This window comes from Emydura macquarii, unplaced genomic scaffold, assembly GCF_026122565.2.
Source record: "Emydura macquarii macquarii isolate MOO-44397 ecotype Brisbane River unplaced genomic scaffold, CSIRO-AGI_Emac_v2 contig_2308, whole genome shotgun sequence".
In the NCBI taxonomy this organism is placed as follows: domain Eukaryota; kingdom Metazoa; phylum Chordata; order Testudines; family Chelidae; genus Emydura; species Emydura macquarii.
This window is the reverse complement of record NW_027132445.1, coordinates 274,072-498,205: the sequence shown is the minus strand read 5'-3', so window position 1 is coordinate 498,205 and position 224,134 is coordinate 274,072. Positions and strand designations below refer to the sequence as shown.

Sequence of the window (224,134 nt, the reverse complement as noted above, 5' to 3'; positions counted from 1 at the left end):
CAGAAGAAGCTTAAGCAATGTAAGAATGGGAACAGGAGGAGAAAGGGAATATTGGATACCATATTTTACCAAGAGAGTTATTAAACAGACAGATCAATAGGCTGATTGCACACATCAGGGATGAATTTGGTCTGGGGTAACTCCACAGACTTCAGTGGTGTGCTAGGGGTGAATGCGGCCTGTGGTGTTGAAAACTGCTGTGTATTCACAGTGCTCACGCACATGTTGGAGACAGTTATTTTAAAACTATAATGAAAATGAAGCTGAAATTAGAAGATTTTAGCACTTGTGGACTCCAGCAACTACAGATCATATTCTCTATATTGCTGTTTTTTTGCCTTATAACAAGGTCATTAGAACTAGGAAAATTCAGTCTGAATAAGCACAGAAGGTTTGGATAAACTTCTGAAAACACGCCGGAGTATGCAGCTCCTATATGTGGCCAGGTGGAGGGCAATATCCTGAAGGAGAACACATACAACTCTTGATGAAGTAGCCTCCTTAGCATTGTACAGGGTATCTATAGCTCCAGCCAACACCTTAATAAAAACTAAACTATGTTACATCTGCTCATCCTCCAAAACCCAGCATGCGATTTTGTAGCTTGAATGAAAAGCTATAAAGCACTGTGCTTCTTGATTTAGGATTTTAGCTAAAATGGATCATTTCTCTTGTAATAGTTTTTAAGCCTAACCTTGTCATCTTGAAGAAGTATAAAAAAATTGAAAATTCAAGGGTTATTTTTATATGCATACACCCCACCACTGTATCCGCAACCATCAAGAAGATTAAAAAATCCCACCACACAACTTTTATTTTGGAGCAATTGCATTAAAAAGCAATACATAAATGAAAATTAAGAACATCTAACTAGATATAGAAAAACACCAAAAAAACATGTGAAATGAGGTATTCCTTTGTGAAAACTAGCTTATATAATAAATGAAACAGTGATCATAACCATTGCTCCATACATCACAGCATTAAAGGAGATCTAAAAATCTTTTTGCCTGCCAGAATCTGACTTCATAGCTTTGAGTTTCTTCTGCTAAGGTTGATATTTCTATTACCAAGAGCAGACCATTTTCCTGTACTCCTGCAGTTTTTCAGAGTTCCGCCACTGAAATCAATGGAGATATTCTGGATGCGTACCACAGAAATGTTGATGTAGCCATGTTGGTACCAGGACATTAGATAGACAAAGTGGGTGAGGTAATATCTTTTATTGGACCAATTTCTGTTGGTGAGAGAGACAAGCTTTTGAGCTCCAGAGAGCTCTTCTTCGGGTCCTGAAGAAATCAAACTCCAGTTGTGACACCTACAGTAAATAAGTGAAGAAATTATTTTTAACTTTTTTATTTCAAATGTTGGATATTTGTATACTTGGAAGTATATTTTCCAAACTCTGACACACACTTTCAAAAACCTGGCCCTTTAAGTTAACACACATTCTGTGTCGCAGTGATTTGGGAAGCTTTTTAGAAGAAAAAAAGAGAAGAAAACCTTTAAAGGTGGATTGGGTAGAAGGAATGTAAATTTCTCTAAAGAAGACCACACCACAAAGGTTTATTTGATAAAAGCAAATATGTTGATTTATACCTTTTCTTTCTCCTGCAGCCTGATCTATGAAGTGTATGCAAATAGTGCAATCCCTCTGGGGGTTGGGGAGAGGACAGCAAGCAAGCAACGCCTATTTCACAGTGTAGTGTATTGGTGGCATGTTGAAGTTATGTAAGCTTCTTTCTGAAGTGAGTGTAGGAACTCTCAAGTTCACTGCAGGCAAAGCTGAAAAACAGGGTGCTTAAATCCCCTTTCTGGTTGCGGAACTGCCCGGTCGCCCACTGAATTTAAGTACATAAGATTTGCGTCAAATTAGAAAAAGCAGATTAGTAGACAGAATCTAACTAAAGAAAAATTGTAACCTTAATATTTTTGTTTACAAAAACAGCCAATCCAGCATCAAAACAACATTGAGGGTTTTTCTTAACTAAAGATTAACTTTTGTTCTGGTGTTTGAACTTGTCAGATGTGTTTATCCTTAAAAAACAGGCAGGAATTATAAGGCTCTTCTAAATTTCTATATGATCCTTTACAGTTCTTAATAACATGTTTTCAAGAGTAAATCACAACTCACATTCATCCTCTATATTTACAAGTGAGAGATTCTAATTAAATGGCGTTTATTTACGCTACAAATTACACAGAATGAAATTCAGGTTAAGCATTAGTTGATTTTACAGCAGGGTGGATAAAAATCTATTTTTTTAAATTCAAAAAAAAAAAAATTTTTTTTTTAATTTTTTTAAAATCAATACTAAATTTCTCTCATTTAAAAAATAAGTTACAATTAAATCTCATCATAAACATGCTAAACCTACACATACAGTCTCATAAAAATGAATTAATGGCTCTAGTCTGTCCAGCCTAACTACCAGCTCTTGCTTCTTGAAAGTTCTGGGTTTTCGGTTTCTGTTTCTCAGCAGACTAAAGTCACATATGCAAAGAAAGATACAGGCTGGATAGGATTGTTGTTGTTCTATGTCTATGAGGTGGTGGAGCTGAGGCAAGCAAGGCAGAGGAGTTTGAAAGACAGAGACAAAGGACAGAGGCAGAGTAGAAAGGAACAAGGGAGCGGACTGGAAAGAAAAAGGGAAGACATTATTCAGTACACACACAGCTTCCGATATTCCCCCACACTTTTGCCACAGAGAAACTGTCATGGCTTCTGGGTTTAAGAGAGACCCTATCTGGGAATATTTTAAAGTAATTCCTTCCCTGGGTAAAAAGGAAAAACGTGTTAAGTGTAAGCAGTGCAAGAAGGAGATGCAGGGCCTAACTGCAAGAATGACACATCATAATGAAAACTGCTTATTGGGAGAAAATGATGTGGAGGAAGATGTGGATATGTCTGAAGAACAATGTGGATCAGCTGGTTAGTAACTTAAATAATTCACTTTGCAATGCATCATTCTTCAAGACTCGTTCTATGCCTTTTAGCATAAGTTTGATTTAACAAGTAAATTCCCAAGCTGTATGCTATGTTGGATGTTGCTAAGAAAAACAAAGTTTAGCTTAGCTAATCCTTACGGCTTGTATTATTAGTTAACTAGTTTTAAAATCTATCACCCAACTATACGGCACAGAAAGCTGCAGTAAGAGAAATCTAGAGTTTCCAGTTGTCACTGGGTGTCATTTTCTTATTTTATATTACATAATACATGCCCCTTATTTTGGAACATCATGGCCACAGACCATAATGGTGATGCCATAAGTCTATTCCCGATTTTACTTTGTGCAGAAAACCATGATAAAATAGATGGAAGTATCTCATCCAAAGATCTAACATTGGATTAAAGAGGAATGTAGAGGATTTGCTCAGCATACCGAAGCCTACATCCATAGCCTTAAACGAACTTCAGAGAAATTGTTGCTGCATTGCTGATTCTGTCGAAATTTGGAAGACACTTCAAGAGACATTGAAGAAAGAAATACCTCACCAGAAAGTTAACTGCAGGCAATAAAGAAGCGAATGGATCAAGCACTAACTCCACCTCATTTTCTTGTGAACATTCTCTATCTCAGATATAAAGGTAGATGCCTAACTTCTGAAGAAGATGATGCTGCCATGGCATGGACATCTCAAAATCATTCCTCAGTTATGCCAGTCATAATCAATTTCAGGGCTGGAGCGGAACCACTTAAACAGCACGTTTACTGTGTACATGTTTACTGATGCTGTTTTGAGCATTCCCCTGAACTGGTGGAAATCATTAGCCAGGCACCTTGAAACAGAGTTCTTTCAGTTGCTAAGCCAACTTTTCACAGCAGTAGCTTCCTCTCCAGGCACAGAGAGAATATTTTCATCGTTTGGTATTATCCACTCAAAGCTAAGAAATCGACTGGGAGTTGAAAAAGCAGGAAAACTCGTATTTCTTTTTCAGTCTATGAATAAAAATGACAGTGGGAGTGGGGAAGATGAAAGCCAGTTGTAGAAGTTTTAAGGACAGCGTATGTTTAGTGTTGTGATGACTTGTCTGTTAGCATTAATCAAATTTGAAAATTAAAAAAAAAAAAAAGTTTAAGGACAGCCGTCAGCCGGCAACTCAGGAGACAGCTGTAATTGCAAATATGAAACATTTATGTAACATTTAGGATTTAGTTTAATAAAATATAAGTGCTATTGTGTTTGTGTGCGTGTGTGATTTAGTTCTTACCATTGCTAATGTACTGCTGATGCATCTGCAGCTTGACACAGGTAATGAGTATTATGTACTATTTCCTAAATTAATAAAAATCAAGTTATCTAAAGAATTACACAAAGCATACCCTCCTAGATGTTGTAAAATGCTGTATTGAGATGTAAATTAACATATTTTAGTGATCAGATTTGCACCATTGTTTAAGAAATATGTGAAGCAGTATCAGTGGGAAACTTGATTTAAATCAAGGATTTAAATAGCCTTGATTTAAATCAATCCACCCTGTTTTACAGAGTAATAGGTTTAACTTTTCAGCATCAGGAACATATTGAACCTCATTTATGTGTCTGTCATCTGCCTATGGGCCTGAACCAATTCCCATCAAAGTCTTTCATTGATTTAAGTAGCCTTTTGGATCAGGCCATGTCTGCCTATCTGAGCCAGTGTTGTTACCTTTCACCATTTTATCATGACTCTAATCTTTTTTTCTTAAAACCCCAGGTGCTAAATTCAAGAGACTGCATGATAATCTCTGCTTTCATTTCTAAAAATGACTTTTTTGGCCCTCCTGGATGTGGGAAAAGCTTAAAAGTGTGATGTGAGTGCACCCTAAAGAACCCCCCAGACACACACACACACACACACACACACACACACACACACACACACACACACACACACACACACACACCCATTGTTTTAATCTCAGGATTTCGGAGGGTTTGACTCATGATTTTTCAACACGGACCCAGAATATGACACCTGTGTGTGTGTGCGCGCGCGCGTGCGCAACAGTTAATGGTGCAAACAGTCAAAGGACCTTAAATGGACTTCACTACTTGGCGCTAAATTAATTAGGTTCCCTTTCATTCAAATCTTTCAAACCTCAAGGAGGTTCGTTCATTTTAAAACTAGTCTCCCTGTAGATTTAGCTCACGCTATTTTGTCACTGCCAAGCCGTCAAAAGGGATCCTCCCACAAGGATTGTTACTGAATTGCAAAAGGGAGGCAGTGTAGTCTAATCAAGCACTGGACTGGGGTTCAGGAGACCTGGGTTCTATTCACAGCTCTCCTGCTAGCCTGCTGTATGACTTTGGACAACTCACTTCACCTCTCTGCCTCAGTTTCCTCATCTATGAAATGAGGATAATGATACTGACCACCTTTGTAAAGCACTTGGAGATCTTCTGATGAAAAATGGGCTATCCTGGAGCTAGGTATTATTATTATTATTATTATTATTAATAATATAATTTAGTCTAGAACAAAGTGCTAGCTACAAAGTATATTAATAAACAATATATTTCATAGAGATAGTGGCACATACTTTATAATCCTAGATTCAGGAAACACTACCGGCGTGGAAACATGGTAACTATTTCACAGTGCATAAAACCACTACAACAATAATTTAGGACAGAAAGTTAGGAATACCTTATTCAACAGAAACTGCAGAGGTAAATGAGGTAGAGAGAATGCAATTACTCAGCAACATTCTTGTCTATGGAACTATCCGCCAAAAACACAATGAAGCACTTCAGTGTATCCTAGAACATCTGAAAACAGAATGTAACTTCAGACAAGGAAAAATGCATTTTTGAACATATATTTTCAGACAAAAGTGTCAGCCTAGATCTTGTAAAAGTCAAAGCAATCAAGATGACGACTCAATACAGCAATGTTGCAGATGTCTAACTGTTCATTTGCCAGTTCCAGCTTGTGTTTCCTCTTAAATTTTCCAAATTTGACTGCTTCATTTAAAGTACTTAAAAAACAAGACAAGATGCTTTCGTGGGTGAAACACCATTTGGAGGCATTTAAAGTCATCACATCTAGCCTTGGTGAACACATAACGATGCTGGACTTTAGCTCTACTTTTTACACAGAACTTGTGTTTGATGTATGTGCTTTCTGACTTGTAGCTATGATAACTCAAATAAATCCAGCTGGATCAATGAAAGGGCTACACCATAACAAGTGGAAGCCAGTCATATGAGAAAAGCAAAGATAGATCTGTATATGGAAAGCTTGGGTTGTGAATGCCTTTACCCATACCTGTATTTTGCTCTATTCATCATAATTGAGGCTCACTAGACACTGGTAAACATTTCTGGAAATACTAATGCCAAAACAGTCAGCCAGGACTGAATAATGGGACCTAGGACTTTAAACATATACTTTTGAAATACTTCATAGATTTAGAAAGACCAGGCCTGCTGACTCCATCGTCAGACACTGCATAAACACTATAAATCCTCCTCCACCACCTGCAGATAGACCATGAATCATGTTGTCATTGATGCAACTCCAAAAATCTTTGACTATGAAGGCAATTGTAGACACATCATTAACTGACCCTGAATTGACATCCATTAGAAAATGGAGACAAAATGACTAGTGGTTGGTGGAACATCTTACTTTAAAAGAAGAGGAGGATTTTGTTTCTCTCTGAAACAGAAGAGAACACATCACACACAAGGATTCTACTCTTTAAAAGAAAGGAATCTGATGGTACCTGCAACTCCCAAGGACAGGTTTACTGAAGTTGTGTATTTTAGCCCATCCACATGCACACTGGAGGATAATTCAGACCCCTCCTCACCTCATCGGCATTTAAACTATTCAGATCACAGAAAAAATTTACTTTGCTGAAGACAGCAGAACATCTCTGGGACTAACCATGCCAGCTGACTCAAGATAAAATATTGTTACAAGGCTGATGATTTCATGTGCTCCCAATGACACTGACATGTGCTATTTGAAGGTTCTGCACAATGTTATCCTACATTATAGGTGACTGACTGAAAAGGCTGGTGTTACAGCCAGATAGTTGTCCCAAATAAAAAGAATAGTTAATTATTCCCCAACTTGTGTATATATCTTGTTGTCCTGCTACACTCAATAAAAGATGACTCTTGTATAATTGCCCCAGCATATCGGCTTAAACCCAAATAATCTCCAGACTGGAACTTCAGACTGTAACATGCTCCATTCTTGGAGCTAGATTTGGGTGCCTTGATTCACACCAAATAATATTTTATCTGCTAATAGACTCCTCAAGGAGTGAAGCTATACTCAACATGACTAAAGGGATCAGAATCAGGCTCTGGCCTTAGGTGGCCTGCTTTTAGTAAATTTAACAACCCACCCAACATGGTACAAACAACATACCATAGACAAAACTGCCAAGAAACTGAAATACATTTGCAGCCCCTCCTTAACGTCTCCCATTACTACCTTTTTCCTCTATCCATGTTAATCCTTTATTTTCAGTCAGGCAATTACCAGGATCAAAGGGTACAATTGAACAACCATTATTATTCATATTATCATAGCACATAGGGAACCAAGACCCTATTGTGCTAGGTGCTGTACAAACGCAAACCAGAAGACTGTCCTTGCGCAGAGGATCTAGAGAGAGAGAGAGAGAGAGAGAGAGAGAGAGAGAGAGAGAGAGAGAGAGTCTAGATATAATGGTGCCATATGCCTTTAAAGATAACCTTGTGATGATGAAAGATCAATTAAAGCTAATGGGTCATACTCTGTTGCTTTGCACCAAGTGGGTGTAAAAAGTTACTACTGTTATTTGGCAGCATCTTGTGCCCAGTTTGGGTAAATTATTACACAAAGTGCAGGGAAACAGAGAATCTGGCCCAAATTTTAACTCTCCTGCCATTTCTCCCACTCCCATACATCTCTCTAACCAAGTGATACTCAGACTGAGGCTCAGGAGCCGCAAGTGGCTCTTTAACGTGTCTCCTGCAGCTCTTTGCAGCACAGGATATTAAAACACAGTGTGATTTAATTATTAAACAGTCTAAGTTTTAAACAGTCACGATGCTTTTACTATTTTATTAACCAATTGTAGCTGATAAAATAATATTTGTTCAGTTATTTTGCTGTGAGAATTATATATATATATATGTACACACATACATACATATATATAAACTAAATATTTCCCATCATGCTGTTTAAATATGAACATCCTACATGAATTTACTATAGTAAATTAAACTGAATTCACACCATTGTGCCTCTTGTGGGTAATGTTGATCACTAATTTGGCTCCTGAATCACTGCGGTCCGAGTATCACTGCTCTAACCCTTTTCAAGCAAGACATTTTCTTTCTATTCAGGTAAATGGCAGGCTCAGGCCCATGGTGGATGTCAAAGGAATATAAGAAACCAATAGGGGCAAAAGGAGAATCCCAGCTTTTTATGTACAGTTGATTAAACAAAAGCATTGGATGATATTGTGTACAATGGCAGGGGGAGAGAGGTTTTTGGATCGAAGTATTTAACAGTTGGGTGGTCCATTTTCAAAGCTACTCATGGGGGTTGCAGAATCATATCTCGACCTGAGAGCCAGTCCTGGGATCACAAAAAACTCAAAGCCATGCGTTTCTCCCTAATTTCTCCCTAAATGTCAGAGTTAATCTAATTTTGTTTAAACAACAAACAAAGCACATCTCTGACCCTTTTCTCTGCAAAAATAGCCTTGAAAACACAAACTGACTATTATGGTTGAAAGTTTGTGGTTGCGAGCCTCTCCACCTGTTAGGTCAGTGAAATACTTCAAGATCCCTGGATGGATGGTGCTATAAAACCACAAAATGCTGTTACTGTTAATATATTTATTTCCAAGGTACTCAAACCTGAATGTTTCTGCACAGCAAAGGGGAAAAAAAACCCAAAAACTATTCAACCCAAGAATTCTAAAAGTGCAATATATCTGAATAGCAAAACCAATGCTTGAGACAGTACAAATAATCACCCCCCACACAGCATCACCTAACCTAGACAATAAAAACAAAGGAAATAAAAAGAAAAAAATCCACTAAACTCACAACATTCAGATTGCAATCTTAAATGGGGATGTCAAAAGGCTTTGTGACATTGCCAAGTGCTGTGCTACTATGTTCACCTCTGCACAGTGTCGGAACTATAGCTGCAGCTGAGGTTATGATCACTAATGTGGAAGCAAAACTTGTTGAATAGCCCACACAATTTCGAAGAACAATGAATCAGCTCTTGCCTGATTTGAACAGCAGCCGACAATGAGTGTCTGCTTTAAAAGTTCAATGGTGAAAGCCCGGCCCCAATGAAGTTAGTGGCAAAACTCCCACTGATTTTAGTGGGATCAGGATTTCACCCCAAGGATACGTAAGCTTATGCTATCTGTAAAGTTTAAACAACTGATTTCAGATAAGCCATACAAAACCTTGGAAGTCCTGGCAAAACAGAAATAAACTCATTAAAAACACACACACTTTTTTCCACTTGGAAAGACTCATCCTTTTGAAACATTTCATTTTAAAATAATTCTCGTAAGGCCAAAACAATAATGTGCTCATCCTAAAACTACCATTGATTTTGGGCAAATCTCTTGAATCTTCTGTGCCTCATTTCCCACATCTGTAAAATGGGGTGGACAATGAAATTTGAAAAGCACTTTGAGTTCTATGAATGAAAAATGGCATACAATTGCAACAGTATTACCATTAATAAAGTTTACAATGATCAGCCAATTCCTTCCCATCTCAGTATAGTTGCTTTTTCCTTTCTGTAGTTTCACTAAATCTGCCTCAATAGTGGCATGGTAGTCCATGTCTGGTTAGTACGTGGCACCAGATACAATAAATAGAGGAACCAGCATTTGGGATTAAACATGCCAAAATTCATTTTTACGGAGCTGTTGCATCACTTAATTCTCTTCACTGCAGCAGGAGCAAACAAACCTACAATATTCAGGGCTACCTCTTCTGCTAAATTCTGCCCCCCACCCAAAATTTAGCTTGACATTTATCTTTTGAATACATTTTCCTGGACAAACACAGTGGGTTTAAAAAAAATTAAAGCTGAAGATGTTTTTAAAAAAGAGTCCAACATAAAAACATGCACAGCACATCATATATAGAGAAAAAATATGGGATCCAATTCTTCCTTATAAACAGAAAATCATGCTATTATTGTATATAATGGTCCAAAAGGAACATTTAACACTACTGTCCAGTTATGAGATAGGGAAACTGGAGCGGAAATATCAAGTAATGGACACCAGGAGACAATGAGAACAACCAACACATAGTATCCGATTATAAACAAACGCTTGCCAAGAAAGATGGACTGACGTCCATAGATAAAACTTGTCAAACGATTATAGGAACAAGACTGTATCACATCCCCTCTGGACTGATGCTGAGGAAGGTAACATGAAGGGATACCTATAACATTGCATTTCAGGTTCTTGCAACACTGTGAATACTGTCTACTTAAACACAGTATGTTCCAGTTTATTTATTACAGCAGATCAGTAATTATTTAATATTATTTATTAAATGCAGACAAGATGCTCGGTGCTGTAAAAGATGCAAACAACACAGAACCCACAAATGAGGTTTCTGTTTCTGCAGCAGTATACTAACAGTGCTTTGCAGGAATTACATTTTAATGTTAGGCTCAATATGCTGTAGTTTAAGCCCAAAATTCAAGCTTTGTGTTAAAAAAAAAAAAAGACAATGACTGATATGATTAGAAATGCATTCATTAATTGTTTTAACATTTCTACCTGATCCACAGATTTTCCTCTAGGCTCTCACAGCAGGTGCTTGAAAACAACTATTCAATCTTAAAATGGGACACCTCCCCTCAGATGCTTTACACAGCTTTACAACGAACAACACCGTGCTACAGCTGTATTCACAATTGCCTAATGTACCCATTGAATGAGGATCAGGGAACGTTAATATCATCTCTCTCACTAATAGGACATACAACTCCTTTTAGTTTCTGTGTTAAGTCAAGAAACATTAAGAACCAAAACAAAAAAAACAAAAAAAACCCCAATCTATTATTTAAGGGAACAAAATTTTAAAATATTCTTGCCCATGTGGACAAAAAATCAGACCGGCTTTCGGACTGATTCTCCTATAAAAGGTAGCTGTGAAAATTGTGCATCAAATAAAAAGTTGAAGAAAGAATTAAGCAATCAAATGAAAAGGCAAAATCTAAACTTTCAATCCTCTATTATAAAATGGTGCAAACAACTATCAAAGAGATTGCTAGTACCAGAATAAAAGCAGTATCATTTTCTCCTGCATCATTATTCATCATGTTATTCCAGAAATAGAAGCCCAGATACATTTTAACTATATAGTTATCAAACTTAGGTATTAGGCCCATCAGTATCTAGATTACTAAAAATAGAAAATGGCAGAGGGAGTAAAGTAAAATGGGGGGGGGGGGGGACGAGAAGAAAAGAAAAGAGTGATGCACTGGAAATGCTGTAAAGACACAGGTACCCAAAACTAGAGCCCAACAAATCCGCAGATATCCGCTTTATCCCCGTAGACTATTTTTGCAGATCATGGATCAGATGTGGATATAAATTTTGTATCCACTCAGGGCTTTACCCTTACAGGATAGTCACAAGGGAATGGGGATGGAAAGACAGAGGCAAAACTAGCATCCGTCTGTGCTTTCTTTGGTCTCCTCCCTGTCAATACACAGAGGTCCTGATTCACCTCTCATTTCCATCAGTGTTTAAACCAGAGGTAAGTGAAAGGAGAACCATGCCTCTAGATTGCTTTAAATTATAGGGATCTAGCCCACATTCAGAGGAGGAGACGGAGTCTTACCAGAACAGATTTGTGGGTGAAACTCTGGCTCCATTTAATCAATGGCAAAACTCCCATTGACTTCCATGGAGGCAGGATTTCATCTCGGGTCTGCGTGGCTTTCTAAAATACTGGTGGCCACCAATACCGTGACTAGAGCTCCCACTGCTGCTGTCTCCCGTGGAGCTGACCCATTACTAATGTTATCATGAGAAAGGACCAGGACAAAACAGAACAGTGCTTTGTTTTTTCTTTTTTAAAATCATATTATAGCCTAGATACTTAGATACACAAGGCCTAACAATGCCAGAAATCAGTTTTAGCTGCAGATGTGTTTAAAAAAAGCATAACACCACAGTTCTGTAACTCAACTCACTTGGACTCCTATTGGTAAAGAGCATCACTGACAAAACAGTGTTTGCACTCTCTGTGTATATGGCAGGGAGGGAAGGGAGAAAGAAGGAAGAAAGGGCAGGCAAGCATTCGGATGATCTGTAACTAACGTCACCAGATTAATCACCATGACAAGTCAAATTAAAAAAGAGAGACACAAAATTTTCTGGAGTTTTTCCACCTGATGTATTTTGAACTTCCCACTGAAATTAAAGTCCTATGCATTTACAGCAGGATAAATCAAACATAGGACGAGTGGAATTGTCTGAGCTAATCCCTAATCCACCATGAAAGTAGAGTTTGAATAAGTGGTTTAGAAGTACTTTTCTCTCTAGACCAAACTAACACAACCCACTTCTCGATGCAAAAACATTCTGCAAGAGACAAAACACACTTTAAATATCCACTCCCCTTCACCGGTAATTGGGGGGCAGCACCACAATAATCATAGCAAATGGCAAGAAAAGTGTTTTAAGAAAGCTGAAGCTTAGTTTAACGGTGCTATTTAAAACTTTCTTGGTTTGATGTGACATCAGACAATGCTGCATATCCTATTAAGTCCATACTCTTTTTGGTATGCTGCAGCTTCCTGAACAAAATCCCTTTTTAACCAGGTGCTAAATGCTGACTGACACAGACAGATAGAATAAAAATTGTGGTGGTGTGTTGTTGTGGGTTTGGTTTTGTAACGTAGGTTAGAGAGTCTGTAATTAGTTGTTTTACCTACATTATGTGCAACAGTGATAGCTGCTGCAGAATAGTACTGAGGAGTTCTGTGAACTGAACCATAAGGTTTATCTGAAATTTATAATGTAGGCTTGATGCTCCTCTCTCATTTACAATGGCTTTAAACTTGTGCTATTTCCATTTACTTCACTGGAATTGCTCGTGATTTACACAATGACAGGTAAAACTAGATGTCAGGTCCTGTGTTTTTATTCAGAGAAAAATGAATTGCAGGCGCTGGAATTGTTGTGACCGGCTGCCTGGGATGGACCCTGAGAATGCCACACTCAGGGCAGACTGCAAGAAGTAGGACAAATAATCCCCCAAACTGGTGGTTATTTCGAGAATTAGATTCACCAAGCCAACAACAAAAGAGCTTCTGCAGTACTACCCTGGTTAACCAGAAGCCAAACAAAGTCCCCTTTAGGCTTCTAGCCCTTGTCTCCCATCCAGACAATAAGTCTAACATAGTGAGAGGTTATTGAAAACCTAATTCACCATATGTGAGGTTCTTTCTCATCCCAAAAGATCAGACACATATCCCCAGGTCAATATGAATCTCAGATCTTACCCAGATATCACACTGTCAGCTAATCCTTAGTAAACTAACTAAAATTTTATTAATAAAAGAAAAGTTATAAATGGTTAATAGATCATATACATACAAATGATTGCAAAATTCTTATATCAGGTTTACAGCAGTGATGAAATGGACTGCTGGCTTGTAAAGTCTCTGGTAACTTCTAAAAGATTGGAAGGTCCTCAAGTCCATAGTTTAAGATGCTCCTTTTAGTTGTAAATCCATAGTCTAGAGAATTAGAGCAGGAAAGAGGCAAAATGGAGGTGTCTCAGATGTGTTTTATATCCTCTGCCATGTGTCTGGAAATTTACTGTCCCAAACAAAGCCCGCAGCCTAGATGCCTGGAAAATTATTAGCCCAAGATGGAGTCCAGAGTCAAGTCACCTGTCCTTACATGGTTTGCTGAATCATAAGTGCAGCCATTGGTCCCTTGTGGTCTGAAGCATCCACAGGAAAAGCTATCTGGACAGGATGAGTTTCTTCAATGGCCCATTGTGAAAGTGGAGTATCCTTAATGGAGTGTCCATTAATATATAGCTGTCTAGCGTTAATGTAAATTCTATCTGGGGAGTGTCACCCAGGAATACACCATATGTCTAAGATACTATTACATAATCAATATTCATAACGTCAGATACCATGATGATACATGCATATAAACAGGATAATCTTACTTAGCAAATTATAACTTTTCCATTGACACCACATGACATATTTTATACAAGATTTATGGAAACTGTCAACAGTGGTAACCACAGTGACATAGATGGTCATCTTTAATCATACAGCATCACAACTGTAACTAAGGTGGCTAAGTGGTTCAGTGGGTTAGCTCATTAGCCTTTCAAACCTGAATAGATGGTTCAAAATGTGCTTTCAGTCACAAATGAAAATATGTTTCGTATCCCATCCTAAACGGCAGGATGACACTGGTTCACAGCACAGTTCAGTAACGATACTTCATGCTTACACAGTGCTTTTCAACTTCAAAGCCTTTTACAAACTTTTAGCTAATTTCAGCATTTCCCCAAGAGGGGCAGAAGTGGGCAGAACAAAGGCACTACCAATCTCCCTTAAATTGTTCTGCTTAAATGACTGGATCAAAAGTGGGCATGATTAGTTTCATTTTCCTGAAGGGTAGCTCAACTTTCAAAAGTTTGGGAAACGTTGAACTAGTTAATCCATCCTCATAAACCCCTCTGTATTATGATTCTCTTGTGTGGATGGTAAAATTGAGGGAAAGTGGTTAAAAACCACATTCTAGTCTCAGTACTAGTAACTCCAGTGGTTTCAGATTTATACCCTATAACTAGAATCAGACTAAGAACATAAGAACAACCAAAATGGGTCAGACCAATGATCCATCTAGTCCAGTATCCTGTCTGACTTTATCCAATGCCAGGTGCTTCAGAGGGAATGAACTGAACAGGTAATCATCAAGGGTTTCATCCCATCGCCCATTCCCAGCTTCAGGCAAACAGAGGCTAGGGACACTTCAGAACATGGTTTTGCACCCCTGCCCATTCATGACTAATAGCCATTGATGGACCTATCCTCCGTGAACTTATCTAGTTCTTTTTTTAACCCTGTTTTAGTCTTGGCCTTCACAACATCCCCTGGCATCGAATGACACAGGATGGCTGCGTTGTGTGAAGAAATATTTCCTTTAGTTTGTTTTAAACCTGTTGCCTATTCATTTCATTTGATGACCCCTAGTTCTTGTGTTATGAGAAGTAGTAAATAACACTTCCTTAGTTACTTTCTCCACACCAGTCATGGTTTTATAGACCTCTATCATATCCCCCTCAGTTGTCTCTTCCAAGCTGAAAAGTCCCAGTCTTATTAATCTCTCCTCATATGGAAGCTGTTCCATAACCTTAATATTTTTAGTTGCCCTTTTCTGTACCTTTACCAATTCCAATATATCTTTTTTGAGACGTGGCAACCAGATGTGCACGCTATATAAAAGATGTGGGCGTACCATAGATTTATACAGAGGCATTATGATATTTTCTGTCTTATCTATCCCTTTTCCAATGATTCCCAACATTCTGTTAGCTTTTTTTGACTGCCACTGCACACTGAGTGGATGTTTTCAGAGGACTATCCATAACGACTCCAAGATCGCTTTAGAATCGAATCCTAAGCGACTCAGCCACAGCAGGGCATATTCTTCCATGCTTATGCTGAGTTGAGCCTCACCCTGTAAACACCTCCACTGACTTCAGGAACCATTCAACATGAGCAAGGGTGGCAAAATCTGTCCGAGAAAATGAATATCTCAGAGGTCCCAGTTCTTACACTGTGGGTACATCCAGAGTTTGAGCAGGGGGTGCAATTCCCACTGAAAACAGAGTGTAGCTGCTGCAGTGCCAGCAGCGGATGGGCTAGCCACCCCAAGCACGACTTGGGTCTCAGAAGGGTATGTGCTTGAGGAGGTTATGTCTACACAATTCCTAGCTCAAGGAGACAAAGTGTTATGTAGACATATCTGCAGAGAAGTACTTCACTCTGAGAGCGTTCCTACTGATTTCAATAGAATTATCCATAGAGCAAGGTATCCCTCGCACTTCCAAGGCTGTGCTATCTTAGCAGGGGGAGTTGCATTCTGAATTTGGAGAGCTAGACAAAGGATTCCCAATAATGCTTTGCATTTATTGAATGCCTTTTGTGAAAGATCTCAATGTGCTTACAGAAGTGGGCATTACAATCCCCATTTTACAGAAGGGGAAACTACTGAGGCAGGAGGAGAGGTTAAATGAGTTGCCAAAGTTAATGTAGTGAGTCAGTAGCAGAGCTGCACACACAACTTGACTCCATGATCTCTGCTCTAATCACCAGATATTGTGGCCTCATTCAGTAAACCTGTTGAGCTCTTACAGTCAAATCTGTCTAGCCATCCATCTTACTTATACTGTAGTATTCGAACACCTCCCAAATACCATAAACAATAAAAAGGAAACAGCCACCTCTTTCATATTCATTCTTTCCTACCCCCAGGATAAACAGTTCAATTAGTTTATAGTTTTGTTGATCATAGAGTCAGAGTTTCGGGCAAGAAAGGCCCACCAAATCATCGAGTCTGACTTCCCACCCACCCATCCACCCATTAAACCCAACAACTGAAATTAGACTGACGTATTACAGCCCACAGGAGACTAGATTGTTGTGTGCCACAGGAAGAGAATAGAGGGGACTAAGGTTCACCAGAGCTTGAGGTCCATGCAGTGGCAGGGAAATGAGTAAATGAGACATACCCAAATGATCCTGGCAAGTGACCCACATCTACACACTGCACTCCCGAGACCATTGCCAATTTGACTTGGAAGAAAATTCCTCCCCAACGCCACATATGGCAATCAGGCAGACCCTGAGTCTGTGTGCAAGAACCAGGCAGCCAAGCAACTGAGACAGAGAGTGTTCAGTGCCACCTCACAGCCCCAGCCGTCCCGTATTCCATCTCCGATGCTTCAGAGGAAGGACACAAAAAAAAAAACCCTCCCACAACACCTTGGAGGGGTTCCTTTCCTGACCCCCTCCTTCTCCCCCCAGGATGCTGGCTGAAGCCCAAAAGCATGGCCTTTTAGGAACTTAAGGCATAAACCAGAAAAGAGCCTCATGACTGTTGAGCCCTGCCCCCTACCATCACACACAACCTCATCACACAATTGCACTCAAGTTTGTCCAGCTCTCTCTTAAAATTAAGTTGTTTACCCCACACCTCCTATTGGGAGGCTGTTCTAGAACCTCACTCCCTTAAGGATTAAGAACCTTCTTCTGATTTCCAGCTTGAATTTGTTCATGCCCAATTTATTCCCTTTTGTTCTTGGGCCAACATTGTCCTTTATCTTAAATAGCTCTTTACCCTCATGGGGTGTTTACACCCTAATAGATTTATAGAGCGCAATCATATCCCCTCTCAGCCTTCTTTTTGCGAGACTAAACAAGCCAAGCTCTTCCAGTCCCCTCTCATAAGATCAGCCTTCCAGCCCCTGATCATACTAGTAACCCTGGTCTGCACTTGTTCCAGTTTAAATTAATCGTTCTTGAATGTGGGTGACCAGAATTGTGCACAGTATATCAGAGGAGGTCTTGGCAGTGCCTTGTACAATGGCATTAATATTTCTCTCTCTCTACTGGAAATGTCTCACCTGATACCATTCAGGACTGCATTTATCTTTTTTTTTTTTTTTTTGTACAGACGCATCCCATTTGTGCCTCACAGTCATACTGTGATTGACCCATACATCCAGGTCTCTCCCCTCCTCTGTCACTTCCAGTTGATGAACCCCAGCATTGTAGCAGAAATTCTATGAGACTGTAAAAGCGTATGACCGTGCATTTCTTACTAGGGGATGAAATTCAATTTCTGTCACTCCAGTTTTCAAGGTAATCCAGAGCATGTGTAATATTCTGATTCTCCTCTGTATTCACAATGCCCCCAACTTTGTATCAGCTGCAAATTTCATTAGCATACTCCTATTTTTTGTCAAGATCATTAATTCAAATATTGAAGAAAATTGGTCCCAAAGACTGATCCTTGAGGAACTTCACCACTAACCTCTCTCCAGTCGAATAGTTCACCTTTCAGCATAACCCATTGCCTTCTCCCCATTTATCCAGTTCCTTATTCAATTCTTATACTAATCCCCATCTTCTCTAATGTAACTAATAATTTCCCACCCAGTACCATTTCAAATGCTTTATTGGAGTCCAAGTATATTAGAGCTACTGCATTTTCCTTCGCTAAAAGAAATCAATTATTGTCTCAAAAAAGGAAATCAGGTTAGTTTGGCAAGATCTACCTTTGGTAAACACTGGTTGCATTACATCCCCTTTACCTCCATGAATTTAATTATTCTCTCCTTCACACTTTATTTTAAAGCCTTGCATAGTACTGAGTTCAGACTAACAGGTCTGTAGTTGCCCATATTCACTTATATCTTTTCTTAAATATAGGTATGACAATAGCTATTCTCCAGTCATATGGGGTTATCGCTAAATAGACAGATTTATTAAAAATCCTTGCTGCCCGATTAGCACTCTCATGTACCAGGTCTTACAGCATTGGTACGTGTGCATGCACAACAGTCAGAATTCACAGAAGGAAAGCGAAGTCAAAGAAATTATTTTTATTGAGTTCTGCATATGGTGAAGTCAGCAGCCATTGTGCTCTCTCCTAGTAAGGAGTGTCCGTAGGCTACATCTATTTCCTATGACAGTCCTGTCCCGTGTGCTGACAAGCCTCAACCGGTTTCTTTGGTTCAGTCAATCTTGTTGTTGGGAAATCAAAATTCTAAGGTTGTTGAGAGAGAAGCCAGGGCCAACCCCATTGATGTCTTTGAATATCAGGACAAGTTCTTGAACTGGATCCTGTATTTAATGGGATATCAGTGCAGAGTCAGAGCGCTAGGCTGATGTGTTCTCAGTGAACGGCATCGTTCAGCAAACAGGCTACTCCATTTTGCATCAACTAGAGCTTTTTCAGGGTGTGTGGCTTCATTTCTAGATATGACCTGCAGCAATCAATCCTGAAGGTCACAGATCATGGTGACTGGACCTGTATCTGACAGAATGGGGAACAATCTTGTGACCCGTTGCAGAAGGCAGTGAGTATTTCTGACCCAAGAATCTCTTAATGGCAGTTGGCAAGGGAGTGTAGAGAGGATACAGGAATCTCCTGAGTCTGGTGTGTGCATTCTAGTTAATCAAAAAATGTCAGGTGAGGTCTCAAATAAAAGCCGGTGTCACGGTGGTTATCAACATTAAGATGTTGTGTAAGGAATTATGTATATATACTGAAAATATGTTCTTAAAGTCTGAATGTGGGGGTTGGTCACTAGCTAAGGTGAAAAACAGGTTTTCTGTCAGATAAGAAATGTATATCTACCTGTTTACACATGTAAATTGAGTTTTGTCTCGTTCAGAATGGGCCTCGTAACACCAGCCTAAACTGAATGCAAATGAAGGATTATAAGAACTTCAGAAAGAAACTAACAGGAAAAGACAAAGCAGTGGGGGGAGAGAACCTTATCTTAAGGTACATATTAAAGATTTGCTTGAGTATATTTGGGGGGACAAAGAATATGCCTGGGCACCATTCACCGAGGAATTAAAAATGAAAATGTTGCCGAGAACTTTGTGTGAAACAAGCTTCTTTAGGCAGGAGTTAACCTGCTAGTTAAGGTTAGTCTCTAGAAAGTGTTATTTTGTTTTACACATAACGATTTGTTTCCAATGTTCTAATTCACTACTACTTGAATCTCTCTTCTTTGATGATAAACTTATTCTTGTTTTCACTACAGCTAGAAGTGCTGTATATTCAGCAAAGTCATGTTCTAAGGTATAACTAGTAAGCTGGTGAAAGCAGGCCTGGTAATTCTGTGACTGTTCAGTGAGTAAAAAGCTGGACAGTGCAGGGAATGTTGTAAGGAGTCAGGGGTTGGTGTGCGCCTGTTGCTATCTGCACACAGAGAACAAGGTCTGTGTTGGGGACTGGAAGTCAGTACTTGTGCTGCCAGAGGCTGGTGATTGCAGGAGCTGATCCGCAGCATGGACAGACCAGATTGCTTCGCGGTAAGGGCAGGTGGCGATGAGGTACCCCAGAGAACATAATGGCATTCACTGTGGCTATTTGAGCATCCAATAGTACTGAAGAATCCAGAAGGAGCCCAAGTTTGTGGGCCAATTTAGTAATTGGAAGGAAGATGCCCTTGCTAGTGGGAGGTGATACAGAGAAGCCAAGTTCTGTGAAGAGTTTCTTCCCTTCTCCTACCAGCATTACCTCAGTTTTGCCTGAATTCAACTTTAGCCTGGTCCTCTTCAAACAAATGATTTTGGCTGGGCATTGAGAAATCTGTTAGAAGGTGCTATTTATGTCTGATATTAAAGGAGAAGTAGAGCTGGATAGAGAGAAGCAGAGAGAGTATTTCTGGCACTTTATGTTGGGTTGGCCCAACAGCTCTCCCAGAGGCTTCAACAAGGGTGAATAATATAGCGGGAAAGACTGAGCTTTGTGGGACACTGCAGGTAAGGGCTTTGGAGATGGAAGAATAGTTGTCGCCCCAGTGACCCCATGGATTAGGTCTGAGAGAAAAGACCTGAATTGTTTCAAATCATCTCCATATACTCCTGCAGGTTCTTGGAGAGGAGACAGGTGGGGTATTTTCACTATATCAAATACCACAAAAAGGCCCAGTAGGATGAGTATTGATGCAACTTCTTTTGTTTATGGACAAAAGGAAGTCACCCAGCTGAAATACAAGTTCTGTCTCTGTATTGTGTTCTGGCCTAAAGCCTGACTGGGAGGGACCAACAATACTGATAGCTAACAGGTGGTGATGAAGACTTTTCCCCCAGCTTCTTGATTCGCTTACCTAGAAACGTAAGGTTAGTTACTGGGCAGTATATTTTCTAGTGTCAAGCAATATTGACGGTACTGCTGGTTGGACCATTGCTTGTTTTAGGGCAGTAAGTAGACTCTCTTCACCAAAGGAGGCAGTGGCAATCTCTGTTAGGACTTCTCAACTATTGAAATGCTACAGTGGCACAGCTGCACCATTGTAGCGGGTTCTCCCTTTGCTGTACTTAACAATCCACTTCCCCAAGAGGCAGTAAATGGGTTGATGGAAGAATTCTACTGTCAACCTAGTGCTGTCTACACCAGGGGTTAGGTCAGCTTAACTCCGGTGCTATGGGGTGGTGGATTTTTCACACCCCTAAGTGACGTAGCTGGGTCAACCTAACTTTTTAGTGTAGACCAGGTCTTAGTCAAGTTCCCAGGTGTTATCTACCCTCTTTTCAGAGTCCTGGATGGTGCCTCAACTGCCATCTATGCTTCCACACGAGACCTTGTTATCTGTGGATTCTTTATTAAAGCACATATGGAGAATGTCAAAAGATCTGATCATTTATGTATGTTTTTTAAAAAGCAATTCTGCTAGGATGGTTAAGAACTGCTTCTCTTATTAAATAGATATTGAGTGCTTAGTAAAAGTCTAAATAGAAACAAACCTCCTACCACTCCAGATTATCCACATATTGGATCAGAGAGAGAAATTTTTAATACCAAACAGTGGCTCTTGAACCACAGGACAGAAGGATCCTCATTTCAGATCTGAGACTATGCATACAGACTAAAGAACAAGGTTCCATCTTAGAAGCTAGCCTCCTAAATAGGAATCGGACACATTGTTAGTATATTCTGGTTAAAATGCAGATCCATCTCATAATGGAAAACTATGCTTATTTTGGCACAGCAACCCCAGTCAGCTAGTGATCCCCAACAGGAATGAATGCAAACAGATTTCAGGCCCTGCAAGCTAATTACATTAATCTAAGAGAGCCATTAGACTATTCTGAAATTTAGGAATCTGTATATGATTATTCATAAATATGAATATATTTATTAATACAATTGGGATTTTTAATGTGAGTTGGTTTATTCCTGTGGGGGGGGGGAGGGGAGGGGACTTATAAAACTATTAGAAGAGAAACAAGAGCTGCATATTAGGGGATGGTATTTTTACCCGAAAGTTCAAACTTGTCCTAACAAATGCTGAATCCATGATGAAAATCCCAGTCATCTGGAAAATTGTAACAATATCAGTGAACTTCTAAAACGGTTTTTGTTCAAATTTGAGCCAGTCACCGGAAATGAGTAAATAACATGGACTACCAAAAGATATAAGCCATAATGTGTCAAATTCTGGGGCCGCACAAGGTGCAAATGAGAACTGAATTTGTTCCAAAGTTCTGTCTTGCTACAAAGGCCCCTGAATAAACAGCAGCAAGGCCACGATGTCCAATCACAATCCTAGCACTGCATGGGTATCCTGAAATTTTATATCAAGGATAGTTTTTTAAGGAGGTTAATTTTTATTGCCCAATTGTATTCCTGTCACAATTCCCTTCCTGCCTTATCTGCTATAATCCTCAATTGTTGGCTGTGTCATAATATACAATTAAAAAAAAAAAAAAAAAAACCAAACAAGCAAAATTACTTGATACGTCAGTGCTCAAGGAAGGACGAGCATGTGATCTCACCACTTGTTCAAGACGTACTCTTTTTTCCTGTCCAGATAGCATTGAGACATACATTTCTCCCCATTCCAACAATGTGATCCTATCACAGGTATTTGGCCTGCACTCTAAACTATCGTTTTTATTGTGTGGGTTCTGAGCCTCTGATGCAAACAGTCTGCCAAACATCCTCCCTCAACTGCAAATGATTCCCTCCCCCTTTCAAACTCCTTCCATGCAGTGCACTCTAGAGTAACACTGGCTCCAGCCGGCTCCCATTGTTTTCATGTCAAGGGCGTGAGAAGGATCTTTTTGCCAGAGCAGCAGTTTAAAGAGTAGGCCTTGAAAATATACTTCTTGTTTGCAGAAAAACAGCTATCGGGCTCTTCTCAAGGCCAGAGATCAGGGACAGTCCCTTGTGGTTTAATTTAAAAAGAAAAAAGAAAAAAAAACAAAACAGATTGGTAGAAGGATCTAAATGGTAGGACCAATATCACACACACACACACCCCAGAACTATGTGGAGACACCAAAACCAAAGTGTTTCCTGGAATGGCATATATAGGGGGAGTTGCCATAGCAAATTAGACTACAACTCCCAGCTGGCTGGTGTGCTGACTCCAGCAGGGGTCAATACCTGATGCTTCAGAGAAATTGTGTATTTGGGAGTGACACAGGGGGATAATACATTTAGCCAATTGTGCAGTGTCGAACACCAAGTATGTGGCATTCCTCCCTGATCCATGCACGTGCGCTTTAGTATTCATCTCTTAGCTTGCTTAAGTAGAAATTTTAGTACAAATTGTAACATTGTCCAGTCCTTTAAAAATAAATTCATCCACAGTATTTCCCATTTGACTAAACCTCCTGTGACAGCAAATTCCAGAAATTAACAATGTGTTGGGAAAGGAAGTATATCCTTTGATTAGCTCTAAATTTACTAACTTAATTGATCATGTCCTTGGTTCTTTGCATTAAACAGGAAAAAACAGCAGGAAATGATAATTTTTCACTCTCTCCATAATTTTTTTAGTTACTACTCTCCTTCATAGTTTTAAATGCCTCAGTCCCACCTCCTTTATCTCTTCTCCTTTCCAGCTCCTCATTATGCATAAATCCTACCATCCTTTTATAGCAACTATTATCATCTCTCTAACTTCTCCACTCACTACTGATTTTTTCCTAAGAGGTGACCAAAACGGAACACAGTATTCCAGGCTACCTTGATGCTATACGTCACTTTATGTTTTCTAGCTTAATTTTTATCCCCTTTTTAAGGTAGGCAAGTATCTTAGTAGCATTATTAATGACTGCTATGCCCTCCAAAAACATCTTCCTTTAGCTATCCACAGCGATCCCAAGATCTTTTCCTTCAAATCATCTTGGGCGCCCATCAAGTGTCCACGGAAAGTCCAGATTATTTTGCCACTGTGAATTATTTTACAGTAATCTAAGTTAAATTGAATCTCCACTGTGTTACTCAGTCCAAAGACATTTACATCCGAGTTCTCACAATTCTGCACATATTTTACTGAACAAACACTTGTGTGTTATTAGCTCACTTCACCACAGGCTTGATCCAAAGCTCAGAGATCAAGGAGAGTCTTTCCACTGACTTCATAGCTTTTGGATCAGATCCCAACTCACATTCTGCTCCCTCCTCTAAATCATTAGTAAGCATGTTACATACTTATTCAGTTACCAGCTTCTCACTGCCAATCCACTGTTACAACTACCAACACACTACTAACTTCACTCTATTTTAAGCAGCTGCCATTAATCATCTATTGTATTGTTTTATACAGCACCTGCTGGCATAGCAAATATCTATGGTTCTGAAGCTACAGTTTACTCAAGGTGTAATCCATGCCAAGACTTGACCTCTTGCCCTGTGGTTATTTATTTTCCTTAAATTTTCTTATGAGGGACTTCACCAAAGTTTTTGAAAGTCTAAATATATCATGTCTGCCAAGACATCACTACCTATTGCCATGATTTTTTCAAAGCATTCCAACAGGGTAGAAAGACACAATGGATCTTCCCTTACAAACGTCACATCTGTAATAGGCTCCTTCTAGTTAGTTTTTGGCAGTTTGGAAAGTCACTAATGTGGGGTCTGGCTTCAGAAACAATTGCTGTTTTTTGCAGCTATTTCATATATATATTACACTTGGGGCCTGATTCAGAGTCCAGTGGGAGGGGATGGGGGAGAACCAATGGGAGTCTTTCAGCTCACTTCACTACACTTTGGATCAGGCCCATACTGCATATATTAGTACTTTTTCTGCTGCACAATTTCTTTCTTTCAGAATACTTAGATGAATACTGGTACCTTATAGACCTGGTAATTTATTGAACTTCAGTTTCTGAAGTGGCTCTACACCTTCATCCTTAGATACATCAATCTCTATTAAAGAGACAGACCGGTTAAAAATCATATTTTTAAACGTCAAAATTTCTTTCAGAAAGACTAGGTGGGTGAGATAATATGTTATTGATCAACTGCTCTTGGTGAAAAAGACAAGCGAGCACTCTGCACCTGATGTACCAGGCCTCATCCTCAAAGGAAACCTGCACACTTTCAAAAGATGACCATGGAAGCTTAAATTCATAATTTTGCTAGATATTAAAAAAAATCATAGACTTGATAGAAAAACTGGATTTCTGGTTGATTAGAACAATCTATAACCCACTAACAATGCTCAGCTGCTTTCGCCTCCCCTTCATTTCCCCCCTGTGACTAGAGGGGGGTTAACATTTCAAGGGACCATTCAAGAGGAGGTGGACTGTGTGTTAACCGCGTATGCTAAACAATCTGTTCCACCTTATATTTAGCTGTGGCGCTTTGAGTACGTTTCCCAGAGCTGAAGAAGAGCTCTGTGTAGGCTTGAAATCTTGTGTCTCTCACCAACAGAAGCTGGTCCAATAAAAGATGTTACTTCACCCACCTTGTCTCTCTCATCTCCTGGGACCAACAGTGCGTACAAAATTTCCTTTGCACGTGTTATAAACAGCCACTCGTCAAGGGCTAGGAGGAGACTTTCCTTGGTGAATACAAATGGCTAGTCCACCAATTTTTGATCCCATGTTTTTAAAAACGGAGTTTCTAGACAAATGTGGTTATGAATAATGAATATGCCCAGATCTTAACAAGACACTCCCTTTCAGAAGTTTGCTACCTCAATTGGCAATGCATGACTCAAACACTCTTCCCTTGCAAAATCTCCGTATTTCTATTTTCATCCCCAAAACTAACCCCATCAAGCCTTCCCCTCTAGCCCCCTTGACCTACCATGTTGCCTGCTCCCCAGAACGCACGTTCTTCTAGGTGGCTCCTCTACCTGGCAGCTGTTCACCACAGCAGTAGCAACGGTGCCAGGGAATTGTCCTTCAGCCTTAGCTGGAAGCTATAGTGGCAGGCAATCTAGCCTGCAGGTGCTGGCTGTGGAGTGGTTGGGAAGATGGGAAGCAGGTCCCCCAGTGGTGGTCAGCTGCAAAGGGAGCTCCCCCTCCAGCACCATCCACCTGCACCTCTAGGAGTATATGTAAGATGCATCAGAGGTCACTCATCCCCAGCTGCTCCAACAATGAATTAGAGAAGAAGAGATGAAGTGAAAAACGGGGGTCCAGTCTCCCTCTCAATATGGGCTCTTCAAAATCAGGCTGGGGCTTGGCATGGTGAAGGGGAGAAAAAAGTGGCTGCAGAAATCACATTCAGTGCGGCAGCAGCATAGCCCCACCTCATCTCCTCTTCCTACTGCATTTCTGGAGTGGCTAGTAGGAAAGGTCATGGGGCTAGCATGGGCATCCCCTATGCACTCCTACAGCCCCTGGTGGCAGCAGCTACTATAACCATGGCAAAGGAGAGCATACCTGGTGCCCTCAAAGGAGGGTCTGGTTTAGCATTTGTGGATGGGCCTGCAAACAATTTCAGGCTCTCTGACCCCAAACAGGCTGATAATCATCATTACCAGCCTTTCAGCACCTGCGCACGATACATTTCTCCAATGGAAGGCGGTCACAGATTCCTCCTCCCCACAGTGTCCTGAGAAACAGGAATAGGTGTGGGTGAGATTCAGGAGCACATTCGCCCAGCCCACCATTCACAAGATCGTGGAAGAGTTTGGGGCAGCATCCATGCTAGGAGTGTTCATTTGTTTTAAAAATAAAATCGCATTTAATCATGCACACATTTCTGTACGGTTTTACAGAACTTCTTTGAGGAAATTTTACCGTGGGATTAAATTTAACCTGACAATGGCTGCTAATTTTCAGGAAAATTTCTCTTAGGAAAAGATGTTCTTCATGCTCCTCCCCAGTAAAATCCAACATGCATAGACACGATAGAGCTTGATCATGTGGGAGCCCTATGCACAGAGTCACAATTTAACTCTTCTCTTACCTCACTATAATTCTGTTATACTTCCTCTCTGCGAAAAAGAGCAGGATGGTGAAAGGTGGGTTTGAACTTCCATGTATTCTTAACCCAGTCCCTGGCATGGGTTAGAGCAGGCTCAAGGCTGCTCTAATTTATGCTCAGCAGAAACAATTCATTCCACATCTGAGAGTAGTCGAAGCACAGCAGTGCTCTAGCCATGACCCTAGCATGTGCTGTAAGCCAAAGGCTGTGATCGGGCAACAGAGAAACAGTCTGCCAGTTAGACCTTATCCAGACAACCCCCTTTCACACAGGTTGTTGCCCAGGGGCTTGTTCTGCCAGATTTACAGCCCCTTTATGCTAGTGGAATTGGCATATCATAAAAGGTAGACTCAGGCCCACAGGCTTTACCCTCTCTTTCTTTCCCGACACAGAAAACATACATCGCTGCAGTGCTTTCGCTGCATCTTATCCAGTACTGTTCTGTGTGTGCCATGCTGTTTTCATTGTTCAGAGAGGATTTAGCTTCTTAAAGAGATGCCAGATATTAGCCCTAATAAGCTTGTGTACCTCTCTGCTTAGTCATGCTCATTTTTACTTTTTCCTCTTTTGCTCAGAGGCACACCAGGTATCGGGGCCTCCAACACAATATCCTTAAAAGCCTCCATGTTGGTTAGGTTCTCATGGCCTTTCCTTCACCCTTTTGCTAAGCATTTTCCTTAGTTTTAAAATCTGCCCCTTTAAAATTCCTTGATGCTGTGTTACTAAGCCTCTATTCATCTCTATCATTGTTATTGTTTAACGAGGCAATGGGCATAGGTACCCCATGGAGTTCCTATGTTTACCTCTTATATGTACTCCGACATCAATGAGTGAGGCTACTCCCTCCATAAAGTTGAAGCTATATACCAAGTTTCAACTCTTCCCAAACTTGTATTGATCCATCAGAATTTTCAGATGCCAGCTGTTGGATCATGGTGCAACTGGGACAAAATAGGCAACTGGGGAGGGTTCCCTAGAAGGACAAAACTGGAAAGGAAAATAGATGGTGAAAAAAAAGAGTGAGAGAGAGAACCCCTGATAGCAACTCCCTGCTCCACTCCTCAGCAGCATTGGGTTCCAGGTGCTCCATTGGCACAGAGGAGGAGGATGTGAAGACAGGTGAAGCCAAAGCAGAATGAATTTGTTCCCATAACCCTAGATGCAGAGGATTTCCAAAGAGGAAAATTCTCTGGGTACAGTCTCATGCTCTCTCTTTCTAGCCATTGGATCTCACATGCATCACAATACTAAGTGAAGTTTGGGTCATTCCTCCCCATCTTTTTCTCCTTCCTCCTATATGCACAGGAAGCAGGAGTTGGTGCAGAGTTTGATTTTTGTTTTTTGCCTCTGAATCTTGTTAATTGCAAGTTATCTAGACTTCGGCTCAGAGGACTGCTTCGAAGATGGTCCCAACTCTAAATGACCTCATTCAGATGCAGCAGATACCCATATGGCCTTCTCTAACAGGAAATTCTCAATCCCCCTAGGTGCAGGAAACAAACATTCAGGTAAAACACAGACTTGAGGAATACCGTTCCTCTTGGGCACCAAAAATGGTGGTCAGCAATGGACATCTTGCCTTGGCAACACGTGGACCATTTGAAACCAGACATCTTGAAAAGACTGGTTTTGTTGATAGCACCAAAGAACAAAGCTAGTTAGCCCATACGAAGTGAGGCACGAAGTGCAAGCTGATCCCAAAAATCCATTTACCTCAATTAACTACAGAACTAATAAAATACCAATTGCCACGGTCTTCACAAGTGTTGGTGTTAATACTAAGGACCAATTAAAGTGAAAGAATAGAAAAACATTAGAGGTTCCACTGTCAGCTGATGCACCTAGGAGGGACAGAGGTTACACTCCCATATATATCCTCATGTCTGAATGTACAATGCTGAGAGGCAGCAGAAGTGCAGCTCCAGAAATCATTGCTTTCTAAAGAGTGTTCTTACTTGACGTCCTTGGGAACATACACATTATAAAAGAGTTGAGATTCCCACTGCCAGTACTCACAGGGTAATGTAGTATACAACACTAAGGAATCCATATTAAAACCGAAAAGTTCTGCCATTAAAACTCACCATTTGTGCATGATATGAAATAAGTTGCTTCAAAAAAGATCTTTTCAAAATGCTATGCTTTGTTGTTCCTACTTTAGAGCAGTTTACAAACACCATCCAAAACCATTAACTTCCATTTTTCCTAAACAACCTTTTTTCCTAAACTTCCTCTTGCGCTGAAACCTTGCATGCCAAGTTTCATTTATTCCCAGAACAAGCATTTATCCTGTTTGCTTAAAGCCTCCTGAAATCAGCCAACATCCGGGCTGCCTCCCAATATCATTCCCCTTACTGTTTTACAGTGTTGCTGAAAGCAATGAGAAGAAATGGTTTGAGGGGCCAAATGCAGCAAAAATCTTTGGGCTAAATGTTTAACTTGACAAATATCGTTATTTATGTGTATTACTGTGGCATCTCTGAGCCCCAATCTTGGATCAGAACCCCTTTGTGCTGGGCACTGTACAAAACAGAATAAAACAGACAGCCCCGCCTCCAAGCAGTTCACAATCCAAATAGCAAAATACAACCTAAACTCATCTCCAAATGGCTAACTGAGATTTACAGAGTGGCTGTGGGAATCTGTGTTGAAGTGAAGAGGAAGGTTTAAAGTAGAACTGAGCATGAACCAAAAGTCTGGATTCAAACACTCCCAAACTTCAGAGGGTTTTGAAATCCAAACCCTAATCAGCATCTGAATTCTGTAAATAGCCCTTATAATTAGCAAAACCAAAATTCCAGATTAAAACAGCCCACGATTAAAGGGTGTTTGAAGTCCAGATCCACTCTGTGGCTTCAACTCACGTCCTTTTTATTTCAATAGGCTCTGCAGGAACCTTTCAGAGAAAGGGACGCCTTAAGCCGAGAACCTGGATTCCCCCAGTGACAGATGGCCGACATTTTGGAGGGAAATTAGGTTAAACAAAGGGTTGATGTGAAAACTGGCAGGTGCTGATGTGCAGTCAGCCTGGACCACTACCACTGGCTGTGGCTAGGAGCGCCACAAAGACTTGACAGACCAAACTGAGCGGAATGGCTGATTCAGATTGTCACGGCGTGCACACCGTTGACATTTCTACCAGCTTCTGCACCCTTTCAGCTAAGACTATTTTATTAAAGTACTTTGCCAGAACATATTTCTTACTGGTAGGTCCATTTAGCGCAGGAACAGTGCTGAGCAGAAGGCAACTGAGTGATCAAATAGCAGAACATTGTAGTAATTTAAAAAAATAATGTATGGCAAAGTTTTCCCTAAATTACTTAGATTACAGTAATACCCCTGTGTACGTTAGTTGCTTTCCAAATACACAGGAAGTGTGCTCCTTGTCTCAAAATGGTTACAGTTAAAAATCCCAAACAGATGAAGAGCAGGAGGAACAGAATAAAATACACAATTCAAAGCAATCAAGGTGCAGATAGGCACGTGTTTTGTTAGTCCTATTGTTCCCCTCCAACAGTATTCAAAGCATCCAACCCTCCTCTCCATCATGCCCATCCATTGATCTTTTAGTTTTAGATACCTATTTTCAACCTATGACCACTCCCAAACCCTTCTATTTATTATTTAATAGCTACTTTTGCTATGTTTGATCACTTGAATGTTTTCTGTATTTCCTTATTTTATTCGGGCGGTAGGTTTTGTTTGCTGTTTTACAGGATCCGTCCCCTAACGCCATGTTTCCCAACAGGTGTGCCACGGAGTTTTTTGAAAAACTACTTGAAGAGTTCTGGATTGGCTCATGAATATTCATGAGTTCATTTAGAGATTATATGGCGGTGGGCCACGGCAGAGAAAAGGTTGGGAACCACTCACTCAGAGAATACGAGTGTCCGTAAAAGTTGGAATCAATGACCAAAACCCTCCTGATCATCAACAGTCCAGTTAAAAATGGAATTGGATCTGATCTAACTTCAATTTTGGCTTTGCAACATAACCCAAGCGGGAAGGTTTTACAAAACAAAAAGCCATTACCTCTGTTTTGCCCATCTATAAGGTTACACAAAAATATATATATTGTGAGAGGTAGATTTGCTTTTTCCAAAAATAAAGATGTACTAGTTCCGTAGCCCTGAGCCATATTTGTTGCAAGCATCAATAGGGGGTCCATCATTGTATCATCTTGGCAGACTTGTGCCCGTGTCACTCTATGTTATACCAATTTGATCGCAAAATAAACTGAAGTTGAGTGACTTGCCCCAAGTCACACAAAAAATTAATGTGGAATAGAACCCAAGAGTCCTGACGGTCAGCCCTCTTTTTTAGGGCCTGATCCTGTGGACACCTTATTCATGGGAATAGAAACAAGGAAATCATTGGGACTACTTAGATGTGTGCGTGCATTACCAGGCCTATAGACAGTAGACCACATCTGCTGGCATCTGACATTTTGCCATTCTGAGATGTTTTCAATGGATAACTGTACCACCCCCCCCCCAATAAAATAAAATAAAAAAATTCCCAAAGTTTTAGATTCTTTCAAGACTTAAGCTTTCAGGGATTTGGGGGGGAGGGGGGAGGTGTTTGGTTATTTTGCAGGGGGATGAGGAGGTGTGGAGGGAAATTAGCTATTTTGTCTGGTCCTTTCCTATTTTGAATTCTTTTTACCAGTTCAATTATGTAGCTCACTTTCTGTAGCCAGGAAATGGCATAAATGACAGGTTGCTTCAGCTGAACCTTGTGTCTGCTCTCTCATTCTACCCATTCAGTCACATACATAGAAGAGTGAGAGAGCAGACACAAGGTTCAGCTGAAGCAACCTGTCATTTATGCCACTTTCCTGGCTACTGAAAGTGAGCTACGTAAGAGAACACCAGTCCAATTTACTTAATCTGCGTTAAACCTTTCTTGCGCCACCCAAGTCAATAGAGATTTGCTGTTGCTCACCATAAGCGCAGGAGCAGGCCCTAACTTATCTGTGCATTTGGTTTCTTGAAAGGACAGGAACGGCATTCAGTCTCCCAGCATGAAGAAGAACTGCATTACACACATTCACCAATAATTTAATAAACTGAAATGATTTTTAATCCAGACAGAATTAGCACAGACAAAAATAGAATCAGATTAATTAGGTCTGACTGGTTTATAACAGTTTCAGTCTCGGGTTACTATTGGGGAATCAGAAAGGGACCAGTCTGCATTCAGGCAGCACTGTCCGATGGCCATATCTCCTTCCCAAATGTCAAAGAAAAAACTGCAGTGATTCGTCATAGTTTGAGAGTTAAAATAAATATCCAGAGCCAGACTGCCTAACCAGCAAACAGAGATCAAGCAAGTCAGAAGCGGAAAGAAGTGCTTAAGGGGCATTACCTCCTTTGTTTTCCCAAAGTCCAGACTCGGTTGTAGTCCCTGTATACTGCTCCCCGCTGCTGCAGCCCCTTGGGGTGCCAGCCACTCTAAACAGGGCACAGCCATGGTTCTAAAAGTAGCAGAACCTGAATTTTCAAAACCATTTTAGAAGCATCTATGACCACTTCAGTGTCTGCAGAGCTCTGAACAGTTTAACTGGTAGTTGTAGAGATTCAAATATTGTAGATATTAGTTTGCAGTTTTTCTACAAGCAATCTCTCTGACAAATATATCACAGTGGTATGGAGCTGCCAAAATGCCCTGGCCCTACCCTGCCACACTCTCTCACGTGATTAATCTCTATGACTTCACTGGATGAGTAAAGGCTGTAGGGTTGGGGCCAATGTTTGAATAACATACTTTCTATACTCACTCATCACAATAGACTTTCTGCTTCACCCCACCCTCATCCTTAAATTTTAGCTAGGCCTTTCAAAGTTCCAGCACTATCACCTGGGATTTCTTATGTATTTCTTATGTATTTCTAGGAATAGCTAGAAAACTACTTTCAGGAAAGTCACTGACTAAGCAGGCTGACATCACCACACAGACTGTTTCCAAGAACAGCTGTCAGACCACCACCACCACCACCCACACAGGTACATAAGTAGGTGGTGATGGGGCAGACCCTGGGCCCTTGCTGTAGTTCCTCTGAGCCAGTCTGTGAGTACAGAACAGCCACAAAGCCAATTTATCTGGCTGTATCAAAATTTTCCCAGAAGAAAGGGGAATCCCAGGCTGATGTAGGGCTGGCATAGCTGGCTCTCCATCGCTCCCTCATGGCCCCTCCACCATAGGGAATGTAGTCGGGAGTACGGGGGACAAGGCTACAACACCTGCAAATGGCAGGAACAACCCAGTGAGGGACACGGCAGCTAGACACAAATTAGAGCAGCCCAAAGAGACTGCTCTAGCTTGAACTAGGGGCCAAATCAGCTTACAGTCAGTCCCAGGATCAGGAATACATATGCTCGGGTCCTGGGCCAAATGATGATCAGGCAATCCTGAGGACTGGTTCCAGGTTCACACGTGCAGGACGACTGTTTCGCACATACCCTTTAACAAGAAGGTTTAGACACTTAAAGTGAAACAAGTGGAGCCAAATATATTATTTGCTGGGGCTAGAACCATCTTTCAGTAATCAACCTTGCCTCTATTAAATCCCCTCCCCCCACAGCTTTTTCTTCTTTTGGTCTTGCTGTTTTACTGGAATTAGCATGCGCACTGATTTTCTGTTCATTTATTTACAGTCATCCTTTCCCACTGCTTATGATTATCACCTCTTTACTCTAATCTTCCTTCCCAAGGACACCCTTATACAGAAGATGCAATTTACGGCTGCATGTTGTTTTCTGAATTTTTAAGACTAACAGTCTTTTTCTTTTTTTAATTGAAAAAGGTAAAAAATTAGGCATGGGGAGAAGAAAGAATAAAAGCTCAGGGGGCTCTAGCACATTAAAAAAAATCAATAGCAGCAGTCTTACAGCGCTAAAGGTTGATTCATGTAAAAGGTGATGCATCAAATATATATAATTTCTGCAGTTACGTCAAGGGCTCAGTCTACATGCATGCTCCTTTGCACAGTCAAAGCCTGGAAAGCAAAGCAAGGTTGAGTCAGACCATTAAAAGGGCTGTTCCAGTCTCTAATGTATAAAAAAAGATAATGAAAATACCCTTTTAAAACCTTGGCAAAAAACTGGGTACACTAACATTATCAACATGAATTCTGACAATGAATTCCTCGGAGGTGGTGTTTCCACTCAGAACTTTCTTATGCACCTTCTAAATGGTTGCTTCTCAAACAGAGGAGCATTTGCTGCATTTACATACTAAGACCAAGGTTTTCAAAAGTGACTAGTAATTCTGGGTGCCCCACTTGAGAAACCTCCGAGATGCCTGATTTTCAAAGTGTCAGCACTTTCTGAAAAATCAGGCGTCAATAAGGTGTCATGTTGGACATGCTAATTCACTCGTCACTTTTCAAAATCCTGGCCTAAGTTTCAAAATTTAGATGTATGAAGTTAGGCCCCTAAATCCATAATTTGGCAAGGAAATATCTGCTTTTAAGTACTTCTTGCAAGTCCTGATATATAGCAACAGGTCAACATTTTCAGACTCAGACCCACAAAGTTAGATCCTTAAATCCATAGTTAGGCACCTAAAACAAAAGTAGTCCGCTCTCCAAAGACACTGTGCACTTGCAGCTTCTATTGTATTTGTATATGCGCAGAACCTGTGTGTGTGTGTGTGTGTGTGTGTGTGTGTGTGTGTGTGTGTGTGTGTGTGTGTGTGTGTGTGTGTGTGTGTGTGTGTGTGTGTGTGTGTGTGTGTGTGTGTGTGGGGGGGGGGGGGGGGGGGGGGGGGGGGTTTAATAAAAAAAAACCCTACCTATTTCAAGTGACCAGATGTGGAATTTTGTATCTAACTTTGCATGACCAAGTTTGAAAATGTGGCACAATACTTCACATTTCACACTCGCATTTCATCAGCAGACATCCAAGTGCAGTCCAGATTATAAATATAATTATCCTCATATTATATATAGGGAAATGCAAGTGTGACAGGCAGATTACTCCAATAGAGTTAATCTAGCACTGTGTGCTGCCCTATACTGGACACACACAAACACTTCATCATTACTAAATTTTGTCAAGCTATGTAAAAGGGTTACCTATTGGAGACCTGCTATTAGCCAATGGCAACCGAAGCTAGGCAAAGCAGTAGCCGGATAGGTGCAAAGCATCCCTTTTGACACGTGACTTTGGTTGGTAGAGGATTAAAATTACTATCATGTGTCACAGCAGAGATTCAATCCTTAGATCTTAAAAGGTGAACAGCAAAAAGTTAAATAGTGCCAGTACTGTGACTAAACAAACAATTAGCAGGGATTTTTGCCACAACAAAACTTGTTAACCAATGGCTCATGGCTTTAGTGACTGGCTTGGGAAATCTTAATCTTCTCATGAGACAGGTATTTAATGCCCAATCTCGCAAGATTCTAAATCCCAGCAGCTCCTATTGACTTCAGAAGGAATTGAAATCATTCAGTGACCGTTAGCATTAAAATTGTAGAGATATTAAAACATGGTTCTGTGTCCAAAAGAAGTGGATAATCTGCTTCATCCAATAGGTTGGATAAAGTCATGACTTTATAGAGTAACTTTCCAGTATTGCATTTCAAATTAGCAGCTAATACAATATTCATTTTTGCTTTTGAATATGTCCACACTGAGCCAGCTAAATACTGATAAATTTACATTGTAACTGGTTTGGTTTTCTGCTCCTACTGTTCGGTTAAATGGAGCAGGGGATTGTCGCACAGTAAACTTTGCAGATGTACTTTCCCTAGTTTCTATTGCATTCCATTTTCTGCATAAATCCAATGCTGGCATCAAACCATAACAAACAATTATATCTTCAAATTTCAGATCAATGTTGCACTTATGAATGTTAAGTGTTTTTAATAATTTAAAATTGCAGTTATTTTTCTTAACAGAAATCTGCCACCCTGACTCTTTAAAAATATTGTGACCCAGAAAAAGATTGGGATGCATCAACCAGAACTGCAAGAGACTTTCCAACAGTGTTGAGAAGCTCTGTAGTTTTCTTGCTGGTTAGTTGTTGGTTTCAGAAAAAAATGGGGGTTTTTTATTTGAAAGCAGTCGATTTTACCTACTTGTCTGAAATTTTCTGCTTCTCAACCTCCTGCTTTTTCTGGTTATGCAAATGATCAGTTGAGAAGGACATACTTTCAGACTGAAGGAATAAACCATAGAGCGAATGACAGCGCACAAAATGAGGAATGTTTTACCAGGAGACTGCTTTGGATGGGTGTAGCTTCATACAGTGGAATATTAAGTATTCTTCTGACTCCTCCTCATCTAAACCTTGACCCTGCAAGTGACTCAGCGTCAGAGGACCCTGTCTCTGCACAGAGCCCAGCTGACTTCAGTAGCTTTCTGCAGTGCAGGAGGTGCTCACAAGGAATCAGCTGCAGGGTGGGGCCATGTTGCTGTGTCCATGCACACACACAGCCAAATTAAGTTCTTCCTTACACTACTTTGATCTAGATCAACTTGGTGAAGCTACTCCAGATTTACACCATCGTACATGAAAGCAGAATTTGGTCATTCGTCCCATTTTCCTTTAGACAGATGCATAATTAATTAGAGAACAACAAACCAGTTATGACGACTTGTAGTAGGCTGGATGCATCAGAGTTTATAAGCAGAGCCAGCGCTAGGCATAAGCAGACTAAGCAATTGCTTAGGGCCCTGAGCAGCTCAAGGGACCCCCTCTAGTAATTATTAGTATGTGTTGTGTGCAGGGGGGACCCCCAAAAATATTCCCACTTTGGGCCCCCAATGGGCTAGGGCTGGTGCTAGCTAGTAAAATAACCAGTGTGTTATTTATTGGGACCCCTACACCAATTCACTAGTACAGCAATACATAATTGAAAGTAAACTCCCTTCTTAGTCTGCTCTCTGGGGAGGGAGAGGGCAAGAATTTACGCCCTTAAGATCCGATATCCTCTGGTGGATGCCAGCCTCCCCACTTGCACTTCCTTCCTGTCCTTTAGCTGCTCACAGCTGATTGGTCAATTGCTCTCATTAGCTCACCAGCCTCTGGCCTAATCAAGCTACTGAGCACCCATCTCTGAAAATTAAATCCAATCTGGAAGGGAGAGGGAGGAAACAGCTAGTGCCTTAGTGACCAGAGTGTTGATCAGAGCTAGGCTCTTAGCACTCCATCACCTGCCTCAATAAGTATTTTTTTCCAGACAGGCTGTCTCACTACCAATAAAGCTGGGCTCAAAGGTCCAGCTGAATGTTTCTGCACAGGAAACCAGGTAGGTAGGTTAGCTGGGAACCCAACTGTGGCATTTAACAGGCTTTGCAAATTAACGTCAATGCTTTGTGCAATTGTTTTTTCAATCTGGTCAGGTTTCTCTGAACTCTGTAATTGTTCTATATAGCAATGTGGTAAACACTTCCTGCAGACAATTTGTTAGGAAGTTTGGATTTTATACAACCCAGGAAATGAAGTCATCAGACCTGTAGGCTGACTGTAATGATTCAGTCCCCTGGCTCCTGAAAGCAGCAGACACTTTGGACCCATAAAAATCCACAGGCAGTGACAAATTAATTGAAAGAAAAATTGTGCATAATCGTTTCTCAACTAACTCCATTTGGAGAGTTGTATGGAATGGATGCTTCTGAGCTATTTATTTTATTCTGGAGCTGTAAGCTTATGTACTATGTGTCATCTCAGCTCAAATCAATACTGAATGTTTTTTTCCATGATACAAGAAGGGTGGAAAGTAAAGCAGAGTTTCTGTCCCTCTCTTTTTTTCATTTGGCAAATGCTGATTTTTCTACCCTGTATTTCTACTTTATTTGAAATGAAGATGGCATTTTTTATTTACTTTCCTGCTTGTGCAGCACCACCATCACTGCTCATTTAATCACAGCTTTGGGGGAAAAAATGTTATATAAAACTACTACCTAATGCAGAACAGCAGGGGTAGTTTACAATATTGTTTTTCAGGGTTCCACCAAAGTTCTTCTGAGGGTACTTTCTGAGCAATGGAGGTACAGTTTTATTAAAATTTAAAAAAAATGTTTAGAATTTGGAAGACTTTCCAACTAGTATATAACACCAGACTACCTCTCTTTCCTGGACACAATGCCACAGCTTTGAAATGTGTATGTATACTAGATCCCACTGAGCGTAACAGAAGGGAGCTGCTGGCCCAGGGTTCTCTGAAATAGCTCTGGAAAACTCATTGGATCAAAATAGCTCCAGTTCTGGTTCAAAATAACCTGGATTGTCAATAACGGAGCACGCTGCAGCTCCCATTTGTTTCACCAGGCCTCAGAAGAGAATCAAGGGAGGTGGAGATGTATGGGGTTATTAGGATCTTATATTAAGAAATATGACTTTGTAGAAGGACTGAGGCCAATTCAAAATGCACTAGTCATTTTGGATATTTAAATAACTGGCAGGGTGCTCAGAGCCTGTGCGCGTGGGGATGGGGGGAGGCTGTGCTTTTTATTACTACAAGTCAAAATAAATTCAACATAGTTTCCAAAACAGTCACATGTTGGACATACACTATGACAGTATATCTACAAAGATGATCTGAATCAAATAAAAAACAGTTCTACCCTGCACTGCTCATCTATGATGTATGAAGAGGGACTCAGTTTCTTTTGTTTCTTACTAAAAAAAAAAAAGTGTTTATTTTGTACGTTAAAAATACCAGGTCGTGAGTTCTCTCTTTTTCCTGGAAGACAATGGCAAATTTTAAAGCAGTTGTTTTGCTGGAAACTAAAATTTTCCCTGTTATTATAGACCCACTGAACCATGCAATGCCCCATCACTGAAGTTCTAATGCAGATTGTTCCTTCCCTCCAGCCATTCACCTCCACTAGCCACAAAGTAAAAAAAAAAATCCAATAGGTATGAAAAGATGGAAAGAATTTCATATTGCAAAGAATAGCAAAAAATAGTCATCTCCTGCCTAATATCTTAGAAAACCGGTGCACAAGCAATTCATTTATGGGAAAATTACACAGTACTCCACAATGAATCAGGAAATCTGCTTACTCTGCGTGTGTCCCAGTAGACAGACTGAACTGACTGCTACTTAGTGTGACTGGCAATTCCACTAAAACAAGCAGCTTTTGCGCTACTTATGGGCTCCTTGACATTTTAGTGGGTCTCATTTTAAATACTGTTTCTGCCACTCTGCTTTTCAAACAATAGTTTTTAGTTCCCCTTTTGCTACAGTATGTACTGGCGGTGACTTAAGGGCTTCACCACTGCTTCCTCCTGGCTGGCACCTTGATCTGTCCACATCACTCACTGCTCTGGGCTGTACCAGACATTTTGTGGGAGCCCAATTGCCAGTAGTGACCCGACTGCATATCTAGGGTCTCCCATTTCCACACTCATGTGACTGGATCACTGCAGCTTAAAAGGACAGTCCTCTTAATATTAAAATACCACCTCAATCTGGAAATCCACTTCATCTGTTGCAGTTTATCTTCCCCTGAAGGGTCTCATTTAAGAGGATTCTACTTTACCCTTGTACTACTACACAGCTCCAGTTCTAGCGTTATGCTGCATTAGCTTTTGAGACCAGAGCTAACACGGCTTGAGGGTCTCTTCACTGGGGGCCCAACTGAATTCAATGAAAGACACCCCATGCCAGGTATGCGACAGGACAGTAAAAGTTAAATTTCCTTTCTGAAAGAGAGAGACTTGACATAATTTGAATGGGAAGATGCCATGGCTCCAACCTTGCTATAGAGCCAGAAACTCTGCAGCAGAGGGGAAGGAGGGCAGAAGGTGGAGCACCCATAGGGACAAAACATCCTGAAAAACCTCAAGTTATTGAAAGGTAAGTAACCTCTCCTCCTCCAGGTATATGTCCCTATGGGTTCTTGCCACAGGAGATTCCCAAGCAGTAACTCAGCTTGGAAGTGGGTGCTAAGGAGGTGGATCCAAGAAGGCATGGATAGCATCACTAAAGGTTCTCTCTATACTAGACTCAGCATCATTAAAGGTCGTGTCTGTACTACATTTGTCTGGGCCTATATGGCGCTATTAGGTTGACCCTCATCTGCTTCTGCTGTAATTTGATCAATTTCTTGAGAATTAACAGTGCTGGAGGGAAGGCGTAGAGGAGAATACAGGGCCAGGGGACTAGGAAGATATCCCTTAAGGAATGTGGCCAAGTCCGCCCTTGGAGAAAAAAATTTGGCGTTATGTTTGTCCAAAGTTGCAAAGAAATCCACTCCAGGGATGCCTCATGCTTTGCAAATGTAGCAAAAGATCAGGCTGTTAAGCTCCCACCGATGGTCCTGATGGAAGTGTCTGCTTAGGCCATCTACCACCACATTCCGGAGCCTGATAGGTAAACCACAGATCTCTATCGGTGGGCAATGCACCGGTTTTAGGGATTCTGTGCATAAGGACTGGGATCTTGCTCCCTCGTGTCAATGTATATAATATGGTGCCATCCTGTTATCTATCATTACTCTGATCAGACTGCCTTGAACGTTGTGGAAAGAGTGTTGGCATGCATAATGGTCTGCCCGTAGCTCTGATGTAAAGCAACATTTCCTGTGGTCACCATTTGACCTTCACTGTGGAAGGGGGTTGGATTAGATGACCTCCTGAGGTCCCTTCCATCCCTAATCTTCTATGATTCTATGGAACTCTATAAGGGGGCTCCCAAGTCTAAGAAGGAGGCATTAATTGTGATGATTCATCCTGGTGAACCACCCGAGGTAATCCAGCACCTGGGAGGGTATGAAAACTCAGGTAGTAAGGCTGTGCTTGTCTGGTGTGTACATGGATTTGAGACAGGCCTAAAGACCTGGAAGATGTAGTCTCGCATGTGGTGTAACAAATGTCAAGACAGAGATGCAGCCTAGGAGCTGGAGCCAGGTCTGTGTTGTTGTCTGAGGACTTAACTGTAGGGCATTGACCAGATTAGATGTGGTGTAGAAGGTGTTCTCCAGTAAACTGGGTCTCGCAGTTCAGTCATCCAGGGTAGCTCCAACTAAATCTATCCTCTGGTGGGGCATCTGTGTGGATTTTTCTAGGTTGATAAGAAGGCCCAGAGACTGAAACAATTTGAGGGCCTTATTGGTTGCTGATTGGACTTCTGGAGAAGAGTGCACCTTGAGGAACCAATAATCCAGACAAGGAAAGATGGCAATGCTGTCTTGTTGTAAGTGAGCTATGACGATTGAGAGGACCTTCATAAAACGTGTCGGTCTGTGGAAAATCTGAAAGGGAGGACACAATATTGATAGTGTTCTGAGCCAACAATAAAGTGCAGAAACTACTGGGGGAGGGTGCGCGTAGTAACATGAAAATATGCATTTTGAATGTCAAGGGCAGCAAACCAATCCCCCTGGTTCAAGGATAGGGTTATAATAGGGAGAGTCACCATGCTGAAATGCCATGAAAGGATGTAGATGGCATGTTGATAAGGTCCAGAATTGATCTGCAACTGCCCTTTCTTTTCAGAACGAGGAAATACTTGGAGTAAAATCCTCTTCCTCCACAATTTGGGGGAATTGGCTCTATGACCCTCAGGCTGAGCAGGGACTGAACCTCCTGTTTCAAGAGACTGTTGTGAAAGGGGACTCTGAAGAGGGAAGGGAACGGAGGGTGGGCAATGGAGTGGAAGCGGATAGAATAACCCATAGCTACCACTTTTAAAATCCACTTGTCCATGGTGATAAGGGCCCAAGTGTGTAGGAAATGTGAAAGACTGTTTCCAAAGGGAGGGTGGAAGACAGGCTTGCAAAGCATATCCAGAGAAGGGGATTGTTTGTGACCCTTGTCAAGGCTGTCAGGATGGTTGTTTGAAGGGAGGCCCAGGAAGGGAAGCTTTTGTCAGGGTTGGCCCTTTCCTGTGAGGCCTGCGTCTTCTTCTGGGAGGTTCTGTATGTCTGGAATAGGTCTGGTATTGTTGATATGGAATGGCTGGAATTGTTGTACTCTCTGAAATGTACTCAAATATCTTTTACTTTAGTATAAAAAGATTCCTAGCGACCTCAGGGTTGCTCTTGAATCCTCAAGAGAATGCTGTGAGGTGTCAGTTTCATCACAGAATGGCATCAGTCCTATGAAGGGAAGGTCTTCCACTGTGTTTTGTTCCTCCCTAAGGATGCCAGACAATTGGAGCCAAGATGCTCACCTCATCACAACAGCTAAAGAACATGAAGTTATCTCAGCAGTGTTGAGGGCAGCCTGTAAAGAAGTTTTGGCTATGAGTTGGCCCTCAGAAACGAAGGCTTGGAACTGCTCTCTCTTGTCCTGTGGCAAAGAATTAATATAATAGGTAACTGCATAATTATTAAAGTTATAGTGTGTCATGAGGCTTGATAGTTTGCTACCCAAAACTGAAGGGAAGAGGAGGAATAACTGCCTGCCAAGGAAGTCTAGGTGTTTGATCCAAGGCCCTAGCCAGAGTTGAAGGACAAGGTACCGAGAAGGATGGTACCGAGGTGATAGATTGGTATTTAGCCAGTCCGAGTGCATATGGCCTATAGATGGTACTGGAGAGTCAACTGATACTGGAGTGTTGGGGTTCCTCAAGTCCTTTGGTTCAGATAAACCTTAATGCCTAGACAGTACCAGAGAAGATGGCTCTCTACTGTGCTTGCTAGCAGGCCTGTCTTCAGTTGTCTCCTTAGGAGGTGTCAGTAGGAGCTGTGGAGGTACCCATTTTGAGACACGAGGTGACCTACCTCTTTTTCTGGAGGTTCTCTCCAGAGAGGGAAACTCTCTCTTCTTAGCATGCTTCACCTCTGAAGGAGTCTCAGTAGCCACTGAAGTACTGAGGGAGAAGATCAGACCCCACACTTCTTTAGAAGAGCTCCAGGAGGAGAGGTTTCAACCTTACCGTCCTTCCTTTGCAAGGCCTGCTCTTAAACCCTCTGCAAACTTTATATTCACCATGCTATGAGACTCTCTGAGACACTGGAGACAGCTAGAGTGCCCATTGCTACAGGGGGAAATGTACTGCACGTCTGGCAGGCTTTAAAGCCTGTAGCTTTTGGTATGCCCCAGCATAAGGCCAGTGGGATGGCCAAAGAATTGTTCCCAAAAGCAGGAAAGATGCGGGCGGGCAATGGTCCCTACACCTACAATTTGTGTGAAAGGGGAAAATAAAACTAGGCAAGGAAAAAACACAAAAGAAGAAAAGAAAAGAAAGAAAAGCTAGTAAAGATACTAGAAGCAGTGGACATGCAGTTGCTCCATCTCGAGTTGCAGGGGGCTCAGAAAGAACTGGAGTGGTAGTGGGTCACCGCCTCCCTATATGCCCTTGTTTTGGAGCATGAGGTTGCATCGTGTGCAGGCACGGACCCATGGACACTGCTAATTCAAATCTCCAATCAGTGTGCGGACATGAGCACATCCTATGATGTATCACCCATAGGGACATACACTGGAAGAAGAAATCCGACTTCATATTCTGCCTTAGCATTTCTTAAGTAAACAGGACCAGACCTACAGACAGTACTAGCTTGAGGAGTTTTGCTGCCTTAGACAAAAGTAAAAAAAACGCATGCTGTTCCCAGTCTGCAGTCACTCATACCACCCAGTGATCATTGGAAGTTATATACATTAGAAGGTATGGATTAAGTAAAGATCTGAAGAAATTGACCAGAACAGCATGCTGGGGCTAGACAGTGTATTATGAGAGCTTGGATTGAAGTTGCTGAATCAATGGGAGAGAACTCTCACACTTCATTAGAGGTCATTTAGATGTGATTATCCTAGTTTGATTTAAATGTGTATAGAATATTTACTATTAGCACATTTGGTATTTTTATCTGTTAATTATACTCCAAGATTTACTTATTTCCTGCTTTTATCAAGTTTTGTTTTCACTGGAGTTTGGGTTGGTTTGTTTGTCATTTTTATAGGCAGCCTGATCTTGAAGTCAATTAAGTTAAGGGCAAAACTCATCTTCACAGGGAGCATAATTGGGACAAAAATTAGGTTTTATTTCAGAAAAAAAAGAAAAACACGTGGGGAAAAACTTACTAGCTGTACCTACACAAATAGCCCCATTGACTTTGACAGGACAAGTCCAGGAAATAAAGCAAGCTGGCTTTGCCCTTTTATTGCCCAACCTACAGACATTTGTTCATTTCCAAACACAGCATCAATTTTATTGCATGTTCTTAGGTATTATACACACACACACACACTCTCTCTCTCTCTCTCTCTCTCTCTCTCTCTCTGTCCCCCAACTAAGTTCTTCCCAGGTGGAAAACAGATTCAGAGCTTCAGATGGGTAAAAGAAGCAACAGTCATGAGTAAATCCTGAGAGAGAAATAAAAGGACTTAATAGCAGGCTATTATTAAACTCTATTTGACATATTAAAAAAATCACAAGCATGCCTGTCAAAAAAATTACCATGCTCAAATAAATGGCAAGGCAAAGCTGTCAATCACATCATGTGAACAGGTGAGGCAGAGACATGATGGAAAATAAAGAGTCACAATGCCAGTGAAAAGTCAGCATTCTATCTCTAAACAAGTTGATGTCCTGTTGCAGCCACCCTGTCTCCAACTGATCCTGGGTCACTTGCCACCTACATAGATTGACCCTCTCTAATTGCTGGCCTGGTGAAAGTTAAGAGCAGTGCATAACCTGTGTTCTGGTGAAGAGCACCCTGTGAATAAAAGTCATTCTTTTGCTCCAAGCCACTATCTACGCAATCACTGTACTAACCTGTAACTCACTGCTTTGCAAATTGCTTTTGGGATTACTCTGGTGGTTTAAAAAAACCAAAGACTATTCCACTTTACATCATTGTAGCACCTGTCTTACAGGCACTGCCTTGAACAATGGGACACTGGCAAAGACTTCATTTTAACCATGAAGCTTTTTAAAATAAGTAACCTTGTTTCTGATGTGTATGTCCCCTATCCATCTCAGCCCTCCACAAATGTGTAGCACAACATATATCTAATGAAAAAAAAGAGCGATATCATGGTCGCAAAGTTAAACACTCAAAAGTCAGGAAATGGGAAAGTTGACGGGTCAGGGGTGAACATATAACCTCATTTCTGCCCTTTGTGCATCTTCATTATAATACTGTCTAGGATCACACACTATTACTCAAATTATACAACACAACACAAGGCAACTTCTTCTACAGCTTCCAATCATATGCATATCAAACACAGAGTGGCTGTGAATTTAAAGACCATGTCATAAGATATATGTGGAAGGGGGCAGAGTTTTAATATTAAATGTTGAGCTTCACTTTTTAATTTTAATATTTTCCCCCCCAATTTAATTTGCTGGATTTTTTTTTAAGGACGCAAAAAACAGAAGTTCCCAGTTTTATAACAAAGACACTTGGCCAATTTGTGCCTATCAATGTAGTTAGCAAACAGAGCACTTAAAGATTTAACAGGCTCTAGTCAATAAAAGATTGCCTAGTGTCTGTTAGCATAGCAGGCTAAGTGTGCATTTTCATACCTATTTGTGTCTAACTTTATAAGAATTAATTATTTCTTAAATTGAAAGGTAGAACACACTCCTTCTGTACTCTGTCCAGTCTTCTAGGACCTTGGTGCTCTCCCCCCACCCCTAAGCATCATTGTGAGTTGGAGATTTCTCCAGTTTAAAATTATCTCAAGTCTTCATTTGCCTTAAGCAGCTTTAACCCACCTGTCATAGGGGCTGGCCCTCTGAGGGGTCAGGCAACCAGCCTCCCCCTGTGCTGGCTCCATTAAGGAGAATGAGCCAACTCAGATCCACCTTGTGGATAATTAATTGGCTAAGGAAGCTGCAGAGTAGTTAATTAGCTAAGGGATGCCTGGTCATTCTAAAGGGCTAGGAGGGCTCAGAGAGGAGCCGAGAACACACAGATGAGGAGTTCGTTCCCCAGGAGCTTCAAGAGAGCTGGGTAGAAAACAACTCTCAGGGGTGTCTCCTTGGAGAGCAGAGGCCCCACAGAGAGGAACAGCCCCCGGAATACAGAGAGAGAAAGCTTCAGAGGAGACAGACCACAAAGCTCTCCAGGAAAGGAGGGCCTGAGAGACACCCTGAGTTAGCAGAGGGAAAAGGGGAGAGACTGAAGAGCTCCAGGCTGGGGACCTAGCAGAAGGAGGTTTATTTACATCCCACGTCTGGCAGTTCTTAACTTAATCAGACCCCTGATGGGGCACTGTCCACTGTACACAGACCTCAATGAACTTACTGAAAGCCCATTAGGGCAAACTGAGGCAGAGATTTAACTGCCATTCCCGGGGGCAATCCAGTGGGGAGTGCCTGCCAGCACACCATCTGAAAGTTGGATTGCTTAAGCCAGAGGAGCCAATGAAGTCTGCAATATTATTGACATGAACAGGACAAGCATGATTTGGCCTAAACTTCACTTTATGGCCTTAGATTAATAGTTGAAACTGCAAAACCACCACCACAATGAGGGGAGACAACAGGACTGATGCCACTGAAGCAGCCTCAGAAAACGTGCACTTCCTCAGCTACACACCTGCATCATGTGCATCTTTAAAAGTACATCTCCCAAGGAAAATGCCACCATCCTATTCAACGTGCTCAGTACAGCTTTCAAAACACTCTTGAAAGCTTTCTTTCAAACCAAGCAAAAGCACTAGCGTAGAAAGCAAAGCAACTAGTACATGCTCAAATGTCCCAGCTACACGTGAAAGAAATCATCCTCGACCTGAGGGATCTCCAGCAACTAGAGCAGCCTCTCCTGAAACCCAAGTAGCTCATGTTATACAGGACGTCAGATTAGATTATTATAATAGTACCTTCTGGCCTTAAAAAACCACTATGAATCCATGAAAGTGTGCTACTCCAGGTCAAGGGCTACGATTTTTCACTGCCTGTACTTCCACGGTGCACTATCCTTGAACTTACTATTGAACATGGAGTAGCTGTGAGAGAGACTGTCTGGACTCCCTACATTCTCTGTTTGCCCTGTCCACGTCGCTTCCAGGCTGTGCTCTGGAATGCTTAGGGCTGCATGAAAGGAGGTGAAACCTAGTTATTAATTATTCCAAAACAAAAATGTGAAAATGGAGTTAGGTTACTGACACATACTCCCAACCTTAAGGGTAAAAAACATTACAGGGAGGTTGTAAGTAGCCCAAAGCCAAACCTTATACACCCAAGAAATCCAAACTTAAGGTTGCATTTAAAAGTAACCCAAACACTAAAGCCAGAAATGAAGTTACAGCATAAACAACCTTAAATTTGCCCTATAGCAACACCAAGCAATAATCTATGGATTAAGACACTTCAGTTTTTGTGGTCCCAGAATAAATTACATTGATTTTCAGAGACCTCTTCATTTCTCCCCCTGCTTCACAGCATCACCACAGGGCAGAGTTAATGTGGAATTTCCTTGGTCTTTCAACATTATTAATAATTTAATACACAAGAAACCCAAACAGAGTGTTGTGATGTGATACCTTCAAAACATTAGAAATTCCTAGTATCAGCCTTAAATCACTTCATTTTTGAGAGCAGAGTCACAGATACACCAGATAGCTCAAGTGTACTGAACAGTTAAGCTGCGGTTAGAGCTGCTTTAATAGATGTTGAGGCCAGAAGGGGATTACTGTGATAATCTAGTCTAACCTCATGCCTAACACAGGTTACAGGATTTCCTTCAAATAATCCCTGATTCAAGTCCAGTATCTGTGGTTTAGCTAGACTATATCTTTAAGAAAATCATCCAATCTTAATTTTGACATTTCCAGTAATGGAGAATCCACAATTACTCTGTCAAAAATTTACACCTTATTTCTAGTCTGAGTTTGTCTAGCTTCAACTTCCAACCATCGGATCTTGTTATACCCGTGTTTGCTAGAGTCCCCTATTCTGTAAATACGGCCTACAATCTTTGTTCTTAGATGTATAACTTTACATTTGGCCATACTAAAATGCATACTATTTGCTTGACCCAGCTGACCAGATTACTCTGTATCAATGACCTGTCCTCTTCATTATTTATCATTCCCCCTCACCCCCCCACAGCGTTGAGCCATCTGCAAACTTTACTGGTGATGATTTTGTGTTTTCTTCCAGGTCACTGATAAAAATGTTGAATAGCATAGCTCGCTGTAGGACCCCATTAGCAAAGCACCTGCTTGATGAAGATTCCCCATTTACAATTACATTTGGAGACCTATCAGTTAGCCAGTTTTTAATCCATTTAATGGGTGTCATGTTGACTTCATCTCTTTTTAGTTTCTTAATCAAAGTGTTGTGTAGTAAAGTAAAATGCCTTACAGAAGTCTAAGTATATTATATAAACACTATTAACTTTATCAAATTTGTAATCTCAAAGTCCATCAAATCTCATCTCAAGTTATTTTCCATTAACCCATGTTTATTTGCATTAAATTACACTCCTTTCGTTTTTTATTAAAGGAGTTTAATATCAGCTGTTTCATTATTTTGCATAGGATCGATGTCAATGACAGGCCTATAATTACCTGGGTCATCCTGTTTACCCTTTTTAAATATTGGCACAACATTACCTTTTTTCCAGTCTTCTGGAACTTCCCGAAAATCTCCATTAACGGTCCAGAGAACTCCTGAACCAGCTCTTTAGAAGCTCTTGTATGCAAGTTATCTGAACCTGCTGATTTAAAAATACCTAATTTTAATAGCTCCTGTTGAACATCCTTCTGCATTACTATTGGAGTGGAAAGTATTTCATCATCATCTGATATGATTACATCACCCATTTTCCACAAAATACAGAATAGAAATATTTATTAAAAACTTCTGCCTGGTTTTCATTATTATTGACAATTCTACCATTTTCACTTAGTAATGATCCAATGATATTGTTAAGATTCCTTTTGTTCTTAAAATATTTAAACTCTTCCTTATTTTCCTTAACTCTGCAGGCCATACATTTCTTCTTGTTTCCTGTTGTTTCCCTTATCAATTTTCTGTAATTCCTAACTTCTAATTTATATTTGTTGCTATCAGCTTCCCTTGTTTTCTGTTTGATATGGTTTTATATTTACTTTCATATACCCGCTAAATTAGTTTTTGGGATTTTTTTTAAAAAACAAATGTAGCCTTCTTCCTTGCCTGGGATTGTGACTTTTGGAGCATCTAGTAAAATGTTCCTAAACAGTTCCTAATTATCATTCACATTTTTCTTTATTTAAATTCTTCCTTCCAACTGATCTGGCTCATAAATTGTTTACAGCTTTGTGAAATTGGCCCCTTGAAAGCACCAAATATATATTACGGGTTTGGACTTCATTCTGTTTTCATATAACAAATACAAGGAAGACATAATAACCTGCATAATAACCTGCACTTAAAAGCAACCACAGATATTTAGTTCAGAGATCAATTTTCATAGATTCACAGATTTTCAAGGACAGGTGGAATGACTGATTATCTAGTCTGACCCTCCCTCCCGGCTCACATAACAAGGGCCATAGAACGTCCCTGAAATAATTCCTGTTTGAACCAGAAGCACTTCTTACAAAAACTTCTAATCTATTTAAAATTTGCCACTGATGGAGCAATTCTTTTATCTGTCAATATGAGGTCTAATACAGAATTCCCCCATGTTGTATGCAACACTTTCTGAGTTAGGAAATGGTCATCTATAATTTTTAGAAATTCTAACAACAGCTTAGTACTAGCCACATGAGACCTCTAGCATATGCCGCTCAGTCTAAAGTCAGACATACTCTTCAAAATGGGGAATCTGTACCTCCTGAGTGGCTTCATTATTCTCCATCGACAGGGTCTGTTTTTTGTTTTGTGGATCAATTGTTTGGAGATTCGTCTTCTCATACAAGGGCATTTAGTGGCTGTGGCTTTAATGACTGGAAATATGCTGCAGTTCATGTTGAGCACGAGAGCGACATTTGTCACAGAAATGCAATGTTTACCTGGATTTCTCGGACAATGCTAGTAGCATGTCGGGGCACACAAAGGTCTGCAATCACGAATTTGGGAGATAAACCCTTTAGTAGAGTGGGTACCTTGTGCAGCTCACACGCTCAATTTAGCTGGGGTTACGAGCGTAAACTGCTGCTTGGAGACAAACATGTTTTTTTCCTTTGTTCAGTCACTTTTTAAATTTCTGCTCGAAATCAACCACTCACTGGCAAATTGTTACTATAGGATTAGAGTCAAATGACAATAAGCAAATCAAGATGCTGAAAGCTCTTTCAGATACAAGGTGGTCTGCACATGCCCAGGCTACAAAAGCAGTACGGCTGAATTATGAAAATATTCAGGAATCTCTCTGAAAACTAGCAGACTATCCAAATCAGAACCCAAATTCGCGCAATGATGCTCAAATCACTGGTCATGAAAATGGACAAGCTGGAAATTGCTTTTCTTTGCAACCTCTAAAACGCAGTTTTGCAGAGATTTCAAACAAGCACTGCACTTCAGGCTGTTGACCTTGACTTGCTTAATGCTGTAAAGTTGGTGGGCTCTTGAAAGGATTTTGTGGCTGGTCTACGAGTTCAGTTTGACAGCTTTGAAACTATAGCTAAACAAATGACACCTCGAGTTTCTCAACACTATACATCGGAAAAGCACCATAAACTGAAGAATAAAAAAAACAGGACAAGTTTGGGGAGCTGGACTGTAAGTTGTCAGGCCGAGAGAAATTTTGGAGATTTTCAACATTGTTATTAATAAACTTGTTGCAGAGTTGCATTGTAGGTATGAAGCATACAAAGAGGTATGTGGCTACTTCAGATTTATGAACAATCTTCATCTACTTTCTGCATCAGAACTACATGATTCAGTTGTTAAGCTACAAAACAAATATAGTATTGACTTACAAGAGGATGTAAGAGAGTTCACAAAAAATGAGGAAAACAAAACAGCAAAGACACTACTTCATGTTTTAAGACAACGGTGTCTGCGTTTCCCACTGTAGACACTGGGTAACGGATTTTTTTGACACTGCCAGTAACTAATGCTGGAGGGGAATGATCATTTTCAAAGCTGGCGCTAATAAAAAACAAACTGAGAACAAGCATGGATCAGATGAGACTGAATAATTTGACTCTAATGTCAATAGAGTAAGAGTTGCTTCGTCAACTGGATTTCAGTGACATCAAGAATTTCTCAGCCCTGAAGACCAGAAAGAAATTAATATAACAGCTGTTCTAAGGTAAGTAGGCGGCTATTTTGAATTAACTATATTTTACATATTTTAAGACTGAAATGTAACCACAGGATGGCTTTATGTTAATTAAAAGGCAAGTTTAGTATAGTGTTAATAGCCTTGATGCCATAATTGTGATAATTTTGTGTTAAATTAGGAAAAAGATTCATATACGGGGGTCCCACAAAATCTAATAGCCACAGGCCCACAGGAGAGTTAATCCGGCCCTGGTCACGGGACAGGAAGGATCTGCGAGACGATCACTTGAACATTCCTCTTCTTCAGCACACTTCCGAGTTCCCTGAAGTCCTCTGTGAGATATCCCATGAAGCAGAGTCACTGATGGTGCACATCTGCACTAATCACCAGTGGATCCTTGACAGCCTCAGAGGCCTATCCAGTCTTAGTCACATCTCACACTGTGGCATCAGGAACAGAGTATGCTGTTCTGTCTCCACCTGTCCCTTGCAGCATTTTTTTTTTTCCAGTCTAGAATTCCCAACAAGGATCATCTGTTTTTGTTGGATGGTTGGAGACATCTCTGTGGGCATTTGATTGTCTTGTGGGCTGGGCTGGGTTGAGCAACCAGCCATTCCCAGATATTTCCCATAAAGTTCTCTATTCTGCTCAACCAGCTGGTTCTTCAGAAATGTTTTCGGGAGGTTTCCACACTGAGTACATGATATTGATAGGATACTTCTAGCTGTGTTGAATTCCTCCTGGTCCACTTCTCTCCGGTAGTCTCAGCCTGCCCATTCTTGTTTGCCTCCAGGTGTGTAGAATGACATCTGGTCCTTTTGCCTCTGCGGGTTACAAACTGCCAAGACACTTCTCTGGTTCCTCCTGACAAATTCCATTTTCTCTTGGATCTGGGGTAATACTGAAGCTGGTTGTCCAAGAGCTCCTCAAACACTCTGATAAGCCATAGTGTCTGTACTTGCCCTTCCACATCATAATTTTTCTTCCAGCACAACCACCAGCTTGTACTTCATACAGAGGAAGTCCCTTCAGGCAGGACACAAAATATGGCACACTCATTGCAGGTTGCAACTACTGTTCTATTGCTGGCTGTCACAGGATCGAGCGTAGAACTCTACTTTGAATGAAAGCCTCACATGCTCCCTCCTGTAAACTCCCACAGACACTCCTTTGTCAGTCATTCTTGTTCACCTCCTCAGGAATTTGAGATAAAGTGGGGAAAGAAAGAAAGGAAACAGGAAAAAAAGGAGAGGAGAATAAGACGATGAGCAGAAACTCTCTCTGAAATCACTATCTTAGCAACTCAGCATTTCACAGGTACTAGATAGTTCCACTTACTGACTGTTCACTTCATTCTTTGTGAGCCAAGGATGATTGAAAGCTTTGTTTTGAAGGACCATGACCATCTTGCAGCACATCCAATTTAATTTCTTAAATTTAATCCCTGAAAGGGCCTGGTCCTTTCAGAACTGAATTCATACTGACTATGCTCTATTCCAAATGTTCTCCTTATAAAGTCACTGTGCTTTTATTTATTTTCTCTTGTTTATTATTTCAAATATCTGAAAACTATTATTCCAACAGTGGCTATTCAGCTTCTGTTTGGATGGATCTTGGTTCATCACAAGCTACAAGGTCAGCAGGAGATTGATCCCCAAGTCATTGCTCTCTCTGTGAGACAAGAAAGAGACTCAAGGCTAGATTGTTACTAAAACTAATGCAGTCATGCAGGTGAATGAGCCCCACACCTCTTTGCATGGATGCAATAGGCTACTGAGACCAGGTCATGGGTACAGCACATGCACAACGAGGCCAATGCTCCCACCTGTGAGCAGCTAAGTGGTAAGGGGATGAGGAAGAAAAAGTGGGAGAAACCTTTCTTCTGCCCCTTCCATGCCCACCAGCACATCTGGTTGGACACACATGGTGAGGGAATAGGGGAATATGATGCACTCTTTCCAGGTCTAGAAAGAATGATTCACTCCTCCACAACTGGGGAGCACTCAGAGTCATAGTTCCTTCAAGACTATGCAGCTCATGGACCACCCTTTCAGGGCTGTGCCTAAAGGCAAATTCTAACCTAGCAAGTTGGGGTAAGACTCGAAGATTATTCCATTTGTGGGCAAAGTACTGATGGAAAAAATCCCAAAGGAAAATTTAAAAATCTCAGATGTAGAACAAAAAATCTGCAAAAATGTACAGAGAAATAACTTTTTTTTTTTTTTTTTTGGGGGGGGGGGGAGGGGGGACGACGACGACGACACAGAGTGCAAAGAGGGGTTTGCGATATCAAAAAACCATGCTGGAGATGGAATTAAAGTTTGCAGTTTGTCATTTGTATTGCTACAAAACCTTCCAGAACATATTCCGTGAACCTGAGAAACAGCTCCTGTTCTCTCTCCTCCTTTACATTCTCCTCTTCAAAACCCACTCCTTCTCACTGTCTCACCAGCAATGACTCACAGCAGCCTAATACGAAAACTTAAAAATTCCTGAAATAAAAAATTGGCACAACACAAGCCTTGCTTATGCAAGCAAACTCCTGACCCCAGTGGTGGATTTATCATAAAACAAACTGTGTAGTGGAACAGGACCCCTCCAACAACAGGGGGCCCCAAAATTCAGGACAAATCTGACAAATGACTGAACTTAATAACCATTGCAAGTCACAAAGTGGTCCAGGCTTTCTGTGAACTTACTCTGCAAACTGTGCTCTAAACGTGGGTTTTTTTGAAGTAGTCTAGCAAAGAATTTGCATGGCCATTTTTTCCACTGTCTCCACAACAGCGTAACAGCAACTAAGTGTCAGCGGGGGAATGGGCCCACTATTGGAGTTGGCTAGCAAAAGGATCCGAGTCCTCGCTCCCACTCCCTTTACCCAGAGGCCTGCCAGACCTCGAAGGCTCCCCTCACACTCTCCTGTGTGGCAGAGTCCCTGTAACCCCAACAAGGCTGGGCCCTGGGTGGTCACCTAGGGCAGGGGCTCGGGTGTCCCCACTCCAGGGTACTAACTCTGCACTGGGCACTTTCCTGACCCACTAATCATTGCATATAGTTCAAAGCAATACAATTTATTAAACAAACAGCAATTTAAAATGAAAGAAGAAAAGAGAAAGGTTAAAGGAAAACATCCAATGCCGCCCCCTGGCACGGGGGCACCACACACAAGATGGGGCATCTCTGGGGTGTAAGGGATGTTCATAGTCTGTTCCTCCCACATCGCAAGCCTCCTGCCCAGGCCCTGGCTGCACTGCAGGGATGCAGAGATTCAGACACTTGCTCTGGCAGTGGCCACACGCCCCCAGGCTCTAGGGGACAGGACCCATCAGCCCCCCATCGAGGTCACAATCCCCCTCCCCGTCTGGCCTGCGTGGCCTCTTGGCTGGTGATGTATCCCTGTGCTGTCCTCTGCCCAGGGTCCCCTTTGCTCTTTCCAGCTGCTCACTGCACCCGGCTCTAATAGCCCCATCCTGCTTCAGAGTGGCTCTGCTCGGCTTTCTGGGATGCTCCTCGGGCCCCCCTGGTTCTGCTGCTGTGGGTCAGCTCAGCTCCCTGGGCTTCTTCTCTGGCCTCCTGCCCCAGCCCCACTCTGCTCAGCTCAGCTCTCTGGATTGGCTTCTCTGGTTCTCCTGCTGTGGGTCTGTTCAGCTCAGCTCCCTGGCCTGGCTTCTCCGGCCTCCCAGCCACTGGCTGCTTTGTCCTTAGCTCAGCCCAGCTCTCTGCCCAGGCACAGGCAGGCAGCTCTAGCTCACACAGAGGGCCCTGCCCTCCTGGCTCACTCGTTGGTCTGTCTGTCCTGTCTATCAGCAGACCTGGCACATTGGCCTCTCCCCACTGGCCCTGGGGGCTGTCCGTTCCAGGGTCCTGCTTCCTCAAGAGATGGCCAGCCAAAAAGACCCACTAAATGGCTAATAGTCCCCTTACATAAGGAAAATAGACTTATTGGCAAATGACTATCTGCTTGACCAATTATCCAACTGAACAAAAGCACCCTTCCCAGCACTTTGCAAAAATGCCTGTGATTTGTCACAAGTATATAATGGATAAAAATCCTGTTTTTGCAGAGCCTGATTAAAAACATGGGATTAACTGCATTAAACCTAATTGGGTGGGTCCACAGCCCACCCGTGGCTACACCTCTGTTCTTTCAGGCATTTTTAGTCTGCCTAAAATTAAGATCCGTTTTTTTGGGGTTTTTTTAGCAATAATGAAGCGACACTATGAGTCTGGTAGTCAAAAATGCAAATAAATAAATAAATAAATAAATAAATGAAGGCGAGGCAAGACAACGAAGCTAAGCAAAAAGACAGTTTGTCATCTTATTTCGAAAAGCTTGAAATAGTGAATAGTGGACGTTCATCAAAAAGTATGGGTGAGGAAACATCTGAATTATCTGATCACTTGCCGAGTTGTGGGGATATCACAACAACTGCAAAAGTTGAACCAGTGGACTCTGAAGTGACAATGGAACTCCAAAATATTAGTAATTTTGTCAAAGTGAGGGAAGAAACATACCCTGAAGACATTGCATTATGGCCAAAATCTGTTTAATTGGATACGATAGAATATTTCTTAGTAAATAAACCAAAAAACGTAGATAATATGGAAAATTTGAGAGAAGAGGAGGAGGTTGAAGGATGAAAGCAATTTAGAAGTCTTCATGAGTCCCATTTTCTGAGGATGAAGAAAAACGGGATGACAAATGAGAATTTGGTTGATTTTTTTCAGAAGCCACTAAGGCAGTCTACTGTTATGTTTGCAAATCATCTCTGACCATAAAAAAGGAAAAACAAACATTCGTCGACGGGCACTCTAACTGGAGAAACATTGCAAGAGATATTACTTTTCGTGAAACTTCCAAAGCTCATATTAATGCTATGTGTAAATGCGTTCAACATTGTAAATTATCTGGAAGAAGTGATTCTGTGTTGTCGTCTCAGTGTGAAAAGGAGTGTTCTTACTGGAGGAAAGTGCGGAGACATGTTGCCATGGTCAAGCTGTTGTCTTCTCTGGACTACCTCTAAGAGGACATAATGAGTCGTCACTGTCAAATCAGGAAGGTAATTTTTTAGCTTAGTGAATTTGATGAATTTGAAAAATTATCAGTATTGTAGCTCAGGGAAGACAACATTTTAACGCACCAAATCTACAATGAATTCATCACTATAATAGCAAAGCAGCTCAGAAACCAATTCACTGATGAAGTACGATTCCATAATAATCGATTCAACACCATATGTGAGTCACGTAGACCAATTAACATTAATTTTAAGATATAGGTGACTGATAACTGAAGTTGTAGAGCAATTTCTTTGTTTTGTCCCGCTAAAATCCCACACTTCTGAATGTCTAGACACAACTCTTTTGGAAATCATTGCAAATTTAGGTTTAGACATCAAAAATTGTCGGGGGAAGAGCGTTGATAACACCTCAAATGTGGCAGGAAAATATTCAGGTCTACAAGCAAGACTGAACAATGCAAGCCTCTCTGCTATGTTCCAGCCATTCCTTAAATGTAATCTGCAATGCTGCATCCGAATCTTGTATGGGAGCTACACATTTTTTTACTTCAAAAACGTGTATTTTTTGTTTGTTTGTTTCCACACATTGGTGGAGTATGCTACAATCATGCTTGGAGCAGGCAAATGAAAAACATTTGACAGCCAAAAGAATTTGTTACACCAGGTGGTCTGCTCATGCAGATGCTGTTTTGGCTTTGAAAATGAGCTATGACGATACAAAGAAAACCTTATTAGATATAGCCACATCAAATTCTGAAAAACCGTGTGAGAAAACTGAAGCAAAATCCTTGGCAGCAAAGTTTGAAAAGTATGATATTGCTGTTTTTACTCTTTTACTCCAAAGAATTAATGCCGTCAGCAAATCGCTGCAAAAGGTTGATACAAGTTTGATACAAATTTATTGAATGCTGCACAATTGTTAGCCTCAGTTAAAAAGTTTTGTCATGGAAGTTTGAAATGACTATAGCTCAATGGAAGCAGAGGCACTAACATTAACAGAAAATATAGGTTCCTCTGATATATCTGATGAGAAGCATAAAATAGCAGGAAGTTATTTTTTGATGAAACTAGAGGCAATAAAATCAATTTAAAAGGGAATGAGAAGATCATCACTGAAGCCGTCAATGTTATTTGTGACACAATAATAGTGCAATTGCAGAGTAGAAGTGAATCTCTAAAGAAAACTGCTGATTTATTTTGCATGGGTTTTTTTTAATAAAAGTGTGGACGAAAATGCTAAAAGCCACTACAGTAAGAAATTAAGTAAATTCTACCAAGAGGACATAGACAAATCTTTCTGAAGATGAAGTGAAACATTTCATTCATTTTATCGAAAATGATGAGGTCTGTACTTCGAGATCACCAGCTGATTTGTATATATTTGTATGTGATCGTCTGCAGGCAACCTTTGCAAATGTAGAAACCATTCTGAAAATATTTTTAACAATGCCAGTCACAAATGCTTCTGGTGAACGTTCTTTTTCTGTATTGAAACGAGTTCAAAATTATTTGCAAAATATGATGAGTCAGGAACATTTGACAAGTTCAGCAATATTGACAATTGAAAGTGCCTTTTTGTGACGACTTAACTGATGATTCTGTAAAGAAAAAGTGTAGAAAAAGAGCTACCTGAATAAAAAGAATTTTCACAAATTGAATAAGTTTCTTCAGAGGAAGTTAACTTTTATTTTTCCATTCATGCGTCATCTATGCTTTTTATTTTTTACACATTCTTCACGTTAGCGTAATACAAATATAAGTTGTCATCTAGACCAGAAGTTCTCAAACTGTGGTCCGAGAACTCCATTCAAGTGGACTGATGAAAGGTTATTAAGGCTGGGGTTTTTTTGTTTTGTTTTTTTATAACATGCTCTTATCTAAAGCACTTTACAACAGTTAGCTAACGGTACAAACAACATTTAGAAAGATCATTAAGTGGTCTGCCGAGACCCTCAGCAATTTTCAAGTTGTCGGTGAAAAAAAAAAAAAGTTAGACTACAAAAATAATCAAGGTACCTCACTTTATTTTCACTTCCTATTATTTATAATATAGGAGGAGGAGGAAGAAAAAAGAATGAAAAACAGGGGTGGAGGGAAGATGAAAGAACGTTATTTTTCTTGGCTGGTTCCCGGTGGGGGAGGGGGAGGGAGCTGGAGACGACGACACGACCCCCACCAAAAATGAGCACAGGGCCCCTCTAACTCTCAATCCACCACTGCCTGACCCTACTTTGTGCAGACCCCTATCCTTTACGTCACCTCCCCATGAGCTATATTATATTGCTAGAATTTATACTTCTCAGGCCTGGCACCAAGTGTCACAAACACCTTTGGTGCTAAACATAACGAATAAAAAAAAAAAAAAAAAAAAAAAAAAACCAAAAAAACTTATTTTGTCCTCAAGGTTGGCAGATTGACAGTTCAAGAGTCTGACGCTCTCTGCAAAGTAAAGGTACAATACACTCAATAGCAATACAGGCTGCCCTGTCAGTGTGCTTCAACCTGGACATGGAAGGACCAGTTCAAAGGCAGGGGAATCCCTTTGCTCATCCAATCCTTGGCCTCTCTCATGAGATTGCCAGTTAGAGCCTGCTGTGTTCATGCTTTTGTGATATGGGCCATTGTGCACTGGAAACTGGACTAAAGTCACCAAAATTATTTCAGAGCAACTTGATATTAATGGTTTTCAGTAGCTGCAAACTAGGATGGATCTGATCTACAGGGGAAAGAATCCTGTCCCAGTACCATCCAGTTCCCCATAGTACTTTAAGAGCAAAGATGGAAATATTTAAATGATGATGTAATGGATAATTTTCGTTATAAAGTAACCTTAGACACTCACAATCTGTACCATAACTTACTTTTGAAATACTATTGTAATCTACTGTAATGGCTCAGCACACTATGGCCCTGTTCCCCAGCTGCAGCCAAGGAGCACAGCACAGCTCAGGAGGGGCATGCACACACAAAGATGGTTCAGGGAGCTCTATCTTACAACAGTGTACTGCCGCCCCCAATCCTGACTCAGGCAGCACACTGGCATAAACTAGAGATGCCTGAAGGCTGCTCTAAATTACATCAGCAACCAACAGCTCCAGTGGGCTTCTAGGGATTGCTGGGGTGAAGGGAGTTCCAGCCATGCCCTCTGTACCAGCCACAGGCAGGAAGTGGCATAGTAGCCATTATACTAGTACAACACTACTGGAGTACTCCCATGTGCTGGAGTGAACCTCTGAAGCAGCCAGGGGTCAAAGTTTACAGCTCTTCTGTTGCAAGAGGGGATATCTTGTGCAATTACCATAAAATACTGCCCCTTTTAAAAAAACAATTCAATGTACATACAAAGATTGTGATAGTTCTGTGTCCTCTGCCATGCTGCACATTTATAGTTGAATTTGTCATATTTCTAGCATACTAAGTGAAGCAATTTCCCCACAATTATTTAATCACATTCATCAAGAACAAGGTCAATGGAGGAGACAAGATTAGACATTTCAAAAGACATTTTATAGACTTGATCCGTTGCCATAACAAAAAAAGGAACTATAAGTCAACATTATTAAGCCAAATACTGGTTAGACTTAAGCAACCTCTCCAAAGTAATTGTCCCCCAAAGTTCTCCTTTCTGCTCTAATATGGGCCATTGCAATCCAAATTACATCACAACAGTAACCAACAGTTCCTTAGCAACCAGTTTAATATTATGTCCTCATCATCCATAATTATGGCAAGAGGCTGATTTTTTTTCCCCTATTTATCAACTTTTCAAAAAGTCATCAGGGAAAAAAAAAAGTGTTTTTCTTGGACCTTTCCCTGGTTCACAATACCCATAAAGCTACCAGAAACACAATCTGTGCTGTTAGACTAGGAAAAACAAAAATTTTTCATTAAACAAACAAAAAAACCACTGTCTTTTCTATACAGAACAGATAACTCTGTCCTTCTGTTCATCTTATTATGGATCTTTCTTTGTTATGGATAGAAAGGATTCAGTTCTTGTGGACAATGAGGGCTTAGTTTTAAAATTAACTTGGTTTGCAAAACTGCCCCTATATAGGTCAGGCAGATATCCCTTAAAACGATGGGCATCAGAGAAATGTTTGAGTGGTTTACAATGATCAGAGAAAGGTGGACTATGTGATGACCTATTTCTGTTCAGAGCTTTGTCTTCACAATTGGGTAGCATGACTTCAGAGAGACGAGTCTCACGGCACAGCTAAAAAGAAACAGTATGTGGTATTTTAAACTGGGACTTTAGAGGAGGTATAGTGAGCTAAAATACCATTTTGAAAATAAAAGGTGTACAATATTTCATTTGCTCTACGTGAGCAACCCCTGGGTAGTTCATGTAATTTGTTGCTCCATCTAGAGCAGTCAGAAAAGGGTTGGAAGTTACTTTAAAAATGTGAAAATATCTGCTAGTTTTATACTACCATTAGATATGAGTGAGCCAATGAATGCATTTCCTGAAACAGCAGGAATATTAGTCAACAAACCACCTATTCCCAAGTATGGATTGGAAAATATTCACCTGCCAGATATTCGAAAGTGCAAGAATTAGATGTTTGAAACAGATTTCTAAATCTCAAAGCATTTCGTCCAATCAGCGACTGGATTTAGTCTCAGTTATCTATTTTGCAGTACCCATCACTTGTTTGGGTGTGGACTGGAAGCATTTGCTCTGAGTTCCTGAAAACTCAATGTTGTGAAATCTCCCCACTGCAAAACCATACAAAATTATGACAGAAGTCTGTTTTCCTTTCCTATCTGCCTGCTATTGTGCTGCTACTGCCCTTCCGCTACCCATTCCCATAGCTATGCTGCTAATAGTGATAAAACTCTTGTTGCCAAATCCAGTGTCACTCATCTTCTAAACTTTTCCACTTCCTACTTGTGTGCCCTGCTCTGCAGGAGCAATTGATTTCAGGGTTCTGTGCTGATGTCGATCACTGTAATTTCTGAGCCCTTTCATCTCTTAGTTAAGCTTTCCCAGGAATATAAATAAAATAGAAGTCTCAAAATTCTCTGTTCTTCTTGTTCTTTTCATAATGATGCCTTCACCTCCTAATCTATCATATCTTATATTTTATCCATATTGTTTCCATTGTAAGTTTAAAGATCTCAGCATTCCCAAACACCATCTTCAAAAAAGACCCTCCCCAAATATGAATACCAACCAAATTCGAGTCCCAGGGTGTTCTTCCCTCACTTCACCTTTGATAACACATCACCACCTATCATAGCCTCCTCATATTGTACTCAAATATTACACTATTCGCATGCTGTGGGATTTTAGGAAAACACACTATTTTAAAGAGTTCTTTAGAATGCAGGCTACAACTAACACTATGAGCTATGACGGTGATTCCCCTGCTCGTGTACATATAATAGCACTAGCTCGTATAGAGCGAGCATGAGCACAAATTGCAGTAACATGGAAAGTGGCAGAGGAGGAAGGGCTGAGCCATGCAGAGCACATACCCACTGGTTTCAGGCGGGTTTATTTTCGGCACAGCTCAGCAATGCCTCCGCTGCTACTGAGGTTATATCGCTACTTACACACAACGCTAGCTCAGCGAGAGCTAGCACAAGTTTGTGTACACAAGCAGAAGAATCACACCTCACCTCACAGTGCAACATAACATTAGGTCGTCCTCACCTCCAAATGGCTCACCATCTTTGTGTAAAGTGTGTGCACAGTGGCTAACACAGCAAGGCCACAACTGGGGTCTTTATCTGCTACCCCAATAGAATCATCATCATGCAGGACCAATGGAAATTTCATTCAGGGCTGAATTTGAAGTCCATGGGAATTGCCCCATCTAAGTCACATTACTATGAAATTTATTAGCGAGACCACAGAGAACAAACCATGTTCTAAAAATGGGAACGTTTCCCGCAAATGATTGGGATCACCACACAGATACTATTAGTAGTTAATCCTTTATTAATGAATTAGTTCACGTTCTCATTTTAAAAATAATTTTAGAGAGTGGCTATGTCTTTACCTTTGGATTGAAGCAAACTAAAATTGACAGTATTATTTAACACAGAAACTCATCTGCTCATTCTAACAAGTATTTTTTTAATCTTTATAACTTCAGATGTGCTTGAAGGAGCAATGTGAACAATAAGCAATTAAAGTTGTACAATTTGAGGTGCTACAAGCCATTGCATCGTACAGCAAACACGTAATATGTATCATAGTTTTGATCACTTTGCGGCAACATATTACGTATTAGCAATATTATGCTACTTGGTTAAAAACAGGTAATATTTCATTGGACAACTAAATGCAGAATCCTCTCAAATGAACTTGACAATATTTATGTACTCTGAACTCTACAGTTATGCATATTAAGCAAGCTGTATGTATACTAGAAACATAGTTAAGGTTAAGATTTTATTAAGGTTATTCTTAGAAAAAGTCACAGACACGTTGGAAGCCTGAGGCCCGCAAAGGGGGTGTGGGAGACAGACAGTCCCAGCACCTGTCACTGGAGCTAAAGCCGAAGTAGTCACAGAGGTTTGTTAAAGTAAAGGAATCCGTGACCTCCGTGACTAAATCATATCCTTAAACATAGTATACGTAAATGTAATGTTTGCAACTTGTAAAAGTTATACCATGCTTCCTAATTCGTCTTTCCCCATCAATCTCCCATTTTCAGTCGTTCCTTCTACTCAGCTTCTACTGACGACAAGCTCTTCACACCAGGAACTTTGTCTTTATGTGGGTTTTTTTTTTAAAACTTATAAGGCACTGTGCACATCAAGGTCACTGTATAAACACCATTAATACACAATGCTGATCATAGACTTGTTTACCAGACATGCGTCCAATATCTGTTAACCACAACTCCTTAATGGACATTCAAATTTACATCATAGTGGTGCATCAGACAAAGACCTTAAGTTGTGAATTGCACGGCTGGTTCACACAGCTGATCTCGGCAGGGTATAAAAGGAAATGGGAAGCTGGTGAAAAGGAGTCTATCATAGGAGAAGTCTGGGTTCTCTCCCCATCCACCTAGCTGGTGCTGAAAAGAGGACAGTGTTATTACCCAATAGTTTGAGTTGATTTGTTCAGTCTTATCGTGTGTGTTTTTGGAGATAATGCAAGCCCTGAGGAAAGAGATATGAAACGTCCTGTAGTTGGGACTTTATTTTTCCATCCTCAGAAGCTGGGTGTGCACGCTGGCTTACACTGTTTTACCAGATGCACTACTCTGAAATATACTAGAAAATACAAACTCAACCATATATAAACTATTTTACTGTTGTTACACTGAAAGAGTGCTAATGCAATATTAAAGCTCTAAAAATTCTGGAAATTCCAAAATTAAGATTAACTCAGCAATGGTGACTTGGCCATGTTGTATATCCTAGGTATTTCAAGCACCGGAAACTTATTTTGCTATAAAATAAAATCCTGTCTACATGTTAAATAAGCAAACAAAAAACTAACATTTGGGACTTTAAATATTATTGTCATATTTTACAGTGGTATTAGTAAATAAAATATATTTTTAATGTGTATTATGTTTTCATCCTTGCAAAATACTAAAAGAGAAAAAAAAACTTCCTAGGAAGAGGTCTATTTTGAATGTTTTCATGCCAAACCGTGAAAGTTTCAGAAGACGAAGGCAAGAGGAAGTAATTTAAACTGTTTCGCAACCTTGATTATGATATCATAGATGCTACCAGCTGATTACCACAATGCACTACAACTGCTAAATTACATATCAATTAAGAGTCCTTCAGACACTGATTAAGGGTCTGATCCAAAGGTTGCTGAAGTCAATGGAAAGACTCCAATCAACGTCAGTAGCTTTTGAATCAGGCTCTAACAGTCCAGGTAACCTCAAGTTTCGCATATCTACTTTGAAAAAGAAACAAAAGAATTTTTAAGTGTAGAAATTTTATGACAATAAATCTCATTAGTGAAGTTACTGTAAAACACAAAGAGGAATAATCATTAGATGAATCACTGACATGTTAATCAGCCTCTGGGAGTCTGTCATTCTCCTCAGGAGTCAAATGCTTTCATGAAGTTGCTTCACTCCATTTATGAGTGCACTTGACAGAACATGCACCTACTGCTTTGGTCACGGTCATAGTCACAGTCACACACACACTTAAGCCTTCCATATATGTAGCTCAGAAGCACTGAGTTAAATTCACCCCAATGTAAATGCAGGTCCTGGAAGTGTGGCTATGTAACTGGGTGGCCTAGCCCCTTATGGGATGGAGGCCTGAAGCCTGCCAGCCTCATATGATTAGCCTGTTTGCTACACCTGGGATGAGGTGTGGGGTTTAATTAGAATCAGCTAGGTATGGACTTGATGATTCCCCTATACAGGGAAGCAGGAAGATGCAAAGGGAGGGGAAAGTTCAGGAGGCTACAGAGAGGAAGAGGCTTCTACCAGGAAGACTCGAGACAGAGGAGTTGCTCCAGCTATGAAGGGCTGAGACAGGCCTACTAAAGCAGGAAGGACCCTGCCCAGATCCCGGAGTTTGGGGCTGTGCCCAGTTAAAGACTGGAAGGAAGGCTTTCATGTTCATTTCTGAATTTTAAGTTAATGAATCAGACCCTAAGGAGAGCTGGAGTGATTGGACTTGTAAATACTTTTCTGAATTCACTGAGGAACCAAGAGGGGAAACTGAGATGATCACTTGCAGGGCTGCCCTGAGGCCACGAAGCAGTGCCTGGGATGAAGACACTTGTTGACAGGCTGAAGCCTTCTCACAACTGAGAAGAGTCCAGTCACCCAAAAACCAGAAATGCTGGCTGGGAAGTGAGTGTGGCCAGTGTATGCACTCATTCAGCACATCCCTTCACCAGCCTCCGCTGATGGGTCTCCTATAAAGCCAAAAGCAAATTAAACTGCCTTTCCTCATGGAAAACCCCAAAAGGAAACACTCCCGCACCCACAGAGTGCAAGGAACCTTGCTAATACAAGGAGATACAATTTGCTTCTCCCTTACCAGATTTATTTAATCTAGTCCTATATACCTATGATTCTTTTTTTTCCTTACAGGAATTTGAGACAGTTACCGCACTTTTAAGGCCATGTCCAGATTAGGGCCTGGTCTACACTTACTGTGCGATTCGGCAGCAGTCGATTTCTAAATTCTAATGAGTGCAGCACCAACAGGAAATGCTCTCCCATCAATGCAGCGTTAATAAATTCACCCCCGGAAAAAGAGTAAGTCGATTTCCAGATTGATTGAGTGGGTTTCCACTTCCGCTCAATTAATCCTGAAAAATTGATCAGACAGCGGCGAATTTGCTGCCGTCAGTGAAGACATGCCCTAAGAAAAGTTCCTTTTAAAAATAATCCAGTTAGCTAACTGCATTTGTATTACCACTTAGCACCTAGAAGCAATGCAGTTTGACACTTACAATAAAAATTAGTCATCAGGTGCCAAGCAGACAACCTAGGGTATCCCCAAGATCTACCACCATGATTTTACACTTAATTGCCATGTTAAACAGCCAAATTTGCTGCAACTTTTAGCATCTTTCAAAACACATTTTCCAATTCACCTTTTAAAAAAATAATGTAAAATTTTGAGAGGAAATTGGATTTTCTGCAATCCACTGCTGGCTGGAATCTGAAAAATCCTCCACATTGATTCTATTTTAAGTAAAGTTCAACTCACATAGAGAAGACTTAAGCCGTGTTCGCTACCCTATACTTTGAGTTGTTGGTACAATGCTTCTGGAGCTATGGATGGTATGTAACTGACATTTCTACATAAGTTAGATTAATAGACTTACCATGCAGCACCTTTTCTGTCCCTTGACTTTTACTAACATCCAGTGGAAATATAGTCAGACCTTTCTCACACACTAATATCAGCAGTGCATTTTTAAAGCTGCTCTAATTAATTCACTAATGAGCTGGAAAAGTCTGTCTTTGCCAAAGCTGGGACTTTTGGGAGTTCTCTCACATTTAATCTGCTTCTGTTTAGGAAACCAACTCACAGAAAACCAAACCTTAAAATAATTTCATTAAATTAAATCATTACATTTCACAACTCAGTCACCACCATCCTTTTGGGTTAGATTTCGACACACTGGTGTAAATTCACATTCTCCCTCCCCCCTCCCGCCAACCTCTGATCACAGAAAAACAGATTAACAGCAACAAGTGATGTGTTATTCCTGTACATGCAAACTCGGGCTTGGTCTATGCTTACCTCCGCGATTCGGCGGCAGTCGACGGGAGTTACACAAAGTACTCAAAGAACTTGAGTAACTCCTGTTGACTGCTGTGCTTCTCTTCCGCGCGCCATCTTCACTGCACTGCGCCAATGGGAACCGCATTCCTGTCAATGCAGCGCTACGCCACTTGCGGGGGTGGATTAATAACCTTGACTTCTGGATCGACTGAGCGGGTTTTCACTGACTGCTCAGTCGATCTGATGGCGGCGACTTTGCCACCATCAGTGTAGACATAGCCACAGTCTGTTGCCTGGAAGAGGACTGCAATTGTAAATGAAAGCATCTGGACATATACACAGGAGTTGGAATCCAAAGAGAGAGCATCTGGAATACTAGAACTAGATAATTTTATTTATGAATGAAATTAAATGAACTGATCTAAACCCTTCTTTATCCTCATTAACCATAGCCGGGTTTTGGGCCCCAGCATGTATTATTTGCATTGCAGTGTCCCACCTGTTTGTACAAATACAAACCCCCATTTATCCAAATAAACTCCCACTGTTTTTGGATTAACTGAGCTCCCTTATAATAAAAATATAAACACAAAATCTGCTCTTCAAGATCCCATATGCTACTAAGAGCTACAGTATATTCCAGTCACAAAGCAAGGTTAATCTGGTATAAGGATCTTTCAGTTTTGTTCTTGTTTTGCATAGCATATTATAAGCCTTTGAGAGAAAGGGAAATGTAAATAATTTCATTATATACTGAAATCTCTTAACAGTGAACCGCAGGCACAGTGAAGGTGTCTAGTGGTGCAAAACAGAAATCCCAAATTGTTTCAAACAGCAGCAATAGGCAAACTAATTCCTACTAAAGTGAAATTACTCCATGAAACAAATAATTTAGGGGGTTCTTGGCATTTCATTGTTTTCTTTTTTGAATTTTTAAATAGCACTAACAAAATATTGGCGATTGGGATACAGGAATCCAGTTCAGGCCAATCACCTTGAATTCATATAAGGTTAATTTATGGATCGGTCTCTGAGCTTTGTGGTTCAGCCATCTGTCTCAAAAAATAATTCTATTATACTCTTTACTTATAGGTCTAGTGCTTATTGTGGGCAAAAGTTTGTGTTAAAAGAACAAGTGTGTTGTAGAAATTTGAGGACTCATTTACCATTTCATTACACTGATGAAGTCATGCTAGCATAAAAACGATGTAATAGAGTGGCAAATGAGGGCCTTTGTTCCACAATCATTCCTTTTTAATATTCTGAGAACAAAATTTGGGAAAACAAGTATCTTTTGGATCTACCACCAAAAAAACAAAATTAAAAAAAAACCCACCTTGATAAACAGCTGTAAAACCAGTGAATTTTCTAAATATATTTCCTCCCTGCCACATAACCACTAAGACAATCTTTTCTCTTCCCACTAGCCTCAATAACAATGTCCTAATTCCCCAATTCTAAACAGTGCTCCAATGAATTATGCTATAATCACCAAACCACAGGCCCTCTGTATATGGATACTCTTTTTTCCACAAACCACAGCTCCTTCTTAGTTATAAAATTTCACCTTTTCTTAGGATGTGCGCTCATGCAGCAGAGCCTCTTCTGGTGACTTGCCTAGCTCAAATCCTGGTCCCACTGAAATAAACCAAAGTTTTGCCATTGACTTCAACTGGACTAGGATGTAGCCTCAGGTCCTTCTGTTTCTGTGCTCTCTCAGAAGCAATATTTAACCCATACAGCGCTCACATTTTTTCCAAAAAGTATACACAAACAAACCCATTAACGCTCACCTCGCCCCTTCAAGCTTCCATCAGTTAAGACACTCAAGTATTTCAATTCTTAGCTTCAAAGGTTCATTTCTACTTGATATTTTTAGATCTTTTCCTCTCCATAGCTGATCTTCTGAGCAAAGGCTGAGGGAAAAAAATCTGATAGTTATCCCCCATTCATCGTCATCATCATCATCTCCTCTCCTCCCCTTGTTCAGTCAATAAATATTTGATTTCCAAAGTTTAAGAACTAAAATAAAAATTGTTGATGCATGTTCTTATAAGATTTGAGTTTCAAATATATAAGAATGTTTGTTCTAAAATAGACCTAAAAGTGAAAACTATGTCCTAGATCATCCCATATCTGGCACTAAAATCCACGGAAAAGGGCTCTGGTGGAAGAATTTTCCCCCAATGATCTGCTCACAACATTCCTATCCTCTCATTCCATCTCTGGAGCAGAGGTTGCGTCCTATTCCTGGGAAAAGGAAACGGTCCGCCGCCAAACCTGGTAAAATCTCCACACTCCAGTACAATGACAAACCCTTCCCTGACAAGGTCCTGACTACCCTCAATTTCTATTAGAACATCTTGCAGGGAGTGGCCTCTAATTCATACAGGTTTGAAAGAAGCAATATACCTCAAAATGTTACATTATGGCAACATAGCAAAAAAACAAAACTCTTTCCACCCTCCCCACCATCCCTTTTTTTGTCTCACTCTAACATTATGGCAAGAAACTGAGCTTGTTGTCTCTGGTGTATGTAGCAATGGTTAACAAGCAACTTTCAGAATTTTCTAGATTAAATGTCCTCAGAGAACGATCAACCAACGAGAATATTTTCTGGCAATGGAATTTTGACTTTGGGTTCCTTCAGACATGTTATTACTTGATGTCTTGCTGAGGTGTTTTGGAGGTGGAGTTCTGTGGAATAGCCAAAGAGGCTTCTCCCTTCCACACACGGCTATGGTAAACTCTAAAAGTAGTAGTAAGTTTTCTAACACCTCAACACTGTTAGGATCAAATCCTATGAAGTGTAAGCATTTGAGACTTCCTTTGACTTCAAAGACAAAGGGGGGCGCTCAAGTCTTCTCAGAATTTGACCATAAATTGCTAATGGTAAAAACAAAACAAAAAAAAAATCAAAAAACCCCTCTCCTTTCTGCTATTTTATTTTTAAACTTGTATAGACCTATCCAAAAAGTCCCTACATGCTATTTCAGATATTAATTTCCGTTGGCTATGGCAGGTGCAAATGTTATTTTGTTTAGTATGATGGTTCACATGTGAGTGAGCAGGCATGCGGTCTAAAATATTGTATCACTTTGTTAGACTGTCTTCGCATGTCGAGGATCATCTGTCTGACCCTCTGCCCTATACCTTAGACAGGAACATTTTTTGTTGTTTTCTCTGGCAGGAATTTCTCTTTCTTACTCCAGCTCCACATCAAATTTCCTGGTTTTAGAGACCATTTCCTCAACTAATAGTGTGCTGTCTGGCAAGCTCAGATGTGACAACAAGGTTCCTCCACAGAGCGCTAGCAGTATTTTGTGCAATATTTGGTACATTCCTGAATAACGTATCTGTGCTGGGGCCGCCTTCTCTCAAAAAAGCGTTCTTGAGAAAAGCTCTCCCTATCCTACACAAGCTCTATTACAAAATGTCAGATATCACTGAAAGCCAATATACCTACAGCTTTAACTGTGTGAGACATTGACAGTAACTGAATTATGTTAATAATTGACCTCTACAGGACAAATACCGAAACAAAGAAGACATTTTTATTAAAAATAACTAGGGATGGACTGAAGCTACAAAATTCAGATCCAGATTTCAAACAACAAGAAGTTCAAGGGCATTTGTTCAGGCTTCCTCATTATATAAAATAAATGTGAAGCATCTACTCATCTAGACCCTTATTATAGATACCTTATTTAGACCATTTAAACTGCTAAAGGAGGTACAGAAAAGAAACCTTTTAAAAGAAAAATATGAAAAATTGTTTCTTGTTTTAGAGGCAAATAGCGCATTTTACTGGCAGAGAAAAGGTGTGTCACCAGGGGTACAAACTACATTGGGCTGAAAAAAAAAAGGGCATTTGATCATTTCTTGCTTCAACTTCCAATAAGGGGAAAGGGAGAACAGAACAAGGTTGAAAAAAGCCAATAAGCTTGTAAATTATACATTACATGCTAAATAAATATAAATCTATTTCAATATTATAGTTATACAATATTTATAAATAAAGATAGTAAAAATGCAAATACTCTGTTCAAACGGACCAGGTTTGCACCATATTTTATACTGTTTCAACTGATCTGAAATGCCCACTATAAGCATTATGTTAAATGGGCTGTCAAGCTGTCTAGTTTCATTTTACATGCAGTTCTTTATCTTCTGCTAAATACCATTTTTAAAACAACTTTTTACAATGTCCTCAGTGAATTACTTGAGATATGCCCACGCCTGCTGCAGCAGCTTTTATGTAACACAGCCTACATCTGTGGTGCTCTATAAATGACTGATTAATAACATCACTTATTTCACAGGTGGGCAGTAGACAGCAGCACTCAGGACAACATATTAATGAGGGTCCACTAGGAATTTCTTTGGGGGCAGGGACTGTCGCTTATTCCAAGTTTGTATGGCACTTAGCACAACAAGCCCCAACCTGCTTATGGCCTTTAGACACCACCACGGTATAAATAATGCATTCAAGAAAGTTATTAAAATGTCTCAGGTTGGGACATTCTGAAGACACCAGCTGCCTAGTTTTCAGAAGACAGAAATTTAGAAACTTGAAAATGCAGGGTCTCAACAATTCTGATAATTCAGCCCTATGCATCTTAACTTGGGCCCCTACACCTGAGGCACCCCAGATTAGTGGACACTGTAAAATATGGGCTGAAGTGACTTGGAGAAGATCACACGATGAGTTAGTGGCCGATGGGAGACTCGAACTGAGGAGTTTTAATTCCCGTTCCCTGCTTAAATCAACAAAGCTCTTTACCTTTCCAACAAGAGACATGATGCTGTAGTTGTGATCTCTGATGGGACAACACACCATGCTTCCATGCTAAAAGGGGATTGTTTACACTGGACATGATTCACAGCTGCTGCGATATTATGAATGTACAGAAAGCATCAGAAGACATAAAAGAGGTATTTGATAAGATAAGCCGGTTCTTTGGTTTCCAGATTTAAATTCCATTTCCTGTACATTCTTCATAATATGCATGAATATTGCACCAGAATAATGATGGCCTCAATCCTCTAGTAAGTCCAACCTACACTTGGACATAATGCGCAGTAGAGCCACAGTGAACCAACTACACTTCCCTATTCCTGGTAGTTTTTGTCCTACTGAAAGGCCTCCTGATGCTCTATCTTCCGCCACCCTTGCATACGGAGTTTAAATGCACTCGGGATCAAGCATTGTGGCGCACAGCCCTACCATGTTCCCCCGCTCCTGCTCACACCACATGTGGGGAGATGGAGGAGGAACACTTGGCATAGGAGGCAGCTACCCTGCTTCTGTCAGTTTTGCACCTGCAAAGATTCCTCCTATAGAATTTCTTGTATGGAGGGGAAGTCTCTGGCCAGTTAAACAGTGTACCTTACTGTCAATTAAGAAAAGTTGACAAGAGTTATTATACCTATAGTAATAGAAATGTAGTAATATCTTTAAATATAAAAGGGAATGGGCATGATGGTTTATTCAAGCTTATAATTTTTATTTGTACTGTATATTATGAACTGTAATGTATCATATTAGCAGAAAACATTGGGCAATTTGCCTGCCCATCCTCAATACACAGACTTATCTTACTCATCCACCTAACATGGGTAACATGCTCCATCTTATGAGACGGAACAGAAATCCATCTTCAACCTGGTCACTTTGCTCCTAGTCTAACGGCTTGGGTCAGTGATGGTCATATTTTGATTGGCTGGTTGGGCCTTTTTAAATGATGTAACAACCATTGGGACCTCATCACTGGAAAAATCCCTATGCCCATTATGTTAAATGGAAGAAGGGCTGTCTGGGGAAGGGGAGAAAGTTAATTGGTGAAAAGATTTAAAAAAAAAAAAAATTTCCCCTTCAGTAAAAACATTTGAAAAGTTACCAGTTTTAACTGCAAAGGTGCCAAACCCTGTATTCCTCTTTGCTTTTCTCTCCCCACCGTCCAACGACTTCATTTTTCTTCCTTTTCCCCAAAAACTACAATCTGGGGTTCTTCAGAAATGTATTTGTACTTAAAAGTCCAAACTGCCAGGTGCTGCAGACAAACTAGGAGGGTAGTTTGCAGCTGCACACCCACCTGAGAGTGGGCATCAGAGAGAAAGTACTAGCTCCAGTCCCAGTCCCACTGCTGTATTCAGCCTTACTAGGAAGTGCCCAGGTAACTTTTAAAGCCCCAGTGCAGGAAACTATCCCTATTCAGCAAAACACTTACGCAAAAGCTTAACTTTAGCACATGAATAAATCCCATTGACTTGAATGGGACGTAAGTGGCATAGCCACTTAGTGTGCAGTATATTCACATCCTCCCTTGCTGCACACTACGTCCCTGTGTGGATGAGCCCTAATTTTCACCAGCAAAGCCAAACACCAGAAAGAGGATAAGTTTGACCTTAAGCAAGTATGTAGACTTCATCTGGAGCAGGATAAGAATGCCAGTTGCTCAACATAATATTTTCAAACGGCAGTTATATATCAATGTTGGCTAGAGATTCCAAGGGAATATAAAGTTAAGATTGTTTACTTCAGCATTCTACAAATACTATATGAGGGTTTGATCCTACACCAGTGCAGTCAATAGCTATTTTGCTATTTATTTCCATGGAAGCCAGGATCAGGCTCCCAAAACACAATAATTTATAAGCTACACTTATTTTAATGAAGTCTTTTGTCTGAATTTCTCCACCTCCTTTTCCTATCAACAGACATTTGGGAAAACAAAAGGGAATGAACAATAGCCTTCTTGAGCTTATGACAACAAATTATAAAGAACAGAACATATTCTACATCAACAAGTAGACCAGTTAGGAAAACATCTGTCTCTGCAGATGTGAGAGTTAGAACAGAAAATGATGATGATCCACAACAGCTGTGTAGCATATTACAAATATTTCTTGTAAATAGTTCAATATCGGTATCCCAGCCACAAAAATAGTTCGCTCTTTTGTTTAAGGACTTATTTAAGTTCTTTTGAAACAGTTCTAAATAATTTTATAGTGTTCACCTGCAAACTGGAAACTACTAGTTGGTAAATCTTGTAGTATTTGAAAATTACAAATATACTGGTGTGTTTTATCTTAATTATAGAACAACATAATGTCAATTGCAGTGGGAACGGAAATCAAATAATGACATTTCACGCCTCCAAAGGAAAACTGCCTGCATTCAAAAGCCCACATACATCACCTTGTAGGCTTGGGTTCATTTTCTATTACCTAATTATAGTTAGTATATTTCATTATAGACCCATATCCTCAGCTGGTGTGAACTGCCCTAATTCAATTGACTTTGGTAGAAATACTTCAGTTTACACCATCCTAGAATCTGGGCCTCAGTGTTTAAATTAACGAGCCATATTAAATGGATGATCATTTTACAAAAGCATACCCTTATTTAGATATATTTATGGTGTATTCTGAAAAACTGTAGAAAACAAGCTCTCAATACTTGGAATTTTTATTTGAAATTGTACAAAAATGTTCTCCTCCTGGTCATCAGTTGGTTATAGTCTATAGATGTAAATAAGAGTTGCAAAGTGGTTTACTTGGTGGTCACGGATGGTTTTATTTTAGAGTTTTTGTATTCCCAGCCAGACATTGTGTGATGCAAGCCCAGAAAGAAAAAACATGAACGATTCACAATAAGCATGATTCATATGCTACACACTTTGAAATGTATTATAATCCAAAAGCCTGGGCAAAGGAAATATAAAAACAATATAAATATGACCATACGAATATAAATAGGACCACATGATCTTGTATCAGAAAGTGAAATATTGAAGGTGTTGTAAGATAGCTTCATCTTTCCAATTGTATATTGGTATTATTAACATGGGACAGTTTAAATACATTTCAAACAATGTTGAATGGAATGGAACCTAGGTTCTATATCTTATACCAAAACAGAATGGACATCAGCCAAAGACAAGGCCCCAGAGGTACCACCCAACACCCATGAAAAGAAGCTGCAAAGACTGATCACTTGCATCCATTCAAGAGAGACAGATTAAGTGAAAGGCTCTGTAAAGAGAGATGGTCATGCAAACACTATTAAAGCACTTGAAAAGTAAATCTGGGTACTCAAATTCCAAGTGTTACACAAACTGCCCATTTCCAAGGTGCATGTGTGCATGCCATACAAAGCAGAACGTCTAGGCTCTTTTTTCAATGACCTATTGGACAAGACAGAACAAGAGGGCACACACAATTCTGAATATAAAAACCTAGCCAGCTCCAATACCTTCAATTCTTTCCATTAAACCAAAGGAATGCAGTTACACTTTCAGAAGCTAATCTCATACTTTGGATATCTGGCTTCTTACTGTATGTTATAGGTGTGACAACTCCAGTTTTATTTTAATCTCAGTTTTTCCTCATCCCCCTCCCTGCCCACTCTTCCAAGGACTGTATCAAAAAAAAAAAATCACTAACAGTGACTACATTTTCTTCATTAGACATTTTACTTAGCTTGTCATTAGACAGACATGCAACGCCATTGCCTAGATTGTCCTCTGCACGTTTCTCCCCCCCCGGTCTGTTTCCTTCCATGGTGTCCCCTAACATTATAGGATTTTCCATGCAAATTTAGCATCACTTTGTTGATCTGCTGTTTCACATGCATCACATTCTCTGTGTGACAGTCTTAATTCCACTGTACACAAGCCCAGTTAATAAGCTCCCACGTCTCTTGGAACAGTTTCTCTTTGTATTGACTAGATGTGTCATTTCCGACACAGCACAAAACTAATTGACTGACATAAAACCTACACTCCTGAGTGGGTTAATTTTAATTCAAGGGTGTAATCCATGAAGGGTACAACATGTCCCAACATGCTTGGTCTATCTTGATCAGAGTATACCTAGCTACTGGGAAATTAACTGCAATAGCTTTCATAAGTCTCCTAAATTTATAAATTGCAAACAGTAAATTATTCCAAGTAAATCATATCTGAAAAACAGAAAATGTCACTGTAACCAGCGCCCGCTGTTTTAGAGACTCTGCTTTCCCATTAGTAGCTGTAAAGTGATCAGAGAGCTCTCTCCTCTCCTGCCCATCCCTCCCTCCTCTCTTCCCCAAATCCCAAAGCTGCAAGAGGCAGTATTGTTTAGTGGGATAGGGCATTTGATTGGGAGTCAGGAATCCCAGGTCCTATTTCTGGCTAAGCCACTGCTCTGTTGTGCAACTTTGAGCAAGTCACTTCACCTCTCTGCACTTTTGTTTCCCCTCCCATCCTGCGTATCTGTCTTGCCTATGAAGTTCAAGGGCAGGGGCCATGCATCACTATGAATTTGTACAATGCCAGGCACCATGGTGTTTTGGATCTCACAGCATTATCATGCTACAAATAAACCACCAATACAGCTCTCTGGATAAGGGAATCAAAGAGGTTTATTATACAGCCTCGCTAATAAAGGGATTGGTTCCTTTCTGCACAACCCAGTTGCAGAAACTTTCGAAGTAGCAGGAAAAAGTCACGAAACTTATAAGCTCAACTGTCAAGTAAGCCGACTTGGGCAGAGAGCAATTTAACATTAGGCATGTGTTTAGCGTCCAGCACAATAGAGGCACCAGACAGGGATGTGGGCCCTAAGTGCTACCCCCATACAAACAACAAAACAAGTGCAAACAGAAGAGCCTCTGATACCACTGCAATTCAATCACATCATAGCGTCAGGGGTGTCTGAGCAAATGAGACCACATGGTTTGAAATTATTTTAAAACACAGCCAGAAGTGGCTTTCTCCCAGGGCAGGCAGCACCATATCCCTCTTTCAAAGCCAGCTGTCAGTAAACAGGGAACCTATCACACGATCAAGCTCTGGAGAGAAACTAAAACTTGACTTGGATTGGCAATACTGGGAATATAGTTGGTAGGCCAGCTCCAAAAAGTCTTTCCCCCCCAAAAACAAAAGACCCTTTCTGATGTATTGGTAACATCTCTTTTTAGGAAAGAGATGGTTATTTATTTTTCATTCCCGAAGCTGTAATATACAAACAAGGTGCAGCACAAAATAACCAAACAAAAGTACATCTGATTGTAGCAAAGCCAGAAGGAGTGGAAACTGACCTTCTCCTTGCAACAGCAACCTTCCCAGCAGATTTCCCATTCATAATGCTTTGAAAATTAGGTACATTCATCTGGCTGTTACCCTTAAAATCTTGAGAGCTAGTCTAGGTCTTCTCCTCCCACCCACTGAGCAGATGTGCTTCCCTTCATTAGGGCTTTAAAGACCATCAAGAGAGATATTTGATTTAATGTGATCACCACATTTAGAGTTATTTAACTGAACACATCACCCTTGGAGAAAAAAAGAAAGAGTGTTCCTTCCATCAAAAGTTATATAAAAAGGCTTTGGGCTATAATGGACTGTGTGTTTTACTGAGACTGTATCTACAGTTTTGAAAAGCTTCCTATAGAATCTGAAACACCAAGGAAAAATTCATTTAATAAGAGCTCTTTATATTTAAGTATCTGACTTCCTAGAACCTCGTATGAGCTTTTATTAGATAAGACAGTGATGAGCACCACATAAATGCTGGTGAATCAATTAATTTCAGGACTACTGATGGCATATGGAAAAGGGAAGGTCATTAAGAGGGTTAGTGATTAAAATAATTTTTTTTACATACATTTGCATCTCATGTGTGTTTCAGAGAAAGAGGAGGGTAGGGTGCTAACCAGAAGCCCTACCCTCTGGAATATGAACTGTATATTAAAGAGGACTGTGCTCGTTTTCCCATAATTCAATCTTATCCACAGTAAGTACATAAAGAAAAAGAAATTTGTTAATTCCCAAAATGGAACCTATTTAAGTAGCAATCCATCCATTGTAGGAGAGCTACATATGTTCATCATCACAGACAGGTTAATAACTTCATGCAAGTAAAAATTTTGCAGCAAGACACAAAGCTTTGCAGAGCACAGAAATGGCTCTAGCTTTTATAAAAAGTCTTATCTAGGAGTGAGAAAACACAACCTTAGAAAGCTTCAACTGGTGCAAGAGGTGACAAGCCCACCTTCTTAGCAATCCAGGTAACCATGAAATCATCACTTTGATGATCTGCTCTCTGTACTGGCTCCCCATTGAATACAGTGTCCACTTCAAGGCTTCTGTGTTGATATGCAAAGCCTCTTGGAAACTTTCACAGGAATCGGTCCTAGATTATGCAGATCATTCCCAGCAGACATACAAACCACCACAGATCTCACCATATCCCAACTAAATACAAGACTCTCATCTCTTAACTTCCCCTCAGTAAGGCAGGCAGGCACACACACACACACACACAATCAAGCCATTGCTATTGGTCAGGAAGGAAAAAGTGAGAGACTGCCTCCAAAATATTTAAAATTAAACAGAAGATGAACACAAAGATACAGTGGTGACTAGGGCCACGTCTTTACAGCAATTGATAAACTAGTTAGACTAGAACTTAGGAGAGGGATAGAATGGTCTCAGCAAGAATTATCAACTGCACATTCACACATTAGAAAGTGTCCACCACTCAGTCTATTTGCACTAGCAATCGCCATCAAAGCAACCTCTTAGTGTAAGACTGTACAGCCTCTGAGAACATTCACAAGAGGTCATCAAACATGAGGAACTTCGCACTAGAAAAGTCTGATGAACAGGCTCCCACGCACATGTGGATATACACACAGACACACTTCTATCTTACTTTAAAGATGGACAAAGGAAGGCAACACTACTTACCAAACAAATGAGATGGTGCAAGCACAATTCTATCCTGACACATCGTTATAGTATATAAAAGTAGCACTTTATTACTCAACTTCTGTTTGTATACTGAGACTTGAGAGAAATCGTTTTCTTTGCCTTTTTACTCCTACAGAAACAACACAGCTAAGGAAAATCAAGCAAAACCCCATTTCCTGTGGTACCTGAACAGGTTGCTTACTAAGTTCCACTCAGTAGGATCTGTGTATATCCATTCCCTTCAATGGATTGGCACAGGTGTTGCAAAGAGTTTAAATGGGCCTATAACCATAATTACTGATAATGACAAGTGAAATAGATCCCAGGCAGGGATGGGGAGGGACAACTTTTAAAACTGTAAACTAAACATTCTTGATCTGGAAATCACTGAAATGCAATAAACATGAAACCTCACAATTCCATTTTTATAATCATTTTTCAGAATAAAACTGCATTTTAAAGACTCAAATTCTGCTAGAATTGACTTATCAGAAGTAAGTCAAATATAACAAAGGTGTTGTAGTTTCTAGCATTGTTCTGTCTTTCAATGACCAAAATCACCACCTCCATCCCTAATAATAATAATAATTAAAAAAAAAAAAAAAAACCAACCTTTAGTAGAGACATACACCACACACGTAATGATGGCAAAGATAGTTTTATCCAGCAGCAAAATAACAGAAATATCTCTCTAGTTTAGAAAGGGTCTCAGAATGCTCATGAGAAAGACAGACAGCGACAGAGGCAAAAACTGAAGTAGTAGTCCATTGCTAAGTTAATTAACAAAACTTCTCACGAAGTCATTGATTTGGGTATAGTTCATTACACCCATTGCAGAGACAGGGAAAATTGAAATGCAAGGAGCTTATGTAACTTGTCTGTGGTCATACAGCAAGGCTTTGTCTGCACCAGCTTTTCTTCACCCTTCCATTAGCATTGCTGCAGCTGTAACAATAATGGAAATGCTAGCACAGACTTGGCACAGCTCTTTTTAATTACCATGGGCTAGATTTTAAAAGGTACTTAGGTGTCTAGTGGGATTTTCAAAAGCATTGACAGGCTTAACACCCAGTGAAATCAATTAATGATGCTCAGGGCAGTGGTAAGCATACCTGCAACTGATTTACGCTAGCTGCTAGCACTGGCAAAACCACGCTAATGCCAAGCCAACAGTGAGTAAAGGGCTCAAAATCCCCAGTAGAGTCGTGTCCCAGGAGTGGCAGAGTAGGGTCACCTGACTCCATGTACTGACACCAGTACTCCATGATTCAGAACATATGGATGGGCAAAGGGGCAGATCCTCTGTTACCTTGAGTGGACATAATTCCAAATTTCCTGTAGATGAGGACATGCCCCCGAGCGATCTTTACAGGAAATGTTCAGTGAGATCTGGATTGGAGTAATGAAGTGTCTTTAAAGGTGCTCTGTTGAATTAACTAGTGCCATTAATTTAAAATCCGTGATAACCAGATATTTATATTTACCTAATATCAACTGGAGTAGTCAAACATCGTACAGAGTGCATATTTGTGAAATCTGTAAAGATTCAGTTTTTATATCAGTATGGACTGGGCACAATAGGAGCATCAAAATTTTAGTTTCAAATGTTTTGAACAAGAAGGATATGGAAAAAGTGAAGTGACAGTTAAGGATAGTTTGAGGAATAGTGATCTCATTTTAATAAGGTTCCAAATAATTGGAAGGAGCTCCGCTACCAATACCATAAACCACTTAACAAGAGGAATAAAGTGAAATAGACTGGCATGGTTTATACAGCTGCTGTAGTTTAAAACTAGCTACAGTTTAAAGAAGTGATGGAGTTGGCTCGGGGGAGTGTATACTGTTATGCAAAATTAAGCACAGAATTTCAAAACCAATGAGTCTGAGTGACAACTTGCTTAAGTTAATTGCAAGTAAAAATGGAGCTCTAAAAAAATTACAGGGAGCATAAAACTACAGCATTGTTAGTTTTAAAAGGAAAATCCAAAGGAACGTAAAGATGGTATTTGAAGTGCATAAAGGAATAATGAAGTACAAATAGCTAAAAGTATTAAGACTAACAATAAGATTATTTAAATATATTGGAGGATTGAAAAATAAGAACAAGTGGTTCCATAAATAAAGTGACAAAGTTAGGAAATATTTGTTATGAAAAAAATTAGCAGAAGAACTAAATGCTTTTCCACATCTGTATTACGTACTTAATAATCTTCTTATTAATCCATGGTGAATGTATTTGTGGTTATAAAGGAGGACAAACTGAGGAGACAGATTAATATTAATCAAGGATATTGGATTAATGAACTGCTGAGACCCCACTTGGAGTAAAATGTTCAATTGTGTTCACATTGAGGTTGCCTAATACTTTTCATTACACACACAAAAAAAGTTGGATTTTTTTTTTCTTTAAAAAGAAGAACTCAAATACCAACAAGGTTTGCAACAGGCACTTGAATTTTGGCAGGGGGATAGTCTTGGGACAAAGATTCTTACTGTCCTCATGAAAATTCATGCAGACTGGACCATGTTATAAGCTGTAGAAAAATCACCCTTTGCAGTCTGCATTTTGCTCAGCAGAGCTGGCTGGAGTTAGCTGCTCAGTTCTACCAACATTCCCTCTCAGCTAAGCATGCTTTGTCCTACTGAGCCTCCTCACAAACCCCTTTATGCTAAGCATGTTCACCAGCATCGAACCAGAAGCAGCCACTGGGAATCATAGGGGCAATCAGTGAGGGAAAGGGAGGAGAAACTGCATTCTCCTATAACAGAGTCCGATCACCACTATACCTCCCTCGTGGCCAGGCTTGGCACAGCAGCCCCTAGTTGTCTAGCACCCCGCTACAGACCCTAGACTAAGGTCAGAAGGGATCAATATGATCATCTAGTCTGATCTCCTGCACAACACAGGCCACAGAACCTCACCCACCTGCCCCTGTCATAGACCTCTGACCTATGACTAAGTCCTCAAATCATGGTTTAAAGACTTTAAGGTACAGAGGATCCACCAGCAAGTGAGCCGTGCCCCGTGCCACAACGGAAAGCGAAAAACCCCCAGAGCCTTTGCCAATCTACCCTGGGGGAAAATATGGCAATCACTTAAACCCTGAACACGTGAGCAAGATCCACCAGCCAGACACCCACAAAAGAATTCTCTGTAATAACTCAGAACCCACCCCCTGTAACATCCCATCACAGGCCATTGACTGTTCACAGTTACTCCAGCAAAGTGATGGTTTCTCTGTCAGATAACTCAGCTCTCAGGCCAGCTTACAGTCTGTTATCCACCCTTCCAAGTCACAGTTGTCCAAACTAAACTTCAAAACTATCTTTAACAGACACAAAAAGCCTCCACTCTTCTTCAGAGCTGGTGCTGGTTACTCAGGGTTTCTCCCAGACCTCCCTGCCAGAAAAGCTTGCCTCCCTACTCACTCAAGACCCTGAAGGAGCCTCTTTGCTGGCTGCAATCTGTTCCTTATGACCTTTCCCCAGCCAGGAAAGCTTACAGCAAGTTTACACTTGGCCCCTTTTTTATACAGGAATCACCTGATTCCTCTCAGCTGGGACCCGTTCTGTCATCAGGGCTGTCTTATCCTCAGGCTCACACAGCAAGCCACCCTCTTATGCCTTCCCACAGTGATTTCCATTCCAACCGTGCTTTTGCTTTGCCAGGCTGTAAAAAGAAAAGGATCCTTCTTCTCTTTCTCTTACGTGCCCTCCTGCTGCTGCTAGTCTCCATTTAATGACTCCTGGACCAAACCATTACTCCGGTTGGTGCCACCCAGCTTCTGGAATTGCTGCAACCAGCAGATACTGCGGGTAGAGAAAGAAGCCCAGGCACTGCAGCAGCTCCTCCTCCTTCTGGGGGATGCAGGAAAGAGTGTGTGGGCTATGAGGACAGAGAATGTGGTGGTGGGTGGACAGCATGCTGGGGGAGAAAGACAGAGGGGAAAGCAGTATTTGACTAATTACATGAAGATTACCATAATGCACACAGATGGGGGCGGGCAGAACTGAAGTGGCAGGGGCAGCCTTACATCAGGGTTACTGTATTTCAGGTTCCCAAAAACAGGACACTACTGTAGAAGGGGTACAGTTGGAAGTGTTGGAAAGGGTACATGCAGTGGGGGGGCAGCGTCGCTCCCTGTCACAGGGGCAGGGTGGCTGGCACAAGACCAGGACACAGCAACAGTCATGAGTCAGTGCCTCCTAACCAGACCCCCTCTCCAGGGCCTGGAGCTGGGCCCTGAGTGGGCGGGTGGGATCAGGCAGCTGTGGCTGCAGGGGAATGGACCAATCAGCTGCAGATGCATGTGAGGGACCAACTGGGAAGCGGACCAGTGGGGGCTCTTTCTGAGCTGCAGCTTGTCTGCTCTGCAAACATCCCTGACATTTCCTCTTATTTTAAAAGTCCACCAGGACAGAAGATGGCGCCTCAAAAAAGAGGCAATGTCTGGGAAAACCCAGATGTATGGTACCCTACCTTAAACCCATCATTTCCTAACTTTTCTATGCTTGATTTTCTAATTTATGTAAGCCGCACTTAGCAGAGTGGGCTTTTTCCACCCACTAATCCCCCTTTTTTCATCCTCTGACTGCAAACGTGTTAACAGGCCTCTCTACTTTGAGTGGTTCCTTAGAATATGTGCAACTACTTATGCTAAACAATCTTCTAATTTGCATTTAGCTGTGATGGTTTCTTGTCTCTCTCACCTCCAAAAGCTGGTCCAATAACATATTACCTCACACAACTTCTCTCTCTAATATCCTGGGACTGACATGGCTACGACATGGCTTTTAAAAATGTAATTTATTAAAAAACACATAACTATAATGGAGACACTGCAGTGCAGGGCAATATTGATTATAGAAGGGACAGAGGGGATTACACAGCAACATGGGGGGGGAGACTGAAAAATTGCTGACTCTCAAGAAAAGACAATTGAAAGGTCACATGATTAAGTTATGGAAACTGGGCTAAGTGTTATTCTAAAAATTAAGCTTCATGATTTACCTGAGATCACTGGACAAACAGAACTAGAGGTGTCAGAAAAACTCAAGGAGGTTTTATTTTAGAGAGAGTGTGAAGTGGATAACTGGAGAGAACTTCCATCTGAGTAAGGGGTGACAAATTACATTAACATGTTTCCGTGGGAACTGGACAATTACATTGAATGTAGTAAGAGAAAGGTGTATTAGCCTGGTTCTTGGGAGTTGCTAACTAGAGCTGGTTGGGAATTTTTCAAGTAAACATTGGAAAATGCCAATTTGTCAAAACCCAAACTTTTCACAGAAATGTATCTGGTTAGATGAAACTTTAATTGGGAAGATTTCTCAGCTTCAAGAAGAGAGTGTGTGCAAGCACACATCTACAACAGCTAATAAGCCAGTACCTAGGGCACTCACTCACCTGCTATGCATAAGACTCTCACTCGAGTCTGTACTCTGAATCCAGCAGAACAGGGACATGAATCTAGATGTCCCTCATCCCAGGCACGTGCACTAGCCCCTGGGCTAGTGATGATTCTGGAGTGGTGTGCACGTCTGTCATGTTTTTTGTGTAAAAAAAATTGAGCAGTCTCACTTTTGGACAGATGCAGAACCAAAAAAAAAAAAAAAAAAGCATGGAAAGAATTCTGTTTTCTGGCCAGCTCTATTGCTAACCCATCTTCTTAGGGTTGGTTACAAGAAAATGTACCCTACTGATTTTGCTATTCCCCTCCTCCCTGAGACTGGCTATGGTGTTTGCTTTATTTTGAATGTGTTTCTTTTGCTCTGCTACAAAAGGTTAAGAAATGCTTCTTTTAAATGTAAGAATGTAAAAAGTTGAAAAAAAGAGGAGGAAAAAAAAACAGATTGTTATCAAGTGTTCATGAGATGAAAACCTCTTGGCTTGTTTCTCTTCCCAGCCACGCAACTATAGATCTGATGTGGTAGCATAGCATGCTGCTGTCCGAGTCACTGGGTCAGCCAAAACAAACACAGAGGCAGCAAAAATTGAGGAAAAGGGGACACTGAGCCATAAACATTCTGGTCTTCAGACAGCAAATCAGTCAAGCAGTTCTATGCTGTTAATCAGGGCACTGGTTCTCTCCACTTCCAAGATATTGAAAAGAAGGCGACAGTTCAGAAATCCATACCAGATAGTCTATATTCCTCTCCGACAGATTTTACTCCCAAATAAAAGGTTATTGTAAAGCCTGTACCCAACACAAACCACTTACTCTTCTTTTCTTTATTAGCTCAGCTAGAATGTTAATACTGCTTTAGAAAAACACAATGTACTGACTGGTCCTTCAGCTTTTACAGCCTGGTTATCTGTCCTGCAGCAGAATGGATAAACAGTTTTCTTGCCAAATAGTAGTGGATTAGCTTCAGCAGTGGTGACGACAGCACCGGGTGTGGACGGATAAGAGTTATAATAGATATTCCCAGAGACGTAACCTGAGATGGGATAGGAAGGGATGAAATGGCATCATTTAGGCAAACGTTTACATACTGTGGAAACCATGACCAGCATTTGGACGGAGTAGAAGGGCAAGTTCAACGTCACAAATCTCATTCAAGTGCTCTAGATAAAAGCTATAGGTGCTGCACTTTAACTCCAAAGAGTCCACTTCAGCTTCAGATCTGAAGATATAAATGCAGATTACACTGCTATGATAAATTCCGTACAGTAGGTCACCACGGAGGTATTAAAGATTCCAACAGTAATAATGGATCAAGACATTTGACATTTTCTGCTGTCAGCACTTTCATGGCTGATGAGTGGAAAGAGAGTGCAGTATGCGGTCCTCCATATTTCTTTACTCGGGGTCTGATCCTGAGAGATGCTAAGCATTCTCAATTCCCATTCACTTCAGAGAGCTGCCAGTCTTCACAACCTATCAGGATCAGACTTGTCAACTTACATATCTGGGCATGAACAAGTTGTCCAAGATCACAAGGTGCCTGGAATAGTTGGAGGGAAAAACCCCATGCAAACATTGGTTACTACATGAGCATTGCACTACAGCAGTGTTTTTCTAGCTATATACTGCTGTTGCTAGAGCGGCCCCATTTAATGCAGTATTGAACATACCCCAACATTACAAGCATAACATTTTGTGGATTGGCATGTAGTACTTCTGCAGTGTTTTCAAATGAAGTAAAGCTCAAATGCCCCTGGGAGGTATGTAGGCATTAACATCATTTTACATATAGAAAGAATGAAGCACAGAGCAGTTAAGAAGAAGTTTGGTCCTTCCTAAGAGGAAGGTTGGTTAGCGCACTAGCCTGGAGACAGTTGCAATTCCCTGCCTGCCAGAGTCTGCCTATGTGACTTTGGATAAGTCACTTAGCTTCTCTATGCCTCACTTCCTCCATCTGTAAAATGACCATAACAGTACTACCCCCTGGCTCCCCACAGTAGTGTTATGAGGATAAATATATTTAAAGATTGTGAGGCGCTCGGATACTATGGTAATTGGGCTGTATAACTGCCAGAGGCTTTTTCCAAGGTCACGGAAACTCTGTGGAAGATGTGGGAACAGAACCCAAAACTACAAGCTCCCACTCTTCTATTTTGCCTATAAGACCTTCCCCAAAATGTCTGATTTATCTTATGACTGGAGAGGGCCCCCTTTTATTTCACCATTATTTGGGGACTTTGTGTAATAGTATGTGACATTATTTTTTAATGAAATTGGAACAGGGAATACTTAGGGTTCATGAAACTTCTCAGCCGTCTGAGAAAGTTCGTTAAGAAATTATTTCTTTAAAATGTTTTCAGTTGATTTCATTTTTGCTGAAGCAAGCACATATTTCAAGCTCTGTCTCTGTAATGTCCTTCAACTCTTTTCACATGGGCCACTTATCCTCTCAGTCCCTTTTGGTACTTAGTCCTTCTTTCCTAATCTCTGACAAGTCTGGGGCTCTCCCTGGGTTATATTTCATTGCTGCTGTCACATTATCTGTAGCAGTCATCACCACAAAGGCTGCTGCTTTATCCCTAGAACAGGAGCAACATATTAACAACCTCATGTGGGGAGTGCACTGGAGGACTGTTCCTGCCACATCCAACTAATTTCCCAGGGCTTCCCTTTTCACATTGGTTCTCTCATTTTTAGTTTGGTTTATGAATCTATCTCAGCTTCTCTCACTGATTTGCTCTCATTAGGAAAGCGTTCCGCCAGCATTCTTCTCTGCTCATGTTGGAGAATTTGTTCCAGGTCATTGCTGAGTTATAGAGAATGTCCTTGAATGTGTAACCTGTAATGAAATGAATGATTCCCTTCTCAGTTGCCTACTGTTCATCCAGGACGGTTTCCCCCTCTCCCCCCAAACGTTTGGTCTCATTGTTGGACTGGCTCCCCATTGCACTGGATGAATGTATCATGGCATGATAAAAGAAAAAAAGGGGAAGATGGAAAAATTAGAGCTAGTTTTCCTTGCCCAGTTCGCAGTTGGTGGGATCCTATGGAGGACCTGGGCAACAGTCCATCCACCAACATGGTTTGGGCTTTGTAAACTGTTGTATAAGTCACGATTGACCCTTTTTGGGGCAGAATTTGAAGTTTTCATGCAGTGCCTACAGACCAGCCATATTAATATGCTTAAAGTACTTAGATTTATATATAGCAGTCAATTACACCTAAGCTGCATTCCCAGCAGCATTTAACATATATCAGAAGTGGAGACTATGCATCATTGGAGTCTCAGCCTAATTCTTCTGAGCTAGTTGATCCAGGGGACATACCAATGACCAGCTATTAGTCATCCCCTCCTACAGCAAAGCTGCCATCCACTTCCCCATTGCAAACCAACTGAGTATTATAGCCACAGAAGGACCTAATTTATTTACAAATGCTATTCAGTGCATTTTTTAAACTGTTTCAACATGAAACATAAAAAAGTTTGCTCTTCCTTTGCCTCTTTGCTAAGCAATGCTGCTTGCGCCATTCACAGCCAGTCTTCAGTGTGTTGTCTACAGAAATCCACCAGAAGACAACAGCGGAAACTGATAGATCCTGAAGGACTCAGGTGATAGGCATGTATGCCTATTTTTTGGGAGACCTTTCATTGGAAGGGGAGAGGAAAAGGAGCATCCCCAACTTTTCTGCCTCTATTGCCTTAGCCATTAGACTAATTTGTCCCCCCACCCACTCTCCACCCCAGAGCCCCTCAGTGTGTGTAAGGGACATATGAAACAGTTATGCCAGGAATGATTAATACCTACAGATTCCTTCTGGCCTTCAAAGTTAGAAAATCTATCAACCTCTGCTTATCCAAAATGGGATCCACCTAAGAAGCAAAGACAATAAGAAGATGGTTCACATCATGAGAAACACTTTGTCTAAGAACCGATAGATCAAGCAAGGTCGGGAATTTCTCTCCTCAAAAACACAAACTATAGAAACTAAAATGGCTAAATGAAAGTATTGGGAATTGTGTGGCACAAGGAAGAAAAAAAAGTTAAGATGTAAATCAGGGTATAACTTTGGGATATTAAGACTAATTGCTTAAAAGGAAGGATCCCAGTTGATTGTAGAGGCAAATAATGAAATACAATCCTTAAAATTAATCCAACAAAGTATCCAATAACAAAAGAACTGAAGAAACTGATTATACACCAAAACCATCTACTGGATACCAATGGAAGCTGCAAAGAAATCTAAGCACTCACTTGGCAGGTGTCCCATGGAGTAAGAGCGTGGCCCCCTCCTACGAGCCATGACATGAGGGTATATAAACTGACATCACCATGTGCTCAAGAGAGATGACTGAACGCAACAAAAAACTGAAGTATCCTAAGTGCAACCAATGCTTGGACCAGTTGCGTTTATAGGACTCTCACCCATCGCACAGTAAGGAGAATAAGAAGAAGTGGTGAACCTGGGACATCATCTTTGTCGGGGGCTGTAGGACTGGCAGCTCCCTTCATGCAAGAACCTCCCTCAGAGCTCAGTGTTGGTTCCAGCAAACTGCTGCCCATTCCCTGTTCTATAGTCCCAGGAGACACCCCTGGCTGCTGCTCAGTGCTTAAATTTGTAATAAAAGAGGTGGCAGGGCTCAAGCAATTTTTTTTACATTCATAACTGATGCAAGCCCAGAGGTGCTGGGGCTGTGAACTACCAAGCCTAGAGGTGCAGGGATTCAGCCCTGGCACAAATTAAGCACTGCTGCTGCCTCTCCTCAGATGTCCCAGGTCGTAGCTCCCCAGGTGCCACACCAGGCTCATTAAAACTGGTAAGCTAATGCTCCCTTGAGGCAGTAAAAAGGGGTTATCCTACTGGATTCTTATATATATAGGAAAATCTAGTTCATTAGATTTCAGCTTTAAAATCTAACTGGCACGTTGGCAAATTCATAAATTGACCCCTTTCATGCTGACATGTGGTGTTATGAACGTGAGAAAAAGGCCCAAATTAAGACTTGCAGTAATTATATCATATTTAAACTTGTCCATTAAGATGGTTACACTTTTTAAAAAAAAATTTTTTTTATAGCAACAACATCTTTATATGGCTGAACTTCTTGTTCTAGTTTTTTTTTTTTTTTTTTTTTTAAGGACATACATGTGAAAAATTTTCTACCAACAATATAATAGACGGATTTACAAGAAAGACCTCTTCATGGACTGACCATGAACAAATAGCCCAGACAAGAAAGTGGGGTTTCATAAATTAATTTGCTCATTTCTGTTTTTTCATACGCTACATTTTAATGGTCCAAAGTCTCCCAGCTACATGGGTCTCCCAAAAGAAAGAGGGAGCTGGGAGAAACAGCAGTGAGTGTGCTACAGCTCTTTCTTTGCAGCATTTCGCTCCCCCTCCAAAAGCGTTTAAGTTAATTTTGACTAGGTTTGACAAGAGTAGGCTTCAGCCCCTGTGCTGAAAACATTTTCAGTTTGACATCTCTGTCAGCATGGGGGGGCGTTAGGAGGGAGAGAGAGAGAAGAGAAAGATCTGTGGTATCTTGAAATTACACAATAAAAGTTACTTTTAAAACATCTTCTTTATTTGAATGCAGCTTTTCACCGAAGTCCTGAATAAGCCCATTCTGTCAGGGAAGGACAGAAACAAGGTGGTTAACATAAGACAGCTGAAGAAGCCTGCTGCTTTTCCTGTAAATAAAGCTGACCTTTTGGAGCACCGACAGAAACTGCTGTAAAGCAGCAAAATAAACGCCTTGTTTCTCTCCCTTGCATGGCAAGATACATTAGCGCATGCATGTATTTATGCACACATCGTGTTATTTAGCCAAACAGCCAGCTTTCATGCACAGCAATGCAGTATGGTGCACAGCTTCAGTAGTCAGTATTCTGTGGCGACTAAGCTCCGGGACCAAAAGCGTGAATGTTTACAGCCGAGTGCAATGAGCCCAGAAACTGCAGGCAGTCAGAAATCCAATGACAAGTTAACCACACAATCACTACTGTAGCAGAGGAGTAGTTTTGCCCACTGCCCTTTTTTTCCCCATACAGTGCACTGCTAATTATTCAGAGCTGTAGGAAGAAGGAAAGAGTGTGGGCAGGTAATAGTTTAAAGAAGAACTGTTTTCAGTCTTCTTAGTAGAAGATCACAAAGCTACACCAGCACTTTCCAACTTTCTCACATTATCCAGTTAAAGTAAGCAAATTCCTTGGAGACTATCATTAGTTTTTCTGCTTCTCACCGGTTTGAAAAATAACTGAGGACTTTGACAGGCAATAGGAATATCTATCTATGTACTTATATGGGCCTCATCACTGCAGTACTTGAGCACCTTACATTTATTAATATATTTCATCCGCACAACATCCCTGTGAGGTAGGAAACTATTATGCACTTTTTACAGATGGGGGAAACTGAGACAGATAAAATTAAGTGATTTGCCCATGGTCACATAGGAAGTCTGTGGCAGAGGTGGGTACTAAACCCAGGTCTTGAGTCCCAGTCCCGTGGCCTCTGCACTAGGCCATTCCTCCTCCCCTGGGAATGTCTTTCTAGCACCTCTGAAATATTTACAAGGTGACACCCTCCCTATAGAGCGATACCAGTCTTCCATATAGATCTCCTCTCCTGATTCCTCCCCCACACTCCAAATGGAGAGAGATGAGCTGGACCAGTTTCCCCCTAGTGCTAGAAACATCCATCTAGCAAGAATAGTTTCTCCTGAACAGCAGGAACACCACAGATCCAAGCAGGAATTGCAACTGACCAGCAACTAAACCAAAAATTAGCACACACACACACTCCTCCCACCCCCCACTCCCCACAATTTTTGCACATTTCCTCTTCCATTCTAAGATTCTGAGCTGTCCCAGAGGCTTGATGCCATGTGCTCTGCTACTTTCAGGTTCAAGAGCAGCTTTGGCTTTCTAGGCTCTCTGGGACAGAGAAATTAGGAGATGAGAGGAATGCAGGCAAAAGAGATTTAACAGCACTCTGGGAAGTAAAGAAAGGGCTGGCGACACTGCTCACTAGGTCTTCCTGATGGCAAAAAAAGGGGAACAACAATGGTGTTGCCCACAGGCTGTGTGGCATTTGAAGCCATCAAAAAAGGAACAGAAGGGCTAAAGTTTAAGGGGGAAATGGGGGCTCTGCAAGAATGAATCAGAGGCAGCTCTTTGGGATCCTGCCTGGACCAACCTTTGGAATGGGAGCAGGCCTAACGAGGAAGATTCTTGTGCTGGGCTTTAAATAAAGCAGAAATGTCACCTTGAGGAAGACAGTTTGTATAACACAGTTTAGTCCCCGGAGGACTATCCTTCCAACTAGAAATTCATTTTACCACTCCCTTTTCCTTTAATTTTTGAGAGAAAAAGGAATAGACCTAAAGCCTTATATCTGAAGACCCCTGATGATGATTGTAGTACAAGCTTCTCTCTGTACCGTGGTAGCGTGCAGAAGCCCCAGTCATGGATCGGGGCCTCATTGTAGTAGGCTCCGTGAAAACACATAGCACAAAGACTGCCCATGCCATAAAGAATACACAATTTAGGTAAGGCTCCACCATCACTAGAGTAAACATCCAAATGTAAGACATAACTCATACATGAGCATTGAACAGCCAGATGAGTAGTCCCATTTATGGACTATTGAAATCAATTATCCTTATGCATTAGGTGTAGTGCTAAGCAACAGAACATTTGATACATTTACTAGCTTGCCAATGTGGCTGTAATGCAACATAGTGCTTATATATAAACTAAATATTCTAGAAACAGGTCACAATGGAGTTCCCCACCCAAGTGAACTTCCAATCATTTGTTCCTCTCTAAGGAAGGTTTTAGCTTACATGTAATAAAGCTGGAGTTGGTTACAGCATGCCTTATCCAGGGTTAGTTCTGTCCCCTCACCATTGCCTTGCTCTCAAGAGAATTTATTGTTATGTACACTAAAGAGTTTCAGAAGAAATTTGTCAGGATGGAGGGGCCATTAGATTAGATGAAGAAAACACCCAGATACTTGGACGGACAAAATGATCCAATCATTTACACACTTTAGATACTGTAAGTTACCTTCATACAGTATCCCGTCTTGAAAGACCCAAGTTACCTCTTTCAAAGAATATGTGCTGAGAAAGAGCCATGAACAACTACTATGGATTGTGTTGTCATCCCATTAAAAGAGATCTTATCATTAACCAGTTGCACATTATGCCATTGGGCAGCTACATTGAAAGTAGCAGTATATTTGCACTCAGCTCCATGCCATTGGGTAGTTTATTACAGAGACACTGTGAAGAGGTTTAAACCAAAAATGTAATTTTTGCCAGAGAGCAAAAGAATGTTTTTTATTAATACTTCCCTGTAAAAAGCCTTCAGTGAAACAAGTAAGTTAAACATTCTCCTGTAGTCAGACACCCAAAACGTGTGCTAATGCATGAGAAGAAATTGAAATGGACTGTTGGATTCTCAGAGTCAAAGAGGAGAGAAAAAAAAGAGTAAACAGTATAAATGCAGAAAAGAAAATGATTTTTCAGGGGTTTGTTTTCATTTTAATCATGAAGTATTATTAGAAAGACAGGGATTTATGGTTTTTTAGATTACATTTATAGGCAAAGCTGCTCACGTGTCATTTGTGCAATTATTCGTTAGAGGAACATTAGCATCCAAACCACAACTCATCAGCTTCCTGGGGGGCGGGAGAGGAGGGGTGTCTATGGGTGAGGACAAGTAATAATTCTGGGCCTCAGTCATAGCAACTTGTGCACAATTTGAATAAACTCCCTGTAAAAAAAAAAAAAAAAAGAGCAACTCACACGCCAGGTAACGCATAGAGCCATATTCTCCCCATTTTCAAGCTCAGCCATTTCACCTCCTGAAACTCACCATTCAGACCAGATAGTGTCCTTCAAGCTCCAAAGACAACCAGAAATACGAGTCAAAGTCCAGAGGCCCCTCCAATGGCTACCAGCGAAGAGATTGACATCCTTTTTGGAAGAGGAGACCAATGAGGCCATGGTACCAGTGAGGAGCCTACTAAAATCAACAGTGCTCATAAAATTGTTAGGTTCGGATTAAACACATTAGAGCTGCCTCTGATAGGATATGGAACAGTCAACACTGGTACTGGTTGGGTGATGGTCAAACTCTGCAACAGGAGTCTCTGCATTTATAAAGGAAGATATTCTGTTGCCACATGGTCCGTTTAAAATAAATAAAACATGGCAATAATTCCTAAATGATGCTAAATATACTGCAGTGTAAAAAACAGACTGATGCTGCGCTCTCCATAAAGAATCAATGCACTCCATTACAAAATAGTAAAATAGAGAGGCCAAGCAAAGGCACATTTGAAAATAAAATTTACATTTTCCTCAACACCTACAGAATTGTCTATCTGGGCATTTATATGGCCCCATCAACATTGTCTGGGGCCCTTTGTTTAGTATTCCTAAATTTAGCATCCATAGGGAAACAATTTCAAAGGAGCCTAACCACCTCATCTCCTATGAGTGAAATCTCAGAAAAAATGATGAACAGAAGACTGAAAGAGACAACCAGTATTATGCATTAGGCTGCACAAGAGAAGCTGCAAAAAGACCATGAAGAGCTTTGAATTTAAGAAACATAATCTAATGTTTTTACTGGAAGCCAACAGAGACATCCTGCAAGTGATAAAATATGTCCACCAGACAGATGCTCGGATCTTTTCTTTTGGAATTACACTTTAACATTAATAATGCCAATATTGTTACTACTAGCTGAAGAAAGAAAAGATACTGAAACCATCTGGGAAATAGCTGACATTGGAATGACTAATTCAGACGCAAGAATTAGAAACTGGAAGAGAGAGGATTTTGATTCCCTAGATCCCAAAATCTGGCATGAGATGGAAATAGAGAAATCACACTAGTAAGTACATCAGGCTTTTTCTGCAGCAAATTCTTGGGATTGAAAGGATGTATGAATCATGACCCACATTTAAAATGGCTTCTCATGCAGTATGTGGTCTAGAACAGGAAGAAAAGTGTTCACATCTATTACACTTAGCTTACTTTTGTCGCCAATTCATAAAAACTAATTTAAGGCATTTTACACTTCTCCACTGAAAGCAGCATTTTTGAAGCTCCATGCATCAGACTACTACAAACCATATACATTATCTTTACTAACTTCTGTCAACCCATCCTCTTGATCACACAGACTCAGACTAGTTCTTTGTAGTATGTATAGTTAAGTTATGGTCCAAAAGGTAGCTATGTAAATATATTAAATGTACTGTACCTGCTAACTGTATGTACTCATTTTCAAAGTCATACCTCATTGTTGTACTGATAAGCAAGTGTTTACTATTGTTTGCCCTGAAAGGCAATTTTATTCTTCTTCAGGCAGCAACAAAATTGTCAGCTAATTACAAAATCTCAGTATAGGTGACTATGTAAGATACAGAAATTGCACAAACCTAGTTTTCAGATTGGGTGTGGGGGGCAGGAGGGAAATCAAGAGTATTTTGCAAATATTAAGCCTCTGATTGAATCCAAATATATTCAGGCCTATGAGAATTCACAAATTTGTAAAGCTTTAGAAGTGTTCTAGATTACCTTGGTTGAATACAATGGCTCCACCTCCCCACTTTATATACATTTGCCATGTGTCAAATACCAGTGTGGGAGCAAGGGACCTAGAGAGGGAGTCTGTGACTCAGAGTGAGAAAACTTTTGAGCGTTACTGTGTTGAGTGTTCACTATTCTATAACTCAGAGGGAGAGTGTGAGTGTCGCTTTTAGCAACAGTGCATGAAGGCAGGGGTGGGTGCTAGGAAAACAACAGTAACCCATTCAAAATATCAACATTGTATCCCTCACCAATTATCCTTTTTATTTATTTATTTATTTATTCACTTGCGACAGTCGTCAAGTATTTTGAAAGCCAAGTATATCTGTAAACACCAGAAGTAGTTCACAAATGATTTGTAAAGACAAAAAATCCAAAATTTGCCCAATTTTGTATTCAGTGAGTACTATTCAAACAGATCCAATTGGAAGGCATGTTTTCAGAATATAATTACATTTTAAAATGATTAGCACGCTTTTGTGGAGCAACACGGTTTACAAATGCTTGGAGATTGCATTGTGACAGTTTAGTATCAAGATGGCTACCTACTATGGTTTAGGATTGCAACTCAATTATTACCTTTTAATGGTATATATATTAATAATCTTTGGGTATTAAATGGTTATATAGTGTACCAGTTAATTGCATCAGATTGCATTGCCTGGGGCATTTCTATACCATACATGTGCTTTTTGGTTTTGTTCCTATAAAGATAACAAAAAAAAGTTACCTAATTAGGGATTACATTGTCCGCACCTAGGGAAAACTGCCCGGTGTCAAGAAACTCTTGTTTTGACTTACAGCATTTTCTCCTACTAATTCCATTGGGGAGGATGGAGAAGTTTGTTATTCACCTACAAATCATGAACATCTCAAGATCCACAAACACCACAGGGCAACCGTAGAGCTCCTATCCCTCTGCACTGCTTCCCGTTACCCTGACTCTGACTCTGTATAGGATCCCAATGGACCTTCTGCTGGTTGCTGCCCAAAATCCCCAAGAGGTTTACTCAGTGAAGAGAGAATGGATATAAGATAAGGCTGTTTGGGTCAACATTAGCTTACACAGGGAGTAAGCTGCCATGAATAGTGGTCATAACCTCAATTCAAACTTCTTACCCCTGGGCCCAGCCTCCTCCAGCCCACAGAGCTGTATGTGAGGCACCTAAGGAAGGACTTTTGGACTGTTGGGCAAAAAAGGGGATAAATCCAATATTCTATACTGGAGTGCCCTCACCTCAGATCAGATAACCATAATCTCAATCTCCTCTGTCAAAGGGAATTGGATGGGACAATTGGGTCAAAAAAGCATTAGCTTAGCCAGTGACACAGATTTCTCTCGGGGTTTCTCTTTCAGAAGCACTTATGCAAGAGACAAAAAGCTCCAGATACTGTACCAGAAACTTTATTTACAAGAAAAATCTGATTTTAAAGCATATTTGCTGCATATAAGAAAGGAAACACATACAAAGACCAAATACAACAAACACAAACAAACACTCCTATAACTAGTAATGAAACATTAAAATACATTTTCAGAAAAGAAACATAAATCATAGAGGGCAAAAATTTTCCAAAGCACATAGATGATGTAGGTCACATTAACTTTCTTTGGGATTTAGGCTCCCAAATCACTTAGCTGTATTTGAAAATTTTACCCAGGGTAAAGATCTACCTTGCTCTTCTTATGAACAAAGGAAGAAACAGAATTATGAAAGATAGGTAAGTGAGGGACGTGTTTAATTTTGTCTTTGTAGGATTGGAGCCATATGGAGTCTGTATCCCCATCTGTGTCAAGATAAGACGGTTTATTGTAACATACAATACAACCCTAATATTACATAATCAACAGCAAATTAACCATGTTGCGCTCACACTTCAAAATCTCTAAATCATTGTTTTGAAGATGACTTGTAAAATGGAGGGGGAAAATGAACACCTGACAATTTTACTTAAGTTGTGTTTCTTTGCCTTTTTTTAAAAATAGAATTAGGGGGTAAAAAAATCAAGGATTCTCCAAATTTTTGCTTAAGGATTCTTTAGCAAACTGGAAAACTTGTGTGTTCATGAGATTGAGGAGGCTGAAACCTGAGCAACTAGAGGAGAAAGGCGTTTTAGTCAGACACTTTACAATTTTTTGTTTGTTTACATACAGAGTGCAAATTCTGAAAAAAAAAATTATTTAAGTGTTTGTTAAATAACGAAGCCCCTTCAAATCAGGGTTGAGAACACTCCCACTCCACTTCTCCAGTTCTCCAAGTAGACCTCTAGCAAAAATACAGAAGACAAGACTTGATGTTCCCGTGGTAAAAAGCAAGTTGAAAAACAAAATGGACTGCACCCCCACCAAAGGTCTTTCATGACTTTATATATCATCATGAAGCAGCCAAAAAGGCACAATCCCTCCCCTGCTCCCACTATACAGATCTCTAGAAATTGTACTCTGAATCAAAATCAACTCAAAATGTTTTTTTTAAAAACATAGTTACACCCTCAGCTCTTTCATTCCCTGCCCACTTCCTGTTCCCTTGAAATATACTGCCGTACAAATTCATCCTTTCTCCTTCCTTGAATAAAATGTTCAGATTAGGGACACAATTGATATGTTCCCAACGCACTCTCAAATTTTCAGATTATGTATATTATTTAAATGTGGAACTCCTTAGATGAAAAGACACCATGTTTCCAAGTGAATGAAATATCCTTAATAAAAGCTTTCTCCTCAGCTCATGCTATTTCTGATGTTCCCTTTTAAGATTAAGATTTCGTTCTCAACAGCAACATGAAAATTTAGTAAAGGGTGGTCGACCAAGCTCGTCTGTGAAAACAATGCTGCTATGTGGGATGGCTCCTTTGCAGAATAATCTCATTTTAGATCAATCATATTGGATGTCGACCTTACTTTCGTGGACTTCAGTGACATCACGTCAGCGAACTGCACCCAGAGTGCCATTTGCAAGATATATAACAAATGCTAATAATTGCTCCGCTGTACCAGCATTAGATGTTTATCATCTGTGGAACTTTAAATCTACCATGTTTATATCTGTTTGGGACGTTTAAGATCAGACCATAAATGGAATTTTCTAAGAAGTGTAATGTACCAGACTTGAATTACAGGCTGGCAGCTAAGGGAGCAAAGGAGATGTGTGCTTTTCACTGCAAAATCCACACCATGTAACTTTCTAGGGAAAGTATCTCAGTACAATGTCTTTTAAAAACATTTTTTAGTCCTGGTGGAAGGTGGTAGGTGAGAGCTCTGAAGACTGCAGTCTTCTATTTTACCATAGCACAGACAACAGAACTGCAGCTCTACATTTAAAGTAAAAAAAAAAAAAAAAAGAAAGCATTTGATCATCATGGTATCAAGCTGCACCATCAGTGTGCCTCAATCCTGACCCCCCAAGGGCGATTTAGAATGACGAGACAGTAGTTCAGGCTCAATGCCCTCAAGTCATTGGCCTCCCTGCTGAGATTGCCACTAAGGATGCCAGCTGGGGGGATGGTTTCGGGAAGGGTCACACCGTCTCACAAGGAACTGCACCGAGGTCTACTCATGTCACAGAAAGCACCAAACAGGCATCTGACGCCTATAACGTCCGCTCTCTACTAGACCTCAATCTGAACCAAACCCACCAGGGCTGAACATTCCTGAACTTGCTGGAAAGACAGACCTTTGTGGAATATGAACCTAGATCCAAACTTTGCAGCCAGTCCCTGGCCCTACAATGGGTTGTGCCAAAATCCTGGATTCAAGTAACTTTCAACTTTGAAGGTTTGAAATCTGGATCAAGAACAGAAATGCATCATACGGAGCCAACGTTTAGTGACTTCCAACTTAATTTGAATTTGAACCTATCACCTAAGCCAAAACAGTTTCACTTTGAGCAACCAAAAAGCCATTTTGTTTACTATACACCGCAAAAGAATAAAACTTAGCAGAAAGTATAAAACAAGTTTATTATATGTCAGTCAATGGGACTGCACGGAAGCAGTAGAGTTACTGATGCACAACTTCTTAGTTCTTCCCCAAGTATGCAATACCTTGCCTTACAGTTGGTTGTGGGTGTTTCATTTGCATAATCACTCGTGATATTCCTCAATAACCACACAGCACCTAAATCCCTATACTTTGCCTGACAGCCACTATTAAGCAATCAGAGAACAAGAATTTTCTGGCTTTTTACAAGCAACAAAGAAGCCATCTCTTTTTCTTGCTTCCTTCAGCCAAAGCACAAAAATTGCAATAAGTATTAGAAAGGAAAATATGTATAGCAAAAAGCAAAGAAAACAGGTCTGTGAAATCAGACAAATGAATTTTACTTAAGTTTTAAAAATAATGAAATCTTTCAACACTTCAGTCCTTTCTCTTATTCCTACACCCAACTTCTATCACCTCCTCCCTCACTATACAAATGATCAGAGAGCTAGCCAAATTTTTTTTTGATGGAACAGTTTTCTGCATCTGGAACGTGTTAATTCAACACAATTTTTGATGGAAAAAATTGAAATGTTTCAATAAGCTCCAGACGTTTCAGTTTGGATTTTATAATTTTGTTTTAACTTGAATGTTATATGTATTCTATTAATTATATATTATTGTGTTTCCACATTACCAAAAAAGAAAAGATTCAACGATTCCTAAGCAACATTTTTCAAAGTTCTTGTGCTGGAAATTCCAGCTTTTCATTCTAATTCAGAACCAAAATTAAAATTTTTAAATGTCTGAATTGCCAACAGACCAGATAGTCCAACCAGCTCTAATCTATAAGAAGAACTGGGCTATAAAGTGAATTTTATTTGTGCAAAAGAGGTCAAGGTTTTGCAAGACAGTTTTGTCACAAATTGAAATGAAAATCCAAAACCTTGAAAATGTTCATGAAAGTGAAATTCTGTAATGTGTGTCAACATGCTGGTATTTCCAAAACAAAATATGCTCCCCAGGATCCTAGAAGCCCTAGGAAAACTGACTCAGATAACCCTGAGAAAAGAAAAGAAAAGGACAAAAGGATAAAAAAATTAATAAAAAAATATCGAAGCTGTTTGACAGCTCAATTTTTGCCATTTTCATTTACATCGTGTATATTTAACTTTAAGTTTCAGTATTGTAATTAACAGCACTAAGTGAGAGCGCTTCCTGTTCATTCAATAATAGATGGGGCTAATATACCCTCAGCCTTCAGCCCTGCACTATATTCAGCCCAGAGGGTTACCACTTTGTAAACAGAAAGCATCTAAAGTTATCATTGTAGTAATAGATAATACGTTCACAAAAAGGCTAAGTAAAGGAGCAATGGTTTTTTCATGGCTCAGTCATCTGCCATTCAACATTTGTCAGCGGTTTCAAGAAGTCTGGGTCTATTAATGTCACCACCACTTCTTTGTCTAAGTGTAGGCTTGTGTGTGTGTGTCTTTGTTTTGCATTACCACTTTTTTCAAAGCAACTGCCATATTCTTAGCAAGATGGCATACAATTCATTACTCAAACAAGAAAAAAAATATTTTAATTTGCCATCTGGCATTGCTTCACATTTCCTAGCTTTGCTCTGCAACTATGGAGGACTAGAAACTTAATATTTAAAAAAATGAAAGCAGAGATTGTCATGCAAACTCTTGTTTCCAGTCAGGCTTTAAGAAAAGTAATGCGACTCTCACAACAAAAACCACAAGAGATGGCAACACACCGCTTGGGTCCCACCTTCCTGATTAAAAACTGCTCATTACCAGGGCTGGTTGAGAATTGTTGAAGGAAAATGGGGGTTTTGACAAAACAAAGCTTTTCTATGGAAAAACATTTGCTTTCCCTTTATTTTATTTTTGACAGAAAGTTGGATTTTCCCCCACTGAACATTTCAGCATTTTTTGACCAGCTCTGCTCCTTACCCATGAACAAACTGGAGTAAAAATATTGTGTATGCTGCTATTCCCTGCTAATTTTCCCCATACCGCCATTTTTTTAAACTGTGGGAGTAAGTTTTAGTTAGCACAGAATTTGGTACAGTTCTTATTGCTGATGAAAGAATATCCAAGAGGAAAGAATGAAGCACAGCAAAGATGCAAGAAACAATCCTCAGACTCCCTCATATGTTAAGGCTCACCGTGCAGCCAGAGGACACGGATGTTCGAGTAGCGTTCTGTTTGCTCATCATTTGTTAGCAAATGAAACATTTCTGTCCTCATCAATCCGTCGACTATTACAGCGGCCCAGGTTTTAGCACACAACCGTACTGCCATGTTTGTACACTTGCTAGCTGTACCACCCTATGGCATTTGAAAGTGTTTGCCTCCCATTTCCTTTTTATGATGTTCTACTAATGATGGTATCACCTATACTTCACACATCTGCCCAGATTTGTTTTTGATACTCGGCTACAGAAGTTTTACCTGTGCTTGTATGCTCACTCGGCAATCTCGTTTAATTTTAAATTACTCTATGGGTCTACTTTTCTCAACCGTGTTATACAAGCATATTTCTGGCTGCACTGCTCTCTTACGTACATAGTTGCTTACTTGGATTGCTGTACGGTCAACAGCTTGGTGAATTCGTGCCCTGCTATATAGCTCTGATCGTTAATGCCCTGCCTCGATTACCCGTTTCTTGTATTGCTGTCCACATTAATTTTTGCTGCAGTGTTAATTGGCCCCATTTTCTTTATACATTGCTGTTTATCACTGTATACTCCTATTTCCTGCTGTACTGTTTCCCTTTGTGATACACAGTTGAAACGTCTCCTTTCTGGCTGTGTTGCTGAATCATGCTCTGTATCACTGTTGCAGTATTCTCGCCCTGTGGTAATATTTCTCTCCATGCACTGTAAATACAGGTTATGCTTTACTGCCTGGCCCATTTCTCACTTAATTCCTGAGTGCTCTCGGTTCTTGTTATACCTGGTACTTGGGACAGACATCCATTCCCTGCAAGCCTTTTCCTACTTCTGGGAAGAGGTGCTGGATTGACAGTCATGGACAGAGAAAACGTCAATTTATTCACAAACTAGGTACAAGCTTCCCCTGTCACCATTTCTCTAAAATGCTCACCACTGGCCTGGAAGGAGCACCTTTAAGAGAACAGAAAGTGGCTCAGTGTCTATGTCCACTGACTACATTTCATACAGGCCACCAAACAGCCTTGCAAAGACAATGACTTTCAGCCAATGCAGATTTAGGCCAGATTTAAAAACAAACAACAAAATAATCTACTACCTACTGACTCCTTATTCCATCACCTATTCCCAGGCTTATCAAGCTCTTCTCCCTCCAGCTCCCCACCCTCCCCCCACCACCTCTTTTTTTAAACTTTCTAAATGACCCACAATTTCCTCCCCAACTCTAGGAGCCAAGATCAGCAAATTTTAGAGACCTGAAATAGGATTAAACACTATCGAAAATTCTCTCTCCACTAGAAGATTTAAACCTTTATTGTACTCACTCCTAATATCCTTTTGTCAACAAACAAAATGTTTATTCACCTAGGAGCTCGTGCTAGGACACTGGTGTGTTTAGCTGCTAGGTGCTGCTAATCACTGCGCTCATTCTTTAGCTGCTCCTCATGTCGTTACAATGCCTATTAAAAAACACTATCTCGCTATTAAAAACAGTATTACCCAGGCCACAATATCTCCTTTTTCCCTCGAAGATGAAACATTATCGTCGTTTTATAGCAGGAGGCATGACGTTAAGCAACAGTACCGCTCATGATGGAGGAGGATTCAGCTTAAGTCTAGCCTGAACTTAGCTGAGATTTAATCAGAGGTGCGCAATGGCTCTGAGCTGCATCTGTGGAAACCAGCTCACATTTGCAGAAGCAAGGGTGGGAGTACAACTGTGTCTCTCTTAATTGATGCTTGCTACTCCAACAACAGCAAGGTATTTAATTTGGGGGGGGGAGGGCAGGGAGATAACAAAACATCCACATTCAAGAAACGTGCTGACATTAATCTCAACTAATGAAACCTTTATCAAGCCCATCCTCAGAGCCACCCAGCTGAGCAGCAAGATGAGAATAAGCTCATGAATCAAACTAGATCGTTGAAATGAAATGAAGTAGGAGGGGGAAAGCAAGACATGGCTTGCATCACAACAATAACCAATGCTGGTTTGTCGTCTCTCTCTTTTCCCTCCCTCACATCACTCTTCTTCTTCGGCTCTAGTACCTAAATATGAAAAACCACATGTGACACTGCTTAGGCCGTGTGGAAAAAGCAGGTCAGAGCCGTGGAATGGATTCATGAGGGCCTTACCTCTGCAGAGCCCTGTTGTCACTGTAATATGTAACAGCTGATGTTTACATTGGCACAGCCACTTGCCAGGCCTGTCATTCAGCATTCAAAGACTGCTTGTACTAAATATCTGAACGTGGCTTTGATGGGCGGGGGAATTGGGAAGGCAGGCTTTCACTGGCTCCATGAGAGAGTCAAGAGAATGGATGCCAAGTCTCTCTTTTCATGTATACAAATCAGAGCAAAAAGTGACTAGCAATGGAAACTGAGCCCCAACAGCAATTTTTGCAACCGTCAACCATGCATAATGCTGACTGGCATAGTGAATGGAGTTGCCTGGACTGGAAGAAAAAGCCAAAAACCTCCTAAATGATTTATATGACATCTGCATAAGAAGAGTGTGAAAACCCCCCAAGGCAATTGAAAGACCAAAAGTTACAGGATGGGAGATTCAGTATTTTTTTTTAATTAAAAAAAGGATTTAAACAGCTCAAAATCTAGGTGTAAAAATATATTAATTCTCATTTTAAAAAAAAGAAAGACAAATCTACTTTCCTCTATGATGCATGTCCCGAAGAGTTATGTATTGTGTGCATATGACTAAAAACAAACACAAGGTTTTTACAGTTACAACCCAGGGTTATTTTTGGCCAATCTCTTTCCTGGTGTACTCCAAGGGCTAGATAATGAGTTGGATTATGTACAACTCCACATGCTAGAGCCATTATGCAGTTCTTCACATTGAAAAGATTCCTTGGTTATTCCACAAGGGCTAGGAATCGAACCAAGTGTCTGCCAGAGATTTCAGGCTCTCCATACTCCCAACCCAGGATTTCTGTCCCAGCATCCAACTACTGTAGTTACTCCTGGAGAGGAGACGATTAAACTGACAAGTATTAAAAGCCTCTGTGTGCCCTGCAGAACTGACACACATGACGCAGAGCAAACGGACTTGCAATGAAACTTGTAATTAGTTGTTTTGGGTTTTTTTTGGGGGGGAGGGGGGTTAATTGGGGTACCAACAGAAATTAAGGTCACCCTGCTGACCAATGTAGCAGGGCTAATTCCACAAGCAATGGCAAAAGGCAGGATGACATTCAAAATAAATTAATATTATTTAATATTAAACTTAACTAGTGCCTTTCATCCAAGGATCTCAAGGCATTCCACAAAAGTCAGAAAAAGTTACCCTGATTTTGATGAAGGGAAAAGTGAGAGACATAAGTTAAGTGACTTATGTGATGATTTGGAGCTGCTGTGTACTAGTTTATGAATACTATATGTTGACCTGGTTATTGGGACTCTTGGTTTCGTTTAATAGGGGCTGTAAGTAAACACAAGCAGGAAGGACGGAGAATAAGTTTATATTGGCTTTTAGATAGTTTTTCCCCTCTTTACTGAAGCCTCTCCTCCAGAGAGTACCTTCATTACAGGTAAATAGATGGCACAGAAAATATAGTCAAATACCTGTTTATTGGAGCTGTAGTCACCCAACATTCAGTCTGCCCAACCACAGTGAGAAATGACTGCTTTTGAAATAAACATACATTTGTGTTTTCCACTTAAATTTTCAACTACTGTACATACACACTACGTTTCTCTTGCTTCTCTAATTGAGCCACAGACCAGAGTTTTCAAAAGAATCTTTTTTTCATAATTTGTTTCTTCATGGGTTTCCTGGCACAAGGCAATGATTTTCCCCCTCATTTCCCCATGGCATATCAGTCTACTGCAGTTTATCATTCTGACCGGGGGAGTTATTCTCCCCAAAGTTGGAGGTAAGACATAATAAGGCACTCCTAAAATCATCATGTGTTCCAATGCTCATAACTCAATAGAGTTCCCAGAAGCAACATGAGTTCCCCCATGAGAAGGTCCCCACCAACTACTTTGTTTTTACTAACCCTACCTGGGCTTCCTCCATGTTATCCTGCCTTCTTTGGCGGGACTTCTCTCAAATTCTCCCTTGCAGCATCTACAGATGGTGTTCTAAGTCCCTCCTCTTGATGTGTGCCTCTCCTGTCCTCCACCCATAGCTTCCCCCCCCCTCCCCCGATCCCCATGTCTACCCACTTTCCTCAGCCTCCCCACATCTTACTATCCTTTGATGTTGATGATTATTTCCTCTCCCTGAGTTCAGGGCTTTACTTTCATTAGCATCACACTTCTCTCCATTGCTCTGTCCCGGATCCAAACGCCTGGCCTTTGACTAAATTCAGATCTTGTTCTGAATTCTGCAGCTCTAATGGAGCTCCAGGAACTGTATCTGGGAGAACTTGCAAAGGAGGCCCTGTTTTGAGACTTGTTTCCCCCCAAAACACTGACTGAGGCATCTGAAAGTCACTTTACGTGTAGAGTAACCACAGTATTGAAGAGTTTCTATCGTTTTTGCTGCACTAATACATTATGTGATTTTAATTTTTTTTTAAACTTTCCAAACTGAGTCAATATATTTTAGAAAACGAAAAGTAGACCTGCACCAAGTTACCTGGAGCCAGCTTAATCACGGGGTTCAAATGACATTATAAACCACTCTGCAGTAATGCCACTCAATTTAGACTTTCAGCAGTACTCTTGGTGGATTTTTCCCCCCTCCTAAGTCCCTCTAGCCCATTCACTATTCTCTATCTTCAATGAAAAAAGCTTTATTAATGGAACATTATGACTGAGATTTAAACCTACAATTAAGTAAGGGAATTCTGAGTTATTTTTCCCCCTCACCTTCCCTACTGCCTAATTAATTCCTGCCCCCTCACCTCTAACTCCTCCATCATGCACATACACACTTGGCACTTTGCAGTTTCCAAAGTATTTATCCCCATTTCTGCAGATGGGAAGACTGAAGGTCAAAGAGGGTCAGACCACTTTTTTCCAATGTGGGGGCCTGAAGTAGGTGTGGTGGGATTTTCAGATGTGCTGAGCACCTGCAGCTCCTATTGCTGTCCTGGGGAGGTGTAGGTGCTCAGCACCTCTGCAAGGCATATCACACTTGTTTGGGAGCCGAGGGATATATCAACAGCACAAATTAAAGTATGATTGCAGTACAATTGCTAGCTGATCTAGCTGTGTGGAGCTAACAACTATAGTGAGTAACAATAGTAGTGAAGAAGATGTGGCAGCATGGATTTCAGGGCAAGCTAGCAAACCAAGTACATACCGAGGGCTCCCAGCGGGCTGGTACTGGGGGGGCTAGCCAGTGCTGAAGTGTGTGCCACCATGGCTTCACTATTATTGTCACCAGAGCTATCTAAATTCAAGCCAGTGCAAGTATGCCCACCCACGCTGCAATCACCTGTTCAGTTGTGGAGCAGACGTACCCTCCAGGGGGATCTAGGTTTTAGCTGTAAGCACCCAAGTTTGAGAATACTGGCCAAAGTGAATAGCCCAACGTCACACCGTGAATCGTTTGCAGAGCCAGAATGAAAAACAAAGGAGTTCCTGGTTCTTTGTCTTTTATTCAATTCACTAGTCCATCCTGCTGCTTAACAGAGGAACTGAATAGGGAACTCACCTATGTTAATTTACCTATATAAAGTACTGTTATTAAGTTACTTGATTACCATATAAACAGCATCCATAAGCAGGGGGGGAAAAACAGACCTGCCCAGAGATCAATTAAGGCAGGATCCATGGGTCCACGTCCTGGAATAGAAAAAAGCTCATGGCCCCACAATGATGCATCCAAGAATTCGTGGCATGTCCCATAGCCAGAGGGAGCTGACCTCTGCCATAGGAAGCAGTAGCAGGGCAGGCAGCCAGAAGTGCCATTGCACTGTTGTTCCCAGGTTCATCCCCATTCTCACCTCTTCTTGTGCTAACTCTAGCCCTGACTGCTGGCCGCTGCTCAGGAGAACTGCACCACAAGGCGTGGGAGCAGTCTGCAGTTTGCTCCCCGTTCTGCATGCTGTTAGTAGTCAGCAGTTGCACTCCTTTACCCCCTTCTTCTCCACATCCATCCCAGCAGCATCTCCCACCTCACAACCACTGGACATGCCAACAGAGAAGGGCCCAGCCAAGGTTAATGCTCTATTTCAGTTTTCGCCGTCAGAATCTTCTTTTTGTGGGGACCCTACTGACCTAAAAGAGGAGGGGACAGATTAGCCAGCAGGAGACTGATTGGGGTGCACCAGTCACAGCAGGTGTATCTCCTGCCCCGTGCTCTGTACAGCCATAAGGGCCTAAGTCAATCACCTAACCACTACACACAGGCCCACTACCAGACCTCAGCAACAACACAGACTTTATTTCAGTGGGACCCCCTCAGGGAGTCACTTAGAAAGGGAGGAGGGTATAGCAGAGAGAGAACACGAGCCTTCAAAGCTTGAAAAGAGGGTTAATGTAACATAAAACGCACAAGCACATTTGCTGGGAGAGGGGGCTGTTGGATTGGATCCAAGCCCCACTTAGGGTCCCGCACTTCATTGGCAGTCCGCGCCCTGCAGCAGTCTAGCCAGAAACCACTTGAAGACACCAGGTCCCGCCCCTCTCCATCCACAGGGGAAAGACACCACCTCACCAACCTCCAGGTCAGTGTCTTAAAGGTCCTTGCTCTGTAAAAGCCCCTCTAGTAAGCAGCAAACTGCAGGAGCCCGTGGGAAGGGAGACATCAGAGATGTCAGCAGTTTGCTGGAACTATGAAGACAGTGTAACCAGTTGCAATGTTCTCTCACTTTAACCTTGTTTGCATCACCAGTTTTACATATTGGATAACAACAAATCCTGCTTCATGCCTAACTGGCCTTTAGGAGCCTCATTCATGGACCAGGACCTCACTGTGCTAAACGCCGTACAAATGCATAACAAAAAGATGGTCCCTGCCCCAACGACCTTAAAGCTCTGTGCACATCCATAGTACCATAAAGTAACAAAATATTCTTACAACTCCCTTTCTCCTGATCTTCACCACTCACTAATGGTGCAACGATGGTTGATTTGCATTTAGAGATGGCTGAAAGTTGTGATGAATCTCACCCAACAGATCACATGAAAAAAGGAACCCACCCACCCCCCCTTTTTTTTTTTTTTTTTTTTAAATCAAAACATTTTTCAATTTCAAAATTTTCTGACCATCTCTCGTCATGTTATTTTTTCAAGTAATCCTGAAGGACCTCAAAGCATTTTACAGACCGAAAGCTCACTACACTCACCACTGTGGTGAAACTTCAGCCATTTCACAATGAATAGCACCACCACACCATTGGCTTACAATTTCTTCTCCTCCTTAAAACTAGCTTCACCATTCCCCCTCCTTCCCATCACTAAAGCCCCACAGATCTGAAGGGTGGGAGGCAGCCTTAAAATAATCCTAAAAAGGGCCATTTTCAGTTAATGCTCAAGATAAATCTTGTAAGAGCAAGTGGATACTGCAGCAACATTGGTTTGCGGATCTGCAAAATCTGCAGCCAAGAGAAGTCTTTGATTCATGTATTCTCCCCCCATTTACGGTAGTTCTGAATTTATTGTAGGACTGGAGGCTTCTATGGCTAGCTGCATCCTTCAGTGCTAGGCGAAGTTAGCAGAGCAAAGGTCAGTGGGTGCTCTGCTGACTCCTCCTAGGCTAAGACCCATTAGCCAGTTCCACTTCATTTTAATGGTTGCACCTGCCCATTAAGTGCCCTTTGAATCTGAGCACAAACTGGTTTAGAACACTGCTTACCCAGTGCATTTCTAGAAAACCGCATCCGGTCCCCGGAAGTTCCTCTTAGTTTTTCAAACAAAGGCAGCACAAGAACAGGCCTTAGTAACACTTTACTACTACAGCTGGGCGAAGGACTTCTCACCACTTGGGATCCAGTGAAACTACAGACTTCAATTTTCCGCTGAAGGAAGAAGGGATTTTTGAGCTAGAATACTCTTTTCTCCCCTCTATAATTACCCATTAACAATGTTCACATAAGCAGGTGGATCAAATTAAATGTAACTGGGAACGGCTCTGATACTTCTCTTAAGCCCACTGTTTTGAAATCCGGGTTGGCACTCCTGCCCTGCCGTTAACAAGCAGAAAACAGGAAGCACAACTGACTCTCTCGCCTCTCGGCATTCAAGTAGCTCCCATTAACCACCTGACTGAGGAAAAAAAGAGAGAGGAAATACAGCACGTTGCATTGCAAAACAGGTCAAAAATCTGTGAGTGAGTATGTTTGTTAACAATGGCTCGTAGGGTTTTACTCAAAGTAATTTGAGACCCCTGCACATACTGTGAATAGTCTTCCCAAGGTAAGCGGCACAAGCCCCATTCCTCCAGACATTTCCAATTATACTGATGGATCACTAGAAAACACAGCAAAAGAAACCACCGCAAGGGGGATGAAACCTCTTCGCCAAAACATCACACCTCCCCTCTAGCAGCCTCCTGGGCCTAGAGGCAGAACTCCCTACACCACTTCTGTGCAGGAGCCTGAGCTTCTCCTGGATGTAGAGAAGCACCCAGCCCACCAACACCAGACACTCCAAGTCTATAGATTCCACCATCCACCATTGCCACTTCTTTCAATTCACTTTGCTTTTATCATTACCAGCTGATTTTCCTTGCTTCTCCTTACCAGGTGCATTTGTCCTCCTGCTTCTTACTTCTTCCTTTCCTGGCCTTGACCCCACCCCACTACGCCTCCATGTTAGAAAATATGTTCTGAAATTCAAGAAGATGAAAAGGTGCTGCATGCCTCCAGTAACAACGTTTTCTAAACCAAAACAACATAGTAACTGGGTTTTTAAGAAAGATTTCTATTTGCAAAATATGAAGGGACTCTAGGCTCGCACATTTCTGTTTTTAAAAAAATTATGTGGGCTTTCCTAGTTATAAGACCACAGAAAAATAAAACCACAGAATCCCTCTATTTCCACTCTCATAACTTTAAGGACAAACCATTTTTCAAAACACTTTTGGAAAACAAAATTAGGTTTTGGGCAAAACTTTATGCACCAAATTTAAACACACAGTGAAGTATGATGGAAGAATTGTCCACCCTTGAAAGCAAGGGTCTATAATGTAAGCAACACAACATAACTGTGGCAGTGCAAATGGTGCTGCTAGGAGAGACGTTTAACTTATTTATAATAGGAAATATTGCTAGATTTAATCAATCCCGTTAGGGTTTTTTTAATGTACTTAAAACATGCAATTTGGGTAGACATGGTAAGCCCAACTACGTTTGTTTAAAGTTAAAGGTTGTTTATTAAATGTTATTTATATGCTGCTAAACGTCAGCGAGAGAAATATTAAACATGTCTGGGGTTCACTGAGCATGCAAAACAGGCACTAAATTATACCATTTGATATATAACTTCCTATGGAGAATAAATCCGCCAACATCTGCTAAATATGTAAAGGATTTATTACATTTTTGTAAGGCTTCCTTACTATGGAGATGTCAAGATTTGGCAAACAAAAACTGAATATGAGGCAAACTGGTATTTCATTGTTCCAAGCTTTTTAAATGTAGACTCCACAAGATGCAAAAATATTTCCTCATTGCTGTCGCCTGATGGAAGAAATAGCCCTGAAGCTGTAGAACTGGCTGAGAGAGAGAAAAATCACATCTGAGGTCTTGTTTATAGGACAGAGGCTTTGTGCTTCTCTTGGCAGTTACCAGAGCAAGGTACAGTACTGTACATTATCACTCTCCAAAACCCTGCTGCTGGACTCAGAGTTAACAAAGATTATAGTACAGTGCAAAGACCCTCCCTGTCCCTGAGGGAGAACATGGCAGGCTCCCCTCCCAAAGGATAATGAAATCAGACATTTATTTTGGCATTCAGGGAACTCTTTCAAAACGCACAAAACCTAATAAGTTCCCACTTGCTGGGAACCTTCGATTAAATGTTGTAACTTATCTTATCTCCAGGCAATAATCATGTATACTGAAAATAAAATGGAAAATCTGGGTACAGTGAAATCCTGTTTGCACGAGGTCAGGGAAATCCCATTATCCTCTCCCCCTCCCCCCAAGGTAGCTGTTCATGCAAATGAAGAGTCAGGCTTCAGCATCACAGTAAAATTGATTTCTATGGTTTTAGGGGAGAAAATGAGAGAGAGACAGAGACTTAATTAGAAAGCCGTGGAAAGCAGAGATTTATCCCTTTTCAATGGGGGAATAAAGAGGAGTATCTGCAATTACCAGAAGCATCTGCAATTACCAAATGAGAAAATGAGTGAAAGCACAAGGGATAAGAAACTACGTATCTGAGGCCAATCTGGGTGCCTCTCCCACTGACTTCAATGGAAATTGTGTGTGTGAATCCAAGTGCAACATTTGGCCCATGAACTCTTGCAGACATAGATGAATTATTCCAAATAAATTATATTTTGCTTCCTGGTCTCCTGTCTTTATTCCCTAAGTCTTTTTGGCTAAAATAAATAAAGTGTAGTATCATTTCAATATCTGATGGAGTCAACATCGTGGGACAACATAACCCATCTTTGCAATGGGATGGAGTTTATGTATCCTAAATCAGGTTTTTCCATTTCTGTGCTCCTTTATTCGTCCAGGCCCTGCAACAGTTCAGGTCAAACTTCAAGGGAAAATTCATCCCGAGATATTTGCACTGTGCACACAACTCCCTGTGAATCAGGATTGACAAGCATTTCATAGGTATCTTCGGGAAGACTTTGGCCCTAAGGGAAAGCAGAAGCATTAGCCCTGTCCTAGCTATTCTCAGTAGTTTAAAAGCCAAACAATTGTCAGTGCAGGGGTAGTGGACACCACTTAGTTTCTGAGACCTATATGTTACCTTGTGGTGGAAGAGCAGAAGGGGACTTCCAAGCTACGAACATCACAATGCCAGTAACACCGTTTTGCCAGCACACGACCACCATTGCCACTCAGGCATCTTTTTACAGGACAGTTGTTCTAGCACAATATATCAAAATAACAGCTGCTGCACCCACGGGGATAGATGGAGATGTTTATACACATTTACCTCTAATTTTCTTATCAACAGCCATATAAAAGTCTGAATCATAATTTGAGGTCATAACTTACAGTCAAAATGCTCCAGGGCAGGGATGCTCATAGTTTTATGAAATGCCATGCCCATTTAAGGCACTGTACAATGAACAATAATCATCCATTACTAGTCATGCTATAGATAGGATCATACAGTCTACTCTTAGAGAGCCAGGGATAAATACGCAGATACCAATAGCAGAAGCAATCTGCCTTTACCAACACTCTGGTGAAAAATATGCCTTTCAATGAATGAAGTGCTGATTTTATTATTGTTATTTCATATAGGTATGTTAGAACCATGTGTGCACGGTCAAGGCAAAAGATAATAATGAGAAATTTAGTAATGTAACTCAGGGATGTGGTTGTACAAGAAGTAACAATCTCCTACTGCCCAAATGGAATCGCTAATGATTTTCGTGTGGTCTGAGAAGCCCCAGATTGCACCTGGCCAATTAAATAGTAGATGGAGAAGTGTTAAGCAATAGGGTGACCAGATAGTAAGTCTGAAAAATCAGGGCGGGGGAGGGCAATAGACTCCTACGTAAGACAAAACGCCTAGTATTGGGACAGTCCCTATAAAATTAGGACACCTGGTCACCCTAAGCAATGCACAGTTGCTAATAACGAGGAAATTGTGCTTACAGGTCCTGATTCAAAGCCCACTGAAGTAAATGGAAATCAAATAAGTAGCAAGTATCTAACGGCTATTCTTTGGAGAAAGGCCAAAGGGGTATTATAACACTGGGAGTTCCTCCTCCCAAGATGTTTATTTCATTTAAAAGGAGTGGGGCAAACTCTGATCTCCAAGCAAATTCAGAGTAATTCCATTGACTTCAGCAGCACTGCTCCAGATTTCCACCAGGGCAACTGACTATAATTTAGCCCATTGTTTCTATGTAGGATTATACCCTCATGTATAGTTGAAATGGCTGCAGCATGCGTTGATATAAAGTGCATGGTAGGCTTTTCTGGATGTATAAGAGAGGAAGAGAAACAGTACTCAATACATATTGTAACATGCTTTTGACGGCATGTACATTTTTGCTAGATACATACATTAATCACTAAGTAAAATTATTATTAATCACTGATTGCAAGTACTACCAATATGGATTATTGATAAAGTGCTTCACGGAAGACATGTACTGCAGAAGATTGGGTCTCTGCTCCAAGCAGTTTACAGGCAAACTCAGACAAATGCAAAACACAGGCCAACAGTCTCATTGCAAGAGACCTGGACAGTCAGGGAAGGAATTGACACTAGGAGGCTTTGGGGAAGATGGGTTTTGGGTTTTTTTAAGTTTGTTAAATTGCAAGTATATAGAACAGCAAAAGAATATTTTTTAAGGACAAAGTAGCACTGAAAATACCGACAAAACTTTATTTTAAAGCCACAACATTTTCCCAGCCTCTTCCCCTCTCCCCCCCACCAAGTTCAATACTGGTCATGAAATGGAAACTGAGGTTACCCAGCACTTTACAGAATCAGGGCATCTGGACAATTAAAACCCCAAGCAGGACTTGGATTTTTTCTCAAATAAACCAGCAGAGCACATTACTCCAACAGACACCTTTTCCAAGGGTAAGCAGGCGTCAAAAGCAGTACTCCATCCTCGGACTGACAGAACTGATTCCTTCCTCCAGTAAGTCATAATACAACTGGAAGTGGTCTCTAAATTGGGGGAGGGATGGAATAGGAGGGCCAGGGTGGTTGGTGTACACAAAGGAGGCGGTTCTTCAAAGCATAAAAACTATCCCTTAAAATTCACAAGTATTATTGATTAGTTTGAAAGAACAGTCCTCCTTAAAAGGAATGACTGTACTGTTAACATTAAAAGCATCTCTGCTCATTATCTCCTGAGTAAATCTGCCCATAAAAGAATAGATAAGGCAGCCTTTTAGAGTCACTTTTCTGACCATAATCACTAACTTTAAAAGATCAGCAACTTTAATATCTGATGCCAGATGAAGCTCACCTAATATAATCTCTGCTGCTCCAGAAAGCTCAGCTTCTCTCCATTTATACAAATTTATTAATACGGGGGGTTTATCTGTTGGGGGGGGGAGGGGAGCAGGAGAGCAGGTTAAATGCCCAGCATTCCACTCCCCACTTTGTTTCTTTAGCTTTTTCAAACATTACCTTCTTCTAGATACCTTTGTGCTCTCAGAAACAGTTACTTCTCCGTTTCTTACTAGATTTCCCATCTTATCCTAGTGTATGTTTATGCAACGCATGTGCATACATCTGCACACACACACACACACACACACACCGCACATACACACACACAATGTTCTGTGTGAATGAACACAGATCTTATGAAAGTGAGGAACCACAGCTACAGCTACTAGCATAGATTAGAGTCACACATAACGCAAATAAACTCTGCAGCTGTCCCAATGCCCCTGAGTCCCCACTCGCATTATCCAAATCATTCCACACTCAGACACCTTTTGAATACAAATTCAACCAACAGCTAATAACAGATTGAATGAATAGTGTTGACACAGGTTAAAAAAGATATAATTTCATGGTGATTTTTATGGTGGATACAAAAGGACTAGCAGGAGACCATAAAACTCTTTCATTTGTGATTTTAGAAGGGTTTTGATCTCAGATTTTCAGTGGGTTACGTACTAATCAGGATACAACTGATGTTGATAAGTACGGAGAAACTACCTGAAGTTATGTTGGAGATTGCATCTACCTCGAGTGAGGATGTGCACCTGCCATTCAGAGTCTAGGGTCTGGTTAAGCAGCGGCCGGCCTAGAAGGCCAGCAGCTACGGTCAGCACAGCTCTCTTTGCAATCTTCATCCATTCCTTTGTTGTTAAACTATTACAATGCCTTCCACATGAAGCTGCACCTTAAATCATTTGAAAAGCTGAAACTGGTGCAGAGTGCAGCTGCCCACTTCCAGAGTGGAGTGCCTTGCCAAAAGTATAGATTATGACATCAGCCTCCCCTGATCTGCACTGCTCATTGGCTGGCTTCTGGGGAGAGTTCATTGTGGTGGTTCTGATCCATAAAGTCTTCAATAGCTAGGGTGACCAGATAACAAGTGTGAAAAATCAGAACAGAAGGTGGGGGGTAATAGGTGCCTTTATAAGACAAAGCCCTATAAAATCAGGACATCTTGTCACCCTATAAATAGCCCATGACTCTGCCTGCCAGAAAAGACTGTCTTTTTCCTTTCACCATCCCATTACAGTTTAGATCAACAAAGACGATTGCGCAGAAGCTCCATAGAGGAGAAAGCAGTGAGATAGTTCTTCTGGCAAAGTTGTTTTAGACTATGGAATCCATATGATCTTTGGGTCAAAATAGCCTGAATTCTTATTAACATTACAGTAGCACCTAAAGCCCCAATCAAGGTCAGAAATATTGTGATAGACATTGTATTAAGCTGTTCTTGCCCTAAAGAGTTTACAATCTTCTATGGCCCCTGAAGGTCAATCTCTTGCACATATGGGAAGGATGAAAGTACAGATATGTCTATCATTTAGATACCTATATATCCCTCATTACCCTGGTATCTGAGCATCTCAGCTAATACACTTATTGCCACAATACCTCAAGGAGATAATCTTGGAAATGGAATAATAAGAAAGTACTAACAGCCCTGCATAGCTTGAATCAGAGCTTTTATACCATCAGAAAAAAGAGGTTACTAGTTCTGCAGAGGGGTATACATCAATTGCTTCTAGATCTGGAGGGTACCCAAGATACTGACTTTAAATCTGTAGTTCGGCAAAGTATTTCAATTCATGCTTAATTTTAAGAATGTGTTTAAGACCCACTGACGTCAATGGGACTTGAGCACATGTTTTACTGACTCAGGACTTAAAGCAGGTATGATTTCATGCATGGAAAACCAGCTATTTTGGATTCATTTTAGAAGAGTTTTGAATTTGTAAAGTATAATTCCTCCCTTTTGAACCCTAACTCTGTACAGTTAGGCTCATGGAAGAAAAGACACTTATTCTGTAGGTGAAGAGAGACAAGAAATAGTCCAAACAAACATGTTTAAAACTCTCCAACACATTTCTAAATCACTTTCTGAAACACGAAATACAGGATGTTGTGGTGTAAAGCTTTGATTGGCACTCATTTAGAATGACTTGCATAAGTCACTTGTGGCTTCATCACTCATGAGTAATGCAGTCATGAAATTCCTACTAAGACATTTACACTACATCATCATGTACCTACGTATGTATGTATGACACAAGATCTACATACATTTGTAATATATATACGCACACACAGACACAATTTTATGTACTATCTATATTATTTTTAAAAGTCTGTATGTCTATATAAAAACCATCACCCTCAATTTCCCTTTGCATTTCCATGTAAGCTTTATTTTTCACTCTTTAAAGCTTGATCTATTTAGATTTGTCTAAATGTTTTTAGCACATTCCGACTGACAAAGACTAGGGACAAGGCCAACTTCTGGATAATTTGTGCCCTCTGGTGTTCATTGGAAGACACTGAATTCATAAAACATTGCAGTTTCTCGGTGCTACTGCAGCATATTCTCATTGCCAAGCCTTGGCTTGAGTACGTATCATTTAACAGAATAAATGATTTAATCCATCTACTATTAAGTGAGTATTGGCTAACAACAATATATTGGGAAGTTTTCTCATTTTTAATATATTTACACTTTGTACACAAGATCCCATTAATAAAACATTAGACATGAGTATTCATTTGAACAAAATATACTCTGGTTTCAAAGAAAAAGTAAAAACATTTCACAGAGCCTTCATTACTCCACCACCTTGGCTGCATTCTTGATCTGCTCCCACAATTTAAGAGCTGCAAAATCTGAAAGCAAAATTTGAAAGAACTGTTCGCCTTAATGCCTTACATAGGATTACACACACGTTTAGGAGGCTATTACTGGGATTTAATCAACTGAGACAGCCAAAAAGGAAGTTTTTTTAGAAGGATTCCAATGGGTGTTCACAAATATCCTGCTCAATGGTAGCACTGAATCCCATGATCTCTCAGTCTGCCTGTGTCTTCAGCAGAGGCCATGACCACACCGCTCTAATACGTCATACTTTGCATTAGCTGCCAGTTGAATTCTGGGTCTGATTCAAGCTCATCTTCCACACCTAGAATGATATGGGACCCATCTTCCTGTGCTCCTCACCATCCTTGCTTCATTCCAATTGTCAATGCTGTGCTGACAGAGCTCACATTTCCTCCTAGGACAGTAGAGGGAAGGGTGTTCTCAGTGAAAGGCCCATTGCTACAAAGGAGACTCCGCCAAAATCTCCTCACCCCTAGGGCGTGCTGCAAGACACCACACTCAACTAGCTATCTCCTAATGACACCCCACACAGAAGGCATCAGCCACTTGCCTCCATCACTGGGTGGAACAGGTTTAATGAGGAGAAGAGAGAGATCCACAGAAATCCTTATGAATAAAAATTAAAACAAACATTGATAGCCCTGTGCCACAATTGCATTAAATTTGACCACTGGTGCCTGTGTCATTACAGGAGTGCACTCAGACAGCACACTATGGTAATAACTCATGCAACGTCTGCATTTCAACAAAGCCTTCTCATGTATTCTCCTAACCATAACAGCACGTTTAGACATTTTATAAACAGAGCAGGTTTCTTTTAACATGAAATTTCACAGCACTGCACTCTGATCTCTTAATATCTCAACTCATAAACTTCATTATCATAGCATCCTGGGAATTAATCAAACACATACCGCACACAGTTTGCATAAATAAAAATGCTTGCATCCCAAGTCAGTTAATGGTTTAATGACGTGTAATACTGGCCCATCCAGAGACTCGCTGGAAACTACCGACTGAAGCTTTCTGGGCAGCTCATGATCAGCTTTCCAATTTCTTGGAAACTTTAGATTTATTAAAAAAACTGCAGTGCCAAAAGTGTGGTTGAAATCACTAGTTTGGCAAGCACAGTGAAAGCTGTTTGCTTTAGTGGCATGGAATTAATTTTCATGTCCATCAATCAGGTGATAAATTTCACAATCTCATAATTACAGTCTAACAAATGCAAGTAATCTTCTCATTCTCACACCCCACATCAAGCAAGAATGTTTCTGACTAACAGATCTCAAAGTTTGGGAAGCTACAAATGTCACCTCCATGCAACTCATAGTTCAAAGGAAGAGTTGGGAAGTGCACTTAGTCTGGTAACAATTTCTTCCAGCGGAGCTTGTTTGAGATTAAGAAGGCAATGGAAGCGCTGTATGGTGACAAGACTCCTGGTTCTTATATGAGTTTCAAGCTCTTGATATGTTTAACCTCAGAATATCTGACCGAATGTGATGAACAAGCACCAATCACTGATTAGTCATTATTTCTTGGACAATCTGTAAGTAAAATTTTGGGTCAACTATAAATTTCAGGGCTGCTATGACAACCAGGGGATTTTCCTAAGTGGTTTCTTGCTCAATAGATACAACTGGCCACACTGGGTATCATAGATTAGGAGGTAGGAGCAGAGGCTGGATTGGAGGTGGAAGTGTCATCCTTGCAATGATCTATTCATTACCATCTCTTGTTTAGAACTGGGGCACACCTTTCCCGTGGAGACAAGATCTGTTTTCATGGTCTACGGTCTCAGTTTAATGGAACCAGTGCATCTCCAGTGGTGTGTTTTTGTCATTGTCGTTGTTTAACAAAAAATAGCAACAAAAATATCTAACCAGACAACTGATTCCTTCCTACTAGATCACAGCTCAAGTGCCTTATAATCAACAGTCAATGGAGCAGCCTCCAAATATCCTCTTTCTCAGATTAATCCTAAAGGGTCATCATGATTTATGTACAATCAGCAACAGCAAAAACAAGAGTGAAGACAGAGCACCAAGGGCATGAATCTTGTATCAAGTATGACTCATGAGACCACAGAATAGCACTTCAAGTCTTATGCCATGCCTGTGTAGAAGGTGAAGAACCTTGTCTTTGCCTCCACCACAGTATCTGTGAAATCTCTAGTAGCAGAAATATTTCTGATGGTAGATAGCCCTAGCTAACTTAGCTTGCCTCCACCTCAGTGTGATGGTATTCACAATCTATGTGCTGTTCACAAACACATAGCGGTTTTCATATAATAGCTTGTCTGAGGCTTGTATTTGCATAAATAGGCTTGTTTACGCAGGGACACAAAATCTGAAAATTATGAAACTAATCAGAAAGCAAAAACAATACAATGGAACTTCATTGACCATTCATGCAAGTTGGAAAAACAAATACTGAATACCACATGAATAATCACATCTGAAAGTCTGTGAGCAACCCATTTGCTGAATTTCTGAAATTCATTTACATACCATAACACCAGCTACAACTTCCCCCATGATTACTTGATCTCCATCGTTGTTGGTTTGCAGGAGGTGAACAACACTGTAGAAATTACCACTAAATTATGCAGTAGATTTGCCCAGAATATTTCCGTTAAACTTGTCTTTTTGATTGCAGATGAGGTTCCTTTGATCTTTAATGGAAAATTTCAGCATAACCAAGGGAAAACTTGAGGCACTCCTTACAGCTCCTGTTTACAATTGCTAATGCTGACCAACCATTTAATAAAGCTTTCCTTGATGAAGAGCCAACGGCTCTCAACAATATCAATAGGTCAACTCTCTCTCTTTGGTATGCAACAAGTTGAAGGTAGCAGTCCTGCAAAAGCAAAATAATTCACTTTACAGATGTGACTGAGGGTTTGTCTAGATTTGAAAGTTACTCTGGAACTCTGCGAGTGCCATAGCTGTTTCTGAATAACTTCATGTGTGGACACATTTATGCTAAAGAAAGAGTGCCTTGTTCCTGTGTAACTTAACCCACTTTCAAACAGCTTTTGGGACCCATGATTATGCTTATGGAACACAAGGAAAATAAGAAGGGTGCCGCAAATAGCAGGATGGATGACAAACCTTCATTGCCCAAACTGAGCCAACTGTACAGTTGAAACAGGCAATTTAAATGGTGAAGAGTAATTAGACAAAGGTTTCAGCTTCAATAATGTAAAGTGATATTTAGTGACAATGCTAAAGATTTTGTTAATACATGCATTTAATGTTGATGATGCTCTTTTAAGATAATTCTGTTTCCTTAGGTTAGAAACTAAAAAGCCCTTCATGTATTAGACGTCTCAACTGATTGAAATATGATTTAGAAATAATGTCAGATTCAACCACCATGCTAGACTTTCCAAAACAAATAAAAATAGCTGCCCTCTACACAAAAAACATCTTATAATTCATGGATGCAACTGACCGCAGCATCACCTGCTTGCCATAAATCATGAGATTTTTCCATGTCTATATTCACTCCAGCTGTGTTTGGGTTGAAGATGTTTCTGTAACACTTGGAATAAAACCTGCTCCAGGAAGATTTTGGAAAAGACAATTAGGTGAAGGAGAAGAAAAAAGGCAGACAGAGGCAATTTAAAATATTATTTCATATCAACATATTTATGATAAAATATGAAAATTAAATAATGTAAGAAAACAAGGCATTTTGTCACTGATTTCACTGAAACACAGGAAAACTGTACTATAGGCGTTGGATGGAACTGTAGAATTACACGATCCATTCTCAACTCCCAAACAAGAAATAGAGTGTTTTCATGGGACTTCATATCCTGACTCATAGTCTTTGAGGTCAGAAGGAACCATCGTGCTCATCTATTCTGACCTCCTGCCATTGCAGGCCACAGAACCTCACCTACCCACTCCTGTAATAGACCCACAACCTCTGGCTAAGTTACAGAAATCCTCAAATCATGATTTAAAGAGACTTCAAGTTACAGAGAATACACCATTTACACTAGTTTAAACCTGCAAGTGACCCGTGCCTCATGCTGCAGAAGAAGGCGACAATCCCCCAGGGTCTCTGTCAATTTGACCCGGAAGAAAATTTCTTCCTGACCTCAAATATGGCAAACTATCAGAGCCAAGAGTCATGCCAGTTCAGCAGACTGCATGAAGATTAATGATACAATGTAAGATAGAATATAACCAGAGAGGAACCATGCTATGCAGGCAAAATGAGACAAACTGCACTACTTACAGGGGTAAAGTCCATTTGCTAATGCACATGTACACTAAGGCCATAACTACACTACTGAGTGAAGTCGACTTACTTTAAGTTGACTTTCAGCAGCTGATTTTTAGAAGTTGCAGCGGCGTGTACACACCACGCTGTTTGCACAGGTCTCCTGCGTCCACACTCACCACGCTTATTTCTACTTTCAAAGCAGTGTAATGTGGGTTGCTATCTCCCCCCAAACAAACAGGAAAAGTATTTTTGCTCCTTTTTTTACTCCCCACGCTCGCCATTGCTGCAGAGACATGGAGGCAGTTCAACTCTGCACTGTAATTCTGAGTGTCACAAATACATCACGGCTTATCAAGTATTTTCCAAGTAGAGCAAGAAGCCGAAGCACAGACAACAACGATGCCACCGAGGCTGCCCTGCTACAAGCCATCGAGCAGAACAATTCCCGATTGCTGCAGGCTGTAACGCATCATCTGCAGTCCATGGAGCGCCGGCTCTGGTCCAGGGAAACCAACACAGACTGGTGGGACCACATCGTTATGCAGCTGTGGGATGATGATCAGTGGCTGCAAAACTTTTGTATGTGAAAGGCAACTTTCCTGGAACTGTGCTCGGAGCTGGCCCTGTCCCTGAAACACATGAATACTCGCTTGAGACAAGCTCTGACAGTGGAGAAGAGAGTCACTATCACTCTGTGGAAGCTGGCAACCCCTGACTGTTACCGCTCAGTTGGGAATCAATTCGGAGTTGGTAAATCTACAGTGGGCACCGCCGTGATTCAAGTATGCAGGGTCATCAATACACTTCTGCTACAAAGGATAGTGACTTTGGGAAATGTACAAGACATAGTGGGGGGGTTTGCCATGATAGGGTTCCCAAACTGCGGGGGGGCCATTGATGGGATGCACATCCCTATCTTAGCGCCTGCCCTCTTAGCAACCAAGTACATAAAGCGCATGGGGTACTTTTCCATGGTCCTGCAGAGCCTTGTGGATCACAGGAGTCATTTCACCGACATCTACGTGGAATAGTCTGGGAAGGTGCATGACACATGCGTATTTCGTAACTTGGGGCTGTTCTCTAATATGCGGGTGGGCACTTTTTCCCCCGAGCAAAAAATTCACATCGGGGGTGTGGAAATGCCAATAGTGATCCTGGGGGATCCTGCTTACCCCTTGCTCCCTTGGCTAAAGAAGCCGTACACTGGGCACCTTGACAGCGACAAGGAGTGTTTTAATAAGAGGTTAAGCACTTGCAGAATGGTTGTAGAATGTGCCTTTCGGGTGTTTAAAGGGTAGATGGAGGAGTCTCCTCACTAGGCTGGACATGAGTGAAAAGAACCTCCCTTCAGTGATATCTGTGTGCTGTGTTCTTCATAATGTGTGTGAAGCGAAGGGTGAGTGAGAGGTTCCCCCAGGGTTGGGTTGTGGAGGCAGAAAGACTGGCCACCAGTTATGAGCAGCCAGATACCAGCAGTATGCTGAGAGCTAACCGCATAGTGCTTTGCATTAGGGAAGCTTTGAAAACCAGGTTCTGCAATGAGATGCAGGACTGATTTCTGTTCCTGTATGTTGTTTGCCTTTGGTGAAAATCCTTCCCTCCCCCCAATCGATATCTGTGCCCACCAAATCCCTCTAGAACAAGATATGATTTAATAAAGAAACTTTTTATTTATGAACATTCAAGTCATGGGGGAAGGGGGCTAGTGTTCATTCACTGTCTCAAGGGGTAGGGTGATAGCTTCCTGGCCAGCTGTCAGCGTGTCTGCCGCTGCTTTCTGCTTGCTTCCACCTGGGTGGAGGAGAACTTACTGCAGCCAGGCCAGTCTCCTCAGAGACGTCTTGGGGGCGGGGGAGGACAGTAAAGCCCTCGGTTGAGGAGCGTTCTGGAGGGGCTGCAGCGGGACTCTGTTCTGCCTCTGCTCCTCCTGAATCTCCACAAGCCTCTGGAGCATGTCTGCCTTGTCCCGCATGATTCGCATCATCTCCTGTGGGGTGCTGCGACCATGCTTCTGCATTTCTCTGCGACTCTCCCTGTCCATGTCCATGTTCGGAGACAAGGTCAGCCGCCACGCTCTGAGCTCGGTCTCTGCGGCTGCTGAGGCGTTCATGAGCTCGCCAAACATGTCATCTCTGGTTTGGTTTTTTTTTTTCCCCCCCCCCACTTTCTAATCTGCGATAGTCTTTACGCAGCATTTCTTGAGGGTGGGGCCAAGGCCGAGGTGTCTACAGAATGAAACAAAAAATTACAAGGTAGCCATTGTTAGCAGAATGAAGAAAATGATATAACTGCAACAATGTAGACAGTACTCCCCATGCAGTGCACAGGCCAAACACAGACCCTCATTCCATTCCTAACATCCCAGAAGGGTCTGCTCGCTGTGCCCTTACAGAGATGGGATCTGCGGACAGCGCGGGGGTGGTGGTGGGGGCGGTAATATAGTCTCTGCTTAAAACGAACTAAAAGTAATCAAAGTGACTTGTTAGGACACTACAATGGGGAATACAAAGGTACAGGGCACCTGCTGTATAGCTCTGGTATTTTAAACATGCACCGTCATCTCTAAGTGACCATGAGTGATATCAGTCTCCTGAGGGCCACGCAGGAGGAAAGGGAAGATTTGCTGCACACAGTGGGGTACCAGCTGTGTTCCGCCATGATGCAGGCTCCCTTGATTGCAGTGTGGTGCGGCAAAATATCCTGTCATGGGTGGAGGAACAAGGCAGCCCTCCCCACAAAACTTTTGCAAAGGATAACAGATTACCTACATGAAAGTTTCCGTGAGATATCAACTGATGATTATCAGAGCAGATCTTATCACATAAATAAACTGTTCCCTGGGTAACCCCCCAGTACAGTCACAGAAACGCCTGAAATCCCCTTCCTGGCCACCCCCTCCTCCCCAATTAAAATGACAGAACTGCTAAGAAGAAAAAAAACTCACCAGATGTGCCTTCCCCGGGATCATTATTGCTGTCCTGTGTGCTGCTGGACTGCTCTGGGGTCAGGAAGATGTCCTGACTTTCTTGGAGAACAGACATCATGCTCTCATGCACCCTGCTCTTCTCAGCCACCTCCTCCTCGTCTCACAGAATCCTCCTCATTGTCCATGGACTGTAATCTAGCAGAGGTATCGATGCTGCGTGGCGGCACTGTGGTGGGATTGCCACCGAGAATCGCATGCACCTCATTGTAGAAGCGGCATGTTTTGGGCAAGGAGCCAGATCAGCTGTTAGCTTCCCTGGCTTTCTGATATGACTGATGCAGCTCCTTGATCTTCATGCGGCACTGCTGTGCGTCCCTCTTGTGTCCCTTCTCCAGCATGCCCTGGGATATCTTCCCATAAATGTCCAGATTCCTTTTGCTAGCTCTGAGCTGAGCCAGAATGGACTCCTCACCCCACAGCCCGATGATATCTAAGACCTCTGGTCGACTCCATGCTGGAGCGCATTTGGGCTTTACAGTAGCCATGCAGAGAACAGTGACAAAGCTCTCTCCACACTGGCAGCACAGGTAATGAAAATTCAAATCTTTCCGGGGCTTGAGGGGAGGGGACATTTCCTGGTAGCATGACCACAATACAGCACAGTGTGAATGTCCAGAGCGGTCACAAGGGGACATTGTGTGATACCTCCCGGAGGCCAATTAAGTCGATTTAAGTGAAGTTGTGTCTAAACTGCCACTAAATTGAATTAATAAATTCGAATTAGGTGCTACGCCACTTGCAGAGGTGGCGTTCTTAAGTCGACTTTTGACACAATTTAAGTGGACTTAACAGTAGTGCCAGTGGAGACGCAGGTGTTCGGAGATTGACGTAAGTGACTTTATGTCGACCTCCATCACCAGTGTAAGACCATTCTGATGTGCTGGTCATTTGCGGTCTGTTATAGCTAGCTGGAAAATATATAAAGCTTGAGCCTTTTATATTTGACCTACATTACAGCTACTTCTCACACACAGCTTCGGTGGGTGACTCGTGTGAGTAACTTTATGCCGGTGTGAATCAGGGCGCCATAATCTGGCCTCAGAATGGGAACATGTTTCCCAGTTATAATACCCAGTAGTGCAGGCAAAGTGAGTTCAAATTCTTTTGGGTAACAAGAGATGAAGAATTTGCAGCAAGTATCTTGGTAAGTTTTGCTTTCTGACCCGAGGCCATCCCAGGGAACGAGTGCAAGTGAATGCAGGCACACACATAAGAGAGAGGGAAGACTTTCTCAAGTAGACAACCATGGCCGTGTCCTGCCCATTTACTTGTGTATTTAAAGTGTGCCTCGTGAAAGAGAAATGGGATCAAACTAACTGCATGGTATTAGCAAAAGCATCACTGAAACACTGAAGAAACAATAAGCTAACTGTTAGGGAGACACTGAAAATAAGTTACATTAATAACCAAGACCAAGCAACGTTTATTAAATGAATTCTGTTTTATCGAGTGGAGTTTGAGGGGTTTTATTTAAGATGTTACTTAGCAAAATGAAAGTGGAATTGATCAGTTTAGTTTCACATCTGTTTCTGATCAGTTTCTAACTCTCAGAACATAAAGCTGCTTCATCTGGATTCACAACATTTCAGGGGAATCCCTCAAAGATAATTTTGCTCTGAATTTTATTTTTAATTATGAAAATATTTCTATTTGTATTCTATTTTGTAAATCCCCTTTCATCGCATGGAAATCTGAGGTTAGCTACATTACTTGCTTCACTACATTCTCTTCCTTGTGGAAAGCTACCTGTAGTTCTACAGTGACACGGAGCTGTGACCATTATGCTTCTTATTCCACTCCTGTGTCAACATAATCATCTCCTCACTTCTCTCTCGCTCTCAAATCACAAACTAAACTTTTAGCCTAAGACTATTCAATAGCTTTCCTTTGAAAAGCTTTGCACTGAAAAAAGTGCCTCAGGGTCACATTATTTGGGCAATCCTCTCTCTCTAGGTCAGGATGCTGCCAGAGATCATTACACCATCAAGTGGTGAAAACCAAGAAAGATCAAGTTTCCTTCTTGCAATTCCTGATACAAATGTACTTGCAAGCCCTGGCTCAAGGTGGCAGCAAGATCCAGATTTTGTTACCTGCTGGGTGACAGGAGGTCAACATATATAAGTCACCACATACTTCAGTGCGATCTCCTAGAGACTTTAAAAAATAAAGAGGAAGTTTCAGGATTGGAACTGTTTGGACCCTGCTGAAACATATTGCCTCTCATAACTTTGTCAGGTTCTCAGACAGATGACCCTCCCAGCTACGAATCTCAGGAGCTGTCCAGCTTTTGCATTACAAATGAGAACCCTTACTTTCTTTACTATGCATCTTATAAGATAGGCAGTGAAGACAAAGGACTCCTCTGGAATTCTACCTCATTTCATTATATATATTCATTATGGGCTCAGATGACCATTGAAATTAATAGAAAGATTCCCATTGACTTCAATAAGCCTTTGATCAGGACCTATGTTTTTCAATATGTAGATAAATTAGTTATACATGCATACACAATAAAGCCGATCTTTATTCCAAAGAATGCAATGGAATGTCCCATGGGTTGGAAGCGTTGGATCGGGCAAAGCTCAGTCAGCTGTAGGTATGCCTTCCCTTGACTATTCCAGTCATCTCAAGGTATGGGGGACTGTGGCTTCCTGCTTAGCAGCCCTCTCAAGATGGGGAAATGGCCACAAACTGAAGTCTGGAGGGGAGGTCATCATCACTACTCCTCCACATGAAGACTCTTAAGGTAAGAAGGACAGTCAGGACCTGGAGGTTAGATATCAAGGAATGAAGGAAGGAGAGGTGTGGGATGGGGGTCCCCTGGGCAGCAGTCACCTCTGAAGGGGGTGTGTGATTCTGGAGGCTTCACCTCCCACATGGGCCTCGCTAGCACGATGTAGAGCTCTCCTGTTGGGCTGAGGGGCAGTGCCAGCATCTTCACCTCCTCCCTGGCTTGATGACAGAACAAATCAGAAAGCAAGATGGGACTGGATAGGTGCAGAGCAGAGAGGGAGCAACTGCACCCCAGCCAGCTCTCAGATCAAATGGCTAGACTGAGCCACATAGGGCTCCAGCCCTTTGCATACAAGGCTGGGAGGTAGCAGGTAGAGTTCTGCCTGCTTCACCTGGTGAGGGACTGGGTTGTCTATTAGCATATGTAGCAGCTCTGAATGGCTCTCTTTCCCCAGGAGATGGGTGAATGTCAAAGAACAGCCAAATCAGATGGGATTTCCCTTGTAAATTAGGGGTTTTCCTGACTGACCACTAAAAGGGTCTCAAAATCCTTAGTCTATGCCCTAGTCTACACTAAGGACTTATGTCAGTATAACTATATCACTCAGGGGTGTGGAAAATCCTGAGCAAAGCAGTTACACCAACCAAACTCTGGATGCAGACAGCACTGTCAAGAGTAGGGCTTCTCCCATCAACATAGCTGTCGCCTTTCGAGGAGGTGAAGTACCTACCTCTGATGGGAGAAACTCCTGTTGGCTTAGGTAGCGTCTTCACTAAGGCTTAGTCTACACTTACTGCGGCGTCCCCACTACGCTGCGCCGATGGGAAATGCCCTCCGGTCAATGCAGCGTTACTCTTCTCACAGGCATGGATCAACGCCGTCGACGTCCGGATCGATGGAGCGGGTCTCCACTGCCGCTCAATCGATCCCACAGTATCGATCCTGCACTGCCAATAATGCCACTAGCAGTGTAGACATACCATAAGTGTTATAGTGGTGCAGCTGCACTGCTACAGTGCGGGAAGTGTAGACAAGCCCTATGACAAAAAACTGTAGCATTGGCAGAGACTTGTTTAAATGCTGGGAAATATCAAAGAAGCAGCAAACACTTCTGGAACAGTAATAGTGGGAGAACTTTAACAATCTCAAAATAAAGTGGTTTAACAGCACATCCAGTCCAGATTTGGCAGTAGAAGTTCCTTTATACCATAAATGATTATTTCTTGGAAAAGACCATCCTTGATCTTGTAAAAGGAGAGACTACTCTTGACTCATTCCTGAGTAACACACAAGGGCGGGTCTAGGAAGTAAGTATGGTTGAGACAATAAGTAGTAGTGACCACAACTTAATTAAGTTTGACATCCTCTCTGGAGAAGTTCATAGTATTTGTTAATACTGAGATATGATGTCAAGAAGGCTGGAAAGCATTTTCTGAAAATAAGAAAGTTAGCTAAAAACTGCATGAAGTTAGGAAATTAACATCTTTAGGACTGGCATGAAATACTCTCCATGCCAACTTCACTCCTGATATAAGGGCAAGCAGCAAAGGGCATTTCTCAGACTTCAGTTGGCGCTGACCTCTTTAACCTAGGGCTGATGTTCTCATACCAGATTCACAAAAGGTTGCAATAATAAAACAAAAACTTGAATTCAAAATGAGAGGGGAAAAGCTATGATTAAATTGCTAGCTACAAGAGTTACTGTATCTTTTTAATTTTATAGTCAAATTACTAACCCTTTTCAAATAGGGCTGGTTTTATAGGCAACGTGTCAGATACTGTACAGCTGCATTAGTCCCTTTCTACACGGACTTAAAAATCAAAAAGACAGCTGAAATATTTTTGATCAATTCCCCCTCCTATTTTAAAAAGAAGAGCTAACCTTCAATTGGGAGGAATGAAAAAAGAAGAGAGCCACACATACAAAAACTGTAAGAAAACAATTAGGGTACTTTATACAGTTAGATAACCTCATCTTCCTTTGCTCTTTCTGCAATAGATTGGCTATAGGGAAGCATGTTATTTTACTGACTGATTGTAAACTATCTAGTTATACATATCCTGGTATAGAATTGTCATTTCCATCTATACCCTTTGAATAGAAGGCACAAATTGATTTCAGCTCTATGACAGTACATCAGAGAAAAAAATATAATAAAAAAGAATGGAAGGGCAAAGAAGAATATTACCATCTCTCCTTTGGAAAAAAAAATTTTGTAAGTGTTTTCAATATTCTTAAATTCTTTAGCATGATATTTTCTAATTAAAAACATCTATTGCCTTTTCACAGCAGGGATTGTCTTATATGTTTATACAGCACAAAGTTGCTCTGATTCTGAGGGGTGCCTTTACACACTACCTCAATTAAAAAAAACACGCGCGCGCACACACAGTGCATTTGTAGCCCTTTCCACTGGTTCACTCCTATAATCAGATCTGTATTAACCTTACTAAAAATATATCTAAAAAATAGTGTCCCTTGTGGCAGAAGACAGCTCATAAAGTCCCTATATCTTTTGAAACAGAATTTTCTAAAATGCCATGTGGCTAAAATATCCACAGTACTGCTCAGGGTCAACCTGCTTCTCACAGCAGAAATGCATCGGCATGAGGAAGAAATAATTACTTACCTTACTGTAGCTGTGGTTCTTTAAGATGCACGGTCCAGTCTGAGTGCCTATGTGCCCAACTATAGATTCTTTTGACCAATAGTGTCTCTTGGGAGCCATACCTGAGCCCCGAGTATCCTCATGTCTCCAGCTGAGGACATGAGGGCAACCCCAACTGCCCCTCAGTCCCTTCGCCGACACAGAATACCGTAAAGGTAAGTGAGACCCTCAGGGCAACCCTATGACAAAAGCCAAGGGGCTCCGCTCCCTGCTATCTAGCAATGAGGCTCAGCTGGCCTGACCAAGTCAGTGTACCTCCAACTCACTGTTGTCAGAATCTGTATCTAAAAGGTGTCATGCAAGGTGTTAAATGCAAACTGGTAACACACTGGGTCATTAATATTATAGTACAGGCTATGTAAGGAGATGTATAGAAAATTACAAAATATGTGCTGAAAATTATGTTCTTAAAATGTGGAGCAGGCAGGGCATAAATTACCCCACTCTAGACAAAAGAATGTGGTTATGCCTGCTCTACTGTGTCTCCTATGTAAATCAAGCCAGGGGTGGCCAGAAAGACAACAGGTACAGGAGACTGCAGGGAGATAATTTGCACTGTAAAAAGCACCAGCAGGGGGAGAACCTACATGGAGTCTATACCAGACAGCATGGTGTCTATACCCAGCAGGGGAAAGGAGCTTCATCTGGGGATACATTTCAGAAGAATACATTTCACATTTTACTGGACTATAAAAAGAGGAAGAGCAAATCCCTAAGTTGTCCTGCACCTAAGGAGCCAAGGAAATTAAGCACTTCGAACACTATGTGTGCGATCCTGACTAATGGTCTAGCCAGCCATGTTGGAAGAAAGAATATAGTGAGAAAAGCTTCTTTGAACAAAAGACTAGTTTGTTGAGTTTTAGCCTCAGAAGCGTATATTTACCTTTCTTTGTTTGTAACCATTTCTATCCTTGTTCCTTATACTTGGTATCATTTAAACCCATGTCCTTCTATTAATAAATGTGTTCTATTTTTATCATATACCAGCTCCAGGTTTTGATTAAAGTGTAGGGTTTCTCAACGCAAGTGAAGTTAATAAACTGCTGTATATTGTCTCTTTAAAGGAACAGCAAACTTGATAAGGTTTTGTGGGTGCTAGAGTAAGAAGGTCTGAGCATTGGAGAGAAAGAAGTCATGGACAAATTCTGGAATTGGGATTCACTGATTGTTATCTGCTAGGCCTGGCAGAGCCCTGGAGAGTTTGCTGGCAAGGCAGGGAGCTAACACACAGCTTAGCAGTAACAATGCTCTCATTTGCTAAGGTTGAAAGGGGTAACAGTGGTTCACAGTTTCGGGAATCACAGCAGATCATCACAGTAAATCTTCATTTTCAAGTGCCTGACCATAAACATTCCACTGTTGGTCACTCACAAGCAGTGACCGAGATTACAGAAAGTAGGTGTTTATAGTCTACCTAAAAATGATTGCAAGACACCCCTACCAAAATTAGCATCAGATCTGGACTTTTCCACTATGGAGTATTGCTGAGTAAATGTGTGCACTCAAACCTAATTCGCCGCCCTACATACCTCTTGTATTGGAACATTTTTCCAAGAAGCAATGGAAGCTGCTTGCGCTTTCGGAGAGAGAAATGTCACTCTCACTGGTGGGTCTATGTTTGCTAGCTCATAGCAAAGAGTCTGATACAAGTAGAAATCCAGTTAGAAAGTTTGTGTTGAAGTGGCCTTTCTGAAGGTGTGGACATACCATGAATTTATACTGCAGCGTTATGATATTTTCTGTCTTATTATCTATCCTTTTCCTAATGATTCCTAACTGTTAGCTTTTTTGACTTCTGCTACCAATTGAGCAGATATTTTCACAGTTATCCACAATGACTTCAAGAGCTCTTTCTTGAGTGGTGACAGCTAATTTAGACCCTATCATTTTATATGTATAGTTTTGATTACTTTGCATTTTTCAACACCGAATTTCATTTGCCATTTTGTGAGATTGCTTTGTAACTCTTTGGAGTCAGCTTTGAACTTAACTATCTTGAGTAATTTTGTATCATCTGCAAATTTTGCCACCTCTCTATTAACCCCTTTTTCCATATCATTTATAGATATGTTGAACAGCACAGGTCCAAATACAAATCCTTGGGGGATTCCACTCTTTACCTCTCTCAACTCTGAAAACTGACCATTTATTCCTACCCTTTGTTTCATGGATCAATAACTGGTTAAAAGATAGAAAATAAACTTCCTTCTTATCCCATGACTGCCTACTTTGCTTAAGAGCCTTTAGTGAGAAAACTCGTCAAAGACTTTCTGAAAAACCAAGTACACTATATCCACTGGATCATCCTTGTCCACGTTTGTTGACCCCCTCAAAGAATTCTAATGAATAGGTGAGGCATGATCTCCCTTTACAAAGCCGTGTTGATCTTCCCTAACATATCGTGTTCATCTATGTATCTGATAATTCTGTCCTTTACTATAGTTTCAACCAATCTGCCTGGTAACTGAAAGTTAGGCTTACCGGCCTGTAATTGCCAGGATCGCCTATGGAGCCTTTAAAAAAAAATGTAAAAATTAAGCATTACGTTAGCAATCCACCAGTCATCTGGTACAGAGGCTGATTTAAGCAATAGATTACATACCACAGTTAGCAGCTCTGCAATTTCATATTTGAATTCCTTCAAAACTCTTGGAATACCATCTGGTCCTAGTGACTTATTACTGTTTAATTTATCAATTTGTTCCTCTATCAACACCTCAATCTGGGACATTTTCTCAGATCTTAATTCATCTAAAAAGAATGGCTCAGGTGTGGGAATCTCCCTCACATCCTCTGAAGTGAAGCTTGATGCAAAGAATTAATTTAGCTTCTCCACAATGGCCTTGTCTTCCTTCAGTGCCCCTTTGGCATCTCAATCACCCAGTGGCCCCACCAATTGTTTAGTAGGCTTCCTGCTTCTGATGTACTTTAAAAAAAAAATTGCTGTTAGTTTTTGTGTCTTGCTAGTTGCTCTTCAAATTCTTTTTTGGCTTGCCTAATTATACTTTTACACTTGACTTGCCAGAGTTTATGTTCCTTTCTATTTTCCTCGGTAATTATTCAACTTCCAATTTTTAAAAGATGTCTTTTTGTCTCTAGCCACCTTTTTTATTCTGTTGTTTAGCTATGATGCTGTTTTTTGGTCCTCTTGCTATTTCATTTTATTTGGATTATATATATATATATATAGTTTGAACCTCTATAGTTATATATATATAGTTATATATTATATATATAGTTTGAACCTTTTTATGGTGTTTTTAAAAAGTTTCCATGCCGCTTGCAGGCATTTAAATCTTGTGACTGTTCCGTTTAATTTCCATTCAGCTAGCCTCATTTTTGTGCAGTTCTCCTTTTTGAAGTTAAATGCTACTGTGGTGGGTTTCTTTGGCACTCCCTCCCTCCCAGGGATGTTAGATTTAATTACATTATAGTCACTATTACCAAGTGGTTCAGCTATATCCACCTCTTGGACTAGATCCTGTGCACCACTTAGGACAAAATCAAGAATTGCCTCTCCCCTGGTGGGTTCCAGAACTAGCTGCTCCAAGAATCAGTTGTTAATGGTGTCTAAAAATTTTATCTCTGCATCCCATCCTAAGGTGACATGTTTCCAGTCAATATGGTGATAGCTGAAATCCCCCATTATTAATGAGCTTTCTGGTTTTTGTAGCATGTCTAATCTCCCTAAGCATTTCACAATTACTGTCACTATTCTGGTCAGGTGACTGGCAATATATTCCCACTGCTACATTCGTATTATTCAAGCATGGAATTTCTATCTATAGAGATTCTATGGTACTTTTTGATTCATTTAAGATTTTTACTATATTTGACTCTACTTTCTTTCACATACAGTGCCACTGCCCCACTAGTGCAACCTACTCTGTCATTCCTATATATTTTGCACCCTGGTATTCCTGTGTCCCATTGATTATCATTGTTCTACTAAGTTTCTGTGATGCCTATTATATCAGTATCCTCATTTAATACAAAGCACTCTAGATCACCCACCTTTGACTTCTTGCATTTGTATGCAAGCACTTACAAAATTTGTCAGTATTTAGTTGTCTGCCTTCATGTGATCTAATTGAAAGGGACTCTTTTTCATTTGACTGTTTCTCTTCAGGTCCTACCTGTACTTTATCAACATCTATCCTCTCCTTTTTACTCAGATATAGAGTATTCCATTTAACAACTCCTCCCCTAAGGGATGTCTCTATCCAAATCGTGTGCTCCTCCACATCTGTTGGCTTTCCCAGGTTTTTTTTAGGTTCCTTGTCTTTTAGTATCCACTTTTTGTTGGCTTTTTCTGGACCTCTCATTCACCACGGTGACAAATAATGACCTCCAAAGCCCTTGGAAAGCACTTGGTTGCAATAGTCCGCTCTCAATGCTGGTGCCAAAGATTTAGTGCCTTATTTCCCATTTGAATTTGTCTGGATTTAATTCCAGATATTGGTTCTTGTTTTGCCTTTCTCCACTAGAGTTTCCTCTCCTTGTAGGTGTTTATTCATTGGAATCAAGTCATCGCTCACTCTTCTTGTTGATAAGCTAAACAAATTGAGATCCTTAAGTCTTGCACTGTTAGGCATTTTTCTCTAGTGTTCAAACCATTTGTGGCTCTTCTTTGCACCCGCTTTCACTTATGAGACTCCATTTCTCTATGCTGCATCTCCAAGCTCCATGGGAATAATTGTACTTCACACATGGAAGGAACTGTAGCAAGACCAGGTCATATAACCAGTTGTCTTTTGCTCCTCCATCTCTAGAGTATCAATGCTATAACAATAAAACCATCGTTTCCAGTACCTCTGCACATATCTAGCTAAATATTTATACTACCCACTCATGGTGGTAACTGAGCAAGTCTTTTGAATTCTTTGATACTCTTATAATCTATTTAACATTTATACTATGGTAGCACCTAGAGGCCCCAACCACTTCAAGGTCCCATTATGCTAGGTACTGTACACACATATGGTGAAATGATTAAGTTGTGGGATGAGAAAGAGGAGTCACTTTACTGAAGACAGGGGAGTTATTCTGGATTTACACTGGTGTAACAGAGCAGAATCTGACCCACAATCTCAGACAGAGATAGGAAGGAGCCCAACATGGTCATGCCATTCCTGATCTTTGAAGCCTTTGCATGCAGCACACTGACTATATTTTGTGCATTCCTGATCAAAAACATAGGACAGAGACACAAAAATCAAAAACAAGAAAGGACAGATATTTTTCAGTCAGCAAACGCTGTGAACTAAGGCCTACAAGCTAGTGCAGACCAGGGGGCTCAGAAGATGAAGGGAGCTTACATTACAGAAGTTCAGAAGAATTTTCTTCTCAGTCCCTAATTTAGATTTTAAAATTAGACTATTTATTGCATTAGCATCAGTTCTTTGTTCAGAGAGCTCTTATTTAGCATTAAAAAATGTGAGAGAAACTGCAAGGCCAAGTAATGTTTCCAAATTACATTAAAAACTGTGCACTATCATCATCTTATAGGCACATTAATCTTCTAAGAAACTTTTCAGGCATTTAATTAAGATGTGACAAATACCAAAGTTAAGGGGAAAAATGCCACTATTTAGTGCACTATCCATACAAATTCTTATAGCATTTGAGAAGTTAAAGTTTCATATGGATTTTTCTTTGTTTTAACATGGCACTTCCATCCTATTTTAATAGTAAAACTGAGCCCACACTGGGCCATAGATAAAAAGGGGTAAAATTTTCTACAGCACTTAAGTGACTTAGGAGTCTTAGGAGTCATTTTCAATGAGACTTAGGCACTTTTGAAAGCTGTACCCAAGGGCTTTTTGCTTCTATACAGTCACCCATTGTTAGAATCCATTTTGAAATTCTCACTCTAGGAGCTTGATCCAATTCCCATTGAAGTCATTTATAAAGTTGCCTGGGCTGTGGATTTCAGAAAGTCTGCAAGTTCTGCCTTCCCCGCATTTAAACAGAGATAAGAGGAAAGAGTCTACAATTAATGTACAATTAATAAAGGCAGGAAGATTTAAAAATGCATTCAAGAATAAAGAGATGGAGAAGAGCTATTGTTTGAAGTAAACTGTCCCATCAAATCAGAGCTCATTTCTTTTACAGGCACAAATCCTGCTCCTTCCACAACAGATCTCAATCCTTACTTTTTGTTCTTTCCTGGAGTAAAAACAAAAAACAAAAACAACCCAGTGACTACTCTCCCAGAGTATTTGCCACCTATCCTGCCCATTTATCTTTGGCTTCTGAAGCATGTCCTTCTAGACAGAGTGTATGAGACAACCCTCTGTTTCTATCCAGTCAGCTGGCCACACAATTTGGTGAATTCTTTATAATAGGATAAAATGTTACATTTTTGCTGACAGATTGAATTCAGAACACATCACATGTTTTTAAACTCTCTAGTGGTAAAGACAGTCTCCCTGGATTCCTCTTTGAATGTTACATAATATACCTCAAAGGCAATCACATTAGAGACTTTACTTCCTCTTTACTCCATCACTATTGGTGTTTAAAATAAAGAAGTCTCCACCAGGTGTGTGAATATAAATAGTTAAAATATTTAATTTACTGAGTAACTATTACTAGATGATAAACAAGAGTACAAAATAGAAAACACACACCTTACACAGAAGTAATCAAAATCTGAAGAGCAATAAAAATATTGGAAGAACCAACACTGATATAAGTATACAGACACAGAAGAACGTAAGAGTTAGGTTGAACTATTTTCCTTACCTATGTTCTTAAGCAATGAGTTACCATAGCCTCCCTCTTGATCTAGACGTTTGAAGATGCCACCTTTGGGTAGCTTATGCTGTCAAACATAGCTTGGCCTGCCTTTCATTGTCTGGGGGAGACAATGGAGCCATTTTACGTTATTCACTCATTCCTTTGGTCCACTCACAAGAGAAGTGTGGGACCAACTCTGCCCTCAGCCAGAAATGTTCCATTCTCCCATATTTTCATTCTCCCCAAGAGATCTTCTAGAATCTGCAGCCTACATTTCCACAGTAACAGCATGCAGCTGCAGCAACTAACAATGGCATCTGACCATTTAACTTCCCAGCATGCACCAGAAGACTGACAGAAAATCAGTCAATGGAGAAAAACTAGAACTGTGTTATTACTATAGAAATCTGTATGGAAGCAACACCACAGAACATACAAAAGTTGATTCAAGTGCACAAAGGCTGCAGAGTTTTGTTTGTGATTGTGTCCATAAATTACCCTCCATCTCAGCACACAGGCCTTGAAGTCTTTCCTGCAAACTGATTTGTAGGGTCAAGTTCAAATACCAGCCACGACCTCTCCCCCAGTCCAGTCCTCAACATGCCCCATGATATTCCTGTTTACCATCAGTCTCACCAGCAGGGATTATCATCCTCCTACTGCTTCTGGGCTTGCTGGTTGGTTTCCTCTCCATCTGGAGGGAGAGCACTTCATGAAGTCACCAAGAACTGTTATTACCCCACAAGGTCTTCTGAAGGGATAGGAAGTGTGCCAGTTCTCCTCACTCCTCACCTAGGACAATGGAAAAGAGAAACACCCCCCACTCCTGCTGCAGCCAACTCTGCACTAAGTCCATAGGCAAGTAGTGCTTCATAAAGGCCTAATGTGGTACCTAGGGAACCCTGTGGATCCCTTTATCAACTATATGCTAGGAATTACTTTCCTTCTTCTCCTACTCTTTTAGAGGTGAGGGGGAGTCAGAGCATCTCCTGACTTGGCCACAGGACCTTGCCTGGCAGCCCCTCACTCTCTGAAAAGGCAAATGGGAGGGAGCAGCCAGACAGATTCCACTTCCCCAAGAGAAGAATGAGGAAAAGTTAGCCACCAAAAAAACCCAAAAGACCACCAGTGGCAAGTATGGGAATCATGGGAAATGCTGGAGAGAGCGGAAGGAAATCAAGCAGCAGTAGACAGGAAGTCAGCCTATATCCCTACTGCACAAACTCTCGGCATATCCTTTCAGCAGTTTTACTTGATCTGGTACTGTGGCTGACCCTTTGGGGTCAGGAGAAACCTTTTTGGTAAAGAGCATAGAGTTTTAAATAACTGGTCTCTTTACTGGAACTAGTGGCTGATTGGGAGCCAGAGACTGAAATGCAGTAAAGGGGGCTGTGTATATCTTTATTTTGACTTCTTGACAACCAGCGTGGGGAATCAGAAGCATTGTTTGTGGCTGGTTGGGAAGTCTGACTTCAGTGTCATCCACCAGTGCTGAGAGAATCTGCTCTCCTTTTACAGCCCGCCCTGACCTTGGCATTTTCAGGTGGCTACCCTAGGCACAGACGGGTCACAAGCACAAAAAAAGCAATGCAAGAGAAAGTAAAGCAGAAGAAACAAATCCAAGCTTCTTTTCCAGTCCCCTCCTACATATTTCTATTTACCTCTTATATAAGACTTCTCATCTATGATCTTAAAGCACTTTACAAAGGAGGGCACATATCACCCCCCATTTTATAGATAAATGGGGAAAAAAGAGAGAGGTGAAGTGATTTGTGCAAAGTCACACAGCAAGTATGTGACAAAACCTGGAATAGATTGTTTTCCTGACCACCAGACAGTGCTCTGACCACTGTACCATGCTGCCTCCCTTGCAGCAGCATCATGAAAAGCCTGAAGTTGGAACTGGCAGCTATCAGGTATTTGTAAGATACCAGTCACACTGACATCTAAGCAATTAAAGGGAGAAATGTTCAGGAGATCATCTTGATTTTAAGAGGTATTCCCCAATAAAAAAAACTGAGAACCATTGTTCTAGCAAGATAGCCTCAGGGAAGATGCATATTTCCTTGCTACTTTCTTGATCTTTAAAACATGCTCTATCTACCTATACTAGTAAAGCAGGATTGAGTATATGTGTGTGTGTGTCTCTCTCTCTGTACCACAGGGTGGCAGCAAGAGTTAGAGGATAAAGGGGAAAATATATAAAGGAGAGAAAGCAGAACACTATAGTTGTCTTCTGAGATATCACTGTGACTTAAAACAAAAAAGCCAATTCTGGACACACATTCTGGAATTGAAACTCAACCCCCTCCATCCCAAACCACTGTCAGCACATGCCTTGCAACCTGTCAAGATTGGAACATGGGACACAGTATGCGTCAAGCACAAAAGAAATATATATAAAAAAAAATGTCAAATACTTTGGGATCCATTCCTTTCATTTAAATAACTCTAGAATGTTCATGATTGGTTTTTAGGTCAATACATAAAGCAGGGGTATCATAGCACCTGGAAAGGCCAGGGTAAACAACATGGTGGTGGTAAAGACGCTATCAAAGAAATTACATGTGGATTTAGGGGCAAGCAACCCAGGCAACTACCTGAGGCGCCAGGCTCAGGGTGCTGTTTTTATTGTTAGAGACAAAAGGGAAAACTGAATGTTTTACAGATCCTAGAGTGCAAATTTATCATCTTATATGAAGGGATAAATCATGCATGCAAATCATGTAACGAAGTCATGAAATGGGCTACAAATGCAATAAAAAATAAGGTAGTCAAAAGTTTTACTTATGGAGTGGGGGGGGGGGGAGGGGGCATCTCAATTGATGACATCTTGCCAGAACTTTCCAAAGCCAGAATCTTTGCAGCCTGTGATGTGAGGAATGGGTTTTGGCAGATAAGCCTGGATAAAAGAGTCCACTATGACGTCAACCTTTGCATACTGACGGGCATAAGCTTTAGCCAGCACTAGAGGTGTTCCAGAGAAGGGCTGAAAATAGTTGCAGATGATGACCTCCCTGTAGGTGAAGAAAGCAATGATAGAGAAGCTGAAGAGACCAAGATAGAAAACAACAAGCTTTTCTACAGCAATGAAAGGACAAAAACAGAAAACTGAGCCCAGAAATAATGCAGCTCAAATAGTGAGAAGTGACATACATTGGGGCTGAGGGACTGAAAGCAGATCCCAACATGATGAAGGCGGTCAGAGACATGCCAGCTCCAGTGGATGTGAAAGTTCTGTCCACACCTGGCTGCAGTAGTGGAATCTGTACATCAGCTCAGAAGGCAGGATGTTGAATGAAGCTAGGCTGGTCACCAACAGCAAATGTTTGATATGCTGAAACAAAAATGATAATGGATGCCGTGACGGGACTTGCCAGCATCCCACTAACAGCGAGCCAAATGAGCATCCCTGCACTCAGACAGTGCCAATTAGGAGCAGCACCAGGGACTGGAGATAACTAGAAAAGGACCCCACAAATGAGCTCAACTCTCACGAAGAACAGTGAGCCCGCCCACAGAGGGACCCAGGGCAACATACAGGAAGAGACTATGGCTGAGCCCAGGCTAAGAGTCGGCCGACTACAATTGCTGGAGAATGAGGGCAATGAAGCCCTATGGCCGGTACAAGGCCCTGAGACAGAAGGAGGTTCCGCACTACTCTGTTGAGAGGAAGGTTCGGCCAAGATGGACTCCGAGCACAGGTGGAAGTGGATGGCAAAGTGGCGACAACAGCAGGTCAATGAGTCACAGCAATTCCAGCAGAAAATGCCACAGCAGTGGATGGCCCAGCAACAGCCTCGAGCAGTGCAGCCAAAGCAACAGGAGACCGTGACCCAGCAGCAAGAACTCCACAGAGGCTTTCTGCAATAGTGAAGACCACCAGCACCTGCCTAGGGAAGACCTGCAGGGCACAATACACCAGGGGAGCTTTGCCACCTGTGCCAGTGAAGTTAACCAAGATGGGCCCAGACAGCAGTCCAGAGGCATTCCTCGCCATCTTTGAGAGGGAGACATGGGCCTCTCAATGGGCTCTGGAGCACTGGGCATTAGTTTTAGCTCCACATCTGATGGGACAGGCACAGCTGGCCTACCATAACTTCATCCAGAGCGATCTCAAGACTATAGTTGGGTGAAGGCTGCTATTTTAAAATGACCTGGATATAAGCGAGGAGATCCATCCGGAGTTCTTTACAGCAGGGATGTGCCTCAAGGCGGCACAATGATCAGAAGAGTATTGCTGGTCATAGCTTCACCTGAAGGCACACTCCAGGGCCCATATTGCATAGTGGGTCCAAATGAAGCCATTTGTATCCATACTTCCAAGAAGGGCCAGGAGTGGGTGCTCTGCGATCACCCCAAGTTGTCGTCGGATGCAAGGCAGCGAATGGAAAACTTTCTCACAGCTGATGGGTCACTAGAGATGGAACATGCACAGCCTCCACCCACTTGCCAACCAGGGCCACTGATGGTACTGGACTCCCACCAGCAGATGCTGCACCCTGATCACAATGAAAAACATGTACAAATCCCACCCCAGTGACCCGAGCTACGTGCACGGAGAGGGGAAGACCTCGGTAAGACACAGCTCAAATGAGATATCACCCAGATAACCTCCTATTGACACTAACAAGTGGGCTGGAGCCCTTTAGCTCAGACACAGGTCCCATTTGTACCATTTTACATTGTACCCATTTAAACCTGCCAGGAAGGAGCCCTCGAAGGCAAGCTCAGCAACGTTCTTCTCCTATGGGCAACAGGGGCACGTGATCAAAGAGTGCCCGGGGATGAAATGTCAACATGCAGAGTGTCGGACACCCCTAGTCAGGGCCTATGGGAGGACCCCCTTCCCCAAGTTGACAGTCCCAAAATGAATCCAAGGGAAGGAGATACTGTGGTTTGTAGACTCGGGGTGTAGCCAAAACGTGATGCAAGCTGCCTTTGCAGGCAAGAGAGGCGATTTGCTTGCAGCATGGAGACAGAAAGCCATCAGATCACTTCCACCAGCTGGATCTTCAGATCTGGTGAAAGGGCCTCACTCAGTGGTACGGGTCCAGATTCCAGGCAAGCAGCTACCTTAGGCTCCAGTTCAGGGCTCTTCAGCCAAAGGTCAGTCAGGAGAACTTTACACTGCAGCCCCCAGAGGGCTCAATGTCTGTTCTCCATCAGTGCTGGGTAGCTGGACCAGAGGAGCAGCACTAAGGACTGGAAGTAATAAACCCAGAAAGGACCCCGAGGAATGAGCTCAACTCCCGTGGGGAACAGCAAGCTTGCCCAGGAGTAGGGGTTCCCACAGGGGAGCCAGGGACAATAGACAAGAAGAGACAGCGCCCAAGCCCAGGCTGAGGGTCGGCTGACTACAGACGCCCGTCCTGAAGCCAGAAGATCCACAGACACTCCAGCATGAGGCAGAAAAAGGATTCAGGGTAGCTCTTTTGCAGGAGCAGCCGGTCACTTATGCCAGCAGAGCCCTGTCTGAGATTGAACACGCATTGTAGTGCATGTCAATGCACCTCCAGCTTTACCAGGTAGAGATCAGATAGTGTCCAGGACAATTCCTGGTATTAGCTGACAGAGGAGTCTGTTGAAATATTGTTTCAGACTGCCACTGGGTTTGTGGGTAAAAAGGAAGGTAAGCGTCACTATACCCATTTCATACATTAGGAAACTGAGGCATAGAGAAGTGATTTGCCTAAGGTCATGCAGCAGACAAATGGCAGAGCCAGGAATAGGATTATGGCTTCATTCTCCCAATCCAGTGCCCTATCTACTGGGCAAAACCGCCTTGTCATTTATGCCATCATTACATCTGTTTGAAATATCAAAAAAAATCTTCTAACCTAAAATAGATTGCTCAATTCAGTTGAATAGAAATTAAATAGTGTGATGATTTTTAGCTAGCATTATCAGGTAAAACCTAAAATGACTACTCCTATAGACGTATATGCCCTGGAGTACAGCTTGATTTTTGGAATCAAATTGTGCTGGAAAAGACTAAAGCCAATAATGAATTTTATAATCAGTTGCCTGAAAATATGTAATGCATCAAAAGCTGCACCAAACACACACAAAAAGCATACTGGGGGCCTCGAATGTTTGATTTTTCCCTTAACATTAAACTTTTCTCTGTTAGTATCCAAGATTTAATTCCAATTTAAAACAGATAATGAATCAAAATCAGACATGAATAAGGTCCTGGGTTCCTGAGTTCTTAATGATATTTCACCTGTTTAGATTTTGACAGCATTTGAGTCATCACAGTTCTGGATCAACAGATTGCAAATTAGGAATTGGCTGTAGTCTTTTCCAGCACAATCTGTAATGGTTATTTCTCTTGGGGCTTTTTTAAAAGCAGAATAATTATACATTCCAAAGTTAAAGTTCCCATAGCAATGTTAATTCGGCCACATTGCACATATGTAGTATTTTCAATAACAGTTAATTTATGCTTTACTATGTCTCTTATATGTGGCCAAGTTATCGTTGCTGTGGGAACCTTAACTTTTGATTCTCTTGACTTCTTTGCACAGTAAAATTCTCGATTATAAAATTTTATTAGCACAGAGGGTTTTTTAGCATTGAATTTCTTTGCTCTTTTTCTGGGAATAGAATGAGAGGGAGGAAAAGAGACAAAGGACCAAATCAGAAGCTATGACTGTATATGCAAATAAAAGCTCTTAACTTGTAGCTTTTTCTTTCAGCCAATTTCCTTAGAATATACATTGTAATCACTGCACAATCTAAGAAACGTGCCAGTTCTTTCAGGAAGTGCAACATGAATTACCAGTACCAATACTTCTGCCTGCATGCTAACTTTTTCATGGTGGGGACCACACCTTAATAGAAAGATTAGACCACCTCTCTAGCATTTATGATCACCTGTGGCAATTACAGCAATTGCTGCTGAAAAGTAATATTAGGAAAGTATTGAATGCATCAGCTGTCTCTTCAAGAAATTTAGCATGCTGAGTCAGCACTGTGGCCTAAATTTTCAACAGTGACTAGTGATTTTGGTTAAAGGTAAAGAGGCATGGGTGGGATATATGAGAAAATATGCCATGATTCTTAAACTTCAAATTGTTAAAATCAGCCTGTATCGCTAGATGCCACTGAAGGATTTTCAGTTCAAAACAGTCTTGAGTATTTCTGAATTCTTTTGGTGTGCGTGTATTTTTACAATGAAAGAGCTGTATACAGCAGCTAGCTGCAGTGATGCCCCAGGACTGGTTAATGCATATATGACAGATACAGAATGTCAGCCCTGTTTGTGACATCCTCTAGTGACCAGACCACAGAGGACTTTTGAGATCAATAAGCCCTACTACTAGTAGAGTTAATGCAGAATCTCCTTTCCTTCAAATGGTAGGGGCCTGTGCTTTTGGATCAGAAGATCTTCTGTTGTATCCCACTAATGTCTATTGAAGTCTAAATAGTCATACTGGGTAGCTGACAACCTTGTCCTGTTGTAAAGAATCGACATGCTCCAAAGCGGGCCAGTTTAGGATGACCGCCCAACCCACTTTGGGCAGGACAATCCTGAAATGCAGAGTTCAAGTCCCGGTCCGAGGCTGAATGACTCTGGGACAGCATTTGTCCTGGATTCTCTGCGGTGCTGCTCTGTGCCTGTCTGAGGCTCAAGGGTGGCACCAGGTTCTCCCCAGTCTGGGGGAGCCCAAGCTCCTGTGAGGAGCCCCAGACCCTCCACCTGCCCTGGGAGGCAATGACACAGGCTGGGGGCTGCTATTAGGCTCCCTGGCCACCCGCCCAGGGCAAGTAGAGGGTCCAATGCTTCCCACTGTGGCCTGGGTCCCTGCGTAGTTCTTACCATGGCCCAGCGCTGGCTTTAGGCCTGGCCATGGGGCGGGACCTCAGGGGAAAGAGGAGCAGGGGCAGGACCTCAGGGCAAGCCAGGACTCCTGCATGTGTCCCGCTTTTGCCTTTTGAAAAGGTGGTCACCCTCAGCCAATTCTATATAAAAACACAGACATTAGGGGGCAGGGATATTTCAAACACCCCCCAACACCCCCCCCCCTCCACACACACACACACACACACACACACACACAGTATCTCTTGCCTATAAACCATCTTGCTGTAATAATAATTACTGGTATCTACCGAGACAGAGAAAAGTTGATTTTAGTACAGTTGATTCACAAGGATTTGATTTAGCTAGTGAGCACAAGTAAGTTGGCACAAAGCTGTCCAGGATTCACTAACACAGTGAGAAATCTTGCAGATAAAAGCATAACACGCACCAATGGCTGGAAGTTAAAGTCAGATTCAAATGAGAAACAAGGCACACATTTTTAAGGGTGAGGATGCTTACCACTGGCACAAACTACAAAGAGAAGTGGTATATTCTCCATCTCTTGTCTTCAAAGCAAGGCTGGGTGTCTTGCAGGAAATTAAGCTTTTGCCAAACACAAGTTATTGGGCTCAGTACAGGGGTTACTAGGTGAAATTCTATAGCCTGTGTTATGCAGGAGTTCAGACCAGATGATCGTAATGGTCTCTTCTGGTCTTAAAATTTATGCATGTAGATCAGGAAGAGACACAGAAGTTTCAGAATGCCTATGTTTGAAGGAAACTTGACATATTTCCAGACTTAGTTTAGTTCACTGGTGACGACATACAGTCACTGTCACCTAGGAAATGAAATATGTTGCCATAGGAACCTCAAGGCTGCATTATTACACAGCTTCAAAATGTTGACAGTTGGAAAAAGGTCTCTTCTGATATCAAAAACCCAAAGTTTTTTCTTCATAAATATTACTAACAAATAACATGTTTCATGTGAAATGCTACTGGAACATGTGTGAGGTGGGAACCACCTACACCAGCTTTTCAGTTACAACAATGAAGTGGCCAGACATGCCCATGGCCCATCAAGGAAAGAGTGCACTATCAGGCACTGCCTACAGTGAAGGCTTTGCTGTAGGATGCATGTTCGCAATGGGATGGGTTGACCAATGGGAAGCAGCCGCCACGTCACTTTCATGGACTGTTCTAGCAAGCTGAGACAGACTATAAAAGGAGCAGCGTGACATCATCACAGGGCTCCGCTCCCACCGAACTGAACATTTGAAAGGGTGGTCTGGGAGAAAGGTCTTTGAAACAGGGGAGGGGAATCCTTGGCAGGGAGGTTGCCCAACCTGCGTTTAAGAAATTACTTGTATCAGCTAACAAGGGTGAGATATTTCTAATTCAAGAGCTTGTTAGTGTGTAGAATTTAGAGTGCGACCTTATGTTTCTTTCATTTGGTAAATTCTTTTAATCTCTTTACATTTGTCACTTATAATCTCTTAAAAATCTATTTTTCTGTAGTTAATAAACTTGTTTAATGTTTTACCTTAACCAGTGTGTCTTTGAGTGAAGTGTTTAGACAAACTGCTCAGTGACAAAAGCTGTTGCATGTCTTTTCCACTTTGAGGGAAGGGCGGACTGGATAATAATTTCCGCTGGTCAGGCTTTTTGACCAGATTAGACCGTGGAGTCCTGGAGTTTCTCTCTTGTTGGCTAGTGAGTGGCTGGAAGCATTAATTGAACTGAGATGGCTGTTGCACCTGTGGAGGGGCTGTGTAAGTGCAAAACTTGCTAGGGGTTTGTGGCCTGCAGTATGAGACGGAGCCCAAGCTGATTAGACAGAGGGCTCAATGGTATCCCAGCTATCAGATGGTACCCCAGGCTGATCCGTGTACTGTCACACAGTTTGACATGTCTCCCACTATAAGCATAGACCTGTTACATATCTGGGAAATGAAACCCCCTGTTTGATACTATATGAACAGCCACATTTACTATGTGTTGCCTTTGGAATTTCTTCACTATTTCTTTACACTGCAACATGCTTGGATCTACTGTGAAACAGCCTAATGGCTCAATCCTGCTTTCAGGAGTTGTGCATATATAAACCTTTATAGCAGCTGCAAAATCAGTGACTGCTCAAGAGCAATGGTCAGTTGTAATATGCACAGCATGAAGCTGGTTAGTGGTGGCAAAACCCTGGAAATGCTTCCAGACAAATAATCTGTACCAGGATGGATAAAAATTGATTTTATAGGTTTATTTAAAAAACAAACAAAAAAAAACTATTTGTCAATTTCAAATTTAATTTTAATCTCTGTTAAGGCCTACATTTATTGTGATCTATGAAAATCATTTAATTACAAAAATAATATTAACAGTACATGTTCGCTAGCAAGTTTTAAAGGAAGCCAAAACCACTGAACTGGTGATGTCACTAGCAAAGCACCTGGAATCAGAGTTTGCTGATGGGCTAAACTAGGTTTAGACAGCAGTAGGCTTTTTCTGCAAGTGCAGAGAGAACATTGTCTTCATTTCGAACGATTCAACTACTTCAGTTCAATCACTAGCTCAGTCAAAGTTAAGAAACCAACTGGGTCTGGTAAGGGAATCCAGACTCTCCCTCTCCACTGGGTTCTGGTGCAGGGTTCAGCTCCTCTCTCTCTCAGCCTCTTCCACCAGCTCACTGCAGAGTTTCTTAGCCCTTTCTGCCACCTAGCTGGTCCTGCTGAAGGAGACTTTTCTCCATTTCTCCAAGGCAGTCCCTGCCTCAGCAGAGATCTTCCCATTCCCTGCAGGCCTCTCCACCAGCATGCACAGTCCTGAGCAGACTCACTGTCTGCCACCTCTTCCCAACTGCCTGGAGTTTCCTGTTGCAGACTTACCTTCCTTCCGGGAGGCTTTGTCTACCAGCAGTCCCACTCAGCTCCCTGACTAGCCAGGCTTCTCTCCCTAACTGAGTGCCAGAGAGCTGTCCTCCTTCCTAATGGGCCTAACTGAACCAGGGTTAGTTCTTTTAACTCTTCCCTCCAGGCTTTACACCTACTGCAGGTGTACCAGGGCGTCTCAGATTGCAGCCCACCCACAGGCTTTCATTAACCCTTCTGGCCCAGTATGGGGTTTGTGCACCCAATCACAACTTCCTTTGTTTAATAAATCAGCTTTAAAATTCAAAACATGCTTTGAAAACTTTTTCTTATGTATACAGCACTTAAGTTATATTTAATAAAAGTTTTAAATGCTCTATTTTGTGCATTTTTATTTGAATTTCCACCCAAACACAGATTGACAAGACAATTAAAAAATGAATCATCAGCTATTAAATAAGAAATGCATCATTCAGCATTTTCTAATAGAGTAAAAAATGTAACAATTAAAAATCTGAATAAACGTAAGTTAAATTACATAATTACTTAAATAAATGTGTATAGATATAGTGTGGCCTCCTGGGTAGCAAAAAGCAGCACCAAATTTAGTGTAAAGGCTCTATTTACTTGCAAATCAACATGTTTAAATTGCAACCAACCAATGAGAATCAACCTCTCTTTAGGAAAATAAGTAAGGAATACAAATGCAAGACACAATTAAAATCTATTTAAATCTTTCTTGCTTGCTGATTTAAATCATGATTAAAATTGGTTATTTAAATCATTTGATTTAAATCAATCCACTCTGCCAGCAGCATTAAAATAATTATTCAGAAAGGAACTTTGCCAGCCTGCTATCTACCAAAAATAAAAATAAAATAAAAGCAGTTCTTCCCACCCTTTCATCATGCGAAGAACATATCCTCAGCCCTCTCGAAAATCCTTACCAAACAGATTTCTTTAGCAATGTGTGACACCAAATCTAGGGCATTTTGGACCAAGGAGGGGAGTTAGTTTCAGAGTCCTGGAGTCATATGTCAGAAAAGTATTATTATGAAAGCTCTTTGCAATGATAGCATAAAATCCTCCAATCCAATCAAGTCTCCACTGTGATATTCCACTCTCCTTACATGCTTGGAATTTTACTGACAATAGTAAAATTTCCATATTTGTATGGAAAGCAGAATATCAGCACTGAAACAAGCCACATGGTTCCAAAGGAACCCCAAGTGGATTATTTGAGGTGATCCTGATTTCTTGACAATTATGGAGCAACATCACTGGCACCTGTTTTTTGTGAGTCATAAGATTATATAGAGATTTAACCTGAAGGTATCATAAAGTGGGTATGGTTTAAATAAAAGTTTGTTTTTTGTTTGTTTTTTTTAAACATACAAAATGGGTAAATTAGTTTACTACTTACCCTACTGCTATTCCCTATAAGTTCAAACAGATCAGAGCATCTCCTATTGGGTTTAAAAAAAAAAAAAAAAAAAAAAAAAAAAAAGGAAAAGAAAAATGTTTAGCCCATTATATATCATGTATGATACTCACTATAAAGAGCTTCTGTAATATAGGGTCAAAAGAGAAGAATAGATTCCCCTTCATCTCAGATGAGCCCAGTTCCATAGGTTCTCTCCCCATCCCCTAAACAAATTATTTTTCGTTTGGTTTGGGGGAAATGAGGGCACAGACAACTGAATCTGCAGAAAATTGTGGGCAGGATGAGAATGTAAAATATTTATTTGAATTTTATTTTTGTAAGATTAAAAATATTTTAATCTTTCCTTTTTCAGACAAACACGTATTGTAATGTCAAGATATTTGTCACAATCTCTCAATGAACTATGCGACATACGTGGGTAAGCAGCCTTCTGTGCCACTCTATACTATTATGGTCACCACTTTTACAAGACTATGATAAATTTGGTACAGAGTATGCCTTGTGAGGTATCATTTGAAACATCATAATCTGCTGAATGTTATAGTCCTGGCAAAATATACGTAGGGCCCTACCAAAGTTACAGTCCATTTTGGTCAATTTCATGGTCGTAGGAGTTTTTAAATCATCAATTTCACAGATTCAGATATTTACATCTAAAATTTTTTGGTGTTACAACCATACGGGTCCTTTCCCAAAAGAGGGTTGGGGTGGGGGTCACAGTATCACCACCTTTACTTCTGTGCTGTTGCTGATCGAGGCACTACATTCAGAGCTTGGCAGCTGAAGATGTGAGGGTCGCATGGTAAGGGGGTGTCATCACTTTTGGGGGGGCGGCCTTAGAGGTGACGACCGCTCAGGGGCTCAGAGATGCTGTGGTCCCCTCCACATACAGCCAGCCCAAGGCTCCTTTAACCCCCAAGTGCTAGGGAGCCAGGGAGGGGCAGGGTGCTGGAACCTTTGTGCTGAAATGCGGGGGGTACCAGGAGCCATGCCCCCCTCTTTTTAGTATGGGCATAGTTTGGGGGCACAGGGGGCAGCGTTGTCCTCTCCAAACTGCAAGCCTCGGACAGGTGCAGCGCAGCTCCAGCAGGGGCTGCACTTTGCAGCGGTGGAGCTACTAAGGGTGATCAACTCCCCCACAGATTCAGCTGCAGGTTACTCTGGCACCTCCAGGGCCTCTGCAGTGGGAAGTTTACTTATAAGAGAGCTAGTGCAGTGAAACTCCCACTCCAGCAGGTGGCCAGCACATTCTCAAGGGTTGTGGCTGATACAGCCCGTACAGTGACTTGGCCAGAGCAACATGAGGATGGGGCTACTGATTCAGCCCAAGTGACTCCAGCATCTCCTGTGAAGCCCATTCAAAAGTTCAAGCTGCCTTCCCTTGGCAAAACTGGAAGGGGAATGTGGTGTTACAAACGTTGCTTGCTTTCTCTCCAGAAGGAAAGCCCCCCATAGGGTGCTGTAGCCCCTGCTGTCACAAAAGATGCAATTCTGTGCCTTCAAAGCCGCACCAGCAGCAGTGAATCAAGCCCAGTAACTGCTTAGTATTGAACTATTTACAGTCTTTGGGAACGTTTCTTTAAAAGATGCGATATAAAACAAAGGCCCGATCCTGCCCCCACTGAAGTAAATAAGTGGTTTGCCACTGGCTTCAATGGGATTATGATCAGGACCTACATTTCTAAGGTATTGCAGTATCAATCAATGAGTCTGACAGTGGCGTTTAATTCATTTGCACGTTCTAATTCTATTTGTTATTAATACTAGAAAATTGTTTTCAGCTTTCCATAATTTTTAAAAGGACACTTAGGCACTAACCTCACAGCCATGAATTACTACTACTATACACACGTCTAAACTGCCCACCAGTGAAGTATCTGCATTACTGGCGTCATTTTTACATCCCCTCTCAGGCTATAGAGTAATTGGTTTCTCTCCCTAGCAGTGGGAGGTTTTGCTATGTCCATTACGTATAAATAATTGCTCATCAGAGAATAAGCAGTTTTACCCAACACACTTTCTATGCCCTTCCAACCACTGAGAAATATGGGTATCCAGCATAGCAATAGGCCTTTGAAGCATTAACTTTAAAAATGTTTTTTGTTACACATTAAAAACAGACTCCATTCTATGGTCAAATACACAGTACGTAGACTACCCTGTCCACCTTTCAACCTAATATATGGGAACTTCTTAAATACTTGCAATGCCAAAAATATAGCGAGCTGAAATAACAACTCCAGAATCTCAGCAAGTAGAGAATTGCACATGATTAGTTCTTAATCTGCCCAGAAGAGGGCAATGGTACACATACAGAGAAACAAGTTATATTTACCAAAAAAAAAAAAAAAAAAAAAAAAGATATTTATAAAAATGTGGAATAGGCATAAAAATGCTTACAAAATTTGTTTAGTGCCTTGTATATTGTCTATACATCTTAATTAAAAATGTTTGCTCCTCCAGTTTTTAAGTTTTCCCTCCTTCAACAAAACAAGACACTGATCTTAAAACAAACAAAAAAAAAAACACAAAGCCATTTAACCCTCATTTTTGGGAATCGGACAACCAACCACTGATGCAAGTACAGAACGGTGACTTTTAGCCTTCTATAGAATTAGGATGTCTGGTGATTTCAGGGATGGCCACAGAGAAAGTCCGAGAGTTTTTTTCCCCAAAAAACAGCCCAGATTTCAGGGGCTAAAAAAGCACTGAGCTCCAATTTTAAACAAACAAACGTACGTCACTTTGATCCAGAAGAATGCAGCATATGGGCATATTACACAAGGAAAAGGTCTTTTCTTTTAAAGGAGACTAATAGTTATTTAATAAATTTTGAAAATCTTGTTATTCAGATGAACATATTTGCAGGGAGACTTATTGCAGCAACCAAATTTATTTTCTTGCTATTCTCAAAGATTATTTGTGCATTTTATTAGCATATTCTCTCATCCATTGGACATCTCTCTATGCTGTTGTGCAGTGGGCCCTCACTGTGTTCAGGTATTAGCTATGGAAGGGTGGTGATGAGTTCAATTATCTCTGAGGTCACAATGGATGCACTTACATCACCTGAGCTGTTGACCTGCCCTTGTCAGTAGCTTAATATACGATGATCGTTAATTATTTAATTACAAACTAATTTCTTCAACTATAGCCAGGGGTCAGATTAAGGGGTAACCATGATGGTGCTATCACAGGGTTCTACTGACCACTGGGGCACCCCCTCATGGCTGCATCTGGGGAATAGCTTTGCCCGGTCTGATGCCCACTTCCGTCTCTCACTCGTGCTGCAGTCCCACTCAAGTATTTTTCCAGGAGTTGCAATGCTTCATCTCTGCGAGTCGGGATGCTCTCTCTTTGTGGCTTGGCCCTCCACTATGTGGTTTCCCCCCTTCTGGGATATCAAAGGCTAGCAATCTGGGTTCCCAGAAGTCCTTCAAGTCAAAGGTATGCCACTTCCCCCAGGGGCTGGTAGGGAAACCCAGGCCTGCCCACTCGTCTGGGTTCCAGCTCAGGGACCTTGAATCAATGGCCCAGGTCTACACCATCCCAAACCTTGCTGCCATTTCCCTGAGACTTCTCCTACTCCACCCCATCAAGCTTCCTTCTCTACCATCTTTTGAGGTACACACATCCCTCAGGCCCAGAATCCCAGGCCTTCTACTCTCCCCCAGGTTTTCTCCTTTTTTCCTCTCTAAACCCAAAAAGTGACTGCAGACTTTTATACTGCAGCCCCTTCCGCTCTCACTGCTTGGCCTTCTATCAGCCCTGCCCTGCTCAGCAGGGTTCCAGCCTCAATTAGGGATTGCTTATCAAGCCAAACCCTACCTCAGGTGTGGCTTAGCTGGTAACTTAATCCTTCCTCTGAGCCACATTAATCCTTTCCAGGCTAATGTGGGGGTGAACATCACATCACAGGGGCTCTTCCAAGCTTCCACAATAAGATCAGCCCATCTGAGTCACCATGATGAGATACTCCTCAGTGGGGTTTAACTATACCCATGGGCTCTGCTAAGCTTCTCGGATTTGCTCCTTCTTGACGGGGGTGGAGGGGAAACCAAAAACGAGTGGAATCTTGCATACACAAAGAAGAGGTCACTCACAGCACATCGTGCAAGTCTGTGACTCTCCCTCTTCTTCTCACATGATCCATTTAATTCCTCATGTAGACACTGAAATCATCATCATTGGGCACCTAAATTAACACTTCACGGAGATGAACGGGATGGTTCACACCTCTTAGAGCTATTGTTTCAGGCTACATGCAGACTCATCCCTGCCTCAGTTACACCATGGATATGTTGACACAGCAGTAAGGATGGCTGGAGACCCTCAATACATACTCGGCTACATACTACTATTGTTTACCACACTGACTAGACTGAAGCTAGCGAGGATATGCCTCCCTGCACTACAATTACACCTTCATTTGCTATGTAAATGTACCCTTTGTTCACATTTCAGATTTTCTTTGCAATTTTCATAGCTAGACACTTTTATTTTTAAATAAAATTTGAAGAACAAGATAGTGGCTTCAAAGTATTACCAGTACAACAGTCGGTCTCAACATTTTTTCAGTTGCTGACCCCTAAAAAATGTCTAATGGAGGTGCAGATCCCATTAGAAATCTATTTTCTGTGGATATATAGTTGAATTCTGTTCAGACCATCTTCAGTCCAAGTCTTTCGCAGAACCTTAGACATAATCCATGGACCCCCAGAGTTCCGAGGAGCACAGGTTGAGAATCACTGCAATACAGCAAACAGCCACGTACCATTTCTGAGACCTGCATACAGCCTATGAATAAGCGATCAATGACATTCAACTATATGAAAAGTTGGAAGTGTGTGTTATTCCATTAGTAAAACCATTCAGGACAAAGAAAGACAGATGCTACACTTCTTAGAGTAGCTGTTTTAAAATTAATTTAATTCGAACCAATTAAAGGATTTAACTTGCAGATTCTCCGAAAACTCATTCTCTACTCACAGAGTAAGTGCTGTAAGTCTGGAGCGGATATGCTGCATTTTTCAGACACAAAAGAGGTTGAACACATCGGTTCTAAGTGCAAAACAATACTCCACCTTAACTATGGAACTGTGACTGGCACTTCTACAATGCAAATCATTGAAAATGCTCACCGGGTTTAAATTGCATCCACGTAGAGAGGTGACGTGGTCAAAGCAATGAGCCAGCACTATCATCTTTGCAGCAGCAAAGTTTTGAATGTTTATTAAAGCTAATGTTAAAATGATCTAATACAGAGTTTAAAGAAACAGTTTCTATACATCTGGGTAGAATGCTTAACATTACCCAAAAGTACAAAGTTTAGTTTTCAAAATCATATCGTACATAATCTGCAATATCCCCAATTCAGGTTAATACATTTAACAATACAGTTTAAATATTAGCATCCAAATATTTCGGTACAACATTCATAAAAAAAAGTTATACTGTGTGTAACTCGTGGAAAGTAAATATAGCAATCTGTAGATTATCAGTCAGTAATTGAGAATTTAGGACGGATTGTATTTACTGAGGAACAACCTATCAGAAAATGATTTCCGTTACTTTCCTGACTTCACTTCTCAGTGTCACTCCAGCTCATCTCTCCTGGTATTGCCGATGTCTGGTGACACGTTCCAAAGAGATGTCCCTTAACCACTTGATGGTATCCAATCCCATGAGTTGCCACATCAGCTGGGTGTAGCACTGACAGATTCCACATTCCTACAACACTCACTCGTTACTGAGATCCCACGCACCGAGGGCTCCGACAGTCAGTACATGTGTTTGGATCTTGTAACCCCTAGTTCTCAAGACATTGGCCAGAGGGGCATATTTCTCCACTTTCGAGCCCAGGCATCATGGAAGGCCACGTTCCTGTTCTCAAAAAGGAACTGTGATGTCCATCATGACGTCCTTCTTCTGTTCCTACAACTTTGTAATGCTCAAAAGTGAATAGCTTCTGAATTCCGATGGATTAATCTGCTCTCGTGGGATACTGCCCTTATACCTAGTGAGGATTCTCTCTTCCTATTCAAACCCCTAGCAGATCCCTTAGCTGAAGGAAAGTTAGATTTTAAGATGTTTCCATTACAGCAGGAGCACCTCTGTCTGAGCAGCTAAGTTTTCATTGAACTAAAGCTGCCCACCTGGAAAAGAAACAGCTCACACCGTTGCCCTTGGAAGATCAGTTACAGGACAATGTTTGTAGCTCTGTTCATTTTTGAGCAGCGTAAACATTCCTTTATTCACATGAATAGCCCTCCCTCATGCAAGTAACTGTAGTGAACTGTACATGCATAGTTCATAAGTAACATTTTGCAGGATCAGGCCTCATTTGCACTCTTTTCCATAGCGTCACTTGATTAAGGCAAAGGCATGTGTCTAGGGCCCAGCAACTCTCATTAAAAAATATATCTACAGGATGTATGTCCAAGCCCCCTCTTGGTTGCCAGGAACAACCTTGAAAATCTGAAGCGAGTATAACCGATGCAGCGATGATTGACTCTGTCGGCAGTGAGCCTGAGAAAGGATGGACTTTTCAATTTCATTCATTTCAATTCATTCATTCATTTCAATGGTGCGTTTACGCAAATCCATGGCTCGGGGGTGGCTCACAGACACAACTCTAGCAGAGGAGTCTCTGGGAAGTGGGGACATCGGGGTGGGCCACCATCACAGAATCCTGACCTCTGCTCACTTGAGTTATCTCCTCTGAGACAGACCCAGCCCACCTTAAGAGAGGGAATGGAAGGCCAGGGAGTAGAGGAGAACAAGCTTACTTAAAGAACAATGCCAGACACCCTCTCTCCCCCCACCTCAGAAGATGGCTTGAGTAAAGACCCTGGCACCTCCAGGAGAGTTGAGGCCATGACATGGGGTACAGGTCCGAGAGACAGCTCCCTCTGGAGTTTGCCTAAGGCCCTGAAATGCCTTAATCCAGCCCTGCAGTTAAAAAATGTTGCACTTGTCCAATTCCATACATGCCAACTTCCACACAAAAGTTTTTAATTTTTACTTCTGCAAATAGCATGCACTATTTTGGAAATCTAGTCCTAAAAGTCTATAGGGCCAAATTCTACCATTTCGCTCTTCCTCTACTGCTGCAATCAAGTGAATGGGATTGCATAGGTATGATTGACAGGGCTGAATTTGGTACTCTAATATTTTTCCCAAGGTAAAAATATAGTATGGAAACCACTGTGCTCTTGTTTTGTCTCAATTTGTAAGTGCTATTGCTGAACAGAAGCTAAATTAGTTAATTAAGTTCTACAACTGCATGCCTATCAGATGCATTGAGAGTAGGAATCTTAAGCAAACCATCTGAAGATTTCTTTAATAAACATTCACTTTCTGAACAGATGTAAAAAATTCTGCTTCCATCTAGCAAAATCAAAAGGTGGAAATCAAAACATATTCCAGTTATGAGTCCAGATGCTCCTTTACCCTTCCCCCAAAAAATCCCCAAATGAAACAAACTGATAGATTATAGATAAAGTTGCCAAATGCAATTCTAGCAAAGCCATATTATTGAAAATATCCATTTTAAAACCCCAAACTTGTCATATCTGTTAAAAAGCCAGTATTCCAAAATTACAGAAATCAAAGTCTAAAGTTACAAAAACAATTCTTATGCCATTTCAACCTTAACACTTAATTCATGCACAAGGATCCATTCTTAATGACCAATACCCAAAATGGCCTTAACTGTGACCCTAATTTTTATCTTACTATTTTAGGGCTTGATCAATCTCTCTCTGAAGGCCCTGGCAGTCTATCTTTTAATTTTAATGGGAATTGGATGAGGCCCTTGTATGCCTTTTTAAAATTACAAATGAGGAAAACTTAGTATTTGTTCTGTATTATTAAGTTTAATGGTTTGTTGCAACAGGAACAGTTCCTGTTTTAATGTAATGGCCCTAGTTTTATGGTCTGGTGTTAATTACACTAATCTATTTTTAAACAGCAGTTCTGTCTTTACTGATATTTGGTTAATTAGAGATCGACTGAATTATTTTCTTCAATAGGAAAATACTTCTTTTTGGACATGCTAATATGCTAAGATCATGGATGCTATAAAGAAACAGATTAGATATTCAGGTAATCTTGAATTCTTAAAGTCTTTTTGATTTTATGGATTGTGTATGGTTGTATTAAATGCAAGACTTTAAAAACAGAATTTTTAGTAGAATTGATTGAAATTTTTCTCATCAAAATGTGTTTTTCACAACAAGGTTTGCAGGATTTTTTTTTTTTCCCCAAACAACAACAAAATCAGATTTGGAGGCTTTTCCTCCCCCCTTTCTCTGCATTTTTCCTCAGAGGAATAAGGGAGCAGGGAGGGAGAAAAGTGCAGATTTTTTTTAGCTTTCAGAAACTAAAAATTTTTTTTTTTCCAGTTTTCATTTTTCAATTTTCTTTTCCTTTGCAATTTCAGTATTTCAACTAAAATGTTGAACAAATCAAAAACATTTAATGTCATTCAAAGTTTTCATAGAAAATATATATCATTTTTACCTAATCTACTTTTGGATCAGATCCTGCAGCTGAATGTGTATGAGTGCAGGGCCCCTCCATGTGAGTTTAAATAAAGGATCTAGCCCTTTATAAATAAAAGCATGATATTCAAGTGTTAATATTCAGTTCTGAAAGGAACTGAGATGAACAGGCAGTGTTGTAGTTACTGTGAATGTTTTGTAGCAATGGACAGCATGGGTACTGCTCAGAGTTTTTCCAGTTTCATGGAATTTGTGCATTAACTGGGTATTAAGAATAGTTTATTAACTTTGGCTGATGATTTCCATAGTTTTTCCATGTTCAGGTTTTTTTAATGGATGTTTTTAATTACTTTTCTCTTGGATTGTACTTAGCAACCTTACCTATAATTTAATGAAGAACCTTATCCTGGAATCCCATCAGATCCTGCACACTATGTGAAATGAAGCTGTCAGTCAGTCTTTGGATCAGAAACCTTCAAGCTATCAAGCTGCTAGCTATTGAAGGAAGTGCCTGATGTTGGCAAGTCAGTGGGCTGTATGTACTCTTTTACTCTGAAGAAGTACCAAACCTAGGCCCCAAACATGATGTTCAGAGGCTCAGCATTTTGGTAGACACTGGCCAAAAGTTTCTAAAAAGGGAGCCTAAAGGTAGGCTCCTAAGTCCATATTTAGGCATCTAACAATGGGATTTGCACAAGCACTTCAGTCAATTAGAAGCACAAGTCCCATTGACTTCAAGGTGCTTTTGGAAATCCCATTCTTAGAAACCTAAAGTTAGGCTATTTTAGAAAATTTTGGCCACTGTCTTTTGGTTGACATATAAAATAGAGGTTCTGGCCGTTTGGGCTTATTCCAGCATCTCAGCTAAGCCAAGTGCCCAATACCCATGGGAAAGACAACCATATCACTAAAACCACACTCAAAATTGGCATTAACTAGCATCCTTGTTGACAGGCCCAAGACTGGATAGCCACAGGCTGAACTTGCCCTGTCACCTCCAAGGTGGTCCTAGGCCAGCGCTAAGTAGGGTGACCAGATAGCGAGTGTGAAAAATCGGGACAGGGTGTGGGGGATAATAGACGCCCATATAAGAAAAAGCTCTGAATATCGGGACTGTCCTTGTAAAATCAGGACATCTGGTCACTTTAGTGCTAAGGCACGTGCCAAGAAGAATGTAGGGAAACTAAGAAACACATCATGCTGTAGATGAACAATTTCAAAATGCCTTGTGTCTTTGGACAGCTTGTGGAATGCATCAGATATGAGAGCCACATGGTCTTCCAAGGCCCCAGGCACTGGACTTGGACTGGCTGTTGCCAAAAACTTCCTTCATGTAAACTCTTCAGTAGGCTGGACTTCAGGTCATATGGAAAAGTAAAAGTTAATTTGACCTTTTAATACTCAGTTCACTTAATTTTAGCAACAGTGTCAGTCAAATTAGGCTTTGCTATAGCCAAGACTCTAGCATTTCCTATTGTCAAGGGCTTATAGATTCAGGATAAAAATTTTCTCAGTGTTGAAAAATTGGCACAAAACACACCACCTAACCAACCGAGGTTTCTAATTAATTCCAGAATAATAGAAGTGCTCTGTTCCAGTCCATCTGGTAACTGCTAGAGAAATGGTGGGCAATTACAACTTCTAAAGTATAGCATTGTGTCCAGTTTTGGTTGGCTCTCTAACAAAAGATGCAGTGGGTTGAAAAGATCAGTGAACATGGTTAGAGGTGTAACAGATTGTGGACAGTAGGGATAAATTTTTCAAAAGTGCCAGTCTTTTGAAAAATGTATTTAGCCTAAAAAGAAGAAGAGTTAAAGAGGACATGAATAAAAAATTCAAAGTTATAGAGAAGACTGATCAGCTTTTCCTGCTCATAATACAATACTGTCTCATAATACAAACACTTCATGATCTGATAGGCAAATTTAGAATAAGTATAGGAAATGCTAGTATTCGTTGCCATAGAAAAAAGGCTATTGCTACAAATGTGGCTATATTTTAAAATGGACATCATACTGGTCATTTGCAATTGTGGTTTCAGTCATGCTGTCTAGCATTTAAGAATCCAGTAACACCAGTTGAATGTTGTTATACTTGGATGAATGCTGAACATATTCTGTAATTCTGTATTTAGTTATAACTTTAATTATGGATGCTTCAGACACAAGCCTGCAGAGACCCAGAGCTTAAGTTATTTCCTTACTTTTGCAACTTGATTTAAAAAAAAGTCACACTTATTTGGGGATTTGCAGTCAAAGAGCACACATTCACCTTGCAGAAACTGAACGCAAAAGAGGAAAACAAGACATCCATGTGCACTTGATAAAGAAACAGAGACAGGTAGTCATTAAAACAGTATAAAGCATGATTGACAGCCTAACATTTGTATTGGAAAGATCTTAATTACAATGTGGTTCCCCCTCCAAGAGTAAAATCAGGACATCAAACTTGCTCAAACTTGCTATTGGCTTTTAGTTTTTGCTACAAACTTGGAGAAACATTCCTCACCTCTCACCCCCACAACCTAAACACAACAAAAACATGAGTTATATCTTGGTAGAATAAATGACTCCATCATGCCCTTCCTTCCTCCAAAATGTTATGCAATAACGTAAAATGCTTTAAGAAGCACATTAAAGATTTGTTAATGAACTAGAATGTAGAGGGTTTTAGAGAAAGTCACGAAAACAAAAGCATCAAAATATTTATATATTTTTCCTCTCAAGATGGCAATTCAAGATGGAGTTAATGACCAAAATAAACTTCATCTGAGTAGGATGCCTATTTGCAAATTGGTTGGGTTTTCCATTCAGATATTTGCAGTCAAGTTCTGAAAGACATGTCTTTGTCTTTGTCCTAAATCCCCCTTTTCAAACAACTCTGATGCAAGACACAAAAGAACGTCATGAACTTCCTATCTGATGAAGTGCCAGCACTTCTGAATTAGCTATTAACCTTATTAGTAAAAAATTACATGGACTTTAGATTTGCCAGGACAAACCTAGAGGGAAATCTAGGATATTGATGAAAGGCTAAGGGATATTTTGGAAGAACCATGGGAGGAACCCTTATGGGAAAAGTCCTATGCACTGTAATTGCTAAAGAATTATATCCCCACTATGCAATTCTACAGGTTAGTTAAAAAAGAGAAAACCTATAAAAAGGATAATATTTTCTTTTAAATAATGTATAGTATTGAGAAACCTCTATGGAATTCTATTGCTTACATCCTTAATAAATGCTATAGGAATTTTTTCCTAAGGGAAATGACATCTATGTATTACGTTTTGTAAACTAAAAGTTCCCTTCCTCTTGCCCCAAAGGAGATGCCTTCATGGCAATTTCCCTTTCATTAACTATTTACCCAGCACCAAAGAGTGTTTTGGGTCTCACAAAAACTTATCTGAAAGTGGAACACAACCAAAAAAAGCCACAGATGTCGTGGGTAGGAGGAGAATATGGGACTTACAACATTGGCCATGTGTGCTTCATAAGGCTGCAGCGGCAGGAAAGGACTTCACTGGGGGAGGTGACACACTAAAGAGGGGTAGGTGGTGAGGGGCAGTTAAGTGCATTCAGAGCACCTTTGAAAAGGATAGCCTGTTTTCATTATGCAATTGACAAAGCAGGGAGTCAACTCTTCACAGGCCCTTTTCCCACCCCACACTATGTGAAGTTATTCTATTCTTTAGGTCTCCTCTGCTTCCCCTACTGCTTAGTGAGATAAGAACAGATGGGAATGACTCGGTGAGCAGCTGCCGTTGCCAACACAGCAAGCTCCTGCATATGACATACTACCAAGCCAACCGCTACTTCCTTAGCGAGATGACCTGTTTGATAGCTTAGAAACCTTCCTGCTGATGAATATTTTCCTCCTGCCCAAAAAATGAAGTGCTTGAAACAAAGACTCTCAAACCTTGTCATAACAGAGCTCACATCTTAACAGAGAGATTCTTCCCCAGACATCTCTCCTCCCAAGTACACAAGCCACCTCTCCTCTCCTTCATAAATCCCTGTTGCAGCAGCATTTTGAACCAAATTAAACTCCTCATTACATTCAAAAACATTTGCACTGAACTAAGGGTGCAACCGTGGTCCCACTGAAATCATTAGCAAAACTCTCATTGACTTCAGCCGGGCCAGGATTTCATTCCTGGTAGTTTTTGGACGGAAGGGCATGTGTAGGGAATTGAAGACTGATCCATTGAGTGCTCACTTAAGACTGGTTTCAATGTGTGCACAAGAGAGAAATATCACATACAGAGTACATTCATAAAGACAGTATGCCATTTTGTCTACACAAAGCTAATGTCATTTCCTTATCCCTACAGATTATTTTTTCTGCACTATTATGGGTACAAGTGTTTCTCTGTAATAATCTAGTCTGCCTGTGATTTTTAAAAACATTGAGTATTGGCCAAGCAGGTTTGAAAATCCCACGCTGTGGGCATATTACAGGTTCCCCCTTCCCGCCCCCTCCCCTGGCATTTCTTTCCATATGTAAATTCCTGACACCAACCCTGCGATGTGATTAAAAGGTACCGTAGTCACCCTCCATAAATGAAAAGTTACCACACAGCAGTGTCTCTGATACAAGTGTTTTCCCCATCCTTACAAAAGTTTTTCTTAACTTTTGGCAAATTCAGACATTTCAATGACAACTGCAGTACAGAGGATCATGCTTTAAAAGTTTTTTCCTTTTCAAAACATTCCACCAGTTTGAGCTCCATTCCCTATATTTTAAAAAATGATGAATACCAGAGGAACTAGTAATATTGCTCAGAAAAGAAAACACATTTTAATTGTATCTACTGTATATCAGAAGGAAACTCTTATTAGGTTTCATATGATCTCTTACTCTGGGAGGCTATGGAGTATTGGCAGCTGAAATTCTAGAAAAGACCAACATTTGAAGTTGGATGGCCTTTCAGCCATACACTAGTTTAACTCTTATTTCTTTCAAACCACAAAGGACTTGATTCAGATACCCTTACTCACAACAAGCAGTAGTACCTCTCTTGGTAATTAGCCTTTGGAACTACTCCTGAAGTAAGATATGATGCAGTGTGAACAAAGGCATCGGAATCTGGCCTTCGTGGGATTTCTCTCTTGACACATACCCAAGTACCAGCAGGCTTTATTTTCTTCTGAACTGGGGACTAAAATATTGTTTTGGAGGCGAGAATGTTCTTAACATTGATGGATTTAATGGACGGTTGCTCATGCTTTTCACATAACAGAGCCTGATCAAAGCCTGCAAGGGCAAGCCCTTAGAATTTTGCATGAGTTATAGTCCTACGAATATCCTAGAGCATGCTCAAGCAGTCAGCTTTCATTCTGCATTCTGTGAAAGAATACATTTTTTCTGCTTTATTTCTAGTATTTTGTGCTGACAGCTCTGATGTTTTATTATATCCTCTGTCTCCCTGTGAAATGTCATCCTATTTGGCATGACTGAAGTTTTGAAAGCTTTAACTGATTAATTGTAATTATATTTAAAATCAGTAGGTTTTTAAAAAATCTGGCTAGCTAGCCCTAATTGTGAGAAAGAAATAGGGACTTATGGGAGACTTTCTTTTGCTTAGGTCAGTGGTTCACATCCTTTTCCATACCATGACCCTACATTACAACAGAAAATTTCCAGATCCTCCTTTCCCATCTAGCCATTAAGGACTATGGTTGTGATACCCCTTTACCTGTTCATAACTTCCATAGGGCTCACCATCCCAGACTGAGAACCATAGTTTAGTTAGCTTACTATGGAAACAATCACTGGTTTGCTTTTGGTCCTCTAGTGTAGACTGTGTTAGTCTTGACAGTCACAAATAGGAGTGGTCCGATTAGAAATGGAAAACGAAGACACTTGTTTACCAGGATTTGGGATGTATGCATGATGGAAAACCTCATGTACCAGAGGAAACAGTCAGCCAACCAGTTAGCAACAGCTGAAATAAATACAGCTACCATTTATCAAATGTACAGAGCAGGAAACACTTGCCCCGTTTCAGTAAAGCTCTTCAGCTGGTGTTTAAAGCACTTGGAGATAGTGGGACTTGAAGCACATGCTTAACTGTTTTATTAAATAGGGATTTGGGGTGGTTAGTGTGGGAGCTACCAACTTTTCAAATATGGGGCTAAAAAGACTGAGGAAATTCATAAGGCACAGATTCTCCAAGGGTACTTACCATAGCAATAAAACAAATGGAAGAACACAATTGCCACCAGTTTGAAACTTTGTTGGTCTTCAAATCACATCTCCCCAAACTTCGGGGGAGTTCCAATCCAAATCAGAACTTTTGCCATGCTGGCCCATCTGCATGCATACAAAAAGATGTTTCATATGGGAGAGTCTGATAGAACAACAGAAATGAAACCTGTAGGGTTCTATAGAAATCACTGTAAAACATGTAGAATAGAAAATGATACACTTTCTATAGTTTTAAATCAACAGAGAATACTATAAAAAGAGATAGAATTATCTAAATTCCATAGGAGGGCTAAAAAGCTGTAGAAAGAATATATAGAAAAAGTATAATACAAAATGATAAGCTATGGGAAATTTTCCATAAGGACTGATGACTCTCAGTGAATTGAAAAGGGAGAAACTGAGGACTGTTTGATTCTCCCTGTTTTGTTTGATTTTCTTGATCCATGAAGTAGCTGATATCTGCAAGAGTATCTCCTATGTATGTGTCACAACAGCGCTATATTTCAATAATAAAATGCAACTGGCTTCACTACAAACCTCCCACTTTATAAAAAAGAGGCAGGCAATATACAAACAGTGCTTCTACTATAATTTCATCCAGGTTATGAAAACATTTCTTTGCTTTTGGGTCACATTGGTTTGCAACTCCCAAGTTTCACTTTAAATGTAGGATTTGAATGAACCCTGAAGTTCAGTTAAAACAATGAATTTCACTTAGTTTGGATGGAAATCTTTAAATATAGGCCCATGTTTACTTAATACCAGGTTCAGGTTTATCAAAAAGTTTTGTGAAATTCATCTAAACTGTCAAACAACCCAGGATAGAGTTTAGAGTTTGTAACAAAATGAGCACCGAGGCTAGTTTAGTGTGGTTTTATGTTTCATTGCAACCATCTTGCCAGGCAGTACTTTACACACACGAAATCAGAAACCCTGAGGTTGCAATAGTATATACAAATATTTCTTATAGGACAAATCAGGATGGAATAATCCTGACGTGTTTACACCCAAACATAAACAAAGAGGCATATATGGTAAAATAGTTTAATAATTTGTTATTTGTTCCAGAGCTTTTTCGGGCCAACTGGCAAAAACTGCTGAGAAACTTTCTGCAAATCCCACCTTTTCCATATTTAGATCAAGACTTTTGCAATATAAAAAACTTCCCTCCAACAACTGAATCTTAAAATGTGTAGTAGGGTCTGATCCATTAATGTAATCAATAAGAAGCTTTCCATTTGCTTCAATGGGCTTTGCATCAGACCCAATGACCATTCAGTGTTCATTTCAGATCTTTAGACGATACACCTTATAAGCTCACAGTTCACAAGGGTTTTCACTAGAAATTTTTGTTTCTTTTTCTCTTTTTTGTTGTGCCTCATTTTTGTATCTGCACAAAGGTAATTTTCAATACCCGCCTAAGACAACAAATATTTACTTCCTTTGTGCTTCAGAGGCCATGTCCTTTGAGCCAGTATGGAAAAAACCCTACCAGTACAGGAAAGATTAAAAATAAATCAATTGTGAGAACAATTTTTTTAAAAGTCTTCCCTCATTTGGGTAAAGCTAGGGAGGTCATAAATATGTCTATAAAGATGTTTATAGTGTGAATTATCCCTTAAATGATAAGTAACTAAAACAAGTAAACATGAGCTATTGAATAATTGCTTTTCATTCCACATAGTCTCAACCAGTATTGAAGCTGGTGTAACACTCTTCCTTTAAATGACTTTTTTTTTGGTATGATATTCAACGCAGGACCAAATTCTTCTCTAATTACACTGACACCCAGCCACTGACTACGAGGCTGCCCTGGTGTAGCATGGTACAATTTAGCTCATAACAGAAAAAGGAAACCAATAATTAAGCAAAGACTTTAACCAAAAACCGTACAATGGATAATTCTGATTACCTATTTGTTCTACCCAGAAGCCAAATGCAATGCCCATTACTGCACTGGAATATGGAAATGACCTTAAGAAATAGTGGAAAAAGAAGGCTCAAGTTAAAGCCTAGTGGGAGAAGAGTGTAGACAGCACATTTTTTCCTCTTATAAAATGGGATTGTATAGATGGATTTACCAACATGACCAGCTGAAATTCTTGTAACAAAGAGGTATTCAAAATAATGAATGTTACAAAGCAGGTAAGACCAGGCACTCCTATTTATTCTCTCTCTCATAATACAAGAGCAAGGAGACATGCAATGAAAGACAACAACATTTTTAAAATGCATTTCTCTTTATTAGAATGTATAACTACCCTGAGGAACTCATTGCCACTCCAGATAATTGAGATCAAGAGTTTAGTAGCATTCCAAAAAAAAAAAAAAGATATATTTATGTGAACGAGAACATTTACATCCACTGCTTCAAGGACTATGTCATGCATTAGCTGACAGGGATTATTCCATATGGCCAGATTATGCTATAATTATCCACTACAGAGTTTCTCCCACTTTCTTCTGAAGCATTTGGTATCGGTCACTGCCAGAGATAACGCTGGACAACTGAGCTGATGAAGTAAGATCCAGGCAGTTAGGATCTAGTTTTATGTCTCATCTAAAAGCCAGCATTTCCAGAAGCCCAGCATCCCTAGCACCATGGTGGGACACTGGTTCAGTAATGACTCAAAAGGGAACAGCGCCATTTATTGAATCATCAATACCAGTGCCTAGCCGTTCCTTGGCAGTGTCCCATCCCTGTATTTGTCTTACTTAGTACAACAGATCTGACGGGAGCACAATTCAAGGCAGCATGGCTGCAGTGGAGTGCATAAGCAGTAACATGTGTCAGACTACCTAATAAGTTAAATAAAGAAAAGCCTAGCTTCATAGTCAACACCTCTCTCTTTGGCTGTTCTTGGCAGACATTTTTTATACATATTAGAATAAAAAAAGTTTACAATGTGTTCAGTAGAGCCGAGAGCCAAAGTGAGGCTATCCTAAAAAAATGTTCAGTTTCCTACTCCCAACCAACAGCTCTCAGACTAATCTCTGCAACTAGACTTTTGCTTGTAGGATGGAGTTTTAATTTCTTAGTTTTCTTTTTTGCTGCAATCACACTAAAAAACCAGCCAGGAGTAAATTCACAAAAGATACAGAAAAAGACCCTCAAAAAATGCAAATCACATTTTTAAAGGTTGGCCACACTTCACCCAGAGAACATGTTGAATCATATTCAGGAATTGCATAGAAAACTATCTGGCAGAGTTCACAGTGTCTGTCATGATCTGCTTTGGGGAATGGAAAGGGTGGTTCTGAGAACAAGAAGGCCCAAAGAAATGGAAAAGCTTCACAGAACTATATATCCCAGCTGGTGTTAGTACAGGGTACCTACAGCTCGGGCAAGTCTTCAATTACCAGCTGCTGAGCAACTTTTGATCTTTCAACAGTATTCTGCTTAAATTGCACAGACTAATGGATCACAACTGGGGACCAACAGTAGGTCTGATTTAGTTATGACTGTAGCGTTGTCCTAGTCTGGTTTTCCCCCCCCAATACACTTTCATCTATTTCAATGTAATACTATTACACACTTAGTTGTACTTTATAATGTGACTGTAGAATTCTGAATACAATTGAGATTTCCTGATTGACTGTCAAGGATGTCGGATTCGTATAAAAAACGCCCAATAAATGCACATGCTCAACTGTTTTCCTTATTGTACATTTCAGTTCATAAAAGCAATAAGGCAGTTTAGGGAGTGCATTTCAGTGTGGTTCTCGCATTTCTTGGGCACACGGTCACACCCTTTGGCCATAACTCTACCCCAAGTATGTTGTTATGGTCTACAAACTTAACTGCTTTCCATGTCTTATGACTTAGGTATGTACTATAAAACTTGGCTTTAATACACTTTAAAATATCAAAACAGGAATTTTTAATGGCTTATGACAGAATGCGCTACAAAAAAGTTAATTACTTTTCAAACTTCTCTTATTTCCTGGAGAAAGCATTTAAATGTGGAATAGGGCTCTGCAACATTTATAAAAATAAAGTTTTCTTAGGTTTGCTGCATGCGCAAAATACAAGTTTTTTTTTTTTTAAATCACCCTTGCAAAGAAAAATATTTATCAGCCTACATAGTCTTCTAGCCCTCCCATACTATAAACATCAATATGTGTACCGTTGCCGCCCCCCCACACACACCCTGCCTGAACAGACTCTCTCAGTCACACATCACTCAATACAAAACTCTCTCACATGTGTCTGCAGGCACACGTGTCAAGTCTCAGGCCTGGTCTACACTAGAAAATTAGGTCAGTTTAACTACGTCAGTCAGGGGTGTGAAAAATCCACATCCATAAGAGATGTCGACCTAACCCCCAGTGTAGACAAGGGCAGATCATGTATCAGAATAGTTGTAGCAGATCAGGAGTAAGTCACTGCACAACTTACCGAAATAATGTACATTTCCGTAGTTTTCATAAGTTTCTTCTTTCCTCCTTGCTACCAAACCCACTCCCCATTACTCCCCCAACCAGTCTGTGTTCCAGTAATGGGAGAGAGAGCAAGTTATGATACTCCAATACTCAAACAACCCAGTAATCAGTACTATGAGATGCACTTCAAAATCTTGAGTAGATATTTTAGGTATTTGAGATTTATAGTAGTGATAAGGGAAGCCCCTTTGTGCCGGTACGCTAGCTGGAGCAGCCTAAAGGGGCTCTTAAAGCCTTCATTCCAGCTTGGGGAGGTTTTCCCCAGCCAAAGCACTGGAGATTCCAGGCAGTGCTATAGCCAACAGGGCAGCCCAAGGATGCTGCCATCACTTAAGAGAGGCCCCTGAGGGCTACCATAATTATGCAGTGGATCTCTCCAGCTTCAAGCCATCTTAACGCCCTCCTCTTCCTCTTAGGGCTTCTCTACACTCATGGTTATGCCAGCAAAACTTTGTCACTCAGGGATGTGAAAAAACAAAAAAAACCACACACATCCCACCAACATGCGCTTATGCTGGCAAAACGTAAGTGTCGCCATGTTATGTCAGTGGGAAAAAGCTATTTTTTCCACACCCCAGAGCGACAAAGCTTTACCGGCATAATTGCGAGTGTGGACAAGCCCTCAGAGGTGCAGCACAGAATCTCTCCCTAGATTTTATTTTATATTCCTCATTAAATCTGCAGCAATAACTGCAGCATATAAACACACATGCCACAAGTAATAAAGGAATTACAGACACGGGGCAAATTTTCATTCTTGGTGGACAAAGTTGGGCCAGAACCCAACACCTAGCTCTGAACACCCCAAATGTTGTGGAAAGTTTGAATCCAGGCAAGATCTTTGCGGCTGACACCTGTCTCTAGAATGGGCCAGACCTAAATCCTATCTACGACCCATCACGAACTGGGAAAGGCTCCTCTCCATTCTGTACTTCGAGTTGCACTGCTATCATAACAATTCAATCACCTGATCACAATTTTAAGGAGCAAGCCTTGGACACATTCAGAACCTAATTCGCCTCAGTACTTAGTTTTATCTTCAGGTTTTGGGGTTTATTTTTTGGCCCTAAGATCTTAAGGGTAGGGCCTGTCATTTATTTGACATTTGCGCAAAAAAACATAGCACAATGGGATCCCACCTTGTTGTAGCCTTTCACTACCACAACATTTTACATACAAACAAGTAGTTTCTGTACAGGATAAGACAGTTTATGCACCTCGGCCTCAACTGAAATGCCCTGATGCCAATTACCTGTGTTCAAAACATAATGGAGAGACACTGGGCATGCAGGAACATGCCCATGTCCAGCAAGAGTCAGTCCCAAGGGGCATTAGACAGAACTGATACTCCAGAATCTCTGTACATGATTTTAATGTTTGTGAAATTCTTCCTCAAACTGAAAAATGCTAGTGCAAACACACAATCCTGACTCACCATGTTAAACACCTTCTCTCCGTGTCCACAGAAACTGAGAGGATCACGAATACCCACAGAAATAGATAATAATTTAGACCAGTAAGTCAGCACATACTAAGTTTTTCTTAAAGAATAAAGCATGGACAGAAGAAAGGAAGAGTGAGGAATCCACAGGAGACAGCTACAAGTGTGGAACGTTTTCCTTTGCAAACTTCAGCTTTTAACATTACTAGATTTTATTGGCCATTGATATGGGGGTGAAATCAGTGGTAAAAGCTTTCATTGACTTCAATGGAGCCAGGTGAGACAGATCGACAATTTCCTGTAATACCCTGAACAAACTTGGTGGAATTAAGATTAACTTTACTGAATTAGGGTTAATATCTTTCAGGTCCATTGAGTTAAAAATGCAACTGTGCTGGTGTTACTGTGGCATTTTATGCACCTTCTCTAATAGTGAGGGGGATGCTAATGTACCCCATCTGTTATTAGCCCCTTTAAGACACCCTCTGGAGAGATCCATGCATACTAGTTCAAACTGGATTCTCCAGGGCCCAAACAGAGAGAGAAAGTGTTTTGGGGGATAAATAGCCTGGTTTTAAACTGGCTCCTCGCCTTTTTCCTGATCCAGCAAACAGACAGGACCATCGAGGTTGTCCTTGGGCCATAGATTGTCCATCAAGGGCCCCAATCCTTAAGGAAGGATTGGAAGGTTGGGCCTACTGAGAACCCATGAGACTGGATGCTTGTTCTGAACTGAAGCTGTGATGAACTTGAAACCACCAGGACATCCCTTGTGCAGGAATTTGAATGATTGCTCCTGCCAGAATCCAGATTAAGATAGGGGTGATCTCTGGTAAATTATCAACAGGCATGTAGTTTCTTTTATTGTTTTTAATACGTCTCCCTGTAGTGCTTTTACCTTAAAAATAAAATAACTGTTGACAATCACTGTTATCAGTCTTTGACGAGAAAGTGAACAGACGTCCTTTCGCAGCCAGTCTGCGCAAGGTCTAACACAGTGCCAGCAGGGAACTGTGCAGCCTGGAAATACCATGGGCAGCAGGGAGAAAGAGATGCAAGTCTACACACAGAAAGGCAATGGCTGTGAAGCTAGAAGCCCACAGTGGGTGTCCGTGCTGGACAACAAAAGTGCAGTTGCCCTGAACTGTGACACCAGGATTTCATATATGGTTTCACCCCTCCCAAACGTCTTGAAGATTTTACAGGCACCTCTTCAGCTGCCTATCACACAAGTAGTTTTTCAGGGGAGTTCTGACTAGTACCAAACAGGGGCACAAAATAACTTCATAGGCTACCAGGTTGAGAGATAGCAACACTGTCAACGTAGCAGGAAAAGGTTACTAACATGACCGGTGAGATGAAGTGTATGCAGTCTATGAAAGAAGTGTTACTAAATAGAGACTGATGAATGAACAGGGCCCACATACTGATCATGTAACATCTACCTCACAGAGGGATATATTTGACCAATATGACAAGTGGCAGAAAAGGGCCTTCTACTTATGGCCGATATATCAAGCTAGTCTAGAGTGCTCACTCTGAACAGTGCATAATCCTAAAGAGAAAGGAAAGAGTCTCAAAAGAATAGCTTCATGTTAGCTAGCAGCCTGCCAGTAAACCAGAAATGACCAGGATGTGTCACTTTACTGGAAGACCCTCCCAAGACTGCCCATTTTACAGGAAGCAACCAGACAAGCCCAGGGCTTTACAGAGAAGGGCAGTGTTTTGCTTATACAGTCTGCTTAAGTTATTACAGGCAGTTCAGAAGAAGCAAGACAGATGTGGAATCATGATGCAAACATCTAGCAAGGCTATTATAAAGATGGTCCACAGCTGGAGGAACAGGGCAGAGGACTCAGACAAGAGAAAAAATTGATAAGGGGGCAATGAAAAGGCAGATGTTGACACACCAGCCTACTTCAGAATTATCTGAATTATATGGTCAGTACAGAAAACGTGGTTACCTGCAATTCACGGTGAGGAAAGGAGCTGAGTCATTGCAGAGGCAAGTTAAAAAAGAGAAGTCAAGTAAGGTGGATTTCTTATCTCACACTATCTGTAAAATGTTTGATATGTGACATTTCTATAACGAGACAGAGTTCAATAAAAAGTAATGGAAACGTATTATGGGGAAAATGCCAGTTTCAGAAATACTATGCTTTGGGCAAGCAGATTTTAAAAATAAATGCATTTATTAAACGATGTATTCAGAAGTGAACAATCACTTCAAATAATGGTTTCAGACCATCGTAAGTAGCACTCAGTTCAGTCACCTGATGTAGATTCTACACCTTGAAGACTCATCTTAGCCTTTCAGCTTGCTCAGGTGAAGAAAAGAGACAGTGAAAAGCTCTTTACCTCCAACCTCATCTTCAGCAGCAGCACTGAACAGGTCCCTCTGGAGTAGCTAAGCAGTTTATGGACCAAATTCATTAACTTCAACGGAGATACGTTGACTTAGACAAGCTGAAGATCTGGCCCAATATGGCATGCCAGCAAGGGCATCTTGAGGCTCCAAAAGAAAAATTCAGTTCCCTACCCCCTTCTGCATCTGAAATATTGTTCTTAATAGGTTTCGGTTTTTTACAAGGCTAAATATTTGTACAATATGTATTAATATTCAGGACCACCTGTTTGGGCCATCGCTGGTATGCTGGTAGAAGGTTTCTTAGGCACAGAGGCTCTCTAAGGATTCCCATGATAAGGTGCATATACACTGCCAGGTGGAGAAAATTGTCTCAGCAGCTGATACTTCTCTGTAGTAAGAGAATGGCAACAGCAGTTATCCATGAAGCTAGAAGCACCAGAGACAGCAAGTATAGCATCTCATCCTTCTCTTGCACCCAGCATCACTTTACGCTCCTTTTGAGCACATACCTGCCTTCTCTTAGCGAGAGTTATCTGCTTCAATGAGACAATTCTTCCACAGATGACAAACAGCAACCTAAGGAAAAAGCATCCCAGTTTCAGTAGATCTAAAATGAAAACATCCAGGGGCACTGAAGCAAGGTAGAAACAGTAGATTAAGTCTGCAGAATGGAGAGGCCTCCAAATGATCAAACTGTAACACACCATCTCTTCTTTCCTCTCCAGTGCCTACTGCTACTCCCTGATCAAGAATCACATCTGAAAAGATGGTCATTTCAGCCTGTGACTCTTGAGCAGAGGAGACAGGATGCAGAGAGAAGAGCTCTGGAAGGGACAAGAGTTTTCACCAGGATGAGTGGCTGGAGAAAAGCAGGAAGAACAAAGCCAAGTGAAAGGGGATAGCTTGTATGTAGTGTTGCAAGAGACTTTTTTTTTTTTTTTTTTTATTTGTGGAGCATTGACAATGCACTCAGTGCTACAGAGAGCACGAAGTAGACAGGACGTGGCAGGATATTTGTTGTTACAGACCTTGCCAAAGTAAAGTAGTGACGCAGCTGGTGAAGTTAAAAACCTCTGACCTGAACAGAACTGATATCCATGACAATGCAAAGACCTGCAGTATCTAGTCATCATTTAAAAAGAAATGGAGCAAAACCGATGTTTATTACTTACATGTAAAGAAGGGAAACAAAAAACCATAAAAAGAAAACCAAATTATTAATACAGTATGGAATTAAGATAGAATATAGCAAATCATTAAAAATGCTAAGTTAAGAAGTTATGTAGGGCTTCACTAATAACTCTTTTGAAGTTTCTCGAATCTTTTTCATGCTCTAGACCAGTGTTTCTCAACCTGGGGGTTTAGAGGGGTCGCAAGTGCAGAGCTGGTATTGGGGGTGGCAAGAAAGGCAATTGCCTGGAGCCACAGGGGCGCCATGAAACTAAGTTACATGCCTCAGCCCTGTGGGGGTGGGACTCAGGCTTCAGGGGTACAGTAGTTTGGAAAGGTTAAGAACCACTGCTCTAGACCAAACCCACCACTACTAGCCAACATCACTAGGTTGTAGCTTTCAGCAGCACTTCACAGACAACAGTGCCAGCATTTCACTCACTTTTTATTGAAGAGGGAAAAAACAACCCTAGACCAGAAATTAACCCTTTTTTTTAAAAAAAAGTCAAAAGTTAGATGTCAGTAAAGTCAAATGTTACTGAAAAGCTGAGCTGTGCCAGCAGTTTCCCATGAAAATCTGGCATTATTTTTCTCTAACTGGCATCCAGGCAACCATGGTTGTTAACAGCCCTTTACATATATCTAAACCAGCGCTCATTTAAAAATATAAAGCTGGAACACTATATATGGTACTGTTTGGGGAGAGGTGGGAGGGAAAAGAGAAAAAGGTTAAGTGAAATAATTAAGTTACACATTGACACAGCACTAGTTTAAGAACTTTTTCTTTTTTTTAAATCCAAGTCATCTGAGGGGAGTAATAAACAACCAATCGGTAGCAAGAGAGTTAGGAGATGCCTTCTGAAGACCTGCAATAAATCCATTTTTAAAAAATTATAAAATCACTTTAATATTTTCAGATACAATGTGTGCTTAAGGAGTGACACTGCTGTAGGAAGGGACTATAAAAATGGCATCCTGAAGTTCCTTATTTATGGTCTCTCCAGGATTTCCACATTATATGAGCTCTATTTAAATATAAACCCCCATTATTCTAATTGTTAGCCCTACAAACTCAGTCTGAGCTCCAAGATCCAAGCTGGATTCTTTCCACCTCATACATCAGCACAACCAATAAACAAGTGGCTCTCAACCTTTCCAGGCTACTGTACCCCTTTCAGGAGTCTGGTTTTTCTTGCATACCCCCAAGTTTCACCTCACTTAAAAACTATCTCCTTACAAAATCAGACATAAAAATACAAGTGTTACAGCACACAACTACTGAAAAATTGCCTACTTTTTCATGTTTACCATATAATTATAAAATAAATCAATTGGAATATAAATATTATACACTGAAATGTAAGTATAGTGCATAGAGGTCTGCCAGGAGGGCACATCAACTTGTTTATACTGCTCTGTGTATCCTTAGGGGTACATGTACCCCTGGTTGAGAACCACTGCTCTAAACCAAGGGTTCCTGAAGTATGGCACACATACCCATAGGGTCATGGGGGGAGAGGGGAGTGTGTACATGGGAGAAATTGTGTAATGGTGGATTTTTTTTAATTAAATTATTTTATTTATTGCATTTTCATAATAGGCCAGTCATGAAGTTTTAAAGCACTGTGGGAATTTATAATATAAAATACGATAGTTAATTTACTTCAAGATGTACCAATGATGACACAGATACACAGAGATGCTGAGGTACAAAGCCCTCACCTCCAATCACTGTATAGCGTGGGCTCTGTTGCCCAGCAACAGTCCAGTCTGAGCTCAGAACTTAATCAGGATTTTTTTTTTCGGTTGTATATGTGGCACTACAAGTATAGCTGTATATAACAGTGAAATGTGGACACATGGCTAAAGACAGGCAGTGTAAAGAAGAACGCACAAAGTATCAGTGATGCGAAGGATAGGGGTACGCAGGCAGCTTGTAGATCTGGAAGGGGGTATTCAAGAAGAAAAGTTTGGAACCTCTGCTCTAAACTAACCTTGCTGCTAAAAGTAGTGCAACTGCACACTTGTTCAAACCCGCTGTCTTCAGTGGGTTTCCACAGTCATTAGCAAGTGGAACACAATACGCCATCTTACTGAGGATACGCAAGATGGATTCTGTTTCCCCTCAGCTGTATTGACTTTGTAGGGCTAAAAGAAGTAATAAAATAAAATTAAAAACAAAAGTTTATTATTTTTGTCACTAAGACAGAAGAGGCATCTCTGAATACCCACAGAGAATAGATCTGATGAGTAAGGTAATGTCTCTTATTTAAAAAAAAAAAAAAAAATACAGTAATTACTTTTCAATAACTGCATTTTTTTTAAAAGATCAAAAGGAAGCGGTGTCAATTTAAAATTTGCAACTTCTAAAAAGTTTGACTTCTGTTTCATTTTAGTGGAAACATGATATTAGGCTCAGTAAAAAGGAATCAATTTTCATAATGGCAATTTCACTGATTAGGTTGTCAGTTACATAAAATAAAGATTTCATAATTTTGTCTCTATACCAGCTTATGTAAACTGAGCTGTACAGTAGCAAACCTTCAGTGTCTTCTCCAAATCTTTAGAAATGAGAGGCCTTCTGTACCAAAAAGGTCATTATACCACACTTCAACATAACTAGTTTTGATGCTGCACCCATGACCATAATGTCTAAGCACCCTAATGCAACAGGTTGGGAGCATTTTCCTTCTTTTGTGGGGCAACCCCCCCCGGACCCAAAATAATTGCAGCCAACCTACTCCATCCAAGCTCCTTGAGGAAAATCAGAATGACATACTGGCCATCTAACGAAGGACCTCTTTGGGTTTGTTTCTTTTTGCAAGTTTCATCTTTGTCTTTCCCCTCATGCCTTTTTTTTTTTTTTGGAACAACATTACAAAAAAGCAAAATCTGTACAGTCCCAAAGGATGAACATAAAGAAGCGTTGCTGAAGATGGAGCATCTTTAAAGGGCATGCAGAATTGTACTAGAAAACTGGAAACAAGGAAAGGGGTAGGAATGGGTGGGTACAGGCCCCTCCCTGCCTTCTCCCCTTACAGACCTGCTAGTATGTGCTGTTGGCTGATCCGTTGCTAACTTATTTCCCCTTCTTTGCAAGAAAGCCCAATGTTATGAGGTGGGCCGGGTGAAGGGACAGCACTTTGGGCCAGCAATGGCAAAGTTTGTTGGCTGTGGAATCTGAACAGAGAGGAGGAACTGGTGGATAATTTGATGACTTTAAAAAAAAAAAAAAGAAAATGGTACCTATTGTACCGCCAATTTGTGCTTTATGTTGTCTGTCTTGTCTATTTACATTGTAAACTCTTTGGGGCAAAGACTATGTCAAACTTTGGCCCAGCACAACAGTGCCCCAATCCGGATTATGGCCTTTGGTCAAAACCTCAATATAAAAATGTTAAATAATAGTGGTCCCTTAAAGCAAGTGGTTGTCTCTTGGGAGGTGGGTGTATATGGTGAACACAATTGTGTGTACCTCTTTCTAAAAGAAAGACATACCTAAAGAAGGGAAGTAGGATTGAGGGGTGGGGGGAGGGAAATGGAGAAGAGAGCAGCTGATCTCTGCATCTTCAGGGTCTTCCACTGATAGAAGCTTCCCACTCGTCTTCTGCTTCTACTTGTTCATCTTTCCCTGGAAAGAATTCCACTTAACTATGAATTTTCCCCTGTGTGGGTTAATGTTATAGAATGTGTTTGCAACCACTAACATCTAATACATTTCCAGTGAGTGAGTTTTACGGTACCTCTGGCAATATGTAAGGCACCTCTCTTGAACCCGGGTCATTTTAGGGGAACCCAGAAGTCAATTCATGACTTAATTTATACAGTTATTGTCTTGGTTTCATGCTATATTTTGAGAATTCAGAAGATGAATTCAAAGGGATGCCATTATCCCTGAGAGATTAAGCAGCAAACTTTGCAAGAAAAAGCGGATAATGAAGCATTTTATTTAAAACTGATCTTGGCAGATCCTTACAGATCCAGCTGAAATTAGACAGCCATGATCTCAGCACCTGGCTATGCAAAGACATCTCAGCTATGTAGGTGGCATGTGTGGATCCAGGATATTTTGCCAAAACATTAATGAATAAAATGATATGTTCCTTCTTTTAAACTACAGGATTCTCTTCCTCCCTACCTGCCCCCATTCTCCCTACAAACCCCATCCTAGTCCTGAATTAAAAATGTGTAGCATTAGGATTAGTAGTGTTGATCCAAAGAATTTCTAGTAAAAAACTGATGCAGTCATTCTTTAGAGTGGTAGAAACTGAAAAACAAAAAGGTTAATGAATATGTTCTTGCCATTAAAAAGAAATAAATGAAATCACACATTATCAGCTTCTGAAAACTGAGGCAGTGCTTCCTATTCCTATATACCTTCTGCTTATCCCATAGCACTGAAATAAGAAGAGATCACTTACTCTTTCTCAGGATGTTGGAAAAACTAATCACAACACACACGCTCTCCATGACTTTCAGTTAGTGCTTAGAGTGGATGGAAACTGTTACGAGATGCACACAAGAAGACATTCGCAGTGCTCAACCAGAAGATGCGTTGGTCCTACAAAACTCAGGAAAAACGTGACACACTCTTGAGCACTAGCAACTGGCACCTTATTAACTATTTACATATGTACAGACATCTCTCTTCGATAGAGAACTCCTGTAACAAAAATTGAATGGCCGGATGCATTTCAGAACAGAGTTCATCTCCAGCAACCCTCTGGAAAGGCCCAGTGCCTCGTAGAAAAAGAGGAGAAGAATTCTTTCCTCAGCGTAAGCAATGAAGAACTTTAGTTTGTCCTGTTTTCCAGCTATCCAGAGATAATAGGTCTGCTGTGGTTCTTCTACCCAAACATTAGCAGTAAGTACAGTGGTTAGCAGTCATTCTCAGTTCATGAATTTACAGGCTGCAGATGCTCCAATTTGTTAATATTTTACAGGACAGCCCATTGCTGCTTAGGGCTGTAATAGTCTGGTCATTACTTTCTCCTGCCACTTAAATCTGATATTTCTCAATGTTAAGCTAACTCGAACCCCAAAGAAGGTTGCTTATGTGGCACGTGGAACAATGAGCTTCCTATGCATATGTGGATGCTGCGTGGGTGTGCGCACGCGCATGTAATGAAGGAGAAGGAGAGGGGAAGATCTGCTACTCTCCTTCCTCTGTAAGTAGGCAGGGAATGGGTGAAGCCTTGGCTTGCCCTTTCCTTCTGCTATCCCCTCCCCAAATGCCCCAGAAGCCCACCTGAACCAGCAGAGGGGATAAAGTAATCTTTTACCGGTGTAGACCTGAAGCAAGAATGGGGAAATCCAGAGAGAGAGAGAGAGAGAGAGAGAGAGAGAGTGGTGTGGTGAAGTGACAATTTTTTCCCCAGTCTTCTCCAGGGGCCATGTATCTATGTACTGCTGCTCGTTATGGGCCAGGAATAAACTCTCAGTCTAGCACTTGTCTTTGTGTCTTAACGTGCATTTTTCTCTCTCTGCCTAAATTTCAGCATTTCATTTTTCTGTCTGGCATTTAAATCTTTCCTAAATAAATTATTTGAAGCTTCCTCATGCTAAGGTATGTTTATCCACAACTTAAAATGAGAGAGAACATAACGTGTACTAATAGTGGTACGCATGCCAATGGACAAATGGTGTGTTTAAAAAAAAAAAGAACATTAGCATGGGGGCAAACTGGGAAGAAGCAGCTCTATTAACGATTAGGTTACTTTACATAATACTATCATAGTCCCTTACACCCTCTGATTCTCCAAAATGGGCCACAGAACCCACCCCTGGCTGCAGAACTGTATTCCAGCATCTAAACTTTCACTGAGAAAATTACATTTGTATCCCTTATGGTTGAAAAGAAACTCTAGGCTCACATTTTCAAAGTTAAATCAAAGCTGTGGTGTCTTCCTGAATCTGCAGACGGTCTAAAAGAACACCTCTGGGAGGTAAGAACTGCTCCAGTGGGTTGTTAAATAATCATCTTATGTTTCATGCTTAACTATCAACATTATTATTTCACTGTTTATTATTTTGAATCAGATACATATAAGTAATGTGCTTAACTCCCCATTCCCAGGTAGCTTCCCTCTCTTCCCAAGGTGTATAAAGCCTCAGCCATGCCCAACCAAGTTGCCAAAATTTCCAGCATTGTCCCTATCAACTTCTATAACGAAGGTGAGCTTAGTACAAAAATCTTTGGAATACTGAAAAATGTGAGAACCACAAAAGATAACTTTAATATCAAATAAATAATTGGTGCCCCTATAACACTGATTATATTCTTTATTTTCATAATTAATTTATTTTAAAACTTCATTGTTTAAATATAAATGAAGCTGCTTCCATATGACCAGTCTGCCACAGAATTTAGGACCCTGGAATACCTGGTACAGTGATTATTTTATACATTTCCTTTACTATTAAAGGCATCAGATAAATTGTCTCCCTCTCAACCCAGTTTCCACTTCTGCCTGATCCTGCAAAGAGGTGATAAGCCTGTTTTTAATGACGTCACAACACACCACCATGGTTTTGAGCACATCATCAATGTGATGCACTGCAGGATCAGGAAGAAGGCAAGAAGCAAGAAGACAGGAGTTGTTCAAATGCAAACATACCTGACAATGAGCAAAATGGCAAGGGAGAATATGGAAAAGGTCAAATGATTTTTTAGCAGCTTTCTAGAAGTAACTATTAGTCCTTAAAGGGATACTCCACTGCTGTTCCCATTATTTTGTAATAGGCTCCTATAGGATCTATGTGTTTTGCCTTGTTTTTATTCCTATATCCTCCATGATCTGAATTCCTCACTTAATCCCTTACTGACTGATTTAGGAAGTATCCTAAGTCAAACACACAGAATTCTGCAAATCATCTTTAAAAAAGCATGGGGCCAGATTCTCAACTGGCATAAATCAGCATAGTACTACTGAAGTCAATGGAGCTACACTGATTTACACTAGCTGAGAATCTGGCTCTGGGTTGCCAACTTCAGGGTGAGCCCTCATTTTGCTAGTAGTTGCTACCACTGGGTCAATAAATACTTGCATATTAACACACCTCTATTCAGAGAAAAATAGAATGAAGAATTTAGTCTTACACCCACCAGCATATGAAAATTGGGCCAGGAAAACCTAATACTAACAACTTCATTACTAACTCTCCGCTTAGTGCGAAACAAAGTTTTCTATGAGTACTACTGGACTCTCAGGGGAATATTTCAAAACCACCTAGTAATTTTGAAAGCCTTTGGCTCTTAAATCACTACGTGCTTTTGAAAATGTTACCCTATGTACTTATATGGCCCATATCACTGAAGGATCCAAGTGCCTCAGAAACAATAAAATTTCTCCTCACCACACACCCCTATAGTTAAGAAGTCATCCCCAATTTTATTTACAGAGAAAATAAGTGATTTGCCCAGGTTAACATTCTCCAACCAAGGAAAAAGAGACTATGTCAAATATTCAAAATGTCAACACTTCCCAGTAGCTCTACCTCATAACATCAGGGGACCAAATTATTTCCCTCTAGCATGTAGACTTCAGTCTTACCTCTCAAGCTCTAAATTTCTCCCTCATAGTCCTTCAAAAACAAACTGTATTGATCAGATCTAGATACAGTTAACCTACTCCAAAATATTTTAGAAACATAACCTTAGTGATCAGTCTCTTAGAATAGGCCATTATGACAATGGAGTGAGCACGACTCTCCCACTCTTGAGGCCTTGATTCAGTAAGTTACTAATTTAGTGCATGCGTAACTCTAAGCATTGACTTCAATGGGACTACTCACATGCTTAAAGTTAGGCACGTGCTAAAGGACATTTCTATATTGGGATCTAAGTTACTAGAAATGGGAGGTTTCAATAGTTATGGAGAATCAACAAGAACCATTACAGAAAGAACAACTTGGAGTTACTTTTCTCCTGGGAGTTTCCACGAAGAATTATTCCATTATCCATAAATCTTACCTATCAAGACATATCATCTCTCTTCCCAGGCATCCATACTTCCACTTACCCTTTTTCCCCCTCCTCTCTTCCTTAACTTTGTGTGCCCAGTAAGTCGCCATAGCAAACACTAAAGGCCATGTTCAGCCTTGGTGAACATGGACGTAACTCCACTGAAGTCAATGAAGTTGCCCTCACTTTCACTAGGCTGGATTTGGTCCATAGAGCCAACAGTTGGCTAAGACACACCCTTTATCTAATGGATTAGTTACATTTATACTTTGCTTGCATACATGACAACCTTTATCCTTCCAGAACATTTAAAATGAATTTGTTTGCAGCTTAATTGTAGTTACTCCAAGTGGCCTCATTTTCTTCCCCTACAACAAAGCTTTTTTTTTGGTTGTTTCTTAAGAAGGCCTTTACATCACAGTGATCATCGTCAAAGCACCAAGGTTTGGACGTTACTTTTTCAGTTGATCAGAAATGCATATGTACAGAAGGCTGGCACGTTTCTGAGAAGCAAAACTAGGTAACTGAGCCCTTGCTTGCTAGAGAACTGACAGCTCCAGAGTCCCAACTCACTAGCCACTGAACCAGCCTAATGTTTAAAGTATTGTTTACTCTCCAGGTTTTGTCACATCACCTGGAAATTTTGTACTAGGCTACTTTTCATTTGGTACGCGTATACACAGGCTTCTGCAGCAAAAGCAAACAGGGGTTGCCCTTCACTGTTTTATTACAGTACGTGTGTAGTACCTAACTGTACACAATGCTTTATAGACGGGTAAGTTATATCTCACACACACCCCGCGCCTCCCCCCAAAAAAGTCAAATAATCTCTGTCCCAGAATGTCTACACTCCGAGAATAAACACAGATCACACAACAGAGTGGCACTATGAGCTGTACACTTCATGGATCAGGTATATGAAATGAAATTAATAGGCAGCGTTTAAAATGAACAAAAGGAAGTATTTCTTCACACAACACATTGTCAACCTGAGGAACTCCTTGCCAGAGAATGTTGTGAAGGCCAAAACTATAACGGGATTCAAAAAATAATTAGGTAAGTCCATGGAGGATAGATAGGTCCATCAATGGCTATTACCAGGATAGGCAGGGATTGCTGTTTGCCGTAGGCTGGGAATGGCCGACGGGATGGATCACTTGATAATTACCTGTTCTGTTCATTCCCTCTGAAGTACTTGGCATTGGCCACTGTCGGAAGACAAGATACTGGGCTAGGTCCAGTATGGCCATTCTTATGTTCTTATTTAAGGTGAAGGAGGAGGGTGGCTGGCTTACATTAATCAAAGCAGCTGTTTGAAATATAAGGCTTAATGTCACCAGTGGGAGGAAAAGACAAATGGAACAGAACCGAACATAAGAATGGCCACAATGGGTCAGACCAATGGATCATCTAGCCTAGAACCCTATCTTCTGATAGTGGCCGATGCCAGATGCTTCAGACGGAGTGAACAGAAAGGGCAATTATCGAGTAGTCTCTCTTTTGTCATTTGGTCCCAACTTCTGGCAGTCAGAGATTTAGGGAACCCCAGAGAATAGGTTGGCATCCCTGACCATCTTGGCTAACAGCCACTGATGGACCTATTCTCCATGAACTCATCCAATTCTTGTTTGAACCCCATTATACTTTTCGCCTTCACAACATCCCCTAGCAATAAGTACCACAGACTTCCTTATGTTTAATAGGAAACAAGTTTAAAATTCTGTCAACTCATTGGATGACCCCTGGTTCTTGAGTTGTGTGAAGGGGTAAATAACACTTCCCTATTCACTTTCTCCATACGAGTCATGATTTTATAGCTCTCTATCATATCCCTACTTATGTCTCTTTTCTAAGCTGAACAGTCCCAGTCTTTTATCGTCGCCTTGTATGGAAGCTGTTCCATACCCCTAATCATTTTTGTTGCCCTCCCTTGTACTTCTCCCAACGGGAAGGAGAAAGGGCTGGACTGAGCATAAAGAAGGGTAGGAGAAAGCGAGTGCAGAGATGGGAGTGTTCTGCAAGAGAGAAGCAGCCTGAATGTACAGGCTGACAGTGACAAGAAGCCAGGTTACTGTCGTATGTACACAATAGAGTCATGACATCAGCATGAATGCACACAGTTGTAGAAATCCAGATGTTTGCTCATAGGAGGAGACAATGAACGGAATGAACAGTGTCTGAATGTAACTGCTTCTACCAACTGAAAGGGAAAGAAGGAAGAAGCAGTGTAAGGCAGACATTAGGTCAAACTCCTAGATAAGTTACACCAGTATAAATCTGGAGTAAGAGCAAAATTTGGCCTCCTATATTTTGACGTGCCCACATCAAGATTACAGCAGTTTTTTAAAAAATTTCTACAAGATTTAATCTATAATACTTTATACTGATCAAAATCCAAGGCATAAGAATGAATTTTCAGAAGGTATTTAAGATCTCACACAACTAGACTATTTTTAGACTGAGAAAAATGCATCCCCCAACTGTCCCTTTTAACTTTGAGTATCTGTACAGGAACGACACTTAAGAGGACATCGTTAATATTAACCAAGACCCCTTATCCTGCAAACACACACATGATAACTTTATACACAAGACTGGTACCACTAAACGCAGTGGATCTACTCATATGTCTGCTAGATTGGGGCTCAAGTTTGCCTCTGAAAAAAGAAAAAAAAAAAAAAGAGGATTTAAGCAATTTTTAAAAAGCTCTCTCTCAGGAGCCTGGTTCTGCAGCATGATTGAGAGCCCCCAGTCGATCACCGCTTTCTGTGAAAGCCAAAAGTATTCAACATTATACAGAATTGGACCCAAAGAAAAAGAAACGTATCTACTTTCATAGACTGCCAAAATAGAGACAGTTAAGAGGAACATATAGCAGGATAAATTCTATTCTCAGTTAGAGACGTGCAAGAAAGCAGCACTTGTTCAAGCAAGGACTCTTCAGAGAATCAGTCTGTCCACCAGTCCCCACACCAACAAATCTCTCATCCCCATGAAACGTTGTCTGAAATATTGTATTACACTAAAGCAGAGACAGCTGGATAATGGCAAAAGTAAGAGTTGTACACAGGATCACTGAATAATGTTAAATTTATCATGTCATTTTATGTTCCATTGTTTTTGTAAGTAACACCCATTATTTTGAAAGCGCAAAATCCATTTAAACTTGCTTTTTTGTAGCCAAAGCCTTCCATCTTTACATGTTCTCCACCAGCTTTCAAAGGATCATAGAAAAGAGAGGTAAACAAGGTCTTCTGGATCATAGTCACCACCACAGGCTTCAGTTTGTCACCCAAGATCTTAGCCATTTAAATAACACCGAAAACAAAGATGCAGTCAAAGGTGCTGCTAGCAATGTGACAGGGAGACACACTGACTGACCAGTTGCACATACCCCACCCATAGGACTCAGTTCTAAGGTTACTTACTCTGGTGGGACTCCACTGACTTCACTGGAGTTACTCATGATTCAGATTGATGTAAGCAAGATCAAAATCAGGCCTGTTTGGCGTCCACACTTCATTACTAAGGATCTGATAGTGGAATGTACAGAATATCCTCTACACCCGCTGAAGTCAATGCAATGTGCTCAATGTCCAAAACTTGCAATGTCAGGCCCTATTTTAGCAGGAGCAGTTAGAGAGAGATCTAGCAAGGGCTTCATAAAATGCTTTGTGCAAGACTAAAAAATGTCACCTCAAAGAAGTTAGAAAATTATATGCCCTGTACATGATGTCCACCAGCCTGCCCCTATGTATACTGACCATGAATGAGGGAAGAACAAAGCTCCACAAGCATGAATTTAATTTGGCCAAAGAACTGACACACAGTGCAGCAGTTTGGAATTAGTCTGTGTTAGCTAGATGTTTTAAAACCATCATAGGCCCTCAAAATAAGGATGTTTATTAGCATAGCGTATCCTTGATTTACCAAATAACGCACAGAATTAAGGTGGCAGAACTAGAACGAGTCTCTCTATGCTCCATGTCTTTGCCACTGGAAGAAGTCCACAGAGCAGAGCTGTATTTGCATTCTTCATGGATACTTAGATTTGATAGTGTCCAAAAATCTGAGCTTTTGGTGGTGGTATTGTTGTTTTTTGGTCTGTCTGTTAGTAAATTAGAACCTGTGAATTAAACAAACACCCCACACATATATTTTAGAACTACATCTCAGGAGTTACACGGCTTTTTCATACTTCTGAACAAATATTATACCCCCTCTCCGATCTAATAAGTATGTTCTCTCTACGGAGGTAGAAAACCTGCTATAAGCACACACAGCATGTAAATCATTTCAGATTAATCCAAAAATAACTGTACATATGATGTAAAAAAAAAAAAAAAAAAGGATCACATCCACCATTTTGCACAAAATAAGATCACTACAGTATTGTGGTACATTGAACACTTAATGGTTTCTACAGTTACGTATTCATACAGACAATATAATTAGCAAGCAGCATTCTTTTCTGTGAAATACAGGGCAGAAAATAAAATAAAACTCACTATATGTTCATAAAAATACACTTGATCTCATTAACTAAAACTAGATTTTAAACTAAATTCCATAATTTACAATGCCAGAGGCTATAGTAAACTGGATTATATAGGTACAGCATAGGTTCACATCCAGTTTGATTTGCAAAATACCTTGTGTGTTTTCCTATTATTTATTTATTTATAGATATTTATTTGCTCTCCTATTTTATTTGCTCTCTTAATACGAGCAGATCCGTGCTTTGCTAAATATTTTTCTACTTTCATTTTATTTCTTATTCAGTGTACTTCTAAAACAAGAAAAATATCTGTATGAAGTTAAAAGGTTGTTTTCTGTTCCTCGTTACATAACCAGAGATCTTATAGGAAGTACTACTGTGGAGTTTTTAAAAATTACCACACACACACACACACACACCACTGCATTACAATAATGTTAACTATGTTTCCATACATACCACAGGTAACCAAATTAAATGAAAATGATATGTAACCCATTCACCAACTTTCAGGTCAATGCTGAATATCCTTTCTGTGTCTGACATCATCTCTAGCTGGTAAAGAGGTAAGATTTTCTGGGGTAGTGACAGCAAAACCACATTTTTTCCTACTGATTACAGAAATACTGTATGCTGTCATGCAAATAAAGTCATTCACAGTGATAAAAATGTTCCTCAGGTGACTGGCTTGGTTTTAATAGACAAATGGTTTTAGGAAATGATGGACATGGATTTTGTTTTATTGTGGAAGAGACAAGCAATCTAAAAGAACAGCCATGTAAACCCCAAACAACCCCTTTCAAGATAAATGGTGCATCACTATGACTTCTTCTTTCTAACCAAGCCAAAAAAGCATGCCAGGAACCAGATTTGAGATATTTCACTTCAAAAAACACAACCCAATGCAAAAAAAACCCTGGTGGAGATTGAATTTCATGATTTTTGATTACTTTTGTGACACTGTGATCCTTATCATTCTTTATAAAAAGGACCATTGACTCCATATTGGAGAACACTCTCATTCCATCCCTATCAGCTCTATGCTCAGGTTTGCACCTGCTAAGACAAAAGCACCATATTTCTGAATTCTAGCATGGTAAGAAATAAATGTATATTTTCACCTTATACACACCATTGTCTCCCACCTTAGTCTTCACACCCATTATAAACAGCTTTAAACATTGCTTTTAATCCAACTGGTATTTTTTCTCTCCTCTGCATTTATAGCCACAACCTCTGAAACACTGTAGCTTGGCTAGGTTCATCTGGGCCCATTTAGTCAAAATAAACACAAAGGAAAGGAACTAGTGAGCTGACTGAAACAAACAAACCAACCAACCAACCAACCAAGGGGCTGCAGAACTCCCTAATACTTGTGTGCATAGCTGATTTTACACCAGCTCAGCTTCTACATTGATATTATCTTGTCAAAAAGTGCAGAACAGCTTTCATCACAAATACTTAGAGCTCAAAAATTACAGCAAAGCACCGAAGCTGTTGAAAAACCAACTTTAGCCGGATGCAAAGTGTGCTCTGCAAGTGCAGCATTTGAAGCCTCAACATGACGCAACTGAAATCATGTCAGGGATGGGGGCTCATTGACGAAAAATGGAACACCGCCCCATCAACACACACACATCCCACCTCAAAAATATACCACTCATTGCCCAAACTCAGAGCACCCAGTAAACAGAGATTTGCAGGCGCTACCACTCGATGATACAGTGTGAATATACCAATGCAACTGACAAACAGCAAGTGGTGAAGGGAATCTGGATTGATCAGCAAACCTGCAATTCCCCCTCAGCAATGGATCAATAGCCCCTTCTCTCTCCTTCCTGCCCCCCTTCATCCCTTCACGCTCAAAAGTTCAGTGATGGCGCAATCACAGCAGCCCAGCTCTTTTAATGCCCTTATTGGAAACAATCTGGCCTAATTATTAAAGTCACCTCTATAGCTCTCTTTACTCAGGGAGATAAGCCAGGCTGATGCATTCCTGTGCTGGGATCCCCCTGGACACCCAATTGCCTCCCCTCCCCTTGCAGGCTCCCTCCTCCCTACCTTGCTCCTCGCTGCCCTCCAAGCAGGCTCTAGGTTCCTCCTGGGGGAGCCCGGATCCTCTACCCTCCAGGGTTTTGCGTTTCTTCGACATCTGGCCGGTGTTTGGGAGTTGAGTTTCTCCCCTCTCTCTCTCCGGGGAGATGAGTGTATGTATGTGGAGGGAGAGAGAGACACACACAGAGGGGGAGAGAGAGATTGAAAGAAATCGCTGCTTGAAGAGAGGGGAAGAGACTTTGGAGTGGCTGGAGAGCAAGTAGGAGGCAGGGACTAAGTGGAGAAATCCCACAAATCACAATCCCATCAATTCAGCCCCACGTCTAAGGGGGTTGCTTCTCCCTCTCCCACCTCCTTCCCATCCAGCTGGGGGAGAGAGGTAGAATTAAAGAGGGACGCAATGGACACCTCTGCTGCTTTTACAAATGTTGGTGGTCAGCTTTTTGGGGTGGGAGGCGGTGGGGGAGGGGGATGGATTTATATTTCTTTCCACGGGGCTCCCTTGGGGGTTAAAATGAATGGCTCGAATGGATTGAGGGGAATGAAGGAAATGGGGGGGGGGGAACAGAGGAAGAGGACAAATGACAGGCGCTTCCAGGTGGGAGGGCTGAGTTCCCTGCAGGGGTCATGTGTTCTGTAGCTGGGGATCCTGAATTTCCTGGAGGGGTGATGGGGTTTGGGGGGGCGGGCTGTTCTCTCTTAGGTGGGGGGAGGTGTCCCCTGGTCCTCCCCCTGAGGACGGGAGGGGGGAGCACGGGCTGGGTCTGCTGGCCTCCCAGGCAGGCACCTGCGGGATTTTAGAGCCATTGCTGCTGCGGCTCGCAGCTGACTGGGAATATTCACGAGTAACTCGCACCTTGCAAACTCCGCTGTGAAGTCAGTGGCCGGCCCCCGCATTTCCACTCTCTCCCCCCCCCACACACACACACTTTGTAACCCTTTCAGTCCTGGAGGGAAAAAGTGCCGCTCTCCCCCTGCCTGCACTGCACAAAATTCCCCCTCCGCCTGTCCCACTTTCCAAGCAAATGCCGAGGTTCGGGGCTGCTGTTCCACGGAGGGGAGAGCCACTTACCCTCAGCTCCTCTCTGCCTTCCCCTTCAGCTCAACTTTGAAGAGCAGATCCTCACTCTTCAGTCCGGGAGACTGGGGTGGGGTGAGGTGGGGGGGGGATCAATCAGTGACAGCAGCTGCAAAGTGGGTGAAGCTCGGAGAGCTCTGTGGGACCCGATCCCAGGTCTTCCGGGCTCCAGCAGCAGGGCTCCTTCCTGGGCTCTGCAGAATGAGGTGCTCAACAAGTCTTCCTCGCTAACAAAAATGAAGAGCACAGGCTGGTCGCTGCTCCCTTCCCGTCTGGTTGCATTTAATAAAACGATGCAGAGGGAGCTACTCAGATGATCAGGACATGTTAGTGGCGCTTGCAGTGGCAGCAGCTTTACTTTGTCTAGTTCTCTCTCTCTCTCCATATATATGTGTGTATGTGGTGTGTTTATATTGTATATGTGTGTGTGTGTGTGAGTGTGTGTGTGGTGGGTTCATAGGATCTCAGAAAATCCTGGCTGCCGGCTGCCTGGAAGTTCGAGTTTTTCTTAAGCAAAAGGGGCTGATTCTTGGACACATCTCACGTCCAACAGGAGGCAATGACGTCTGTAGCTTCATTGCTATAACAGCACCAAGGCTGCAGTTGCCAGTCATTGAAATGATAAGGGGCGCTCAGACGTAAGCAGCCTGGACCTTTAGCAAGAGCCTGAGAGAGGAAGATGGTTTTTCCCCCCTCCCCAAACAAATAAAGACTCACAATGAACAGCCAGAGAAGGGGGGGGGGGGGGACTCAGCGCGGCGATCAGAAGCTTGTCTCCCAGCTCCCGAAATATGTTGTAAGTGACTAGACTTTGGGGAGACAGCGGGTTTGAATTGGTCCCCGCTCTCCAGGCAGAGGTTGATGGAGGCTGGGGGAAGCGCTCTCCTTCCCACCTCTCCAGTACGGTTTAGACTGGGCACATACACCCGGAGCCCTTCAGCACGGCTACAGCCTAAGGAGCAATTTGTATTTTTGCTGTACATACGGCAACGAGCTTTGTTCTGCAGCAGTGGAAAGGAAGGTGCTTTACAAAAAAAGGCGATGTGCAGCAAGCGGCTCATTTCCGCGTGGGCTCACTACATTGTCACCGTTCTGGCCGCATTCAGAGACTGTTTCCTTACTGTGTGCCCAGCTTTGCTAAACTGAGGCGGGGGCACAGTATATAAATACCTAATACTCCCAATCCTCACGGTCACTGGTTGGAGCTGCAAAAGGATCAGGAAAGGGGAAAAGCAGGATCCCCCCGCGCCCCCCCGTGATCTAGTGTCCTAGAAATGACAGCTCGGGTGTTAAATAACCAAAGAAACTGCCTGCCAACAACACACTGCTCCAGGATAGGACCAAGTATATTAGCATCAGCGTTGAGCAGCACTCTCATTGCATGCAGCAGAATCAAAACACACGCATAGGCAGAGTTGCAAAGTAAGGTAGTGGGTGAGGGGAACAGGCTTTCATCTCTGGACACAGCAAGGAGCACTCATTTCCCGGGTGAAAACGGGCGGGGGTGAGCACAGCTGATCCAGCCCCACTGAAGTCAGTGGGAGTTTTGCCATTAAAGTCAATGGGAGCAGGCTCATGGAATCTTAAGATCCATAGGGTTAGAAGGGACAGCCAGGGTCTTCTAACCCCTCCCCCCCGCCAAGATGCAGGATTTATTGTGTCCAAACCATCCTCAACAGGGCTCTGTTCCCTACTGGACATTCACCACTTCAGTGCTGCGCCTGTGGCACTTGTGTTCACTAGAGGCCCAGGACAGAACTAAAGCACTAAGTGAAGAAACTTGCACAGCTCCCCATCACATCTGCCTTTCCTTTCAAAGATACGAGGAATAAAAGGCGGAAGACACAGATATGGCCTAGTTGACTGAGCTGGGGGCTGGGATTTAGTTGACCTGAGTTCTAGCCCTAACTGTGCCAATGCCTTGTTACATGTCCTTAAAGCAGTTGGTCATTGTGCTGCATCTCCCTCTCCATCTGAAAAATGAGGATGGTGATACTTTATTACCCCACCTCTGACAGGTGCATTCAGCCCTGCCACTGAAAGTTGCTAAGTATGTGCTATGTATTCTTACTCCAATGACACTATTAGGGGGATCATGCCCTGCGCCTGACAGCAGTTTGGTGCCACCCGCTATCCTTGTTTTCAGAATACATACAATCACTAAACTTTGTGAAAAGGGAAGTTATATTGCCGAATAAAATGTCACATAATGCTGTTGTGGTCTCTCCTTATGAATAATCAATCCCTCCACCCCACATAAATAAAGGAACTGGCCTGAACAGTACCACACATATCTGGCACACGGGTGCTTTGTTTTTACAAGCTAGCCTGGAGTAGTCAGAGTTGTGCTATGGAATACTGGGAGAGAAAGCTGTCCATTTCCCCTGGCAATAACCACCACCTTGTAGATCTGGCCCAGTTTTTGAGGTGAAGTCACCACTATTGCTTTTCCCATATATCTCTTCATTCTCACCTCTAAACTATCAGATGCTTCTGCACATCTCTACCTCTTGAGCATGGTTTGTTTGGACTGGTGTTCAGATGGGCAAAAGTACCAAACCATTACACCAAGCCATTACACCAATTCTCCAAGCCATTACACCAATTTTATGCTGGTGTAATTTTACACTAGTTACTTCAATGGAATTACACCACAGTAAAACTGATGTAACAGCATGGTAAATTTGGCCCACTACTAGCTGCACGATGTTTAGTTCTTATTAACTTCTTGCTCTTTTCAAAGTCGATTGATGGGGAAGAAGAGAAGGCAATAATCATGAATAACAATGGGCATGTAGATGGTGCTTGAACAAACACATGCCAGAACAAATTTTAAAGTGGGCATGGCCCACTATTTTATTACACAGGCTACAAATGGCCTTTAAAGTCTCTGTCAAGATAAAGTAGATAGTCTTCCATGTGAAACTTTTGAGGGATTCGGCCACCAAGTGAATGTGGAGGCTTTTCAAATGAATAAGCAGTATCTATCTTCTTTGTTATGCATTCCGATTTTACAAGTGGTCTGAATTTGGGGGTTATTTTTTGGGGGTCCCCTTTTTTGGGGGCCCAGTAACACTATGCTCTCTTTTATATAAATGTCCTAGAGAATGTAATAGGGATAAAATTGATAGAGTAGGATATCTTGCCTGAAGGGTTTTTTTTTTCATCATCCTACACTTCTATAGCAGGGAAATGATTTTCCATTAAATTTTATATCAATCTCCCTCCCTCCAAATACAGCATGTTTACAGAAATTAACAAATATATATACTGTAGGACTTCTGTTCATGTTTTAGGAAGTTACAGCCTGGCTCTGGCTTTTAACAAGTGCTACTACTACTACCATCATCATGCTGCCAGATCTTGTTCTTTATTACAGAATCATAGAAATTAGAGATGGAAATATAGATTAGGTCATGTATTGTGATCCTGGCAAGGGATGAATGGGATTGTTCCATAAAATATATTCTCTGAGGCTTTGTCCAGTCAAACATTAATTAATTCCACCTCCCTCTGAAGTTTATTCCCTCCTCTATTAGATTGCACCACTGGGAAGTTTTTCTTACTGTTCATTCTAAATATTCCTCTGTTTAATTTCTTCCCACCACTTTGGACCCTTTTGAGTTTGCTATTTCTTTAAGATATTTGACTTGTGCAATAGAAGAGGAGGAGAAGAAAATGGGACAGACATTCCAGTGCCATTATTGGTAGCGTTCCAGATCAAGACTGGTTTTCTAAGTTTAGATAGTAGTCCTGACTTAATGCTGTTCTTTGAATGGTGCTCTCAGAAGAGTTGAGGAAGGGGAAAATTAGGTCAGATCACATGTCGCACAATGGTTGGAGGTAATTTTCCAGTGAAGAAAAGTGGAGTGAGATTGCTTTGGAGACAGGAATGCAGCCACCTTGGAGTAATTTATCAGTGGCAGTATTTGCAAATTTTTTGTAAATAAAAAACATAATACTACTACCTTCAAATAAATGTTGCCTTTTTTCTGTGCTTGGTAGCATGGCGAGCTATAACTCAGACAGGCCTTTAGGAGTAAATAGTGCACTGTACCATGGTCTTACATTAAGTTAATTTTCTTAGTTCCTGATATATATTAGCAAACTCTTTTATAAAGTTATTTATTTAATGTTCATTTTTCATAGGTTTTGATCAATTTTGTTAATGAGAATTCCAAGTATTGTTTTCACATCTTTTGATAGAGGTCAATGATAGCAGTGGGGATGATTCTGTTCAATTCTCTTCAAACCTGTAAAGAATTCAAACTCTGTGGGCCTAAATCTGAAGTCTTTCTATTAGCTTCAATGGTTTTCCTGAATAAAGACTGAGGGCCTGGCCAAAGCCCATTACAGTCAATGGAAGTCTTTATACTGACTTCAGTGGTCTTTGGAGCAGGCTCCAGAAGTAAGGATTTCAGGATTAGGCCCTATGCCATGGAAGTAAAGGCTCTGCTAAATTGATTCCCCATACTAGCTTGACTTATACTGCTTTCAGCCTGATGCATTTAGACTGGATATTTGCCTCATCTGTACTGAAATCACATGACCAAAGACCTTCAATAAAAACAGCCCAGTTTGCAAACACTTTACTTTATACTTTATTTTTAATCTAAGGAGGTGTTACCAACTGAATCTGTCAATCCATGCTTACAAAGATACATTCATGAAGCTTTTTACTGACTAGGTGGAATGACTGCAGCTTATTTTAAAGGGTATAATATTAAAAATCCAGAGGAGAGAGAAACAGCAGTGGTAGGTGAGCCCTGTTCTACACTTTATCCAGACATACAAAATTCAGTTCAAGTCCAGTGCAGACAGAGCAAACAACCAAACTCAAGAGTCATAAAGCCAAAAAAAGAAAAATATTTTGTTAAAGTTCTTTTCTCCTTTACCTTTTCCTCAGAAGTTTACCTCAGTCAGTTGAATCACTAGAGGTTTACACTTCCCTCCTTTGAAGGAAAAAAAAAATCTGCAGCATCACATGTGCACAGTACTTTTCAGGCTAAATTCTGATTCTAACCCTGCAAAACAACTTTTGGTTTTACAACTTAATCCTGGGACATGCCAAGCGCTTCATCTAAGGACATTGTTTCCAACTCCCATTGAAATTAATGGGACCAGGCTTTGGTTTGAGACAATACAGATAGCAGGCCTGATTCTCAGTTACACTTTAAAGTGGGTGCAAATGTAATTATTTTACACATTTTGACCCACCTTAAGGCCACTTTACACTGTCAAAGAGGTGTATAGCAGCCCTGGTGTACACGAGAATCAGGTGCAGAGAGGTCCAGTTTCTGCTTTTGTTAAAAACAATGGGAATTTTGCCATTAACTTTAATAGAAATAGGATTGAATCTATGGGAAAGTAAGGAATAGATGTGAAAAGCCTCTAAAATACATTAAGCTATATTTTAAGTGATTCTGCGTTAATCTGTGTGATGTGGTTGTTCTGGGGAGGGGTTGTTGACAGCACTAAAGCCAGTGGCTGTTTCTAAGGGTTTATCTTCACTACCATGTTAAATCGGCACTGCTGCCCTCAATGCAGCAGCATCAATTTAGCAGGTCTGGTGAAGACGCTCTAAGTCGATGGGAGAGCGCTCTCCCGTTGATGCCTGTAATCCACCTAAACAAGATGCAGAAGCTATGTTGACGGGAGAGTGTCTCCCATCGACATAGCGTAGCATAGACACCACTGCAAGTCAATGTAAGATACGTCGACTTCAGTTACGTTACCTATGTAATTTAACTAGCGTAATTTAGATTGATTTAGCGCTATAGTGAAGACAAACCCAGAGATACTGAAGTATGGCACTGGCCATAGGAGTTGGAAAGCATAAAGAGGTTGCCTCATGTAGAATGACTCCAGAGACAAGGAAGTGCAATATGTTAAGGTAAACTCTTTCAGTAGCCCAGATTAGCCAAACTGTCCCCTGAAGGTAGTAAAATACCTTTAAATAGTCAAGGATAAGCCAAAGGTAAAGTTAATGATTACCCTACATTTCTGATATGAGATGACCTAATACCGTGTAACAGTCACCGTGCCTTAAAGTCAGTTCTGTTTCAGCCATCCAGTGACATATTAGTTTTCTCAAGCAGATGAACATTTTTTCTTACTAGGTCTTTGTGAGGTCACTGATAATATATTGCTCTGGATATTGTAGGCATCTGTATCAGTATGGTCTAATCTTTGCAAAACCCTTCTCCAAAACTCATAGCAAAACAACTGGTTTATGTCTGAGTGGTGAATATACTTTCATATTTTGACAGAATAATATTTAGCATTTATATCACATTTTTCATCTTCAAAGAGATTTGCAGACGTTAACTATTTATCCTTACAACACCCAGATAAGTGGGTAAATTTTATTATCTTTATTTTATAAATTGGGAAACAGAAGAAGAAAAGGGTCCACCTTTATCCACATTGAGTACAGCTTTAATCCAAAAGTAGTTCCATCACTTTCAACAGGAATACTCATGGAGTAAGATACTATTCAACATGAGCAATGTGACAGAATCTGGCCTTCTGTGATTTGACTGAGGCCATGGAAGGAAATTAGAGGCAGGTTTAGAATTTATGTGTAGAGCTGAACAAAGAATTGAGCTGAGCTGCAAAATCTGGGGGGAAAAAAACTTTCTTTTTTCCTAATTGGGGATGAATTCTTTTGGTTTTTCTCACTGCAATTAAAAACTGAAAAACAGCAAAATGTTATGACATTTCTGAATTTTTTTCCCCAGTCAAAACTTCTCACCAAATTTGACCCAAATTCACAAATAGTTTTAGTGACCCCAAAAATGCATTTTTCGGTGCATTTTCTATTTACCAAAACAAAATTGCTCAACTCTATTTCTGAGTCTCTGGCTCCCACTCCTTTGCTCAGACCACTTCTCCCATTGAAAAATAAAAGCTGGAACCTACTGACCTACTGGTACCATTTTTCTGCCCCATGAGTTAATTTACAGTAGCAATAATGATCCAGTATCCCTATGCAGCTGACACTGCACACAGTACAAACTGATACATAATACAAAGAAAACCCAGAGCACTGATTCAGTTCCCACTTTCTTATGCTAGGAAATGGCCATCTTTATAGATTTTTTTGATCTCATAGCTTAACTATTTGTAGGAGATGAAAAGTGTCTTTATAAATGACACATGAGACTCAATGTCCTTAGTGAGCCAATATCGTGCCTATTTGCAGAAACAAACTGTGCAGCTGTAAATAAATAAATAAAATAATGCAACTTCAGCATAGAACAAGTTCTGCAATTTAATTAAATTTATTTCCATTTCCTCATATAATAGAATAGGAGAAGAATCAGGGTAATAATCTAGAGAGGTGTGATTTAAATTTGCTCCTTTATACTTATATCTGCTACCCATATTATGATGTTTTCTCCTCCACGAATGAAGTTCTTTTCTTCCATTTTTTTTGGGCAAGTCCTTCAGATGTGCCCAACATGTATTGCTACTCCACCCTGACCTATCTCTGTTCACAAATGCTAGCCATAATTATGCAACAATAGTGATCTTAGTTGTAAAAATGTGTTAATTCATTTTGCATACAGCTGATCTTAAATTAACAAGGACACCAATTTCTAGGTACTCTGTCAAATTGTAGACTACATTTCCACACTAAACTCAGAAGAATTTTGAATAATGCCCTAAAGCGGGAACGGGGAGATTTTGTCACAGTATGTCACAGACTCACTTGTAGTTGTGACCCGGCAGAAAGGGGCTTATCTAAAGCCAGGTAGTGGGGGCAGAAAGGGGCTGCAGGGAGGAGGTCTGCAGTCACTCTCTCTGAGGCCGGGAAGGAAGGGAGCTTGGCCCGGAGGGAAGGGCACACCCAGAGAAGAGTGGATAAGGAGCCCGATAAAAGCAACATAGGAAGCAGTCCAGAAAAATAGCAGCAAAGCGTGGGATAGTGCAGACCTTAGCTATTGGTTATGGGAACCCTGGGCTGGAACTTGGCGAAGAGAGTGAGACCTGGGTTCCCCTACCAGTCACTGGGAAAGTAGCACCACTGAGGGACAGTGAAATGGAAGACTTCCTGGGACGGCTAGCAAGTACCAAGAGACTTTGGTACTCAAACTGCCCCAGATGGGAAAACTAGTGATCTAGCTGGAGGAGCAAGCCACGAAGAGGGAACAGTCAAGTCCCCAGAGAGAGAGAGGTGGAGTGAGTACCCACAGGAAGAGGTGTCAGACTGGCAGAGCTAATCCCACACCATAGCCACAAGGCATCAGTGGAGTAGAGCACGCTGTGACAAGTGCTAGTGTTTCAATTATTTATTTTCAGTATCTCTGGGAACGATATGAAATCAGAATCAGAATGTTGTTTGTTGCAAGAAATAGACCATCCACCTATCTAGTCTTTATTCATAAGGTATTGGAAAGCTGTTTGGACACATGGCAATATACAGATACACACAAGCAAACCTGTCACTGTTAAAAAAAGTCAATACTTACTAACAGTTACCGCACCTTGGCATCTGAAACTCCTTACACTTAAAAAAGGGAATAATTTGCAGCACCTCAGAGAATAAAGAAAGGTTGAAAGAGGAAGAAAGATCATTGCAGGCCTCATAGCCTTGAGCGCTGCCATTCTGGACTTAGTCTGTGCTCTTCCATCTTCCTCGAGAATTCTTCTGAAGAACCAGGAGGTGGTTTCTTGTTGTGATTAAGGCCTCCTAGATCCTCACCCATTGCACAGGTTCCCCTTTGTGGCAAGGTTGTGGGGCAAATTCTAGGACCTATTCCAGTCCCTATGAACTGTTCTGACAGATTACAAAGGGTGTAAAGGAGCTTGCAAGGGGCTTGGGAAAATTCCCCAGTGCAGAAGCAGTGTAGGGATGACATAAGCAGCCATATATTATCCACTCTTGTAATTACCACAATAGGGAGTGTGCCAGGGACAGGTGTGCCCACATGCAGCTGAAGGGAGACTACAGTAAATTAAAGCAGTCCTATAACAGACAGTGCTTAGGGCTCCCCCAAAAGGGGAGGGTGTTAGTACAACTCCCATCCCGGGCAGGCCATGAAGTGTTGTGCTTGGCTGCCTATAATGCCCCTGTTCAAGAGTTTCCCAGGTGCGGTGAGGCCCCAAGAATCCACCCAGGGTGAGCAGGAGGCAGTGCTGAAGCCCCCGTGGGCATGGCAGGGCCCAACAAACAGCAGTGCTGCACAGTGAAGCAGTCCTGAAGCCCCTCTGGGTGTGGCAAGTACTGCATCCTCTGGGAGTGAGTCTCTCTCCTCTACTGTCCTGCCTTGCACTGAGGCCTCTGCTGGGCTTTTGAGCCCCACTTCCTGCCAGGGTGTGACAGGGAAGGGTCTGTCTGGCCCCTGAGGAAGCTGAGGGTTCCCCCTCTGGCAGGAGGGGCTGGTACACCCCATCACAAGCCCTCAGGATAGGGTTGCTCTTTATGCCAGGGGCCATTTTGGCTTCTGCAATATTGTGGGTAGCACAAAAATGACTTATAGACACCCTTATCCCCATTCCTCGCCAGGCTGCACCTTTTGCAAGCATTTCTCTGGAAGATCAGCACTCTCCTACTGTCTCTTTAATTCAGACTTTTGAACCACAAATAGGGATCGTCAAAAATTTCTGTCAGTTGTTTTCAGTGGAAAATGAAATGTATTGTGGAATATGTCTGCTTTCCATGGGAAAATTTTGATTTTCAGTTCTATTTATTAATTTTGCACCAGTGAAACTTCATTGATTTAGATGAAGTTAACCCTGATTTACACCAGTGTAAATGAGAGGAATAAATTGGCTCTTACTGCCCAGTCCTACCCATGTTGGGTCTGAATCTCCTGTCACTTTTACTGGTGAGACAAGATGGGTGAGGTAATGTCTGTTATGGGACCAGCTTCTTCTACTGGTGAGAGAGACAAGCTTTAGCTCTTACAGAGAGCTCTTCTTCAGTTCTGACTTAATTATTAAAATCAGTGGAATTACACTGGTATGAAATCAGTGTAAGTGAAATTAGAACCAAGCTACAATCAGCTTCTTGTGTTCTTCCATCTGTAAAAACATAGGCCCCCGCCCCCAATATAAATTAAAGAAAAGTAGCTATAATTTCTAGTGTTATTCACACTCTGAAACAAAAAGGTATTTTATTAATGTACGAAACAGTATTTTGAATTTATTTCCATTAAATTCAGAATTTGGTTCACTATATTAAAGGCCTATCTTGTATGTCAAGACTGCACAGGAGGCATCAACTGGCTTATCAGGAAGAGGGATTCTCTCCAGAGAGAGAATGGGTCAGTAGCAGTCTCCACACAACATGATTCAAAGCTGTTGTCACCAGAAGGGAAGCAAGTAACCATCAGACTCTTCCCACAGTCCTGCTGGGGGTGTTTGTGTTGTAATATTTTGGGGATTTTTTTGTTTGTTTTTGAAAGGAGAAGCAGGCTGCTACCTCCCCCAAAAACATCCTGCATGGCTTTTTTTGAGGGGAAAAAAAGGATTAGAATTGATACTGGAATTTATAGAGAATGCAGTTCTAGACAGTGCCCCAGGGAGACTGTCTACACTGCAATAAAAGACCAGTGGCATGACTGTGGCTGGCCTGGGTCAGTTGACTTGGGCTTGCAGGGCTCAGCCTGTGGGGCTATAAAACTTCAGTGTAGATGATTCGGCTCAGGCTTTGAGACCTTGCAAGGGGACAGGGTCTCAGGCTCCAATCGGAGCCTGAACGTCAGTGCTGTTAGTTTTAGCCTTGCAGTCCCATGAGCCTGAGTCATCTGACCTGGGCTCTACGATTCAGTGCCACAGATTTTTTAGCACAGTACAGACATGCTGTTTTCCTATTTATACCACTGTCATTCCATTGACTTTAATGGAGATACTTCCACAAGTGTAATTCCAGGGTGAGAGGAGAATTGGGCCTTAAGAAATTTTAATGGTGCATATTCCTAAAGAGAAATCAGTATGCATTTTTTTAAAAAATTCACTACCTGTTTTTAAGCACTGCATAGGACATAAACCATGAGTGGCCTACTTTGAAGGCAGCTATTGCAGCAGATTCTGCCACTGTTTGTGTATCTTATGTTTAAGCAGGGGGCTTTTCATTACCTTTTGCAAGAATTATCCTCGCAAGAGGGGAAGATTGGCCATTTCTGCACGATATGTTTTTTCCCACCTATTGTGAATGGTGTTAGTGGAAGATATGGGACTGAGAGCCTAGAAAGTGGAGTCCTTTCTAATCACCTCACAGTACATCACAAATCACAGCAGTCAAGTTTATCTATATGTCCTCATCAAGAGGCCTCAGTCCTGATCAGTTTTCAGTATAAAGTTCTGAAGGCAGGAAGGTATTTTCAACATTGCTTGGCCTGTTAACTGGACAGTGTTGCCAACGCATGCAATTTTATCATGAATCTCATAATCTTTGGTGGTTTATTTCAAGCCTTAGCTCCTGGAGACAAGTGAGCGCATGATGGTTACAGAGAAAAGCTTGAAAATGTGACCCAAGAGCACCCTGACGGCACACAAGCCAGAGGCAAATAAAAGGAACCCAAACTGTATTGGCGGTTTTGTGGGGTTTTTTAAACTCTCACTTTTGAACATTTGAAGTTGGCAATACTGGAAAAGCTTTGGGACATTTGTAAAAAGTATGAATTACCCATCCTCACCGCCATTGTTATAAAGCTTTCCATAACACATTTGAAAAAGGCAGAAGGATGACTGGGTTGTTAAGGGTTATAAAATTTAATTCCAAACTCCAGAACATGAAGAGATGTCTACCACACACATACACACACACAAAAAAATCAGATGAGTTCTATGGAAGTGTTTGTTCATTAGTAGTAGTCGTCAGAGCTCTGTTTCATTACTTCTGTTGCTGTGGCAGTTAGGCTTAGTCTACACTTACCTGAGATTTGGCGGCAGTCGACAGGAGTTACGTAAAGAACTTGCATAACTCCCGTCGACTTCTGTGCTTCTCTTCTGCGCGCCGTCTTCACTGCACTGCGCTGACGGGAATCACGTTCCCGTCGACGCAACGTTATGCCACTTCAGGAGATGGTTTTAGTATGTTGACTTCTGGATCATCTGAGTGGGTAGTGGAGGCAACTGTACTTTTTCTCCTGTCTCAGATGTGGAAGGACAGAGCACCCCCAGACATGCGAGCAACTACAGGCTCCAAGGGACACATCCCTGCACCCACAGACCAGCTGGCAGCTAGCAAGGTTGGAGTGTGGGGTGACTGCCCCCATAGACCTACTGGCAGCTAGCAAGGGACACTGCACCCACAGACCTGCATGGGGGGGAGGGGTTGGGATGGATATTCCATCCTGACACCCCCACACCAGCCAGCAGCAATGGGCTGCAGGGCCCGCTGCACCCGCAGTCCTGTGGGTGGGGAAGGAGCCATTACTGCACACCTCCCTCCCCCCGACCTGCGGGCAGCTATCAGGGTGGGCTTGTGGGGCAACACTGCTGTGGAAGCTCTTGCAGAAGGGCGGTGAGAGCACAGGCTGCCCTGACAAAGCTGTAGGCAGAGATGGCTGCACCTCGAGCCAGCCCCGTCTGCAGGGCCACGGCAGCCGGAGCCCTGCCCTGAACTTACAGCCCGCTTTGCAGAGCCGTCTGGCCTGCAGCTGCACCACCCTCGGTCGATTTCTCCCTCCCCTTGACACCACTTGCGGGCACCAGAGCTGCCCCCCCCCCCCCCCGCCATCCTGTGCCCGGCTCTGCCTTCTCCAACAGGAGCTTCCCCCTCCCCCGCGGCCGGGCCGAGCTCTGAGCAGCTGGCCCCGCACGCGGCTCCGTGCCTGGCACACTGATGAGGGCTGCAGCACAGGCTCGCATCATGTGCGCGCGGAGGGGCGGCGGGGGGGGGCGGTGGAGGGGGGCTGGCGGCGGAGCTGTGCCGAACGCGGGAGTGAATGGAGCGCGGGCTGCTCGCTTCGCCCTCTGCTCCCCCCCCTGTTCCATTCAGCCAGCCCCGGCCCTGCTGCTGAGCCTGCTGGCGTCAGAGCTGCTTGCGTCAATGCTGCCTCAGTGACACGCACAGGGGCTCTCTCCCCCTCCTCCTCGCTCTCTTTTTTTTTCTCAATGAGCAGCCTAATGGGATTTTTATGATCCTGCTTATAAATCAAACCATTAGAGCGACTCACTGCGGCTGGCACGTTTACAGTTAATGATCCCTTTGTCCTCCCCCCATCTTTTTAATCCCGGTTTCCACGCAGAGCCTGAGCCGAGGGGTGCCTGCCGCAGCCCTGTGTTTGCCCAACTACCTGCCCACGGCAGCTCCCCGCAGCTGGGGTGATGCAGAATAAAAATAGAGCTGCACAGCACAGACGGCAGGAGTCCACACAACACCCTGCTAAGAAAGCACCCACACACACTCTCTCTCTCTCTCTCTCTCTCACACACACACACACACACACACAGGCTTTGTGCAGGTCCCTGGGTAGGGCCCTGCCAAATTCACTGTCCATTTTGGTCAATTTCAGGGTCAGGGGATTTTTAATAGTGGGTTTCAGATGTTTGCATCTGACATTTCAGGCTGCTGTAACTGTGGGAGTCCCTGCCCCCTCCCCCCCCCAAAAAAAGGTTCATGGGCTGGGTCACCAGGCTATTGTAGGGGGATCATGGGATTGCCACCCTTACTTCTGCACCGCTGCTGGCAGGGATGCTGCCTTCACAGCTAGGCAGCTGGAGAGCAGCGGCTGCTGGCCCGGGGCCAAACTCTAAAGCCAGTGCTGCCACCAGCAGCAGCAGGGAAGTGAGGGTCACAGGGTATGGGGAGGTGGATTACCATATGCCTGGGTCAGGGCTGACAGCTGGGGCCACAGACTCCCTGCATGGGGCAGGGGCTGACAGCCACCCTCACTTCTGCACTTCCTCCAGACCTGGGCTCCCAGCTAACAGCCACAGAGCTTCCTGGAGCCATGGGAGGTTCCTGGAGGTGGGTCTGACCTGGCTCCAGGAGCGGCCCCTTCAGGGGAAGAGGAAGTCCCATCCCCTTTCTCCCTAGCCTGGGCTGGAACTAGCAGGTGGAGCACAACCCATGGTTGGAGCCCCAGGTTGGTGCACCCCCAGCCCTGTCCCTCCCCTACAATAACTAGACAGATTTCATGGTTTGTGATGTGTTTTTCACAGCCGTGAATTTGGTAGGGCCCTATCTATGCAGTATGGAAACACAGACCTTCTCCACTCCCACTCACCAGGATCAATGGGGGGTTGGCATACACCAGGAATGCATCTCTGAGTTCATAATGTGTGCATGGATGGGTTTGTTTATCTAAACTGGGGACACGATCCTCTCCCCCCTTTAGCTGATAGCAAATCTCTCATTAATTTCAGTGGGGCAGGCCTTGCCTTTAGTTTAAAGCATATCTATGCTAAAATAGGCACACAGTTTCCACCACAGCCAGTGGCAATCACTGAATGTAACAGTCCCCCAATTTGGCCCACAGAGAACCTATACACATTTGCCCACATCCTGCCCTGTGTTAGTTCAGCTTCACCAGAACAATCCCAAACTGCTCTAAAACTGGCTTCGTCCTTAGTGACATGGAGCAGCTCCTATCTTACGCTGCCCCAGTGCAGAGGGCATGGACAAGGCTCTCTTGGGCGTGATCTACACTTAAAATGCAGGTTGACCTAGCTACAGTCTCGGGTATGAAAAATTCACACGTCTGAGAGACATAATAATGCCAACCTAATGCCCTGGTGTAGACACTGCTAGGTCAGCAAAAGACTTCTATTGACCTAGCTCCCAGCTTTCAAGGGAGTGGATTGACTACAGTGATGGAAAAAACCTTTTCCATTCACTGTAGTAAGTGTCTATGCTACAGTGGCAGAGCTGCAGCACTGCAACTGTGCCACTGAAGTGCAGGCATACCTTTATATCGTCTCAGACCCCAGCTGTTGAAGGGGCTCCTGAGGACACAGGTAGAGAATGTAAATTAGAGCAGGCCTTAGGCTCTGGACCATTATCTACTGTATTATAATATTATAGTTTTTCCTATGGATACAAAAAACAACTTTATAAAAAACACCCATCCCATAGTACCCACTGCTTTGAATATTAAAATGCAACAACAGCTTTGAGTTGAAATACCAGAAAAGAATTTTTTTTTTAAATTGCAAGCAATTAGACCACAAAATAGAATTTTGGAAAGAGAAAGAATTCCAGCAACTGAATGACTCATGCACAGCAAGGGCTTTTCCTGTACATTTTAAAGCTATACTGTTATTTGCATTTTTAACACAAAAAAGGAAACATAAACCCAATATCTTAACAATGTGCTGTGGGGCAATAGGAATCATTAATGAATATGTATTTTAATAGCAAGCTACATACATTAAACCTGCATTTACAGGACCTATTTGTTGATATGCGTTTTATTCAAGTGTATTCACGTGAATTCAAATTTATAAACACCTCTGTAGCAGATAGACCAAAGAGCCATAGCTTTTTTTTACCAGGTAGGGGACCAGTCAAACAAAGTGTACTGGGGCTCATTATAGACTTTGATATCAGCATAAAAGGGCAACAGCAATCAATTCTACCCTACCTATGAAATGTGCAGTGAAAGGCAGGCAGACACCTGGGAAACCTCTGAGTACCATGCAGTGGACCAGTTTTACATTACTTGAAAGGCTGTTTCTGATTCTAGAGGTGCACATTAATGGACCATATTCAAAGGTGCCATGAAAATCATTTAGGTTCTGTCACTGAGATGAGGGCTTAACATCCTTACTCAAGGAGGTTCAGGGGAAGGCAGAGCAGAGGGAATCAACCTTATTACTTGTTCTTTCCTGTCCTTCACAATATGAAGGACAGACTTGTCCATGCAGTAGCATGTCACATGGTAATTTGAGCATATATATTGCATATTAACAATAGTAATCTGACACTCTTCCACTTACTTCTCCAAAATTAAGATCAGCCCCCCCCCCCCCCCCCAAGCAGCCATCCCTCCTGCAACATCTGGGGCACTATGCTAGGTACACCAGTGGATCAAGCACATGGCTGCCAATCATAGATACAACATCCTCATGGCTCCTTCCTTGCTCATGACCCAAACAGGCAGCTGGGCCTGGATAGTTCCTTTTATTCCAAGACAGTGTCTGGCCATTATAGAAGACCTTAAGATTAGACAGGCAGACATAAGGGCCAGATCATGCAATGCCAGTAGGTACAGCATGATATTGAATGGGGAGTAATGGATATGGAGCTGGAATGGGCCTATCCTTCACCCAAATAGTTCCTCTTCCCTGACAGTGCAATAAAGAGAAACAATATCTGCACAGTAGATGAAGAGGTGGCTCCACTTCTCTGTCCTGAATATGGAGCAGCACATATTGCACTCTCTAGAGAAGCATGCTTGGAAGGAGTGAATTTTTGCCCTCCTCAGGAAGTACTCAGGGTCTTTGAGTGCACATCTCACTGCTCAATTGAGTCAATTATCATGTACCTAGCTACTTCCATCCCAAAGTGCTCTGAAAACTTAACATACATCCAGGCTATGTGATATACCTACAGGAATCACTTCATCCACTAATGAAATGCAGCCATTTCTTAAAAAGAGCAGTTTTGCCTGGTCCCTGGAGGTAACAGCTTCCAGAAACGATTTTGTTTTTTCCAAATGAACAAGTTCAGCATTTTTGGTTATGTGAATTCCTGCAACTGTTTTAAAAGGGGAAACTAGCAGGGGCTAGATGTACAGATTAGAGGTGAGTGCAGTAAACTATGTTCAGATCTGGATTTTGAAACCCTCGAAGTTAGAGGTGATCCAGTTTGGAGCTTTTGTTTTGGTCTTTTATACCAGATAAGCTTTTTAAAAACACCTCTACATGTAGTAGACAATTGCTTAGGGGGTTTATAATGGGATATGGAGCCTTTCACCTCTAAGATGCTAGTTCAAATTCAGCCTCACTGGATAGGAACTAACAGTTATGATGATCTGACGGCTGCTTGGTGGGCTATATATGAAATGAGCTAGTGGTTTCATTGTAGTTTCTTGTAGATACGTGTCTACATCATTCAAACCCCTGCACAACTGGCATTAAATAGCACTGGATGATTTCAAAGGGATATCAGGCTAGAACAGGAATGGAAACTGAACTACACTCTTGCCTCCAGAGGTAGCTCCTCTGGTTTATGGTTGAGACATTAACTGGTCATAGCAGGGTAGCTTGCACTGCCATTGTCCATGCTATATCTTTTCTGTGGATAGTGGACCTCAGTCTCAGTGGCTATGCAGTCTTCCACTAGATTCATTTTAAAATATGAAGTGTTTATATAGATGATATAAAGAGAGAGCGTGCTCATATTCTGTTAGATACAAACAATACAGTACATACACCTTTGTATATAGAGTAGACATACTGCATTTAATAACCATGTCTCTCTGTCTCTAGTTAGTGAAGAGAGGGAACTGTGTGGTGGAAAACGTAATTTGTACATTAGGAAGCCTCTGCTCCCAGATCAGCAGCAGCACCACTGACGTCTGTGCTCTCTCACTTTGTTCCTGCTGCTATAAATCAAAATGACTACAGTCCAAATGCCTCGCTTGTTTAACTACAAATGCACTGCTCGTCAGGAAAAATCAACACTGGGAAGGTCCTAGATAGTCTGAATGTATTTCAAACAGATTAACCAGAGACAGTCCTAAAACAGGGTGAAAGATAGGTTTTAAAATTCATGCTAAAAAAAATAGCTTTTAAATGATGGTATCCAGCAGAGCTGTGGAGATTGTATATCTACTGACACTGATGTCTTTGCTAAATGAACTATCAAATTTGCTTTTCTTAATATGCATTGGGATTTCTTTCTGCTTAACACAGCCTCTTCAGAAACCCTTTTTCCCTGTGTCCTTATGTATTTTCTTTATCATGTAAACTACTAACAGCAAATTGAAACAGACGAGAGAGAGAGTAAATCAGATTTTCTTTCCCTCCATTTATATTTTTTGTTGAGGATTTGCCATTCCTATTTGGAATTTTACAAGGGATCATTTCTCTTCATAGCCAGACTGCTTAACATCCTCTCTTTACAGGTGAAACCCCTGTGTACAGCACAAGGCCTAATATACAACTTAAGTCCCACCAAAGTTCTCAAAAGAAGACTTTAGTGTGATATAAAAATGGTGCCAAGACCTTGTGCTGGCCCTCTGCAGAAAAGTCAATGTCACCCTGATTTATTGGGAGCCTGGAGTCATCTTATTATATGAGAAATGCAACAACCAAACATCACTGATGCAATGGGAAGGTTGTACCAATAAAGCCACAAGAAGTAAGAAAAGCAACATTATTACAGCTGAATTGTAAATCTCACGTGCACCGTGGTATGCATTTTATGACAAATGTATGGCTTGACATATAGTTTAACTAGAATAAAAGGAAGAGAAAACAGCATGAGAGTACAACATAACCAAGCTGATATTGCTATTGAAACCTTTACATTGCATTTCCTGACTCTGCTAACAGCTTTTTACATTTAACTTGCAAAATTTTTTTAAAGCAAGAAGTCTGGAGTCACTTGGTTCGCAGGGCTGTGCCATTATACGTTCCAAATTCATTTAACCCCACCAACTGTGCACTTAGGGCCTAATCCAAAACCATTCAAACGTTGCTCAGCTCATTTTCTAAGCAAAAAAAAAAAAAATGCATTTAAGACTCCAGTCCAAGAAGTGCTTTCTTCAACCCCTCCCGAGATATCTCTGGCTAGCCCGTGTTCAATTAAACCAATAGGCATAAGGGTGAGCATGTTCACATGAGCATAGATTCCCTGAAATCTGTTCAGTACAGGAAAGAGAACCAAGAATCCAGTTGCTCTGAAACTCTGAAAGATTAGTCACTGGTGAATGATGAGGCCAAATTTAGCCCAATCTTAGCCCATGGTAGGAAAAGTTTAAGCAAGGCTCACGGTTTCCCCACTTACACACATTGCCTTTTACATGGTTTGCCCTCAGTACATTAAGAATAGCTCCACAGATCATGCAGTGTCCATGCATCTGATGGAGGGTGGGGGGTATTTGGCAAAAGATCAATTTACAATTCTAGGGGGGGCTGAGGCATTGTCCAATGGTCCTGGGCATGCATGCACATGTGCGCACACACTGGATTCAGGCAGAGATGGAATTAAAACCTGCCACTAACAAACAAAAACCCATGCAAATGCTGGTAGACTTGCAGTGGAATGGAGCCATCTAGCTGCCTACAACCTACGAACAAGGGTTTATGGATCAAAAAGATTTCTATGAAGGAATGCAAACAAGCCACTCCTTACCCAAGCAGGAATATAAATCAGAGCAGGATGAAGAGGAGATTACTTAATATTTATATTTCTTCTTGCTTTCTCTAGGGCCTCCCTGAACAAAGTCCATTTCCTTACATTAGTTTGGTTCCTTAGGAAAGCCTTTTAATTTTGGTGGCGTGGACTAAGAGGTTTAAAAGAGGCAGTGCATTTTTATTTTCTTATTCATTTAGTGTACTGTAAACAGACCATTTCTAACCTGCTGCAAAATCTGCTGTAGCAGGGGTCTCAGATAGAGAACATTCTCCAAAGGGACACTGTGTTATGCACAGATGTGCTCCTTATTCCTCCAGCCCATACAAGGAGGAATTGAGCAAGCTGCACTACACACGGCCTAATAGAGATAGTCTCAGGCATCAAGTGTGTCCCAGTCCACAAGCCAAGACTTCCTGAACTACTTTCTAGCCAAGGTATGTTAGAGCACCTCTGTATTAGAGCATGCTGGCCTGTATTTAAATTCACCACCAGATGAGAGACTGAGGGCAAAGAAGTGGAGACCTGATGTGTGTGTGTGTCTTCTCTCTTGCCTTATTGCTTGCTCCCCCCAGTTTAGACACTTCTTCAGGGAGCTCCTGCTGCTGCTGCCTGCTCTAAACTCACAGGCTATGGCTACAACTCTGGGATGTAAATAATGCCTATGCCTACTCTCTCAACCTGCCTGTGCGTCTCCTTCTCTCTTCAGCTTGCACTGCATGGGAGTGTGGAATCAGTACATAGGCGATCCAATAAAGTAGCCCCCAGGGAGTCCAGAGCATTCTTGAACCCCTTCCTTGACTAGACTGATCTATCATAGAAGATTCCTTTAGTCTCACTGTTACCAGCATCAGTCCTTCCTCAGTCTATCCACCCCAGAGCCTGCCATTTTTACAGATACAATATTATTGCATAGAGGCCGGGGAGGAGGAAGGGAAGGGTGTAGGTGTATGTGGAGGGCTTGTGCTGGTAGCACCACATTCTGGAATTAAACTAAACAGAAGATCAAACATGGATTTATTGCATTGATGTTTGTTTTTTTCAAAGCCCTACATACCTCCTAAAACTGTCCCAAGCATCCCTCTCCACTTTGGACTTCAATTCAGATTTGATTTAATCCAAAACCATGAACCCACATCTTGCCCTGATGTGTCAGAGGTGAACATGCTGATGGTTGGAAGCTGAAGACAAATTTCAGACTAGAAATAAGTTGAGTTTTTTAAGTGAGGGCAGTTAACCATTTGAACAAGGGATCTGGTGGATTCTCACTATTTGCAGTCTTTAAAAGAAGACTGGATAGCTTTCTAAACTATAAGCATAGTTCAAACAGAAACGATAGGCTTGATACAGGAATTATTGGGTGAGGATCTTTGGCCTGTGCCGTGCAGGAAGTCAGATTAGGTGTTCATAGTGGTCCCTTCTAGACTCAATAAAACTATGAATGGGGTGTTCCTATCCAGAATTCCAACTGGGTCCCCCTCACCCCCATCTTGACCGTGGTCTTTTCTACACCATTATCTGTATGCAAGATGACCCTGTACACACCAATCACGTAACTGTGAGGATGCAATCCTGCTGGAGGGATAAGAACTGGAGAACTTAGAGCAAGTGTTATACTTGGAGACATAGGGAGGGTATTAATAATACTTACCTCCAGCAAAATAATCCCCAAAACTGTGGCGGTTAAGGCTAAGGTTAGACAGTGATTCATAGCTAGAATTAGGGGGGGTAGGATGGGAAGCAAGACTTCTGGCTCTGGCCCAAGTACTAAATGCATAGCAAACATCAGATGGTTTATAGGAATATGTTGCCTTTTCTTGGGAGAGGAGCGTCAGTGGTGGGAAGTCCACAGAAAACATATTTCAGAGAAAAGTTCCAGAGGGGTAACCATGTTAGTCTGTATATAGCAAAACCAACAAGAATCCTGTAGCACCTTAAAGACTAACAAATTTCTATGAGCATTCATCTGACGAAGTGGGTTGCAGCCTACAAAAGCTTATGCCCACAGAAATTTGTTAGTCTTTAAGGTGCTACAGGATTCTTGTTGTATTTCAGAAAAAAGATTTAATCTGCAGTTCCTAGGACTGGGTCATGCTCCCAGGCAGGGGTGACGCTCCCATTAATATCAATGGAAGCAGAATCAGGTCCCCAGTAGTCGGGGTTCCCCTATACCCACCCAATCAACATTGGTTCAGACCAATATCCTGGAACAACAAAAGCAGAGAAAAGGCTTGAAGAATCCAACACAGGTTTTTTGTAAGACTCAACTCATGGTTGGACGGGACACTTTGGAAGTGTTTAGTCAATTCCATGTAGATATCTGGCCAGGAGACATGTATTGAATAAAAGCTGCAAGTTATTTGCTGTAGTGAAGTAGTTTAGCTAGTTCTTTACTTAGTGCCAAAAGTTCAAAACAACCAGTTATCAGGATCACAAACCCAACTCATTCTCCTTTCAGAGACCAGTCACTTGGGATAGATGAACCCTTGAATATGCACATTTCCCACTTTTCCCAGTATTTATTAATCTCCCACTTCATTTTAAAAAAATCTAAGATTTTTGCACTTAGTTTTGTTTGCAGTTGGAGAATAGATATCTAAAATCATAATAGATCTATCACAGAGGAGATAAGTATCTGGAAATATTGAGAACTACTTTAATAGGATTTGGGTATTAGAAGCTATTTGTGTGGGCAGAAAAATAAGGTTATATTCAAGGCTTAAAGCCACCTTGAAAATATTTGAATAGAATGAAGATTTTTCAGAAGAAAAAAATCTTAATTTTTCAAGTCAGATATGTTTTCCACTGTTTGCTTTCTAAAGGAGGAACATAAGTTAAACTCAAATAGGGTTTCTATAGCATCCTCAATAGCAATATAAAATTCAGCCTTATCTCATTGTGCTATGATACCCTCAGATCTCACAATTTACGTAGAATTGGAATGGGTCAGCGCTGGAATAGATGCCTCCAAGAAAACTGCATGTACTAACTGGGTTGGTGATTCAGTAGATAGTAATCCTTCCTCTCTCTCAGAATTAAGATGGTGCTTCATTATGATGCTTGGGACACCAAACTGCTCTTTAACCTTGTGTTGAGGCATAAAATACAGATTGCAACACCCATTCTCTGTGGGGCTGCACTTATGCTGACAGTTTTAGGGAAATCTCCCCCTACTGCTGGAGCACATAGGCCGCTGCTTAGTAGAAGCACTATGGGGTAGCACAGTGGATGTTCTAGTAACCAGGGGCCAGCTTTTTATGTTTTTTAAACTAGAGCTGTTTCACAAGTTAGAATTTCTGCCCTCTGAGAAATTCTATTATTTTGCTGTTTGGTTTTGTGCTAAATTAGGACAAAAGTCAAAATAGCAAAGTTTTCACTGAACAGAAGTTCTGAAAAAATGAAATTAAAGTGTCAAAACCTTTAGTTTCACTCAGTCAGACATTGCACTGCATCCTCCTGAGCTGCCATGATGCCTCACGGGCACAGTAGTGTGGTGTTTTAAACATTCATTGCCCTGGGTGGGCTGGGGCCCCTCTCCAGACTGTGTCCCCTATGATGCAGTGTGGCCATCTCCCTGGATCTTAAGCCACAAGACATCATGGGAGATGTAGTCTGGAGAGGGAGTCCAGCCCACCAAGGAGAGTGGGCACTTAAAGCACCAGAGTGCTGTGGCCATGAGGCACTAGGGAGACTTGGAGGGACACAGTGCTGAACTAACACAGTATATGTTAGTTAACACATATGTTAACACTACATGTTAGTCAGATCAGAAATATTTGTATTCAGGCTAACAGCCCCTAAATACAATATTTCATTTCCCTCACTCAAAAAATTCATGGACCCTGCATTTTTGGTCAAAGAAAATATTTCAACAGAAAATTCCAGCCAGCACTAGTTTTTACTACATGTCTGAACAAGAGTAGATAACACATGGATAACAATGCCAGCACCTGGCCTAACTTAGTGCTTCCACCACAGCGAAATTACAGGAGAATGGCTAAGAATTCTCATGAGAAACGCAGCCATAAGCCCTGATTCCACAGTAAGCTCCAGGAGAGTGGATTCTTGTGCTTGTGCGGAGGCCCTTTAAAATCAGTGGAGCTTCATCATGGCACATAAGCTCATCCATGTGGCATTCAGTGCCGGGTGGGGGCTTAAGTGGTTGACTGTAAACCCCAATAGTTGCTAAAGTAGGGCTATCCACACTACCACGAGACCGACCCACTAACGCAGTTGTTCCTGATGATGGCACATGGCTGTAGTCTAATTTTTTTGCCTTTAGTGTGGAGGGAAAGATGCAGTACTAGAACCATGTTAGTGATAGAGCCACGCTGGGAGGCCTTAAAATGTAGAAAAGCGGCTCTTACGATATATTTTTGTCTGAGATTAGAACATTTTATGGTTTACCCCCTGGGGGTGTGTGGGTGTGTACGGGGGGGAGGGGGCGTGCTAACAAAATGTTCCGTTGTAGAGGCACCAACAGCTTTAGCCATCATCTCTGCATTTGAAAACTTGTGAAGCAGTATGTGAAAAACATGCTGACTCTTGGGAAATAAATTGGGCTGTTAAAAATAAATAGGTTCCAGCTTTTCAGGAAGAGCAGATTGACAACAGTGACGTATAAACACCCAGCAGCTTGCTGTCCATTTCCCACGCGACTCTGGTGATTTAGTAAGAAACTGCAGCTCATGCAGATGGTTGCCTGGAAATTTAAATACCAGCATGTTCCTAAATTCTTCACTCTCTATTTTTCACAGCTCACCTTTGACATAGTCGCACCTGATACAGTGCCTGAGATAAAGGAGCACTGAAGGTTTTTAGATTAGGTTTTTATAAAGGTTATTAACTTAGTGAAGATGTAATAAGTTTCTCTTCCCACCTGCCTCACAATAGACACAAGATGGTTCTAGTGCCAGGTGTAGATATCTTAATACCAACAGAAGCCCATGAATCCTGGAGCAGGGTTTCCACAGTAAATGAATTTTTGGGTCAGCCTTTATTTGGAGGTGAAATTAATCAGACAGTCCTGATTATATTTTGGATGCTATGCTATGCTCTTGGGATACTGTGACCCCTTGCTGGCAACTGGCAGAGGACAGAATTGGTTTACAGAGATGCCTTGAGTCTGTCATCAACATAACAGGAGTGGCATGAGAGGTCTGCACCAACAGCCAGTGACTGATTAAAGCAGCAGGACTGAAAAAGTAATCCCCAGGAGCACTTCTCCCTGATCACACCAGAAAGCCAAATCAACTTAGGGACCCTCACCTCAAAATAAAAGCCAGAATAAAATAGGAGTCTTGAACTTGCCCTCAAGGTCACACCACCTTTTTGGAGAGGTAAATCAATGTCAGAGACAAGAACCCTTCAAGGAGATCACCTTGCCTCCAGCCCTCCAAGTTCAGTTTTGGGGATTCTTTAGCAAGAGCTCCCCAGCTGATCCTTCTTTAGGCAACACATTCAGCTGTTGAAACGGAGACTCTTTAAGGCAGCTAGCTCCCAAACTACATGGAAATTTATTGATTGAAGTCGCAATCGAATATAAACTCAGTGGGTTGTGCATTCTACAAAGCAGAGGCGTAACATGTTCCACGCTAGAAGCATGGCCTCACACATACAACCAGCATGAGAGAGTGACTGCATACAATCCTTGGAACCCCAGGCAAAAGAGCAACCACCTGATCCCATCCTCCAGGATTTCTCAGGGAAGCAGCAAGAAAGCCACTTAAGTGCAAACCTAGAGTCCACAGACAGATCAACATGGTCAATGATATTGAAAGCAGATAATAGATTTAAGGGAATCAGCAGGAACATCTTGGGTGAAATCACGCCACTGTTGAAGTCAGTGGGAACTTTGGCATTGACTTCAATGGGACCAAGATTTTACCACTTATCTTTTTCCAACACCAGACAAGCTACTGACCAATGAAAGCAGTGTAGTCCATACCTAGGCCTAAAGCCAAACCAAAAGGGAGGGGAAGGAGGTCATAACATTCAAGGGCAGCAGATGACACAGACTGTCTCAATAACTTCTCATAAGAAAGGAAAGCTATAGATAGGGTCGGTACCTGGTTACATCATCAGTGTAATAAGAGGCTTGACCCTGTGTCACAGGGTTCGCTCATCAATGGGGTGCCTCCTCCTGGCTGCTCTGGAGACTAGCTGTTTCTAGGTCTGGCACCCTCTTCTGTCACTTGCCTGCATGCCCTTCCACCTCTCTCTGACTCAGGGTGCTCTCTCTGTCTTCAGGACTTGGCCTTCCAGCCAGATCTCTATAGTCCTCCCCTTCCACGTCTATAAGGGACTTTGGGACCAGCCATCCTAGGCAGTCTTCTGATCCACTGCCTGGTCTGTGCCACTTTCCCCAGAGGCTGATAGCAGAACCCAGTCCTACCCTCTAATTTAGGTTTCAGCCCAGCGACCCTACAACCAGCAGCCGCAGTCCCAAACCTTGCGGCTTGTTTACCTGGGCTGCTCCTACTTCACCTCTAGCAGGCTTTTTTTCTCCAGTATCCTGAATATACCCTTCCCTCAGCATCAGGACCTTGGGGCTCCCATTCTACTGCTGATTTCCTCCTCCCATTCTCTACAGCTATAGAACAACTACAGGCCTCCACCCTGCAAGCCTCTGCTTCTGCCATTATCTTCCTGGCTTTATCATAGCCCCACCTGTCTCTTCTCAGGTGGGCTGTATTCCCAATCAGGGGAATAGAACTTAATTCCCCACAGGTGTGGTCTACCAAATTAACTGGCCCCCTTCACAGCTTCATTAACCCTTTCAAGGGTGGTATGGAGTGAACACTGTCACACCCTGACAAAAAAAACCCACATTTTTATTTGAAGAAAGTTGGCCTATTTCCTTCATGTCTGGTAATGATTCCAGCTGCACTCTCATTTTACTAGCCATTCGGGACATTGAGTCCATATTACAGGTTGTAGGTCACGGTTCTCCAAGTACCTGCATGAACACTGTGAAAACAACCAGCTGAATTCAACTGGAAATGTTCCATTTGCTTTCTCTGGTTTTGACTTTTACAATGGTGATGGAGAATCAAGTTCTGAATCTGAGCAATCTTGCCCGTGAAGAAAGAAAATTCCCCATTATTAAAAAGTATACATTCTTTTTCCCAAGGGGAGGCATTCCAAATTCACCAGACTGACCAATAATCGGAACAGCTCTGCTGAAAAGGACTGCATAGGCTTTAGAGGCTAAGGACAAGAAAGGCACCAAGGTCTTCAGAACTGCCAGGGGATAGAGTTTTTAAAACTCTTTGCACAACCCTCTCTTTGTGCTCCTTTTTCAGCTCCCACTCAGGTGGGAATCCTACATATAGTCTTATAGCTCCTCATTAGAGAGGCACACAGGCCCTTCCCTTGCTCCACTGGGGTCTCACAGTATCTGACTAACTCTGCACTGCCTCTTATCAGGGTCCTTTCCTCAGCCCTACAGCTGTCACCCTAGCTTCCTTTCTAGTTGTGCCCACACAAACCCTCTCCCCTGCAACAGCTCATTTCCTTGGCTCATGTAGTGAAGTGCCACACACCAGGTCTTGCCTCATCTCTAGTCTCCCACCTACTAGAAAAGGGTTGCTTCATTGTAGTCCTGCTAATCTCATTTTCCTGTCTGCAGTCACATGACCCCTGGGGATGATCGTACCCAAAATGTTCATTCTTAAAGGCCACAGCTTGGAGTAGGGATGTGTTGGACTCTGGCCTGCCCTTAAAAGGGACAACATACTGCAACCCTCTGCTACAGAATTCTACCACAAGGAGATTACGTCCTACAGGATGGTTACTATAAGAAAAAAAAACAAACCACTGGATAGAACAGTTAGCATTTTTCTATTCAATTCTATTGAATGTTTCATAAGGAAAGGACAGGTGAAATAGGTCCACGCTGCTGAAAGAAGCGGACATGAACGTGAACCTCAATCTAGAGAAGGTAATGATCTCACCATGACAAAGTTGTTGATCCTCATCCCTCCATTCTACAATTTTGTCCAAAAATGAGATCCAAAACATGCTCACGTACTAGTTGAGCCAGAAACTCTCTGGAATATGGCTTTCACAGCAGCTGTAAGATCACAAATCCAACTATAAAAGCCATTGTTCAAGTGGACATCGTTGATGTCCTGGGTGACTTCAGACAACACAAGATCCAAAAAAGCAACTTGCCATCCTGTACTATTTAATTACCACTTAAGGGTATCCCTTATTCCTCCAAGGGAAAGGTCAAAAACTGATATAAAATACAAAGATAAATAACTTTGGATAATGGAAAAGAAAACTTCCACATTGATATAGTATAAGATCCTCCAGGACCAATGACTGAGTGGAGGTATTTGCAAATATGTTCTTTGCAAAGCAGATGTCTCCAGGGAATATCAGATTTATAATGGATTCATTTTGATCACTCTAAGTATTCAAAATTATATAAATAGGGCAGGTAGCCCATGATATCCATGAGACCATCCTGTAAAGTAAAGTTCTTTACAAAAATCAAGGACCTCTTAGAGTCCAATATACCTCAAGAGTCAGACCAGATCCATTGTCTCCATCTCACTTGGGACCAGTCATGGTTTTTGTATTCTGATTAGTTACTGTGCTAGAGGTGAGTTGTCCCTGTTCAAAGGACCCAGAGTCCTTTTCCTTCATATAAGCATGTTAAGATTGCTTCCAGTCAATCAGTTAGCATGCCTGACAAACAAGTGTGAGGACTGTCACGGTGGCTGGACTGGGGGGGTGGGGTGGGGCATTTATTATGTTATTTAATATCAATGTGTCAAAATCATAATTCATATGAAATATGCCATGTCAGGTACCGTTAGAAAGGCTATAATGTGCTAAGTACAAAGATGATGTTTATGTTCATGTATTATATGTGTAATGAAAGTTATGAATATGTTTGATATATTTGTATTTCAAATTGTGCTGTGTCTGGGTGACACCCCAGACAGGGTGGCTGCAGCACTAGCCTGGCTTAATGGACCATTAAAAAATTCACAGGTACAAGGGGCCCAGGGGGAGAAACCAGGGATATACCTGATGAGTCACCAAATTTTACTCATGTGACTCTGGACTCCATTTTATTCCTGTAAAATTCCACAAGCAGCATGACCAAGGCCAAAGGACATAAAAGGCAGCTGCATGACATCCATTTTGTCTTTATTCTGTCTTCACCTACCTCTGGATCAACTCATCTCCAACTGAAATGAAGCTGTAAAACAAGACTGAGAGCCATCCAGGTACTGGATGTACACCAGAGGGATTATACAAGCCTGCAAATTCCACAACTCTACTAGAAACCTGATTTTATATATATATATGAGCTTTCAAATCATTTGTATATATCTAATTGTTTTAATCCTTTACCATTTCTCTTAAAGTTTCTAATAAACCTTTAGTTTTATTTACTAAAGGATTGGCTGGCAGCGTGGTATTTTGGGTAAGATCTAAATTTATATTAATCTGGTACCTTGGCTGACCCTTTGGGGTCAGGAAAAACCTTTTTGGTAAAAAGCAGAGAGTCTTAAATAACTGATCTCTTTACTGGACCTAGTGACTAATTGGGAGCCGGAGACTAAAATGCAGTAAAGGGGGCTGTGTATATTTTTATTTTGGCTTCTTGATAATCAGTGTGGGAAATCAGAAGCACTGTTTGTTGCAGGTTGGAAAGTCTGACTTCAGTGTCACCCACCAGTGCTGGGAAAATCTGCTTTCCTTTTATAGCCTGCCCTGACCTTGGCATTTTCAGGTGGCTACCCTAGGCATGGACAGGTCACAAGGACCACTGAATTGCTAAAAAAGAAATGTTGAAAATTGGCTTCCCTAGTGTAATAAGATTACTCTTCAGAGAATAGGCATATTAAAAATGGCCACATTGCCACTACATTGAGGTCATGGGTCAAAAACAATAGCAAATCTATGGACTATTAACTTGCCAGTGGCAATGAGCATGACCATCACCTCCTACAAGTCTTCCATGAGGAGCTGAAGTTGAACCATTTCAAGTCTGGGAAATCAAATCCAAGATTTTATTGCAAACCCATAACTAGTAGTCTAGGAGTCTGCATCCAACATTTTCTATAAACATGCAAAATTAAACAATGCATAAGATCAAGATCTGACAGACTGAGACCTTCTCTTCACCTTAGATCTTCCTCCTCTCCCATTCCCAAACATGGATTGCAGAAGTTAGGTTCCTGGCTCTTGCTCTGAATACAACCTATGGTATTATGTGGCTTAGTTATGTTGTTTATAAGTGGAGAAGCTTGTGACAAGGAATCTTATTCTATTTCTCTTTATAGCCACAAGTTGTTGAACTGAACAAGGTGTTCAGTACTTATTGGTCTTGCAGGCAAGTTGTGCTTCATTGCTTTTGTGTTTTAAAGATCATCTGCAGTCCGTATCCCCCAAGCCCACCACATTCCCCTGGGTTAGAGGGCAGGCCACTGCTGCCAGAATATTTATCTGTACCCGTTCTTAGTTTAACTCTCCCACTTTGCAATCATGTCATTAGCTAATTACTGTGTGGACTTGCACCTTCCTACAGAAGAAATTTGCTTTCTTTAGCGTATCATTTGCTCTTATGGAACAGGGAATGGAGGACTTATTATCATCAGTAAGTCTAAGTCAGAAGAATTGCTGGGTTCAAACTCCAGACTTCCCAAAAGAAAGAGTGTCTGAGTTTCAGCCTAGTTGACCTACCAGAGTAGAATTCCAAGGACAACTCTTTTCACAAGCTGTGTGTGTGTGGGTGGTGGTGTGTGTGTGTGTGTGTGTGGGGGGGGGGGGGGGGGGTTGTTAATTGAAAACAAAGACAATCATATAGATATAATGGGGCCTGATTTTCTGATGAGCTGAGCAGCAGTTGCTCCAATTGACTTTTACTGGAATTGTTGATGTTAAGAACTTCTAGAAGTCAGGCCCAGTCTTGAGTTGCTTTGTGCCAGGAAACAGACCAAATTTCACCCTCAGTTATGCTAGTTCAACCCCACTGAATTAAATGGGGTGGCAGAGGTTTAAGTGAGAGCAGAGTTTGGTCTAGAGTCTCTAATGGCTAGAGACTGGGATTTTTTAAAGTCAGAACTGGGTTCCATTCCTGGCTCTGCCAGCATGGGACCTTGAGCAAGTCACAATCCTCATGCCGCATTTTCCCTGTTTATAAAATGGGGCTACCACCTACATAAAGCATCTCAAGATCTTCCAGAAAAAAAGTGGTATATGAAAGCAAATCAATGTTATTGCCCCATCTTTGAAACTTGCCAGTAAAAGGAAGATAGCACTCAACTGTTTGTTATTTTCAGTTAAGATACATTTAACAGCAAATGGCATTTTGCCTCAATTAGTACTTCATTAAAAATTGTTTTGTGAACAATCTTCCCATCTCAGTGTGAATTTGAGCTTCAAAGTGCCCTGGGATATTTTGCACAAAAGGCACTCAGGAAATGCAAGATCTGCTGTATTGTGTTACAACTGCAGTGTTATCTAGCTCAGTTTTCCTTCCATATTATATTGTCAATAAATCTGCCTCTGGAAGAGACCACCTGCTGTTTTCACACTGAATTTTAGGATTTACAAACAGAAATTGATGCTAAGCACTGATGTTTCAGACCTCATTTCTAACATAGGAACTCAGATACTAGGATGAAGGGCATTGTTTGAATACCTAGATTCTGGAATGAAATCTATAGGAGTCTTTTACGCCTATGTAATAAGAACAAACATACATTACAGTAAAATATTGATTATGTGCAAATCCACCTTCCTTTGTCCAGCACAACTGGTGAGATTTCATTTGGACTCGGTCTTTTGAATAAATATGAAAATGGACAGTGTTAACTTAGTTTAAGCACAAAATAAAAAAAAGATATTTGTAATTAAAAGAAAGCTTGGGGAATATAAAAATTGCTCTCCCAGATCAGACTAATGATCAATACTGGATGTTTCAGAGAAAGATGTGAGACAATCCACAGTAAGCAACTGTGGAATAATTTTTCATAGGGAAAATTTCTTCCTAACGCTGTTACTTAATGTTTGGCTTGTGCCATGCAGCATGAGAGTTTCTCTCTCTTCTAAATCACTTTCACGCTTTTAAATCCTTACCCTTGTAAAGTCCAATAGGAAGAACAAATATTTTCAAGATTAAAACAAAAGTTTCATTCAACGTAAGTTTAAAAATGAAAAATGTAACTCACAGGGTGTTCGTCCTCTGGGATTTAGGCACTGAGGATGACCAGCGTGTTACAGCCTAGCTCACACTGCAGCCACTCCTGGAGGTCCCTAGTTCAGCCCCTCATGATCAAGAGGGTGGCCATCATATAAAACACCCCTGTGGTGAACTATAGCATGGGAACCAGAAAAGAATGGACTTTTTTAATTTGTTTGCCTGCATTGACTGATTTTTTTAAAAATGAATAGTATTATGGGGGAGGAGTGAAAAACAAATCTAAATCGTCCCATTTGAATAATCTAGGATCAGATTCACAGCTGTAAATTGTGTAAACTGGCAAAGCTTCACCACAGTCAGTGCAACTACTTCAGTTTACGTGAGCTGAGGGTCTGACCTCTAATGTGTTATTATACAGGTTAGGACAATGTGTATAAATATATGATCGTATGTTGGTGTGGTCCCTTTAAAATTTTGCCACATCATGTCTTCATATAGGATATTTGTTCATGCATAAATACCTGAAATCCAAGTGCAAATCCAGTAATTAGATGTAAAATTACTTCAGTTTTGCACCTGCAATTTAGTGCTTAGATACTACCATGACGGGCACTAAAGAACTTCTTGTGATAGCAGGTAGTTTTTGTGGGTACAGTAAAGGAGGTGCAAGTTGCGCCTGTCCAAAAGCAGCTAGATGTCCCACTTTTTAAAAAGGGGCCCAAATGTACCTGTAAACGTGTTTATCGTGTTAAAAGAATCTTCCCGTTATATTCCTTGATGACCATAAAAGTTGGGGGGAGGGGCAATTAAACTGGTAATGAAATAGGACGAGAGAGACACTGATAAATTCAAGTACCTCCATAATATATAGTATTTATCAGTCTGTTTTAAGGTATGTCATTACACCATACTATACATATAATTATTAGCTACTGCAAAGCAAGGAATAACTAGTCCCCAGAACTACCACCAACATCACAGAGTACATAAAGACTTTTGGAAAGTGACTGTTAAAAGCATGTATTTTGATCCAGCATTAGTAATCATAACATCTCCACCTCACTCTTACAAATACGCATTTCATCAGTAGGCCTCCAAGTGCATTACAAAGGATGTCAGCGCTATCTCCATTTTACAGATAGGAAAACTGTATTAAGGGAAAACTATTCTCAGTCCCAATGTCTTTCCTGAATCCATGGCACATTTGTGCCTCCATCCTGATCAAGGTGGTGAACTTTATATGGAAAGTTATATGAATCTGTGACACTTTCTTTTATAATTAAGCCCACATCAAAGCTATGAAGATCCAGGTATCCTAGATCTCATCGCGTCTGACGTGGACACTGAACTCTGGAAGTGGTCCTTTCAGAATGGGGTTAAGACACATTGACAAAAGCACTGGATTGAGGAAACGTGTATTGCCATTACATGAGCTGTATCCAGGGTCCTGGATGTAATTCAGTTATACACTTCTCAAAACTGTGCAGACTGGTTTATTTTTAAAAAGTTATTTGTATTACAGTAGTGCCTAGAAGCTCTTGTCATGGACCAGGGCCCAACTGTGCAAGGTGCTGAACAAACAAAACAAAGACTTCGGGTCCCAAAAGGCTTAGATTCTTCCATTTAGATTGTTACTCCAGAATCTATGCTTTGATTTAAAAAAAAAATTAGGTCTACAGTTCTTATGGCTCTAGAGACAGCCCTCAAAATGGGAGTTGATCATGATAACCAGCTGCTTAAGTCTGAAGACAGCCTGAAAACAAAGCTGAGGTGTGAACTGCCTCCGGTCCTCTTAATCAGCTATTAACTCAGACATCTGAAGACAGTTATAGTGTCTAGACGCTAACCTTACCATTACAGCGAAACAAAACCTCCTATATACTAATGGAACTTCAATCAGATGCCCTTTTGTATTAGAGCTACAGATCCTGACATATACCAATATCATTTGATCATTTGCTTGGTAGCAGCTATGCGTACTTGTTTTATATTTCCCCCTAATATACAAACATATCACCTTTTAGAATGCCTTTACAACAGTGGTGAGAAATGCCTTCTCTTTATCTTTCTGCATACACCAACCTTCCTCCATCTGACACCATCCGAGATGCACAGTTTAAAAAGCAGCAATTTTGTGCAGTTGGTTGGAGTTTAGCAAGTAGAGTCTACAGCAGGAAAGCTCTAGTCTGTGCCATGACAGACCCAGGTTCAATTCCTACTCTGCCAGAGACCTCGTGTGACTTTGGGTCAGACACTTAGTCTGAGGATAATAGTACAGCCTTATCTTACAGCTATGAGGGGTAAGTATATTAAAAATGATGGGGCACTTAGATACTTCAGTGATGGAGACCCTGTAAATACCTCCAATAGTTTTCTTACTCTATGATGATCTTAGCACATAAGTTTGGAACTCTTGGCTTTTCTACAAAGCCAAGACTTGAAATGGCTGCTGCCATTTTGTACTTTTATTTAAAAAGGTAAACAGCTGAGCTACAGTGAACTATTCATACTACTTGAAGTAAAAACTAATACCAACACAATAGACATATCATGCCAAGACATAGGTTTGTAAGTATCATTTACAGAGAAGTTACTGGTATTGCTTGAAATGAGAAGATTGCAAGCAATTTGGGGATCAGAGGGGAGAGTCAATGTATTGTATTATGGAACATTCCTGCAATTATTGTATACAAGGTCTCCAAATCATACCACAGTTTATTAACAAAAGACAGAGAACAATGAAGGAATTGTTCATTTATGACCCAAATACCTTACACTTCTTAAACCACTTTTTGTTCTCTTTAATAGATTATCTGAAAGCAATATCCTGGCATGATTTTAATCAAATTTAAAGTAATGCGGATTGATCTGCCAAGGTCCATTATGTTTGTGAAAAATTATTTTTCTTATGCCCAGATTCAGTTCTGAAAGTCTGGTATTCATGAAATAAGCAAGAAGCAGTGTTTCTGGCTATCAACGCAACATTCTCCTCCTCAGAGTCTGAAACAAGACTCCTACTATTAAGACAGCTCGTTTCTCTCTCCAAGCCTCAGAGATACAGGTTAAGGGATGAGTGGTTAGCAATATATTTGTTACTACAGTAGTAGACAAACCTCAGAACATCTGGGTCGAGGTGTTCAAATACAGTTGCCTGAGTTAGACTGTTCATACAGATTTAGGTGCCTAATTTAGACCTTTTTTAAAACCTTCAGCTTGGATTTGGGGTAGATGAGCACACAAATTTCTGGATGCTTATCTGAATTATCCTACCCTTTGAGGACTCATCAAGAGATCCCATATTCTCCTCCCCTTTTCTCACACAATCTTTACCTCTAGTTCCTCTCTATCTGCTGTGTTTCATTCTTGAAGAATGGGTTAAAAATCAGCAACTTGCTACCCCTATAGGTGGTCTCCTTCCACTTCAAAAGGAGGCACAAGGGCCTGTTATCTCATTCCAGCACTGAGTTATCTTCTTTGGAGAATGACTAAGCAGCTCAACAGGCATTCTGGTATTAAGTCTCTTTAGGATGTTGCCTGGTAGCCTACCCATCTCCATTTACTGAAGTGTAGCAAGACAGTAACCACATGGCTGAATCCTTCTAATCTGCTGCTTTAAGATTTAAGAGACATTATATATTTTAGGCCTCAAAGTGCACCACGGTACTGTAAAATTATTGAGTCCATGCCTGTGGAATTAAAGGGTACATCATCATTACCCATGACTAAAAAAAATGGCTTGGTTTTGGTTCAAGGGACAAGCAGCATTTTGTAGATGAGGGAGGGAAGACAGGTGTCTTCTCCAAAACCACTTGTCCATACCTACATTATGGAAGAGGTTTTTAGAGAGGCTCTCTCCATTCTCTATAGTAAAAGAAAAAAAAAAAAAAAAAAAAGGTTTTCAGGCATAGCTCAGGCTCACAGCATGGAAGCGGATTTTTTTTTTTTTTTTTTTTTTTAAATAGTCTAGATCCATCGCAGCTCCCGAAAAGAGTAAGGCTGCATTGACCACAGGATGTCTCCCATCGACGCAGCGCAGTGGGGATGCTGCGGTATGGCAACGTAAGTAAATTGATGGCCAGCGGCGCTGTAGACCAGGCCTAAGTTCAATCAACGTTTTCCCCAGTCATTTACAAACCAACAGAGATGCCCCAGCCAGCTCCCTAGCCCAGGACCAAGACCACACAGTCCAGCCCTAGTCAAAAAGCCTGACCAGTGACAGTTGTTATCCAGTCTGCCCTTCCTTCAAAGTGGAAGGCATATGCACCAACTTTCGTTACTGAGCAAGTTTGCCTAAACACTTCACTGAAAAAACACACTGGTTAAGATAAAACATTAAACAAGTTTTACAGAAAAATAGATTTTAAATAGCCAATGTAAAGTAGTTACCAAAGGGGAAAAAGAAAACAATCAGTCTAAATTCTACACACTAACAAGACTTGAATTTGCAATGTCTAGTCCTTGTTAGCTAGTACAAACAGTTTCTTAAATGCAGGCTGGGCATCCATCCTTCACTGCCTGGGATTCTCCTCTCCCCTTTCAAAGTCCTTTCATCTTCCACACCTTTTCCCTTCAGGTGTTCATGCAGTTGAATGGGACCGTGGAGCCCTGTGATGTCACGCTCCTCCTTTTATAGTTTGTCTCAGCCTGCTAGACCAGTCCATGAAAGTGACATGGCGGCTGCTTCCCATTGGTCAAGCCATCCCATTGTGAACGTACATGCTACAGGGACGCCTTCACCGTAAGCAATCCCTGATAGTGGAATCTTTCCTTGATGGGCCATTGGCACCTCTGGCCACTTCGTTGTTGTACCTGAAAAGCTGGTTTAGGTATTTCCCACCTCACAACGTGATCTAGTAACATTTACAACAATATTTTAGAACTTCACAGACTATGCTAGCACATACAATCCAACAGGATTTTAATGTTTAGCAGATCAAGACTTTTAAAATGCTACACAAGGCACACTTTGTACAGAACAGATAATTATATGACATTGGTGAAGAGGAGTTTTTTGGGGTGCTGTTTTCAGATACAGGGTGACAGTTATCCACACAAAGACTGAAGAATCAATCCCTGGGAAAATAGTAAAGGAGGAACTGGAAACAGCTTTCAAATCACTGTGATGCTGAGGAAACTTCTAGAAGTTCTATTCTCCCTACTATGAAGTTTTCCATTACCCTCTTGGCTCCAGTTTCTGGGGTCTCCATCCTTCTGTTCAACGAGACATTCTGCCTTTAGAGCTGCTTCTTTGCTCTCTCATTCCTTTGCATCCTGCCAAGATTTACAGCAAGAATTATAGCCAATACATTTCTAACTGGCAGGCAATGAATTATGTTGAAGTCAAGGGAGTAAACACCACCAAACAATGTCATCTGTCTAGCCCTTTTGATGCTGAGACCATTTTCAGTGCTTTCCATTTTATTAAAATGAGATATTAATAGAGCAGATACATTTCAGGATACATGGTCCTTTCCTCTGTACTTTGAATTATAAAGTTGATTTTT

General features: G+C 41.3%; 1 long non-coding RNA gene across 1 annotated transcript; it reads right to left on the bottom strand.

Moving 5' to 3' along the window:
- Positions 1-826: 826 nt before the first annotated feature.
- LOC137161501 (uncharacterized) lies at positions 827-186,420 on the bottom strand. The gene is made up of 3 exons (XR_010922101.1): positions 186,132-186,420; positions 5,634-5,755; positions 827-1,318 (listed from the first exon to the last, which is right to left on the bottom strand). It is a non-coding gene; the product is annotated as an uncharacterized lncRNA (long non-coding RNA).
- Between the last annotated feature and the right edge of the window lie 37,714 nt (positions 186,421-224,134).